The following is a 266,900-nucleotide window of genomic DNA, read 5'->3' as shown; positions in this document are numbered from 1 at the left end:
TAATAAGTATTTATTATATAGTTAAAACCATTCTATTGAAGGGCAGATATTAAATAACACTAAATATATTAATGTTCAAAACAATATTAAAAATTTGAAAATTTAGAGCATGGAAACCAAAATAGCTAAAATTTAGTTTTGGCAAGATACACGGAATGGAAACTCCGGGATCTTTACCTGTCACTGAATATAGCCATCATACCAATAGTGGAATATAAAACAAGTCTACATATACTCTCCTTAAAATTTTTACTTCTGTCCATTCCCAATAATTGTAACAAATCATTATTACCTTCACTCCACTTGCCACGTGCCCCAAGCACAAAACCAAAGAAGTGGATATTTTTACCTCCCGTTAAGTTTTTAATTTCTTCCTCTAACTCAAAATAATAAGCCACCTTCTCACTGTGGGCTTGTTCCAAACTTCCGGCATTATCCTCCCATCGCACTGTAACATCAACCACCACTGCTGTATCTCCTTTTATAAATATAATATCCGGCTTTCTTAACTCACCCTTACTATTTCTCAAATGGGGCTCTATCATTGCCTTCCACCCTAATTTACCAACCTTATCCACAACTGCAGACACTACTCTATTATGCCTTTTTATCCTAGCATTCTTAGTCTTATAACATTGTCCTGAGATATGGGGAACAGTCTCCCGCACTTTACCGCACCATCTACAAAGAGCATTCACACCTCCTCTTCCTCTTGCTAATGTCTCCCTAGTAGGATAAATATTTGCCCTAAGCTGCAATGCTGCGATATACGCTGACGATTTAACTTTACTAGAGTTTCTAAAAATCGAATTACTAATTAAATCATTTTTAAAATATTTTATCCCTATTCCCTGACATCTCAGTTCCGACCATCTTAAAAATTCCTCTTCCCTCCATTTCTTGGGATGAGATGTTACTGCACTAAATGACAATATTTTATCCACAAGATTTTCTCCTGCATATAGATAAGATAGGTCCATCCAATCATCTCTCGAGACAATATGTCTCCTCCATTTACGAATTAACATATTTGGGATTTGCACACTAAACTTAGTGAGAGCTAAACCACCATCCCTACCTCTAGAATAAAATATCCCATCTGTGGTACACTGAGGTAAATGTAAAATCTCTTTAACTATTTTTCTAACTAACACATCAAGATCGTCTAAAAGATTAAAAGGGGGTTCTATTAAAAGAAGATTATAAAATAGCTTCGGTAAGATGTATGTCTGTAAAATTAATATTTTTTGGGCCGGTTTTAATGGGGCCTTAATTAAATTCTCACTCCAATCTTTCAATTTTTCTTTAAGTACCGGTCCCCCTACACCTATCCAGGGATCTATTCTAGCCCCTAAATATTTTTCAAAATCCCCTGGTTGAACATATTCAATCTTCTCTGACCCTATCTGCCAATTATCCTTAGGATTAACTACATAGGTTTTATGTTTAGTTAAAATATGAAAGCCTTTCATTTTCTTCACATTAACAGAGAGATTAGTATTTTTACAAAACTCCTCTAAGATACCTAAATTTTTGATCATTCCTTTATATGAGCTACTTAAAATTGCCACATCATCGGCAAAAGCCAATGACGTGACACTATTACCCTTAACATAAAAACCACTTCCTTCTACTTCTAATCTAGTTAAAAGGGGATCCATAGCAATATTAAACAAAATTGGGGACAACGGGTCACCCTGCTTGACCCCCCTCCTAATTAAAATAGACTCAGTAGCTTCATCACCCACCCATACCCTAGTTGAGCAATTATCATAAAGGTCCCTAATAATATCTATAAAATGTTCATCTATACCAAATCTTCTCAACCCGGCTATTATATGTCCGTGTCCCACAGAATCAAATGCTTTAGCCAAATCTACGAACACTATTGCAATTTCATTCCCATTTCGTTTAGCCCCTTTAATCAAATTATCTAATATAGCAATATTTTCCTCACACCCAGGGGCGGATATAAACCCTTTTTGTCTACTACATATCTTAACTGTTTCCACCAGTCTTTTTGCTAATATTTTGGTATAGATTCTAATCCAAACTGACCCAATTGTCAATGGTCTCCAAGATGTTAACTTCTTCATTTCCTCCTCATCTTGTGTCTTTGGTATTAAAATCGTTCTATTTTTCTTAAATTCATCTGGTACCTGTCTATTTAGAAACCATATATTAAAATTTTTTGTAAGTATTAAGGAGTCTAAATTAAAAATATCCCACAAATTGCTCACTTTTACTTTATCTGGGCCAGGAGCACTATCTTTTCTTATTTCTGTTAAAGCTATTCTAATCTCATCCACAGAGATCGGACTCATTAATATATCATTATCCGCATTCTCTGTGGATGATGGCCACCCTATCATATTACCATGTCCAATTGTTCCCAAAATATTTACATAGTATTCCTCAATTTCTTTCATAGGGATAGCACACTTAGCCTTATCTGGCTCTCCCATTATAATGCGAGTCAATCTTCTTCTATCCTTATCAAATAATTGTTGATAGAATTTATACTTAGCTTTCTTTGTAGCATATCTCCTAATTGCATTAAATTGCTTCCTTCTCCCCTCCTTTCTAATCTTCCCTTTTCCTTTATTCCTCAACTCTATTTGACTTTCATTTCTAGGGTCCTGTCCCTCTACTAATGAATAACATAATTTTTCCAACATTGCCCATCCGAGAGCTTTTGTTAAATCCTCCTTTAATAATCCTTCAATTTCCCCTAAACTATTTATTATTTCTCTTCCCTCCCTACTTTGTTTTCCCCGTTTACATATTTTCTCCACTAAATCCACTTCTGGATGTCCTTTTAGTGGGAAAATCCTCTCTCTTGGGGGCGGAATTTCTAATATATTTACTCTAATGTCCTCTACCTCAGTCACTTCCTCCCTATCTCCTGTTACCACTAACTTCTTCTTTGCTAATTCTCGTCTTTTATCTGATATTTGTTTATTCGTTTTGGTCCTCATCTCGCTCTCAATACATTTATTTATATTCCTTTTCCCAATATATTTCCTTTCCAACTGTATAAGCTGCGCAACCTCATCTTTAGTCCATATACGAGATCTAGTCGATCCCTCTTTGATCTTACTTTTAGCAGCCATATCTTCTTTTCTTTGCTCATTCCTCACAGCAGGGTGTCTATGTCTACAGTGTTGGCTCAATCCAGATCTAGTATGAAAACCAAGCCCACAGACCGAGCACGTATGGCTCTTCATTGGGGTATCCGCCTTCTTGGGTATGCACTTGGGGTAGTGGCAAGCTATATTATGATATTGAGAAGATTTTCCACACTTACTACATACAACTCGTATGGCTTTACTTTTATGAACCACATTAATGTGTTTGGCCCATTTACCAAATGTTGGTAATATCTGGGGACATATTGGACAATTAAAACTATCAACGGGATACTCTAAATAAAAAACCCCATCCTTCCACGAACTACTTTCTAATATATTTATATTACTACCAATACTGTTAAGATCCTTATTACGATCCCTATTAAAATCAGTACTTGATTCCCTAACATATGGATCATCAAATGTACTTAAATACTTAAAATCTGGATTAAAACTGTCCATAGTTAAATCATTAAAAGTGTCCCTTGTAAAAACCATCGGTAAGATAGATAAAATCTCCTCACCATGATCATCACAAACATTCTCCTCTACCTCCTCTCCATGCTCCACTGGGAGGACTTGATTCTCACTCTCATTCTCATGAGACTTCATTATAGTCCACACCATTTTATCCATTGGTCCAGCGACCCTGATCACACCCCTAATATATTTAACACTGTCAGCCGGGGCATCAAAGCCAACAGCGGGGGCGTTATTAACCCAGTCCAGCGCCAATCCGGTATAAAAATATAAATTACTTTTTTCCATAGCTAAAAGATTTACCCTTCTCAGGGGGAAACTAACCCTTTCCAGGGGGAAACTAACCCGTACCTGGGGGAAACTAACCCGTGCCTGGGGGAAACTAACCCTTACCAGGGGGAGTCAACCCGTACCTGGGGGAGGCTACCCTTACCAGGGGGGCATCCATGTGGCACCATATGGGGCTGCCCAACCCCATCCCACACCCCACTAAATGTGGGATGTGGGTTCGTCCTCCGCAATCCGCCTGGCTATCCAAGCCAGTTACCGACTCTCACCACGAGGAGGTAGCGGTTGGACTTGCAATCCAGAGGCTTTCCTCAAAGAGGGGTCCCAAACAGCATAATGTCGAGCTCTAACGGGCGTGTGAGAAAAGGCTCAGATCTTGGTAGGGGTTGCCCCTATTGACCGGGCTCATGCCCACCCCCACCTCACCGATAACCCATTCTCTCACTACCCTCAGGCAATGTTTCCGTCCAAGCCCGACAGCTGAGAGGGTCCAGAGACGCATGGAGAGCCATTAAGAGAGCCATTAAGACTCCCTGTTCCTTGTCCCCTAACTGCCCCCTCCTAAGACACCCCCCCCAACTGCCCCCCAGGACCCTACCCCCAACCTGTACCCTGACTGCCCAAAACTTTCTCCACTCCCCTCCAAAAGCTCCCCCCCCCCGTTTCTTGACTGCCCCCTCCAGAACCTCCCTGCCCCTTCTCCTGCCCCCCCTTACCCTGCTGCTCAGAACAGGGTGTTGGGCTCTGTGCCAGCCGGACACATGGCTGAGCTCCCCTGCACAACACAAAACCCGGTCCCTGGCCCTGCACAGGGCTGCCGGAGCGGGCTGCAGGAGGAGGAGCTGCCGGCCGGCTCAGAATGCAGGGAGGGGGGGGTGGGAGGAGGAAGCTGCTCCGGAGTCCAGCCCGGGACTTTCCTGCAGCCCTCCCAGCCGCTCGCTCTGCCGGGGGAGGGGGAAATCCCGGACATTGTGAGTGCTTTACAAATTCCCCCCGGACGCTATTTTTAGCACACAAAAGGAGGACATGTCCGGGTAAATCCGGACGAATGGTAACCCTAGCTTTACCGCGTTATATCCGAATTCGTGTTATATTGGGGTAGAGGTGTAATTCACTGCAGAATGCTGAGTCGCCATTACACACTGACATATAAAGAGTAGTCTTGCATATCCCTAATTAGGATCAGGTCCCTTAATGAAGAGCAGTGGATGAGTACAATATGTTTGCAAAGGTCTACCTTTTTCTTGTTCTTTTGCTTCTCTTCTTTTCCTTCTTGTTTCTTTCCTTCACACACACACCCCTTTTTTTTTTACTTTTACAATTCAAAATTGCATATTCTTTATTTTCTGTCTCTTGTTGGATCAGACATTTTTCTTATGCAAAAAGTTTCTTTGGTGTCTTGAAATGCACAGTGCAGAGCTGTCTGTTTCTGCAATAACATGCCAAACCATAGTTGCTAACTTTGCTTTGTCGTCATTACATAGGAGTGGGCAAAAGAAAGCAAGAATCAAAGAAATTCAAACAGGCAGAGCATAAGGACCCAACTGGGGATGAATAGTTAACTTAGATTTAGACACTACTAATTGAAATCCTCTGAATGACCTCCACCCAGCCCTACTGCTGAGACATTCAATTTTACTCTTATGTAAGATTAAAGTTAACGTCCATTGCTTTAAATCTCCTCTCTCTTAGATGCCATATGCATTGTCGTTCTTGATACCTGTAAAAGGGAACTGAGCAGAGAGGCAACTTGAAGACATGACACTTTCTGAGTCAGCCAATTTCTGGGATACATAATCTTGTTCCTGGTTTGTGGGCCTCTCATCTGAAGGGGCATGTGAAAAGATTAAGAGGAAACTGGCACTGGCTCTTTATTTCCCACAAAACCAACTATTCCCTGTAGCAAGAAGACAAAAGAAAACCAGCTGGAGGCTGCTGTTTAGTGTACTTTTCCAAAGATATTTCGCAAGAAGCATCTAAAGCGCTGAATCACTGGCTTGTGTAAACACTAGATTGAAAGGGAAGTGAAGCACGGCCTCTTCCTAAAGTGCTGTATTTTTGCCAGTGCAAGTTGTGCAAGATGTCAAGAAAATATTATTACCTATAGTCTGCATTATGGAGAGCAGGGCCCTATTGTGCAAGGCACTGTATAAATATATAGTGAGCGTAATCCTGCAAGGTGCTGAGCACTCTGGTCTTAATCCACGATGCCCATGGTGTTTAGCTGGTCTAATGACAGGTTTCAGAGTAGCAGCCGTGTTAGTCTGTATCCGCAAAAAGAACAGGAGTACTTGTGGCACCTTAGAGACTAACAAATTTATTAGAGCATAAGCTTTCGTGGACTACAGCCCACTGCATCCGAAGAAGTGGGCTGTAGTCCACGAAAGCTTATGCTCTAATAAATTTGTTAGTCTCTAAGGTGCCACAAGTACTCCTGTTCTTTTTTAGGTAGTCTACGAATGCTTTAATACGGGATGATCTGACATATAATGGACTACCTTCTACCCTTGGTGTTACACCCATGCAGTCATTAATTTCACTGAAGTTATGCAGTATAACTGATGCCAGAATTTCCCTCCATGTGTGATGCAAATACCTACGTGCAGAGTGATTTAGGGAGAGCTCCTTACAGCTAATTTTTCTGATGATGGTGGAGAGGAGGCGAACGGAAGCCTTCATGCCACTGTAGGTTTTTGTGTTTAACACACTCATTTTTTGCAATGAGTATATAGAAAGGATAACAACAGTCATCAATATCCTCTCAGATATACGGATTTTTGGACACCAGACAATGCAAAGCAAGCTAGTCGTTATGGGTTTTGATAAGACGTACATTTTGTATTTGGGCAGAGCATTTTTGGTCTGTGTTGAACAAATTCCCTTGGTGCACATTGCAAAATCACTGCACTATTTGCAGCCTTTGCTCAAGAGAGGCCCTGGTGAGATATAAGCGAGAGATGTGGTGCAAAGCAGTGTAAGAAGGCTGCATGCCACGTGTGCCTCTTTGGTCCCTGGCTTTCATAAGCATTAATTCACTCACAAGTGTTTTTTGAAGGGGACTTAACTTTTAATCTTTGCTTCTGTCAGCTTGTTTCAACATTACTAACATTTTAACCCATTTGTAATGGCTTGTGCTTTATGGTTGATTGTCTCTATTTTATTTGTAAAGTACTGCAAGATGTCTGCATAAGTACAAAAAACCCTCCAACCCTAAGTTGTACTTGAGACAAGGTGATTGACTGAACTGCAGTCATTAGAGAAAGTAAACAGTGTTAAGCATGATATATTATGTACAAAATCAACTACAGTTGTTTGTCCATTTAAAGTTCACAATGTACAATAGCTAAGTGGACTCTAATTTAATTTTGACTGAAATCGGTAGCCAATTGTGTCAAGTATTTTATTCTATAAAAAAATTATATACTACGTTAAGGCAATTTTGAAACCCAGCTTCTCTGTCTACCCAGTCCTAAAGATTCATACATGCAGTCAGCTGAGATGTGTTTTCTTGTTTATATAACATCAGCACAGTAATAGAATAACCCAGTGTTTTATGCCCCCCAGCCTACTCCATCTAAGGGCAAAATTATCTGTGTGCCTGGTACCTTTTTTTAATACATTATAAAATAACAGTGAAAGCCTGTTTAGATAATGAGCATAATGAAAAGATTACTGTTCAAAGTGCTGTATTAATTTAGGTCCATGTTATTAATATTCTCAAATGTCATTAGTCAAATCAAAATGGAAAACTTTCACGTGGAGTTCTCAATGCACATTGGAAAGGTGAGTATGTGTTTTTGTCGACATTTTACAGATGGAGAAACTGAGGAAGAGACGTGGCCAAGGTCAGACAGCAAGTCAATTGACAGGGTCAGGAATAGACCCCAGGTCTCCTAAATGCCAGTTTTGTGCTCAGTCATTAGACCACAGCTGCCCTTTAGCCTTGGCCCATATATCCTACAACAGTAAGTAAATTAGCCACTGCAACAATACCTTTCAGGCTCTGACATACAACATTTTGGGTTTCTTCAAAGGAAAGTAATGTAGAGTAGTTTGGTCTAAAAGCCCAACAGGAAAAATTCTATCTCCTTACCAACACACAAAAGCAGCCCTACAGACTGGCACATTTCTTAACCCCATAGACTTCAGACTGGGGACTAATTCTTCTGATTTATAGTATCAAGCCAGCTAAATGCAGGGTCTATTACTTTCTGATCACTTCTAAGCCCTCTCCGCAGATTCTGTGCTTCTAGAACTGCATCATGCATACATTAATAGAAAAATACTTTCTTTTCTGATCTAGTCTGAGCAGGTCTCATTTTACATACACATAAAAAACCCCTCTTGGTTTTGGCCATGGCATAGAAATATGCTGCCTTTTGTGGCATAATCAGATTTACTGTGGCATACCGTGCCCTGCTGCCTGCATCTCTACAGTAAGAACTTTGCCTGAGTACTCCGTGGATGATGAAAGTAAAGACTTGAGGAAAACCACTCAAAAATCCAGACGCTGGTTTTCAACATTAAGAAAATATGCAACCCTCTTCCTGCATCACATACCGTAAACTAAGCTCAAAGAGCCAGTGGAAAGTAATTCAACAAAGACAAATCTCTTGTGACTGTGCAATAGCATGAGTGTGAATGTAGAAAGCCTTCGTGTTGTTAATAAATTCCCATTTGAGAAAGGAACAATATCTTTTTTCTTGCTTTCTTAATCTATCTGTCAGCAGCTAGTGTAATGGACCAGGACTGGAGGCCTCAAATGCATAATCTCTGCTGCTTCTTGAGCTATGTGTTTCTGTATTATTTTTCCAAGTATTTCTTCTCTCCGGGGCCAGCAGGTTTTTTAGCCATCTGTTCAAGGATTAGGTTGGCTGCTGCCCTCCACCCCAAAGGTAGCAGCCTGGCGGTAGTGCTGGCTCTATGTAACCGTTGAACAGGGCCGGCTCTAGGATTTTTGCCGCCCAAAGCAAAAACAATTTTGGCCGCCCCACCCCCCGCTTATTTAATTACCCCGGCCCCGCCTCAACTCCGCCCCTTCCCCAAATCCCCAGCCCTGCCTCCTCCCCCCAGGCTCTAAAGCCTAGGAGGGAGGGAAGGAGGGAGGGAGGGGGAGAAGCGGCGCCGCGCCGTGGCCACTCGGAGTCTCCCCCTCCCTCCCAGGTTTGAGAGCCTGGGAGGGAGGGCGAGTAGCGGCGCGCGAATCAACTGTTTCGCGCACCGTGGCAGCAGCAGCGGAGGTGAGCTAGGGCGGCCGGGGCACATTTTTAGGGGCGGCATTCTGGCGCCGGCCATGCCGCCCCTAAAAATGTGCCGCCCCAAGCACCAGCTTGTTTTGCTGGTGCCTAGAGCCGGCCCTGCTGTTGAAGCAGTTTGCGATCCTTTGCGATGAAAGGCACTATATTTTACATTGTTGTTTTTAATGAACAATGCTAATTAGAGATGGACAAACTACTTCAGATAAATTAAGAAGCATCCCTACCTTTGTGTGAAAATTTGCACGGTACTCAAATGGAACATTCTCTGAATTCCCTTTGTCAATCCTGCTTGGCATTCCAGGTTCTGGACCGGAAGCAGGAACGATACAACAATGACAAAGAACATACCCCGGGTATTTCTGGCCCAAGGAGAAGCAGGAATCTGCAAGAGCCTGGCCTCATGAGCTGCAAAAGATTCTGACGGACTTGCACAAGAAACTATATTTTGGATGATTTTTTTCAATTCAAACTTCCACAGATTTTGAGGTTTGCCCTTCGCTACTGTTATGTCTCTTTAGCCAGCAAGTAGAAGATGCTCCCACATACACGCTTTGGTTTCCATCCTCTGTCCCAAAGACTGACTGACCCACTTTATAAGGAAGTCAGCAATTCTGCGTTAAAACTGTTTTTTTTTCCCCATTTGATAGTTACATTTTCTTTTTCTGGCTGCAGGGTGAGATTTGAACTGGTGCTTTGAGCCCACAAGTCACATACAGTGCAAGGGCCTGCTTGTGACTGAAATTTCGCCGTTCCATTAAGAAGCCAAAGGAATAGAGCAACGCTAAGGACTAGAGAGGAGACCTTCAAAGCCTTAAAAGACAGCTAGGCACTCAGCTCCCCCTGAAAGCAAATGGTAGGTTAACTCCCAATTGTGCCTGTGAAAATCCCACCCCCAACTGCTGCAGCAACCTGCACTAGGGGCCTGTTCACAGCCCAGAGAAGTCACCAGAAAGACTCTCCTGGCCTTCAGTGGGCTTAGGACTAGCCCCTAGGTGCTTATACACCTGCAAGAAAAACAAAGATTTTTAATGGCCATTGTTAATAACAAAAATAACACACACACCCCAGCGCTAAGGCTTTGCTATTTAGGACATGTCTACTCCTAAGCCTTTCAATGGCAGGCTTTCACAGCCTCTCCCTAACTTACATTTATCGCCCTATTGTCAGCCCTCCAGTGTCCTGAGCCTAAAAATGTTTGTAGCAGCATTTTTTTAAAAATAAACCTCCCCGACCTCCCCAGGAGCTACTCCAAGTACTTGTTGACCTGTCATTTGTCTGATCCAAGTGCTGTTATTGTAATAATGGCTCAGGGGACCTCACTTGATGTCTTCCGAAAGCCACCTCCCAAACTTTAGTGTATCCAGCTAAGAATACCAATCACTGGCGAAATTCCAGCTTATCAAAGCTAGGCACAGTGGGCATTAATAACCAGTCACTGCTTTTTTCCTTCCCAGCAAAGCAATGAGACGCAGGCAGGCTGGAAACCCTCCACAAAGCTGCTGAAGATGTGTTTACGTGATTTTTAAAAAGCAAATTTCTTCGTTCACCCTAGAAGCATTATTGATTTAATTGGAGAGCTCCCCTGGGGGTTGCACTGGGAAAGGTTACAGCCTGTTAAGACAAAATTATCTCCATCAATTGTCAGCTCTTTAATCTAATGATGACAATCATGAGTAGCTCACTCTACTCTGCAGAATTACATAAAGCACCTAATTAGATTAATTGGCAAAATAATAATATTACGAAGAACTTGGCTCAATATACCACTGTCGGAAAGAAGAGGTGCAAAAAAAAGCAACTCCGTCTGAATGAGACCTTGCTAAATGGTCAGTAATAGTTATTTTATGTGGGGGCTGCGAGGGGAGACTTAGTTTTTTGGTTTGTTTTTTATTATTAAAAGAATGCTTTTATTCCGGTTCAAAAGTGGAAAAGCACCAACCCATTAGAACTTTTCAGCAGTGGCTGCCGTAGTTTCAGGGCCAGTGCAAGGAAGTTTCGCACCCTAGGCGAAACTTCCACCTTGTGCCCTCCCCCCAGCCCTGCGGCAGCTTCCCGCCCCCCCTCGTCCTGAGGCGCCCCCCCCCCCGCCCGCGGCAGCTCCTATCCCCGGGGAGCCGTGCGGCAGCTCCCCACCCCAACTCACCTCTGCTCTGCCTCCTCCCCGAGCACACTGCCCCCGCTGTAATTTTCCTTCCCTCCCAGGCTTGTGGCGCCAAACAGCTGATTGGCGCCGTAAGCCTGGGAGGCGGGAGAAGTGGAACGGCCGCTGCGCTGGGAGAGGGAGCCTGAGCACGCTGCCAGCAGCCCAGCCCAGGAACGCTGTAAAAAAAAATTGGGGGCACCGCTTTTTGGCGCCCCCAAATCTTGGCACCCTAGGCAACCACCTAGTTTGCCTTAATGGTAGCACTGGCCCTGCGTAGTTTTTATTTGACTGGTACTTGCAATGGGCACTATTTAGGACTGCCAGCAATTGATCCTGTGACTGGGAGTGAATCAGTAAATAGGTCTCTTTGCTAGTACCCAGTAGAAAGATAGTATAAAGGTAGATAGGTGAGGAAACATTGCAATGGCTTTTCATCAGTGTGGTTCTGGCTCAGGCTGATGTAATGCTTTCTCAGTCCTCCCGTAGAAGAACAGATAAAAACAATGTAAATAAACATAATATTGATCAAAGCTGACTAAAGCTCTGGAGAATGGGGCGGACAGAGGGAACCGTTTGATGAAGACATTAGCTTTAGTTCACTTCTAAACTTCACATTTTCTGGCAATAAGTACCATCCTGCATGGGATCTGTTCATTAACAAAAGGCGAGGCTTAATCGGTATTTGGTCTTCTTCAGATGATAAACCTGAGATACAGACTGAAAACAATGGAATGTCAGTTGTTTTAGCTTCTGTTTAATGTGGTGGTCTTGTTTCAGGCTATATCTATGTTACAGTTTTGTCGACAAAATTTATGTCGGCAACCAAAAAGCGCTATAATTACATCGCTATTGCATGTTCACACTGCGCTTCCTCTGTCAGCAGAGTGCATCCACACTTGGTGCTCAAGCAGTGACAGTGAGAGCAATGCACTGTGGGTACCTATCCCACAGTGCTACAGCCACCTTATGCCGCTATGAATTCTCGGTTGGCGGAATAGATCACAGCGCATCATGGGTGCAGGCTCAACGTCCCATGATGCATTGGTTTTTGTCCCAGCATTCCATGGTCTTCTGGCTTCGGTTTGTGGCATTTTTCAATGGCCCTTGTTCGTCCACCCACCATCTGTATGTGAAAGAATAGATCCCACACTGCTCTCCAATGCTCTTCTGTCATTAACATATCACAGATGGCAGTGCAGTTAATCATAAAGTTCCTAACAACAGGATTCAGACTTGCCTGACCTGCTGAGTGACATTGGAGTAACATACGATTACTTTTGGCATTCACGGGTCAGCTGCACACAGTGGACTGTTGCTTTTGGGCTCAGAAAACAAGCAGTGAGTGGTGGGATCACATCGTTATGGAGGTCTGGGCTGACAAGCAGTGGCTGTAGAATTTTCAGATGAGGAAAGCCACCTTATTGGAATTGTGTGTGGCGCTCGCCCCAGCACTGCCATGCAAGTACATCAAAACAAGAGCTGCCCTCTTGGTGGAGAAGTGCCTGGCGATTGCAGTGTGGAAGCCAGCGACTCGCTACTGGTCAGTCACTAATCACTTTGGAGTGGGGAAGTCGACTGTTGGGGCCGCGTTAATGCAAGTGTACAGGGTCACTAATCGCATCCTGCTGCGAAGGACTATGACTCTTGGCAACATGTGGGAAATAGTGTATGGCTTTGTGCAAATGGGTTTCCCTAACTGCGGAGGGGCGATAGAGGGCACATGTATCCCGATTTTGGCACCAGACCACCTAGCGATGGAATACATCAATAGAAAGGGGTACTTCTCCATGGTGTTGCGCTGACATAAACGCTGGTTGGTCCAGGAAGATGCATGATGCATGTATTTTCAGGAACACTGGCCTGTCCAGAAAGCTGAAGACGGGGACTTTCTTTCCAGATCAGAAGATTCTGATGTAGGATGTTGATCCCATATGATCCTGGGAGACCCAGCGTTACTCCCATGGCTTATGAAGCCATACACAGGAAACCTGGATAGCAGTAAGAAGCGCTTCAGCAATAGACTCAGTAGATGCAGGATGACCGTGGAATGTGCGTTTGGCAGATTAAAGGCACAATGGCAATGCCTTTATGGCAGGCTAGACCTCAATGAGGAAAATATTCCCATGGTCACAGCTGCCTGTTGTATGTTGCATAGTATTTGTGAAGGTAATGGGGAGAGGTTTGTTGAGGGGTGGACTGCTGAGGCACAGTGCCTGGCAGCTGATTTTGAGCAGCCTGATACCAGGGCTATTAGAGGGGCACAATGGGGGACCATTCAAATCAGGGAAGCCTTGAGGCAACACTTTGAGAATGAGAACCAGAAATGTATATTTCTATGCTGCAAACTGCAATGCTTCATTAAATCGAACTTTCCTAGGAAGCACTTGTGATGATTCATGGTCTAGGATTTCAGTAAGCAAAAGATTAAACTGCCTGTGTATGTCTTGCTGCTGCCTGCTATCTCAATTTGTAGGGCATAAATAAAGATCAATTATCTTTCAGATTCTTTTTTTTTTTTTTTTTTTTGATTAAACAAGCAATCAGCACACATACAAACGCCTGGTGGGACAAGAAGGGAGCAGGGAGGGGCAGACCGTCAGAGCTGGGCAGAGGTCCAGCTATCATTCTGAAAGCTGTCCGAGGGGGTGGAGTGAATGGGAAACTGAGAATTTCTGGAAAGCATCAGGGAATGCATGGATGGAGGGGGTCAGGGCTTGAAAACAGTTCTGAATTTGCTGCAGGGGAGGGCAGGCACACATATGTTCTGACTGCAGCGTTATGAGGGGCTTGAGCATCTCTGCTGCTCCATTACTTTTATCATTTGCTTGGTGGCATCCTTAACAAAGTCCTGATTTTCTTTTCTGTCCCACCTTTCAATTTCTCTCCACTCCCTGCATTCCCTTTTTTCTGCATCAAAGTATTATAGGACCTCCCGGAACATGTCCTCCTTGCTCTGTCTTGGCCACTTTCTTATGGCAGGGGTGTGTGTGTAGCGGTTCCCCTTGTGACGTTATGAGTGTAATATAATATTTAATTAGAAGGTGACAGGGCCAGAAAGAGTAATTAACTCAGACTGACCTGACCCATGGGTGAACCTTAAGGACTGGTTAGGAAGATATGTAAGGAATAGAGCTTTGAAATGTAGGTCTGCATTGTTAGAGATCTCAAGGGTAGATGTTTGCTCAGGGCTTGTGATGTAAGCAAACAAGTCTTGTCTATTGCGATGGTTTTAATTCAAAGATCAAAAAAGGAATATTAACATTTATGATGATACCTGAGTGAAATAGTATTATTGTCTATATGTCTCTTTGAAAGTTGTGATAACCTGTATCTGTACTGTTTAATGGATAAATTACCCTGTGCTAATTGCCAGGATGTTTGGAAGGAGAATTAAGCTTATTGTTTTCTCAGGCTGAAAGGCTGCTGGAAATGTATAAGAACCCTGGGACATGATCCTACTTCATCTCAGATCTGCTTTGGGTTTCAAGAGGGGGAAACCTTAAGCCACAAGGATTGAAATCCCCAGTCACTGACTGGAGCCACCCTGAATATGGACATTGGACTATAACCTATGGACTATATCTAAAAGGACTTTTGGCAACTACAAGCTCACCTCTGCTATGCATCTGAACCTCAAGAATTGAATTCAAGTCTGTATGTATATTGATCTTTTAACCAAACACACTCTTTTCTTTTTTTAATAAATTTTAGTTTAGTTAATAAGAATTGGCTATAGTGTGTATTTTGGGTAAAATCTAAGTTATAATTAAACTTGGGTATGTGGCTGATCCTTTGGGATTGGAAGAACCTTTTCTTTTATATGATGAGATAAGATTCTCAGTAATCATCATCATATCTGATGTGTGTGTCTAAACGGAGGCCTGAGGCTGGGAACTTTAAGAGAACTGCGTTGTTTGGACTTCTGAGTAACCAGTGAGGTACTACAGAAGCTGTCTTGTGCTGGCTTGGTAAATCTAAATATTGGAATATCCACCAGCTTTTGGGGTTTGTCTGCCCCGTTCTGTTTGCAGTTTACCCTGAAGTGTCCACAGGGCTCTTGCTGGTGGAGGAGGGGTTGCCGCCAAGGATAGCGACCAACTCCTTATAGAACCAGCAGGCTTTCGGTGCAGCACCGGAGCGACAGTTTGCCTCCCTGGCCTTCTGGTACGCCTGCCTCAGCTCCTTTATCTTCACTTTGCACTGCACTGTGTCCCGATTGGAACCCTTTTCACACAGGCTGCGAGAAATCTGCCCATATATATCAAAATTCCTATGGCTGGAGTGCCCCTGGGACTGTACAGCCTCCACTCCCCATAGATTCAGCAGATCCAACTATCACACAGTGGTCTAAGCGGGAGAGCATTTGCTGCGTGGAGCCACCACGGTCAGCTGGAAAGATGTGATGTGAGCTCTCCATGCTGAGCAACCAGGAAGTGGAATTTAAAAAAATTGTGGGGCTCTAAAGGGGGAGGGATGGAAAGTTGTTTATCTGGCTATAGGGCAGTGGAGTTCACTGCTGATCAGAGCCATAAGGATGGGTATTGTGAGACCTCCTGGAGGCCATTTACAGCAGCAAAACCAAGCACGGTGTCTGCACTGGCACTTTTCCGCTAAAACTTTGGCACAAAAAAACCCTATGTCTCTCATCGAGGAGGTTTTATTTTGTCGCCAAAACAGGGCAGTTTTGTGATGAAAAGTGGCATTGCAGTGTGTAGATCTCCACTGTTTTGCTGCCCAAAGCTGCCTTTTGCTGACAAAACTCTGTAGTGTAGACAAGGCCTTAGTGTTACTTCAGCTCAACACTTTCAGGTAAGATACTGGTGCCCCAAGATCATGGATAGTTGGATGCATCTTTCCAGGGAAGCATATTAAGAGAGCTGTCCAAGAAGCTCTCTGAACCATTATTGTTGATTTTTACCGTGATCTTGGGACACTGGCGAAGTTCTATAAGACTGAAAAAAAAGTAATCTGCAAATATTTAAAAGGATCATTGGGATGACCTACAGAATTACAGACCAATTAGCCTGAAATTGATCCTAGGCAAAAGCATGGTAAATTCATATGGGATGCAATCAGCCACATGGCCCTGCTCCAGCTGGGTAGCAAGGTTGGGGGCTCTCAGAAGCAGTGGCATGGCCCCCCTTTGGCTCCTATGCGCTCCAATGGGAGCTGCAGGGGCAGTGCCTGCAGATGGGGCAGCGCGCAGAGCCACCTGGCTGCGCCTCTGCACAGGAGCCAGAGAGGGATATGCCGCTGCTTCCAGGAGCTGCTTGAGATAAGCGCTACTCGGAGCCTGCACCCCTGAGCCTCTTCCCATGCCCCAACCCCTGCCCCAGCCTTGATCCCTCTCCTGCCCGCCGAACCCCTTGATCCCAGCCCGGAGCACCTCCTGCACCCCAAACTCCTCATTCGCAGCCACACCCCAGAGCCCGCACCCCCAACCAGAGCCTGCACCTCTTCCCGCATCCTCTGCCCCAGCCCAGAGCCCCCTCCCGCACCCTGAACTTCTCATTTCTGGCCCCACCCCGGAGCCCACACACCCAACCAGAGCCCTCACCCCCTCCCACACCCCAACCCCAATTTTGTGAGCATTCATGCCTGGCCATACAATTTCCATTCCCAGATGTGGCCCTCGAGCCAAAAAGTTTGTCCACCACTGGTCTATGACCTGTGTCATGCAGGCAGCCAGATTAGATTATCATAACTGGTCCCTTCTGGCCTTAAAAACTATAAATGCTTCTCAGGTGTCCAGGGGAAGCAGAAGAGGTGCAAGTTGCTAGTAACTTTCAGTAGACTGGATAAAACTTAAATGTTATCCCTGCACAGTGACAATTCTCATGCCAAAGAAAAGGTGCCTCTGGCTGGAGTTTCCTTTGTTTTTTACTTAAGCTTCAGAATAAACAGGAGTTACAGGAATTGAAAATTAGGCTGCATGCCCCAATTTTCACACTTGAAAAGGTAGGAGCAGCTACAACATAACACCCAGCCTCCACCATGATGGTGGTGATCGGTTCAGAGCCAGGCCTGTTGTGTGTCCCCAAGACAGCTCTCTGGGACTAGTGGTGAAGTGTTCTTAGTAATAGTAGAATCATAGAATGTCAGGGTTGTAAGGGACCTCAGGAGGTCATCTAATTCAACCCCCGGCTCAAAGCAGGACCAATCCCCAGACAGATTTTTGACACAGGTCCCTAAAGGGTCCTCTCAAGGATTGAACTCACAACCCTGGGTTTAGCAGGCCAATGGTCAAACCACTGAGCTATCCCTCCCCACAGTAATTGATGCAATGTTTCAGAATGAAAAATCAAACATTCAGAAATGAGGCAACTTCGAGTTAACGTTTCTGCCACAATTAACCCATTGTAGCCTAGTATTGTGTATTTTATGGTGCAGATTAAATACTTAAGAAGGAAATGAGTATAGAAAACACTGCGAGCCAGATTGACCCTGGTACTGGCCCAAGGGGAATGGGCCTATGGTACCTTCCTCCCAACTCCAGCACACCATCACTACACACTCAGACCAGCACATCACACCTTCTCTTAGCCCAGGCTGAATGTCATGCAGTCAACTGGGTAGTAGCCATAGTTAATCCTCTTGGTGGCCAGGGGTTGCTGAGATACCTGCTGAACAAGTAGCCAGTTCCAGCTTTTTTTGGAGTAGCGCAAAGGGAAGAAGGCGGTGGCTGGCGAGTGTGACAGGCAGGGGATGTGGTGGGCTAAGATGGGGATGGGTGGAAGAAATAGGGAGGGAACAGATGCTTTTGAGAGGACATGAACTGTTGGGGAATCAGGATCTGTTGTGGGGGTCAGGAGCTAATGGGGAGGACAGTTTCTGATGTTAAGCAGATAGGCAGTGAGCAGGGGTTGGACAGCATGGAACTGACTCCAAACTCTCCCTCCCCTTCAACCCCCACCCAAGCTAGCTCATGGGAGGAGAATATAACTTACCCTAATGGCAAAGTCCCATCCCGGCTGCTGGGACACTGCCTGACTGCATCCCATTGCTCTTTGTAGGAGTCCTCCTTGTGATATTTTCCAACCAGGGAGTCAAAGTCGATTGTAGGAATTGGGAAATACAATGTCCAGATTAAAAGTGAGCTGCAGAAAATAAAGTATGGGCCCTTTAATCACAGACTGAAAGTTAGGTTTAAAAAAAAATATTTATTTTCATGGTTTTTTTTGAACGATCAGGCCCTGAGTTCCTGCTTTTTAACGGAGTACTTTAGGAAGAACTTTGGAGCATCTGGAGGGAGATTGATTGAGGTTGATTGAAACCTGTCCTGTTCTGCCAGCCTTTTAACTGAGGAGGAGGGGAGCGAGTGGTCTGTTACCACAGCCCATAAAGGAGGAAGTAAGAATCTGATGTTGCAAATATAAACTACAAAGCAGAAAAACTTTAAAGAAAAAACACCCCTTTGTCAGCAAGGGGAACAAACACAACTTTTTGTTTTGCAATATGTCTTTTAGAACTTAGACACAAGTAAACAAAAGAATGATGTTTTACAATAGAAACCCCCTTCAAATGTTAAATGTCTTGGATAGCTGACCTTTAAAGTTCACTTTTTTGTCGCTTGAAGCTGATTCCCTGCCTACAGTAGGCTGGATATGGAATGAGCACGTGCTGCTAAATAGGTTCTAGAAACTATTGTAAGTGCTAAATAGGAAGTATCGAGACAAGATATATTATTACACACACCAAAATAGTTTCCTTATCTGTGTTACTAAAAATGCTCTAGATTATCAAAATGGAAAGAGTTTGAAGCATCAAACATTTTTTCCAGCATTTCTGCTGTTTACTCAATGTTTCACCTTGAGTGGGCAGTGAAACTAAACTGTTCAATTTATGGCATTTTCACTTGCTATTTGTTGTCACTACCGCTTTCTCATGCTCACCCTCAAGCCCAGTGCTGTTATCTTTGGACTTTCAGCATTGCAGGGAACTAGCTAATGAAAGAAATGAGGTTTTGCTCATGGCGGTGTTTGTTACAATTTCTTGAAACCACGCCTGTTTGTCCCAGGTTTCAATTTACACAACCTAAATGTTGTGCCTAAAACCAGTTGACTGTTAAGCTTTTGAGAACTGTATCAAAACAGATTGTACAGTATGTGGTAATATCTCTTGTTGTGGGACACTAGTCTAGTGTTATATTTCCTCTCTTGAAATTTCCAGTTGAGGTTGAATTAAATCTAGTTTACCACAGCCTTCCCACCTCTTAGTTCCTGATAGATTGATATCAGTAGAAACCATTGGAAATGTCTCAGCTTTCAGCTGGTTTTTACGGCCTCGCTGTGCAACATCATTTACATCAGAAATAACTGGCAATGCAACCAATGTCCTCTAATCATTCTGCCACTTCTCTCTTTCTTCTGCCATGCTAGATCTGCCTCAGTGTTCAAGGGACAGTGCACACTGTGCACATGCAGGAGGGAACAAAGTCCCGCAGCAAGACATTTAAATGCCATAAAATGTCACAACACCAGGTAAAATGAGGATTAAAGAGGGAGACAGAGATAGAGTTTACTGGCAAATGATATGCAGTTAATAGCCCTCTGCACGCGTTGTCTTCACACAATGTTTCTATGCAGTTTTAAATGTCTTCTAAGACATTTCTTCTGTATAAATTCCATGCAAACGTAACCTTTATTATGAGAGCATCAATAATAGGAAAATCTAATTAAAGGCTAAAAGGCTTGCTAGAAATGGAACCTTTTTTTCATATGGAATCAGTAATGAATGAAATGACTTCTGTGAAGTATATTATTTCAGATGACTACTGACAAGTACAAAGGAAAGCCTGCCTATCACAACATGATTTAATTAATGTCTTTCCCCCTTGCACGCACGCACACACACACATCCCCTCCAGTCCCCATGTGGTCCTGGGTGAATTATTATTCCATGTGCCTGCATCAGAATATATGAAAAGAGCAGCTGGACCGTCGAAAGCCTCTCCATTTTGCTTAACCCAAATCATTAACATTCGGACACTTGCCACATTACCACCGTCTATTACACCCAAGACCACGGCTGATGAATTATATCTCTGTCAGTTGTCCTGTCTAGCAAATTACCAGTATGTGAAGAGGAACCCAATATCATTATCAGCATTACTGAACACGATGGACAAAGTAATGGCAGGCTATGTTTCACTTGTTCGGTGCTTCCCCAGTGAAACCAGACCATGGTGTCCTTCAGGCCATAATGAGAAACACTATTGAGAATATTGTCTATCCAAATAACAGAAGAAATGAGGCGTGACAGTTCAGAAAAGTGGGGATAAGTTCAGTAACAGAGCCAATTACTGGCAAAGGGCTTCTTTTTCTCCATGTTCAGTCTAAAATGACTAGAATGACCCAGTCAGGGCTGTTACCTAATTTTGACTTTTATCATGATTTTTCCTTTGCCTCTATAAGCCTGGTGAGGCTGGGAGTACTTTGAACACTGTACAGTTTCATTTAGAGCCTCTTTCTTTCCTTAAATATATATCTGAGTCCAAGCCGTAAAAAGGAATGTGTGGACATGACATATTGCACTATAAATGGATAGTAAGCATAGCCCTAATCCCTGTCCCTCTTCTGTATTCTATACATATAGAGGGGTTGTGAGCATTCTTTAGGCTTTTCCACTTACTTGCTAACTTCATCTTTCTTCCATAACAACAGTTGAAAGTGTGTGCTGCCAAATCGCCTGCCAAACTATTTAAGGCTATGATCCATTACATGCCATTTGACTTACACTGCACTCTACTATGAAAGCACCAGGTAGAATTCATTCTCTAGAAAACAATGTACAAAATAAATGCATATGAACATTAAATAAGAGAGCAAGGATTTCAGGGATATAAGAATTTGTAAGTGGGAAAAGTCCTTCAGAATTTACCTGCCCTGTAGAGCTGGGGAAATAATGGGATTTTCAGTTCTCTGGCAATTTTGAAAAGTTGAAAAACGTGTTTTGGATTGGACTGAAAATGACCATTTTTTTGAAATTGTTGGTGAATCAAAAACTAAAAAGGAAAACATTTGTTTCAAGTGAACAGAAAGTTTTGATTTCAAGCATTTTTAAACATTTTGAAATGTTTAAAAATAAAATTAAAAGAAATGTCAAAATGAAACATTTCTGATTTAAAAAAAACAATGTAGGATTTATTTTTAAACAAACAGTTTAGTGAAACGAACATGAAGTTGTGAAACAGTCTGGTGTCATTAAATCTGCATTTTTTGACTGAAAAAATAGTTTCTGTTGAAAATTTTGAAAAATTTCACCAAGCTCAACTATCTAGTGCTTCCATCAAATACTGGATGCAAAAGGCCTCAATCCCCCGCCCCGCTTAAAAGTGTTTCAAATGGCCCAGAGCACAGGGGCAAGTCCATTGGGAGCTCTCTTCAGAGGCTAAAATAATTCCATACTTTTTAATGTCTCCTTCCGTATTGGAGGCAAGGACTTCCCTACTCTAAAAGTGTGTCCGACCACATTAGCACTTTGCTAATTGGAGTAAACTTTTTTATAGATGTGTTGAGAGCATTCTACACGGGACATAACTGATGGGTGATCCTTGGAGTTTGCTTCAGTCTGTGTTCACAACCAGTTTCTCCCACTGCTTGCCCGCTCTCAGGAAAGGGAAAGGAGTAGCCACAACCTTAATTGTCTACAAATTCAGCACACTGTCAGTTCCTGCTGGTCTGGAGAGGATTTGAAAGAAACCTCTCCAGTGGGTTCCATCTCATCCTGGATTTGAAGCATTTAAACAAGTATCTGAGGAAGGCCTTGTTCTCATTCAAGACCTTGAGGCCTACCATTAAGATGTAGTGAACTCAGAACAGTTTCTAGAGAGCAGAGCCCTTCAGGTTGCTTCTCTTCATGGTTCTATTCTTCTGATTCATAAACAGTTCCTGAAGGTGTGTGTGTTTCAAAAGCACTTCTGGGAACCTCTACTTCCTCCCACCCTAAGCTTTCACAAAGGTAGTCCTAAATTACATGATGGGTTGCTACAGGCCCCTTCAGAACTGGAGGATTCAGCAGCAGTACAAGTAAAATCTAGGCATTCATCAAGGATGCCTGTGTCATCAGTCTCAAGAAGCGATTTCCTCCCTTCTCCCCCTGAAATTGGTTTACCTGTAGGCTCTATTCAGCACTTGGATAGTCATTTCCTCAGAGGACAGGATCTCTAAGGTAAGGGAGGACGTTTCGGGCCTGTTGGGAATTGGGAAAATTAGTGCGACCATGTCAAGTTTCCAGGCTCTGTCGCAGCTTGCATGAACCTTGTCCAGTGGGCAAAGTTCAAGATATATCCATCATAGGCTTCCGGTACTTTTTGGTAGGAAAGTGATTCTCTCATTCCCTTTTGCAAAAAAGGAGCTGAAGTGGTAACTGAGTGTCTCTTATTCCACTTCTGTGCAGTGATCATGAAGGATGCCAGTCTGCAAGAGGCTGGAGCCAACTGGGAAAACAAGGCACTTTGGTACCTGAGAGAAGAGCCTCCATCTATCAGAAAGACTGTAAACAAAACTAGCCCTTCTATGCTGCAGGGGCACTACCAATGGAAGCACATTCACATCCAGAGAGGCAATGGCAAATAGTGCTGTCATGGCAAATCTGAGTGAGGAGGAGGGACTGGAAGTTCCAGGATGGTGCCAAAGCTCACAAGGTTTGCCTGTGGGCTGACACCCATCTCTTGATCATCTCAGTAGTCAGTATTACAAGAACGTTGAATGTGATGGTAGACTTGCTGAGTCTCTCCCTTTCTGCAGATCGAATGGGAGCTGTCAGCAGCTGCCTGTCAAATTGCCTCACAAACTTGACAATTCTCCAGATACACATAATGGCCATCAATAGCTTGGCAAAGATTAGGATTTATGCTCTGGGATCAGGTTCCCCAGGCTGCTGGGAGTGGCTCCTCAGTTGTACCCCTGAGAAGTCAGTCTTGATCTGCCTTTCTCTCCTTTCCAGCGTATAGGACAGTTGCTAGAGATTTTGGCACAGGAAAGAACTTCTTTAATTCTGATCACTCGGAATTGGCCTGAATCCCCAGAAGAAGGATTGAGTTACTGAAATCCTTCATGTTACCTGTGGCAACTGATTCTCTCACAAAGCTTCTGCAGGGTATAAGTATTCCTAGTAGTCATAGGTGGCATGTAACAGAAAAAAATCCTCTCTACAGTTTTGGCAGTGTGCTACAATGAATTGTAATTACTGTGCCCTACAGCATGTTAAAATTAATTTCAAAGTTACGTAGGCACACAGGAACAGGAATTGCCATGCAGGATTAAACTCATGGTCCATCTAGTCCAATATCCTGTCTCTGATAGTGGCCCACACGAGATGCTTCAGAGTTAGGTGCAAGAAACTTCCTAATAGATGTTGGCTTAAACCCTGAAGCATGAAATTGAATATCTCCTAATTTTTTTGTTAGCATTAACTGTTGTAACTCTGGATAATATTATTATCTGCATTTTTCTGAAGAGGCTTGCAAAAATTTTTTGGCCTCAATGGCATCCTACAGCCATGTAGGTTTAATAAAGTTGTGTGACAAAGCATTTCCCTTGGTCGGTTTCAGATTTGCCATCTTTTAATTTAATATAAGGAATTTACCATTTACCTACATCCTGTAAATGTTAAGCATAGGTTTAGTAGACTCTAAGGCCTGGTCTACACTCACCTCCCAATTTGAACTAAGGTACGCAACTTCAGCTACGTGAATAAGGTAGCTGAAGTCGACATACCTTAGTTCAAACTTACCGCGGTCCAGACGCAGCAGGCAGGCTCCCCCGTCGACTCCGCGTACTCCTCGCGCCGAGCAGGATTACCGGAGTCGACGGGGAGCACTTCTGGGTTCAATTTATCGCGTCCAGACAAGACGCGATAAATCGAACCCAGAAGTTCGATTGCTTGCCGCCGAACCAGCGCGTAAGTATAGACAAGCCACTAGTGATAAACATCATGATGCTCCCCAATCAGAGGAAGGATGGTCAATCTCCCATGGATGTGTATCTAAGTGGTCTACATGGACTATTCAAAACAGTGAGAACTGCCCAGTGGGCTGCCTGTTCTCCTCCCTACTCTGTGTAATCTTCGTCACTAAACAGAGCAGGATATTTGTTTTAGATCCTGCTCTAGGTTGAATCTTGGGTTATTCCTTTGGAGCGTGATGTGATTTTCTTCAGGCCTGGTTCTCTGGGGAATGCTATGGGGTATTACAATAGCACCTGAGATGGAAAAGGAAGAGTTGAGTAGGATTTACACAGGTGTAACAGAGGCTAGAGACATTACAAACGCTCAAGAAGTTAGAGAAAATTTACAGCTATAGTAAAGACAAACTGTATGTGATTTTATTGTGTTGAAAGGGATCATTCATTATAACAGAGACATCTCTATAGCTGCTGTGTTGTTTTTTTCCCCTTGATTTAGGGTCTCACATCTCAGTGTTACATTTTGTTGATAACGTAATGAACATTAAAAATGGCACATACTATTTCTTTCTTATAGTCAGCGGTAAATCATAACTCTTCTCAGCACTTGCTTCTAGTATTCCAAAACATATAATTTATGCTTCTAATTGTTTTGAGACAGTGTTTATACTTGATCATTGTTTTTGCAGGCATTAATATTGTTTTTGTGTGTATTTCCCCCCAGATGTTATAGATGCAGCAGAGAACAAATGTAAGAAGAGCTCAAATCACATAAAAAAAATACATTTCCTTTTGCTAGTCTGTTCAGCAGTGCAGTGCAAATGGTGAGTTATCGGTTAATGGTGGGACATCTAATACAGAATTTACATCTAATTTTGAGCTGTCACAATTCAGAAGTCAGTCCTATGAAATTGGACAATTTATCCCTGAAAAAACAATCTATAATACCAAAGATACCTGCCATTAAAACCAATGTAGTACAACTTCTCTGCAGAGCCCTGAAAAAGGAGGGCTCAGTTAGTGATTCCTCTCCAAGGACTGAATATTTCCCTAATCCAAGGTTCCCAGCTCCTATATTCAGTCCAGTCCCAGTTTCATAAAAGCTCTGCAGGCTCTTTCCTGTGAGGTGTGGAGTGCCCTCCACACATACTGACTTAAGAGGGGGTAGAGGAGGGTCAGCTAGTGTCAGGGTTGGGCAAGGGGTCATAGTAAACCCAACATAGTTTTAAATTCTGAGAGCTTGGGAACCACCAGAGCTGCAAATAAATAAATGCAGTCACAAAACTAGAAATCACAGTATTCTGCCAATTCCATTAGGTTTGTGAGCTACTGGTTGCTAAAATCACGTGGGAAAGACAGATGCAAAGTTGACAAGCCAGTACCAATGTTTCCAAGCCAGCAAAAGCAATGGCAGAATTGAATTTTTTTAAAAACATAGTGTCTACAGAAAATGTAAAAACAAAATACACCGCATAAGGGCCTCTGCTACACTAGGGTCTTTATGGAATGTTACGGGCAGCGCATCCTTACTATCTCCCTCCAGTAGCAGAAGGATCTTCGGAAGGAAAGGGTTGTCCTTGGCAAAGTATTCACTCTAAAGCAGAGATCCTTGGAAGGAGACCTCTGGAAGCTAGTTTCCTGTGTGGTATAGCTATGCTATAAGAGATGGTCCTTACTTCTCCATCCAGGGAAATCTCAACTTCATTTTCAGTGTACCTGACAGAAATGTAAATATGTATTGGCACTTGATATGCTTCAAGAGAAGATGTTTCTGGTAATATGTTTTTCTTAATTCTTTGTGTTTGAGAATGTAATTACTACTAGAAATGGGTCCAAACCAGAGCCACAGATCTCAACAACTCTGAAATGGATGAGGATTTGAAATCTGGATCTGAAGCCTGAACTATCTTTAAGACTTTTTTGATCCAATGGGAGAAACTCCAAAGAGAAAGGTGTGCTAAGCTTGCAAGCCAAAGTAAATAACAAGCATGCTGAAAGTGTAACAGAGGTTCTTTTGTGTTATTGCACTGCACAATGGATTAACAATATTGACATTGCCAGTTCTCGGGAACCCAGAACCTATTTGCTCAGTTCATATCCACGTTCACGGTGTGGCTTACATTTTAAAACCTACTATACAAATGAACTAAGATCAGAAGTCTGAGCAGTGTACGCCACTGGAAAATCTTTGCAAAACAACATCCAGTGAAACCTATTCAAGTGAACAAAGGATCATCAAAAATTGGCTGCCTCCATCAATATGTGAGGGTGGATTGGTGTGGGTTGTGCATACACATCATTGCCCCAACAGTAATATACAACCCATTTCAAAGTGGTTTACAAAGGATGTTAAATATAATTATCCCCATTAAAGAGGTGGAGTAAAGTGAGGCACAGAGAGGTTAGGTAACTTGCCCAAGATCAGGAAGCAGAGTCCTGAACAGCATCTTGTGCTCTCAACTCAGTGCCCTAGCCACTGGCCAATGCTGTCACTTCCGCTAGAAACAGCGAAGGACGCTCCAAACAATGGAAAAGAAAGAAGTTGTTACTTAAGAACATAACATGCCCCTGCAAGACAGAGCTCTGCTCTCTGCTGAGGCACCTAAGTTTCCTCAGAGAGGAGCTCTTCTTTTATGAACCATAGGAGGCTCATTGGAGCAGAGGTCCTCCATAGCTGGCTTGTGAGCACCAAGTTCCTCTGCTGTGCTTCTCCTACCCCAGCTCGAGCCCATCTCTCCTCATTGCAACCCCTACAAAACACTTTCCTGTTCACCCTGTTTCATCATTTCTCATGACTCACCCACCTCAGCTTTGCATGGTGCTATTGCCCGGTGTGTCAGGGAGCTGAAGAGACATGTGAGGGGTGGGTGGGTAGGACTATACAGGCCAGAATGGGACTGTGCAGGGCAGTCTGTGGGGAGAAGAGCCCAGTGCCAAGGCACTGGTATTTGAAGAGGTCTCCCAGGACAGCTTCCTTGGCTCTTTGACACACCAGGCAGCATTGCTAGGAGAAGAAAGTGTCTCTACACCAACACGACACCAAAAACTCCCTGTGACACTACTGCCTTAGCACACCAGGGAGCCCAGGCAGCAACACGGAGGGAACCCTGCAAGCTCCAGTGTTGCAGAGGCAATAGTCTGCCCTCAGACCCTCTGCAAGGCCCCTCCTGGATATAGCTCCTGTACCGCCCCCCCTCCTTTTTGTACAAAACCCTCTTCTGCCCAGTCACCAGCCCCTCCAAACATCCATGTTTAACTCCTCACTGATGCCTAAAAGCCGGACTGACTCTCCCCATGTACCACTCCAACCCAGCATGTTATGGTGCTGCTCCCCAGTGCATCGCGAGCTGAAGCCTCCTCTTGCCCGCCACCCAAGCCCCTTTCCATGCCCAGTCTTTGTGCTCTCAGAACACCTGGCTGCTGCCCAGTCTGGCTCCTTAGCCCCCTAGGGGCTCTGTACCGAGCAGAGCTGGGGCATCAGAGTGGGAGGTGTAACAGCATCTGAAAACAGCAGGAGCTGACAGTTGTTAGCGTTTCCTTATGAGAACAGACAACTTGTAATGACTAATGGGACCCACCCACCCCCATAATCCCGCTAGCACTGATCAAGCTAGTGTGCTAAAAATAGTAGCGTGGCCATCATAGCACAGGCACTGGCAAGTGGCAGCACAGGGTAACCACCCTAAGAACAAACCAATGGGGTCTTGGGCAGGAATGTAGTTGGGGGGGGGGCATGCTGTTGCTGCTGCCTGTGCTACACTACTGTTTTTGGCAACTAGCTTGATAAGAGCTAGCATGAGTATGTTTGCTCGGGTTGGGAATCACCCCCGCCCCTCCAGCTCCAAGTGTAGCTGTAGTGTTGGTGCACACTAAAGTGTGTCCACATGGGGAGCTGGTGTGGAGTAGCCAGTACATGTTAGCCACTGCAGCCTTATTCCCAATGTCAATAAGCCCTTAGTCCTGCTTTAATAGCAAATCCCAAGGCACCCTTAGCTGTGGAACATAGTACTATGACTGGCTAGCTCGTTGTATGTATACTGTGTAATCATAAGGCTAGTTGCACTTTAGCCCAGTTTAGAATCTAGGTGAACTAAACTCCAGCATAAAATGCTCTTCACAACATTTTGAGACACGTTTTCATAGGGGTAAGGTTTGGCTGACAGCTTGCCTTTAAAACGTGCAGGTCACGTAGGAGTTGCTGGGAGCTACATCACAATCACTGCAGGCGGCAAGGAGAAAGCAGTATTGTTAATAAAATAACATTCACACCGTGGAAACAGGAGAGTTGTACAAATGGAAGTTTCTTAACTGCGAGAGCATTGGGCTGGCTCTTTACAGATTGTTTCATTTGATTAGTAGATTGTAGATGCCATTTTTAGTCATCTCGAAAGCACTGACATCTTTCTTCTGCTTCGGCATCAAAACAGGAAAAAATGAATATGGGTAACCAGCCATGGAGTTTTATAAAAAAATATTTATATACAGCATGTAACTATTGCTGAAAGGCCTGATTCATACACTATTATGCATACTACCTTGGATGGCAGGATTGGTGAGATTCTATGGGGCAAAACATGGCATTGAGAGTAGGAGGATAAATAAGAGAGAAATGGGGGAACTTGTATTCTTGGCATGAAATCCTGGCCCTCTTACAGTCTTTGGGGCCAGGATTTCATCTGTAGAACTCAATCCTGAACTCCATTTTGGACCCTTTGTGAAACGGGGGGTGGCAAGAAAGAACTTAAAATTGACAGTTTTCCCCCAGGTAAGGCTTCCATTTGTTAGGGAATTTCTAGGATGGTGTAAAGTTGAACTAGTTTGCTCCTATACCAGCCCACTTGAGGCTGCTCTAAACTATGCTGGAATAACTGAAATGGTCCATGAAAGGCTCCAGGATCAGGTGGTCACAAGGGGCTCTTTACAGCCTGTCCTCCTCACCTGCACTCAGTGCTTTCTGAGTGCAACTGAAGATGGAGGTTCCAGTTTAGATTGGTACCTTTCCTGGGCAGGGACTGTTCCATCCTTTGTCTTGTGTACAGAGCAGAGCACAGGGTCAATATTTAAATGACAAATAATTCATATGTGCATTTTCTTTCAAATGGCACTCTTTGCTCTATCTTAACATTGACTATTTCTTACCACGGCTGAGAAAAGGCAAAAAAGGGCAATTTGATGAAAACCCATATTCATTTTTTGGAAACATGTACAGTGAAAACAAAGGATATAAAATTAAAACCAACTGTGGTTGGTTTTGTTTTGTATTGAATACCTAGAAAACAACCAGCAAACAATGTCTTCATTTATAACCTGAAAATAAACAGTGTTAAAAATGGAGTAGCAAATAAAATAACTTGCATTATGGATACAAGGACGCCTTGTTAAGGAAACATAATTGAAGGAACCTCATTGACAACTTTGGTCTTGAATTTACAATGCTTGGATTACCACTAGCATCATTTCAAGTGTAAACACTTTGTGCTTCTAAAATGCAAGATGCACACCTTCTGGATGTCCAAGTCCCTCTCATTGTTCGATGTGTTTTATAAGCTCATTTTAAGACATATTAGATACAACTCTGGGCCGTGTATGAATAATGTATGAATGGTTTCCATTCAAAGCAACAGAAAGCAATACTAGACTGTAAAATGTTGACGTTTTGGGGTGGTGGGTTTTTTTAGGTTGAATGAATCCATTTTATGTTTAATTGTGCTTTACCTAAGCACATGATTTAAGCATGCATGAGATAAAGGCATCACAATAGAGTCATTTTTGGAAATACTAGTTTTGTTTGTGTTGGGTAACTGTACATCTAGTGAGCATGGAGTCATGATTAGTTGCAGTCCCATGTACTTTTGGTTTCAAAATTTAATCCCTAATTTAAAATTACTCATAGGTCAGATTTTACTCATGCAGTATACTGCCTTTTTCTCCTTTCTTTTTAGTTTGCTTGCCTTTTGAACAAAGAAACAAACAAATAATATCTTAGGCAAATCTTAATCCCTGATCTCCTTCAAGGATGTAACATGCCTTAGAGAAACGTGTAAATGGAATGAGTACTTGAGATGGCAGAATTATGTGTAGTTTAAGAAACAGTCTCACTTATGGTGTATTATAATCTGCCATACTGTAGGCGGTGCAAAGTGATGCTGGCCAGGATTCCTATTGGAGTTTTGTTGACTTGTGGTCATATGTAAGGACAATACACATTATAGTCATGTTTTCCAGATTGTTTTATAAAGTTATTGGCTTTCTGCTTAAATCAAAAGTTGTCAGTAAACACTCACTGCAAGTAGGTTATTGAAGTTTCTGATAAATATTTGTTTACAGTGAAATTGTCCTTGTACATTTGTAGCCCAGTTCATTCCTCATTCCCATTTAGTTTGTGAAAAATACACCAGGGATGCATTTGGCCCATGCAGACTAATTCTGTATTAACTACTACTAAGGATGCTGCTTGCTTCCTATCAATTTCACATGGAATCAGGGATCTCACAGCTGACAGCCTTGGGAAAGATCACTTAAAGAGCAATGGTGACTATGGGCCATATTTTACATCTTTATATGGCAGTCAATGGAAGTTTTGCCTAAGTAGGAGCATAATATTTTGGGCTTGCAGTATATGATCTGTTCACTGGGAGTTGAGTGAGCAGCACGTGCTACAATCAGCTCCTAATCTGTACAGAATGTCATTTAGAAAAGCAGCTTCAAAGGGTACTGCATAGAGTGCGTTCAACTTCTTCAATGACTAAAGGTTATTGTGTAATCTGATCCATGTAGGTGGATTGCTGCCTCTAGGGAGAGTTCCATTAAAGTCGGCAAGATTCTGTGTAGATGCAGAGGTCCACTCATACAGCTTTCATTGCAGAATCAGGGCCTTGGTTTGGTATAAGAGAAACCTCCGTATGGTGTAAAGTGCCATTCAATAAAATTCCCCCTGCTGAATAGAAGCTGCATTTTAATCTTATTTTTCTTTGAATATAGTGAACTGTGGGATGATACACTGTACTTAAATCAGAAGCCCTAATAGATGGCTCTAAGTTTGTATAATAACTTTGAGTACATTAGTTACTGTACCTTTATCTAAAATAAATAACAGAAACAGGTTTTTGACAAACCTCGTAACTGAGATATCACCTATTGTGTATGGAAGAAAATATTTTTAAACTGAAAAATAAAGTTAAAGTTTAGTTAAAAGATTTACTTGCATGGGAGTGATATCACAAAACTTGCTTTTAATGTGAACACTTCACTTCACAGAATGAAAAATTATTTATAACACTTTACTCGCAGTTTGGTCACTTTTACATTAGCTGTACACATTTGCTGAAGTTCATAGGTATGTATCGTCTTCAGGCCTAGGCTATATCAGACTGATTGCACATTTTCCTTTCACACAATGGCTCTCCTATAGTGCACTGAAGTGTCAGTGAGCACTGTCTAGTTACATTCTCCTTTTTATTTATGGCTCAACAAGAAAAAAAAATTCCCCTTCAAATCCAAATACCCTCAAGTGTCTAAAATAAAATCCACATTTTTTAGAGAATGTGTAATTCATTTTATTGACCTGATTTTCATAAGTTAGGTGCACAATTGCATACCTATGTATTACAAACAATTACTGAATTTTGCACAAAAATCAAGGAATTGCACACCTAATTATTTTGAAAATCAAGCACAGTCACCGTCTAACCTATGAATCCACCTTCCCTTTTCAGCACACTTTACTGAATTATGATATATTTTACACATATACATTTTGGCCAGCAAGATAATTTCCATGTTAAACAATTTCATTGCCGTCACACGCAGAATTGCAAAGTACGTTCACAGTTTTAATAGATTGTAATTAGCTTTTCCAGTTGTGCTTTAAAAACTCCAAATATAGTTTTCAATATTAAGTGCAAAGCAAATGTCCTGTGCAGCTACAGTTGGTTGCAGAGTTATAAACTCCAGAATTATGAGCAGAAAGTTCCATCATTCTCCAATTTCATCACTTGACTTTTCAGGTATGGCCTCCAGGCTTCGACGGGGCTTTGAGACTTCTGCATTTTCAGTGCCTGGTTTATTGAGTCCACATGAAAGAGCGGCATAATGGATTTGTTTCAGATTCTCAAATGTCTCATTTTTAGCATATTTTAGAAGATCAGCTTGTCCCTGTAAGAACAAGTACAGTTAGAACATACAATCAATAATAGGATTCTTTTCAGATTTATTGTACAGTTGCCCTGCTCATGAAGATCAAAACCAGATTACTATGCGTTAGTAAGAAGCCATGCTGCTTGCTTTCTCTGGAGCCAACTGGATGTATAAACAAAAGAACAGAAACCCTCGCTACCCAACAGCTTTCAGTAACAGAATCTGCTACAGTTTTAACACATGCTGTTTATTAATGCAGACAGATGTGGGGATTCATTTGTACACCTCACAGAGCAGTTACATGCTTTTCTTTTTTGTTTACCAGGAAGTCTCTTCACTCAACAGTAGCCTGGTGATAAACCTAAATAAGGGCTGGCGTCAGAGAAAGCCCTTGTGAGAGGGGCAGAGAGGACTGAAAACTCAGCTGGGTTACATTGATGATGCTTCCAAGGAATTGTATTTGTCCTGCTGCACTAGGCAGAGTTTAAGGAGAAGCTCAGAGAAAGGGCAGGCCTAGAACAGAAATTGCTATCACTCCCTCCCTTCCCTTGGTGGAGTCATGCTATCATTAGCTAGGTTCTCCCTACTTGCAGCTGTGCTCAGGTGAACCACCACGAGGCAATGCTGCTACAGACAGCAACTCCTCCATATGCTATTTACATGCAGGAATCCATGGGCTGAACATGCTACAGAGAACAGCCTCTTCCCTGAGTCACTGCACATAGAAGACTTCACAGAACCTGTGTAGAGAGGCTCTTGGGGTAAAGGAGACTACATTTGCACTCTCTGGAGGACCGCCTTTTGGCTTATCCTGTTTTACTTCTGCGAGCAGCTCTGAATAAGCATACCAGATCAGTATAGAACTTGCTAAAGAATGTTACGGTACTGACACTTACAACTGATGGAAAATATTTTCATATGGAATTAGAATGTACCAAATTATTTCTGTTTGAGCCACACAAATGGAAAACATTGCTGTATACAAAAAAAATTCCTCCTTGAAATTGCAATTGGCAATGCATGTTCCACCTATGGGGAGACAAGTAACAGAAAGTTCAGCCACTGTCTTCAATAACATTCTGATTCTTTCATCTGTTAAAGGAAACCAGGACTTTTTTTTTTTTCTTCAAACATGACAACCAAGAAAGTTAATTTAAAACATTCCGGTAGAATAAGTGAGTCATAGCGAGAGTGCATCTGTTTCTAGCACAAGTTGTGATGTGGATTAGTTAGAATGCAGTTTTAGAACTTTAACTAGGCTGTTTATTATAGGTTGTACTGGTGGCTCGGCCTACAATTAAGCTTGCCTGACACTCCCCATTATGAGACTCTGTTGCTTACAACTACGTGAATCTTTAACTGTTTGGGCTGAAATTTTCCATACTGCCTCAGCCTCAAGCTGATTTTTTTTTCTGAAAAATTTCAGCATAAAATATTCAGCCATTTCCAAGAACAAGATTACAGAAAAAAGGGTTTTTTTGTCGTCCATTAAAAAATTCTTGAGACCTTTTCTTTGAATGGCTCTAGTGTTCGATATTTTAAAATAAGGACTTGTAATTCGGCCGGGGGGGGTGGCCTTTATATCAGGGATGTGCCTTTTGCGATCAAAACATGCTCGTTTGGCCAAGTGATAAACCTTTGACAAATTGTAGTTTGCACATGCTCAGTAGAGATTTCATCAATTTCAGCAGCTAAATTTCCAGAGTCTGGCCTCAGGGAGCATGCACCTGCATATGGTTTTGCATGTTCTATCCAGCCTAGGGCTACACGTGTGAAGCCTGACTTTCTCTGTAATGGTTGCTCCCTGTTACTTTGGGGTGGGCCCTAGAACTATGAGTAGGGAGATGATCTCTCCTGTGCTATTAATGACCATGCTTCTGCCCAGGCCACGTGGGGGAGGAAGCTGTCTGATTCAAATGTAGAGGGAACAAGAGCTGGACCAGGGGGAGAAAAAGGCTGGGGGGAGGGGAGAATCTGGAACTGGGTGTGATTGGACAAGGAGACTGGCTGGGACTGTTTGGGAGAGAACACTGGGAGATGGTGAGAGAAATTCAGGGGGGCTGGGAGATAGTTGGCTTAGGGGGAGAACATTGAAATCAGACAAGGAGCTGGGGAGCGGAGGGACAACTGGGACTGACTGGACAAGAAGACCAGGACTAAAACTTACTGGGGAGAGCTGAGAAAGAGCTGGGGTGCTGGGCGAGAACAGGGACTGACTGGGAGCTGGAGTGGACAGGGTGACTGACATTGGATGACAAGCCTGCAGAAGACGAGTGGGATAGGTGGGATGAGGACCCAAGAGAAGAGAACTGAGAGTGGCTAGGCAAGAAGCCTGGGACTGGGAATGGTGGGGGAGAGGGGAGAAAAGGAGAGACTGGGTCTAGGACTGTGAGCCTGGCTAGAGAGACTAGCAGTGGTTAGGCAAGAAGACTGGGTCTGGGTAAGCGAAGAAGAACAGTACTGGGGCAAGGAACCAGGGATGGAGAAGAGACAGGACTGGGACAAGTTGAAGGGAATGGTGCAGAATGGGTCAAGTCAGGGGAGAGGAAGGGGGAGGAATAGGCAGAAGAATCTGTGCCCACTATAGCACATTCCCATCCAGAGCCTGAAATGGAATTCAAGATTGACAGATAGCAATAGCAGGTTGTCATTCTCTGTATAGATTAGGTGTGGGGTGAATGGCACTCTTTCCCCATTGGGTTTCATACATAGTTGCTGACAGCAAAGGAATAGTGAGACTCAGTACTCCATTAACTCAAGTGGCAGAGGTCAATGCAGTGGCTCTAAAGATTCCAACCCTGCTGATGAACCATGGGGTTGTCAATATGATGCCACAGGATGGAATTTCCCCCCCACCCCAGTTTGCTTGTTTAAAAACCTAGGAAATTACACACAAACTCTGTTAAAAGTCCACTACTGAGGTTGCAAAGTAAAGCACTTAAATGTTAGGAAATGCCAGAATTAATTTCCCCCCGGAGCACTCTTAATTTCCCCCCGTGCATAGGCAGTGTGACACAGTCTTTAATTACATGATCACATACTGTTTTTCCACAGGACCAATTTTCAAAGGTTCATCATTCTTTCAAACTAATTCACCTCAGAACAATATAAGGCACTGTTCCTTGGTAAGGGCTATTACAAAGCCACATTTATTTTCTTTGAGCCCTGCCATTTTGGCTTTGGGGATATTCAAAAAAAGGAAGCAAGACTTTTAAAAAAAATTCATAAATTAATCTATTCCAAGGCCAGAGAAGACCATTGTAACCATTTAATCTGACTTCTTGTATAACACAGGACTCCATCAAAACGCCTCCTGTCCCCCCAAAAATGCTTTGATGGTTGGCAAGTCAAAATAAGTCAAATAATAGCCTTTCCTGACAAATAAATCTAGCTTCTTTTGGCTTCTTTTCCTTTAGCAGTGCTCTGTTCTGTCTTGCCTTCTTGTTGGCCACCATGATAACCAGGGTGGCTGTAAAATATTCCACATCTCCAGGTGGAAATTGATATTTTCTGTCCACCTTCCTGGATGTGACGGCAATTGTAGCTGGGGTCTGTTATAGTGATTGGGCTGAATTCATTATTGCCTCATTTATAGGCCAGGCTACCATTCCAGAGCAGTAGATTGCAAAATATTCACTAGCTTGTGGGTGGGCTCCTGCACCTCCTCCAATGGTAGCTGGAGTGCCATTGTCTTTTTCCAGAGCTCTTGGAACTCCTTAAAGCAGCGGTTCTCAAATTGGAGGTTGGGACCCCTTAGGGGGTTATTACATGGGGGGTTGCGAGCTGTCACCCTCCACCCCAAACCCCACTTCACCCCCAGCATTTATAATAGTGTTAAAACATAAAAAAGTGTTTTTAATGTATAAGGGGGGGGTCGTACTCAGAGGCTTGCTGTGTGAAAGGGGTCACCAGTACAAAAGTTTGAGAGCCTGCCTTAAAGTCATCTAATTGTGGGGCCCTGAGGAGCAACACTGCTTCACCCAGAGATGATGACAAAGCAACTGGTTTTGAGGAATCTAATGGAGGAAGGGCTTGTTTCCTCTTGCTCCTCCTCATGACTACGAGAGACCTGAGTTGGTGGGAGTTCGGGCGCTGCTTGAGTTGCTGAAAAAATGAATGAAGGCCCTTAGGCATGTATGGTCAGTCTGAGTAGTCTTGCTTCCCATGAGATGACCAAGGTGCCCAACAGGGCCACAGGGGCACAGAAGTATGGGCCATGAGGTCCTGGTATGAGGAACCAGGTTCCTGGGAGTGATGAGGGCCCCTGGAACTCCTAAGGAGGTAAAGGATGGTGGTAATGCTCTCAGTGAGTACACATGATCATACTTGTGATCATCACCCAAGGTAACTGAGGATGCTGAGGAGAATGAATACTCTAGATCAGGGGTGGCCAACCTGAGCCGGAGGAGGAGCCAGAATTTACCATTGTACATTGCCAAAGAGCCACGGTAATACGTCAGCAGCCCCCCATCAGCTTCCCCCCCCCCACCCGCTCCCAGTGCCTCCCGCCCACCAGCAGCCCCGCCGATCAGCAACTCCCCCTCCCTCCCCGCACCTCCCAATCAGCTGTTTTGTGGCGTACGGGAAGCTCTGGAGGGAGAAGCGAGGGCACGGCTGGCTGAGGGGAGGGGGTGGGAAGGGGTGGAGTGGGGGCAGGGCCTGTGGCAGAGCAGTGAGCACCCCCCCGCACATTGGAAAGTTGGCGCCTGTAGCTCCAGCCCCGGAGTCATGCAGCTCTTTGTATAGGCACTATTAACTTCCGAAGAGCCGCATGTGGCTCTGGAGCCACAGATTGGCCGCCCCTGCTCTAGATCCATCACAGATGCTGTGGATCTGGGTGTTGCTGGCAACTGCGCTGAGGTTCTTGATGCCACATTCAAGAGTCTCAGCACAGTCAGGGTGAGTTAGGTTGAAAGGAGTGAATACTCCAGTTCTTGCGGGATTGGAAGGTCTCAATAAATCTGGCTGGTGCTGGTACATGTAGTCCGGGGTAGCTGATCCAATCAGTGCTGGAGTTCAACCCTTGACCATGCCTAGCCTCATGACAGTGCTGACTTTGCTACCAGTGCTTGGGTAAAGTGTATTTTCCCCCATTGATATTTCATTCATATAGGCCAGGGGCTCTCTGATTTATTTTGCTAGGCCCACCTTCTGAAAATATTTCAGGCTGTGACAACCCACCCCCCACAAAAAAAGTGACAGCAAATTACTGAACATACGCATAGGAGCATACTTGTGGTATTGCCACCCTTACTTCTGAGCTACTGCTGGCATTTTCACTGCCTTCAGACTTGGAGTGGCCAGAAAGCGGCGACTGCTGTACCCACCCCTACCCTTCCAGCTACCCCCCTCCTCCCAGCAATATTTTTTGTGATCTCGCAACCCCCTTATGAGTCTTGCAATCTCTTTTTGGGTTGGGACCCCCAGTTTGAGAAACACTGATATAGGAAGAACGATTCCTAAAACTTTCCAAACAAACTGTAATCAGGAAGTGGCAAAGCTTCAAAGAAAAGTCTCCCAAAAGGTAAGAGTTTCAAAAAATTCTTAATGACTGAAGATGGGGGGAGTGGTGTGACAGAATGGAAAGAGTCATGCAATCTCAGCTACAGCACTTACTGAAGTAGCAGCAAAACACAGTAACACGGACCTTAATAAAATTAAACTAAAAAGCTCCTTTGTACGGATTCAAAGATTTGTCTTCTCAATTTAGAACTCAACAGTTGGCCTAATACAGTAATTCATTTGTTACAGGTTAAATGTCTCAATAACTAGACAAAAGCCCAATCCTATAAGCCCTCTAAGTGAGGAACTACTAGGACATGCAAAACCAATGCTAAACTCCTTACATGTTGTTACAGACGACCCCAATTTCTTAACACACTATTTGATCCTGATTCACAAAACAAAGTACTATTATATACAATTGATTGCCAACTGGAATATATGTATGCATTGAAATTGTGGGCCATTCATCCTTCGTCATGGACAGTCACACCCCATGCTCTGCAGATCTATGCTGCAAAACCAAGATGTATGCAATGCCCATGCATTCCAAAATGAATGCAAACCTAACCGATGGCTCAAACAAGAGTGATATGCAGATACCATAATCCCGAATGAGTTAAAGGAAAACAACATTCAAGGAAACAATGCGATCAGCTACCCCAACAGTAACCTGATCTTTAAAGGCAACTCAATCCTGGAGCCTGAACCAATTCCACAACTAAACCCAGATGCTGTTTGTTGGCTCTACGGCGATGTCAGTTCTACCAGCCTTTTACCTCTGAAGAGTTGCCTTCAAATCTGGGTTAGGTCAAACGTGAAATGAACTTAATTCTCTGAATCTAGTCTCCATTGGAAAACTGTCCACATAACCAAGATATAAATTTTATTAGTGAATATTTGAAAAATAAACAATACAGAAAATTTGAGGCGTCGGTTATTGGTCATTGGGGGTAACATACAGAGTATAGGGGGGATGTTAGTGTTTTGGGGTTGGGCAGCACACATAATATATACAGACTGCAATGTCCCCAATGCGGGGGGGGGAGGTAACCGGTGGGCGGGATCAGGATACAGCTGACAAGCGGTGAGGGTCTATCACCCATACAGAAAATAGAGACAGTCATGGGTATAAGTAAGTGGGCTGGGTAATGGGGATGGGGTGACCCTCACGTGGTGGGATTCAGTTAGGTTCGGTGGGTTCAGGGCTCAGGGGATAAAGTCCAGCAGGGGGGGTTTATAGGTCTCTTCCCCCTTGTGGGTGCATGAGGTCTCCCCGGCTCACTCTTGGTATTGGCGGTGGCCGGTGATGTGCTCTGTGTAGATGTCCCGGGACCAAATCTGACATGGTTGAGAACCAGTCTGGGGATGGGAACAGTAAGGGGTTTGCATGTCACAAGGCAAATTGCAAGGAAGCTGCCATTCTGGATTGTAACCACTGCTGTCCACTAAAGAAAGGAATAACAGAATAAAGCACAATAGTCTATTTCATGTACAGAATACTTCTGCTAATCCAAAACCCTGTTATCTGCACCTCCATACTATCAGAATTCCTCATCATGAGATAGATGAGATATCTGCCTCTACAGCATGTATCTCATGCTGGGGAACAAGGAAGGGATTTGGATAATGCGGAGGTTCAGTTAAAAGAGCAACCTCCTGACCCCAGCCAGGACAACGAGGAGGAGGAGGAGCACCTGGCAGTGGGGAGGCCACCCTGATGCTGAATGGCTCCTGTGACAGTGCACGGAGCCTTCTTCAGTCCCCACTGTCACAGGGAGTAAGTGTGTGGGGCTGTGACAGAAGAGCTGCAGAGGGCTCCCTGCACTTCTGTAGGGCTGTGGACACTCAATCGCTGTAGACACTGGTCGGGGGGTCCCTTCTTTGCATTGTCAGGACTGCAGCCTCACCCTCACACCTTGTGTCTGCAGGCATTGGCTGTCACCAGCTCGGCAGCAGCACATGGAACCCTCTGCAGCTCTGTTGTGACAGGAGTGAGTGAGAAGGGACAGCAGAGATCTCCAAGCAGGACTGTGAGGAGGACAATGACGACCCCCCCGGCTGTTGGTGAAGCCACCCCCTGCTGAAGGCCTCCTGCTCTCTTCATCATCAGAACTCCCAATTATCCAAATAAAATGCATGTTACTGGCATAACTGGGAGTATATTGTACAGTAGATATTCATGTTGCTCATAAGTGGTGGTTGCTCTTACAAGGTGTTGCTGCAAATGAGCATCTACTGTATTAACATTTGTTCATAATTCACAAAATGAATTCAGTAGCGTATTGCTTTGTGGCCCATCATGTAGTAATTGCTTTAAAGGACATCAAACTTCAACACTGATATTCATTTATAAACTGTTAAAAAAAAGAGGACATGAGTTAATATGCAGTGTCAATTAAATTTCCTTAATGAATGTAAAAGTTCTCATTTGCCTGAATTCTACCCTAGAAGAGCAACTTCATCAGCATAGAAAAGCTCATGCTTCGCTTTGATATTTTCAGGTATGAGCTGTAATGTCAGATCTGAATAGAAACTGAAAGGTAATTAAAAAAGGAAAGGGTTTTGGGTTTATCATCTCCTCTACATCTGTGAAATGAGATGTTGGCTTTGATCCAATGTGACACAATAACAAGTAGAATGTCTCAACAGTTTTACATTTTCTTTACTCTGTATCTTGTACTGAAGCTTGATTTTTTTGTCACAGATTCTACTGTATTGTGTAACTGTCACTATTATTACTGTATATTTTGCTTTTAAAATGATTTGTTGGCCAGAAATTAAAAAGGAAATAAGAATGTAAAGAAATGGGAGGGCAGACACCACAATGTGGTGGTCACAGAACAGCACTGAGCCACCAGATTGGCTGGCTCAACGGGGTGCTCCAATGTAGTCAGTCTAAAGGGCAGCAGTATTTGAATAAGAAAAGGATTGGCACTGGCATCTTGATAAAATGCAGTTCATCTTGACTTGTGTGTGTATATATATATTGGTTACACTGTGCATCTTTTCTCTAGTGCAGGTATTTCTGATGATTCTTGTACATGTCTGTGCAGGTTCTTACACGTCCTCCTTTCCAACAGGACGGTAAATTTTAGGCCACTTAGGGGCCATCTCCAAATAATCACCATTGTCAATTTTAGTTTGGGATGATTATGAGGTGGAGGGCATGGAATTGATGAGAAAAAGCATCAAACCATCAGTCACCTGTGCAAATGTGACTTCGTATGAGGACACCCCCTTGCTCTGAATCAGAAATGCTTCGTGTAGGTGCCACAAGGTAGGCCTTGGAGCTGGTGCCACTACATATTCTGTCTTTGACGTGGCAAAGACACATACCTGGTCTTCCCCAAAGAGTTCAGAAGGAGTGGCCATCATGAACAATTCTTGTGTTTAGGTAAGTTTTGTTTAAAACGTGCAGTCTTGTAGCCATTTTGAATAAACAAGGAGTTCATGCTGGCATTTGGGTGGGCTCTCAACAATTGACAAAGGGTAATTTTGTAAGTATATTTATAAATAGTATTTAGGTACAGTATCTGCCTTATTATTTCATTGATAACAACCGCTTTGCACTGTATGGTCTCACATTTATTAAGTGAAATTTGTACCCATTTTGCTCAAATTGGCAATACTGAAGAGAAGCACTCTTCACCACACACACATATTGTGGGATTCTCTGCCCCACAAAAAACCTGCAAGTTTGAACACAGTATGTCAATACTTGGGAGCTAACCCACATTCAGTACCAGTTAAGCTACTCCTAGTGCTGCTGCTCATTGTCAAGAATTATTTTTTGTAGTGTAGACAAGCTGCATGTGAAGAACCTCTGAGATATATTTGACAAACGGAATTTCTAAGTCTATGGGTGAAATCATTCTATGGTTTAGAAAACTGTTGACATTCTGTGACAATAATGGGTTGTGAACCCAAGTGCTGGTGACTGAAACCAGTTTCCATCCTACTTGTACTTTAACAGTAGCTTAACATCAGAAGAACTTTTGTGTTTAATATTAAAAAGGATATTTAATATTTACATAGCAAAGTTCTTCTTGTCATTAAATTTTCATGTTTAATCCCTTTAAGGCTTTCCTGAACTTTGGCTGGGGACTATTTATGAAGCCAGCTGGGACAACCTTTAAATACATCCAGCCTTTCCATTTTGTGCCTCAGTAAAGCCAAAGAACAGTAGCCCAGGCCATGCAAGCAGTCTGCAGGAGGTGAGGGCTGTGGAAGCAAGGTTCTGAGCTTGTAGCTGGAGGCATGTAGGTAACTTTGTACACGCCTCCAACTTCCATCCAGGACACACCACATGATCCATTGTCTATAGCCAAGCTCTAAGATACAACCGCGTATGCTCCAATCCCTCAGACAGAGACAAGCACCTACAAAATCTCTATCAAGCATTCTTAAAACTACAGTACCCACCTGCTAAAGTGAAAAAACAGATTGACAGAGCCAGACGAGTACCCAGAAGTCACCTGCTACAAGACAGGCCCAACAAAGAAAATAACAGAACACAACTAGCTGTCACCTTCAGCTCCCAACTAAAACCTCTTCAGCGCATCATCAAAGATCTACAACCTATCCTGAAACATGATCCTTCACTCTCACTGATCTTGGAGACAGACCTGTCCTCGCTTACAGACAGCCCCCCAACCTGAAGCAAATACTCACCAGCAACCACACACCACTGAACAAAAACACTGACCCAGGAACCTATCCTTGCAACAAAGCCCGATGCCAACTTTGTCCACATATCTATTCAAGGGACATCATCCTAGGACCTAATCACATCAGCCATGCCATCAGGGGCTCATTCACCTGCACATCTACCAATATGATATATGCCATCATGTGCCAGCAATGCCCCTCTGCCATGTACATTGGCCAAACCGGACAGTCTCTACGCAAAAGAATTAATGGACACAAATCTGACATCAGAAATCATAACATTCAAAAACCAGTAGGAGAACACTTTAACCTGTCTGGTCACTCAATGACAGACCTGTGGGTGGCAATTTTGCAACAGAAAAGCTTCAAAAACAGACTCCAACGAGAAATTGCTGAGCTTGAATTGATATGCAAACTAGATACAATCAACTTAGGCTTGAATAGAGACTGGGAATGGCTGAGCCATTACAAACATTGAATCTATCTCCCCATGTAAGTATTCACACACTTCTTATCAAACTGTCTGTACTGGGCTATCTTGATTATCACTTCAAAAGTTTTTTTCTCTTACTTAATTGGCCTTTCAGAGTTGGTAAGACGACTCCCACCTTTTCATGCTCTCTCTATGTGTATATATATCTCCTCAATATATGTTCCATTCTATGCATCTGATGAAGTGGGCTGTAGCCCACGAAAGCTTATGCTCAAATAAATTTGTTAGTCTCTAATGTGCCACAAGTACTCCTGTTCTTTTTGCGGATACAGACTAACATGGCTGCTACTCTGAAACCAGCAAGGTCAGAGACATCCTCTCCTGACCCTCCCCAGATAAGGTGGGAAGGGATGGGATGGGGAGAGTGTGGGGTCCTGGGCTAGGCGTGGGGTCATGTGGGGGATGGTCACAAGGGTTACTCCCCTGACTCCCAGCTTCTCCCCCTGAAAAAATTTCCCCACCAGTTGCTGTCCCGGCCCGTTAGGGTAAGCAGCTGGCACGCCGGGACACTTTGTTTACTAAGGTTTACCTCCGTGCCTGCGGACGTGCGAGGTAAACAAACCATCTTGGACCACCGGCGGCTTATCCTGATGGCCCGGGAGCCAAAGTTTGCTGACCTCTGAATTATAGGGTCGGTTTATGAACGGGTTATAACATTTTTTCCATTTTTACTTATCCATCTTGGGGCGGGGGGTCGGTTTATAAATGAACCAGCTTATGATTGAGTATATACGGTAATTTGTTTAGAAATTACATCAGCTGCGTCTTACATTCCTGACCTTTCCCTATGAAGGAGCTGAGATTGACTCTTGGTTTTCAGCATGAGGATATTTTTGTAGTGTTGTTCAGATTAACATGACCTTTCTTTATTATAAGAGATTATGCTTTTTTCTTAAAAGAAGTAGGCTGATTTCTAATAGCCATGGGGAAATATAGAGCAAATAAAATGAATCTGTATTGTTTATTTTTCCTTCCTGATGCATAAAGATAGCCTCAAAAGGTATGTCTATACTGCAACAGCTGGAGGGACAGTCCACAGCAATGGTTCTTAATATTTAAGATGTGCTTTCCCCAGAGGAGTGGATAGAGTACTGATCATACCCACACACACATTATGGGGCATGGACACTGCAATTAGTGGGTGTGCTGAAAGGAACTCCCTGCACCCTCTCTAGTCTCAACTGTTCCTATCGGACCCTAAATTTCTGATTTAGTACTTTGACCATTTTTCAGAGTAGCAGCCGTGTTAGTCTGTATCCGCAAAAAGAACAGGAGTACTTGTGGCACCTTAGAGACTAACAAATTTATTAGAGCATAAGCTTTTGTGGGCTACAGCCCACTTCTTCGGATGCATATAGAGTGGAACCATGCTCTAATGCTCTAATAAATTTGTTAGTCTCTAAGGTGCCACAAGTACTCCTGTTCTTTTTACTTTGACCATTACACTCAACATCTTGAACTACATGTAGTTCCTTCCTAATATAAAGTCACAATATACACCTTCATAACCACAGCTCACACTTTTTCTTTAGCTCACAATACATGCACTTCAGTCACTATTAAACTCCATTTAGTCTGAAATCAGAGTACTTCCAAGAGTGAATTAAAATCTTATTACCTAATGACCCTGCCCATAGAGGTGAAGAAAACAATGTCAAACTTCAGTGGCATTAAACCAGTTAAAATATCTACATTATAAATATAATATACCAATAGAAAGGTCAATCTTTTTTTTAAAAAAGTGACACCTCACAGAAAGACTGTAAGTGTAAAGTAATGGCAAAAAACTTTAATATCCTCTGATAAAAGGTGATTTATACACATGATTATTATTATTATATATAAAGTTTCTGCAGTTGGTAGGAATATCTATTGGTTTTAAAGTATCAGAGGGGTAGCCGTGTTAGTCTGAATCTGTAAAAAGCAACAGAGGGTCCTGTGGCACCTTTGAGACTAACAGAAGTACTGGGAGCATAAGCTTTCGTGGGTAAGAACCTCACTTGCATCTGAAGAAGTGAGGTTCTTACCCACGAAAGCTTATGCTCCCAGTACTTCTGTTAGTCTCAAAGGTGCCACAGGACCCTCTGTTGCTTTTTATTGGTTTTAAAGTTCATAAGAATGTCAATTGTTTTTCAAACTTCTCATTAGAATGAATAATTAGAAAATGCTTTTTTAATATATGGTAGTGGTGGAAGGGGCAGATTTTGCAATGTTCCTGTGGAGTACACAATAAATATAAATGAAACTAGAAACCCACCCAGCACTGATGGAGAAAGAAACCCACACAAACAAGAAGTTTGTATGTCAGTGATATGCAAAACAAGAATAGTAGATTTAAAATTAATTATGCGGTCAGTGCCTATCTTAGAGTATATTTAGAATTAATTGCTAGTGTCCCAAACAAAGTAGCTGGACTTTTAAAAATTATTTGCAGGTCACTTTTAAGAAAGTGGATTTGCCTTTTCATTTACCACCATATGAAAACCAAGGACATACATACAGTGTCTTGTTGCACCTCCACAGTCAGTGAGCACCCGGGTCTCTTCACCTTTAATGATGTTCAGTGATTTTTCACAAAGATACCCACATGCATTATTTCTTAAATTATTTTGAGGGGCTCCACAATATTGTACCCTTCACAACATAAGCTCATTATGCTCGTATAACATAACAATATATTTAGAGGAAGAAATAATTATCCACATTCTATCCAGTTTTCCAGTTTTGGCAAAAGAATTGACATTTGTACCTGACATGTCTAGAGATTTAAAGAAAATGCTAATATTTGAACTGTGATGGTTCTTAAAAGTTTTTCTTTGGAGAGGGATGGGAGCAGGTTGAAGCTAGTAGACAGTGAATGCACTCAGAAGTTTAAAATCTCTAACTTCCTTTTTTTTTTTTTTTTTTACTTTTTAATTTAAACACCAAAACTTTTCAAATAATAAAAATATATAACTACATTTCACAAGACTACCTAGAGATTTAGAATACTAATTATTTCACTGTTCTTCAGTTAAGTATTATAGAGTGGATATATATCAAATTCCAAGCAGCTCTGCTCTCACCACAAAACTGTAATTCATGGATCAATGGGAAAAGGAGCTGAATGAATATGTACATGCTGGAGGCCTGAGAATAGTTGTGCTAGAAGCCAAAAATGCTTCCCTGTGTCATTAATAGAAACTATCTATCAGCATATATTTTACACCAGCATGAATAATCCCTATATATCCCAGTACACCAGATTTATACTGGATAAACTGTGTACAAAACGGGCTAGTGTTCTAAAAGAGTGAGTTTTTCAAGGAAATGCATGCATATAAATCCAAATCCTCCATCCGACGTGACACCCAAGTGGTTAAATGTTGTGCCCAGTAACTCAATGGAAACTTTGCCATTGACTTTAATTGGGTCAGGATTACACCCAGCACACTTAATGCAAAGGAAACTGGCTGGGCTGAATCCCTGTGTGAGGTTGAATCAACAGATCATGATTGCTGGAACCTTGGGAAAATGACCCTGGTGTCTGGTTGTGCCTGAAAGTTGTGTGTCTCAGCCCCACAACTTTTTCAGGCAGAACAAACACACTTTATATGGACTTTGTTCAGCTATTCAAAATTTGGCATGTGCTGACCAAATTCTAGCTGTAAATGTGCCTAACAATATAGGTCTAATTTTTCAGAAGTGTCTAGAGATTCTGGGTGCTCATTTTGAAACAATTTAAATTTAACTATGTTCTGAGCACCTCTTCTCTGAAAATTAAACCCCTACCTCTAAAGCGTTTCCACCTGGGCACCCAAAAATGGAATCACTAGTCACTTTTGACAGTCTTGGCCCTGGTTCACACTGTTGTGAGGTGTACAACTTGCAACTAAAATAACCAAGACCTAGAATAACTGTTGTCTATAGTGCTATTAGCTTAGCGATCCCTCACCCTTTTGATGGAGACAGGTGAAAAGGACTAATCTATGTATGGAAAACACTGAGGTCACTAAATGAGTCTGTTCCTAAACAGATGAAGTATTTAAATTTGAAAAATCCTAGAACCTTCTTTAATATCAAGAAAACACTATAAACAGTTGTAGTCGGCCACATGTTAGCCATATCTGGGTCCGCAGCATATTGAGCCCTACTTAGCTGTACCTTTTTACTCTATATTTTTCTATTTTGATATTTCTCTTCTGATCACACTGTGATATTTAATGATGTGCTCGACTCCTCTGCTATAAGGTAAAGTATTTTCATGTATTTCTGTAACTAACTGATATTTTTCTGTGATTTGAGAGCTATTTTTCCTCTTTTATTTTTTGTTCTCTTCTCTGTAGAGGCCTCCTATTTATGTGTAGAGACACCAAGGGGTTTTTTGGGGTAAGAGAAGTCTGGAATGAGGGGCAATACCTTGGCTTTACAGGAGAATTAACTTAATGGCATATTAATATATTTTCTCTCTCTAACTACTAGGAAATGATAGTACTTTGCTATTGTTTGAAAAGGTGTACTCACTAAAAATGAGGAGTAAATCAGAGCTCCCCTATACATATAGACTTTCGCTTTCTTATGTTATGGCCTATTATTGGATTGGATTTAACATATACTTTTATTTATTTTTTTCTGAATAAAAATCTGCTGCTGAATAAAAGAAAATGCTGCGTAATCTGTTCTGAATATATTTAATTTTACTTTGCATGTGTGCTCTCATCTAATCCTCTTTGTTCAGAGAACAAACACCTGGGTTGAAACGGTCTGTATTTAAGATGTTATGTACTTCAGTCAATTGCCCTATTGATCATAGTTTTTCCAAGCCATATAAAGTTGGCTTTAATTTTTAAGCCACTCTGATAGAGCACCTTCTCAAATGGCATGGTACTGTATCAGTGACAGTACCACATTAAGGGGCATCAGATATTTTTTATGCCTTACTCTGAAGTATCTGAGACTGGTTCACCTGGATTACCAGAGTTCAAGATGAGAGAGACCTATCTGTCTCATCTTCCCCATCTGCAAAATGGAGAGGATAATAGTAACTAAAGGGCTGCTGTGGTTGTCTAATATTTGTAAAGCTCTTTTCAATAATGTTTTACATCTTCAGTGTGGCATATCTCCATCATCATTTGCCACACATGGAGACAAGATATTGACTGGATGGCTCATTGGTCTGTTCTGCTATAGCATTTTCTATGGCACAAGTGGCACCCTTCTGCAGACGGGGGTTTAGTGTGGGAGGAAACAAAGCAAGGTGAACATTAAAGAGCTTTGTCCCATCAGAAGGAAGAGCCTGCCACCTCCCAACCTTGTTGGTCCCAAGGGCCTGGCATGTGAGGGTGACAGGCCTTCAGTACTGTGAGTGGTCAGGTCCACCATACTGCTATTCTGCCCCCCCCCCACCCTAGCATCATGGCTCCTGCAGACATTGGGATACCACTGACCACTCACTGCAATTACAGAAAACTCCCTACACTCTGAATAGGATGCAGACATGAGGTCTAAGTTATTGTTGCTTCAGGCAGTATTAAATTAGGTAGGAATAGCCAAGCTGATCTCTGATGCTCAGGACAGAAAAGTGCAGCAAATAATAACTTCTTCCCCTCATGCCCCCCAGAATATTGGACCATGATCCCCCGATGCATCCACAGAGTCCCAAGACACAGGGGAATGATGCCACGATCCACCAGATCTAGCAGAAGCTGAGGGACAATCTGGCCCCTTTAACTTTAAACAGAACTTGGAACCTTACCGACATAATTTGTTACCTGTGAATGCTCTAATGAATCTAACCTATTTTTGTTTCTCCCTAGAGTTGGGCTCAAAGAGGACTTTTGCCATCTTAAATACTCTGAAAAGCACAGCTCAGCATCTGTCAGCTGAAATGAATAGCAAGTGTGGGAGAACAACATGGGGGTGATGGTTTTGTATGTAATGTTCTTCTATAACGGGCATAACAACACGAGTGTGGGGAGAAGAATTAAGCTGAGAAGGGGGTAGAAGGAAAATTTATTTTCAATAATTAAAACAGAGAGTTTAAAAAGCATGCATTAGAGGGAGAAAGATGAAAATTTTTGTAATTAAAATAGATTTTACAGTTTATTGTAGGGATGAGGTACTTGGCTGGACAGGGGACAGGAAATCTTTATTAAATTTAAATAGAAAACTGTTTAAAACGAGGCTGGAAGGACTAAATTGGAGAAGTTAAGGGAGGCAGCTGTGATAACTATCAAACTATTTTACTCTACTGTGCAGAAAGACTGTAGATGACAAATATGAAAACCATTCTGCATTTTAACTGTCCAAGGGTGTCCATTTGAAAACTGTTTATACTACATCACTTCGTGTTCAGTCAAAATGTAAGCATAATGTGCTTAAGAAAACGCAGAGGGAATTTCTAAGTCAAACATACTCAGTTACTCAAATCAGAAGTAGTAATACATTTATGTATACATCATTAAACACTATTCATCATAGATTACAATAAATCAACACTTGTATTTATTTCCTATCTCGATCTGCATTTATCTCAATACTGCTTCTCCTTTTCAAATCACTGAATAGATATTGAATAGATTTTGAACAGCTGCATAGCCTCTTCAGAGCCCTATTTATTCCAGAAATCAATAATCATTATTCTATATGGATATTCAGGACCACAGGGGACCCTGTTAACATTAAAAGGTTTTACAAAGAAAATATCAAAAACTAAACCAAACAAAAAAACCCCAAAGAAATTACAATGGTAAAATTCAGTGTACTTGTCTAAATTCATGTTGACAGCCTGTTACTCTTTCAGGATACATGAGATAATTTATAAAGATAGTAAAAGAAATGAAATCAGGTCACATAGTGACCACTAATTAGCTACACAAGACAATATAATTATAAGACCAAGTGTGAATGGAATAAATAACATAATTGCCAGCACCAGTGAAGAGACATTACCTTTAAAATTGTAATATTCCAGGTAAAACTCTCTACTGCTTTTTGTAGTTTCCTTTCTTTTAAACCTTCTTTTGCTCCTATATTGTGCAGGTTTTCATGGAACTCCATTGCTGTGGATGGTGAAAAAGATGAATTTAGTATCTTGATATTTACTTTGAATTTTCATGATAGTAGAGTTAGATTTTCTAGAAACATTTAATATAAATAGCTTCCTGGAACTGCTGTCAGAAGCTTTGATAAATCTGAACTGGAATAAGGCAAAGATGAGAGACTGAAAATAAAGTCATAATGAAAAAACAAATTGAAGGACGGGTGAAAAATCTGCACATTTTTATTCTATACTGGCAAATGTTCATGTTTTCAGTCATACAAACTTAACCAACATGTCAATGTACATTTATTCTCTAAGAAAAAGGTAGCATGTTGTAAGTTATTATTGGGTTATATAAAAGCATTACGATCTTTACTGTACAAAAAGCCACAGTACTTGCAATCAAATTCATTGTACTATATATAAAGGTCTTTTTGTCAGTTGCTGTAATATGGAAACAGTTAACTTCATGAAATGTTATCCTCTGACAAATGTATTTTGCATCTTGGTCTTTCATGCATTAAATCTAGATAATGGATAATTTGACAGAACCATAGCATTGTTTATACCAATGGACGCAAGTTTACTCTTTACGAAATGTAACTTACGTCCCACATTGCTGTTGTTTCATGTCATATATGGTAAATTTAGAATAAAAACACTGATATCTTCTTCATACAAGGCTAGAATTGGCTCCCTCATGTGCCCAGGCAGTGCAGCTAGTATGGTACTGCTGCACAAAGAGAAGGGCAGGATACAGAGAACTATGTTCTGTGGCACTCCATCTATGGCTAGGTCTACACTATGAGCTAGTGGTTTGATTCCTCTGCTTGTGTACACATACTTGCACTGGACAGATGTCAAGTAATTGTCTCATTGCCACTCTGTAGTCTCAGGTTGGGGATTCTGTTCCACACCCCTAAATTCCCTGACTCAGAAGATGTGGTCCGTAATGTACAATACTGTAGTAATGTCATGCAATAACATACAGATACGAACAAGACACACACATTTTTCCTTAATCCCCCACCTCTTGTGTGTCTACAGGTCAGATTTACGTTTTTTGTGTTTAGATTTCTTTTTCTGTTCTGGACAAACTAAGCGTTCTACCTGTTCATAACAGTCACATACAGTCATATCTCAAACCCAGGTACATTAGAAAGGTTGAATCCCAAAGCCATCGTTTTTTAAAAGCTTCATAAATTGATTTGAATGACAAAGTGGTTGTTTTTGCATTTATTACATTTTTAAACTGACTGCAAGGAAAACTAAAATAGTGAATTCCTTATCTGAATTAAACTAATGTATCATTTTTATTTAAAAACATTAACTTCCTCATAACTCTGACTCGGTCTCTGGAGTGCAGCCTCAATTAAACCATTCATTACGTATTTGCCCAGCACAGATTATCAACCAGGTGAAAAATTAAAATTCATTCATCCATAGTATTTATTTCCTGTCCAAATAATCTACAATCAGTTTAACAATATGCCTATGGATAGACTTGTAGACCCACAGCTACAATGTCCAACTCCTACTACAGCCATGAAAATACAACTTTTCTTATGTGTAGTTGGAGTCCTCTAAATACATTGTTTCCCCAGATCCACAGATTTGGATACACAGTGCTGCATTCAGCATCTTAGAAGGAACACAGACCAATTCTACAGGAGATAGGTACACAGGCCCTGCCTCTTTGTTTCATAACCATCTTCCCACCAGTAATAAAGTCAAAGAGAAGCAGGGAGGAAGGAATGCAAGTGCGGATGCAATACATTCAGGATGAGGGGGTTCAGAGCATACACAAGTTTACTCAAGATTGGATTGATGTTTGGGGGTCGGGAATGTAGCTTTAGGGCTGCTTCTGCACTATGACTGAGCTGCGGTTGGATGTTTTGACCAGTGGCTGCTGCAAGGAACTGGTTGCAGGTCTCTAATCCTCAATTTCCCATCCCCACAATGGATTCTATGCCAGTGGAGAGTCAGGCATAGTGAGGCTCTGATTCATCCCTCTCTCCCTATCATGCATGCATGCTCACACCCAGAAAACCTTTGACAAGTACCTTCATTTCCCTACTTTTGGGATGGGAGTGGGGCAGCTGACATAGGAGATGGCAGAGCTGGTGGAAAATTCCCCAAGGGGAATTCTCCGCTATTTGCAGCTATCTTAATTGCCATTTTGTGCCATGTACGCTCTGCAGAGTGGCTTCAGCAGAACAGAGACTAGTTGACTATGAACAAAGTTTGCTTTCTACCAGCTCAGGAAAAGCCATGCTAGCTGCCAAGTAAACCTGGATTAAGACCATGTGATGTGTCTCACCTTAATGAGCACCAGCCTACATACACCCCAAAATATTTTTAAAGAGGCAAAACAAAAACATCCTATCGTAAACCACCAATCTTAATTAAAATAGGATAACAAGTTTTTAAATAATCTAGTAAAATTAAATAATTTAATTTTCTATCAATTACCGTCAACTCCGTCTTTTAACATATATAGTCTTTGACAAGTGCTAACACACTAGGAAAGGAATATGGTGTAACTAATCTCACACTTTGTGACGATCAGTTCTCTGTATTGCTTTCATCCTATTATAGAATCAACAAGCACTAACATTAACGTTATTTTTATATCTTCAAACCATGGTTCTATCTTTTACAGCTTCATTTTGATTCAGGTCTGAATCAGTCCTCGAAGCTTTTGCAAAAATGTTTTGCTCTTGGGAAAAATGTATATTTCAAAATGTTAGGAACTTTGCAACAAACAGATATTTCTGACTGAATGTACTTAACGGATGCTAGTTTTTCCACAGGATTAACTTGTGGCAAAATATTTTAAGGTCATTTATATAAAATCTACTGTAACTCACACTGGATTATCAGCAGTACTAATATGTTAGTATTGAAAGTTCTGTGCATTGACATTGCTATTGACTGGAACACACTTTACAATTTGTAGGGCTCAAGCTGTTTGAAGGGAGAAAGATGAGTCCATGAATTGCCCTCTATTTCCAGTTCTGTTGCTGTATAGTGAGGGGTGTGAAAGATGCTGTGGTGTTGCCTCTCTCTCCAGTCCCACAGCTGGAGAGAGATCTAAACTCAGTAGAGGCATGATTTTGTAAGGTACTAAGCATTATGACCCAGATTCAGCAACGCATTTAAGCCATAGTCCCGTTGAGGTCAGTGTGCCTATTCACATGTTTAAAGTTGAGTTGCTGGATCAAGACCAGAGTGTTCAGCACTTGGCAGGATTGAGCTCTATGTGAGTTGCAGAAGCCCCAAGTAAACAGGGCACCAAATGGCTGCTTGTTTTGCTTGTGATTCTTTCTGGCCATTTCTTGCATTACTACTAGCTAACAACTGATACAACAACAACAACAGTAACAGACAAATGACTATAAATTGATGTGGGGAAGACAGAAAGGGAACTAAGGAGGAAAGACATAGTTTCTCATTCAAAAATAAATGAAATGGGAAACACATTTGCACAAAATCATGTAAAAACCCCTTAAGTTTTCACTACAAGTATATATTAGTTTATCTATAAAATTAAATACAGAATATATTAACTGGAGACATAGAAAACATTGTTTTTGCAGGATATACTTTCTTTTTTTTTTTTACAAGTGCAAGTTCAAATTTAGCTCATTAAGATATATTAAATTAATTTAGTAGTCAAGCAGGTTTAATTACTTTTATTATTATTCTTAGCTCATTAATATGTTGGACTGTCTGATTGATAACAGACACTAGACTACACTAAACCTGAATTATTAGATTATTCAGAGCTGTATTCCTGTATATACCATCTGTCTAATCCACAAAGCACTAGTTACCCATCTTTTCTAGCTTTGCTGACAGCTGTCAAAAATGGACAACAAGCTAAAGTTTCTGAGAGATTATGAGGATTACATATGATACCTAAGAATGCTAAAGCAACTTTCAGCTGTTAATGATTCACTGTGTTCATGCAAGGAAAACCCCCAGCAAAATATATAAACACACTGTTACTCTCAGTGAGTAAGAATATCTGGTTTTCTTTGCTAGGACCAAACTTTTAGATTTGAGAAAATGCCACACTTAATTCAAGCTATACTATGTCTAAGAAGAAGATTTTTTTTCTTGATTTAGGCTATAGCTCATTCCACGCTACAACTCTAATTCAGCATGATCAATGTAATTAGGGTCAAACTGAAACATTTAGACACCGGCCTGAACAGGAATAGGGGATAATGTGGAGCAAAACTGTCACATGTGGAGAGACGATGTTTCAGTGTAGTACAATCTCTCCCTGAGCAGCCAAGTGCATTTGGAATGATGCAATCTGCTTTGTTCAGTGCAGCTGGCTCCCTGTGCATGCTGGTAGGCCACTGCATCACTGCCTCCCTTGAGTCAACGGGCACCTCTGGAGGCACACATAAATAAGCAGTAAAACCATGACAGGCCTTTGGGTGGGTCATTCAAGGTTGGGTGAGAGGCTCCTTGCATTCCCCCCAATATCTGCAGATGGGTTTGGCACAATTTATCTCTGAATGACTTTTTATAAACCTCTTGTCATAGTATCTTGGCTTAACTGGTAAATTAAACACCACAATCCATTAATTAAAATGGCTCACAATATAGTATAACACTTCCCAGAATGAAAGATTGATGTTTTTAATTATTAATAATAATAGCTATCTAGCACCAATCAGATGCTGGACTGAGTGATGTGCCAATCAAATACTTGACTGAAACGATGCGTCTGAAGGTGCAAACTCTGGCTCCAGCAGATCACCAGAGGGAACTAGTACTCCAGTGATCCCAATCATTATGATAGCACATAAAACGACATACAGACCATAAAATAGCTAGATTCCAAACCATAGCAAACCTCATAGATTAAAACAAACACCTTGAATTATTTCAGAAGGAGGTGAAAAGCCAGTGCAGTTCGTGGAGCAGAGATGTAATATGCTCACATGAACCCACCACATTATTAGGGAACTAATCGCGTTCTGTGCTAACTGAAAGCTCTTTAGTGGTTCCTTATTATATTAACCATTGTAACTGCACCAAGAATAGACAGACTAATTTGTGCATGTTCAAACTTCTCTCAGTTAACTTTATCAAAAGCAATTATTACGAAGATGAGATCCTGCTAAACAGAATAGGTAGGGCCCTACCTACCAAATTCACGGTCCATTTTGGTCAATTTCCACAGTCGTAGGATTTTAAAAAATGTAAATTTCATTATTTCAACTATTTAAATCTGAAATGTCATGGTGTTGTAATTGTAGGGGTCCTGACCCAAAGAGGAGTTGTAGGGGGGTTGCAAGGTTATTGTAGGGAGGGTTGCAGTACTGCTACCCTTACTTCTGTGCAGCTGCAGGCGGTGGAGCTGCCTGCAGAGCTGGGCAGCTGGAGAGTGGCGGTTGCTGGCCGGGAGCCCAGCTCTGCAAGCAGAGCTGCCGCCAGCAGCTGCGCAGAAGAAAGAATGGCATGGTATAGAATTGCCACCCTTACTTGTCTGCAGAGCCGGGCCCTCAGTCAGCAGCTGCCTCTCTCCAGCTGCCCAGCTCTGAAGGCAGCAGCGCAGAAGCAAGGGTGGCATGGTATGGTATTGCCGCTCTTACTTCTGCGTTGCTGCTGGCGGGGTGTTGCCTTCAAAGCTGGGTGTTGTCTTCAAAGCTGGGCGCCCCGCCACCAGCTGCTGCTCTCCAGCCACTCAGACCTGAAGGCAGTACAGAAGTAAGGGTGGCAATACTGTGGTCCCCCTAAAATAAGCTTGTGACCCCCCCCTGCAACTCTCTTTTGGGTCAGGACCCCCAATTTGAGAAGGCTGGTGTCCCCTGTGAAATCTGCATAGTATAGGGTAAAAGCACACAAAAGACCAGATTTCATAGTGAGAGACCAGGTTTCACGGTCCGTGACACATTTTTCATGGCCGTGAATTTGGTAGGGCCCTAAGAATAGGTAATCTGAGGGTTTAAAAATATGACTTCTGATTTTCTTCTGGATTTTTTCCTGAAGAACCATGGCTATGGGTCTTCAGTAGCAGAAAGTCAGGCTGTGGGAGTTGCAGTAGTTTAAGTATCTGATAACCAACCCCCTACTCAACCATTAAGGGATTAAGGGCTGGCCAACACAGCCCAAAAAGTGATTCAGCCTCGCAGGCGGCCTCTGCCCCATCACAGAATACATCAAATCTGCCTTCCCCTGGAAGGTCCTTTCAGGGAAGACAGCAGTGAATACAACTGTCTTCCTCCAGGATTAACTCACTTTTGTGAACAATCGTCCCCAGGGACACAAGGGTTTGTCACCAGCATGGTGAATCAAGCCCTAGGAGCTCACTCCCTATTATAAATACCATCCTTTAACTTCCAACCAGACTTGGTTCCCTTTTACAGTAGCGCCTCAATGTACATCCCAATATCACCTGCACATAGTCATCCACTCCTCCTGACTCACATTATGACCTTTTGGGGACTCTGAGAGACTAATTAAAAAAATACACACGTGTCCTCTCAACTTTTGAAGCAGATAGGGTTACTTTAGATACTGCCCTTCAGCTGATGGATAGAGATTCTGCCTTAAGACTGCATCAATCACTTATATTTGAATAAATATAGCATTTACTTACAAGATATAACACACAAATAAGGCAATTCATGCACCAGATAAACAAATTAAAAACAAAGGACTTTAAGCAAACTCACATGCACTGTTCACTCACATGCACGAGGCTTAAACCTTCCTAAATATTTTGTTATGAGATAGTGAACAAAAAATACTTCTGAGTGGGAAATGTGGAGGGGAGACCATATTTTAGTGGGTGCAAAAATGGAAGTCAGTGTTTGAAAATCTGGCCCTTAACATGAAGGACTTGGTTAGGAAGAGAAACAGTGTCATTTTACAAGTTACCCTACCTTCACAACACAGGTCATGTTAATACTCTATAGTTGTTAAAAGAAAAGATAACAGAGTAGCATGGATCAACATCAGAGCTGAAAGTTAGAACAAAACACTGCCAGTTCTTACTCAGTGATTCTCACAGCATACATGTCTGCTCTAAATTGCAACAAATTTTCACCTTACATCTAAAGCTCTCTAATAATCAACACTTAATTATTTCTAGATTATCAAGTTCTTTCCTTTCACGGCAAATCACTCTGTGCTTTCCCCATGCACATTGGATACTCTGCATTTTCAAGTCCCCCCACTACCCACCATCTCTCTCTCTCTCTCTCGCATGCAAACACACACGAAAAAATGATTGCCATTTAATTCCTCCACCCATCTGTTATAGCAGCTGTATCTGTTGTAAGCTATACAACATGACAGGGCATGAATTGTTTTACATTAATTCACACCTAGTGTATTGTGATGGACGAGACAGAAAGCTGATGCTGTCAACTAAACTAAGCATGAACTGATATGACGATTCACATACTGGAATGTCTTATTGCTATGACATACTCAAACAAAAATTGTATTTTTAAATGATAAAACATACAAGGCAAATTGAATGATATAACTGGCTAATAGGAATTTTGAGCCATCAGTTGTCAGAATAATTCATCGCTTAGAATTTAGGTTCACTTTCTGAAGCCTAAACTGTAATAATTATAGTAACAGCTAACAATTCTTATCAGACAGAAACAACTTATCAGGCAGATGTAGAAGCCTGTATCGTTATTAATTTGCAAATGAGACACCACACATTATTTATCATTTTGCTGTTGCTTAACGTACCTAGAGCAGCAGACAAAATACATTTCTAGTACTGTCCAGTGTATTAGGAATGTCAGCTGTGAAGTGCCAATGTTCTATCCTCAAAATAACCAGTTCCATTTTTGGATATTTGTACCAGGTATAATCAGGGCTGGCTCTAACTATTTTGCCGCCCCAGGCAAAAAAGAAGAGCGCCGCCCTGCCGTAACACCCCGCGCCCCCCACGAGCACCACGCCGCTGAAACCCTTCCCCCTGAGTGCCGCGCCGGTCCGGCCAAATCCCCGCCCCGGAGCGCCGGGCTGGGCCGCCCAAACCCCTGGAGCGCCGGGCTGGGCCGGCCAAACCCCGCTCCCCCTCACTCCCCGAGCGCCGGGCCGCCCAAACCCCCGGTGCGCCATGCCGGGCCGCCCAACCCTCCCAGCGCACGCTGAGCTGCCCAAACCCCCGCCTCCCCAGGGCCATGCTGGGCCGGGCTGGGCCCCGAAGCCCCTGTTTCCCCTCCCCCTCCCGCTGCCCAAAACATCCCCCGTGCTGCCCGGCTGAAACAAACAAACAAAAAAAACCTTGAGCGCCGCCCCACCGAACAAAAAACCAAAAATATCACGAGCGTCCCCCCGCCACCCCAACATTGGCCGCCCCTTCTTAGGTGCCGCCCCAAGGACATGCTTGGTCAGCTGGTGCCTGGAGCCAGCCCTGGATACAATAATTTACACCAGTGATGAGCATCAACCGAGGGTGCTTGTGCTGCCCCGATGGGGATCTCTTAGGGAAAAATTTCCAGTGAATATGTGCAGGACACGCACACACAAAGAGTGGGCTTCACATGTGCAATCACTCATAGAAGAAGTTGGCTAGTATTTGATTTTAGACATGACAAATTTTGCAAAACATTTAGACAGATTTTTCAAAGCTGCCTAAGGGATCTGGATGCCCCATTTCCACTAAAAATAATGGGAACTGAGCATCAAAATCCTTTCAGTGGCTTTGAAAGTTTCAGCTTTAATGCTTAATGCAGCAGTATAGCATTGTTTGCAGTGAATTAAAATAATAATAATTGCATGAAATAAAACTTACAGTTCTCAACCTTATTTCCAGGGAAAGCAAAACTCAAAGTTGCCAGTGAATAAAATAAATAAACAAATTATGTTTGGAATGATGGCTTTCTTTTCCACTTCAGAATCAAAAGTATTGATTAATATAGTGATAGCGTTTCTGCTCCAGTGGGTGATTCATGATCTTTTCTCTCTTCATATCTCTAGAATGAACACAGCAAACTCTTCCTCAAAACAGATTTTGTATGGTCACAAAATAACTTGAAACTGGATTTTCTTTAAGTGACCATGTCCAGCAAAATGCCTAGCACCAGTGATAGAGAAGGCTAAGTGAAATGTTTATTCATGTGGCAAATAACTTGGGAGGGATTCTACTGGAAAAATCACCACTTATTTATAGGAGTTGATAGAGGCTTTTCAGATTACATCATTCCCAGCACGGTAAACTCACTTGTCATAGTTTAAAAGCTTTTTCCACAGGTATGTGAATTAAATAGGAAGCTATCAAATCACCTATAGTTTTATAAATTAAAAAATTAGTTTGATTATCATTAATTTTAAAAATTGTCCAAAACACATAATTAATAGGATGAAATTTTAGAAGCAAATGAATGTTAACTGGCCCACAAACTGTTTCAGATAAAACTGCACTCTAATGAAATGTACAATATAAAGATTAAAGTCATAAAGATGGAAAAAATGCATTGCCTCAGGGCTTCCTGTTTCTCACAACAGACAGATGGATGCCTACAGATCAAACACCACAAGACTTTATTACGTCACACTTTATTAATAACAAATATTATTCACTAATGATACAGAGAAGGCAGAAGTGCTCAATAAATCTCTCTTCTTTGCATTTGGAAAGAGGTTGGATGATGTAGTCACATCTTACAGTGGCAATGAAATATTCCTATTCCAACAGTAGCTAAGAAGGATGTTAAACAGTAACTAAACATTAAACAGCAACAGAGGGTCCTGTGGCACCTTTGAGACTAACAGAAGTACTGGGAGCATAAGCTTTCGTGGGTAAGAACCTCACTTCTTGCATCTGAAGAAGTGAGGTTCTTGCATCTGAAGACGTGAGGTTCTTACCCACGAAAGCTTATGCTCCCAGTACTTCTGTTAGTCTCAAAGGTGCTACAGGACCCTCTGTTGCTTTTTACAGATTCAGACTAACACGGCTACCCCTCTGATACTAAACATTAAACAGGAACTAAAATTACATATTTTTAATCTGCAGAATCAGATAACTTGCACCCAAGAATTTTTTTAAGAATTGCAAAGGAGCTCTCTAAACCAGTGGTTCCCAAACTTGTTCCGCCGCTTGTGCAGGGAAAGCCCCTGGCGGGCCAGGGCGGTTTGTTTACCTGCCGCGTCCGCAGGTTCGGCCGATCGCGGCTCCCAGTGGCCGCGGTTCGCTGCTCCAGACCAATGGGAGCTGCTGGAAGCGGAGGCCAGTACGTTCCCATTGGCCTGGAGCAGCAAACCACGGCCACTGGGAGCCGCGATCGGCCGAACCTGCGGACGCGGCAGGTAAACAAACCGGCCCGGCCCGCCAGGGGCTTTCCCTGCACAAGCGGCGGAACAAGTTTGGGAACCACTGCTCTAAACCATTGATGTTGCTATTTAACAAATCTTCAGACTCTAAAGAGGTTCCAGAGGACTGGAAGAAAGATAATGGTGTGCCAATATATTTAAAAGTTAAATGGGACACCCTGGCTAACTGCAGACTGGGTAGGTGACATTGATCCAGGGCAAAATAATGGAAATGCTGATACAGAGAGAAATCAATAATGAAGTAACAGACAGTAGCATAATTAATGCCATTCAATATAGTTTTATGGAAAATAGGTCCTGTCAAACAAACTTGATATAATTTTTTATGAGAGCACCAGTTTGCTTGATAAAGGTAACTGTGTTGCCATAACATCCTTAGATTTCTGTAAAGCACTGGATTTAGCACCACAAAACATTTGCATTAAAAAATAAGCACTCTATATAAAATCAATGTAGCACAAATTAAATAGACTAACACTGATAGATCTCAAAAAGTAATATTAAATGGGGAATCATCATTCATTAGGGGTTTCTCTAATGTGGTACCATAGGTATTTGTTTTTGGCCCAGTGCTATTCAATATCTTTATCAATCATCCAGAAGAAAATATAAAATCATTGTTGGTAAAGTATGCAGGTGACACAAAAATTGGTGAAGTGGTAAATAATGATATGGACACATCTGTTATACAGAGTGATCTAAGATGGGATCATTTGAACAACATGTATTTTAATACAGACAAATATATGATCATACATCTAGAAACTAAGAACACAAGTCATACACAATTGGGGGCTGCGTCCTGGAAAACTGACTCTATAAAGGACTTAGAGGTCAGGCAAATAACGATTTGAACATGAGCTTCCAGTGTGATGTTAAGGCTAATCAATGCTTGGATGTATAAGCAAAGGAATATTGAGTAGGTGCAAGGAAGTGGAATTAATCTGACATACAGCATTAATGACACCATCATCAGAATACTATGCCCAGCTCTGATGTCCATACTTCAAAAAGGGTTTTGAGAAATTGGCAAGGGTTCAGAAAAGAGCTACAAGAATGATCCAAGCTCAGGAAAACCTCCCTTATGGTGAGAAACTTATGAAGCTCAAACTGTTACATTTATCCAAGAGCAGGTTAGGTGGTGATGTGATCACCGTCTGGAAGTACCTACAAGGAAGGAAGATTTCTGATAACAGAGGGTTCTTTAATCTAGCAGACAAGGCCATAACAAGTTCCAACAGTTGGAAGTTGAGCTAGACAAATTACCACTAGAAATAAGCAACAGGTTTTCAAAATGAGGGTAATTAACCATTGGAACAATTTACCTAGAAAACATGGGGATTCTGCATCACTTTAAGTCTTTAAATCAAGATTAAATATCTTTCTAAAATATTTGCTATAGCTCAAACTGAAGTTATGGGCTTGACGCGGGAATTACTGGAGAGGTTCTATGGACTATATTAAACTAAATAATCATAATGGGTCCATTTTGGTATTAAAATCTAAGGGTGAGCTCCAGCGTCTGTATGCCAGATGAACAGGCCGGAGCCCTGTAAATAATCTCTAAAAGCCTGAGTTCTGGCTGGCAGAAAATTCTGCTGTTTCAGCCTGTCTTTGGAAGACCCCTTTCCTAGCCCTGAAATAGGGATATCGGAAGTTGGGAGAAGCACGTTGGGGCAGCGCCACAGCACATGGTACTGTGGAAACTGAGGGTACAGGAGGCTGCTATAATTTGGACAAACCTCGGGTGGCCTGTCTAAATCACACTTGGTCCCTATCCAGCCACAACATGGATTGGGAGGGTGCAAACGTGACTTAAAGTCACCTTAGCCCATCTTACCTCTGTGCTACAACTCTTACAGGTGCAGCATAGAATCTCACCCTATGAAACTACAAACTGTAAGGATCAACCCTGCACTAGCAGGGAGATGAATTAACTAATTTTTAAAGCTTTTCTCACCTCTGCAAGTTGAAACTTAACATCCAAATAACAGAAAATAAATGTAAACCCTTTTGTGGTTGGGTATAAGACTATCCATGATTCACATTACTTCATACTCCACCTTAAAGGTAGTGTGTGGTATATAAAAATCTTGTTTACCCTATCTCACTGTGAGCAATCCCCCAGTAAATCTGGTGTTGGCACCCACCACCAATCTATGCTAAAATAAGCAAGGAGACACATTTTGATATTAGTGTACCTGGGAAGATCTATGGACTGGCAAGAGGGTAGCAGAAAACTGAAGCAGCTACGTGGCCCTTTTCTGGCTTTGATAACTGGACCTACTTTTTAAATTACAGCTTTGAGAGCTATGCCTGGTGGGACTGCTGTAGAAACTAGATTTACACTATTCCTCTGTAACAAGCCTGATGGACAATAATCAATTTCACCTTTGAGCATTAGGTGTTTTCTCATTCTGTCTTCGCTATAGATATGCACACACACACAAATCCACAAATCAATTTGAATCTTCTAAACTTGGGAAGCTGGAATAAACAAACACCTCAAAATCAAAAGTATTCTCTCAATTAGTCAAAAGCTGTATCATTTAATTTAATTCTAAAATCTCAATAAAAAGAGTTTTCTAGTTACCCTTTCTCTTCCACAAAGATTATCTCAAAGTTTTTATGTATAAGAGATCTACATAAATGCAGCATTGTCACGGAGTCCCTGGGCGATGCTCTGGAACTGCTCCCCACAGTCTGTCAGGACTTTGGGGAGCCTCCTCTCCCTTGGAGCAGACTGTCTTCAGGCTTCACCTCCTGGGTCTCTCCTGGGAGCATTCAGCATATGCCCCTCCGTGCGCTTCCCACAGTGAGTCCGCCCAGGCGGGGTCCTGGGGAAGCCAAAGGGTTCTGCACCCCCCACTTCGCAGTCAGACGTGACTCTCGGGCAGCCAGTAAAACAGAGGTTTATTAGACGACAGGAACACGGTCTAAAACAGAGCTTGTCGGTCCAGCGAACGGGACCCCTTCGCCGGGTCCATTCTGGGGCTCAGCGAGCCAGACACCCCCGTCTGCCCTTCCTTCCTGTCCCCAGTTAGCTCCAAACTCCAACCCCTGTCCAGCCCCTCCTTCTCTGGGCTTTGTCTCTTTCCCAGGCCAGGAGGTCACCTGACCCCTTTGTCTCCAACACCTTCAGTTGGCACCTTTGCAGAGGAGGGGCCCAGGCCATCAGTTGCTAGGAAACCGAGTGTCGGGCATTTATGTACACTGGCCCTTTGCTCTGCAGCAACCATACACCCTTATCCCACCCCCTAGATACTTAAGAACTGCATAGGGGAAAATGAGGAAAACATTAAGAACAGTCCCACTTCGTCACAAGCATATTATTATATTGTTGAAAATGAATATACAAAAACTGATTAGGGGTGAAATCCTCAGTGGCAGTATAGTCCCACCAAAGTCAATGGACCTGTGCTGATTTAAAGTAGCTGAAGATCTGTGTCAAAATTTTTAAACTTTCAAAGAATGATAAAAGATAATGGATATAGAATGGGAACCAAAGCAATATTGCCTTACATTATAAACTCAGGGTTACGAACACCTCAGGGATGGAGGTTGTTTGAAACTCTGAGATGTTCGTAACACTGAACCAAAACATTATGGTGGTTCTTTCAAAAGTTTACAACTGAACATTGACTTAATACAGTTTTGAAACTTTACTATGCAGAAGAAAAATGCTGCTTCCCCCCCCCTTTTTTTTAGTAGTTTACATTTAACACAGTGCTGTACTATATTTGCCTTTTCTTTTTTTGATGTCTCTGCCGCTGCCTGATTGTGTACTTCCGATTCCAAAGGAGATGTGTGGTTGACCGATTAGTTCGTAACTCTGGTGTTTGTAACTCTGAGGTGCTACTGTACTATACATCTTCGATATTTAGCACATATAAAATTCCTGTAAGGATGCAGATATTTTATTCAGAGAAACACAACTGTGTTCAGCTGAAAGCAATATGTTGACTTTTAGAAAACCAACAGAGCAATCTGGATTTTGTTGAAACTTAAAAATAATAAGGAAAACATCTAGCTTATCAAAAAGTTTATACCTTTCAATTTTTGCTTTCATAAAGTATAAGACAGGTGCAAAAGCACCACTATGGGATAAATCAGAACAAGAGCAAAACTTTAGCTTATTCAATGCATTGTTAACCAAAATGAGCAAAATTATTGACTTACTTCAGAATTAGTTTTGAATTTTAACAGATACACAATAATCTTATTATTCACTTAAACCAGGAATTGGTTTAATTAAGAGAGCAAGTCCAGTTAAAAGATTTTCCTACTGAGCTTGTTAATGACAATATAAATTTACTGTATGTTCACAGCTTGTAAGGATGAGGATTTATTCTTATTTTAGTAACTCTCTCCTTGTTCTTCAAGCCATAGAACAAAAGAGCATAGCACGATAATAGTGCAATTTCCTTTTACTTACAAAGACACTAATTATAAAAGCGTATAAGCTTTTACTCAGAGTTAATATGCTATCCCATGAAGCAATTCATTCTCAACTAAAATCCAAAAAGCTGACAGTTCCAGAATCCAGAAAACTGACAAAAACCTAATGCAAAAAGCATCTGCTGAAACCAGGAAATTAATAGAGTTGTAGACAAAGTCTTTGGACATCTCCACTATGTAAAGGTTTGGATCAGCTCATCTGTCTTAAGATGTACGTCAGTGGGACTCTGCAGGGGTAAAGCTGTCCAAGATAGCAGATCCTATTTCCTAATCAGGAATTAAGCCTATTGTGTTGTACTGTAGGATACTTTTGGTGAGGCCCCATCTGGAGTACTGTGTCCAGTGGAGGGCAACAAAAATGATTAGGGGGCTGGAGCACATGACTTATGAGGAGAAGCTGAGGGAACTGGGATTATTTAGTCTGCAGAAGAGAAGAATGAGGTGGGATTTGATAGCTGCTTTCAACTACCCGAAAGGGGGTTCAAAGAGGATGGTGCTAGACTGTTCTCAGTGGTAGCAGATGACAGAACAAGGAGTAATGGTCTCAAGTTGCAGTGGGGGAGGTTTAGGTTGGATATTAGGAAAAACGTTTTCACTAGGAGGGTGGTGAAGCACTGGAATGGGTTACCTAGGGAGGTGGTGGAATCTCCTTCCTTAGAGGTTTTTAAGGTCAGGCTTGACAAAGCCCTGGCTGGGATGATTTAGTTGGGGATTGGTCCTGCTTTGAGCAGGGGGTTGGACTAGATGACCTCCTGAGGTCCCTTCCAACCCTGATATTCTATGATATACTTACTTAAATAACACCAAAGTCTCACTTCAATATTTATAGAATCATAGAAATGTAGGGCTGGAAGAGACTTTGGGAGGACAACAAGTCCAGCCCCTTGCGCGGTAAACCAAGACCATCCTTGTCAGATATTTGTCCAACTTGTTCTTAAAAACTCCAAAGATGGGGATTCCACAGTTTCCCTTGGATGCCTATTCCAGACCTTCACTAGCCGTATAGTTAGAAAGTTTTTTTTTAAATAACTAATCTAAATCTCCCTTGCTTCAGATTAAGCCCATTACTTCTTGTCCTACCATCAGTGGGCACTGAGAACAACCAATCATCATCCTCTTTATAACAGCCTTTAACATATTGCAATTGTTATCAGGTCCCTCCTCAGACTTCTTTTCTCAAGACTAAATGTGCAGGTTTTTTAAATCTTTCCTCATAGGTCTGGTTTTCTAAATATTTTATCATTTTTGTTTCTCTTTGGACTCTCTCCAATTTGTCCACATCTTTCTGACTACGTCTATGCTGCACACCACTGGCGGCAGTGTATGTGGGTATGTGTGGCTCAGGGGTAGGCAACCTGCGGCACACGGGCGGATTTTCAGTGGCATTCATACTGTCCGGGTCCTGGCCACAGGTCCGGGGGCTCTGCATTAAATAACAATATTTAGATTATTTTGTCAGTTCGGTGGCAGAATTTAGTGTATTTACTACCAGCTCATCTTTAATAAAGAGTTATTTCACCTTTTTCCATTTAAAGAAAAAGTTTCCCACATAGGCATGTGATAATTATTGCTTGTAATAAAATATTGCTGCATTTTGGATTTCCAGTTTGCCCCATCCAGATGAGAAATGAATTGGAGAGGTGCAAGGTTCCCCTCAAAGTTTCCAGTGCTTGTTCAAAACATCTTGCCCCACATAGAACCAGCAGGAGGTTCAGTTCCTGCAGCCTAATACCCATGGAAACTGAGGGATCCACTGGAGGCCAGATCCCATGTAGAGACTCTAAATGGGGGTTCATGGCACAAGTAGGCTCTGCTGCAAAATTAGTGCTTTAAATCATGTACTTAAAAGTACATATTTGTGCCCAGGAACACTACAAACATATACACCGTATGTGAAATCATCAGTCTACTGCTCTTAATTCTGTTCCCCTGACTTTGATATTTTATGGTAAATAGTGCACATTAATTTTACCAAAAAGTGTTTTTTAAAAATAGTAATTAAAAGTGACAGGACAAACAGCATATTATCTAATGGGGTCATAGGACTACTCCTTCAGAGAACATACACAATGTGTTCCAATGTGATAAAGCAGAAAATATTTCTTCTGTACAAGGCATACAAGATCAACCACCCCCATTTTTTGAATATTGGGACCCTTGTCGAGTCAAAGATCCTTGTAGTACATTTTGTATTTTTACATCACATAAGTAGTTTAAGTCCTGATGACTGGTATTGCAGGACTTTATTCCCAACAGTTTACTTTCAGTATCGCTGGCTTCTTCAGAGGATGGAGAGAAATAACCACTCCTTTTCAGAACAAAGTGTGGAAACAGAAAAACTGCAGTAAGCCAGTCATCTGCAGAAAAGTTAATACATTACTGAATACATGTGTATATTGATTGTTTATATAGCAATAGGACAGATTATAGTAAATCTACAGTCAGGGGGAGTAGTAAAGGGAGCCAGCATAGGGAATTCTCCCCCACCTAGTTGCAGCACCTTCATGGACCCTATATGGTGCCAGAGTAGCATAGGAGGGCAGGGGCCAGGATTAATTTCAGTAAGATTAATTAAGCATAAAATGCATAGTAACAGTATCAAAGGAAAATAACATTTTTGAAAGTAGGTCTCCTGCTTGTACATAACGCCAAGGTGAAGTTAAGATATGTGCAAAGCAGGAGACATTCAATTTTTTTTTGTTAATACAGACTGGAGTGAAATATTCCTTCTACTGATGAATTCTGGGGTTGATTGATCATTCTTGAAATAAAGACCATACGGCTTGTGTTCTACAGCCAGAGATCTGCTTATCCACTGAGCTTTGGCACCAGCTGATCCAGGAAGGCCTGAACAATTCTCATTTTCTTTACTTTTATGTTTAGTAAGCAATCCACCAAATCGCAGGTGACTGGTAACCGCTGATAGAAGGGGGGAACAATGACAGCCCCCAACCCCGCCACCACAACAACAATCAACTTCCTGGTGACTGCCAAGGCACCCTGCAGCAACATCCTCTTTGCCATGGTGCCCTCCACCCACAGCGCCCTGGCTGGCCTTAGAAAAAATGGGGCCATAGGCAAACTTGTATTTGGGTACCCTGTCCTCCCCAGCTGCCCTGGCCCCCCACCCCTCCCCATTGTCCCTGGGCCCCACTGCCTTCCAAGGCCCTCCACTTATCCCCTCTGGCCCCTGCTGCCTCTCCCAGTCCACCAAAGATCCGCCCATTACCCGCTGCCTCTCTGCTCCCCCCCCCCCCCAGGACCCTGCTGCCTCCCTTGGCTCCCACATCCCCTGCTGCCTCCCCCACCCATCCCCCGCATCAATTTCCCCTGGCCCACACTGCCTCCTTGGGTTCCCCACCCCACCTGTAGACCCCCAGTCCACACTGCCTCCCCTCCCCCATTACCCCAACTCCCCAAGCTCCTTTCTGCACACCCCAGCCAGGCTAGTCCAGACCTATACTCGAGCAGGTAACTGCGGCGGCTGGCAAGGAAGGGATGGGACTCAACAGGCTTGCCTGCACCCCCTCTGGCAGACAGCTGTGCTGACAGCCTGGTCTCGCTTCCCTGCTCTGAGTGCCTTTCCCAGGCATGTCCCTTCAGCTGTGCTCAACCCAACTCCCACCCTGGCAGAAATCTGGGAAGGCATGTAACCCTGAGTCACCTACGCATCAACCTTCTCAACAGAGCTTATTTTCAAGGCATCATCACCATTGGCAAAGCTGCCTACATCCTAACCTTCTTTTCCTTCTTCCCAATTTCCCAGCTATTTACTTTGGAACAAATTGTGGTTGATCCTGTAAACACATGGAAAATGGTGGGGGGAGAATACGAAACAAGGAGCCTTCCCCAGGCCTGTGCTTTTGCACAGTGGCCAACTATGCTGTGTCTCAGAGTAAAGCCACTAATCCATGTTAGTCCTGTCAGCGGCCATAGCTTCCTCAGAAGGTGTGAGGTGAAGGTGGGACAATGGTCCGGACCTTGCCCTGTCTCCTGGACTCATCAGCAGAGGTAGTTAGCGCAGAAAAGATTGCATGCCGTACCTCTCCAAAGGGTAGTGCTGATGCAGGGCATTATTCTTCTTAATGTTCACCTTTCCCATTAATGTGTCTGTTTTCCTCCCTTTTTAATTAAGCTTTAAGGTACTGACTTTGAAAAGATTTCCTTCAGGATCTCCCACTTTTTATTTTCTCTGGTTACATCAACACTCCACTCCACTGGCAGTGCCGCAGAGTGTATGTGTAGCTACAACCCGCAGCGAAAAGCAGGCTATGTCCACACTGCGGTATGTAGTTACACGTGAAATGCTCCGGCAGAAGGGAGGCAGTGGGGAAAGGCATCAGCAGCTTCCCACTCTAGCTTGCCACACTTTAACTCACCACATACACCAGACCTAAGTTCTCTCCAGCAGTTCTTCATATCAATCTCAGGGCTTATTTACACTGGACACGATCATATCAACTTTTCAGACCAGCCATTTGCTATATTTACATGAATTGTCACACTAATACAGTACAGTACATGATTCAAACATCAAAGGTGTTTTTCTTTATTCAGTACTTCTAACTCTTCTGTCAATGCAGATTCATCGCATTAGTGCAACAGCACAACATAATTTCCATAGATATGCCCTGCACATGTATACCTATGTGTATTAACCCCAGACTTCCAAGATGGCATGACTGTTAAAAACATTAGCATTTCTGTAAGGTAAGTATTATTATTCTCAGTTTGCAGATGGGAAAGCTGTCCAAGATCACTGAGGAAATAATTGTCAGATCTGGGATTGGAATTTAAGGCTTCCTATCATGCGGTCCTATGTAGAACATAGAACCTCCTCCTATTACCAATATGAATGTAATACTTTCAAACTGTCAAGGACCAGCCATGGCATAATTCCAACAACCACAAAATACAGAGCACATTGGAACAATTTGTCTACTTGGAAGTCAAATAAAAGATAGAAATAATGCAGTGAGAATATATAACCTGCAGTTTATGTGATTATATCTATATAATTTAAAACTCCATTAAACTTTCATTTTCTAGTGGAATCTATTCACTTAAATTCTCTACTCAGTCAACATATTCTAGGTATTTCTTTTCAGAAGGATGCATTTTGAAGGAATCCATTTTGAAGCACTTGGAGGTGAGGAAGGTGATCAGGAACAGTCAACATGGATTCACCAAGGGCAAGTCATGCCTGACAAACCTGATTGCCTTCTATGATGAGATAACTGGCTCTGTGGAAATGGGGAAAGCGGTGGATGTGATATATCTTGACTTTAGGAAAGCTTTTGATACAGTCTCCCACAGTATTGCCGGCAAGTTAAAAAAGTATGGATTGAATGAATGGACTATAAGGTGGGAAAAAAGCTGGCTAGATTGTCGGGCTCAATGGGTAGTGATCAATGCCTCAATGTCTAGTTGGCAGCCGGTATCAAGTGGAGTGCCCCAGTAGTCAGTTTTGTTCAACTTCTTCATTAATGATCTGGATGATGGGATGAATTGTACCTTCAGCAAGTTCGCAGATGACACTTAGCTGGGGGGAGAGGTAGATACACTAGAGGGTAGGGATAGGGTCCAGTGACCTAGACAAATTGGGGGATTGGGCCAAAAGAAATCTGATGAGGTTCAACAAGGACAAGTGCAGAGTCCTGCAATTAGGAAGGAAGAATCCCATGCACCGCTACAGGCTGGGGACTGACTGACTAAGCAGCAGTTCTGCAGAACAGGACCTGGGGATTACGGTGGACAAGAAGCTGGATATGAGTCAGCAGTGGGCCCTTGTTGCCAAGACCATCAACTGCATACTGGGCTGTATTAGTAGGAGCATTGCCAGCAGATCGACGGAAGTGATTATTCCCCTCTATTCAGCACTGGTGTGGCCACACCTAGAGTATTGCATCCAGTTCTCATCCCCCCACTACAGAAGGGATATGGACAAATTGGAGAGAGTCCAGTGGAGGGAACAAAAATTATTAGGGGGCTGGGGTACATGACTTATGAGGAGAGGCTGAGGGAACTGGGGTTATTTAGTCTGCAGAAGAGAAGAGTGAGGGGGGTTTTGATAGAAGCCTTCAACTACTTGAAGGGGGGTTCCAAAGAGGAGGAGCCAGACTGTTCTAAGTGGTGGCAGATGACAGAGCAAGAAGCAATGGTCTCAAGTCGGAGTGGGGGAGGTCTAGGTTGGATATTAGGAAACACTATTTCACTAGGAGCGTGGTGAAGCACTGGAATGGGTTACCTAGGAAGGTGGTGGAATCTCCATCCTTAGGGGTTTTTAAGGCCCAGCTGACAAAGCCCTGGCTGGCATGATTTAGTTGGTGTTGGTCCTGCTTTGAGCAGGGGATTGGACTAGATGACCTCCTGAGGTCTCTTCCAACCCTAATATTCTATGATTCTATGATGCAGGATGCTAACTGATCAAATGACCAGGAGCCAAGAAAACCTGGGTTCTTATCCCAGCTAAACTAATTTATGGCATTTTGCAGCAATTCACTTGATGTTCCTGGGCTTCATCTAACCCAAATGAACCATATGATATTTAAGTAAAACTGCAAATTTAAAATGATGAGAAATGAATCACTGATACAGGTGTTATTGTAAAAAATATACCTCCCTAATCTTTCATATATCCTCAACATACAAAAGTCTAAAGATGTGTATTTTATATTTTCCACAGTCTAATGAACAATTAAGAAAAAGGACAGTTACCTGTTCCGTAACTGGTGTTCTTCTAGATGTGTTGCTCAGGTGTATTCCACAGTAGGTGTGTGTGCTTGCCACGTGCACCGGTGTTGGAAGTTTTTCCCTTAGCAGTACCCATACGGGGAAGCGCCACTGCGACCCCTAGAGTGGTGCCTCTATACCGCGCTATAAGGGGAGCTGCGCACTCCCCCCCACCCTTGGTTCCTTCTTGCCGGACAACTCCGACAGAGGGGAAGGAGGATGGGATATGGAATACACCTGAGCAACACATATCGAAGAATGCCAGTTACGGAACAGGTAACTGTCCTTTCTTCTTCGAGTGATTGCTCATGTGTATTCCACAGTAGGTGACTCCAAGCTATGTCTGATGGAGGCGGGTAGGAGTTTAAGGGTTTCCGGGCCACAGTACCGCCCTACCAAATCCGTTGTCATCCCTCGCTTGGGAGACGATCGCATAATGCGAAGAAAATGTGTGGACAGAGGACCATGTGGCAGCCCTACAGATGTCCTGGATTGGGACGTGGGCTACATAGGCAGCTGATGAGGCCTGAGCTCTCATTGAGAGCGCCCTGACGATCGGTGGTGGGGGAGCCCTTGCCAGGTCATAGCACGTGAGTATGCATGAGGTGATCCAGCGGGACAGGCGCTGGGTGGAAATTGGTTGCCCCCTCATACGCTCGGCTGATGCAACAAACAACTGCGAGGATTTCCGGAACAGCTTGGTCCGGTCCAGGTAGAAGGCCAGTGCCCTACACACATCGAGTGTGTGAAGGCAACGTTCCTCGTTGGAGGAATGGGGCTTAGGACAGAGCACCTGGAGGAAAATGTCCTGTTCCATATGGAAGGCGGAGACCACCTTCGGGAGGAATGTGGGGTGTGGGCGAAGCTGGACCTTATCCTTGTCGAAGACTGTATATGGGGGTTCCGAGGTCAAGGCCCTGAGCTCCAAGACATGTCGGGCTGACATGATAGCTACAAGGAATGCTACCTTCCATGACAGGTGAGACCAGGAACAAAGGTCCCGGGTTCAAAGGGAGGTCCCATGAGACGGGATAACACTAGGTTTAGGTCCCATTGCAGAACGGGGGACCTAGCATATGGGAATGAACAGTCCAGGCCTCTTAGAAAGTGGGAGGTCATAGTGTGAGAAAAGACTGATTGGCCCTGCACCGGCGGGTGGAAGGCTGATATGGCTGCCAAATGTACCCTGACAGAGGCGGGAGCTAGTCCTTGGGTCCTAAAGGACAGGAGGTAATCAAGGATAATCTGGAGCGGTGCGGATGATGGAGAGGTTCCCCGCTCCGCCGCCCACCTAGAGAATCTGGACCACTTTGCCAGGTACGTCCGTCATGTGGACGGCTTTCTACTTTCCAGCAGGACTCGTTTGACGTCCTCTGAACACCTCCCCTCCTCCTCATCTAACCACTGAGCAACCACGCTGTCAGGTGGAGCACAGCCAGTGGTGAGCTGGAGGCAGTTCGCACCAGTTTGCGGGAACTGGTTGTTAAATTTAGAAGCCCTTTTAGAACCGGTTGTCCATGTGGGACAACTGGTTCTAAAAGGGCTTCTAAATTTAAAAACCGGTAAGTTGAAGTGACAGGAGCGTAGCTAGGAGGAGAGCAGGGGGAGCGGCTGGACCCCCCCTTAGCTACGCTACCTCGCCCCTAGGAGCCAGAGGGACCTGCCGGATGCTTCCTGGGAGCCTCCCCAGGTAAGCACCACCGGGACTCCCCATCTCACCCCCCAGCAGGTCCCTCTGGCTCTTAGGGGTGGGGAGGGGTGGACACCCACTATGGTGGCCCACGAGACCCTCCTGCCTGGCTTTTGAGCTCCCGGCTGGGAAGGCTAGTCCCCGGCTGTTCCCCCTCCCCTGCAGTTTCAGCTCGACCCGCCGCTGGTGCATGCTCTGGGAGGTGAGCTGCGAACTCAGCCTGACCCAGTGCTCCAGGTGCTGCGCAGCGGCAGCGTGGCCTGGCTCTAGCCAAGCGGCGCGGCTGTAGTGCCGCCAGCCACCAGTGCTCCATGTGGTGCACGGTGGTGGAGGCCTGCCCGGCTCCAGCTGAGCGGCGCGGCTGTAGCGTCACCAGCCATCTCCAGGCAGCGCGGTAAGGGGGTAGGGGGCAGGGAGGGGGTGTTGGATAGAAGGCAGGGGTGTTCGGGGGGAGTTCGGGGAGGTGGATAGTGGTCGGGGCAGTCAGAGGGCGGGGAACAGGGGGATTGAATGGGGGCAAGGGTCTCGGGGGGCCAGTCAGGAAGGAGCAGGGGTTGGATGGGGCGATGGGAGGCAGTCAGGGGCAGGGGTTCCAGGGGCAGTCAGAGGACAGAGAGAAGGGGTGGGTGGATGGGGCAGGAGTCCCAGGGGGCCCATCAGGAATGAGAGGAGGGGTTGGATGGGGCGGCAGGGGCAGTCAGAGGACAGGGAAGGGGGGTGGATGGGGCAGGGGTCCCAGGGTGTGTGTGTCAAGGAACGCAGGGGGTTGGATGGGGCAGGAGTCCTGGGGGGCGGGGGCAGGCCACGACCCCCTCTTGGGGTGAGGAGGAAACCGGTTAAGATTTTGGCAGCTCATCACTGAGCGTGGCTATGTTGGGATGGAGGAGGAGGCCCCCTTCCTGGGAGAAGAGGTCTGGGCGAAGCGGTAGCCTCCGTGGGGTGGAGGGGGGGCGCTGGCGCTAAGAGGTGCAGGAGGGTCCTGTACCAGTGTTGTCGGGCCCAGTCCGGGGCTATGAGGATAACTGCGTCCTGTCTGTTTTTACTTTTTGCAGGACCTTGTCGATCAGGGGGAAGAGGAGGAAGGCATTGAAAAGCTGGCCTGACCACTGCAGGAGGAAGGCGTCGGAGATCGCCCCCTTCCCCACTCCTCCCCTGGAGCAGAACTGGAGACAGCACCAGTTCTGGTCAGTTGCAAAGAGGTCGACCCGGGGAACTCCCCACTCTCGGAAGAGCTGATGGGTGACCTCCGAGTGGAGCAACCACTTGTTCCGGCTGGAAGAAAACCCTGCTCAGCTGATCGGCTCACAAATTGCGGATGCCGGGTAGGGGGAAGGTTCGCAGGGAGATATCGTGGGCTATACAGAATTCCCATAGGCTCAGGGCTTCCAGGCATAGGGCCGAGGAATGAGTCCCGCCTTGCCTGTTGATGTAGTACATCGCAGCGGTGTTGTCCGTAAGGACTCTGACCACCGTCCCGGGAAGGTGTATGCTGAAAGCTACGCACGCCAGCTATATCGCCCTGAGCTCTCTGACATTTATGTGGAGGGACAAGTCCGAGGCCGACCATCTCCCTTGGGTTTGAATGTTCCCTATATAAGCTCCCCGTCCCAGATCCGAGGCATCTGACACCAGGTCTAATGACGGGGAGGGTTCCTGGAAAGGGACTCCTTGCAACATGTTGCTCGGGAGGGACCACCATTGTAGGGAGGCAACTATCTGGGGAGGTACCGTGATGACCTTGTCCAGCCCGTCCCAGGCCTGGGAGTACTGAGAGGCTAGCCAGAGCTGGAGGGGCCTCATTCTGAGCCTCGCATGGTGGACCAAGTACGTGCATGCCACCATGTGCCTGAGGATCTGAAGGCACGCTCTTGCCGTTGTCACAGGGAAGGCTGTGACCGAGGCGATGAGGCCTTTGAGGGTCTTGAACCTGCTTGGAGGGAGAGAGGCTGTGGCCCTTAAGGAGTCCAGCATCACCCCTATGAATTCTATGCGCTGAACTGGGACTAATGTAGATTTGTTCTCGTTCACTACTAGGTTGAGATCTGCGCATGTGGACAAGAGCAGTTCCACATGGGCCTGCATCTGGGACCAAGAGCTGCCCTTGAGAAGCCAATCGTCCAGGTATGGAAAAATCTGCACCCCTTTCCGCCGGAGGTAGGCCGCTACCACCAACATGCACTTGGTGAAAACCCTGGGTGCCATGGATAGACCAAAAGGGAGGACTGTGAACCGTGATCCCGCCCCACCAGGAACCGGAGGAAGCCTTTCGAATATATGGATATGAAAATACGCATCCTGAAGGTACAGGGCAGCGTACCAGTACCCCAGGTCCAGGGAGGGAATGATAGGGGCCAGGGACACCATGCGGAACTTGGAGCGGACCATAAACCGGTTGAGATCCCATATGTCCAGGATGGGCCTGAGCCCCCCTTTTGCCTTTGGGATCAGGAAGTACCGGGAGTAGAAGCCTCTGCCCTGGAAGTTTACTGGTACTCTTTCCACCGCCCCCAGGTGGAGCAGACATGCCACCTCCTGCCCTAGGAGGCGAGCATGCTCCGGGTCCCCGGGGCTCACCAGGGACGGAGGGTGGTGAGGTGGGGGCGAGGTGAACTGCAACATGTAGCCCTTGGAAATGGTGTTGAGGACCCATTGGTCCGACGTCATATGGGACCACTCCACTCGGAAGGCAGACAATCGGTTGCAGAACACAAACTTTATTAATAGGGGGGTTTCCCTGGCAACAGGCCTGGTGCCCCCCTGCAAATAGTCAAAACCGCCTCTTTCCCTGCCTCTTGCCCTTAGTGGGTCCGGGCTGTGGGGCAGAGCGGGACTGACGTTGAGACCGATGCCTCTGGTCTCTCGGCCTCTTGGACGGGGGCTCGTATCTACTCCGTGCAGGTGGAGCTGAAGTTTGCGGCCTGGGCTTATCCTTAGCCAGCGGGACGTAGAGGATCAAGGTTTGCAGGGTGGTACGGGAATCTTTCATCCCGTGCAGACGGACATCCGTTTGCTGGTCTGCAAACAGCGCTTTCCCGTCAAAGGGCAGATCCTGCATGAGGGACTGGGCCTCCGCCGACAGCCCGGATAGTAGGAGCCACAACGCCCTGCACATCGAAATGGCAGAAGCCATCGAGTGGGCTGCCGTATCAGCCACGTCCGACGCCGCCTGGAGGGTTGCTTTTGCCGCTGCCGCCCCTTCCTCTACCAGAGCCTTGAAGTCCTTTTTGTCCCGCTCCAGGAGGAGAGATTCAAACTTTGGTAGGGACCCCCATAAGTTAAAGTCATACCAGCTCAGTAGGGCCTGATGATTGGCCACCCTGAGCTGGAAGCTTGCCGAAGAATAAACTTTCCTGCCAAAAGTATCCAGTCTCCTGGCGTCTTTATCCTTGGGGGTAGGCACAGGCTGGCCATGTCGTTCTTGGTGGTTTATCGATTCCACCACCAGAAAGTTAGGTGCCGGATGGGAATAAAGGTACTCATGGTCCTTAGCTGGCACGAAGTACTTCCTCTCCGCCTTTTTGGAAATGGGGGCCAAGGAAGCAGGAGTTTGCCACAAGGTAGTGGAAATGTTGACTACTCCCTGGTGGAGGAGCAGAGCCACACAGCCCAGTGTCGTGGACGACAGCACATTGAAAAGGGAGTCAGACGGGCCCTCCATCTTCTCAGCCTGGAGCTGGAGGTTGGACGCCACCCTCTTAAGGAGGTCTTGATGTTCCCTGAAGTCCTCCTGTGGAATGGGCAGCAGTGCTGTAATGGCATCATCCGGTGCTGGAGAGGGGGCTGGCACGGAGCCGAGAGTCTTGGGTGGTACCGGGGGGTCAGTCCCCAAGTCGGAGTCCGGGCGCAGGGCCACCGACTCGGGACCTGTTGACTTGTCCCTCTGCCGAGAAGGGGAGGCCGAAGGAGCCTGGGACGCTCCGGCCACCGAGCGGGTTCCCGTCTGAGCAGGCATCTGCGACCACAGTGCCCATTGACACCACTGTCCTTGCCACGGTGCTCCTTGCCACTGATGATTTGGGGGCCAGGTGGCGTCATCTGTCCTGGCTAGGGCGGCTGGGTGTCGATGCTGAGGTCACCGTCGACTGCGCAGTCTCATAGGAGCGGCGAGAGCGACAGTGCCTACGACGGTGCCTTCTGCAGGACCGGGACCTCGACACCGAGGACCAGTACCCATGGGAAGTGCTGCTCCTGTACTCGTCTCAGCGCCAGGAGCTACGATGTTCCGGTGCATTGCAGGAGGAGTCCCGAGTGCGATGCCTGGCGGAGCTCAAGTGGGAGCGTCGACGTCAATGGCATCGGGACTGGCTGCAGTAGCTGCGACGTGAGGAAGAGCATCGGCGCGGCGTGGCATGGAGGAGCCTCGAGACTCCCGTTCGAGCGGCGAGCCGGTCAACCTGACTTGTGTAGAGGGCTGGCGTGAGCCGCGAGAAGACCGCATCCAACACGGTAAGGAGCGGTTCTCAGCGCGGGAGCTGTGCCGTGCCGGGGAGGTCTGATGAGTGCTCAGGAGCGGCTTGCCTCAGGACCAAGGGCCCGACACTGGTGGTGCCCCTGGTATCGGTAAGCTCAAGATGTCTTGCGCAGCCTGTGCAGCCTCCAGTGTCGACAGCATCCTCACGGCAGGGGAGGCACGCGCGGACGGAACTGGACTACTCCGCTCAACATGAGACGGAGGCCTAGGGCCCGGGGGAGATCGAGGGCTGCCCGGCTTGGGACCAGCCTCACCCCTCTCCTTTTCTCGGTGCCGCTGTGAGACGGAAGTCTTCCCTTGCTTCTTGGAAGAGGAGCGGTGCCGGCTAGTGGAGGGGACTTCGCTACACACCGAAGACGTGGTGCCGGGCACCAAGTCCGCTCGGCGTGCCGGGATAGGGGTCAGCGCTGATTCCATCAGGAAAGCGTGAAGCCTGATGTCCCTCTCCTTCTTAGTCCGCGGCTTGAATGACCTGCAGATCTTGCAGCGCTCACTCACATGAGTTTTGCCCAAGCAGCGGAGACACTCAGCGTGTGGATCACTTCTGGGCATAGAACAGCGACAGGAGTCGCACGACTTGAAGTCTGGGACATGGGGCATGCCCTGAGCCCACTTTAACTACTTGAAAAACTACTAAAAGTAACTGTACCACTAAGGTCAACTAGAGAAGCTGCAGCAAGGCTGGAGCAAGACGTTCCGACTACCTTCACCAGCAGCAAGAAGGAATTGAGGGTGGGGGGAGTGCGCAGCTCCCCTTATAGCGCGGTATAGAGGCGCCACTCTAGGGGTCACAGCGGCACTCCACAATATGAATACTGCTAAGGGAAAAACTTCCGACACCGGTGCATGTGGTGAGCATGCACACCTACTGTAGAATACACCTGAGCAATCACTCGAAGAAGAACACAATGTTTTAACCACTCTGGCATTAAAATACATAAAGTACATTATAGAAAGTAGCATCTGTTTAGACCCAGAGTGTGCACATTATACTCTTCCTCTACATCAGCATGTTGAGCAACACCTCGGGCATACACTTAAAAAGCATGGCCTTGAATGTGTGTAGGAATAGCGCTGTATCTCTCATTCATAAATATATCAATGTGTATTTTCTACACTTTATCTTTGCTTTATTAAAATAGAATATGTCAGCAGGCTACTGTCCAATTATAAAAGTTAAAAGGATTAAAAAGAATGAGTTCCAAAATTCAACTGAAATGCCATAGACCCCACTGTCCATGATTAAATCAGTATTAAGAAGGTCCATTTTTGCTGCTTTTGTGCCTGCATAAATTTGAATAATTTTGTTTTGTGCATTAGTGGAATAAATGAACCCAATCTAAGGTTTTGTAAAAAATGAAAATATAGGAAAAATGCCTTACTGTATTTTAATTTTTCAAAAAGAGAGCCTGCACTTACCTGCCTTCTGACACTGTACTATCTTCTCATATACACTATTTGCGTTTTCAATCAGAGTCTTGATGGTCTGAATCATCTGCAGAGAAAATATCAGATTAAACTGTTCAAACATATATTTATAAAATTGTCTTAAAATATTAATCATGATTGGTACAGTTGTATCTTTGAAAGATATGTGCTTAAACTCTGGACTATTTAGTTCTGAAGCCACAAACATTTAAACATCTATTATTAGTTTTTGCATAACTTTGTTTTTCTTGTTGGTACCAGGCAGAGGGATGCTCCAAACTTAGCATGAAGGAAGGAGGAATGTGGTGCTGGTGGTTTGGGATTTGTGAAGAGGTTTACAAAACACACCGCGGTTTACCATTAGCCCACTGTTTGTCAAAGGAAAGGGAAAAAAAGGGAAAATTCCTATTTACCAGCTAATTCACATTCTATGATTTGGTCAAGACAACCTGGATGCTGTTTCCTCCTCCTCACCCTGACATTCAGGATGACAACCAATCACCATCCAATATTTTCTGTTCTCTTGTGTACTCTCCCTCTACTTTTCCAGATTGGTTCCTTATAATTGCGTTTTTGTGGCTTGATCTGTAGAGAGAAAACATCCTACAGAGGAAGAACAAGAGACTCAAGGCCAAACTAGAAGAGCCTTGAGTTGGAAGGTGAAGGAGTAGAAAGAAAGGGAATCACTGATTTCTTCACCAGCTCTTTCTAGACATAGTTTCTTATGGAAGCCCTGCTCTAAGCAGTCAGGGCCAGATTTGTAAAGATTTGTAAGCACCTAACTCCCACAGAAATCAGTGGGAGTTAGGCACTTCAACAAATTTGGCACTCTGTAATCAGGGATGCATCCGTAGATACCTGCACTTCCAGTCAATAGTGCCTGGTGAAGTGTATAAGGAATGCTAGGCAGCAGGTTTGCTGCAAAGTTTGTTCACTGCTGACTCTGCTCTCTGATCCAGCAGATAGCAATTGTTTTAGTGGATTAAATTATACATTTTACCTGCTGCTAATGCATATTTACGTGGGATTTTCTTTTCCCCGAGAGACCATGTTCCCTGTGCTGAACAGGCATCTGCATAAGCTCTACAGCAAAAATCCCCCTTAAGATAACCTACCCGGGAAAGAGTTACTTCAACAGGCACAGTTCCCTTACCCACTTTTTTTTTTTTTTTAAGTGTTTTCAGTTTGAGAGAAGCTGAGAACTGCTTTTGCATGTTGCAGGGGATGAACCAAACTGGAGAGAAAGAGGAGAAAGCCTTAGATTCTGGGTCACAACAGGTGATCTTCTTGCCTTTCACAGAGAGTGAGGAGGAAGAACCCGATGTCTGCATTAACATAGACCATACCACAGAAATTTAACTGTAACTTTTACTTCCAGTTAACAGAAAGCTGGGCTAGACCAACTAAAGTTTATTATTTGAAAGTAATCCTGGCCCTTCTTCTAGGACTACAAGGTTATAAGATACATATGTTAAAATACAAAGAAATATGCAGCAGCTCAGATCTCATGTTTAAGGTAGAAATAAACAGAACATGAACCACAACTGTAGAGTTCTGTTCTAGAGTCTGGAGCCCATTATTTCGCATTGGGTTATTCATTTTATACAACTAATTCTCCCATTCCTAGTTATCTCTACTTAACTTTGAAAAATCTAATTGTCTTGATTTCTGATTAGATTCCAGAAATCCTTTAAAAAGAAGAAAATAAAATGCATATCACAACACTAAATAACGAGAAAAAAATTCACAACTACCTTAACTAAGCTGCATTTGAAATATTAGTGCTGATCTATTCCCCTGTTGGACTATTTATTGTACATAAACACCTTATATTTGGCACCCATGAGGCAAAAGTTGCTGGATAAATAAAATTAAACTGATTACTAGATAATGAAGTACTGTATACTGAGCATGCTAACGTTTTAAAGAGTCATACTTTAACTAAGAGAAAGCTGTAACACCCAAAATATTGTGCCATCCCAAACAGCCTTTTCTGAGAATCACTGCAAGCTGTTTATTCCCAATTTGTCCTGAGAAAGCTGTAAGAGTATTTTGTTTCATGGTGTTCATCACTAATGATATGTTTTCAACAACAGTTAGAAATTACAATTAATCTGCTCTATAGACGTCCTTGAAAGATGAGGAATTTGCCAGTTGTTTCAACATGCATGGCATGAAGTGTGTGTTTGTTTGCTTCCGTAATGGGCTTGAATACTAGGAACCAAGATACAGTTGATTTAAATCACAAATAGCCTTGCAATACCAGAACATGTTATTTTACTAACTAGCTGTAACAAGACTGCACAGCTCCCTGTGAGGAGAGTCCTGTTGATTTGAAAAATGAAAATCACCTTGGAAATGATTCCCTGAGAATGTGTGGACACTGTTTTAATCAGAATGCCAATATACAACAATTGGCAATCCAATTTACAGCTATACAGTCCAATTAAAAGCACATATGGGGTTTTTCCTAAAGAGCATTTTAATGTGAACAGAATAGGGCAAATATTCAGATAGGAGCAGTCTGAGTTAACAACATGATCACTCATAAAAACCTGCCACTTGCTTTAGATAATGGTTTAAATAACTTTACATCAATATTTCTTGAATTCCAGATATTCTGCGTAGTATATAAGAGGAAGTAAAAGGGAATATTGCAGATACAAAAGTAACCATATATACTTATGTAAGGCAAAATTGATAAGTTTTTAAGTTTAAGTTTTTAAGACAAGAGACGTCATGTAAACTAAAAATCCATTCATCTCTTTGAAAATCTACCTCAATGTAAGACAAACAACATCTTAGTTTTGTACTGGCAACAAATCCTACATTCTAAACTTCTCAGCCATCAGTGTTTAGTATCAAATGGTTTTTTAACTCCTCACTATGGTCATGAGTTCAGGTCCTCATCATTTCCCATCTTTATCAATGTACGCCACCCCAATGCCCACTTCACTCCCACTCCAGACATTACAAAACTCACTCACTAATGGCTACCTTCCTTGCCTAATTTTTTATCCATGTCACCCTGTCTTTGAATTCCTACAGTAGCTCCCACTGCATCAAAGTCAAGTTTCTTGTCACTGTCTTCTATATAACTCCATAGCACTACCCTTATTTTGTTCCAAGTTGTTCCCTTCCCTTTTCCTCCCTCTATACAACGTTTGTCTACTTCTCCCACAACTGTCTCTATACTGTCTTCATACCAGATCCAATGCAGAGAACCCCTTCCTTAGCTCATCAGCACTTTGCAGTGTTCAACTCCCTCTGAAGAGACATGTCTACCCTGATGCTTATAGGAAACTTGCTGACTGGCAACAGCAAGCTAAAGGAGAAAAACAGAATCATTTTAATATAGCATTGTATTACCAAGACATGGCCAATCACTATCTCATCACTCTACTTTGATATGGCACCTTTTGTCTATCTTTAGACTGAGTCTCTTTGGAACAAGGATTGAGCCCAATTATGCTCCCATTTATTTCAATAGGAGTTATGGCCCCCAATACTGTTCTCACTGATAACAGAAAATGCTGAAGCTCACTATGTGCAATAACTAGTAAAAAGATTCTCTCTTGACAAATTAAAAAAAAATCAACCTACAATTGTATGTGTTGCTGCCTATAATACTGGTACAGCAAAGATAGCTAAAATGTGGACTTGTCTTGCATGGATGGTTTTCAAACTTTTAAGCTCTATCTCCTGTTATCAACAGTTCAATCCCTTCTGTGACGGAGCTCAAACATGCAACAGGCTGTAACTATGTTACAGCAGAGAGAAATTGTGTTGCCCATTCCAAACGTTTTATTCTGGAACAGCTTTGAGAAATATTGGTGTTGTAATATATTAGCTTACTGCCATATGTTTACATTTAAGCAACATTACTATCATAATACCTACATCATTTTAATTCTGGCCCAAACTCAGTTATGTCTTACACTCAGAAAATCTGTCTGTATTCTGCTTCCCTTCAAGAATAAATTTTATATGCAGATCAGACAAACGCACTAATATTTAGAAACAGCGTAATAATCTCTTTCAAGAAAAGTGGGGAACAAGTCTGAGAAGCATAATAAAACTGCTCCTTAGACTTTGAGGCAATGCAATGATGTCACAGAGTAAGAGAAGGGAGGCAAGTCAAGGATAAACAGAAATTCTTAAATCAATATGCCTTTTTTACTTATATACTGTATCAGCAAAGTATGTGAGGTAAATTAGTTTAATTTCACAGGAGGAAGGGAATTTAACAAAATAGTTGCATTAATACTCATGTGTCATGGGGAGGTAAAAGTTACAATCAGCTTCTACTACAAAGCCTTATTTAAATACTTGTAACTTTGACTTGAAAAATTAGATTGGCCTGAAAACTGCCAGATCTTTCAGTAAGTGTTTTCACAAAGTGTGAAGAAAACTTGTGAAATTGCTTTTGTAGGTCATTACAAATTATTCTGATACGAAACTGAATTTAGTCTAAAATATCTCCTTCTAGGGCAATAATGGCTTGTTTCTAGTCTTCAGCCTTCTTTGAAAACACATGCATGGCTATATTTAAAGAAAACTTAATGTAATTAAGCAAAGTTGTTAATCTTTGCTATGGATAGGTTAAGGGCCAATTCCGCTCCATTTATTTCAGTGGCAGTTATGGGATCAATCCTGTTCTCACTGACATCAACAGAAGTTTTTAACTGAGCTCAGTAGGTGCAGGATCAAGAACAAAATTGCGTGTAAATATGTTGCTCCCTTTTATTTGCCTACATTTTAGAAAGAACATAGGGTCAGTTCATTAGGTTAGTTCAGACAACAGCTAATTTAATGAGCTGAGGACCAACAGTACTGTCCCTTGCTTGAGCAGACAGAAGTGGAAAAAGTGGGTAGATGTAGAAATGACATATGAGCTCCAGTCTGGCCAACCTTTTCATATTGGAAGGTTGAGTCTGGTACGTTCCAAAACAACAATTTGTTTGTAGCTTCTGTTCTGAGTCAAACCTTGGTCATAACATTCTCTAACAATTGTCTGACTGACAGGTTCTGGTTAACATGCTACAGAAGTAACTAAGGTAAAACATGACTAGGAGAAAACCTGGACATACCAAAACTAACAATATTTCCAAATGTTGCTAGGGTACAAGATGGGAAGCAAGCACTGAACTCAGAGGCAGTCTTCCTCCCCACCCCAAACAGAGAGCTGAACATTCCAATAATTTTCCTCTCCTGCCATCTTCTTCCATAAGAGTACATTGCAACAAAAACCTCACATAGGCAAGAATTAGATAGATCATTTTTCAGAATGAATAAGCACTGCACCACAGGATCATTATGAAAGGGATGTTACTGCAAAGTTCTCGCACACAGCAAGCTTCACTCAGTATTCCCAGAAGATGCTGGATCTGAATGTGATAGGTCCGGTCTGAGAAGCAATCATGGGGTGGTTGTGTGGCAGTATTGACATTCTCAACATGAATTTCAGCTTCTATGAAACAATGGCCACATAGATATGGCTAGCAGGATGTTAACAGAATAAAAATATAGGGGCCGGTCCTTCACCCTTCAATAGGAGTAGGATCGAGCCCATAACTATGATTTTGGGAATATCTTACAGTAAAATTGTACATAACACTTCCAGAATAAGATATCTTAAGAAAGGCTCATGTCATTTTTTTTTAAACTACTACTCCCCTGCGCTCCTCAGAGCATACACACTCATCCCTTCAATAAGTGTAGTACATGTATATGGTTGCTGAACTGTTCATCTTCCAGACTGATCTGATGTACCAAATTCTTTTGTATCCGAGCCAAAATGACGACTTCATGAAAATATAAGTTGGGAGACCTGTGACATTCTTCATTAAAACTTACTTGAGATAAATCATATTGTGCAATATGATTTATCTCAAGTAAGTTTTAATGAAGAATGTCACAGGCCTCCCTATGCAAGGGGGATAAAAATCAATGATTTTATGGGAGGGGGAAACTGATTTGATTTAAATGGATTGTTTTATTTTGTTCTTTAAATTACAAGATGTTTTTCTTTTTAAAAATAGACCACTTTAAAATGAAATCCAAATTTAATACAAAATATGTTAAGGGATGGCCCTAAACTTATTATAATCTTTTAAGCAGTTAAATAAAACCAATATATTGAAGACTGCTTCTCTATATAAAGAAAGTTAAAGGCTGCTTTTTTATAGGAAGAAAGAATGAGGAGAAAAACATCTAACTTCTGAGATCAAGCACAATAGGTCATGTATTGTATTAAGGGCTTGTCCTGTGGGGGAATGAGGGGCTGTGCTACTGGGTGCAAAAGTCATCACAGGCGTTGAGACTTAGCCTCTGACTCCAGGAGACATCATCTTGTATCATTAGGATCATCCACTGAGCCCACCTGGGCTCATACTCCTATTTTATAGGGTCTCCCTACCTGAGCTCTGATGGGTTCAGTTCTCAAATTATGAATATTTAGGACTCCATCCACAAGGAAAAACTCTCTACCTCTTAGAAAAACACTGATAGGCCCAGTAACTATCAGCCCTTGCTTCTGGATGGTTCTGGGCACTTTGTGAATGGCCTTGCTCAGTCTCCTTACATGTTTACACAGACTGATACACAAACAAACAGAAATCCATTAACTTCTCCAATAACTCCCTCTCTCTCTCTCTAAACAAATAAAAGACCGCAGTGCAAAGGCACATGAGTTACAAAAGCGAAAGTCTTGGATTGTTGTTCGTTCTTTTGTTTTTCTGGGGGTAGGGTGGGGATGTGGCAGAGGAGTTATGTAACAAGGGAGAAGGAGCTGTGTGTGAAACCAGCAAGGAGCAACACTGATGTCCAAGCAGCACAATCTGGGAAGAAGGGGCAATATTCTTCAGAGTGCAGCCTCTAGTATTGTCAACGACTGGGAACTGGAGGAAAAAACTGCCTTAGGTTCAGGTCACAAATACCACCCTATCTGGGAATATTTTCAAGAAAGTCCTGTACTTCTAGGTAAAAAAGAAATGTGCACCAAATGTGAACAATGGAACAAATGTGAATAATAAAGAGATACAAGGCCTGGCTATCAGAATGAAAGAACATTATGAAAAATGCTCCTCGAAAGCAATGACTTTGAAGATGATGACATGGACATGTCTGAATTATCTGGGTCAACTGGTTAGTAAATTTATTATGAACCAATCTTAAGGACTGCCTACCATGTATTGCTATGCTAGTAAATGATGACTTAGATTATTGTCATACATTGGGGTTGGTGTGGATTACTCTTACTTATTAATTTAAAAATGTTTCTGTTCAAAATATAATTGGTATGTTAGTTTGTTGTGGGAGGATTTATGAATTAAATTTTCACTGTTACTACTGGACTTCTGAAATGATTTTTTAATTGCTCAATATAATCAGGTTTCAGAGTGGTAGCTATGTTAGTCTGTATCAGCAAAAAGAATGAGGTGTACTTGTGGCACCTTACAGACTAAACAAATTTATTTGGGCATAAGCTTTCATGGGCTAAAACCCACTTCATCAGATGCATGGAGTGGAAAATACAGTAGGAAGATATATAGATATACACACACAGAGAGAACATGAAAAGATGGGGGTTGCCATACCAACTCTAACGAGACAAATCAATTAAAGTGGGCTATTATCAGAAGGAGGGGGAAAAAACTTTTGTAGTGAAAATCAAGATGGCCCATTTCAAACAGTTGACAAGAAGATGTGAGTAACAGTAGGGGGGAAAATTAGCATGGGGAAATAGTTTTTAGTTTGTGTAATGACCCATCCACCCACAGTCTTTATTTAGGCCTAATTTGATGGTGTCCAGTTTGCAAATTAATTCCAGTTCTTCAGTTTCTTGTTGGAGTCTGTTTTTGAAGTTTTTTTGTTGAAGAATTGCCACTTTTAGGTCTGTAATTGAGTGTCCAGGGAGGTTGAAGTGTTCTCTGACTGGTTTTTGAATGTTATAATTCTTTACATCTGATTTGAGTCTATTTATTCTTTTGTGTAGAGCAGGCCTGCACAACATGCAGTCCGCGGGGGCTCACTAGGAGTGATGGTGGCATAGGGTCTGAGCAGAGAGTCTACATATCCGGATAGTCCTTCAGTGAGAGTGCCAATTCCAGAGGTAATGAGGCGTCCAGGATTTCCAGGTTATGCCACCAGCACTCCCAGCTATCTCCGTGACACCACTGATTTCCTGAGAAAACTACAATGCATTGGTGATCTCCCAGAAAACACCATCCTAGGACTTTTCAGCTTGGAAAAGGGGAGACTAAGGGGGGATATGATAGCGGTATATAAAATCATGAGTGATGTGGAGAAAGTGGATAAGGAAAGGTTATTTACTTATTCCCATAATACAAGAATTAGGGGCCACCAAATGAAATTAATGGGCAGCAGGTTTAAAACAAATAAAAGGAAGTTCTTCTTCACACAGTGCACAGTCAACTTGTGGAACTCCTTGCCTGAGGAGGTTGTGAAGGCTAAGACTAAACAGCGTTTAAAAGAGAACTGGATAAATTCATGGAGGTTAAGTCCATTAATGGCTATTAGCCAGGATGGGTAAGGAATGGTGTCCCCAGCCTCTGTTTATCAGAGGGCGGAAATGGATGGCAGGAGAGAGATCACTTGATCTTTACCTGCCTCTGGGGCACCTGGCATTGGCCACTGTTGGTAGACAGGATACTGGGCTAGATGGACCTTTGGTCTGACCCAGTATGGCCGTTCTTATGTTCTTAACAACCAGGAGAGAGACAAGGGAGGCTTTCATCCCCTTTTGGCTCAACTAGTTGGCATTCAGGGCAAAATTTGCAGAAGTTTTTAACTTCTTCATGTAAGCCAAGACAAAAGAAGTGATCTAAGATCCGGGCCAAAGTCTTCTCCTGTCCAGGTGTCTCGTGGAGGGGATGGCATGGGCCAGTCGCAAAACATCTCATTGATGCAGCTGAGGGATGAGGAGTTGTTACTGAATCTCCCTGTCAGATGGTCTTTTTCCAGCCTACAGTCATTCCCCTTGGAGCTCAAAGTGGGGATCTACTTCTTCGCCATTAACTACTGGGAGTTGTTCATATGCACGACTCAAGGTCTCATCCTCCCTCTGTCTTTCAAAAAGTCTGCCTCTCTGGTCAGTAAATCTCCCTCCTGGAGTGGGGTACATATTGCTTCCTTGTTGGGAGGATCTTCTGGTGGCACTGCCTCTTGGCTGGAACCCCCTTGCCCAGGGTCCAGTTCTTCACCCACTCCAGGCATCGTTGCAGGCCGGGAGTCCGCATCTTCCCTGGCTTCCTCGAGGGTCTCAGGGGCTAGTTTACATTCCCTTAATACATTGGAGAATTGCTCTCAATCCTGACCCAAGATCACTGATAGGCTATGGTTGGGGCTAGTCCCACTGCAAGGGGCTTCGTGCTCTCCCCAATGAGAGAGACCTGTACCTGGGCACTGGGATAGGGTTTAATTTCCCGATGAGTGCATTGCAGGAAGATGGTCTCCCTGGGGGCTTCAAGGCTGGGGACCAAGTTCTCCCACTTGGTCTGCCCACGCCCAGGGTCTACTAGGCCTATTATCTAGGTCCAATTTATTCGTACAGGAACCATTACCTTTGCTGGGGTATGCTCTCAGGCACGGCTCTCTGCTGTCTACACTTGCCCATAGCTGCACTCCATATAGGGGTATTCTTGATAATGGCGACCCTGATGCCCACATGATAAATGGTTATTCACAGGACTGCCGGACAGGAGCTGGGCATCTGGCTCACATTAGGGGCTTGGCCCCCTCGCCCTTCCTAGCATTCAGGCAGGGGAGTCCATTGAGGTCCCCAGGCTTTTTGTTTGGGCTGAGGTTGGAAGGTTGGGGGGTTCCCCCAGGCTCCCAGCCCCAGGCTTGAACGATGGCTGGTGCCCTGATAGGCTCGGGCCTCGGATAGCACCCTGTCTATTTTCAGGCTTGCAGGGCTGGGTTCTCTCTTCTGTCTGTCCCTTGGTGGGAGGCGATGGCTCAGGTATGAGAGTTAGAGCTGTCTCAGCTGCCAAATAGTTCTCCATCAATTGCACGGTATCTGTAAGCAAAGCAGGTCAATGTCTAAGCACCCAGCCCCTATCACTTCTTGGGAGGATTTGAGCAAACTGCTGCACCAGAATGAGTCACCTCTACCTCTGGTCCGAGTTTCTGGCTTTGGCCACCTCCAATACAGGTCTCAGTTTCTGGGTGATGATACAGAGTCGGGCTCCCAGAGGGTACCTCTCCCCCTGGAACCTCTGGCAGAAGGTCTCCTCCATGATATCAAAGTAGTCCAAGATGGCTCACCTGGGTGTAGTCCTGAGCAGACTCAGCATCCAACCCCTGATATGTGGCCTGCACTGGCCCCATCAGCTATGGTGCCAGTAGGTATGGCTTATTGCTGCCGTTCCTGTTGTTGGACGCCTAAATCTTGAACCAGCTGCTGCTGCTGGGTAGCCATTTGCTGCAGGAACTGTTGCTGCTGCTGGTTGTCCATCACCCATTTCAGCAAACATTCTAAATCCATCATGACCGACCTACCAGACCACGTTGTTTTAAATAGGGCTGGTAGTCAGTCCTCCCTTCTCTTGGGGTAGAAAGGTGCCTGTGTTCTCCACCAATTTCTAACCATCCTCAGTTTGGGGTTTGTCAGGAAGCATGGCCTACTCGTCAGGGTTATAACCCATGAACAGCAGAGGGGTGTTGGTATGGAAGCCCGGGCCGTCCCACTCCACAAGGCTCCAACCCAGGGCCCTTCGGGACTGACAGTGATCTGGAAACCAAGGCTGCTTAAGGCTGCCCTCCCTGTGTCACTTCCTATCTTCCTCCCGGCCCTGGGCCAGGTCAATCCAAGGCTTTCCCCTGCTGGGGTACTCCACACCAAGAAAGTAAAAACAGATTACCAATGTCCAGGGTTCATACGTGGGGAAAAGGGGAATGCTTCTCTCTCTGTTTCTGGGGTGGGTCCTCCTTTCCTCCAGGGAGGGCCCTTTGTTGCAGTTCTAGAGATTTGGCCTTCCTTCTGCTCTGTGCTGTTTTTGAGCTGCAGGTTGCAGGTCTGCTCTTTTCCAGGTCTGCCACCAAATGAGCTGTTTCCCTGTGTTTTAATTCCTCTACCAGATGGAGCATTTGCTACAGGTGTGGTGTGGTGGGGAAGAATGGACTCAATGTAATTCCTTAAGCCCTTCTTGCCCAGCGTGGGGTTTGTACACCCCATCACCCATTTAACAGTGGTACAAACAGCTGCAGCAGAAGAAATCTCATTTACAAGCTCATTTTTTTTAAAGCAGTGCACTGAATAATATCTAGTGAGTGAGTATAACTTTTTTACCATTTTGTTTCAGGGTCCAGCTAAGATATAAGAGGTCCATCATGTGCAATGTCTACAACTTCCGAGTCATCTGCTGGTACTGTCAGCAGTGCTGGAACTAAACGTATGTCAGACAGTAAATTACCTGTATCAAAAAAACAAAAAATACAACCTCCCCCCCCCCAAAAAAACCCACGACTTTCTTCATCATCCAGTAAAACCATGGATGAGTTCAAAATCAGAACCAGCAAATTCCAGCAAGACTCCAGAGATTAAAAGATTCCTCAGTTCATTTATGCAACAAATTCTCCCTTTCGTCTTGTTCAGAACAAACATCACATTGACATGGTTCAATTGTTATGACCAGGCTACATTGCACCTGGCAGAGCAGACTTTGCTGGAAGTTTGCTGAATGAGAAGGAAGTCGAACAGTATACAAAAAACATTGACAGGAAATTTATTAATCTGATAGATGGAATGATGTGCACAATGATCCAGTAACACGTGCTGATGTGACAACAGAAGCTGAGCTTGTCTATTTTACAGAAACAATTAACACATCAGGAAGTGCCCAAACAGCAGCATACTTGTAGCAGCAGTAAAAACTCTAACAAACTGAACAAAAATTGAAGTGTCAAGTGCACAGCTCTGTCACAGAAATGTTGCAAATGTAGTAAAGATGAGAAGAAATCTAGAAGAAGTTAATGAAAGGAACCTGAAACTTATAACATGTAGGTGCAGTTCTCATTTCATGCATCTTTTAGCCAAAGACTTAAGTACAACTCAGGAATAAAGGAAAAATATTGTTGAAATTGCCAAATACTTCAGCTTCACTGAATCACGCAAGAGGATCCAAACCAATTCTCCAAGATGTATGATAGAATTCCTTGGCTGACTGGTTTGAGCTATTTATTAACAACTAGCCTATTCTGAGGCTAATTTATGAAGAAAATTGTGACTGTGACAGAATGCTGGGAATCAAGAGCGGAGTCAGCACTCTGATCACTTAAACACCAATTAACTCCCCCAATGTGGCCCTGACTGTGCCTATTTAGTGGATTAGAATGGACTGAGGAGGATTAACAGCTTAGTCCATTAATGCAGAAGGTGGAAGGCAGCACAGGAAGAAGTTCTGGGGGAGAAAGGCAGGTTAGCAGAGCCAGAACCAAGAAGAATCTCTGGATGGAGAGATCTCATCCCTTTCCTCTCGACTCCTTTTGTCAGAGGAACTGACGTTGTAAGCGGTGTGATGTATGGATCAAAGATTGCTGGAAAGACCAATGCAAATAAACTACATGTTGGTGATTAACAACTGAAGATCTGCTAATAGGCGGTGTAGACTGAGAAGACAGGAGTGGGACCCCACCCTGCACAGTGATAAAAATTGATGGAACTATCACAGCCAAAGTAGTCAACATCAGACTAAAGAGAAATGTAGAAGATAAGCTGAATATACAGAAATTATTTCCATAGCCCTGGACAAATTGCAGAAAGATTGCTGATGCTGTTGATATTTGGAAAGAACTTCAAGAGACACTACTGGCACTGATAGAGTGCACAATGCAAGAGCAACAGTGGGAGAATTTCAGAAAATCCTTAATCTAATAAGGCAATGGAGGTGAGCAGCCAAGAACCATAGGTCTGCAACCAGTGGTATAAGGGCTTCCAGCTCCCCATCACACAGCTAGGAGATGGAACACCCACCTCTGCCAAGTTCAAGTATTGTGCTCTTCTGCCATTTTCCTTAAATAGCAAGGCTTTATGACATCTGCAAGTTAGACACTCCAGTTTTCAGCTGACAAATATATCGGAAATACAACTGCAAAAGAGACTTAGCTAGTGAACCAGTAAACAGCTTTCACCAGGAGTAAAGTTTTCCAATGACTACTCCTAGATTAGCTATCAGAGAGGAAAAATATCAGTCCAGAGCAAGTCCCCAGTAAAGCATAATTACAGTAGCTTTCTCCCCACTCCCCCCACTTTTTACTTTTCTTCTTCTATCCCTTTTATTTCATATGAAATTTTTCAATATTCTTTGGCACTGGTCATGCTGACAAAACAATATTTGTCCTAATTCTAGACAGATATTTCAGATAAGTAGCTGAGAGACTGCACACCTAACCGAATTGTCTTTGGGTCATTCTTTTGGCATTAATGGGTAATATATATCAATAATTTTATCAAACTCAGCTGCATGCATGTAAATAAAAATGTATTTTACTATGGCTACCGTGGTTGGTGCAACAGACACCTCCAATTAAAAGAAGCTTTTAATGTCAAGTTTTGTGGCAGCACATTGACAAAAGAAACTACAAACAAGACAGCAATCAATAATAACCTCATAATAGATCAGCCGGGATTTGGCCCAGACAGTCAAAGTCGATTTATAATGAAGTGTAATTGATCTTTCTACTGCTGCAAGTGCTGTCCCAAACTGCCAGTGTAAGAAAACAAAGCTTCTGCATGTTACTTATGTATACAACAAGTACTTGTCACCAATACTTCTCCTTCTTAGAAAAGACAAAGTTCAGACTAAATCTGTCTGATGCCAGTGATTCATTCGGAAAGCTTGTTTTCAGTATCTCACTAAAAGAGTAAAAAGTAGAAATCATACTTACAAGCCAGGCAAAATTCCAATTCTCCCAGAAAACAAGTTTACATTAAACATTCTGTGCCCCATAGTGCCTCTGAGATACCACCCTGCAGTGGGAGTGGTGCAGAGGGTATCTTCAGAGGAGAATTCCTTACTGTGCTCAATACTATGGAGCACATCTGCTGCTACACCACACTGGTGTTTGCAGCATACTCCTTCTGTGTGAGGGGAAACAAGGCCATGACCCCTCCTTCTCGATGTCTCTTCTGACCCCCGTTGGGGGGGATGTCTTATTCCAAAGGAGAGGTATGAAAGGAGCATCCCTTCTCTCTGAGGAGTAGGGGGGACTGCAGTTGTGTCCCCCTGATGTGAAGGAGCAAGATGGAAGCGGCCTCTTTGCACTGATTCACCCTTGATCCTGATGGAGAAATAGCACATGAACTGGTCTTACATGTGCAGTGTCCCAAAAATGAAGAGGAAAAAAGTAAAAACAATCAGTAGTACCAAGGTAATATAAAATTTATCAAAACAACAAATAATCCTCAAATTCTCCACTAACAAGTTTGCACGTCTCTCAGTTCACTATGAACAGAACATTTAGGAAAGACTAAGGATGGAAAACAGAGCCAAGCAGATGCTGCTTCCACATCTCAAACCTGACATCCTCTACATACAAAGACACTAAACTCCTTTTAAAACTCAAGAGCCATTTCTCCCTACTTCACAAATTCTTTCACTGACACCAAATACTTGGCTTCTCAGGGAAAGAATGATAAATGAACACCAACCTATTCTGTGATATCAGATTGTGAGTTGAAGTTGATGGAAGGAAACTGCTGAGTAAAAGGTAGCGATTAAAGAAGCGGGACGTAAACTTGGGGATGGGAAGGAAAATATCCCAGGTCTTCATACAGAAGCAGAGAGAATGGCCTTTTTTAGAAAAAATTAATAGGCCCAACACGGTGTCACCTTTCAGGCTGATGATGACAGACAGCAGTGCAAGTAGGCCGGTATGGCGTACCAGCAAGCTATTTATAGCCGGTACGGCGTACCGGAGGAGAGGGCTGGGGGGCAGGGCTGGGAGTTCTGCTCCTTTCCCTGCTGGGAGGGCAGCAAGGAAAGGAACAGAACACCGGCAGCTCCTCCAGTGGCTGTATTGCCTGCCCCCAGCCTCTCCCCTAGCCGTGTCCCAGCAGCAGGACGTGGACAGAGCCCTCCCCCCAACCCCTGGTAACATGAGAGGGGACAGGGAGAGCGAGGGGGCCCTGGGCTGGGGGTGGTGGTGAGGAGTCACATGGAGCGTCACGTGGGGAGGTCACATGCTCTCCTTAGCTGGTGCCCTCTCCCCCCACGTACCGGTAAGATATGGATTTTACTTGCACCACTGATGACAGAGCAGGTTCAAGTTAACCATTTGATTCAACCATCAGCTGTAAATGGAACTAATGGAAGGAAGAGAGGAGAACCCTATGATGTACATTCAAGGGTATATAAAAAAGAGGAGAAACTCTGATTTCACAGAAGTCACCACAGAGTTCCCATTCAGGACAGAGCAACTTGCACTCTGCATCATTACACGTACCGGTAAGATATGGATTTTACTTGCACCACTGATGACAGAGCAGGTTCAAGTTAACCATTTGATTCAACCATCAGCTGTAAATGGAACTAATGGAAGGAAGAGAGGAGAACCCTATGATGTACATTCAAGGGTATATAAAAAAGAGGAGAAACTCTGATTTCACAGAAGTCACCACAGAGTTCCCATTCAGGACAGAGCAACTTGCACTCTGCATCATTTGACACTGGAGCCTGAACATTAAACAACATGCAAGCCTTTGAACCTGCCCCTGGTAGACTGAAAGTCCTCCCATGAGCCAGGTGCCCCTTGTGACTGCAGGTTTGGCAGCATAACCTGAACCTGCCTTGGATAACAATTTGACTGAAATGCTACAAATCTAGTGGGGAGTGACACCTGATGAAAATTTAAATCTTCCTCAAGGAGTTGTCTAAGCTGTTCACTGTAGTTTCCATAAATATTTCAATCTTATTTCTCTTGCTATAACAGATTAATGACCATATTATCAGTAACTATTTAACTACTTTTTAAAACCAGAATGTGTAGATATTAAATAAAAATGGTATAAATCGATGCCAGGGCTATTTAGAATACTAAGTTACAGTCAGTGATCTGAGTTTTCCCTTAAATCTTCACCACTGAAGTGTATCCAGTTATTATCTGAGTAAAGATGGCTCTATATGGAATTGATAGTGAAAAGGAACATACTGTACACAAAGCCAGAGGGGGGGGGGGATGACCCTACAATTCCTCTTTTTAATTTAAATACTGCAGTATATATGGACAATTCTGTACCTTAAAACATGTTATTTTACCTGATCAGCTTGATATTGTAAATGAAATCTAAAGGAAAAATGGAAGATATAAAATGGCAAAACCCTTGAATTTTCATACCATTGCATAAAATTTAGTCAAACAAGTCCTACTAAAATCAGTGAGAACTGTGTGGCAAAAAACAGTGTGCAATGCTGTTAAACTTTAAGGAAATGTGTGATTTCTATCAAAGTTTCAGATTTAGATTTTTTATTTTTGCATATTATCTACCTCTCAAATATGACTCATTGAAAAATATATTGCACCTGTATCAAAACTTTTAAAGGAGAAACATTGTTCATATAATATTTTCCAACAGAAGGAAAAATTATCCTTAAAGCTAAAAGGCAAAAATGCCTGTCTATAATTCTTCTTTCTAGCATAGGTGTGGTGCAATTGATACTATCAAAGTCAGCTGACAGCTAAAAATAGTAGCATGGACACCTGATCCGCATCCACTGCTACCAAAGCCAGTCACAGGCACTGGCTTCCTCCAGGCCCCAGGGGTGCTCAACCACCCCTCTGCTCCAGGCCCCACCCATACCTGACCTCTTCCCCCAAACCTCTACCCCCGCCTCTTTCCGCCCTTGCTCTGCCCCGGGCCCTGTCCCCACCTCATCCCTTCACCCAAGCAGCCACCCATGCTCCACTCCTGCCCCGTCTCTTCGCAGCCAGTTCCACACCCTCCCCCGAGTGCACCCCTTCCCTGCTCCTCCCCCTTGCCCCCCCAGCAGCACATGCCGCAGAACAGCTGTTCGTGGCTGGTGGGAGTCATATGATTGTCTTAACAATGGTGTTGCCAGAGAGTTGCCAGGGTAAAGTAAACTGGTTTTCTCAGTAGAACTCTAGAGGATCTGGGACTTTTAACCATCTGGCTGAAGTTGTTTAATTGGTCACATAACAGAGGGGACACAAAACAGTTTTAAGATCAGGATCTGTCCAGGCTCTTCTCTTTCTCACTGACCAAACACTGACCGACAACAGAAGGACCACAGTAGGGGCTCTAGCTGCCTGACACACAGACGGAACCTAAAGACTCACAAGAAAAGGTGAGCACAGACTTTGGAGAGAGCATGTAGATTTTTGGTGTTTTACCTAAAGAGCTGGAACTCTCCTATGCTTTGAGAGTAAAAGTTACTGTGGTTTTGAAAACTCCTGTGCAAAGCTCATGCGCTTTACATTACCTGTCCTGTGGCTCCTTATAGTTAAACTATAAACCAGAGCACCCATAACAAAGTAGGACTCTGAAGGAGAGCATGCATAAGCAAAAAACAGTTACCTACCTTTCATAACAGTTGTTCTTTGAGATGTGTTGCTCATGTCCATTCCATTCTAGGTGTGTGTGTGCCCACGTGTGCGGCCGTTGGAGACTTTTGCCTTCGCGGTATCTGTAGGGCCAGCTGTGGCGCCCTCCAGAGTGCCGCGTTCATGTTGTCGTATATCAAGCGCTGCCAGCCCTAAGCCCCTCTCTGTTCCTTTTCGCCGACAACTCCGACACAGGGACAGGAGGGCGGGTAATGGAATGGACATAAGGAACACATCTCAAAGAACAACAGTTACGAAAGGTAGGTAACCGTTTTTCCTTCTTTAAGTGCTTGCTCATGTCGATACTATTCTAGGTGACTCACAAGCAGAATCAACAAAGGTGGGCTCAGAGTTCACAGTCTTGCAGCTTGCAGCACTGGTATGCCACAGTCAGCATCGTCTCGAGCCTATTGGGTCAGCGCGTAGTGTGACGCAAACGAGTGGACGGACAACCAGGTTGCAACCTGACAGATCTCTTGAAACAACTCCTCCAACAGGAAGTATGCTGATGACGCCTGTGCCCTAGTCAAATGAGCTGTCACGATCGCCAGTGGGGGCATCTTTGCCAGCTCATAGCAAAAGCGGATGCAGACCGTGATCCAAGACAAGATTCTCTGGGCTGACACTGGGCAACCTCTCATCCTGTCAGCGACAGTGATGTACAATTGCATTGACTTACGGAACGGCTTTGTTCCACCAATGTAGAAGAACAGCGCCCGTCTGGCGTCCAGGGTATGCAGCCTGCACTCCTCATCCGTCACATGAAGCTTTGGACAAAGGACTGGTAAGTAAATGTCTTGGCCAGTTTGGAACTTGGAGATGACCTCGGGCAGAAAGGCCGGGTGCGGACATAGCTGGACCGTGTCTTTATAGAAGACCGTATAAGGCAGCTCCGTGGGGGTCACTCACAGGCATAGGCCTGCTGCAGTCTGAGCAGGGCTTAAACCCGGGAGACCGGGGCATGCCCCACCTGGGGCAAAGTCCTAATGGGACCCAACTACTAACTAACTAATACTTAATAATTACTTAACTACTTAACACTATCAAATGCAAACTATGTACAACGGTCCTAAGAGGCAAAGTTCAGAATGTTAGAAACTGCTAGCTCTTGCTAAGTAAGAAAGGCACTCCGACTGACCACCATGGGTGGTAAGAAGGAACTGTGAGGGCGTAGGGTTGGCGGCACCTGATATACAGCAGCATGAGCGCGGCACTCCAGAGAGCGCCACAGCCAGCCCTACGGGTACTGCTAAAACTCTCCAACAGCTGCGCACGTGGGCGCACGCACACACCTAGAATGGAATCGACATGAGCAAGCACTCGAAGAACTGGGGAGATCAGGGCACTCCTTTCCGGACCCAGGGCAGTTGGACTGCAAAGTCCACATCTACAGGAAGGTGCCAGACAGGGAACATCTATACTGCACACTAACTCTGGGCTCTGACTAAGCTCCCATGCACAAATAAGTCAGCAAGCACTGAGGTGCCAGGTTCTAGGACCCTGCTAGGGGGATGGGTCAAAGACCAAGTCCTGCTGTGACTCGGGTCCAAGCCTCACCATTTTGTAGTGTGGACGCAGCTCAAGCTGCAGATCCAAGTCAGAAGGTCTGCATAGTTCAGTGTGGATGGTAAGTGTGACTATAAGACCCAGGGTCCAGCAATTGTAAACCCAGCTTTACAATGCAGTGTGGACACTCAAGTGTGGGCTTGGAAACACTGAATCCACAGACACAGGTTTACAATGCAACGTACACATACTCACTGAGGCCCAGAATTAGAAAACAGTGACAGGACACTGCCCTGCCCCAGCAGGCTCTGAAGCACATAGAATCTAAAACTGGGTCCTTATGATCACCCCTAAGAGGGACCTAGACTTGTCATTAACAATTTTAATCAGAAACTGAAGATTCGATACTAGATGTTAACCTGATTTTCAGTGTCATGGGTTGCTCTCTAGAATGGAAGTTGCACAAAAGTTTCCTTATGGAACACCTGCAGTATGCCCTTTGTAAGGGAGACATTAATAATCACCAACAATGGACCCAGTTCTTTCCCTCCCCCAGCTTTCATCAGCCAGGAAAGGCATGGGCCCAAAGAATAATTTGTGGAACAATGAGTTCTCAATAGCTCTAGTAACTCTGATGAACCTTCCTGACCTAAACTCAAGCAGAGAAGTCTTAACCTTTGTACCCTCAAGATGCCACTCTGTACAGAAGCAGACAGCTCAGTTTGAATCTGCTCTATTTTAACCAAAATGTAATCAGAATCAAAAACTCAAATCAGCCAGCAAGAAATCAACTCAGTGTATGTCTATACTTCAAGACAGAGGTGTAAATTCCAACTTGAGGAGACATAGCAATGCTAGCCCTGACTGAGCTAGAGTGCTGTGGCCCTGCAAGCACCAGAAGAGGCTAGCTGCCATTACTCATTAGGGTGGATAGTCATAACAACATAAGAATGGCCATACTAGGTCAAATGAATGGTCCATCTAGTCCAGTATCTTCTGACAGTGGCCAATGCCAGAGGGAATGAACAGAACATGGCAACTGAGTAATTCTCTGTCCAACACAGTGTGACACAGGGCCAGAAAGGGTTAGGCAACTTGCAGGCTAATTGACCTAAATTCAACCTTTAAAGACATATTAGAGAAGTATATAAATGGTAATTAGGGCTATTCCTTATAAATAGCTAACATAGCCATGTTAGATAGACTAGAACTTTGAAATGCAAACTTGTATTGTTAAAGAATTACAGGTAATGTTAATTGTATGCGTTTATTTATATCTTGGTAGATGTTAACCATGTAAACAGATAGTTCCTGTCTGTTACTATATCTGTTAATTCAAAGATCAAACAGGAATGTTAACATTTAGATGAAACTTGGGTGTGAACTCATTGTCTATATTTCACTTTGAAGTTCGTAGTAAACTGTCTATGGACTGCTTAATGAATAAGGCTGTGTATCTGTCACAAGGTCACAGATTCAGTGACTTTCCTTGACCTCCATGACTTCTGCAGCGGCCTGTGCAGCTGGGTCCAGGGCTGCCCAAGCAGATCAGGCAGCCCCTGGGCCAGCAGTAACAGACGGTGCTGGGGCAGTTTGGGTGATTATGTCACATGATGAAATCTCCAGGAATTCGTCCAACCGAAGTTAGCAATCCTATCTTTCACTTGGCTGCTGGGAGGAAGCCCATAGGCTGGGTTGCTTTAAGGGAATTGTGTTTTGGCTTCTGTGTAACCAGTAAGGTATTGTAGAAGCTATTTTGTTGCTGGCTTGGTGAATGTAAGTATTTAGAATACCCACCAGTTTTGAGGATCATCTATCCCATTCTTTGCAGATTGCCCTAACTGAGCAATCTCAGTGTGCCCCCTTGGAGCCCTGGTCACAACCAGTTTCTGGCAGTCAGAGGTTTAGGGACACCCAAGCATGGGGGTTGGATCTCTGATCATCTTGGCTAATAGTCACTGATGGACCTATCCTCCATGAATGTATCTAATTCTTTTTTTGAACCCACTTCTACTTTTCATCTTCGCAACATCCCGTTAACAGGTTGAATGTGCATTGTGTGAAGAAATACTTCCTTATGATCATTTTAAACCTGCTGCCTATTAATTTCTGGTTCTTGTGTTATGTGAAGGGGTAAATAACACTTCCTTATTCACTTTTTCCACACCATTCATGATTTTATAGACCTCTAAATCATATTCTCCCTTAATTGTCTCTTCTCTAAGCTGAACAGTCCCAGTCTTTTGAATCTCTCCTCATGTGGAAGCTATTCCATACTCCTAATAATTTTTGTTGCCCTTCTTTGTACTTTTTCCATTTCTAATATAGCTTTTTTGAGATGAGGCGACCAGAACTGCATGCAGTATTCAAGGTGTGGGGGTACTATGGATTTATATAGTGGCATTATTATATTTACTGTCTTATTATCTTGTCTGTTTCCTAATGGTTCCTTACATTCTGTTAGCTTTTTTGACTGCCATTGAACATTGAGTGGATGTTTTCAGAGAAGTATCTATGATGACTCCAAGATCTCTTTCTTGAGTAACAGCTAATTTAGATCCCATCATTTTGTAGGTATCACTGGGATTATGTTTTCCAATGTGCATTACTTTGCATTTATCCACACTGAATTTCATCTGCCATTTTGTTGCCCAGTCAGCCAGTTTTGTGAGATCTGTTTGTAACTCTTCACAATTAACTTTGTACTTAAGTACCTTGAGTAATTTTGTATCGTCTGCAAACTTTGCCATCTCACTCTTTACCTCTTTCTCAAGATCATTTGTGAATATGTTTAACAGCACTGCTCCCAGTACAGATCGCTATGGGACACCGCTATTTACCATTCTCTACATTCTGAAAACTGACCATTCAGTCCTACCCTTTGTTTCCTGTCTTTCAACCAGTTACTGATCCATGAGAGCACCTTCCCTCTTATCCCATGACATGTCAAAAACTTTTTGAAATTCCAAGTACACTATATCCACTGGATCAATCTTGTCCACACTTATTGACCCCATCAAAGAATTCTAATAGATTGGTGAAGCATAATTTCCCTTTAGAAAAGCCATGTTGCCTCTTCACCAACAATCGTGTTCATCTATGTGTCTGATAATTCTGTTCTTTACTATAGTTTCAACCAATTTGCCAGGTACTGAAGTTAGGCTTACTGACTTGTAATTTCCAGGATCGCCTCTGGAGCGTTTTTTAAAAATTGGCATCATGTTATCCCCCAGTCATCTAGTAGAAAAGCCGATTTAAGTGACAGGTTACATACCACAGCTTGTAGTTCTGAAATTTCATATTTTATATCCTTCAGAACTCTGGGGTGAATGCCATCTGGTCTTGCTGACTTATTATTAATTTATCAAAACCTCCTCTATTGTTACCTCAGTCTGAGGCTGTTCCTCAGATTTGTCACCTAAAAAGAATGGCTCAGGTGTGTGAATCTCCCTCACATCCTCTGTAGTGAAGACCAATGCAAGAATTAATTTAGCTTCTCTGCAATGATCTTGTTTTCCTTGAATTTAACTAGCTCCCTCATTTCTGCCTACCTCCCCTTTTTGAAGTTAAATGCTACTGTGGTGGGCTTCTTTGGTGTTCTCCCCGAAAAGGTTACTAAATGTAATTATATTATAGTCACTACTACTGACTCAAGCTCAAACACTTGATCAAGTGTGCGACCAGCTACATGAATTGAGCTTTGATAACCCAATAGTTACCATGGTAGCCATAAAGCCCTGAACTGATGCTAAGGATTCATCATCCACATGGATGCTGAAGTCACTGAGCACCATCAGTTATGCTGTCTTCAACACCTTTTGTCTAATGTCAACTGACAAAGATTTGGGTTTGGAGAAAGATAATTAATAAACCAAGACTAGCCCAGCTTGACCCTATCCTAGGACTCTCATACAAAATGAATAAACTATGGTTACATCTATACATGAAGCTGGGTGTGTGATTCCCAGCTCGAGTAGACATACTTATGTGAGGTCTCATTAAGGTCACATCCTAAAAATAATAGTGTAGCTGCAGTAGCACAGGCAGTGGCAAGCAGCAGCATGGGATAGCTATCCCACCTACAAAGTTGCCCAGATTCTCTGGATACATATCCAGGGCAGCTAGCCTATATTGCCACTTGCAGCAGCATGTGGGCATCAGCCCATGCTACTATGGATATATTTCTATTTTCTGTGAGCTATCTGGACGACAGCTAGCATGCGTATGTCTACTTGATCTGGAACTCACACCCCAACTGTAGACATAGCCCATATATGATACAGTTTTAGGCTAGGAGACCACCTACATGGTACAGACACACCACCCCATCTCCAATCCCCCTTAGGCTCATACTGTACCAAAAACTTGACTGATACCAACTGTGTCAAGACAGGTTAAGCATATTATCCAACCAGGTTTCAGTAATATTTGTTAGATTCAGCCAGACAGACAGGTTCTCTGTAATAGCTGACTTCCTTTGTATGATACCCAGCATGCACTTTGCTGGCATCATCGCTCTCATCACACTGTTGCAGACTGGGGACAAAATAAGTATTCTTTTCCTTGCCATTGCACAGTTTAAAATTTTTTTCACTATTCCTAATGTTTATCCTGTAGGGTATATGACATTAAGAAAAAAATGCAATGGTGTGGAAGAACCAGTTGCCTTATCTCCAGGATTCAGTCTGCAACACTGTTCAGTGACAGGTGTGATGACACCAGCAGAGTGCATGCTGAAGTATCACACAGAGGAAGCTGCGTTCATGAACTTGAGGGGAAAAAAATAAAAATTGTTAAATGGTGAAAAAATGCTATGAAATGTCCCCTTTACTAGTCCCTAACCAAAATATCTTGATGCTTTTATAAAGTGTACAGATTACATTCAGGAGTCTTTCGCAGCTTCATCAACCTAGGAAAATAAGCATCTCGGTATTCTGGGAAACAGACTTAGGTGATTCTCATTACTTTTTTTTAATTAATATTCTGAAAACATGCCCTGACTCACTATAGTGTAGACAAATATGAAAGATCCTCCTTTTTAAAATTCCTGGGTAAAATTCTGGTCCCAATGAAGTCAATGGCAAAATCCCCATTGTCTTCTATGGAACCAGCACTTTAGCTCCTGTGGGTATCATTTCTATCTTCCTTACTAAATGTCCACTTTACCCACAATACACATTAAGCATCCAATTCAACTACCACTAAAGACAACAGATGTCTTTCTATCCACTGACTTCAAATGCCTTGTAAAACATACCCAAAATCCCAGAATTTCAATGACACTGTAGTGAATGCTGACTGACTAGAATAACATTGTATCTTTTTGTCAAGAATATGTAAAATAACAAGTATCCTGGGATGTTCTAATTAAGTCATGCTTACTTGACTCAGTGTTTCTTTAATAACTATACTATTCCTGTATTGTACTAAAGACGTTTTCACCAGTTTTATCCCTGAATTGTACTCTTTAGTAATTACTTTATTGCAGACTAACTCTTTCATTGAAGAGGACTTGCATCCTATCATAGTTTATTGAGCAAATATATAGAGCCCTCTAGTCACTCACTGTGCAAACAAATTCTACTGCATAACTATTGACCACTTTGCTAGGGTAAATGTTTACTGTAGTTTTTACAGCCGGGAAAGTATTTCAAAGAACTGTTAAATATTAAATTACTGTATCTGTCTGAGATAGATTGACCCTGAAACAGTGGGTGCTTTGAAAATATCCATATTAACCACATGCCACATCCAGAATGAAACAACAATGTAAACCAAAGATAGCCTATGCACTTACCATGGTAACCAAGGTTTGTTTGAAAAACATTCCACAAGGTAATGTTTGCTGTCACCCTGATTTCACATTGATAGTAAATGATAAATTGGAGCAACTCTGTTAAAACATAATTCTGAACAGACTGTGAGGCACATGCTAGCACAAAGTAAAAAAAGGAAGAAATTATTATTATGGAGAGGTGATAGTCTCTCTCTAAATTAAGACTGAATTTGTCTTCCCATTATATACCTAATTTTCACAATTACCTCCTAACTTAACAGTAGCAGGCCAAAAAACAAAAAAAGAACATCCTTGGAATTTGTGAACAGAAAGTTTCCTTGCCTGGGGATCTTAATTTCAATTTGTCCCCAAATTTTATAACTATTGTTCTTCAAGATGGGTTGTTCATGTCGATTCTATTCTAGGTGTGCACGCGCCCACGTGCACAGTCATCGGAGATGTTTGACTTAGTGGTATCCCTAGGGCCAGCTGTGTCATCCCCTTGAGTGCCGCGCTCATGTCCTGGTATATCAGGCACTGCCGCCCTAGGCCCTCTCAGTTCCCTCTTGCTGACAACTCTGACAGACGGGTAGGAGGACAAGTAATGGAATGGGCCTGAGCAACACATCTTGAAGAACAACAGTTATGAAAAAGTGGGTAATCGTTTTTTCTTCTTCAAGTGCTTGTTCATGTCAATACCATTGTAGGTGACTCCCAAGCAGAATCCTCAGAGGTGGGCTCAGAGTTCAAGGCATTGCAGATTGTAGCACTGTTCTGCTGAAGCCAGCGTCTTCTCGAACTTGCTGGGACATGACCTTGATCAGAAACGCCAGGTGCAGGCGTGGCTGACCTTTGTCCTTGAAGACCGTATAGGGCAGTTCCAAAGAGAGCCCTGATCTCTGACTCTCTATGGGCCAACGTTATAGCGACCAAGAAAGAAGACTTCCAGGAGAGAAGCAGGAGGGACCAGAAAGCCAAGGGTTCGAAGTGATGACCCCTGAGCCTGGACAGCACAAGATTCAGGTCCCAAGGAGGGCCCGGTTCCTGGAAGTGTGGGTAGAAGCGCTCCAGCCTTTTCAAGAATTGCGTTGTCATGGGATGGGCAAAGAGAAACCTGCCCTGGACTGGAGGATGTAGCAACAAGATGGCCACCAGGTGGACTTTCATGGAAGAGAGGGACAACCCTTGAAGCTTAGGATGCAGCATTTAATCCAGAATGTCCTGAAGTGAGGCTTGCAAGGCCCGAAGGTGCTGCGCTGAGGCCCAATACTGGAATCTTTTCCATTTTGCTAGGTAAGTTGCTCTGGTTGAGGGTTTCCTACTGCCGAGCAAAACTTGCTGAACACGGGCCAAACATGCCCTTTTTTCCACACTCAGCCATGCAACAGCCAAGCTGTCAGGTGCAGCGCCGCCAGGTTCAGATGCAGCTGGTTGTCGTGGCTCTGCGACAGCAGATCCGATTGAAGAGGCAGCTGAAGAGGGGCGGCTGTCGACAGGTCCAACAGCATGCTGAAGTAGGGCTGATGGGGCCACGAGGATGGCTCTTGCTCTGTCCTGCTTGACTTTCACCAGGATCTTGTGGATCAATGGCACCGGTGGAAAGGCATACATGAGCACCCCGATGAAGGGATGAGGAAGGCATCCGAAAAGGAACCTTTCTCCAGATCCTGGATGAGGCAAAACTGGTGGCACTTCCTGTTCTGCCTGGACATGAACAGGTCCACCTGGGGACTTCCCCACTTTTGGAAGATTACGTTGACCACCTCCAGATGGAGGGACCACTCCTGGCGAGACGAGAAGGTCCTGTTGAGGCGATCTGCTAGGACATTCTTGGAGCCGGGTAGATGGGCGGCGATTAGATGAATGGCATGCTGCGCACAGAAGTCCCAAAGGCTGAGCACCTCCTGACAAAGGGCTGAGGATCTGGCCCCTTCCTGCCTGTTGATGTAATACATCGTGGTAGTATTGTCCGTCAGGACCTGCACCACCTTGCCTTTCAGGTGGGGCAAGAACACCTGGCAGGCCAGGCGTTGATAAGGAGGGCTAGATTGTCCTGTAGCCAACGGCCCTGGGTGCTGAGCTTGCCCAGGTGGGCTCCCCAGCCCAGATCCAAGGCGTTGGAGACCAGGGTCAGCAATGGGGATGGGGGGCAGCACCCACTTGGGATACAGCCACCAATTCAGGGACAAAATGACGTGGCTCAGCACCGTAACCACTTGGTCCAGGGAGTGCCTATTGGGGATATAGACAGAGTCCAGGTGCACCTGCAGAGGCCGCAGATGGAGTTGAGCATGGCTGACACGTACGTGCATGTGGCCATATACCCCACCAGATGTAGGCAGGTGTGGGCTGTAGTGAGTGGGTGGTTCCTTAAATGGCAGATTAGATCCACCATGGCCTGAAAACATGCTTCTGGAAGGAAGGCCCTGGCCCATGGGAAGTCAAGAATGTCCCAGATGAACTCTATGCATTGGACTGGCATTAATGTGGACTTTTCTGTGTTTATCAACAGGCCCAGGTCATAGCAAGTGGAGTGCACCAGGTCGAGGCTCCTCTGCACCTGATCCAGAGACCTGCCCTTGATGAGGTACGGAAACAGGTGGACCCCCCAACGTCTGAGGTAAGCAGCCAACGGCACCATGCACTTTGTGAACACCCTCAGAGCCAAAGAGAGTGCCGTGAACTGGAAATGGCTCCCTCCCACCACAAAATGGAGGAAGCACCTGTGGCCTGGGAATATAGAAATGTGGAAGTAAGCGTCTTTCAAGTCAAGAGTGATGTACCAGTCTCCCAGATCCAGGGAGGGGATGATGGCGGCCAGGGAGACCAAGCAAAACTTCAACTTCTTGAGAGACTTGTTGAGGTGACGCAGGTCCAGGATGGGTCTGAGGCCCCCTTTTGCTTTCAGGATTAGGAAGTACCAGGAGTAGAACCCCTTTCCTTTCATGCCCCTCCATGGCCCTCAGACGCAGCAGGTTCTTGACCTCCGAAATGAGGAGTTGCTTCTGAGAAGGGTCCCTAAAGAGGAACAAGGGGAGAAGGAAGGGGTGGCCAAAAATTGCAGGGTATAGCCCCGAGCTATTATGACCAGGACCCAATGGCCTGAGGCAACCTGCAACCGGGCTGAGCGGTAGGGGAAAAGGTGGTTGAGGAAATGTAGCAGTGGATCCAGGGAATTAGCTGGGGCGTCACTCTCAAACGTGCCATCAAAACAAATGCTTCTGCCCTGCAGAATGGTTGGCCTGGCCAGGCTGCACAGCGGGAGACAGAAATACAGTGACAACTAAACGCAGTGTCCCAGTCCCTTCTTCTAGCAGGCCCGGAACGAGGCTGCCATGACCTTGGTGTTGGGGGCGGCCAGAAATGCTTATGCGCCAACTGTGGTGTGAATGCCCAGCAAACTGAGGTTGGCTTTGGTGTCCTTCATTCCAAGCAGCCTTGCATCCGTCTGATCGGAGAACAGACCGTTCCAATCGAAAGGAAGGTCTTGAATGGAGTTCTGCATCTCCTGGGAGAGTCCAGCAGTTTGAAGCCAGGAGCTCATCACCAATGTGGATGCCACCATCCTCGCTGCCAAGTCTGCCATATCCACACCATCTGAAGGGTCGCGATGGTGTCCTCCTGCACCAGAGTGACAAATTCTTGGACCCAGTCTTGTGGGAGGGACTCCTCAAACTTATGGAGAGTGTCCCATAAATTGAAGTTATAACAGCCCAAGAGGTTCGCCACCCGAAACTGTAGACTTACAGTGGAATAAACTTTTCTTCCAAACAAGTCCAGTCACCTGGCCTCCTTATTTCTTGAGGTGGAATTAGAGTGCCTCTGTTTCTCCTTTTCATTGGCCGTGGAGACCACCAGCAAGCTGGGGGGGGAAGGTGGGTATAATGATACTCAAAACTTTTGGCCGGGACAAAGTACTTTTTCTCAGCATGGTTTGCGGTGGGAGGGATGGAGGAGGGCATCTGCCAATTTGCCTTGGCAATTTTGAGGACCCCTTCATGCACCGGTAGTGCAACATGGGTAGGGGTCGAGGCTGACAAGACGTTGAACAGGATGTCCTCCTGTTCAGCCATCGACTCCACTTCCAGGCCCAAGTTTTCGGCCACTTGCTGAAATAAGGCCTGGTGGTCTTTAACATCATCAGGCAGGCTGGCTCTGAAGGGTCCCGCAACCACTTTGTTGGGGGATGAAGAGGAGGACTGCAATGGTGAAGGGGGAGCCTGGTCCTCCTCCTCTACTGGGGAGGATGGCTTGGGGGTAGGCACAGGCTTCTGAGACTTGGCCACCAGGTGTGCTTCTGTTACTGGGCCTGGTTCCGTGGCGGCGGCTGATGAATAGACCGAAGGGGGCTACACCATGACCGGAACCCCCCAGGCATTCCAACATGGCCACTGTGCTGGCCACTGGCCTGGCTGCCATTGCCCCGGCTGCCATTGCTCCAGTACCGCCAATGTTGGCTTGGACACCCAATCTTGTCACTGGGGACGAGGCGATGGGCTGAAGCGGCCCTGCAATCCAGACGAGTCCCTGTCTGGAGACCACGGAGGGGCTGTAGAGGCCATTGATATTGGGAACGGGTGCCCCACCTGAAGGGACTGGCACCGACGGTGCGGCGACCAGGGACGGTGCCAAGGAGATCAGAGGTGGGAAGGAGATGGGATTGGTGATGGGACAACTTCCAGGATGGCGACCGGCACCGGTAATAGGGGATTGACGCCTCTCTCTCAGCAAGCCGCATCGAGATGACGGCGACCATGACCAGGGGCCGGTGACCAATGGTAAGTCTGCGCCAATCTCAACAATGGCACTGGCATCAGGCGGTGCAGAGGTGGAGAGCACACCATCATCTCAAGGGATCGGCAATGCTCCACCACTCCCTGGGGAGCCGTATCGGCTGGCTTGCCCTCTTGGGGAGCCTTAGCCAAAGCTTGCGGCACTAGATGCACTGGTGGCATGGACGGCTTGTGCTCCTTCAACGCCTGAGCTCTCGAAGGCATCGGTGCCAGCAGGGAAGTTGGTCCAGTCCCAGCTCACAGGAATCAGAGGAGGACCGTTAACGGCCCCAACTAGAGAGGGCCGACTGCGGGGCTCAGGGGTAGGCGGGTGATCCGGGGCAGGTTCTTTTTCTTACTGTCAACTGGCCCTTCTTTGACGGTGCTGGGGAGCTGTGCTTCTTTGCCCTCTTCTTTGGTACTGGCGACATAAAATGGTACCAGGAGGGCCCCAGTGGTGTACTTCGCACCGATACCGAGCGGACTCCATAAGGAAAGCTCTGAGCCTGATGTCCCTCTTCTTCGGCGTGCGAGGCTGAAAGTTTTTACAAATCCAGCATCTCTCTTTAATGTGCACTTCTCTCAAACACTTGAGACAGCTGCCATGGGGGTCGCTAACAGGCATAGGCCTGTTACAGGATTCGCAGGGCTTAAAACCCAGAGACTGGGGCATGCCCTGCTGGGGTCAGAGTCCCCACTGGGACCTAGCTACTAATAAACTACTACAATAAACAGGTACTTAACACAAAGAATAACTATATACAAAGCCTTAGGGCACAAAGTTTGAGATAAGAAAAACTGCTAGCCCTTGATGAGCAAGGAAAGGAGCTCCGACTGACCACCACGGGAGGTAAAAAGGAACTGAGAGGGTGTAGGGCCGGCAGCACCTGTGCATGAGCACAGCACAGCACTCAAGGGGGTGACACAGCTGGCCCTACGGAAACTGCTAAGGCAAAAATCTCTGATGACTGCGCACGTGGGCATGCGCACACCTATGATAGAATCAACATGAGCAAGCACTCGAAGAAAAAGGATTCTGCTTATGAACCTTAAAAGAGCCCGTGCATCCCATGACATCCATTAGAATCAAATGTTACCATGTGAAATTTTACAATTAGTTCTCAGCCCACAATAAAAAGTTTTCTGGGATGTTTCTGTCAAATTAGACAAGGCATTTCTGAGATAAAGAGGTTCCAAAAAATGAAGTGTGTCTCATTTTTCATCATATCTTCAAAATGGCTTCACTCTAGAAATTCCATTTTTTTCCCTGCTGATCCTGGCATGTGTTGTTGCCTTCATCTTGGAATATAAAGCGTGCTTTGACTTGATGCATGCTTTACAGAAAACCCGTCAGAAATAAAGAATTAATTATGTACATATAAAAGGAGATGATTTGTGTGTACAACTTTGCAGATATGATCTCCTTTTATAGACATAACAATGACCCTCGCTCGAAAATTCTTTAAGAGAATTATCATTTTAAAAAATATCCTAATTCTAAAAATCCAGATATTCCAAATTTATGGATAGTATAGAAATGCCCAGAAAGGAGCAACTCTGCTGCCAGTGTCACCAACCTCAGAACAACCAGACATTTAGGCCTGGTCTACACTAGGAGGTTATGTCGAATTTAGCAGCATTAACTCGAATTAACCCTGCACCCGTCCACACAACGAAGCTATTTATTTCAACATAGAGGTCTCTTTAAATCGATTTCTGTACTCCTCCCCAACGAGGGGAGTAGCGCTAAATTCGACACGGCCATGTCGAATTAGGGTAGGTGTGGATGGAATTTGACGCTAATAGCTCCGGGAGCTATCCCACAGTGCATCACTCTGTTGCCGCTCTGGACAGCAGTCCGAGCTTGGATGCTCTGACCAGCCACACAGGAAAAGCCCCGAGAAAATTTTAATTCCTTTTCCTGTCTGGCCAGTTTGAATCTCATTTCCTGTTTGGACATCGTGATGAACTCAGCAGCACTGGCAACGATGCAGAGTTCTCCAGTAGAGGTGACCATGCAATCGCAGAATAGAAAGAGGGCCCCAGCATGGACTGATCGGGAAGTCTTGGATCTGATCATTGTGTGGGGCAATGAGTCCATGCTTTCGGAGCTGCGATCGAAAAAACGGAATGCAAAGATCTACGAGAAGATCTCCAAAGCCATGACGGAGAGAGGATAGAGCCGGGATGCAACGCAGTGCCGCGTGAAAATCAAGGATCTGAGACAAGGGTACCGGAAGACCAAAGAGTCAAACGGAGGCTCCGGATCCCAGCCCCAGACATGCCATTTCTACGAGGCACTGCATTCCATTCTAGGTGCGGCCGCCACCACTACCCCACCACTGTCCATGGACTCTGACGATGGGGTATTGTCGACGGCCGCTTCTTCAGAGATGTTCGCGGACGGGGAAGATGAGGAAGGAGATGAAGAGGATGAGGCAGTCGACAGCGCTTTCAACGCTGATTTCCCCGACAACCAGGATCTCTTCATCACCCTCACGGAGATCCCCTACCAACCCTCCCAAGGCGGTAACCCGGACCGTGAATCAGGGGAAGGATCAGTAGGTAAGTGTTTTAAACATTTATTTTGAACAGAATAGGAATGGTATCTTAACAATGGGTTTTTCATGATTAGTTTGCCCTAGGCGCTTTAGTTTTTAGTCCTTGCCAGTGCAGCTACTGGAAAATTCTGTCAATATGTCCAGGGATAGAGCAGAAATACTCCTGGGACATCTCCACGAAGCTCTCCTGAAGGTATTGTGAAAGCCTTTGCATCAGGTTCCTGGGGAGAGTGGCCTTATTGCGTCCTACCTGGTAGGAAACTTTTCCGCGCCAAGCTAGCAGCAAGTACTCCAGGATCATTGCCTCGCAAAGCATGGCGGCATACGGCCCTGGTGTTTGCTGGCATTCACGCAGCATGCGGTCTTTCTCTGTCTCCGAAATCCTCATCAGAGTAATATCACTCATGGTGACCTGCTTTGAATTAGGGGAATGTTAGTATTGGGACTGATTGCCTGTTCCTTTACATAACTGTAACCGGCGGTTTACAGCCACGCGGTGGAGGTGGGACAGGGGCAGCATGCAGGGATCTTTCCCGGGGACAGCCGCGAGGGGGATGGGACAGGGGCAGAGTTCATGCTGGCCGGATTGCCGGCAGCAGGAACTGGCCAACGCTAGGAGCATTGCTTGGAACGTGAAAGGAGGGCACTGCTATAAATTAAGCTTTAAGCAGCCAAAAGTCTATGGTTTACCATGTCCGCCTGCTACCCGAATTCCGTTGTTCGGCCCCGCTTGTGTGATCTGTACTGCAAGACCCCAGGCACTCAATGGGAAAGCCGAAAACTCGACCTTGTACTGAGAGTGCATGTGATAGGTACTGTGCATGGTCTTGTTCACAGAGAAAGAATATATTCATTGTTCACAAAACTGTATCTTTGTGAGGAATCCACTCCCTTTTTCCCATCCCACAGCTGCGAGTGTCTCTCGAGCTACCCTGCCATCCCCCTCCCAGAGGCTGGCGCAGATCAGGCGACGAAAGAAAAGGACATGGGACGAGATGTTCTCAGAACTTATGGGCTGCTCCCGAGCCGAGGCGGCACAGCAGACCCAGTGGAGGGAGAACACGTCGCAATACCAGCAATCACACAGCGAACGGGAGGACAGGTGGCAGCAGGAAGACCAGCAGGCGACTCAAACGCTGCTTGGACTAATGAGGGAGCAAACGGACATGCTCCGGCGCCTTGTAGATGTTCTGCAGGACTGGAGGCAGGAGGACAGAGCCCCGCTGCATTCTATCTCTAACCGCCCTCCCCCGCCACAAAGTCCCATCCCCGCCTCACCCAAAGTCCCAAGAAGGAGGGGCGGCAGGGGCCGTGAAAACAGTCACTCCACCCCTGCAGACTGCTCAAGTAGCAGAAGGCTCTCATTCCCAAAGATTTGATAAGTCCTTTCCTTCACTCCAAAAGCACCTCACCCAAGCCCCCGTCCCAGTTTCATCCCCTAACTGTGTAGTTGTTAATAAAAAATACATTTCTGTTAATTACTGTTTCCGTCATGTTCTTTTAGAGGAGAGTGTGTTTGAAGGGGGGGAAGGGGGTTGGTAATTGGAGAGGACAGTCACCTTTACCAGGGTACAGACACGGGGGCAGGTTCAGCAGAAGGTCACACACACATTGCAGTCACTAGGCACCCTGGTCAGTCTGGGAGGTGGTTTTCATGTTCGGGGGGGCGGGGGGGGCTATGTGAGTTTGTGGCGGAGGAGGGCGGTTACAGATCTTATGCAGCGGTCCTTAGCCTGGATGACAGAGCCATGCAGCTGGGGATCTGTAACTGCCCTCCCCCGCCACAAAGTCACATAGCCCCCACACACAGAGTCCCAAAAAGGAGGGGTGGCAGGCTCCGTTGAAACAACCAGTCCACCACTGCCGACCGCTCTAGGAGCAGGAGCCTGTCATTCCTCGAGTTTAGAAGCATCCTTTCCATCACTACACTCGCTCCCCACCACAGTCTGCGTCCCAGTTTCAACCCTTTACCACGAAATCCTTAATAAAGAAAACGGTGTTAATGAACAAAGTTTCATTTATTTTCTTTTTAAAAGGTGTGTTGGAAGGGGGAAAGGGGGTTGGTAACTGGAAAGGATAGTCAACATTAACTGGGTAAAGAAACAGGGGCAGGTTCAGCTTCTGTTTAAACAAACTTAATAGTCACAGGTTACCCTGCTCACTCTGGAACCTAGCTTTCAAAGCTTCCTGGATGCACAGCGCGTCCCGCTGGGCTCTTCTAATCGCCCGGCTGTCTGGCTGGGCGTAATCAGCAGCCAGGCGATTTGCCTCAACCTCCCACCCCGCCATAAACGTCTCACCCTTGCTCTCACAGAGATTGTGGAGCACACAGCAAGCTGCAATAACAATGGGGATATTGGTTTTGCTGAGATCAGAGCGAGTCAGTAAGCTTCTCCATCTCCCCTTCAGATGTCCAAAAGCACACTCCACCACTATTCTGCACTTGCTCAGCCGGTAGTTGAAGAGTTCTTTTTCACTGTCCAGGGCGCCTGTATAGGGCTTCATGAGCCAGGGCATTAGCAGGTAGGCTGGGTCCCCGCGGATCACATCCCCAACAGTTATTTTGTGGTCCGGGAAGTAAATACCTCCTGCAGCCATCTAAACAGACCAGAGTTCCTGAAAACGTGAGTGTCATGAACCTTGCCCTGCCATCCGACGTTGATGTTGGTAAAAAGTCCCCTATGGTCCACCAGTGCTTGCAGCACCATTGAAAAGTAGCCCTTTCGGTTAATGTACTGGTGGCCTGGTGGTCCGGTCCCAGGATAGGGATGTGAGTTCCATCTATAGTCCCACCGCAGTTTGGGAATCCCATCACAGGGAAGCCATCTATGATCACCTGCACGTTTCCCAGGGTCACTACCTTTGAGAGCAGTAGCTCAACGATTGCATTGGCTACTTCCATCACAGCAACCCCCACAGTAGATTTGCCCACTCCAAATTGGTTTGCGACTGACCGGTAGCTGTCTGGTGTTGCAAGCTTCCAGAGGGCTATGGCCACTCGCTTCTTGACAGTCAGGGCTGCTCGCATCCGGGTGTCCTTGCGCTTCAGGGCAGGGGACAGCAACTCACAAAGTTCCAGGAAAGTTCCCTTACGCATCCTAAAGTTTCGCAGCCACTGTGATTCATCCCAGACCTGCAGCACTATGCGGTCCCACCAGTCCGTGCTTGTTTCCCGGGCCCAGAATCGCTGTTCCACAGCATCAACATGACCCATTGCCACCATGATGTTCATGGCGTGGGGTCCCGTGCTTTGTGAGAGGTCTGTGCCCCTCTCAGACTTAATGTCCTCACCCCACTGCCGTAGCCTCCTCACCCGACTTCTCAGCATCTGCCTCTGAAAAAGGTGGATGATAAGGTGCGAGGTGTTGCCAACGGCCATAACTGCAGTGATGATCGCAGCGGGCTCCATGCTCGCAGTGCTGTGGCGCCCGTGCTGTCAATCACCAGAAAAGTGCGCGAACTGATTGCCCACCGGCGCTTTCACGGAGGGAGGGCGGGAGTGAGAGTTGAATGACGACAGTTACCCAAAACCACCCTCGACACATTTTTTGCCCCAGCAGGCATTGGGGGCTCGACCCAAAATTCCAATAGGCAGCGGGGACTGCGGGAACTGTGAGATAGCTGCCCACAGTGCACCGCTTCCAATGTCGACGCTTGCCCCGTTAGTGTGGACTCTCAAAGTCGAATTACTGTCCTTAGTGTGGATACACACGTTCGACTTTGTAATATTGGTTCCACAAATTCGCTTTAAGTAAAATCGAACTACTCTCGTAGTGTAGACATACCCTTAGACACATTTTCCATCGACAACAACAGAGGTTCATTTTATCTGTGATTTATCTGTAATCCCAACAATTAAGAACACCTTGTACTATAATATCCTAATCTTACAGTAATTACACAGTACAGTATCATTTAAACCAAACTGCACCTGTGTTTTCATCACTGAGCCATGTACGGATCCCATAGTCCTACTTGAACTCCTAGTTAACTAATTTTTCTTTCTACAAACAGTGCTACTGTATGAGCTCCTCTAAGTATGAAGGGTCTGGTATGGTTACTATTCCAAAGCTATTTGTGCCAGGAAATTAGCTCTAAAATGTAACTCCATGTACATATTTTCAGATCCTAGGTTAATGGTCTGATTTTCTAATTTTTTTAAAAAGGGAAACAGTTGAGCTGTTTTGTTTGAAAACACAAAACTAATAGAAAAATCCTGGAAGAGAATATCTACATATCATCATATTCCAATTTTAGAGGAGTTCATTTTAAAAAATCAAAAGCTCTAACCCTATGTGACAGGTTGTCTCTTCCCCATGCCATATTTCTGCAACTGAAATCAGGTGGAGGTTTTAAACTGTTGGTCGGTTGATTTTCCTCCTTACATATACATAATGTAAACTTCATAATTCATCACTCTGCTACAGAATTAATATCCTTTAGTCTTTTTTTACACAGTTCTTTCTTTCCCCATGCAGTATACTTTTGAATTTTTTATGTATTTCTGAATATTTCTAGTTTCTAAAGACACCATTTACAGATTTGCTGAAGCTTATAACAACTAAAGTGAAAATTAGAGTTGATTATAGAATGCACAACTGCCAAAATAAATAAAACATACAGGAGAGATGCAGCATATATATATTATATATATGAAAAAAAATGTGCGGATTTCAACAGTATCATGCTGCTCATAAGATTACAGTTCCTAAAAACATTAACATTTTCTACTCTTTGAATCAATGATGAAAAGAACTACAGCTCTATAAATTCAAAAATGTAATGTAACAAATCACTGTGCACATGTGAAAAAGAGATCAATATGCAAAAAGTTACAAGTTAATGCATAAACAGGTACATTTCTAACATATTTATATACACTAATACAAAGTCTTGTGAATTTGCATGAGGTAAGAGGTATTAATTTTTACATTCACCGCACATTAAAAACAGTGTCAGATGCTGAATGTTCATGGGAATAAATTTTCAAGCACAAGTAATGAAATAGGAAGTCACAGATTAGAATGACCTTTGAAAACAGACATGGTACAGTATATTATAAAAAGAAAGTCTTTCAAGCAGCATACATAAACCACAAAGGACTACTCACCATGTCATATGCAGTTACAATCTTTCTCAAGACCTCTGGAACAGTCCCTTGGATCTCCATAGTGGGATACTGATCATTGAGATTCAGTAGTACCAAGGGTGTACTATCAGGTCCGACCAAGCGGGTAGACACTGCCAGAATACACTGCATAAGATTTGCTACAGGAGAAAGGCCACATAATTCTTTGAATGAAACTACTGCATTCTGTTAAAAAGAAAATAAAAAAGTTACTTTACAGTTAACCATGATTTTTAATCTCTCATTCATTCAGTTTAATAGACTTATATTTCATTGTATAATAGTTAAACCAAGCGACAGTGTAGAACTATCAGTGGTTTTGTCCTGGAAAAATGGCAGTTTTCCAGAGCAAAGTATCGTAGATATTTGCAATATTTTATTTATCAGAGATATTAAAAATTCAAATAGACTTAAAATCCTGCTACAGAAAATAAATATTACTTAGAATAAAGAGGTTGTAATATGCTGCTATTAACTTCAAATTTTCAATAAATATAAAAACAATGAACTACTAATCCATGTTGATTGAACAAGCTTTTGAAAACTTCAAAAAGTATTTAAAATGTTTTTTAAATCCAGCTGCTTAAAAGTTATGTGCTGAATGTCTCAAATAAACGTAGGAAGGTGGAGGGGGCAAGTCAGTCCATTTGTAACTTTAAACATACCTATTGTATGTCAGCATTCTCCAGACATGCTGAGGATCTGCTGGCTCCCACTTGGTGTGATGCTGGAATGCTGCACACCACTAGTGATGTCACACTATCACTCAGATGACCTTCTAAGAGTATTTGTTAAACCCAATATTGTACATTTTCCAAGAGTTTATAGTATTTTTATTTTGTAGGCTAGAATATAAAATATATATGTTTAAACTTAAGAAACATTGAAATATTGTAAACGTCAGCCATTTATCTTAATCCTATAAAATGATTCCAGCCTCCAGTCAATTCCCATGATGGGAGTGCTCTCCATCATAGTGAATTTGGGGTTGTTGCACCAAGTGGGAGGTGGCGATCTGTGGCAAGTCTGGAGTTTGTGGACCTGTAAGAGAAAATCAGTAAGTTTAAGTAACAAATGTTCCAAGTGCTCCTCTTATCTTGGTCATTTGGGATATTCTGCACATATTTTAAAGTATGTGACAAGTTTATAGGTCTTGAGTCACATTTTTACTTTCTGAAAGACCCTTTATACTGCCAGAGGGGTGTAAAGTGGTTTTAGTGTAAATTGGAATCAGGGCTTAAATGCGTACACCACTTTTAACAGGCAATCCACATCAAGTTGACCTCAACCTATTTTTAAATGAACATATTATGTATACATTTGTATACATAAATTATTTCCAGTACAGTGACTGGTACATCACTCAATTATTAACATAAATGTTTAACTGTGAGAGTAATTAGCCATTGGAACAATTTACCTAGGGTCGTGATCGATTATCCAATACTGACAATTTTTAACTCAAGATTGGATGTTTTTCTAAAAAAATATGTTCTAGGAATTATTTTGGGGAAGTTCTATGGCCTATGTTACACAGGACGTCAAACTAGATGATCACAATGGTTCCTTCTGGCCTTGGAATCTATTAATTTTGCCTTTCAAATAATTCGTTTTCAATGTTTAGTAAACCAAGGCTATTTGTAATAATTAGATTGGAATTTAATAAAAGAATAGGACATCTGAAAAGACAGACCTTATACTGCTTTTCATTCATAGATCTCAAACTTTACAAGTGTGGATAAGCATTACAAACAGCAATTTTACAGAAAAGAAAACTAAGACCCAGGGAAGTTAAGTGGCTTGTCTAAGGGCACATAGTGAGTCAGTGGCAGGACAGTGAATAGAATTCAGGTCTTCTGACTCCCAGTTTGATATCTTACTCACTAGCCCATGCTGACTTTCATGATTCTCTGCACTGCACTGCCAAGCAACGTGAATGTTCTATACCGTATCCAATATAATCACGGACATCATACACTCAGCTGTGGAAGTGATACCAGCTTTTGTATTACTAACACAATGCACATTGCTGACTACAGAAAAAAGGCCTAGATATGGATAAAGGGATTCTAATGACTACTCAAACAAGATCTTGGTGTAGTTCATTATACTTCTACGTGTACTTTATTCCATGAAATACTTTTCTATTTCATATTTAAAATACCTAGATACCTGAAGTTGTCTGTCTTTCTAGCTGCTATATCATGGTGATTATAGTAGTAAATGGCTATGTAATTAAGAAATGAAACCATTTCAAATTCCCTGACTTATACATTTTGCAATTGTCTTTATTTTAATGGATTTTTTCATTTTTTTAGGCCTGTTTATACAGGGTGTAGCACAAATTATATTACAATTTAAATCTTATAGACATATTATTCAAATCTGTCAGTTAAAATAATCAAAATTAGCATTCTATCATTCACCTCAACTATACCCCTCTTGGGAACATTTCCAGGTATGCTACTGATAAGTTGGAAAGATGTAAATACATCTTTCAAAGTAACAAAATGAAATGCATACAAGGAAATTCCTTCCCATGGACTGACCCTAAAAAACCCTGCTAAATTACGTTTTTCAAAAACACACCAATCTGAAAAATAAAATAGCATACTAGTTACGAGCATACTTTCTTATTGTATATTCAAGTCTTAGGATCCAGGTTTCTCCTTAAGGCACTCTAATTCCATTGTGTATAGGCTAGGAGATATTTTTTTTTTTAAGAGTCTTTCGTTAATTACAGATTACATTCCTATCATTTACCAGTCATAATCATGCCTCCACATTTTGCTAGTGATCTTTGCTTATGGAATAGAATGGGGAAGTTGCAGGAGACTGGATACAATTCATAAGAACAAATGTGCAACACATCATGCAAATCTGTCAAGTTAAAATAATCAAAATTATTCTATCATCCGCCTAAACTATATCTGTCTTGGGGACATTTCCAGGTATACTAATGATAAGTTGGGAAGATGTAAGTGCATCTTTCAAAGTAACAGAATGAAATGCATAAAAGAAAACTCCTTCCCCAAGCACTGCTCCTAAAAACCCTAATAAAATTACATTTTTCAAAAACACACCAATTCTGAAAAATAAAATAGCATGCTAGTTACGAGCACACCTTCTTATTGTATATTCAGATCTTAGATCCAGGCTATCCTTGATTAAGACACCTTAAAAAAAAAAATCTCCTAGCCAGTACACAATGGAATAACAGACCTTCCTTAATTACAGATTAGATTCACATCTAGTCTGCAATCTGAATCTCATTTACCAGTCATAATCATGCCTCCACATTTTGTTTGTGATCTTTGCCTATAATGATGTCCTTGGCATAAATCATACTGAATGGAATGGGGAAGCTGCTGGATACAATTCGGAAAAACAAGTGTAATCTTTAAAGTTTGCAATACTGTTAAAATCTTTCATTATTACAACTTTCAACATAACTTTATTCATAAACAAAAGTTATCTGCACTGATATACAGTAAAACAAATACCCTTTTAAAATCTGGAATTGAGCCTCAAGCATGTTTCTTTGAACCAGTTTTTCCTTAAAGTCACATAAAATAAGATTTAATGGGTAACTTTTTTGATATGGTTATGCTTACTTTTATTTTTTAGTGCTAGGACTTTTACTGTAGCTTTTATATAGTTAAAAGATTCATCAAACAGAATTTCTGTTTTTCTCTACTCTGTCCTAGATCAGCAGTTCTTGTAGCAGGAATGTTTATCGATACACAAAAGACGCAATCTAACAGTGGGATCCATAACCCAGCATTTTAGCCTACACTACTTCCTATCATTCTGCGATACTGTATTTGTTTGATATTGCAGTCTTTAAAACACCCCTTTTGGGGGAGAAGGAGTAACTCCATCCCCATTTAACTAGTTTGTAAAATACTAATGCTCTTTTGGATCCTGGGAAGGGAAGGATCTCTTTGAAAGGTCTGCTAGTGATGTGAGGAAATTTTTCACCTCATAAAGACATGGGGAAGCCATCACACTGTTTCATTTACAGCATCCTTGAGAATTCTTTCAGATATGAGGGGGTCTTTGAATATACAGTAAACTGTTCACAAGTTTTATTATTGTTAGTAATGTTTTCTCCCTGCACTTCTATTTTACTTAATTTCTTAAAGCTGAAAAGTAGCCTCTACCTTTTTCTCCAGTATATCTAGTGTACTCCTTCTCAAGAAATAGGGCCAGTTAATAGGCTTGAATTATAGCACAAACCATGTGTTTCTACTAGGAGTTATCTTAATAGACAATATCATCCAGCTGCTGTTCAAATACAGTCTGTCCGTTTTTAAATTCGTACAGTATAAAAACATGATAAATTAATAATATTATAAAATGCAGTTAACATTTACATATCTATGTAACACACACTGCAGACACACCATAATGCAAAAGTGGCACAAACATTGATAATTTCATCGTAAAAACTGTACCTGCATATTTTCTCTCAGATCCGTGGCATCCCGTATAGGCTGGAGAGCATTCTTGAATACTTCATCTATGGGTTTAATCCATAATGTTCTCATAGAAGCATATTCCCTGGATTTCTTTCCTTTCCTCACTGAAAGGCCCCGTTTATGAGGTTTCCCACCACCCCTTCGATTAGTAATGGCAACATGTACAAACAAGAAAGCATGTGCTAAAATTTCTCCAGTTAAAGATTGCAGTGGAACATGCCGATAGCCTGTCTGTAAACACTCAAAGGGAATAGTGTACTGCCCAATAAATTCATCCCCAATGTAATCATCATCTAGTACTACAAAACGCATGACAGCTAGTTCAGGAAGATTAATTTGAAATTCAAAACTTTCATCAAAAATTGGATTGTCTCCATTTTGATGCACAGTTTTTGTCCTTTTTTCTGCACAGTCTGCTGGGATTCCATGAATTTCTACATATACATAAGGATCTACAACATCACCTTTGGCACCTGACCCTTTGGGTTTAGGAAAGTTTTGCCCACTAATAATTTTAACGTGAAGAAGCTGAGGTGAAACTCCAGGCACTGTATCTTTTGTATTTGCACTGAAGAAGGATACTTCCTCTCGCATGATGGCAGGACGAAGGACATAGCCACAATTTCCATTTTGTCGAAACCAACCAATGTTAAGGTCCATCATTAAGCCAGGTGTCTGAAAGTTCATGGCTACTATCTGACAGCCACACTTCCAAAAATCCTGGGGATTCATATTACTAGAGTCAATCCTCATAGGGCTAGGAAAAACCCTGGCAAGAAAACGTTTGTTGTAATTTACAAAATCTCCTGGATTTTCATTGGCATATTTGCTAGCAAGCACTTCATTAAATGAACAAACTTCCCAGTATTTCTGGAGCTGAAATGAGACTTGAAACTCTTTGAACTGAACTGATTTACATATGCTTACCAATTCGGAAAGCTCTTTGCAAAGCTGAAATCGTTTCACTATCACAGTGTTTTGTTGTTCTGCACCCTCTTTCCCTACTCTTTGTGACATTTCTGCTCCTTCATCTTCATCTGTAACATCTCCCTCTAGCCCAGAGCAATTAGAGGAAAGCTTCTTTGCTTTAATTAGTATTTTCCCTTTAAGTGAGTCAGGTGAGGGAAGATAAGACTCTTCTATGTTTGGAGACTGTGTGTGTAGCTTGTCGCCCAAAATTTTCTTCATGTGTTGAACCATAACTTTCTGCTGCTTAATAGAACAATGATTTTCTAAACACAGAATAAGAGGGTATTCTGAAGCAAAAAATGCGTACTTGTTAATAATGTCAATTACACTGCGGAAGACTATCTGTGATGTCATTGTATGTCCTGTATAAATTAGAGGCTCATTATCTGGACCATCCCATACATCCAATTCAACACTTCGGCAACCCATTTTAAGAGCACGAATATATCCTGTGATATCAGATGGACCTCGGAACTGGTCCTCTATCAAGTATGTATTGTGAGATGAGTTTATGAAATAATGGGATAAAGGTTGTTTCATATCCTGACAAACCTTTTTATGCTCTGGATCAAATATATGACAGTCAGGTGAAGTAAGATAATTAGTAAAACCATCTATTGAGAGCCAGCCCTTTTCCTGGCCTTCTTTTGATGGTTCATATTTGTGAATAATTTCAAGGCTTATTTCTTCTGTGACATGTGCCATTCCCTGTTCTGCTTCTAAAAACATCATAAGGTCCTTGGTATCTAGGAATTCTTTATTGCTGGAAAACTGAACCAATAAGAAGTAGATCTCAGGTCGGGTACAAAGCTCATGGAAAACTTCAATAAATTCTTCCTTTGTGACTTCAGTACCAGTTTTGTCCTTGGATCTATGTAACTCTTTGAACTTCAGCTCAATTTTACTTGTTTTTAAACCCGGATTTAATTTTTTTATAAACTGAACAGCTTTATAAAGGGCTATATGTCCAAAATTATCTACATCAGTTTCACTAAACATTTGTGAAACCCATGAAGTCCGCATATTATCTTGGCTACTTTCTATCATATCTAGTGTATGTTTTCCATAAGAAATTAGGTATCTTAGCCCAGTTACCCAAATGTTTGCAATATCTGCTGAGTTAGCAACGAGATCTAGAGACTCATAGTTATCTCCATAAATAATAGAAAATGCACAGTCTTCTGATATCTGGTCATAAATTCCATTGCTGCGGAATATATCTGTATTTTTTCCTGTTCTCACTTCTTTGACTGATTTAATATCAATCTTTGCTTTTTCCGAATCCTTCTTTGAAGGTTCCCAACGCAGGGACTGCATATCTGCATCTAAAAGAAAGTACCGGTGATAAACTCTAGAGTTGGACCGAAACTTTCTGAGCTCAGAGCCTTCAACCATTGCATTAATACAGTCACTTGCACTACTGATCTTCTTCTCAGTTGGCATGCTGCTAAATGACACAGTCTTCTTCCGTTCTCTCTTTTGTTTTGTACCATCCTGTGGATTAAAAAAAAAAAAAAGTCAATATGAGCTTGTTTATAGGACATGCAAAATCTTTATGTTCAAAGTTCAAAAATTAATTGAGGAAAATCTAAAGAAGGTATGTTGGACAACAAATCTTTTGTTCTGACACCACAAATGCAAAATCTGACACACTAACAACTGCTTAATGATTGTGTTTGCATAACTATGTATGTGGCATTTTTGAAAACATGGGTTTTTTTGCATCACAAAGCTTAGGTTTTGTATGCCCACAAAATTTAACAAAACAGGTTTTAAAAGTAAAAAAATTCATAGTATTTTGTTAATAGCAGCATGGTGAAATAGGTATCTCACATTTTACTAACAAGATGGTGGGAAGTAATCTGTTCCCCTAAGCCCTCATGCAGTCCTTGTAATTATTTGTAGATCCCTGACACCGTATTAAATACAGTGCTTAGATATCATGGCAATAGGATCCTTAGAAATACCAGAGACAGACTGATACACAAATAAAGAGACGGGTCATGTCCTCACAGAACTTACAATCTAAGTACTGACAGGCAAAACAACATGCACATAGCTCTTCCTCCCTCCCTATCCTGCCCACTGAACATCCCCGATACACACTCTTCCCAACCTGAACTGGGGAAATTCTCCACTAGTCATATCTAGCTGCTTTATGACAGCTTAATGATTTTAGCAGACAGGAGAGTCTGATGGAGAATATTGGGATGTATAGTAGTGATTTGGGGGTATAGTCTTTGCTAAGATTATTGGGGTTTAGAAGGTGTCACATAAGAGGAGTATCTTAAGGAAGAATTTGAAGGGGGGCAGGTGAAGGCATGCAGGACCAGTTTGGCAACAGTGGTTCAGCCTCATCTTTAGAAAAATGATTCACCCACCATTTCTGTTTTGTGTTGACCCTAAATTTTCCTTATACATTAACTACTGCAGAAAATGACTTTTTAAAGAAAAACAATACCACTTAGCCAGCTCCACTCGAACTTTGTATCCAGTTTAAGTTCACCTGAATGACAATAGCCTAGTGCAATATGTAATGAGTTTCAAAAGAGAAATAATTACATATGTTCATTATCTTGTACCATTCAGACAGAAATCAGCCTGAGAAAATTTCTAGGAGTGTTTGAAAAATGGACATGTCTTGCAAAAGGACTCAACTTCTTGTCTGTAAGTTCTAACACAATCCTTCCCACGGAAGAACCTCTTGATATCAGATCTCAAGAACAGCAATTTTTCTATTTGCATAATCCTGCAAGGTTCAAATAATTACTTTTCCAGATTTGTATAGAAAAGTTTTGGTGGGGTGTTTTGTTTTGTTTTGTTTGTGAGGGAGGATTTTCTCCCTAGTACTTTTCCTCTAGAAATCTGTTTAATTTTCATTCCAGTGCGAGCAAAGATTGCTAATACGGGCGGCAGCAGGGGTACTTTTACTAGATTGTTGTCTCTCTGTTCAAATAGAATATTTGAAATACAGATACATTTCCACAGAACAAATTTCTTGAAACATTTCCATATGTAATCAAAGGACACAAATAAAAATATGCATCTCACAACAGTCCACTTACGTGGTACCCTATATATAGCACCTAATCTAACAGATAAAAGGCAAAATGCTTCTCCCATCAGTACATTTGGAAAATATTCATTTAGATGTGAAAATGGAGAATTCTGTTTTTCTGATTTAACATGTAAAACCACCTTGCCAAGTGTTTAATAGATTTAGTACTTGTAGTTCCACATAAAAATATAAAGTTATCAGACATGAATATTGCATCTTTAACGACAGCAAAATCTGTTTTAAGAAACCACCCATGAGACCATCAAAAATTAGTTGCCCTGTACACATGTTTTTTTAACTACAGATCAAACTAAACTGCATTGAAAAACTCATGGGATTGCTTCTTGGAGTTGGTCCTTAATTATAAATTGTTCTTTAAGTATTTTAGATTTTCAGCAACAATTTGATTAGAGTTATTTTCTGAGTTTCAATAAAATTCAGTGATAAATATGATTATTATTTACATGGAGCAGCCTTTTGTTTTTATATTCTTGTAGTACTAGGATACTAATTTTTATTCTCCAACGGACAAGCTCAACAGAATACTTGCATTGTCTGTCTCAAAACAAACATGTCTAATAAGTGGATGGCATGGGAAGTCTGAATTGTTTTGTGCATTTTTGAAATTTTTTTTTAAGACAGAACAAATAAAATACTACTTCAGATTAATACCAGGGTGGATAAAAATCAATGATTAAAAAAAATCGGATTGTTTTTCTTTAAATCTTTTCTTTTATACATTGTGTTTTGAGGGAAAAAAACCTAGCTAATTAAGATACATTATAGCTCAAAGATATCTCATCACAGAATAGGGATTATAAATTCTAATTCTATAGTATGAGACAAATATATTCATGTAATGTTTAAGAAAAGTTTTGTAAATGAGTTCCAATAGTTCATGGATTAGGGACCCAATCTTATAGGATTTCAGGGGCTTCTGTATAGATTATTTAGGTTAATCTTTCTATCTATCCAATGGGACTTGATGCTCAGTCTTCTAGATGGTACCATCAGAGATGCTTAGTTTTGCAGTTCTCAAACTGTGGATTTGTGTCTCCGAGATAACATGCTTGTTAACAGCAAAAATGTTTTTAAATAAATAAATAATATATCGAGGTGAGAAATAACAGACCTCAACCCTATTGTCCCTCTGCAAATTTGTGTACACAGAGTCAATCCCTTACCTCTCTCTGAAAGTGCAAAGTTTCAAAAAGTTCAATGAATAGAAGATTGTTGGGGGCGGAACAGATCTGGACAAGGAGAAGTCTGGAGATAAATGTGAGAAGGGAGGGACAGGCAGTAGAAACAAAAGTGAAACTGTTTGAGCAGCATATTCCAGAAGTCTTGAGGTCTTTCTGAGTGTAGCCTTCATTGATTTGAGATCTACCATACCAGTCTCTCACTTGAAGGGAAAACCTGTAATGGCAGCAGGCCGTAAAAGAAGTTTGGGAATATTTTAATGAAGTTCCCCTACCTGTTGATAAGACAGGCATGCATGCAAAATGCAAACAGTGCAACAAAGAAATGCAAGGCCTGGTTGCCAGAATGAAACAACATCATGAGAAGTGTTCCTTCTCAGGAGGAAGCTGCATTGAAGATAATGAAAGGAACATGTCTGAACATGCAGGATCTTCAGGTTGCTAAACTTTTTTATTTCATACTTCTTTCTTAAGGACTGCTTGTCTTCCTTCTGGACTATTCTTGAATTCTCATGTTTGAGCAAAAATATATAGTAGTTACTCTATGGTACTATCATTTTAGATGCAGTTGTGATCAAAATAGGAGGATGAGATATAAACTTGTATTACTGATGTAAACATGTTAAGTGGAAGCCATTAAGTGTGCTTCAGAATCAGTCACCTGTAAATGGCTCTGTTTACTTGCAAACCTTCTGATGTATGTGCTGGCCAGACTTGGAAGAATGGAGACTAGGGGGTCTCACAGGACATGTGACCATGTCACATGATACTGGAATCCATCTTAAACCTGGTGCTTTTCCATTTAGAAGGAGGGGTGGAAACCCAGAGAGAGACAAAGGATTCCCGCCTTGTGCCAAAGTTATAAAAGGGGGTAGAACAGAACAAAGGGCGGCCAGTCATGAGAAATCCCCAAGTTACCACCTGAGCTGGAACTAACAAGGTCTATACCAGGGAAAGGATTGGGCCCAGACTAGGAAGGAGTCTAGTCTGTGAAAGAAGCTTATTGGAACATCTCTGAGGGTGAGATTTACCTGTATTCAGTTTCTTAACATATTAGGCTTAGAATTACATGTTTTGTTTTATTTTGCTTGATAACTTACTTTGTTCTGTCTGTTATTACTTGAAACCACTTAAATTCTACTTTTTATACTTAATAAAATCACTTTTGTTTATTAATCAAGCCAGAGTAAGTGACTAATACTTGGGGGAGCAAACAGCTGTGCATCTCTCTCTATCAGTGTTATAGAGGGCGGACAGTTTATGAGTTTACCCTGTACAAGCTTTATACAGAGTAAAACAGATTTATTTGGGGTTTGGATCCCATTTGGAATTGGGTGTCTTGGTGCTGGAGACAGGAGTACTTGCTGAGCCGTTTTCAGTTAAGTCTGCAGTTTTGGGGGCGTGGTTCAGACCCTGGGTCTGTGTTGCAGCAGGCTAGCGTGTCTGGCTCAACAAGACAGGGTTCTGAAGTCCCAAGCTGGCAAAGGAAATGGGCTCAGAGGTAGTTTTAGCACATCAGGTGACAGTCCCAAGGGGGTCTATATGACCGAACCCTTCACAATGTATTAAGGTTATAACAACCAACAAGAATGCACTTTTATGTAGAAATCCATGATTAAATTGAGTCTTCCTGACTAGTGATTTAAATCATGATTTAAATCAATTTGATTTAAATCAAATCCACCCTGCTGCCCTACATCCTCCTGGTCCACTTTGGGATAGTTAATGCTCCTAGCAGCGCTAGCTCTATGCAGTCCTCCATACTTACACTCATCTGAACATAAGGATAGTGATTGTGATGGAAAGGTGCACAAAGAGGTTAGGCTTTTTGCATCCTCAATCCATTCCTAGTGTCCTTAATGTGCTCTTTTTAGTGCACTACTTAGCAATTTTATCAGTTTCTCAAAAATATACAGGTTCCTTCTCTTCTTTACATGTAACCAGATGTCCTGATTTTTGGGTCTTTTTCTTATATAGGCTCCTATTATCCCTCACCCTCTGTCCCAATTTTTCACATTTGCTGTCTGGTCAACCTACATGTAATGGTTTGTGTCATCAACAAGTGACATGCTATAAAAGTAAATATGTAAATAGTTGAGATATAAACTCTAAAATACCTTTCAAAACTCTTTGTAAAAATAACTTACCATTGAAGGTTCTCTCATACAAATATAGAGCTACCATCCTGGGTCATTAACTCTTAGTAGCACCTACTACAACAACAACAACAAAAAAGGACTGATTTTTGGAGGTTTTGAGCTTCCCCAGCTTCAACTAAAATAAATGGGAACTATGGGTGCTTGGCACCTTTGAATATCAGCCTGCTTATATAGGTGTCTAGTGTTAGCACCCATGTTTGAAAATGTTGGCTTAAGAGACTTACTCAAGTCAGTAGCAGAGCCAGAAATAGAACCTAAGTCTACTAGTCCTGTGCCCTATGGACTGGCTTTATGCTGACTTCCTAGGAAAACTAAAAGTCCTTTTAATGTTAATTAAAGATGTCCAATATCCAGGTTTCCCAGAAACCATTGTAGCTGCAAAATCAAATATGTTCTGAGTTGAAGGACACAAAACAAATATTGGTAAGACAATATTCGTCCTTCAGAAAATATAATAGACTTACTTTGAACCGGCTATAAACCTTATGATGGTTGACGTTTACAGTGAAAAAGCAATCTACAGGATAACACTGAAGCATAACTGTTCATCAGCCATTAGTTCATTATTAGGGGAATCAAAAGAGACAAAAACATCTTGCCCAAATATTAAAGCAGCCTGAGAGAATAATTGCATACATCATTAACTTTGAAATGAAATGAAATGGAAGACTATTAGCTACTAAGTTAACTGGCATGCTTGCTCCCCTCACACAAGAGGAATAACATATCCCGCAGAGCCTGAGAACAGTGTTTTCACATTCTTCTAAAAGTTACAGATGGAACCAACACTGAACTCCAGTACAAACCTCCGTCTAGACTGCATACCCTGCAATACCAACTTCCACTTAAGGGTCTAGCTCTGAAAAATCTTGCAGCAACAGAGTTTCTAAGAGCAATGACCCAAATGGTCTTTTTTACTTTCACTGATGTTATTCATTTAAAAGAGCAGTCTCAAGTTGGCAGTGACGTAGGAAGGGGAAAGCCAAACATGAGTTAATAATAAGCAGCAACATTGGATCTTATTTCTTCCCATACTTTTCCTACCCAGAAGACATTATTCAGAGCTTGGCACTATGTCCGTCTGCCATTAGAGCATCGAGTGAGTACTTAATAGTCTGACAACTTTCTCCTGCTGATAGATCCATTCTGACTAGCTCCTGATCTGTAACAAACATAATTGTTCACTCTCTGGATGATGCTCTCATTTCAGAAGTTAAGCTAATAAGGCTGAATATAAAGGAGCAGATTGTCAGCTAGTATGTTATGACAATTAACACCAGCTGAGGATCTGACCCAAATAATTTTAGACATCAGGACCACCTGGAATCCTGGGAATATCTCAAGTCAGAATGGTCTAAACAGTAGGTCTAAAAATGAAGGCTCTTCCATCTCCCCATGGGTAAACTTTTAAATCTTACCGGTCACGGACAAAAAGGTGTGATTTTGCAGGTTTTTGCTTCTTTGTGATGTATAATATTTGAGGGATTTTTTTTATCTTTTTGAGGATTTTTTCCAACTTATTTTTACTTTATGACTATCAGGTTTTGTCCACTTTGTTTGCTGGAGGACTCCTTGGACTATTTGAGAAGTCATGGGATTAGGATACCTTAAGAGACTGAAAGATGACCACTGGGAATCAGGGTCAAGGATTTTTAATCAGACTATTCAAAATTCTTGGTTTTGTTTGTTTTTGTGCAAGAAAAGTTCTCTGTTAATGATTCCAACACCCTTGTCCCTCCCTTTGCTGATCTGTAGCCTTCCTTCGAGCCATTCAACCAAAACATAGTAGTTAAAATCTGATATTCCTAATGTAAAAGGAAGCAAAGAAATAAAACTTCAAAAACAAATACAATTCAGTTAAGGCTATGAAAGAATAACATATTGAATACAAAATAAATTTGGTACATCTGACGACCTATACAAACGTTATACTAATTACTAAGGCAATGAGGAGTTCTTTCATAATTTTGGTATACTTCTGGGTGCCCAAATTGAGACACCCTAAAAGGGCCTCATTTTCAGAGGTTGAGGGCTCAGTATTAGTTCAATTCAATATATCGGCCATGTTCTAGATGGTTAGCAGTATTGCCCACCCTAAACAATTAAAAACCATGAGTCAGGTTGCAAAAATCATGCTATTGTCTTAAAAATCAAGATTTTTTTAAATAATAAATGTTGCATATTTTTTATTTGCCTTCTGATTTTTGAGTGTTTAGGGCAGTGGTTTTCAACTTTTTTTTTTTCTTTGAGGATCCTAAAACGTTTCAAATGAAGTTGTGGACCCCTTTGAAATCTTAGACATTGTCTGCGGACCCCAAGGGGTCCACAGACCACAGGTTCAAAACCACTGTTCTATGGTAATGACAACATTTCATGGACCCATTAGACATAGTCTGCAACCAAAGGTTGAAAACACTGCTAGAAAAAGTGTATAAACATTAAAAAATATATATATTTAAAAAACAAATTAACAAAGCCCCCAAAGACCACATTCTACATGTATCTTTGTGAGGAAGGACTATAATTTTCAATATGCATTGAAATAAACAGTATACTTCTCATTTAGGGGCAAAAATATATTCCTTTCTCCCTAATAAATACTGAACAGCACACTTCACATGTGCAACTCCTCACAAATTACTGGCATGATTTTATAGCACCTAAGCATGAGCTGTTGCCATAAATCAATACTGACCAAAAAAAAAAGTCTAGTAAACAGCAAAAATAGAGTTTTTCATATTAAGAGCAATATAAAGATTGGCAGGTTGAGATATAACAGACATATATATAGTCAATGATCTGAACAATTATAATGCTTTGACAAGCAGCTGGGAGTTGCAGCCCAAAGCCTCAATTTACAGCCACTTTCTGGCCCACATGTTTAAAATTCTGGAGACTTCTGCCACGGGACCTCGTAGCTGCCCTTCTTGAGACATGCATCATATGTCCTTGTAGACTGAAGTATTGTGGGAAAAATCAAGCACTGAGCTTTAACCTTTCAGAAAAAATATGCAACATCTGTATTTTGAGTTAATATTGCTTTGTGTATTATCACCAGCTCAGCACATAAACGTATAATTCTTTCCCAAGAAAGAAAGCAATAAAACCACTTAATGCTAGTCTGAAGCCAGATTGCAGTCCATCAGAAAAGCTTTGACAAACTTAAAATCTATTTGATTGCAATCTTTTAAAACATAACTGTGAAACGTTACGATTTGAGTAACCAATGCATGCAGTTGGCTTAAAATACTGATAATGCTGATCTACTTTTAAAGCCTGAAAACTAGTCCTAAAGGTAAAGTTCTCAACTAAGCAAGCTGACAAAACTCAGCAAAATAAATAGTGGTGTTCATATTCAAACTGCAAAGCTAGCAATGTTAATGTGGACATTTGCATGTCTCAAAAATGTATGTGATATACTTGTAACTGGTTACTGTAAATGTTCTCAAACACATACATTGATAAGATACAGACATGTAAAGCTTAAAGGAGATTTACATGGGTTACTTTTTAAATACCTGAACTGGAAAGTGTTGAAATTAAACACTAAAATTTCAATTTCTTTGCTGTTGCAAGGGACATTAAAATAATTAATTTTTAGGTCTCTTGCTGTTCTCATATTTTTAAAACCAATTTAGAACCGGGGACATAGAAGTGCAACCTGGACCCTGTATGCAGCTCTCCTCAGTATGTAAGTCTGCAACTGACGCTTATACATGTGACCCTTCTCCCAGCAGCTAAACCACAGCATAACAGAAAAAGCATGCAATCAGCTACTTCCGTTTGCTCTTATTGTTATCATGAATTAACAAATATAAAGGTAGGAGATATTCCTTTATTTCCTGTTCTGGTAGGCATATGGAAAATGGCAGAGGAGCAACACTGGCTAGGCAAGTGGATTCATCAGCAACTGGCTTCAGGGAGCATGATGTGTTGACAAGTGAGAGGAGCTGATTTGGAATAGTTGCAGGCCAGAGCCTCCATCTGTAATCATGATGCAACCCACATGTCAAAACAGTTTAGTAAGCTGTTTTTAAGGGCATATATTCTATGATAAAAGGTGCAATTGATCATTTACCCTTCTAAAAAAGGGTACATATTTCACTACACATTTGTAACAACCAAGACTAAACTAGTCCACTAAATGTGTTTTTTCTAAAAAGAAAATTAACAAGTAGTTTGAAATACATTATATACTGCTTGCACTACTGATACAAAAGCTGTTGCACCCACTTCCACCATGTCTGAATTCGACCCCCGATGTTTCTAAAATTTGAAAACTAACTACAGTAACCAGGCTCTCTCTATTCTGTGGTCTGATACAGAAATCTGAAGTAACGCTAAGAGTCAGTTCTGGCAAGTTATTGTTATTGTTATTGATAGAAATTTGGCTATGTTTATTTAGCAATAATGCAGGAGTAGCGAACTTGATAATAGTATCAGATGATAAAAGGATGGTGGCAATAATTATATAGTCAAGCACACTTAAAAACAATCTTAAAAAAACCCAAGGAGTTAACAGTGGTCAGCACCTCATGGGATGGGGCTTTTTGTGTCTTAACTGAAAAAATTAAGTAAGTAGTATCTCAGGCAACTGCTTATACTGCTGTAGATTATGGCAAATGCAATGAGTGAGTGAAGTACAGACTGGTAGTCTAAACTCTGAATTTTCTTTAGTTGATTACAGTTCATCCTTCAGGGAAGAACTTCCAAAAGATCCTAAGCAAATTAGGTGCCCGGACCCCATCAAAATTCAATAGGAGTTGGGGGCCTAACTCTAGGGTTACCATACGTCCTCTTTTTACCGGACATGTCCAGCTTTTCGGCAGTCAAACCCCCGTCCGGGGGGAATTGCCAAAAAGCCGAACATGTCCGAGAAAATGGCGGCTCTGCTCCTCCCCGACTCTTCGGCTCTGTTTAAGAGCCGGGCTGCCCGAGCGCTACCGGCTTCGGGCAGCCCCGTGCCTCCGGACCCTGCGCCGCCGGAGCCCGGGAGGGGAAGTGCCCGGCTGGGGGCGCAGGGTCTGGAGGCACGGGGGCTACCCAAAGCCGGTAGCGCTCGGGCAGCCCGGCTCTTAAACAGAGCCGAAGAGTCGGGGAGGAGCAGAGTCGCCGCGGCTGGAGGCTCTGCTCCTCTTCGGCTCTGTTTAAGAGCCGGGCTGCCCGAGCGCTACCGGCTTCGGGCAGCCCCCGTGCCTCCGGACCCTGCGCCGCCGGAGCCCGGGAGGGGAAGTGCCCGGCTGGGGGTGCAGGGTCCGGAGGCACAGGGGCTGCCCAAAGCCCGAGCGCTACCGGATTCACGGTTTGCCGGGCAGCCTCCAGACCCTGCACCCCCGGCTGGGCGCTTCCCCTCCTGGGCTCCAGCTGCCCTGGGGAAGCGCCGGCTGGGGGCGCAGGGTCTGGGGGCTGCCCGGCAAACCCTGAAGCCGGTAGCACTGGGGCAGCCCTTTCCCCCTGGCTGGGAGTGGAAGGGAGGAGGGGGCGGAGTTAGGGTGGGGAAGGGGCGGAGTTGGGGCGGGGCTAGGGGTGGGGAAATGGGCGGGGCCAGGGCCCGTGGAGGGTCCTCTTTTTTTATTTATGAGATATGGTAACCCTACCTAACTCACTTGGGCCCTTTTGAAAATCCCAGATCCAGTAATTAACCTTTTAAAAAAATAATATAGTTATATTGCAATGATGATTTGTGTAAAGCTAGTAAACAGGAAATAGCACAAAACTTTCCATACTAAATTGTGATATTCAGAAAACACAGTGATTAAAAGTAGTCAAAATAAAAACTGCCTGGAGCTGAAAGGTTATCAACCCAAATGGATGCTTGAAGGATATTTCAGTCTCCCTAAATTCTTATCTACTGTGAAATGAAAAGATTTATGGCCAGAGAAGTGGCAGAGATTACCCCTAAAACATCCAAGAATCTGACTTTATAGCTTCTTTCTAACATATATTGATTTTTACTATTTGGCTCAAAACTTAGCTAAAAAAGGGTCCTTGTCATTTCCATCGGCATTATACTGTGACAGGAGTACAATATGCATATTGAAGTTCTAATATTAGTTAATATTATTAACACTAATAATATAGTGCTCACTATATATTCATTACATTTTTGCACAATGCATTACACGCCAAAAAATTAAAATAGACACACAAAAAAGATTCTCTTTGATTGTGCTGATGTAAGTGAAGTCAACAATAGTTATACAAATCAGAACAGAGATGAATTGCAATGAGTTGGAATCACTTTCTTCATATAAAATAAAATCTTGGATCACAGAACAAAAATCTAAATTGATTTATTAAGTAATCATTTCAGAAAATTACATTTTATTTATTTGTTTGAACATTATAAAAATTCTTGCACTCGTGCTCGTAGAAATTATATGTGCAAGTAAAATTTGGCTTTGGTCAAGTAGTACATAAATTAACTTGTTCAATCAAGCAAATCACTTCAGTATAATCTATAATAGCCTGAAATATGCAGAATTACCACTTTTCCAAATCTATGACATTAACAGATCATTACATAGTAGGTCCAAAAGGGGTAAATACAAAATTAAGCATATTAGTTATTCAGTTAACTGAATGCCATTAAAAATCAAATAACTAAACTAGGATTAAACCTTGTTGAGTTGCCTGTTTTTTTCCCCCAAAATAACTTCATCACTAGGGCCCTACTTGAATTGTGGGATGATTGTGAAAAAAATGTGGCAGAGTTACAGACAAGGGATGAAAAATTGCAGAAAAGTAATAATGGACTTTATTATTTGCAATAAATTATTGTAAATAATAAAGTCCATTATTACTTTTCCACAAGTTTCTGCTGTTGGCAACCTGGGATTGAGAGTGGGGGCCCGGGGCAGAGAGTGGGGGCTCCAGTTGTTGGCTGCCTGGCGCTGAGAGCAGGGGCCCAGGGCTGACAGGAGAGAGCTCTTCCTGTCAGCTCCACGCATGGCGGGGCTCCCGTTGTCAATACTGTGGTGGAAGCCTAATATTGGGAGAATCCACAATATCGCAAGGTAAGTAGGGCCTTATTCACAGAATCATAGAATATCAGGGTTGGAAGGGACCTCAGGAGGTCATCTAGTCCAACCCCCTGCTCAAAGCAGGACCAATCCCTAGACAGATTTTTGCCCCAGATCCCTAAATGGCCCCCTCAAGGATTAAACACAAAACCCTGGGTTTAGCAGGCCAATGCTCAAAACACTGAGATATCCCTCCCCCCTTCACCTAAATGAAGTAGCATTCCGAGAGACAGAGAGAGAATTAACTAAGATCAGCCTGAGATCTGTTACCTTAACTAATTAAGAGATAAAGAAAATGCCAGGTTCTGATTCAGGGGACAAAATAGTAAAATCTGGCAACAAGACGAAACAGGGGTAAGGGACACATGGACAGGTCTATTGAGGGAAAGAGAAGACATTTATCTTCAAAACTCATAATTCAAAGAATAGTCCAAGTAAAATGCATATGTGTATGTATCAGCATAAAAAAAAAAATCATACATAGCATATCATGCAACATACAGAATATGCAAAAAGATGAGCCAGCGTTTCTTATGGAATGGTAATTTTTGCATTTGCTGGCCTTTTAGTTGTACAACTTTATTATTGTCTTAACACATTTTTTCTTTTTGCATTTCAAATATATAATTAATGAATATTGAATTTTTGTAATATTACTAAGATGTAGAATTGAGATTTATTACCAATATTATTTTTCAGCAATAATTAAAAATAGGAATAAAAGTTATGCCAGCTTTTAACTTCAATTAAAGTCAGTAAATAAAACTGATACTATGGAACATGTGTCATTCCGCGGCTAACTGGGTGTGTATTTTTATCTTCTCTGGTTAGGTATCAGTTTTAGAAACAAAGTACTGAGACAGCATAATTTTCTGTTTTCTCATCTGTTGACCTTCATAGCATATAGTTACAGTACAAGTGCAATACATGCAAATAGATCTGCTTTTTGAGTAGAATTCAAATGTATAGGACCAATAAAGAAATTTAAAAAAAAAATCTCAAAAGAAAATTTTCCATGCAGGCAAGTGATCCCCAACCCAACCCCAAAGGGTTGCAGTTTAGGAAAATGTTTTTTAAGGTGAAATGTCCTAAGGCAACGTGGACCTCAAACACGTATGGTAAGAAAATACAAATTGTCTCAATTTTCTGAGTGCCAATATTGTGGGAATTTTTAAAATTAGCAATTGTTGTATATACACATTATATTTATGAGTATATCGCATGCAGCATTTGCATATATTTTTATTGCTGAGTTCAAGTAAGTCAAGTTATCGTCTTGTCCCTTATTCCATCTCACTTTCCATGACATAATTAACCTTGTATACTCTTCCTGAGGCACAAATGCATTGGCACAGACTCTGTGGGTGCTCCGGGGCTCAAGCACCCACAGAAAAAAAAATAGGAGGTGCTCAGCATTCAGGAAATGTGGCCTCGCCTGCACTCCGCCTCACTCAGCCTCTTTCCCCTGTGGCCCCGCCCATGCGGCGCCACTTCCAGCCTCCGCTCTGCCGCGTCCCCTGAGGCCTCTGCCACTCAGTCCTCTCCACCCCCTCCCTGTCACTCGCCCTTAAGGCATGAGAAAGGAGTGAGCATCAGGCAGGAGGCACTTGGGGAAGGGGGCAAAGAGGAGTGAGCAGTGGGCAGGGGGAGTCTCAGGGGAAGGGGTAGAGAGAAGCAGACAGCAGGTGCTTGGGGGAGGGTGTGGAGACAAGTAGGTGGGAGGTGCTCATGGGAGGGGGTAGAGAGGAGAAAGGGCAGAGAGGAGTGAGCGGTGGAAGCCTCAGGGAAGGGGGCAGAGAGGAGCAGACAGGAGATGCTTGGGGGAGAGGGTGGAGAGGTGCGAACGGCAGTTGGGCAGGGAGGTCTTGGGGCAGGGGATGCAGAGGCGCCAGCAGGGGGTGGGCAGGAGAGCCTCAGGGGAGAGGAGCGAGCAGAGGGTGGGGGGGCCTTGGAAAGGTGCAAGCGGTGTGCAGGGGAAGGAGTGGAGAGGAATAAGTGATGGGACCTCAGGGGAAGAGGCAGAGCAGGGGCAGGAAGAGGCAGAGTGGGGGGGGGCTCAGGGGAAGAGGCCGAGTGGGAGTGGGGCCTTGGAGTGGAGCAGTGGTGGAGCACCCACCAGCAAAAACAAAAAAGTCAGCACCTGTGCACAAATGAATGAGTGGAACCAAATGAGGAATTTAGCAAACCAGTGGGCTGAACATTTATTCTGTTATTAAGTGTTGATTATAAGGAAACCAAGGTAAAAGCATAGGCGTGGAAGTAGGGATGCGGGGTGCTGCAGTACCCCCAGGTTTTATGCGGGGTGCCGGCTGCGCACGTGGGGTCCCAGCTGCCAGCCCCACTCTGGGCTGCGGGTGAAGTCCTGGCTGCCGGCCCCAGGCCCCACCTCAGCTTGGGAGTTTGGGGGAAGCACGAGGTAAAAAGTTTGGGGATAGTTTTTGCTGGCTATCAGCACCCTCACTATAAAAAGTGTTCCAGCTCCACTAGGTAAAAGTAAGTGTTCATTTTCAGCCTCAAGTGGAAAATGCTGGTCAATCAATATACCCAGGATTTTTAAATGCAAGCTAGCAGCTTCTACAGCTGGCTGCAAGTAATTAAATTTCACTTACTGTGCTGGCCAGCCGGACATCAGGATTTTTCTTAGCTTAGAGGGATGGCAAAACTATGTAAGATATATTTTATTCCTTATGGTCAAGTCATTGAGGATTTGGAGATACTTTAAAGGCTTCAAATGAAAAATCCTATTTGGCCCAAGAAGACGTAGAAAACTCTGTGGCTGAAGAAAACTCGGAGTCTTTGCTTTCATCCTTCAAAATAGAACAAAAGCCTCACTTTTGCACACACAAAACCAAAATTCAAGCATCTCAGTATCCATCCCCATCTTCCCCTCAGAATAGTGCAATTACTTCATCATCATCACAGATTATTTAATTTAACCCTCTTAACCAGTCCCTGTGTCTTTAACATTATTCCAATCCAGAGCAATAATTACAGAACAGATCTACAATGGTCTCCAGGTCTTAGTCTGGATAAGAGAAGACTGAGAGGGGACATGATAATAGTTGTCAAGTACATAAAAGGCTGTTACAAGGAGGAGGGAGAAAAATGGTTCTTCTTAACCTCTGAGGCTAGGACAAGAAGCAATGGGCTTAAATTGCAGCAACTTCCTAACTGTCAGAGTGTTAAGCACTGGAATAAACTGCCTAGCGACATGGTAGAATCTAAATCATTGGGGATTTTTAAGAGCAGGTTGGACAAACACCAGTCAGGGATGGTCGAGATAATACTTAGTCCTACCTTGAGTGCAGGGGAATGGACTAGATGACCTCTTGAGGTCCCTTCCAGTTCTATAATTCTACAATTCTATGAATGAGCAAATAGAGAGGAAATGTGCTCCTTGGGAGCCTGCAGATCATGCTGGAACAGTGCTTGTGACATATTTCCATTCACAGTAATCAGCATTTTAATTTCCATTTCAATAGCATCAAAATGATTTTTAAAACTGAATTAGTATTGCAGTTAAACAAGACACCTTTTCTTCTGAAAATTGTAATCAACACATATCAATGAGACTTATTATTCAGAATGTTGAAATACATAAGTAGAAGTTCTGAAGAGAAAATTTTTAAAATACTTTTTCAAGTATTCATAGACGTAACTTGGATTTCACTGAGAGAGCACAGAATTATCTCATTTCTTGTTTCTTGTGTAAATAACAATTTGTCTAAATTGGTGAGATATCTTCCATAATACAGCTGTGTGCCTTCACAGTTTAAAACAAAAATGTGTACAGATGACCTACAAAGATAAGTAGATAATTATGGTTGAAAGTTGCAAAATATAAAGTGTTTTGTGAAGCTTAGAAGAGACTCTGCATTATTTTCTAATCCATTTTAGATCTTTAACAACTAACTGTTCTTAATGTTTCTTCTGAATACTGTGTGTGTGCCTCAGTTTCCCCTATGCATTTCTTAAGTCTCTAGGGGGTGAGATTGTTACAGAGCAAAGGGTCAGTGCACTTAAATGGCTGACACTCTATCTCCTGGCAACTAATGGCCGGGGTCCTTCCCTCCTGCAAGGAGATAACTAAAGGTGTTGGAGAACAAAGAGATCAGGTGACCTCCTGGCCCAGGAAAGGAACAAAGCCCAGAGGAGGAGGGGCTGGAGGGGGAGTTAGTTTTGGAGCTAGCTGGGGACGAGGCATGAGTGCAGACGTGGGTGTCTAGCTCGCTGCCCCCCAGGATGGACCCGGCTGTACCTACAAGCTCTGTTTTACACTGTGTTCCTGTCATCTAATAAACCTCTGTTTTACTGGCTGGCTAAGAGTCACGTCTGACTCTGAAGTTGGGGTGCAGGACCCTCTGGCTTCCCCAGGATCCCGCCTGGGCGGACTTGCTGTGGGAAGCGCATGGAGGGGCAGAGGATGCTGAATGCGCCAAGGTCAGACCCAGGAAGGTGGAAGCCGTGGGAGCTTCTTGCCCTGGAGACAGTCTGCTGCTCACAGAGAGGAGACTTCACCAGAATCCTGACTGGCTTCGTAGGGAGCAGTTCCAGAGCATTGCCCGAGGATTCCATGACACAAATGTACATGCATATTATTATTTACAAATGGAAAATGCTTTCTGTTGAACAAGGACAAATGTTAATATATCAAGACAAATAGGCAAGATACTATAGCACTATTGATACTATAACTGCTAGTGCACACAGCCAGAAGTTAGATAACCTGGGTTCTATTCTTGGCTCTAACATTGGCTCACAGTGAAGCCAATGGCAAGACCCTAAACCTCTGTGTGTCTTAGGCCCAGATCCTGCAAGAAGATATGAATGTGCTTAACTTTACTACTGTGAATAGTCACATTGAACTCAATAAAGTTAAGTACTTGCATACGTGTTTGAAGGTTTGGAGCCTTTGGGCTGGTCTACCTGGGGTGTGTGTGCAGGGGATCGATCTAAGATACACAACTTCAGCTACGTGAATAGCGTAGCTGAAGTCGAAGTATCTTAGATCGATTTACCTCGGGTCCTCATGGCACGGGATCGACGGCCGCGGCTCCCCCGTCAACTCCGCTACCGCCTCTCGCTCTGGTGGAGTTCTGGAGTTGACGGGGAGCGCGTTCGGGGATCTATTACTACCCGCCGATCCGGCGGGTACTGAAGACGTACGTACCCTTAGTGTAGAGGACTGGAGCTTTAATTTCCTCATCTGTAAAATGAGACAATATTTTTTTATCTTTGTAAAGCATTTTGAAGTCTTCAAGCAAAATGATATTTTTCTTAAAACAAAACAAATTAAGTCTCCTTAATTGTTTGCAGATATATTGTATGCCAGTAAACAAAAACAAAACCTTTAAAAATGTTTTGGGAGAACAGGACTGCCAAGTGTCATGCATTGCACCCGACACTCACACATTTGGCAGCCCTGATTGCATCCTGCAGCCCAGCTGTGATATCAGCTGTGGCATAGGCTCTGTGGGCAGCCACTTTGCCTCCTCTCTCACTGCTCCCCTGGCTAGATCTGAGAGGGGAAGGAGCAACCAGCAACAGTGACAACAGCAACTGCAGAGACAGAGGATTAGAAAGTGTCAGTGCCAGCCCGGTCCCCAACCTCCCCGCCAAACTTCTTCTCAAGCTTCCTCTTCAACCATCCCCAACAGCTCCATGCTCTCCTCAGATGTCCTCTATCCCAGCACCCACAGACACCTTGACTTTGGGGAATCATCTCAAGAAAGTAGTTCAGTCTTCACACTCATTCTGTCTTTCCTCTTACTGCAGAGAAAAATAATACCACAATGCACAGGTGCCTTTAAATCAAAGATAAAAGCACTGATTACTAATATATAGTCTTGCAAAATTTTACCCAACCAAAGGGAGTAGTAACTTTTCCAGGACAAGTATAACCAACATCAACAATTTCTGCAGAATCTAAGCTTTTCCTGTTTAAAAAACATAAGTGTGTGTGTGTGTGTGTGTAAAATAATATATATATATAATTGTAACTTAGTAAGTTGAAATACCAGAAATCTTGAGAAACATAAAAAGTTAATCACTTCAGGTGAGATTTCAGAGGCACAAAGTGGAGTTATTTTTCATTGAGAGTGGCTACCTAACTCCCAGTTACAAATTTAAAAATCTTCCCTTTTACTTCTAGAGATGTAGTCAACATTATTCAGTTTCCACCATAGACTAAATGATAGTGAAAACAATCAAGGGGGGAAAAATAGCTGCACAGAATAAATTACTTTATATGATTTCTTTAATACGTTCCATTTTCTGGATAGGAAACAGTAAGAATGGTTTATTTGTTTACTTTAAAGGCAGAGGAAAAATCATAGAATCATCTGAGCGATTGGCTGGACAAGAAGTACGACTGAGTGAACTTGTAGGATCTAAAGTTTTACATTGTTTTATTTTTGAGTGCAGTTATTTTTTGTACATAATTCCACATTTATTTGTAAGTTCAACTTTCATGATAAAGAGATTGCACTACATTTCTTATATTAGGTGAACCGAAAAATACTATTTCTTTAGTTTTTTAGTGCAAATAATTGCAATACAAAATAAATATAAAGTGAGCACTGTACACTTTGCATTCTGGGTTGTAATTGAAATCAATATATTTGAAAATGTAGAAAATATCAAAAACTATTTAAATAAATGGTATTCTATTGTTGTTTAACAGTGTGATTAAACCCACGATTAATCGCAATTAATTTTTTTAATCGCTTGACAGCCCTACAAAAAACTTACATAGCCACAAAGCAGGAAAGGAGCCTTTTCACTTGCATGGCCTGCATAAACAGAATGGAAATGCCTTCACTCAGGTGAATTGCAGGGCCTTCTACAAAGGAATGAGCAGCAGTACAGTAGAGCTGACCCACCAACACACTAGTCAGTGGAGCTGACCATCCATGAAAAGAAGGAATTCAGTATTGCGTTTTCCTTTTGATCCAAGTGGCTAGTCAAATTTTGGGGCCCTGGAGATGTTCTAGTTCAGGGATCGGCAATCTTTGGCACGTGGCTCGCCATGGTAAGCACCCTGGCGGGCCAGGCCAGTTTGTTTACCTGCCACGTCCAGAGGTCAGCCAATCACAGCTCCCACTGGCTGCGGTTCGCCACTCCAGGCCAATGGGGGCTGCACGAAGCAGCGCGGGCCGAGGGATGTGCTTGCTGCTGCTTCCCGCAGCCCCCATTGGCCTGGAGCGATGAACCGTGGCCAGTGGGAGCCGCAATCGGCCAAACCCGCGGACACGGCAGGTAAACAAACCATCCCGGCCTGCCCGGGTGCTTACCCTGGTGAGCCGCGTGCCAAAGGTTGCCGATCCCTGCAGGGCTTTGGAGCTGTGCTCTGGCTTCACTCCAGGCAAAAACCTGCAGCTCCACTGCTCCGGAGCTGCTCACGCTCCATCTACAGGCTCCAGGCTCCAGGCTCCGCTTCAAAGCCCTGGATCCCTGTTCTAGTTGGAGGCAGAAACTGATCAAGTCTGGCATTTTCTTTGATGCAATTTCGTTTATTGACAAAGACTGTACAATTTCCTGTGTCTGTGAATGCAGAAGGAACCAAGAACAAAAAAGGAGCCATTTCTTACCTTACAGCTCCAAGATTTTTTAGCCAACAGACCCAAAAGCTCTCTGATTTTGTTTGCAGGACCACACTGTCTTCACAGGCTACTACCCCTAGGCTTTCTTGTATTATTCACTCTTTGTTTCTCTCTCTCTGTTCTTGACTGTGTCCGTTTCTGTGTGTTCTCTCATACACCTACCAAAACAATACTCATCTCAAGAGCTCCTGGGTAGATTCACGCACACCTTTTGTCTTAAGTGATATTTATCTTTACAGTTATGTTAACTGCAAGATGAGTTCACACCTACCAACCTCAATGGGTTTTTAACCCAACTCATAACAAGCTTTCTCCTTTAAAGGGCTGTAACATTTTGCCTGTCCCCCTGCAGGAGCCCTCAGCACAGGGCTATTGCTAAATGCCACAATCTAGCCCTTCTAGTATGTCCACATTGAGATAAAAAAGCCACGGAATTTCAGAGTCCAGGTCAGCAGACTTGGGCTTGAGGGACTAAAAATAGCAGCATAGACATTCAGGCTCAGGCTGCCGCCTGGGCTCCGAGCTCCTTCTCCCTCGTGGCGTCTCAAAGCATGGGCTCCAGCCTGAGACCAAAGTCTATTCTGCAATTTTATAGCCCCACAGACTGCGCCCTGCAAGCCCCAGTCAGCTGACCCTGGTTAGTTGTGGCCATGGTGAAGGTCTTTGATGGCAGTGGTTTGGCAAAACTTTCAACTGTGGCTTCACTGCCAAGAGTACTTCATCTGTGACACTAATACATACATGGTAACTTTCCAGAAAGGGCTCAATTATTCATACCGCTACTACTATACTGATTGTGTTGAATTAACACAACATATGCTGGCAGGCACACCCTCCAACTTTTCCATACAGAATAAACAGATTTGTAAGAAGATTGTTACACAGTTACATTAGGAATAACAACTATAAAATTAAGGCTGCAAATATTGTACCATCCTTAAGTTTTTATGTTATATTATGGGAGTGCCAATCATGGTTCCATAGTTAAGAATGAGCTGAGTTTTGCCATTAAAAGCAGGAATTAAATCACATTGTTATATTATATATATATTTTGAGGAGGATATGCTGTATTTTGATATATATATGTATCAAAATACAGCATATCCTCCTCAAAATATATATATAATATAACAATGTGATTTAATTATATATATATATATCAAAATACAGCATATCCTCCTCAAAATGATAGTATGTACTCTTTAGGCAAATAATTAATTTTATGAGCCCTCACTAGTAAATCTGGTAGTTTATGACATAAAATAATTTAAAAAGGGTCCGTTAATAAATTTAGCACCCTGTGTCAGGCCATTTTTAGGTTAAAGTAAATAAACACACACACACACACACACACACACACACTAAATAGGCTGAAATTAATAGCACCTCCTATTATGGTTACCTAACACTTCCCTTTATAAGATTCTGTTTTGATTTGCTTATAACTTTGCAAGATTTCAACCATTTGGGCTGAACTTTTCTATGTTGGGTATCTGACTCAGGCTGAATTCTCTTTGGAAAATTTCAACCAAAACCGTTCAACTGTTTCTGACAACAAGACTGGGGGGGAAATATGTTTTGCACTACTTAAAAAAATTCTTGAGACCTTTTCTTTGAATAGTACTACAATCCCTAGGCTTTTGAACAGGGATTTGTAATTCGGAAGTGGTGTGGCCTTTGTTTCAGGGCAGTTCCTTTTGCTGTCCCTGTGAAAATGTGCCCAAATTTGTCCAGGTTATAAACCTTTGAAAAATCATAGCTCACACATGCTTAGTAGAGAATTCTTAGAATTTAGCAGCTAAAATTTCCAAATTGTCCTCACTGAACATGCTCAAATCTCTCACAGTTCCTAGTATTGACCAGACTCTGCATACACCATCCTCTCACAGAGCAACAGAGCATGGTCCATCCCTTTGCAGCTCCTAGGTATGACTGATTGTATATGTGCCAGTCCCAGAGAGCAACTAGGGAAGTATTAATGCAATTTTACAAGCACCTGTAAGACCTTATCTGGAATACTGTGTACAATTCTGGCCACCCATGTTCAAGAAAGATTCATTCAAATTGGAACAGATATAGAGAAGAGCTACTAGGATGATTATCAGAATGACATTAAAAGAGCTTGGCTATTCTTGCCACCAAGTTAAAGAAGTATGGGCTGGATGAATGGACTGTAAGGTGGATAGAAAGCTGGCTAGATCGTCGGGCTCAACGGGTAGTGATCAATGGCTCCAGGTCTAGTTGGCAACCAGTTTCAAGAGGAGTGCCCCAAGGGTCGGTCCTGGGGCCGGTTTTGTTTAATATCTTTATTAATGATCTGGAGGATGGTATGGACTGCACTCTCAGCAAGTTTGCAGATGACACTAAACTGGGAGGCGTGGTAGATACACTGGAGGGTAGGGATCGGATACAGAGGGACCTAAACAAATTAGAGGATTGGGCCAAAAAAAACCTGATGAGGTTCAACAAGGACAAGTGCAGAGTCCTGCACTAAGAACAGAAGAATCCTATGCACTGCTACAGACTAGGGTCCGAATGGCTAGGTAGCAGTTCTGCAGAAAAGGACCTAGGGGTCACAGTGGACGAGAAGCTGGATATGAGTCAACAGTGTGCTCTTGTTGCCAAGAAGGCTAATGGCATTTTGGGCTGTATAAGTAAGGGCATTGCCAGCAGATTGAGGAATGTGATAGTTCCCCTTTATTCGACATTGGTGAGGCCTCATCTGGAGTACTGTGTCCAGTTTTGGGCCCCACACTACAAGAAGGATGTGGACAAATTGGGAAGAGTCCAGCGGAGGACAACAAAAATGATTAGGGGGCTGGAGCACATGACTTATGAGGAGAGGCTGAGGCAACTGGGATTCAAGAGAAGAATGAGGGGCGATTTGATAGCTGCTTTCAACTACCTGAAGGGGGGTTCCAAAGAGGATGGAGCTCGGCTGTTCTCAGTGGTGGCAGATGACAGAACAAAGAGCAATGGTCTCAAGTTGTAGTGGGGGAGGTCTAGGTTGGATATTAGGAAACACTATTTCACTAGGAGGGTGGTGAAGCACTGGAATGCGTTACCTAGGGAGGTGGTGGAATCTCCTTCCTTGGAGGTTTTTAAGGCCCGGCTTGACAAAGCCCTGGCTGGGATGATTTAGTTGGGAATTGGTCCTGCTTTGAGCAGGCGGCTGGACTAGATGACCTCCTAAGGTCCCTTCCAACCCTGATATTCTATGATTCTATGATTCTACTTTATGATTTTATGATTCTACAAAACGAAGGCTGAAAGGGGATATGATTATTCTCTGTAAATACATCAGAGGGATAAACACCAGCGAGTGAGAAGAGCTATTTAAGCTAAAGGACAATGCTAGCACAAGAACAAATGGGTACAAACTGACCTTGAATAAAGTTAGATTGGAAGTAAAAAGAAGGTTTCTCACCATCAGAGGAGTAAGATTCTGGAAGAGCCTTCCACTAGCAGTATTGGGCACAGGCGCCGACTTTTGTTTTTGCCAGTGGGTGCTTTTGAAGAGGCACGTGTGTTTGGGGGAAAGAGGTCTGCCAGTTTTGGGGGGAAAGAGACCAAGCAGAGGCAGGGCCTCAGGGGGAAGAGGCCAAGTGGGAGCAGGGTGCTTTTTTAAAATAAACCTAGGAAACTACACACACAATAATGTTAAAAGAACATTATTAAGATTGAAAAGTCTAGCACTCAAAGTTAGGAAATTCCAGAATTAAGGTTGCCTGTGCAACTTCAATTTGGCCCTTCTTGTGCATATGTATATGTAATAATTAGGATATTGTCTTTAATTACATCATCTTGAACTATTCATTTTCCTTTTCTATATTCTGAAGGGAATTTTCTTTTACATAAAAAAGAGGTTGAAGGTAAGTTTGTCAGCTGTTCAGCTTTTGACCAAATAGCTTATGTTTGGATACTGTCCCATTCTTGATAGCACATAATGCCACCTATACAACACTATTTAAAACATTGCTTAAATATATCACTAAACCATCCATACCTCTGGACTTCCCAATGCATCCTGCCTTCTATTATTATTTATATTACTAGATACCCACAGAGACAGCCTTGTGGTAGGCACTGTACAGACCAATTATTAGAGACAATCCATGCCTCAAAGTGTTTAACACCAGATGCAACAATTGGATAAAGCAAACAAGTAGGAGAGTGAAGGAGAGGATGGACAGGGAAACAGTAATATCAATGTGGTTAGCAAAGAGGCTTAAAGAAATTTTCTCTGACACACTATACAAAACTTAAAACTTTGAATCACATACAACGTCAGTTATACAGAGATGAAAAAACTTGTCTCATAACTCCTTGTATAAGAAGTAACTCTAGCCTAAAGCCAGGTGTACACTAAAAAGTTAGGTCAAACCCAGCTATGTCGCTCAGGGATGTGAAAAATCCACACTCCTGAGAGATGTAGTTAAGCCAACCTAACCCACAGTGTAGATAGCACTCTGCTACCTCTTGGGGAGGTGGATTAACTACAGCATCAGGAAAAACCCTCCCATTACTGTAGAGAGTGTCTATACTGAAGCGCTACATCTGTGCAGCCACAGCTTTTCTAGTGAAGACATAGCCTCACACTACCTAGATCTCTTGGTAGTCGAGGAGACCTGTAAAATCAGAGGAAAGAGACATGAAAGAGGCTAGAAAATCAGATACCATAAAGGACTTGTTCACCTTCTGTGAGCCCACAAATACTAAGTACTGTATATCCTACTGGAAAACATATTTTAAAAGTAAATCACAATCTAAACAAGTGTTCAAAATATTTTTATCAAGCACAGACCCACTAGATAATGCATGTTTTACCAGCCAATTACAAATCAACAGACAAAACAATTAATATATTTCCAAACAATATTTTCTCCAAGTTCCTTTTACTACTTTTATAAGCTTTCTTTTGCATGCCTTGCCACAGCAAGTTGAATGAGCTTTGATGCTTGTCCTGAAAAGATCACTGGCAAACCATCACCTAATACAATCCGAATCCAAGCAGTTAATGAGTATCAGAGCTAAAGTGATTAGCACTACATTTGGAGGAAAAGCTCATGTGAAAATACACAACATCAAAGCCAATGATTCTTGATATCGTACTTTTGCAGTTTTATCTCAAACATCAAGATAACTGGCATTTTTCTTAAATCCATTTTTTTCAGCCACTGCAGTCAGGTGAACATGTGAGTATCTCAATCTTTATTTAAAAATTGTTGCTAGCCCTCATGGTTCTATAAAAAAGTACGAAGATGTGAACTCTGTAAACCGAAAGCGTCAAAAACCAAAATACAAGTAAATAGAACCCAAAATGTAATTTTAACATTTCATGATTTTTTTAAGTGTTTGGGACTGACAATGATGGAATTATACTAATGTAATAGCTGAGTTTTGAAATAAAAGATAACTAGTGGAAAAATAAGTATTAGATATGATAACTGAATACCAATTTTTAATGGATAAGGAGTTTTAGGACTATGCCATCAGTCTTCCATAAAAATATCCACTGGTGTAAGAGCTGAAATACATTAAATGCATAAACTTGCTTCAGACAATCTGTACTGAAAATTCTGCACCTGTGTCACGAGCAGTAAAAAGTGTCAGATTATGGAGCACAAAATCATTCCACTGATATTTAAATATTGAAACAAACCATCCAAACAAAACAGTTTTTCCAGTGATGACTGAAACTTTGCTTTATTGTTTTTAGGTTGTTCCAAATTAAATTAAATTAATGTGTCTGCCCCAAAGACCCTCACTGACATGCCAACTACAGGCAGGGAGGTTCTTGACATGTGAAAACAGGTCAGCATGTCTCCTACACTACGTCTACACTACAGGGGGGAGGGGTCGACCCAAGATACACAACTTCAACTACGCGAATAGCATAGCTGAGGTTGCATATTTTAGGTCGACTTACCTGGCTGTGAGGACGGCGGCGAGTCGACTCCGCTTCCGCCTCTCGCTGCGGTGGAGTTCCGGAGTCGACGGCAGAGCGATCCGGGATCGATTTTATCGCGTCTACACTAGACGCGATAAATCGATCCCCGATAGATCGATCGCTATCCGCCGATCCGGCGGGTAATGAAGACGTGCCCCCAGTGATGAGACAGTGGCCGAAACCAGCAGAAGTAAGAGGTAAGCAGGTCCAGATGGGTAAAAACGTGGAGGACAGGGGAAAAAATATCACTATATAATAATATATGGAGATACACCTATCTCATAGAACTGGAAGGGACCATTGAGTCCAGCCCCTTCCCTTCCCTTCCCTTCCCTTCCCTTCCCTAGCAGGACCAAGTACTGATTTTTGCCCCAGATCCCTAAGGGACCCCCTCAAGGATTGAACTCACAACCCTGGGTTTAGCAGGCCAGTGCTCAAACCACTGAGCTATCCCTCCCTCCCCATGCAATAGTTACATTCATTTTCCTCACCCCAACCTGAAAAGCACAAGATGCCTTCCAAAATTGTCTGATTATTGAGTGAAGATGTCTAGCAGTTTGTTCTATCAAATGGGCCTAGCATACAGAATATAGGATTCTCTCCATTCCAATAATGACCCTTTTGCTATAAATTACTTGCTCCCTGTAAATTAATTGGCTATATTTCTACTCTGATGTAAGTACTGAAGGAACGCTGTCTTGTAATATTTGACAGGGACCTTCTCTAAGCATTAATCTTCACTACAGTCTGTTCACAACATATCACTACTTTCTTGATCCTTCTTCACTGCTGGGAGGTGAACCATGTTAATCCCAACTCAAAAGGGAGATTCAAATTTACTTGAGATTCAAAAGGGATATTCAGGCACCACTGTACATAAATCACTGTGCTGTGCAAGATATATTTAAGAGTACTCCTACTGACTTAATTCCCTCAAGTATTACCCTTAAAATGAAGCCAGCCTGGAAGCAAAAAGCAAACACTTGAGCATGATAATAAAAAGTCTCAAGAACTGTACGTGTACCCATCAACTCTCCAAATACTTTAATTAACATACAAACTAAAATTAAAAAATTAGAGCCTCCTCATTTCTCACAAAACTGAAGAGATTATTAGACAGTAATTCCAATATATGCATTCAAAGAGAACTTCTTTAAACCTCTTGCCTTCCAGTTTAAAAGTACAGGGGATGTTTAAGAAAATTCTCTTAGTACACATTAGATGTGGCCCCTGAGAAAGATATAACGAAAAATTGATCAATCCCTTAAACAATTTTATGAAGAGCTCTATGCATTTCTATATTTTTAGATCACAGTATGACTTGCCTTGGGCTAAAGAAAACTGGAAAAGTTCTCTTAATAGTTGAAGGACTAGAAAAAATTAAAAGGTGCTAGTAACTATGCCGGAGCTGGAGGAGGAACACTGACAAAAGAGGGAAGAGTGCTGAGATGCCACTGGTTTGGTGCTTTAGAAATACAAGATTTACATATTAGAAACAGTAAACCAGATCAGATTAAATAGATGATGCCTATGGGGAAATGGTATGCTGCATGAATTTGATCCAATATTTATTAATAACTTTTGTTAACTTTTCAATGAAGTGATCTTAAATAAATGTTTTCCCCAAGTCCTTTACGCTTTATTTTAATTATGGAAGAAAAAACAAGAACAGTCAAAAATTACCATTACCACCAGTTTGGTGTTTTACATATTTTATCACCCTGACATGGAAAATGTAATTCCAAATCCAAAACCTTATCCCACCTCCTCGAAGGTCTTGCCAGCATGGTTGTTCGATTCTTGCTACATAGGCTTTGTCAGTAACAGAAATTAAGTATCGATATTAGAAAAACATTCTAAATCAAAAAGATCTGGATGCTGAAGAAGTATTATATTATATCAAATAGGAATGTTTTTATGAAATGATTCAAATTTGATTCCATTTTTACAAAATGTATCAAATATACTTGGTTTCAATTAGGACCTCGGTGTCAACAAATGGTCTGCTTTCTCTCCTTTTCAGTATTAACATGGGAGAAGATGACTTATTCCTTTATTATTTGCATTAACTATAGAATGTACTGTAGCAAATATTCGACAACTGCTTGAAATTATATTTGACATCCATGACTCAATGAAAAAATCTCCCTTTACTCTGCTTATAGCCTACTTCGTCATGATACTAAAAAATCTCCAAGGATTTCAATTAAAAAATTTCATGGAATAAGTTAATGTACTACAAATCACCAATCCTTCGCGGTCTGAAATTTAAACACAATTTAGCAAATAATTCTATTAAACTAGCAGGTGCCTATTTTTGGTACCTATGGTATCCTGGTGCTTATTGACCTTTCAGTTTTATTTGATATCAACTGTTTTTGTAGTTTAATCAGAAGGAACAGAATTTTAGAGACTGAACTGATCTTCCTCTATTACTGGTAGAAACCCGTGACATTAGGATACATACTTTGTTTACACAGATATACTCTATTTCAATGGCTCTCAACCTTTCCAGACTACTGTACCCCTTTCAGGAGTCTGATTTGTCTTGCGTATCCCCAAGTTTCACCTCACTTAAAAACTGCTTGCTTACAAAAATCAGACATAATAATACAAAAGTGTCACAGCACACTATTACTGAATAATTGCTTACTTTCTCATTTATATTATATAATTATAAAATAAATCAATTGGAATATAAATATTGTACTAACATTTCAGTGCACAGCATACAGAGCAGTATAAGCAAGTCATTGTGTGAAATTTTAGTTTGTACTGACTTTGCTAGTGCTTTTTATGTAGCCTGTTGTAAAACTAGGCAAATATCCAGATGAGTTGATGAACCCCCTGGAAGACCTCTGCTTATCGCCAGGGTTAGACATACCCCTGGTTGAGAACCACTGCTCTATTTCATCTGTATATTGCAACTTCAGTTGCAACTCTATTTCAGTGTTTTGTTCTAAGTTGCAGCTCTATTTCTATTTTACTATTGGGTTGTCTGAAAACTTTTGCCTCACTGGATATATTAATCACCAGTTTCCTTGAAAAACAAGTATATGAATTAAACCTTAGTCTTCACTTTCAAATTCCCCAGTTAGTTAAGGCTTTGCCAAATATTTAATTCTTGACTTTTGGCTGCACAATGATGGTAAGATGGAATTTTCAAACTTGGTATAGATGGAGGAAAGTTGGATTCAAACATTGCAACAATTACATGGTCTGAAACAAAGTCTGTATACATTAGGGTTACCATATTTGAACATTGAAAAAAGAGGACACTCCACGGGGCCCCGGCCCCGCCCCAACTCCGCCCTTCCCCTCCCCCGCCCCACCCCTTTCCCCGCCCCCGGCCCCGCCCAACTCCGCCCCTTCCCTGCCCCCATTCCAACCCCTTCCCCAAAGTCTCCGCCCCTTCCCCTGAGCACCCCACATTCCCCCTCCTCCCTCCCAGCCACACGAAACAACTGCACCAATTCTAAAGTCAGGCACTCCACTAGTATAGACTCCCATGACTTTAATGAAGCTGCTCAGTGGAGGATCTGCCCCAGCGCTCAGTTTTTGGGAGCGGTCAGGACACGCAGCTCACACTGTTCTGTTTCCCAGCTCCCCAGATGCCTTGGAGCACCCAGTTCTCCTCCCTGCCGGGTAAAGTCCCGGACATTTTGAGCTATTTAATTCTTTAATTCTAAAACGTAATTCTTTATATGTAGTGAGTCCTTTCCTTTCACCAGTTCTTCAGTTTTCTTTCTCCTCATGTGCCCACGCATACTTCTCTGCAGATCGCATTTTTCTCAGCAGTGGTTGATTGCTCTTTAAGAAGGCATGAAAGTCTTTACAAGAAGTTTGTCTGAAGTTGTACTGTACAAGTAGAATTCCTTTCAACGACTCAACATTCAAGTTGGTCCTTTCCTTTGTCCACTGGCTTTGCATCAGTGAAAAAATTCGCTCTACATTTGCATTGTGAGAAGGAATAGCAAAGAAAAACTGTGCAATCTTTAACAGTTCTGAATGACACTCAATGTTTTTGGATTTCTCAAAATATTTGGTCCACTTCTGGTGTGCTAGCAAATTACTGAACTCTTCATCACTGTTGCAACTTTCTGTAAACTTCTTCAGGTTGCTGAACTGATCAAAACACTTCACGTCATCAATTTGCATCCCCTTATCGGTCAGGTACTTGATACAAGGTTCCACATCACTCCAATTCGGTGTCTCACTCAGGGTAATCCACCTGAAACAAGAGAAGTCTTCAAGGGGTCTAAGCCACATCTCCAAATATTCTAAGCATCTGCTGTACATATTATTCACTTCAGCACAGAATTTGTCACACTCTTCATCAATTCCTTCCATGCGCTTTTGTGCCAGTAGTCCCTTAACTTTCAGGGACATAAAGTTGTGAGTCTTGCGTTCAAGAAGGATAGTCTGAACCGAGTTCAAACTGTTCAGCACTTCCACAACAGAATTGCTTTCCCTTTCGATTTCTTGGATGTAAGTTTGGAATACACTCATGAGTGAATGCATGTGCCAGAGGTAAATCTCACTTAATTCATACTCAAAAAATGTCTTAAGCACTATGGGTGGTTTGTCCTGTGACAGAAAGAATGACTTCAAGGCTGGAAACATCTGTATCAGCCTTGTAATGCCCGGAAATAATGACAGCCATCGTGTCTTGCTATGAGAAAGCAGCTTTCTGTATTCAACATCAACAAACTCACAGTACTCCTTCAGTCGCTCAGTTCGGACAGTGTAGATATGAAAGTACTGGTAAATTTTAAAAATAATGTTCTCAATGTCAATGTTCATTCTTTCTGCTGCATGGTGAACACAGTTGTTCAAAATGTGTGCTGGGCAACCCACACCAATTAATGTTCTCTTCTGCAACAACTTCTTTAAGTTTGCAAACACGTTCTTTCCATCTTCATCACGCCGGAGTCCTCCAAACATTGTATTGCAGTTGTCACCTGTAAATGCAATACACTTCTCGAACAAACCATTTTTTTCAAGCGTTTCTTTTACGTAATGAGCAATTGTGTCGGCAGTCTCATTAGGTGTGTTCTGGACCTCAATCAAACTTGACTGCAAACTGCCATTCTTCCAGTTGAAATACTGAATAATTACTGGAAATATTTTCACTGAACCGTGATTGCTTCCATCTGTAGCAACTCCACAGTAAGCTATGTCATTTTCTTCAAATGTTTTCAGAACAACATCAACAGAATGTGGTGCAAGGACGGAGATAACAATTGCTTCTGTCTTGGTTCTAGCACTTGAAAATTTCCGTGCCACTTCAGAATCAGGGAATGTCTTCTTCAACAAGACAGATGTGCAATCCATTGACTTAAAGCTATTATGATGCTTAACAGTGTGAAATGCAAACGCACCCTCTGCTGCAGTAACAGCATCCTCTGATTCGCTGCCTGGTTTTACAAAATAATCTGTCAATTTTGTTGATGAGCTCTCTCCTTGAACTGCTTTTTTGTGCTTGTCTGAGTCCACATGAGTTTGAGTTTAAATCATTAGCACCTTTATTTTTCACAGAGATGTAAGTACCAGGTCTACATACCATGCACTCAGCTTCCCATTCATCTCTACCACTTCGAAAACATGGGAACTTTCTCTTTAGTTCTGCAGTGAATTTACACTTTCGTTTTGGCATTGTGTTTGCTCCTAGGACCAGGGGCATCCAGGGTCTCCACGTTCTGGGCCCGCCACAAGGCAAGCTCAGTGGCTCCCATTGGCTGGGAAAAGCTCCAATGGGAGCTGTCGGAGCCAGCCCCTGCAAGTCCTGCCCCCACAGCTCTGATTGGGCAGGTATTTCGCAGTGATCCACCACACTGCTGTGTCTCATCACAAATGGGGAGCTGAGTGCCATACAGCACACCCCAGCCCCAGGAGCTCTGATCCACTTGCAGGCAAGGCAGCCCGATGCCCATCGCAGCCAGAGCTCTGATCCCTCTGCACACTCCTGCCTTTTTCACACTGCCCTCCCCTCCTCCCCCACCAGTCAGTGCTTTTTGGCGACTCCCCGGAGCAGCTCCCCCAGCGCTGCCCCCCACCTGTGCAATCAGCGGCGCATGGTACTCCCAGCTTTGCTGGCATCCCTGGCTTACCTTAGAGCAGGCTCTGGCGACTGCTGCTGCTCCCTGACTCTTCGGCTCTGTTTAAGAGCCAAGCTGCCCTAGTGCTACCGGCTTCAGGCACTTCTCCTACCTGGGCTCCAGCTGAGCTGCTCCTGCCAGCTCAGACTGTAAGAGCCGAGCTGCTGGCTTCTGGCAGCCCTCCCCTACCTCAGGACCCAGAGCTGGCTGGACACGTCCCTTCCCCAGCTCCAGCCGAGCTGCTCGGCTCCGCCCCCTCAGACTTACAGAGCAGAGCTGCAGGAGCCAGCGTTACCGGCTTCAGGCAGCCCCCCCCTGCCTCCGGACCCTGCACCGTGGGAGCAGCTCAGCTGGAGCCGGGTAGGAGAAGTGCCTGGCTGGGGGCTCGGGGTCCGGAGGCGGGGGGGGTGCTGCCTGAAGCCAGTAGCGCTTGCTCGGGCAGCTTGGCTCTGTAAATCTGAGAGAGGAGGAGTGGAGCAGAGCCACAGGGGGAGAGGAAGTGCCGGCCATTTTCCCGGACATGTGTGGCTTTTCAGCAATTCCCCCCGGACGGGGGTTTGATTGCTGAAAAGCCGGACATGTCCGGGAAAAAGAGGACGTATGGTAACCCTAGTATACATGATACAACCAGAACTGTTAGAGTAACTACAGACAATATGGAAATATTCCCACACTTTTGCAAGTTTAAAACAAAATGAACCAATTCTGCACAACGATAAGCAAAGATTTTCTGTGTATTTTGATTAGACACAACACATTTTTCTTAACTGTCATAATGATCTAAGTTCTAATAATGGGTATGCAATAGCTCAAATCTACATCTCCCATTTATCCACTAATGGAATTGTTTTGGCTTTCTCAAACAAAATTTCAATAAATATTTACAAGTACACATCTTAATGACTAGATTATAAAATAGGTAACTAGATCTTTGCATTGCTCTCTGTACTAGACTACGTATTCGAGTTTCTCAAAAAGAAAATAAAAAATGTCAGATTTATTTTTTCTTTATTTAGAAAATTCCAGATCTACATGTGTGTTCAAACTTTAAAATGGCCCTATAATTAAAGGAAAACCAGAAACTCCCGCATTTCCAGCAGTTTTAAGCACTTCTGCATACAGCTTGTAATACACAACCTTCACTAAATGCTACCAAGTAGGATGCATGCAAGTTACTATATATGACTGATGAAAACAGTGCTGCAGATGTAAATTATCCCCAGGTAATTTACAGAATGATACTGGGATTGTCCTTTGCCAATCATTTGGTATCCTGTAAACTAGGCACATCACAAAGTCTCAGCTATTAAAAAGACACATTTTCTTCTGGATGCGATTTTTCTTGCCTTCAGACTGGAGATTTTCAATATTTTTACAGATATATATTGTAAGTCAATACTGAAATCAAGAATGTTTCTTTTTTCAAAAAGAAAATTTGTTGGTGCCCATCAAACCTGGAATATATAAAGCTAGTCTCTTAAGCTTCTCAAGAGCCAATATAATATTGTATGGTGCTTCAATATGAGGTGGTTTGGGAAATACGAAGCCTCTTAGTGATATTATATGAGGACACTGAATTATGCGGATTGTCTTACTAGCCAGACTGTTATTTATATATACACAAGAGTTGTCCAAGCAAAAGAACATGGAGGCCTGGGTCAAATCATTTTACTCTCCTCATTCACTCATTTGTATCGTACCACTATATTTGGCACTAATTCTTGAATTAATTTAAACTTTATATTTCCTGTACTAGTACAGAACAATTGGGTAAAATGAAGATAACATGAAAGCCTTAACTCTGAATGTCCTTGCTTTCTTACAGTTAATCAACATTTGCAAATCCTTTTGACAATTTTTATGAGAAAAATATATAGGGGAGAAGGAACAGATGGGGGCAATTTAAAAAGCACAATAAAGACAAACATGCAATTATAAAAACCGCAGATCTCCTGTCAGATCTCACACTATAATTGGTGTCAGTCCTGGCTGTATTAGGCCAGGAAACCTCACGTTACTTTTCATAAGAGCAGGGGTATCAGCCTTGTTGCACCAACAAATTAAAGTCAGGGTAAAGGTATTCAGCTTCCTTAAATATTCAGTGAATTTTCCATTGGTATTCTTCATTTGCTGTCTTGAACTATTTGTCTGTGTTCCTGTACACAGTTAAACTACTGCTACATTTCAATCAAGAGGTGGCATTTCTTCATATAGGTATATATTCTAATACAAGTACATTATGCTGCATTTACTTTAAAAATGTCTTGCCTTTCAAAAGTTACTCAAACCTTGTGAAACTGGAATTTCATTTTTATTATTCGTTACTAGTACTTAATGGAACCTGTGCATGGAAAGCAGTACTTAGAAGAGAAATTAATATACAGATTTCTTGTTTGAATCAGATTCAAAATATCCCTTGGGTAATTCTAACATATTCGTTGTTCTTTCCTCCCTTTTTGTTTCACAAAGCTTATGAAAAGTTCCTGACAGATCCAGACTAACACGGCTATCCCTTTGATACTTGAAAAGTTCCTGGTAAGTGTAATTTATTTTCTTACGTATGTGTTAAAAAGTTCTTTCCTTTTAAGCATAACCACCTTTGAGAAATTTAAATATAGAAATTATACACAAAACAGCTCTCATTTATGCTCCTTTTAGCACTACATTGTTACTAACTTTAGGAGTCACAATGCTTGAGGAAAACAACAAGGAGTCTGGTGGCACCTTAAAGACTAACAGATTTATTTGGGCATAAACTTTCGTGGGTAAAAACCTCACTTCTTCGGATGCTTGAGGGTAGTTTTAAGATTTTTTCTGAAAAAAGAATGGCAATTACTTTCATTTTCAATTCCTTTCTTATTGTTTTAATCTCAAAATGTGTTCCCTCTTTTTAGCTGTTACGTACAGTACTTAAAAGAAATGGAAATAAAGCTTTGAACTAATTCTAAAATGACAAAGCAAAGTGCGCAATTTTAAGAATGTGAAGATCAATAGCAAATATGTTACACCAACCTGAGCACATTATTTACTTGGACATTTGAAAAGTGATAGTTGCAGTTTACTTGTAAGTATAAAATGGCTAAAGATTAATTATTGAGGTGAATAACGTAAACAGAGTTTCAGTTCCTGTGGGACCCATCCAGCAAAATATTTCCAGAATTCCAAGTAACATAAGCTTCAGAAGTATCTATAGAAGGGAAAGGTTAGTCTGCCATGAAAGACAATACAAAAATGACTCCTCAGGAGCAAATTGAAGATTAATTGAGGAGATGGTGGAAGGGAATCATGGAGAGTAACTTTCATGAGAACCTGTGTGGGTGAGGAGGGAGAAAAATGCCTTCAGGATGACCAATAATCCATATATTCTGTTTTTGTAACTCACTCCAGAGAAGAGAGAGGTACCCTGCTATCTTCCTCCCGGGGATTAGTATTTTCCTCTTAAAAATCAGGGAAACTTTAACCAACACTTCCTCCTCACTTTTTCCACCTATCATGGCTAAAATAAATAGATTCATATCAGTCAGGGACAGCCCTATACATCTGGACAACTCCCTCCTTAAAATGTTTTCCAAGCTGATAAACACATCCTCTCACAGGCAGCAATTCTGAAGGACTACATGAGTATGCTCAAGGAGTTCCCCCAAACCATGATGACACTATACAACAATCCAGGTAAACCAAATACAAACTCTGTCCCAAATAGTACAGATACAGAATACCAACTTCACCTTTCAAAATAGGGAATCTTCTGCAGCTACAGAGCTTGAGAAGATTGTTTATCTCCCTTAGGCCAGCAGGAAGATAAGAGTTTATTTCAGCTAGATTGGGCCTTATGAGTTTGCACAGAAGATACTGTCAGGCTTCAGAGGGGCCAGGAAAGATTTGGGGACATATCCTGTCCCATGTCAAGATCCCTTTGTGCTCCTCCCAAAGCTGCTCAAAACAGGCAGTTAATGATTCCTTCATAGTGGGGAAAATCCATGAGTAGCATAAACGGGTGAAGCAAGCTCTATGCTGTTTACCTTCTCTTTTCACTGAGGATACTGTAGCTTATGCCTAGGGCCAAAAACTCCCCAGGATCCACCCCAGTAGGATCGGGGACAGAACAGTGTCATAAAACTGCTTCCTCTCTCCACCCCCAAAGTCAATTAGGGAAAGCACTGCTCTGGCTTGCCTGAGATTTGAGCCCTTGGATTTCAGGAGCAAGTTATTCTTTATTAGTATGTGAACACAACACAAGATAGTCCTTCCTAGTCTATATTTATTTTATTCAGAAATTCCCGAACTTTTTCTTAGTATGGACTGCATCTTGAGAGGGAGATTTGGACACTTCCCCTCCCATTAACAATCACACAAGCTGTCTGCCTTTTCATTCCCAAACAAATATCATGCCTATGCTTAGGAAAACATTGATTGTATTGTAGTGGTCTTGTAGTTTAACACATGAAAATTGGGAGGGGAGCCTGCAACATTTGCTAGATAAACTCTTTGTAACTTCTCCTGAAACATACTAAAAACACTTGTTAAGATCATGGTGGTTAATAAGTTAATAACAGGCCAACTTCAGCAACACCTAATTGCTTTCTGTATTTTTCAGATCCTATCCTATCCAGGTTTCAGCCCAGAAATGGCACTCACACTTCAGAACAATGGACAGAAATCAATTATCCACACTAAAACTGCTAGATTACGGATTGCCTTCAACACCCTTGACAATGAAGTATTGCCAACCTGCTATGTGGAATCACACTGAACTGGTTCCACTCATTCCTCCTGGATAGGTCCCCAAAGGGTGGCAATCAGCACCTGGTCTTCTTCTACCAGATCCTAACCTAAAGAGACCATTAGGCTCAGTGCTGTCCTCTCCATCCAATTCAACACTGAAATAGACTGAGATATGTACTGTGGACTCCAATACATTCAATATGCAGAAGATACTCAATCTTTACTTCTCCGTAAAAAAATGAAGACTCTTTCCTTAAGGACTCAAATGCCTGACAAGGAAACAGGATGAATAGCAAAAGGCTCAAGCTAAACCCGGATATAAAACAATCCAGATGCTGCTGATCTTTACCACTTTAAACTATACTACCGGTAATCTTCAGTCCTCAGCCTTTGATTCTTGTTTATATTATGCTTGTCTGCCTTTAAGAGGATTTGTTCCTAACTTGGTCTTCACTTTTTCCTGCTATAAATTGAATTTGCTCAGTGAAATGGAAAAAAATCTATGAAGGCAATTATTTCTAATAGACTAAATGAGGGTCCATAACCTGTAATGCTTCATGTTAGCTCTAATTTAATCTGTAATATATTCCCTTCATATTAGCCTTTGTGTGTGTATTCCTGTCAAATACTATTTAGACCAAAAATCTCTATTTCCAAATTCCTTAATTCTTGTCACTTTTTTTATGAAGTTGACTCAGTTTCTCCCCACAATGCACCAATACTTCATGGGTAATACAGTATCAATTTATAACACATACAACTCTCCACATAAAACACAACAAATCCAGTTGCATGGATGTGTATTTGAATCACAGAAATTAGAGGCATAAATATCCATTAGAGCATCAAGTCCATACACTTGCTAGTGGAAAAGGCAATGCTGATTAATAAAATTAGTATTTGAAAACTATCTACATGGTATTATTTATATTGTGGCATATTCATTAAGCTATATTATTGGTGATTCTTTAATTTTTGAAAATAGTGTAAGAAAAATCTTTTGTGACTATGTCTATACTATAAACATGAAGTTCAGAAGTCCATGGATATAGTAATCACATTGGCCCAAATTTTCTAACATGACTAATGATTTGGGGCCCCTCAAAATTTTAGGTGCCTAATTCAAGATAGTTGAAGTGACCTGATTTCTGGGAACTGCTGAGCACCCACACTCTGAAAATCAAATTCCTTTAAAAAGTGGAGCAAGATGGGCACTCAAAAACTGAGCCACCCAAAATCACTAGTCATTTTTCAATATGTTCGTGAATTATTGGCAGTCCTTCAGATAGTAAATACTTGTTTGGCTCGCAACTAAGTTTACAGCTGTTCCCTAATACCAAATACTGTACTTCAAGAAACTGTACAACATTGGTGTACCATGCCAGGTTTTTGTACCATATTTAGCAGTTTACTTACTTCAGCTGTGAATGTACTACCTATGCAAGCATTTCTACAACTATTTCACCAGAGCCTGTTGACTTGAAGACATCTAACTTGTCTAGGTAATTCTTAACTTGTTCATTCCCTATTTTAACCTCAGAACCCCATCCACCCTCCAGTGATTTTTACTATATTAGTTGTCCAATCATTGTTAATCTTTTTGGTGAAAACTGAAACTAAACATGTTCAAGAAAGATGAATTCAAACTCTAACAGGTATAGAGAAGGGCTACTAGGATGATCAGACAAATAGAGAGCCTATCTTATGAGAGCAGGCTAAAAGAGCTTGGCTTGTTTAGCCAAGGAAAACAAAGACTGAAAGGGGATATGGTTGCTCTCTGTAAATACACTGGGGTAAACACCAGGAAGGGAGAAGAGCTATTTAAGATAAAAGGACAATACTGAATCAAGAACAAATGTGTATAAACTGGCCATGAATAAAAAGAGGCTGGAAGTTAGAAGAAAGTTTCTAACCATCAGAAGAGTGAGGTTCTGGAACAGCATTCCACTAGCAGTAGTGGGGGCATACAACCTCACTAGTTTTAAGATAAATGTATCCAGCTCTATGAATGGGATTATATTAGAGGGCTGCCTGTGATAGCAGGGAACAGAACTCTATTAACCCAGCATCCAGCCCTATATTCCTCTTTCAAGGATGACCTCTTTCAAACAACATTTCCACAAATCCATGTTATATAAATGAATAATGGTACTCCGATTCTGCTTAACAGTAAAGGTGAAGTTCACTCAAGAAAGAGATTCTAGGTATGTACTGAGATATTATTCAGTAGTGGATACAATTCAAACCCATAACTGATTAACAAGAGACTTAAAAAAAACCTCCTAAAAACAAAAAAACAACCAACAACATTCGCTGTAGCAGTGCACCATGTGGAATACTATCTCATCACTGATGAAAAATGGAGGGCTGACACTTAAAATTAAAGGTTGACAGTCAACATTAAAAAAAAATCACATTATTTCTTATACCCACTATTGTTAAAAGGTGACACCTAAAATTATTGTGATGGAGAGCTTAGATAAGAATTTCCTCCATTATTTTCAATTTGTTTACTTTGTGTGTTTAACAAAATGTTGTGTACAGGCAGTTTCAGTGTACAGTCAATCAATAGTCATTTCTCCCTGTTTCTGTGAGTCTCACTTTTTTTTTTTAAATCAACATGGGAAAATGTGACTGTAAAACCATAAATTGGCTGGAGGTCAGGAGCAGTACCTTGAAACTACTTTTAAATTCATTTGATAAAAATTAAGTGTCAAATTGATGGTGTTTTTTAAGTATCACACCAACATTGGGTCTTTGGTTTTTTGTTTGTTTGTTTTTGAGTAAACAGCATCAATGTTAAACAAAACACTTATGTCTTTTACAGATCTGTGTTGGTGCAGCTTTTCTTTTTAATGTCCAGTGCCACTCCAACCTGTACATACCATAGTGTATAAAGGCCACAAAGGACCAGAACACCCTGTTGTAGAGAGCATGCACTGAATGTTATGGAGCATTCTGGGCTACAGAAAGTTAAGAGTAGCTCTAAGGACAGCTCTAACTTATGTGAGGGGCAGGGCCAACCCATGGCACAGGCAGAATCTAAACACAAAGCCCCCTCTTCTTTCCCTCTCTATGGCTGCTCGTTCTGTTCTGCATCTCTCCGTTATTAGCAGTATTGCTGTATATACACTGAGATGCAGACAATTATACTTTCTTTATTTCTGCTGTTTTACTTTTTCTTATTCTTTTTGATTTTTCAAACAAAAATAAAAACCTTGGGCTTCAATATGATAATGGTACTTATACAAATGAGTGGACCAGCTTTCTTTAGAACCTCTAAAAAGTACCATAGCAGTATTGCCAGCACCAACCATTCAAAAATAATGAGTAAGGTCCCCCCCAAAATCATGACATTTTTAAAAATAGCAAAGTTTGTATTTTTTAATTAGCCTTCTGGTTTTTGAGTCTTTGGGGCTCATATTTACAAGTTTTTCTACACAGCCATGAAAACTAGCAACCTAATTATTTTATAAATGAAAATTGAGTCTCACATAATCACATGACACTAGGGGGTGTAGGAAAAACACAATATCACAAAACTTGCTGAGTCTCAGGTTGGTTTTTTTGTGTGTGCAATACTGAATAGCAATAGGCCGTGGTTATTTTCCCTCAAAAATACATGTAATTTCCATTAACGTAAATAGAAATTAGACATATGCAATATAGTAGAACACATTCCCACATATTTTTGGATAAAATCTCTCCATTCATTTCATACCCACAAATTGCTGAGGAAATTAGGATAACAGCAAATGTTAATTCGAGAATGATCACCTTACTTCACAAGCAATGAGCCCTGTAAACATTCGCGCACATGCTTAACTTTATGCATTTCAGAAGTCCCATGTACTTCAGTGGGACTGCTGACATGCGTAAAGGATATGCATAAATGTTTGCAGGAATAGGGCCAAAGCACCTAGTTCTTAGCTGTAGCAATTATGCCTCTACTTTACGTAGAAGTGCAAGTCATAACATTTTACTGTTCTTTTCTGCAAACAAATTTATTTCTTTTATTGGCTAGCAGAAACCTAAGGAAACAATGGCAATAACTTGTAGCCTCCTGCAGATCTATAAACCACAATTAACTGCTTGTCCAATGTAATACTGTGCCTTTGGCAGGTGATTTAAAATTCACTTTGGCCAAGCAATTAGTAGGTGTGCATTAACAATAAATTTACAGTTGCATTATACAGACAGTGGGATTTCAAAACATTTACAAAATTGAGGTAAATCAAGTAAAATTTTGTTTGAACCTTTAAAGTATGACGTAAGCTTCACAATTTTTAACTAACCCTAACCCTTAGAACCATATATATTGCATTCTACAAAAACAAAACACATAAGCTTTTTAAATAAATTAATTTTGTTTGCTAGAAAGGAAGCACACAGGCTATATTGCAAAGAATCATGATGTTGACAGGTCTTCATTGTTTATTCAGAGCTGATTATGTATTTACTTTAAAAAGAAATCAGATTGCCTAAGAAAATGGAAAGATTCCTCACCGCTATGTGAACCCTGAAGGCTGTGGAGTAGTCATAAAAATAAATAATTGGGTGGCAAAAAGCTGTGTCTGACTTTAGAGATAAGTTTATCAGCAAGGAATGAGCAGTAAATAAACAGTGAATAATTAATATTCATAGCACAAACACTTATAGAACACTTTTCATCCATAGATCTGAGAGTGCTTTAGAAAGGTGGGTAAAGGGACGCCACACAACCTCTCTTCCAGAGCATATGAGGTTCATTTGTTTTTATTTACTGTAAATATTACATGTAGTCCAAAGCTAGATCATTGAATCTCTGTCCATTCTCCGTATCTGCAGTCACAAGAGAAATTACTCATCAGGTTTTTTTCACTATTACATAGCTACTTTGATACAAGTTTTGTGGTGGGGTGGGGGGGGTAAATTCACTAAATACTTGTATAGCTTTGCTATCTTAATACCTGGATTCCTGTACAGTCACTCATCTATAAATAATACAAAAGGAGAAAAAAATCACCTGAGAGATTGAATATCAATACTCTTTTTATGTTAATAATGTAGCTTTACAATACTTGTCCCACATAGCAACTACAGGTAAAGAAAGTGCAGGTTCCCAGAAAATTCATTCAGCTGCTGTTAATTAAAAAAAGCAGGATGACACTATCAACTAATCAGTCAGCTAATAAATAAAGGATCAGAATAGAATTAGAACAGTCGTATAAAGGGGGGAAACGACTAATTTAATGCTTTATTGATCTTCCCTATATCATTTTATATACCCTTTTGTCATTTCACATTGTATTCAGCTCCTCTATAAACTTCATAATCATAATATTTAGAGTCTCTCCTCATATGAAAGTCTTTCCATGTCTCTCATATTTGTTACCCTTCCAGACCTTTTTCATGTCTGTATTATCACTTTTAAGATGGGGGTAATCAGAACTGACTACAGTATTCAAGGTGAAGATATACCATCAATTTCTATAAAGTTTTTAGTATTGTTCTCAATCCTTTTCTAACACCCTAACATCATGACTCCTTTTACAATCACAGCTGCAGAGAAATTTTCACTGAACTGTGTGTGCACAGTGATGCCTAGGTCTTTTTCCTGAGTGATTACTATTAAATTGGAATCCATCATCATGTATGAGTAATTCAAATCAAGACTTCCAACATACATTACTTTGTTTACACTAAATTTCATCTGAACTATATTGCCAAAATAAAGGTCCTTCTTAAGTTTCTTGCTGCCTTTTCTAGCTTTGATGAACTTAAATAATTGTGTCATATGCTCTTCTTTTCACCTCACTGTTTAGTTCTAAAGACCAATCCCAGGACAAAAACTTGGGGAATCCACGATCAACAGCCTGCTGCAGGTGAAACACCTCAATATTGATGGAAAAATACTAATAAAATTAAGTTTAAAAATATTAGGTCACTAAGCTTGCCTATGCCTTACTGAAGCGTACAATATATTTATCATTACATTCACACTTATGGTGCTAAGAGAAAAGTACCTCACATATGCATTTATTTTTGTTTCATTAATTATATGAAATATTCAAGCTAACCAAACCAGTTTTAGGAGGCTTCTACCTTATCTCTCCAGGAAAGAGCAAATATCAGGGAAAACAAACATGGGTTTAATAGCCTTAAAATGTTTATTACCTCCAAGTGTGTTTACACCAACTCTGGAATGTAGCTTTATAACTTCTATTTTGCTTTAACAAAATACTATTTTCTTCTGTACTATGTTTTGACAGATGTATGTAAATGTTAGTTATTGTGATTCAAGTTTTGTATAGAATATTTGATAAAGTCTGTAATTCTAAATTGTAAATATTGCAACTTGTATGTCATAAATCTAGAAACCTTTTGGTCTGAAAGCAACCAAACCCATCCAGGGCTGCCCAGAGGGGGGGGGGGGCAAGTGGGGCAATTTGCCCCAGGCCCCGGGCCCCACAGGGGCCCCCACGAGAATATAGCATTCTATAATATTGCAACTTTTTTTTATGGAAGGAGCCCCCGAAATTCCTTTGCCCCGGGCCCCCGGAATCCTCTGGGCGGCCCTGAACCCATCAGTGCATCTTATCAAAGAACAGGGCACATACCTCTTGTATAAGATACAAGTTTGGTATAGATATTATATTTCAAGAAAACCGATTTTGTAAGATATTTATTTTTGAGAAAGAGTCCTAAAAAGAAAGTAAAGATATTTTATTCAGAAAATTCCAAACAAGAAGTAATGCTCTATCATAGCTATAAACCAAGTGAGTCTTTATCAGGATAGTGGAAGAAGGCAGGTGGCAGGAGTTTAGTAAGCAGGAACAACTGCTAGGGTTCAGAGTCACCATCAGGGTCAGCAGTTGGACCCAGGGTCAGACCGAAGGGCAAAGCTGGAAAGAGGTTGGGGATCAGGCCAAGTTTCAATACCATGTATCAGGGTGGTCTGAGTGGGTGTTCCAGGGTTCGAGCAAGAATTCAAGGTCCAAATCAGAGGGAAGGTCAATACCAGGAATTCAGGAACAGAGAAATCAGGGTGGTCATGGCAGTTAGCTAATATTCCACACTGTTGCCTAGGCACTTCCTGGAATACCCCTTGGGTTTATATAGGGCGGGAAGCCAATCAGGCTGCATGAGACTGCTGTCTGTTGAACCCCTTGAAGGGATCTGTGACCCCAGCAGATCGATGTAGGGGAGCGCAAGCTAGTTATAGCTGCCATGAAGTAGTAGTATGGAGGTGTGCACTACCTGGCAACTCTGCGTCCATCTCTACAAGCAAGCTACTGCAGACAGCTAAGAAAAACAGAGAAGAGTCAAGAATAAACAAACCCAAAATAAACAAACCCAAAACTTCAACGTGGATTGGTGAGAGGAAGAGATTACATTTAAACTCTCATAATGATTTTATTGGGATAAGGGAATGGTGTTGCAACTTAAAATATCAGTTTCTCCTATTAATCACTAAGTAGTTAAGACCATGTATTCCTAGAGAGGAGATGGGGGCGGGGAGTTAATTGCATTTAAGATTCTTAATATTGGTTAATTGGCCTGTCTCAAGACAGCTGCTTAAATGGCTTCTTCTAAGTAACTGATTTAAATATTTTCTTTAATTTCATAGGACGTAGTTTTAAGAGTGCTTACTTTGCCCAGTCATAAGATGGCTGGCTATTTACTAACACACAACAGATCCAGCTGTCCTGAAACAAAATTCTTTTGCACACCTATAAACATTCTTAGTTATTTAAGGATATACTAAAGAATAGATTTTAAATAATTTGAATAATTTTGGTCTGATGTAAAGTAGAGCTGCCATCAGACTCTTCTAATTTACATACCCACCATTGAGTTACAGTAAGCGTACCACAACCACAGCTCTGGTGGATCAACAGGAACCAAAACCCCTGTTTGCAAAACTGCCACTGACAAAACAGTAATAGCAATCTCAATTCAGAGCACTGTTGTACAATCAGAACAGGAGCTTCTTCATGGTATTTTAATCTGACTTTTATTAATCCTAAACTGGAATCTCTGGACTACATGCTGATCTCAAAGGGTATGTCTACACTGGGATAAAAGACCTGCGGCACAGCCTCCGCTGGCCCCGTGTCAGCTGATTCAGGCTCTCAGGGCTTGAGCTCCGGGCTAAACATTGCTTGGGGTCCCAGAAGTCAGGCTTCAGCACAAACCCACATGTCTACACAGCAATTTTACAGCCCTGCAGCCCCAGGCCAGTTGTGGGTATTTAATTGGTGTGTAGACATACCCAAATTAACCACTTGGTCATGTTCCTCATTTATTCCAGAATGATTCTTCTTTTCAGTATAAGTCTGAAGGTATGAGTTCCTACCCATTGTCCAGTATCAGAGGGGTAGCCGTGTTAGTCTGAATCTGTAAAAAGCAACAGAGGGTCCTGTGGCACCTTTAAGACTAACAGAAGTATTGGAGCATAAGCTTTCGTGGGTGAATGCCCACGTCATCAGACGCAAGTAATGGAAATTTCCAGAGGCAGGTATAAATCAGTATGGAGATAACGAGGTTAGTTCAATCAGGGAGGGTGAGGTGCTCTGCTAGCAGTTGAGGTGTGAACACCAAGGGAGGAGAAACTGCTTCTGTAGTTGGATAGCCATTCACAGTCTTTGTTTAATCCTGATCTGATGGTGTCAAATTTGCAAATGAACTGGAGCTCAACAGTTTCTTTTTGGAGTCTGGTCCTGACGTTTTTTTGCTGTAAGAATGCTACCTTTACATCTGCTATTGTGTGGCCAGGGAGGTTGAAGTGTTCTCCTACAGGTTTTTGTATATTGCCATTCCTGATATCTGACTTGTGTCCATTTATCCTCTTGCGTAGTGACTGTCCAGTTTGGCCAATGTACATAGCAGAGGGGCATTGCTGGCACATGATGGCATATATAACATTGGTGGACGTGCAGGTGAATGAGCCGGTGATGTTGTAGCTGATCTGGTTAGGTCCTGTGATGGTGTTGCTGGTGTAGATATGTGGGCAGAGTTGGCATCGAGGTTTGTTGCATGGGTTGGTTCCTGAGTTAGAGTTGTTTTGGTGTGGTGCGTGGTTGCTGGTGAGAATATGCTTAAGGTTGGTGGGTTGCCTGTGGGCGACCCATTGTCCAGATTCCCAAAACATTACAGAGAAAAATCTATCACCTTGATTACAAGAGGCCCCTAATACTTTACTTGAAACACATCCTAGAATCTTGGAAATGTAATGAATTAACTTATTCTGTTTGAGTTCCAGAGATATCCAAGAGGACAATTTCCCATTGACTCCATAAAAGCACATGACATGATAAAAGAATGCTACATAGGTGAGGAAAAGCCACCCAGGCTCTGAGTGAAAGGAGTAAGCAGAAGGATGATTTCTTACCTGTCAAGTACCTATCAAACAGAGTCCTTTAAATACGCCTATATTGCTGCACACTGTCCCACAGTTTGTTCATTCCTATATGTCACTACAGTTAATGACAGTCTTTTAAACTGGAGCATAGCAGCCAGCAGGTCACTAAGAATGTAAGTTCTGGATGTGGGCTGTCACTACCTGCTAGAACACAGGTAGAAAACCCATTATCTAAGCTGCCAAAATAATACATTAGGAAACCTAATTAATAAGGTTAATCATTTTTCTCAGTTTTTAAGAGATTAACTTGCACTATTTTCCTACTAGAGTCATACTTTTATTTCAATCAATTGTGTTTATTGGAATTAATGTTAAAATATGCAGAATTTTTTAAAAACAGTTTTTATTTCAGACTGACTGTTTTCTTGTTGATGCTTTCTAGCAGTTAAGATGCTACATTTTTATACTGCCTTCATTATTCCTGTATCTCTCCATTATTTGCCCATCTAATTGTCTATACAATTCAAGATGAAGTTTTAAAGTGTATTCTTCGTGTTGAAGGATCTTTGGATTATTAATTTTAGCTACAGGAAGTGATCCATGTTTATCTTCACCATGTCTTAAAGCTATATTCATTACTTGTTAATGATCTCTTCTTTTGCATTTTCTAGATATCAGACCTTCACCCACTTGACATCTTTATAGTAAAAGTCTTGACCACAGAGTACTTTAGAAGATTTTCATTGTTGTTTTAAAAATAAGCTGAAGACTTATTTAATCATGTATTAAATTCTCCTTAATTATTATTACTTTAATTATACATTAGGCTAATACTTACCTTTTGAAAAGCACAGTGATAAATTAATAAATAATGACACTATCTGCATTGCAATCAAAGAATTCAGAAAAAATCATTTAGTTTTAATACAAATGTTCATGTTTTGCCTCAGTATAGTTTCAAACATCTGCACTGCAGCCTCCAGTATATAACCCTTTTATTTGAGCCAATATAACCCAATTCATATAATTTTGTTCTATATTTTAACTCAAAGCTTGCTGGAATTGTTATAGATAACATACATACCAGTTGCATGCATAAATATATGTACAATTGAGGCCTTAAATGATATAAAGATTTTATTTAACAGAATTATGTTTTTTAAAAAATAAATATAAATAGGTAATGCCTCAAAAATATATATTGGAATTTGAAAAGGTTCAGAAAAGGGAAACAAAAATGATTAGGGGTATAAACTGGCTTCCATATGAGGAGAGATTAATAAGGCTGGGACTTTTCAGCTTGGAAAAGAGGCGACTAAGGGGGGATATGATAGAGGTCTATAAAATCATGAGTGGTATAGAGAAAGTAAATAAGGAAGTGTTATTTACTCCTTCTCATAATACAAGAACAAGGGGCCACCAAATGAAATTAATAGATAGCAGGTTTAAAACAAACACAAGGAAGTATTTTTTCACGCAACGCTCTGTCAACCTCTGGAACTCCTTGCCAGAGGGTGTTGTGAAGGCAATACTATAATGGGGTTCAAAAGGGAGCTAGATAGATTCATGGAAGATAGGTTCATCAATGGCTATTAGCCAGAATGGGCAGGAATGGTGTCCCTAGCCTCTGTTTGCCAGAAGCTGGGATTGGGTGACAGGGCATGGATCACTTGATGATAACCGATCTGTTCATTCCCTTTGGGGCACCTACCATTGGCCACTGTCAGAGGACAGGATACTGGGCTTGATGGACCTTTGGTCTGACCCAGTATGGCCGTTCTTATGCCTTCAATAATTTATGCACCAAATACTTGACTCATTGCCTATTGCCCTATGTTCGACAAATGCCTCTGACATTGGCAGAGCTGATCTTCCTTTTTGCCTCAAGAATCCAACATGACAAGGCTGAGGTCCAAGCCTTCCCAACTCAGAAATCCCATCTGTAGAACTCCCTCCCTAAGGATTCTGGTACAATCTAACTGGGTTGCTCTTAGAGACTCTGTGATAAATACTCAAGTCAGTACATTCTTGACCATTTTAGCCTCTCCTCTTCATGAGAGCTTCCTAGAGGTAACTTTTTCTTTTTACCCACTTATTGTTGATTGTAAAAATGTCAGGTATCTCTGGGGCCTTTGGACTGAAATTATTTTGTTTGCATGCTACAATCCAGATGTTTTGATAATGGGAATTAAAAAATTGAAATAAAAATAAACTGTGCTTAATGTCTGTTTACATGTATGTAATTAAACACCAGTGTTCAAGGGCAGTAGGGAGCTTTTTTGTGTGGAAAATTATTAGATTATATGACAGTTTTAGTATTCTTTTGCAGCTTTAGACCTTGCAGTTCTCAAATGTTCCATCTACCAAGACACAAGGTGAGTGAGGTAATATGTTTTATTGGATCAGCTTCTGTTGGTGGAAAGTACAAGCTTTCAAGCTACAGGAGATCTTCAGCTGTGGGGAAGATAACCAGAGTGTCTAAGCTAAATAAAAGCTAGGATAGATTGTTAAACATACGAGGTTCACACATGCTGAAGGAGACCATCTAAAATGAAGTGGGCAATTAAGGGTTAGCGGGCAATAGGGTGTGTTGCAAATTGTTGTCGTGAGCCATAAAACCAGTGTCTCTGAGTCCCTGTTTTTAATGTATAGCAGAGTTATGAATTTAAGTTTGCAGATTCACCTTTTAAAGGTTTTGGGCAGGTTTCCTTTGAGGACAAATATAGAATCATCACTTTGTGAAAAGTGTTTGCCCATTGGTGATGAGGTGTTTTTGTCTTTTATCATTTTTCTGTGAGAGTTCATTTGTGAGTAGTGACTGTCTGGCTTTCACGCACATAGTAGTAGTTGGGGCTTTTGATGCACTGGATGAGGTACACCACATTCGTGTAACAGGACCCATGAATTTTGAACGGTGCATTCTGGGGCATATTGATCATCATGACAGTGGGGATACGTCTGCGGATTTTGCATCTCTTGTTCTGGAAGGATCTAGTGCCATTTTGAATTGGTGTGTCCTGGTCTGTGGGGAGCTTGCTTCTGATGATGAGCTTGGAGAGGTTGGGGAGGGTTGTTTGAAGGCCAGAAGAGGAGATAAAAAAACAGTATATAACTCATGGGCAAACATTTTTCACAAAGCGATCACTCTGTATTTGACCTCTCAGTCCTCACCCTCAAAGGAAACTTCCACAGCACCTTCAAAGGGCAAGCTTGGGAACTTAAATTCAAAACTCTGCTAGACACTAAAAACCATGGACTCAATAGAGATACTGGTTTTATGACTACTTGCAACAATTTGCAATACACCCCACTGCCTGCTCACCCCACTTTAAGTGGTCTCATAGGAGCATATGTGAAGCTCTTATAACTAGGGTCCTCCAAATTCACAGTCCATTTTGGTAAATTTCACAGTTATAGGATTTTTTAAATAGTCAATTTCATTCTTTCAGATGTTTACATCTGAAATTTCACAGTGTTGTAACCATAGGGGGGTCCCAACCCAAAAGGGGGTCATGTGGGGTCGTGGGATTGCCACCCTTATTTCTGCACTGCTGCTGGCAGGGGCGCTGCCTTCAGAGCTGGGCAGCTGGAGAGCAGCAGCTACTGGCTGGGTGCCCAGCTCTAAAGCCAGCGCCGCCACCACCAGCAGCGCAGAAGTAAAGGTCGCAGGATATGGGGAGGAGCCAGGGCCAGCCTTACAAGTGGGCAACCACCCAGGGCCCCATGGTCAGTGGGCACTGTAACCCCCCGCCCTCCGCCACCCCAAAGCCTCTTTAACCCCTAAGCACTGGAACCGGAGCCGGGAAGGGGCAGGGCTGGGGGTGCCCCAGCTGGCGGCTCTTACCATGCACCAGGCTCCAGCTGCTACTGCCAGCAGGACTGTGGAGCGATGGAACTTCCTCTTCCCCTGCAAGGGCCACTCCCAGGGCCGGGTCAATCCCACCTCCAGGAACTTCCCCCAGCTGTAGAAAGTTCTGTGGCTGTGCTGCCTTCAGAGCCCAGTGTTCCACCCTGACTTCTGTGCTGCTTTTAACGGTGGGCTCTCAGCCAGCAGCTGCGGAGCTTCTTGCAGCTGGGGGAGTTTCCTGGAGGCGAATCTCACCCAGCCCTGCAAGCAGCCCCTGCCACGGAAAAGGAAGTCCTGTCCCTCACCAGCCCACGTCCTTCTCTTTAATCTCCTGGCTTCAGGGCCTACTGCCGTAGCCTATCTCCCAGATGCAGCTCCTTCTGAGCAGAGCCACTTGCTAGCTTTTATAAGCCCCTACAATAGCCGGATTTCACGATCCATGACACGTTTTTCATGGCCGTGAATTTGGTAGGGCCCTGCTTATAACTTACTATCCATCTCAACTTGTGTTTATCTTAGACACTCTGGTTATCTTTCCCAGGCCTGAAGAAAAACTGTGTGAAACTCGAAACTTGCACCTTCCACCAACAGAAGTTGGTCAAATAAAAGATATTACCTCGCCTCTTTATCTCTCATATATCTTGAGACCAACACAGCTACAACAATACTGCAACCATCTGCCAAGAAGGAAATCATAGCCTGTTGTGCGACCCTGAGAATCCAATATTTACTTCTGGCCCACTGTTATGAACATTCCCTGCCTTTGCTAGCAACAGAGCATGGTGGGAGGGGAGAAACAATCATTTGGAATTTAGCTTACATGCAGTGGTTCAACACCACCACTTTAATCAGGAAATGTTTGGAGAGGAGTAATGTTGTACAGGTATGGCATGAACTTCACTGCTGTTTTGGAATTATTGTTCAGTGGAGTATTCAAGACCCATGCCTTTAACTTCATTCTTATTTAAAAAGGTGAGGAAAGGAGTTTTTCCACCCCTTTTCTTGCCAAATAATTTGGTATACTGCTAAGCATTTGAAAGGGTGCAAGGGATAGGGTGGAGGGATAGTTCAGTGGTTTGAGCATTGGCCTGCTAAACCTGGGGTTTGTGAGTTCAATCCTTGAGGGGGCCACTTAGGGATCTGGAGCAAAACTGGTCCTGCTAGTGAAGGCAGGGGGCTAGACTCAATGACCTTTCAGGATCCCTTCCAGTTCTATGAGACAGGCATATCTCCATATATTTTTTTAAGTTGCTGGTCTGTTTTTCCAGCCCAGGAATAACACTCACTGCCATGCCCAAGTCTCTTTCAGGGCACAGTTTTATTCTTCAACATAAAACTTAAGCAAAACATCACCAAAACCAAAAACAAATCAACACTGTAATCTACAACTCCCAGAGGCTTTCCCCTCTTGTCGCTCACTGCTGAAAGGAGAGCATGTTCTTCTCTTTAATCTCCTGGCTTCAGGGCCTACTACAGTAGCCTATCTCCCAGATGGAGCTCCTTCTAAGCAGAGCCACTTGCTAGCTTTTATAATCTCTTTGTCCCTTCCCACCTGTGTCTGATAATCAGAGTTACCTGCCTCAAGCCTCTGGCCCTGTTACACATGTATACAAACACACACACAAGCCCAGTGCACAGTACACCTGACCCAGATCTTCAAAAGGTATTTAGCCACTTAACTCTCATTGAGCTCAATGGGAGGTAGGCACCTAAATACCTTTAAGAATCCAGATCCTACTGCATAGGCCAGAGAATATTCTGCAAGACATCTGACAACACAATTAAAACAGTGGTCTCTTAATACATATTGCGTGTTAGCCCTCCAGGGATTAATTTATTAAATGAGACAATATAGCAGTTAGAGACACCTGAAATTTTCTTAGGAAGGACTCAAGAGAGCACAAGAACAAAGTATCCCACTGCGTAGGAAAGATAGGAAGTATGGCAAGAGACAACCCAGCCTTAACCAGGAGATCTTTAATGATCTGAAACTCAAAAAAGAGTCCTACAAAAAGTGGAAACTAGGTCAAATTACAAGGATTAATATAAACAAATAACACAAGTATGTTGGGACAAAATTAGAAAGCTCAAGGCACAAAATTAGATTAAACTAACCAGGGCCGGCTTTAGCAGGTGCGGAGCCCCACGCCGGGACGCGAATTGTCTCACGCCCCCTCCCACTGAATCTCCCCCTCCCTGTCCCATTGAATCCCTCCCCAAATCCCCGCCCTGGCCCCACCCCCAGTGCCACCCCCTCACTGCCCCATTGGATCCCTCCCCAAATCTCCGCCCTGGCTCCAAGTCTTCCCCAAGCACGCCACATTCCTCCTCCTCCTCCCCCCTCCCTCCCAGGCTTGCACTGATCAGCTGTTTGGAGGGACGGGAAGAGAAGCAGTAGCGGCTTTTTTTTTCCCCTGCTCCGCCGGCAGCCCCGGATGTTGCGGGGCCTTCTTAGGCACGGGGCCCCATTCCGGGGAATCGGCTGACTCGACTTAAAGCCGGCCCTGAAACTAACTAGAGATGTAAAGGGTATCAAAAAAACATTCTACAAATACATTAGAAGCAAGAGGAAGACCAAGGACAGGATAGGCCTGTTACTCAATGATGGGGAAGGGAGGAGGACAATAACAGAAAACGTGGAAATGACAGAAGTGTTGAATGACTTTTTGTTTGAGTTTTCATTTAAAAGGTTAGTAGCGATCGGACATTTAACATAGTGAATGCTAATGAAAATGAGGTAGGATCAGCGGCTAAAATAGGGAAAGAACAAGTTAAAAATTACTTAAACAAGTTAGATGTCTTCAAGTCACTAGGGCCTGATGAAATAAATCCTAGAATACTCAAGGAGCTGACTGAGGAGGTATCTCACTATTAACAATTATCTTCAAAAAGTCACGGAAGACGGGAGAGATTCCAGAGTACTAGAAAAGGGTAAATATATGGGCAATCTATAAAAAGAAAAATAAGGATAACCCAGGGAATTACAGACCAGTCATTTTAATTTCACTACCCAGAAAGATAATGGAGCAAATAATTAAGCAATCAGTTTGCAAACACCTAGAAGATAACAAGGTGATAAGTTAACAGCATGCATTTGTCAAGAACAAATTGTGTCAAACCAACTTAATAACTTTCTTTGACAGGGTAACAAGCCTTGTGAATGGGGGGAAGCGGTAGATGTGATATAGCTTGATTTTAGTAAGGCTTTGATACTTTCTCACATGATCTTCTTGTAAACAAACTAGGGAAATATAACCTAGGTGGAATTACCATAAAGTGGGTGCATAACGCGTTGGAAAACTGTTCCCAGAGAGTAATTTATCAGTGGTTCACAGTCAAGCTGGAAGGGCATATCGAGTGGGGTCCTGTAGGGATCAGTTCTGGGTCTGGTTCTGTTCAATATCTTCATCAATGATTTAGATAAAAGGCATAGAGAGTACACTTATAGAGTTTGCAGACAATACGAAGCTGGGAGGGGTTACAAGTGCTTTGGAGGATAGGATTAAAATTCAAAATGATCTGGACAAACTGGAGAAATAATCTGAAGTGTAGGATAAAATTTAATAAGAACAAATACAAAGTACTCCACTTAGGAAGGAGCAATCAGTTGCATATGTACAAAATGGGAAATGACTTCCTAGGAAGGAGTACTGCAGAAATGGATCTGGAGGTCATAGGAGGTCACAAGCTAAATATAAGTCAACCATGTGACACTTGCCAAAAAAGCGAACAACATTCTGGAACGTATTAGCAGAAGTGTTGCAGGCAAGATGCGAGAAGTAATTTTTCCGCTCTACTCCGCACTGTTTAGGCCTCAACTGGAGTATTGTGTCCAGTTCTGGACGCCACATTTCAGAAAAGATGTGTACAAATTGGAGAAAGGCCAGAGAAGAGCAACAACAATGATTAAAGGTCTAGAAAACATGACCTATGAGGGAAGATTGAAAAAATTGGGTTTGTTTAGTCTGGAGAAGAGAAGACTAGAAGGGACATGATAACAGTTTTCAAGTACATAAAAGGTTGCTATAAGGAGGAGGGAAATAAATTATTCTCATTAACGTGTGAGGACAGGACCAGAAGCAATGGGCTTCCAATTTTATGTCATGAAACAATATATAGAGTCATTAAACTAACAGAACAATAACATGGTCATTTTAACATATTGGTTTAATTGTTTATCCACATTTCTATGGTAACAGCACCACTTGACTGGATCACATCACACTTCATCTTAAAGTAGACATACACCTCTACCCCGATTGAACGCGACCCGATATAACACGAATTCGGATATAATGCGGTAAAGCAGCGGGGAGCTCCGGGCCCTTTAAAGCGCCACCCGAGCCCCACTGCTTTACCATGTTATATCCGAATTCGTGTGGAACCCCGAGCCCTTTAAATCACTGCCCGAGCCAGGCTGGGGGAGCTCCAGGCCTTTTAAATCCTTGCCTGAGCCCCACTGCCAGAGCTCCACTGCCAGAACTCCGGCGGTGATTTAAAGGGTCCTGGGCTCCCCACAGCAGCTGGAGCACCGGGCCCTTTAAATCCCCGCCGGGGCTCCGGCAGCCAGGCTTGGGTGGTGATTTAAAGGGCCAGAGGCTCCGGCCACTGCGCAGAGCTCTGGGCCCTTTAAATCCCCGCCCGAACCTCGCTGCCGGAGATCCACAGGAGCTGGAGCACCAGGCCCTTTAAATCACCACTGGGGAAGCCGGTCCAGTCCGGCATGGTGAACTGGCCCGAACCCAATATAATGCGGTCTCACCTATAAGGCGGTGAGATTTTTTGGCCCCTGAGGACCGCGCTATATCGGGGTAGAGGTGTAATAAACTTTCAAATGATGTGAGATGGGCACATGTGTAAAGAGGATACATTTAGTCAACAAAATTTGTGGTGTCTTCTGCTCACCTACAAGGGTATGTAGCAAAACACTACATTACTTGTCTAAATTATATCAGAAATGAGAAGACAAGATTACCAGTCTCTTTTCTTGAAGAAATTTCCTATGGCATTTTATTAGTGGCTACAGTACATATTCAGTGGGCAGTTTCAAGCACTTCCCATAACATAGTATGGGCACAGAGTACTTGCAAAAAGCACTTTCCCCTTTTAAATTTATGCACAAATTATGTGCATTTGGTCCTATTTCAAATCCTTCTCTTCACCAAAAAGCTTTAATTTAAAATCTGACATACTAAATTACACTAATTCTAGATCGTGGCCACATGCAGCCACTAGGGGCTTTTCATGCAGCCACAGCCTCCTGGGCAGTGATAAGGGGGCAAAGCATAAACATAAACATACAAATACCACATTTCACAGAAACAGACTTACTAGTTAGCAAGTTACAAAAAAAAAAAAAAAAAAAAAAAAAAAAACAACCACCACCAACAAAAAAACAACATTTGTTTTATTAGGGCTGTCAAGAGATTAAAAAACATTAATCGCACTGTTAAACAATAATAGAATACCATTTATTTAAATATTTTTGGATGTTTTCTACATTTTCAAATACACTGATTTCAATTACAAAACAGAATACAAAGTGTACAGTGCTCCCTCTATATTTATTACAAGTATTTGTACTGTAAAAAAAATAGTATTTTTCAATTCACCTAATACAAGTACTGTAGTGCAATCTCTTTATCTTACAAATGTAGAATTATGTACAAAAAAACCTGCATTCATAAATAAAATATAAATCTTCAGAGCCTACACGTCCACTCAGTCCTACTTCTTGTTCGGCCAATTGCTCAGACAAACAATGTTTACATTTGCAGAAGATAATTTGAGTGAGTGGTGTTGCAATTTTGTGTGCCAAGTCACAATGCCACTCACTCAAATTTGGCCAAACCTGAGTGGCACTGGAACTCGACCCCATGATCCAGAGCCAGGTCACAATACCTGGAGAGGGAGCCAAGCCTAGCCAGCCCCACTGGACAGGAGCTGTAGGAGCACCCCGCTGCAGGGTGAGTGCAAAGCAGTCCCGCTCTGCAACTCCCCCACTGGGCCTCCCATCCCCTGGGGACAGCATCCAACCCAACCCCACCTGGTGGCAGGACCAGACCTGTTTTAGCCACTTAAAATGGTGGGAGATATGCAATCTGGCCTATTCGTTAGCACTTTGCTGCGAAGGCCACAGACCCTAATAAAATTAATAAATCAATATATTCAGCTTGTGCCTTGAATTTAGCCAGAATAGCCTAGGCCTGCAGAATATATGGAGTTGGTTTTGGTTATAGACTGTGGTGCTGGATTCAGTACTACAACACCTGAATGGAAAACACAAAATTGTTCCTCGGCTGATAGAGCATCTAAGTCAAAAATTTTCCTTGAAGACCTGATAGCTGCAAAAGAACACTATATTTAAGGATATGAGAATTTTACTTTAATGGCTCAAAAGGATCACTTTAAATTATTGTAGCCTAGTTCAAGTTTCACAGCAGAGTTTCTGCAGATCTCGTGGCTACAGTGAAGGACTGGGAGTTGAGATCTTGGCTGAATAACTGGTTCTGCCACAGACTTGCTGCGTGACCTTGGACAACATAATTTCTCTGAGTGAAATATTATCCTTGCAGAGAGGACATACACCCAAACCTATATCATATTCAGACATACATTGAAAGATTAGATGGAACGTACATGCTGCACATGTTTTGTGCATACCCTTTACGTAGGAATGAATTTCACCCTCTGTGCCTCAGTATCCCCATTTGGAAAATGAGAATAAATAGCTAAAGGGGTGTATTTTATTGCAGGTAGTCAAAAGTTATGTTCAGTAATATTTGTAATGCATTTTGAAATCTTGAGGTGGCAAATGTTATAAAATTGCAAAATACCATTTTTACACCAAGCATTTCTCACTTTCAAGAGTTTAGATAGCATATGTAAACGGTAAGGGTCCCGGTGTTTTAATAACCATATGTCATGTCTCCTGTTCAACATATTTATTGGTTATACTATTGCATGTATGACCTCTGAGGAAAGATTGCCAAAAATAGGTTTGTTTAATCTGGAGAAGTGAAGACTATGGGTGGGGGGGGACATGATAACAGTTTTCAAGTACATAAAAGGTGTTACAAGGAAGAGGGCGAAAAAGTGTTCTTGTCCTATCCTCAGAAGTTAATAAGAAGCAATGAGTTTAAATTACGGTTGTCGATTAATCGCAGTTAACTCACGCAATTACCTCAAAAAAATTAATTGTGATTAAAAAAATTTAATGGTGGTTGAAGCATGAAGGGACATATGAATCTTCAGTGCTTCTGGCACACAAATATATTGCAATGCTGGCTACAACAGTGCCATGTGAACACCTGTTCTCACTTTCAGGTGACATTGTAAACAAAAAGAAGGCAGCATTATCTCCTGCAAATATAAACAAACTTGTTTGTCTGAACGATTGGCTGAAAAAGAAGTAGGACTGAGTGGACCTGTAGACTGTAAAGTTTTACATTTTATTTTTGAATGCAGTTTTTTTGTATATAATTCTATATCTATAGTTCAACTTTCATTGTAAAGAGATTACACTACCGTACTTGTAATGGGGGGGGAATTGAAAAATACTATTTCTTTTGATTTTTACAATGCAAATATTTGTAATAAAAAAATCAATAAAAAGGGAGCACTGTATACTTTGTATTCTGTGTTGTAATTGAAATCAATATAATTGGAAATATAGAAAACATCCAAAAATATTTAAATAAATGGTATTCTATTATTTAATAGCACGATTATACACAATTACTTTTTTTAATCTTGTGATTAATCATGATTAATTTTTTTAATTGCTTGACAGCCCTAGTTTAAATTGCAACAAGGGAGGTTTAGGTTGGACGTTATGAAAAACTTACTGTCAGGATAGTTAAGCACTGGAACAAATTGCTTAGGAAGGTTGTAGAATCTTGTCACTGAAGGTTCTTAAGAACAGGACAGTGTCTAAAACTCAAACATGGCAGACTCTGCTAGAGAACCATATGAATGAACTGTCTGTATTCATTATCCAAACTGAGTGTAGTGCAAAGCATAAACAATATAAATGGTGAAAAATAGAATTGTAGAATTTTTAAGATGTTCCTTTTTTATTTTTTTTAATTGGTGTCTCAATAAGGGTATTAAAGTACTATAAACTCTTTGCATCTCACATGGTATCATGAAGACAAAGGATACCCTTATCATTCACACACAAGATTAGGAGTCAGGAGATCTATGTTCTCTCTCTGGCTCTAAATATGCAGTAAAGTAGTCCTATCTGGTGGCATCAATGTCCTCTAAAGGTCTATGCTGTTACTTACATGGACCTTCCCAACATTTCCTAAACTCTGAGTAGGTATACCACTAATGCAATCAATTTGCATTCTAGGGTAAACACTTTCAGACATTAGACTCACATGTCGGAAAAATGTGTTTCTTGCCTATAGAGCAACATGCACTTTTTGCACAAATATTGAGTAAAAAGGATATTACCTTATTAGTTAGAAAAAGATTGCTCTATTGGGAGTCATCTATTTCATTACCACATAGGCTCTCCCAAGCTTACCTGTCAACTTTGAAAAAATGATGGGATATAAGAAATCTGTACATTGACGGTGGCTGATTTGGAGCTTCTCTGTAATAATTTATGAATACTATATGTTGTCCTGGTTATGACTATAGTAGAAACTCATAGATACAAACATCAGAGTTCCAGACTTATCGATTAGCCAGATGCTCTCTAGAACTGGAAGTAATCAGACAGCAGTGGAGACACACCAAAAAAGCAAATACTTTACTGCCTCGAGGCTTTAGCCCAGGGCTCAGGGCTTCAGCTGGAGAGGGTGGGTGTTAGAGCTGCAGGGGGTCAGGGCTCCCAGTTGGGGGGACGGGGTTCAGGGCTTCTGACCCTTGGGAGCGCTGGGCTCTGGACTTTAGACCCGGTGGGAGCACTGGTGCTTGGGGCTTTAACCCTGCGGCTTTGTTCCCTGCTTCAGCACTGCGGGGGGTGCTCGGGCTTGAGGCTTCAGCTCCATGGCTCTATTCCCAGCTTCAGCCCCACAGGGGGCACTGGGGCTCAGTGATTTAGCTACGAGGGGCGCGCTGAAACCAGTGCTCTCCCACCCATAGCTTAGGGTTACCATATTTCCTCCTTAAAAAAAGAGGACACTCCACAGGGCCCTGGCCCTGCCCCTGGCCCCGCCCCAACTCCACCCCTTCCCCGCCCCAACTTCACCCCTTCCCCAAAGTCCCTGCCCCAACTCCGCCCCCTTCCCTGAGCGCCCCGCATTCCCCCGCCTCCCTCCCAGCTGCAAAACAGCTGCCTGAGCGCTACCGGCTTCACGACCCATCCAACCCCAGAACTCCCGACCCATCCAACCCTCCCCCTACTCCCTGTCTCTTGACTGCCCCCTCCAGATCCTCCCTGCCCCTTCTCCAACCCCCTGACCCCTTACCATGCTGCTCAGAACAGCGTGTTGGGCTCCACGCACAGCCCGACACGCTGCCGCACTCCCCCACGGAGCGCATAGCCCGGTTCCCGCCCTTGCAGAGTGCTGCAGAGCGGCACGCTGGGCAGGGGGAGGAGCTCCAGACTGCCGGAGACCCGTTGCGAACAGCCAGCCAACTGCGAATGCAGGGGGGGTGGGGGAGAAGGAAGGTAGAGAGAGGAGGGGAGGGATCTCAGCTGCAGGGGAGAGGAGGGGGAAGCGGAGGAGGGGCTCTCTCTGGCTGCCGGCGCCCAGTGCAAGTGGCATCATCCGGCCGGCTGCCCTGTCAGCCGCGCACTCTGCATGGGGGGGAAATCCGGACATTTACAAATTCTCCCCAGACGCTATTTTTAACTGAGAAAAGCCAGACATGTCCGGGGGAATCCAGACGAATGGAATCCTTGTATGGAATCCTACCATAGCTAAAGCCCTGAGCCCAGGTGCTCCCCCGCCCCCGCTGAAACCAGGAACAGAGCCATAGGTAGCCCCAAGCCTCCGTCATAAGCGCCGACTCCATGGGTGCTCTGGGACTGGAGCACCCATGGAAAAAAACAACAGCAGGTGTTCAGTACCCACCAGCAGGTGTTCAGTTGGCCCTGCTGATTAGCTCCTCCCCCTTTCTCCGCAGGGCTGAAACTGGGAGCGGAGCCGAAGGGCTGAAGCCCCGAGCACTACCCAAATATCTAAAGCCCTGATACTCAGGAGGTTAAGAAGCCCTGACCCCCCCCCCCCCCACACACACACACACACACACTGCCCGGAGCTCTGCTCCCCCCAACAGTGGCTGAAGTCCCTAATGTCTTGTTCAGAGTTACGGACATTTCAGAGTTACGGACAACCTCCATTCCAGAGGTGTCCGTAACTCTGAGGTTCTACTGTATATCAGATTAACTTAACAAAGAGTGTCTGGAAAAGAAGGTCAGAAGGAAATAAATGAACTCAAGATAAGCCACCTCTCAGCAAACACTTGAGAGTGTTTAAAGGGACAATTCCAGGCTTATTAGCTTTGATGATTTTTGCCTCCTGTCTAGCCAACATAAACACAGAAGAATAAAAGAACTACAGCAGTGTTTAAAAGAGTACCTCCCTCAGAAATGGTAATAGCTCCAGAAAACCAGACTCAGATACAAGCATCCTGCTGGGAGTGTATAAAGAAGTCAGGCCTGCCTCTGTTACCATTGGGGATGATAAACTGTAGATAAGATACCTGTATACTGTTTTAAAATAATTTTTCTCTAATGCTTTGTTCCTCTTGTTAAAATAAATGATACTTTGGATTTGCCGTACCCTGACAAGAACTATTATTGTTTTATCCATATTATATTACTGATGAAGGTAGACACACAGTAGAACCTCAGAGTTATGAACACCAGAGTTGTGAACTGACTGGTTGACCACACACCTCATTTGGAACCGGAAGTACGCAATCAGGCAGCAGCAGATACACACAAAAAAGCAAATGCTGTACAGTACTGTGTTAAACGTAAACTACTAACAAAAAATAAAAGGGAAGTTAAAAAAAGATTAGACAAAGTAAAGAAAATTGTTTCTGTGCTAGTTTCATTTAAATTGGGATGGTTAAAAGCAGCATTTTTCTTCTACATAGTAAAGTTTCAAAGTCAATGTTCAGTTGCAAACTTTTGAAAGAACCACCATAACATTTTGTTCAGAGTTATGAACAACCTCCATTCCCAAAGTGTTTGTAACTCTAAGGTTCTACTGTAGTATAAACTTTTGTGGACTTCTCTTATGTTGATGAAACTAAGTAACTTTATTCCAGAATACAAATGTCTGGCAGAACAGGAATATTGGTACTATTTTTGTTACTGATACTACATGCATAATTAGCTGTAGTTCTGAAAGAACTTCCCTTACTAAAGGGCCAAATTCTGCCACCATGCCAAATGCATCTCCACTGAATTCAAGAGTTGCATGGGTGCAAGCCAGGACAGAATTTGGCTCTCAAATATCAAAAACAATCTCAAACTGAAATCAAATTTCTTTTGATTCTATTTATCCCAGGTTGTGATGCTGAAGAAAAGACTACCCCATAGCTAAGTGTATCAACCCACTTGAAATCATTCTGAGATGTTCAAGGAAAGGGTATATGGGTACTCAAGTCTCAAAGCTAGTTACAGTAGTACAAGTATCTTTGTGAATCTCCTCAGTACTTTTGTTTGTCTAAAAGAAGTGTTTTACCCACCTCTCCCAGCACACCTCTGAGAAATCAGCCAATTAATGGTGGTTGAGGGGCCGATGGAATAGGTGATATTTATTATTTTATTATGCACATTTTTTTAATTGTTAATGCATATTAAAATGTGATCCTCTCTCCTCACCCTTTGTATGTTGTATTCTTAGACTAAGCTTTTCAGGACAAGAGCTGTGACTATGTATGTTTGTAAAGTGCCCAGCACAATGAGACTTGATAGCAGTCCTCTAGGAACTGCTGTAATACATAGTTTTATAAAAGATTTGGTGGAAAGTATGAAGGTTAGCTAATCCTAGTCTTTTTCTGCAGCAACTATTGAGACAGGTAGATACACTTCTGCTGGAATTTCTGTTGTTCTCCCAGAGAAATAAATGGTCAAACTGATTTCACTCTTTGTCTAGGGCAGCAGTTCTCAAACTGGGTCGGGACCCTGTTTTAACGGGATCGCCAGGGCTGGCTTAGATTTGCTGGGGCCTAGGGCTGAAACCTGAGCCCCACCTCCCAGGGCTGAAGTCCGACGGCTTCAGCCCTGGGTGACAGGGCTCAGGTTTGAGTCCCCCCTCCTGAAGTAATGTAGTAAGGTGGGGCTCAGGCTTTCGCCCCTCCACCAGGGTGGCGGGCTCAGGCTTCAGTCCCCCTTCTTGTGGTCATGTAGTAATTTTTGTTATCAGAAGGGGGTCGTGGTGCAAAGGAATTTGAAAACCCCTGGTCTAGGGGACATGTTTTGTATAACTATTCAAGATTCTTACAGATCCTCCCATCATTATAGCAGATATACCAGAAGCTCTGGCATGTATGTGTGTAAACACTACAAAAGACAGAATACAGGCCTGATTCTTCTTTGTTAATCTGGTATAAATCTAATGTAATTCCACTAAATTTGATAAAGTTACTTTGGATTGGCACTCCAGTATAACAAAGCCCTGTAGCCCTAAAAATTACTCTCTGCAATGGGTTCTGTTTCTGGGAAGTGTTTAGAAAGTGCTAAAGTGGTGCTGTCCTCTACAGTATTATGTTTTTCCTCAACTATGAAAACTGCTTTAGGGCAACAGTGCGAGCTTTATCAGATAACCCCGTCTTACAAATTCTACCACATCTTGATATGACTGATGAACACATACCCAGTAATAATGATCCTGAAGAAGGAATGTTAAATCATACAGTATTTCCAGAACATAATCCTGCTTGATTTCATAGAGTTTAAGGCCAGAAGGAACAATCAGATCATCTGGTCTGACCACCTCTACATCACAGGTCACTAACACCCACACATTAAACCCAGAAATTCTGTATTCAGTTTCCACCTAAAATTGTTCCTATTACACCTTCTACACTAGTTTGCTTTGAGTGTATCAAAAGGATTGAAAATGCTGGAAATCTCTTTTCATTGACATAGAAAGTGAGCACATTAGTGAATGTCAGAAAGTGTTTTGCTGCCTCTACTACTATTTAGCAGCTTGCCAAAAAGCTTACCACCCAAGTATTTTGTGCAAACTAGAGTGCTTTGCCTCAAACTACTTGCCAACGCCTCAACCACAAGTTGCTTCTAACTACCACATATAAGGCCACTGACCTAACCATAAACCTTAATTTATATACTGCTGCATTACAAAGAAAGGATACAAAAAATCGGTCTCAACATGAATATTAAATTCTTATTCTTTGGAGAAATTTGTTTGTCCACATAAAAATACCTCTGGAAAAACATCTGAGCTAAAATAGTTTTAGTGCAGCTGTTAATGTCTCATACTTTTGCCAGTTGCAGATTTAACACTGAACAGCATATGATGAGTTCTATCTGGATTTTCTTTGCACATTCCTCCACCTCCATCCCCTTCCATCAAGAGCCCACATACATAACTGGATATGGTTTAGGCTATAAAGCATCCATAAAATAAATACTCAATGTATAAGAGAGACAATGGAGGGCAATCAATTTCAATGCATCAAGGCTAAGGAAGTATGCTAGATAGTTTATGAATCTACAATGTCTTAGAAGAGAAACCTTAAAAAAAACCCAAACTAACCAAAAATTAACCTATGGGTTTAAAACAAGATTCTGTAACTTCACAGATACACAGAGCTGTAATTCTGCTGCATATAACCAGGAAAGTCACCAAGAGCTAAATTTACAAGTTCACAGAGAAACCTGGGTGGAGATGCTCAGTCACTCCATCAAATTTCTTGCCTGCAGCTCAGGGTAGCAGCCCAGGTTACCACAGATGGATGGCATTAGTTCTTGGATCTGATTGAAGAAAATGTGCTTCTGGTCTACTCAATGTCAGGATAAATTTTGCCTCTGGAAACAGAAAAGTGGATTTCTTCCTTCCCAGAAGGCTACAAAAGCCAAGAGATGGGAGGGTTGCCAAAGAACCTTATATCTTCTGCAGGGTATCATAGATCTTCTCACTAAATTGGGCTCTCAAACATAAAGGACTTTGACTATGGTCAGAACTTCTTTTGAAACACTGGAGCTCTTTAACCAGGAAGGTTGATGCACACTAACTGTGACCATTGCCTTGGCAATAGTACCAGAAGCATCATATGCTTCCTCCAAAGCATGTTTCGCCACCATCTGACCCTCAGACTCAATTGATTTAACTTCCTTTTTCACTGAAACTCAGACCTTATTTTAAAAAGACAGCAGCTTCTCCAATATGAGGAAGTCAGATTTAACAAGTATATTTTTGATAGCTGATGATTTTTACCCTGCAGTATGTCTGAGGAATTATTGCTTATCCACCATTACTACTAGAGACTCTAGAGTGAGGCAAGAGTCAAAAGTATTCAAAAATCTGTCTGAGGGACTTGATATAAAGGCTAATCCACCCTGAAATAGGTGGAATTAAAACAGGGATTAGCAGAAGTGTCTTACCAGCTCCAGAATACCTTCATTTATAGGAATAGCATATATTCTGTTTGCCTACGGTGAAGATAAGAATAAATCAACATCAGTGGGCTCTCTCTGGACTACAGTAAGCTAAATATCTAGAAAGCCCAACAAGGTACAGTGATTTAAATAATTTGGGTTGTTTTTCCAATAACTGATTTCAATCAGGTTTTATAAAACCACTGCATAATGTAAAAGTCTGTGCTATCACAATTTTAAATTAGAATTTATAATCAACTATATTATAAATATTTTTAATATTGACTTATTTCAGTGCCACTACTGATAGGGTCTCTCATCTGAATTTTGCAAAACTACTATAGGTAAAAAAAATATTGAAAACTAAAGCCCTGACTTGTCTTGCAGTTCAATTAATTCCAGCTTAAACTACTTCTACATATTCAATTGTCATAACCAAGGTAATAGGAAGTCTATGGCAGAGCCAGGTATTGCACCCATCACTCTTGAGTCATAACCACAAGATCATCTTTCCTCTTCTTGTAGACAGAGCACATTCAATTAATTTAGAATCATGGGGTTTGATGGGATCGCAAGGGTCATCTCGTCTACCCCCCCTCCCCCGCCAAGATGCAGAATTTAGAGGTGAACAAGAGAAGGAAGATGGCATAGTAGTTGGTCAGGTAGGTGGATTCAAGCTTTTTTAGTTGAGGATGTTTCTATTGTGAGGGGAAGGAACTAGAGAAAAATTATACATAAAAAGAAAGGTCAGGGTTAGACAGTGTCACAGGAGGAGATGGGGTTCATTGAGACAGGGGAGTGATTAGAGAATGAAAAACCACAGCACTGGCAACCTGGAAGGACGAGACAGAGTGTTGGGGGGTTGGGCAGAATAAGGAAGGTCATGTTGATCTTATTTTCTGTTTGAAAAAAGTCTGCAAGATTATGTGAAGGGAGGCAAAACAAAGCAGGTGTAGGGAAAGGGCGTTAGGAGAGAGTCAAAGGTGGCAAATAAGCAGCTGAGATGTAGATATTTGATTCAATGAGGATGGAGAAGTAGTGCTGTTTGATTAGGAAGATGACAGAATTGAAGGAGACGTGGACAAATTTATACGGGAGGAAGTCCTCCTCCAGATGCACTCAGCAACATGAGAGCATAAGCATAGGAAGTGGAAATTGTGGCAACCAAGGGCTTAGGGTTATTGGGGCATATTTAGTAGTAGGAGTGATGAAGTTGAGGTGGAAGAGAGCATGACTGAGTGGAAAGGGAGGGAGCCGGAGACAAATGATGGCCACTGATGTATGGGAGATAATAGGATCTCTGGAGGAAAGGGCCTGAGGAAGGAGACAGATGGATGAAGTTCAAGGCAAGGAGCTGGTGAATAGACAGAGTGAACTCTGATAGAAAGATCAGAGAGGAAACTGTAGTTAATGAAAACGAGGTTCAATTAGTGTCTGTTTTTCTGAGTGGAAAAGCTGATCCAGATTGAAGATCAAACAATGAGGCAAAGGAAAGAAGTACTAAGGGCAGTTTTGTACTTTGGTTTGAAAGAGTCCCTAACATTATAGTCTAGGAAGGAGAGTCCTCTGATTTAGCCATAGGACCAGGATTTAGGAGAGTTACATTCCATTCTCAATTCTACCAGACTTCGTATGCAACCCTAGACAAGTCATACTTGTGCCTTATCTTTGCCTGTGACATTCAGCACAGCTTGAAGGACGCAAAGGACATTTGTACATCCATAAGCATGAGACATGTAGTGCTGGTGCAATTTAAAGCACATATTCCAGCAGAGGATAGCCCCAAAGAACTAATAAACCATAAGAATGAACTCACTGCCAGGGACAGGGGTCCTGGAGTCTTCCAGTAGCTGGCTAAGCCAGCTTTAGAGACACTTTACACTGGTGAAGTCCTAATACAACCAAGGAATGAGAACTTTATTTCTGTGTATTATCTCACAGAATTGAGGTGAGACAAATTTATTAAAATTAGAGAGGTGCTCAGATGCTATGGTAATGGAGACTATGTAAGCACTTTTATCGTATCTCTCTCTCTAAAGTAAATACTCAATTATTGGTAGTCTGGAACATGTTGAACATTACTTTGAATGCCTGCCATCTTAGAAGAATGGTTTTGTAATTGGAGAATCTTTATTTTTTTTTAAACCTTTACAAGGTCCATTTATCTGATTACAAAGAACTGACAATAGCTGGGTACACACTGAACAGGAGTGGGTCAGCTGCATCCTGCTATGCTCTGCAACAGGATACAATCAGGAAAACCTTTAGGTCTTGTATTTAAAAAAAAGAGCCTACATAAATCTTAATATGTTCATTGTTCCTGTGTCACTCTGACCTCTTGCTCTTGTGAAGAACTTCAAAGGATTACTTACTTTTTCTACTCAAGCATACAAGTGTTTTTACTGTTAATCCAATTTTTTTTAATCATACTTAATTTGATGGGTAATGTTTATCTAAAATTTTAAGAGAATTTACAATAAAATAAAAAAGGAAGTTGCCCACTATTCTTTCTTGATATCAACTGACTTAAAATTATTCAGAGTGAATGGTTTCAAAAGATCATTTTTGTGTTTGCTCACTGACCTTGTAGTCCATAATGCAGCACGATTTTCTTTGAAAACAGAGGCCTGATACTTATGTTTACAAGCTTTTTACTTCTTCTACCTCAGTTTTAGACAAAAACTGGACCATAAGATTGTCCACAAAATATAAAAGCTTCTCTTGTATACAGACAAATAGAAGAAACAATTCAACAGGGATGTACCTACAGAGGTAGTGTGAACAAAGTAATGCTGTAGTGACACTAAAGAAATACTTTCATAAATAAAACCTTTGTAAACATTGATCCTACTATATTTATGTTACAGTCTTTGACAATTACACATGCAATTTCTCTCTCTCATATATATATAACACTAAGCTACAACAGTTGCTGATTTTTATTGTATTAGAAAGTGCTATATTGATACCATTTTACTGACAGCTTTTTTCTTTTAACTGTGAACAAAAAAAAAAAAAGAAAAAAGAAAAAAAAAACCAACAACAAAACTCTGCTTGTTCTGATGGCTCTTTACCATTTTACAAATCACTCCCTCACAATTAGTTTATAAAATACATTTCTATGCCACATATATTTTCTTATTTTTAATGTTAAAACATATTAATGTACTTTCTATTTTACATTTTGAAAGACCAGAACACACAGCAATAGGTACAGCCAAAAGATTAAGTCATGCAAAAAACTGGTAGAAATATTACTAAATTTCCTGAAAGTACTTTATTTCTACCTTTTAGAAAGATACATCGTTTGAGAACCACAGAAATGATCTTGACATATTCTCCTTAAAAGTTTGCTATAATTTCATACATAAAACTTGTTAGTGAAGGAATGGAAGAAGATAGCAAGAAAAATAAAGAGACAAGGGGAAAAAAACCCAGAAATTTTATAATTAAAAATACTCGTTCCTGCAGTAACATACATATCTCCGTGTTAAATCAGAGCAATAAAACTACACTGAAATGTTTAATATTTTTCACTGGTAGAAGCCCCACTATTCTGTAGTTCTATCCAGGACAATTTCATATTCAGCCCATTACTCCTGTTTGGAGAAGACAAATGTAGAAAGCCTTTTACAGCTGTAAATACAGAAAGACAACTATTTGGCTCTTTAGTGAGTGTCTACCAAAACCTTCTTTATTATCAATGTTTGCAATGTAATCCCTTCTCTCCAACTGGTGCCTGGTCTGATTGAAACCTAAAATGTGTTAGTTGCAGTTTTGTTTTCTACATGTAGTTAGAAAGAAAACTGGTATAAAAGACAGTACATAAATTCTATACAACCTTGCCTCTTCTTGCTTGTGGTATTAACTGCTTGTTCTAACCTCTTCTCCTTAAATGTGTGGGTGTCTTTGGCAGCTGCAAGCTCAGATGCCAAGCTCCGGGATGTATTTTTCCATCAGTAACCGTGTCCGTGGCTGCCTTCCCAGCTGGTCATTTCTCAAGCCTTCTGACCGGCTTGCTTGTTACCCTGTTCAAATATTGCATGCAAAGCCAGTACATTCCACCTTGCACATTGGTTTAATTTCTTTTGTGGTCAAAAGGCTTTCTTCCTAATGCCTGCATTTGTTTGCTGCAGAAAACCACAACACGGCCCTAGAGAAGCCAAATACACAATCTACTTGCATACTGACTTTTCTGGTCAATGAGAAATAAAATTGGGACTGCCTCTGCTTTGTCAAATAGAGAAATACTTTTCTTTCCCAATCCCTTAATCACTGGTGAAATGTCAGAGTGTACAGTCTATGTTCACAAAGTGCCTCAGCTGACATCATGAAGGTTACAATATCATGATGGTAGCATTAAATGTTTGCCAGTTTAGCTCTTGTATATCTTCAATTGAATTTAAAACTGTTCAACAATCAAATTGAACCTATTTGTGTCAACATAACTAGTCATAGGAAAACTGGTTCAAGGTGGCCTGAAATTTTCTACTAACCTACAGTATTTTAAATAAAAATACACTTAACACCCAGAGCAGTTGTCCTCAATTTCATAAATAAGATTTGTTTCTTCCCAGCTGATTAGCTCATAGGTGTAAAGCAGAAGTTTCATAAGTCAACCTCTCATACTAAAGGAATTTTAAAGAAAGAATTAAGACTTTTCAAGAGCACACAACTTTGGCTTAGCTCTGCTTCCGCTGAAAGAGTTTTATCATTGACTTCAATGGGAGGAAAATTAGGTCAGTACTGAGCACTTTCAAAAATTCCACCTCAAATGTTTATATGAAAGGGAGACAAAATGAAGTACAACTGTTAAAAAGCTAGGACCCAATCTTGAGGGGCAGAAAGGGAAGGAGGCATGGAATTTACGCATGTGCTTAAATGACATAAATGAGACTACTCACCAGCTACCTGGAGACCCTAGTCATGCCTCCATAGTTAATGTTACATTGACGTTTGCATTTCAAGTACTTTCTTATGTATGAAGAATTCAGTGTATCCTCTCCAAAATTAGAGAGCTTCTTCTTTAAAGTCAAAATGAATTTTCGGAGAGTTGACAAATAAATTTGTTAATTTGTTTATGAATAAAATACATTTTAAAAGTATCGGGGATAGCCAAGTCTTGCGTCTGATGAAGTGGGCATTCACCCACGAAAGCTTATGCTCCAATACTTCTGTTAATCTTAAAGGTGCCACAGGACTCTCTGTTGCTTTTTAAAATGAGTCCTCCAAAAAAAGCAGCACCTTGTAGCAGATTTTTTTGTCCTAAATGACAGGTAATATCTGTATAGACAGAAACTGGCAGAGAGATCGCCCAGACAGGTACCTTGCCAAGAGGTTCACTACATAGCTTATCCACTTTTCGTGTTGTTAGCCACAGATGTATTCTGGTTACAGTACTGGAAGCCATACACCATATGTAAAGTGGACAGTCTAGGGAAAATTTTCTGTGAGATGAACAAATGTCAGTGTTTTCTTTGGAAGAAAGGGAATTCAGTAAGGAGTCTGTTCTTGCCAGGACTGCTCTAAACATATTAATGATAATACAGAGGCTCCAAGCAATGCCAAGGATTATAATTCCTTCCAAGTGAGGATTCAATTCTTCTGTTTCTGGGTTCTCTGGGAAAGAGAATCTTTCCTTCTGAGCCATCAGGTTCAGGGGTTGAAAGGTTACCCCTTGTTATTGGCAATGAGCTGGCCCTAAATTAAGCTTTTTGTTTATCACTGCTTGTCTAACTTGGTCTTCCAAGCCAAAAAGGAGTGGGATGAATAGGAACAGTTTGCATCTTATTTTGTCTTCACCAGTACTAATGTTTCAGAATTGATGGAGCCTAAATCTTCTTCAGAAGAGGTGAGAAAAGTTTTTTTTCTGTGAGTTTAGCTTTTGGAAAAGTGGTGGTTGGAGAAAAGTGTCTTTAATTTGTCTTCTACTTAGGCTGAGGGTTTGCTAGTTATGAATCATTCAGGAAGGTCTCTACAATACTTTCAAATTCAGACTGATCTCTTTAGTCCCACATCGTTACCCTGTTGCGGAGAGTCACTGAGAACAATCTTTTAATTTAATTTTAAGATCACTTGTTTTTCTTTTTTTCCAATGGGCACAAAAGCATAGCTTGAGTGGTTTCCCACAGACAGCAAGTCCATGTACCCAAAATTCAATCTTAATGAGTCCCAATAACTGATTTAGTCCCGCAAGAAATTTCTCCCTGACGTAACAGAGGTCAGCTTGAACTCCTTGATGAAGGATATCAAGAAAGAGGAGAAGAGATGGGGGTCACAGCATACAGCCATTTTAAGAACTCAGGAGAAACCATCCCTTCTAGCTGTGGATGGAGACCCCTGAAAGTGAAGAAAGAGGTGAATGGTGGTGGGGGGAAAGAACAGCACTTACATTATTCTGAAGAGGCTCCTTTTGGGCAAAGGCAACAGCAAGGACCAGAATTTCTTGAATTGAGGAGACCCAAGGTGTTGCAGAAGCAGCAGAATGCTTACATGGCAGCAGAACACAGGAGAACAGCTGAAGAGAGAAGTGCTATTCTGACCAGAAATAGCTTTGATGTGTACTATTGCAGTTTCTCCACCATTCTAGCAAGAGCAGGGTTTTGAAGTTCTTACATCTGCTCTAGCTGCTTTTCACTGCTCTACTGGCATAAAGCAGCTCTTAAACTAGTTTAAGCAGCTCCCCAACAATTCATCTTGTACTGTTGCTCTATGCTACCCCTCTTCTGGTTCTCAGAATAGGGAACATGGCCAGAATAGTTATGAAAGGTAACTAACATTGTAAAGTTCCTTTCCGAGAAAGTATTGAGCATCATAAGTATATTGCATTTACAAGTCTATACCAGATATTTTAAATACAAAAAATAATTCTATATTCCGTTCCATGTTACGCCAAACACATGTAGTGATTGTGCCAAAGCTATCAATCAGCAGCAGGTGCTATGAAATCCACAGTTTTGGGTTAGAAATAGAGTTTTAAATAGGAGTTTTATTTTATCTGCAATTTGTCTTCTCATAGAATGTACTTCCACCAATTTAGAAAGTCTATTCAATTAGTCTTGCCCAATGTACTACTGGAAGAAGCATATGCTGCTATTTTCTTGTGCCAAACTTTCCTTCTATAAATAACCTGATGCCAGTAACGACCGGAGAAAGTTCCAAAGCTGGAATCATGCAGCAATCTACAGTAAGAATATATTGAGGGCAGAAAGGAGAAATACACACTCCAAAAATAAAAAAGGGGGGGGAGAATAAAACCCCATTAATATTTTGGATTTTTTTTTATCCGAATTTTTCAAAATTTCAATCAGAGTTTTTGATTGTTAAATTGATTTTCTTTTTTAAAAATAAACTTGTTTTAAATTCAGATTTCACTTTATACAAAATATATTAAAGTCTAAATTGATAATCATAGAATCATAGAATATCAGGGTTAGAAGGGACCTCAGGAGGTCATCTAGTCCAACCCCCTGCTCAAAACAGGACCAATCCCCAGACAGATTTTTGGCCTAGATCCCTAAATGGCCCCCTCAAGGATTGAACTCACAACCCTGGGTTTAGCAGGCCAATGCTCAAACCACTGAGCTATAAAAAATAAATATGCTGAATCCACTGAGCCTCAATCAAAAACTTTGAGTTAAAAGCTACTTTTCTATATAAAGAAAGAATCGGGGAAAAGCATCTAACTTTTGAGGTCAAGTTTTATAAATACGTCACAATACATCATATACTGTATTAAGAGCTTGATCCTGTGGGGAACCCACGGCTGTACTATAGGGTAAGTCATCGCAGGAGTTGGGACTCCGCCTCTGATTCCAGAAGACATCATCATATGTCTCATCATGATCATCCACTGCGCCCACCTGGATGATCTCATACTCCTGTTTTATAAGAACATAAGAATGGCCGTATTGGGTCAGACCAAAGGTCCATCCAGCCCAGTATCCTGTCTGCTGACAGTGGCCAATACCAGGTGCCCCAGAGGGAGTGAACCTAACAGGTAATAATCAAGTGATCTCTCTCCTGCCATCCATCACCACCCTCTGACAAACAGAGGGTAGGGACACCATTCCTTACCCATCCTGGCTAATAGCCATTAATAAACTTAACCTCCATGAATTTATCCAGTTCTCTTTTAAACCCTGTTATAGTCCTAGCCTTCGCAACCTCCTCAGGCAAGGAGTTTCACAAGTTGACTGTGCACTGTGTGAAGTACTACTTCCTTTTATTTGTTTTAAACCTGCTGCCCATTAATTTCATTTGGTGGCCCCTAGTTCTTATATTATGGGAACAAGTAAATAACTTTTCCTTATTCACTTTCTTCACATCATTCATGATTTTATATACCTTATCATATCCCCCCTTAGTCTCCTGTTTTCCAAGCTAAAAAGTCCTAGCCTCTTTAATCTCTCCTCATATGGGATCTGTTCCAAACCCCTAATCATTTTAGTTGCCCTTCTCTGAACCTTTTCTAATGCCAGTATATCTTTTTTGAGATGAGGAGACCACATCTGTACACAGTATTCAAGATGTGAGCATACCATGGATTTATATAAGGGCAGTAAGATATTCTCCGTCTTATTCTCTATCCCCGTTTTAATGATTCCTAACATCCTGTTTGCTTTTTTGACTGCCACTGCACACTGCATGGACGTCTTCAGAGAACTATCTATGATGACTCCAAGATCTTTTTCCTGATTAGTTGTAGCTAAATTAGCCCCCATCATATTGTATGTATAGTTGGGGTTATTTTTTCCAATGTGCATTACTTTACATTTATCCACATTAAATTTCATTTGCCATTTTGTTGCCCAATCACTTAGCTTTGTGAAATCTTTTTGAAGTTCTTCACAATCTGCTTTGGTCTTAACTATCTTGAGCAGTTTAGTATCATCTGCAAACTTTGCCACCTCACTTTTTACCCCTTTCTCCAGATCATTTATGAATAAATTGAATAGGATTGGTCCTAGGGCTGACCCTTGGGGAACACCACTAGTTACCCCTCTCCATTCTGAAAATTTACCATTTACTCCTACCCTTTTTTCCCTGTCTTTTAACCAGTTCTCAGTCCATGAAAGGATCTTCCCTCTTATCCCATGACAGCTTAATTTACGTAAGAGCCTTTGGTGAGGGACCTTGTCAAAGGCTTTCTGGAAATCTAAGTACACTATGTCCACTGGATCCCCCTTGTCCACATGTTTGTTGACCCCTTCAAAGAACTCTAATAGATTAGTAAGACATGATTTCCCTTTACAGAAACCATGTTGACTTTTGCCCAACAATGTATGTTCTTCTATATATCTGACAATTTTATTCTTTACGATTGTTTCAACTAATTTGCCCGGTACTGATGTTAGACTTACCAGTCTGTAATTGCCGGGATCACCTCTAAGCTCTTTTTAAATATTGGCGTTACATTAGCTATCTTCCAGTCATTGGGTACAGAAGCCAATTTAAAGGACAGGTTACAAACCATAGTTAGTAGTTCCGCAATTTCACATTTGAGTTCTTTCAGAACTCTTGGGTGAATGCCATCTGATCCCGGTGACTTGTTACTGTTAAGTTTATCAATTAATTCCAAAACCTCCTCTAGTGACACCTGAATCTGTGACAATTCCTCAGATTTGTCACTTACAAAAGGCGGCTCAGGTTTGGGAATCTCCCTAACATCCTCAGCCGTGAAGACTGAAGCAAAGAATTCATTTAGTTTCTCCTCAATGACTTTATCGTCTTTAAGTGCTCCTTTTGTATCTCTATCGTCCAGGGGGCCCATTGGTTGTTTAGCAGGCTTCCTGCTTCTGATGTACTTAAACATTTTGTTATTACCTTTTGAGTTTTTGGCTAGGTGTTCTTCAAACTCCTTTTTGGCTTTTCTTATTACATTTTTACACTTAATTTGGCAGTGTTTATGCTCCTTTCTATTTACCTCACTAGGATCTGACTTCCAATTTTTAAAAGATGCCTTTTTATCTCCCGCTGCTTCTTTTACATAGTTGTTAAGCCACGGTGGCTCTTTTTTAGTTCTTTTACTGTGTTTTTTAATTTGAGGTATACATTTAAGTTGGGCCTCTATTATGGTGTCTTTGAAAAGCGTCCATGCAGCTTGCAGGGATTTCACTCTAGTCACTGTATCTTTTAATGTCTGTTTAACTAACCCCCTCATTTTTGCATAGTTCCCCTTTCTGAAGTTAAGTGCCACAGTGTTGGGCTGCTGAAGCGTTCTTCCCACCACAGGAAGATTAAAAGTTATTATATTATGGTCACTATTTCCTAGTGGTCCTGTTATAGTTAACCCTTGGACCAGATCCTGCGCTCCACTCAGGACTAAATAGAGAATTGCCTCTCCCCTTGTGTGTTTCTGTACCAGCTGCTCCAAGAAGCAGTCATTTAAAGTATCAAGAAATTTTGTCTCTGCATTTCGTCCTGAGGTGACATGTTCCCAATCAATATGGGGATAATTGAAATCCCCCATTATTATTGAGTTCTTTGTATCTCTGATCTCCCTTAGCATTTCATCATCACTATCACTGTCTGGGTCAGGTAGTCGATAATAGATCCCTAATGTTATATTCTTATTAGAGTATGAAATTACTATCCATAGAGATTCTATGGAACATGTGGATTCACTTAAGATTTTTACTTCATTTGATTCTACGTTTTCTTTCACATATAGTGTCACTCCCCTCCTCCCCTTCCCCAAACGACCTGTTCTGTCCGTCCGATATATTTTGTACCCCGGAATGATTGTGTCCCATTGATTGTCCTCATTCCACCAGGTTTCTGTGATGCCTATTATATCAATATCCTCTAACACGAGGCACTCTAATTCACCCATCTTATTATTTAGACTTCTAGCATTTGTGTACAAGCACTTTAAAAACTTGTCATTGTTTATTTGTCTGCCCTTTTCTGATGTGTCAGATTCTTTTTTATGTGACTGTTTCTTGTCTGATCTGGCCCCTACTTTATCCTCTTCCATCATCTCCTCCTGACTAAAACCTAGAGAATCTCTATCAATAGACTCTCCTCTAAAAGAAGTCTTTGTCTGATCCACATGCTCTTCTACAGCAGTCGGCTTTCCCAACTCTTAGTTTAAAAACTGCTCTGCAACCTTTTTAATATTAAGTGCCAGCAGTCTGGTTCCACTTTGGTTTAGGTGCAGCCCATCCCTCGTGTATAGGCTCCCCCTATCCCAAAAGTTTCCCCTGGTCCTAATAAATCTAAACCCCTCCTCTCTACACCATCATCTCATCCACGCATTGAGACTCTGAAGCTCTGCCTGTCTACCTGACCCTGTGTGTGGAACTGGAAGCATTTCTGAGAATGCCACCATAGATGTCCTGGATTTCAGTCTCTTCCCTAACAGCCTTAATTTGGCCTCCAGGATGTCTCTCCTACCCTTCCCTATGTCGTTGGTACCTACATGTACCACGACCACCGGCTCCTCCCCAGCACTACACGCAAGTCTATCTAGATGCCTCGAGAGATCTGCAACCTTCGCACCAGGCAGGCAAGTCACCATACTGTTCTCCCGGTCATCACAAACCCAGCTATCTATGTTTCTAATGATCAAATCTCCCATTACGAACACCTGCCTTTTGCTAGTGACTGGAGTTCCCTCCCCCGGAGAGGTAACCTCAGTGCGACAGGATACCCCAACACCATCTGGAAGGAGGGTCCCAACTATGGGAAGGTTTCCCTCTGCTCCCGTTGACTGCTCTACTTTCCTGGGCCTTTCATCCTCCTCAACAGCGCAGGGGCTGTCTGACTGGAGGTGGAACAAATCTACAGTGTCCCAGAAAGCCTCATCAACATACCTCTCTGCCTTCCTTAGCTCCTCCAGTTCCACCATCCTGGCCTCCAAAGCCTGAACGCGGTCTCTGAGGGCCAGGAGCTCCTTGCACCGAATGCACACATATGCCACCCGCCCACAGGGCAGGTAATCATACATGCTGCATTCAGCGCAATAAACTGGATAGCCCCCACTCTGCTGCTGGGCTTCTGCCTGCATTCTCTCATACAGCTACCTAGGTTAATGAAAGGGTTTTGTTTAAATCAAAAAAATTGAATATAGTTTCGTTTACAGGTTTAAAAGCACGGCAAGTGAACCTTGCCCCCTTCCCACTCCCCTTCCAAATTCCCCTGCAAAACTCCCTGTTAGCAGCCCTGTTCACAAAGCTCCCTGGTCACTTGCTCACTGCTTTATAAAGCTCTAGCCTTCTTGATAGCCCTGCCCACTAAGGCTCAGCCAATTAACAGAGGCTTCTAGCTTTCAAACCTTACTTTGAAGCTCACAGCTTCCAACTGCCAGCCACAGCACATGGTCCTACAAACAAACAAACACACACACACAGACAAACACAAGCTCAGCACACAGCAAGTAACCCCCAAACACAAACACACACTACAGACAGACACACACTCCAAGGGCCCCGTATTTGCTCCTCCTTCACCTGGAGAACTCCCTTGCAAAACTCCCTATTGGTAGCCCTGTAGCTTCTCTCTACCCAAGATCTGACTGGCTCAGTTCTCCAGGTATGATTTTTTTTTGACTCCACCCACCATGGAAACTTTGTGCATGTCTAGACTGCAAAAATTCCCATGGGTGTTTGTAGACCTGGGCTCAGACTCAGACTCCAGCTTGTAGGGCTCGCACTATGGTACTAAATATAGCTGCGTAGACATATCCACTCAAACTGTAACTCAAGTTCTGAAACCAGGCGAGGGGGTGCGTCTCAGATCCCAAGATCCAGCCTGAGGGGTAATGTCTACACCAATGGTTCTCAACCAGGGGTCCGCGGCCCCCTGGAGGTCTGCGAGCCCTTTCAAGGGGGTCACGGACCCCACAGCTGAAACCCAGTGCCCAAGTGCTGAAGCCGGCAGAGGCTTGGCGCTGAAGGCAGCACCCCCCTCCCCATCCCACACCAGCCAGGAGCAGCACAGGGCTGAAGCCGGCGGCCTCCCTGCCCCAGCCGGCAGTGGCATGGAGCTGAAGCTGGGAGCCGCAGCACCCCCGCTCCAGAAGCTGGGAGCCTCCCCTGCCCATACACAGCCCCTAGCTACCTCTCCCTGCATCCTGAGCTACCCCCCTGTGCGCACACAGCCCCTATTTACCTCCTCCCTGCACCCTGAGTAGTTTTCAAACTTTTTGAACTGAGTTCCCCCTTTGAGTTATATTTTTAGTTGCATCCCCCCCACAGCCCATACAGGCTGGGTGGCCTCCTGAGTGAGTCAGGGGGTGGAGGTGCTGCTCCCTTCCTGGAACCCGTTGTGTGGAGCTGGCTTGAGCCCTGCCAGCTCTTGCCCCCCCCCCAATAGAAGTAAAATTATGCCTATGCCCAAGGGTCCCCACCCCCGGCCTGGAGCCTCAAGTTTCCCCGACCCCACCCACACCAGGCCCTGGAGTTTTTATAGCATGTTGAGGGGGGCCTCAGCAAGAAAAAGTTTGAGAACCCCTGGTCTACACAGCTATTTTTAGTGCCATAGCACATGCCTGAGTCTGTAGATCCAGGCTCTGAGACTCACTGCCACAGAGCTTGTTTTGCAGTATAGATGTAGTCACACTCTCCTGCGCATGAAAAGACAATGATCTTCCCAGTAACTATCAGCCCTTACTTCTGGATGGCTCTGGGCACTTCAAGTAAATGGTTCTGCTCTGTCTCCTTGCATGTGTACACAGACATACAAACAGAAATCCATTAATTTCTCAACTGCGCTCCCTTCTCTAAACAAATAAAATACCGCAATGAAAAGGTATGCGGATTACATGAGCAAAAGTCTTGGACTGTTAATTCTTTTGGTTTTTGGGGGTTATGGTAGGGGGCTGGGCAGGGGAGTTAAGTAACAACGGAGAAGGAGCAGAGCGTGCAACTAGAAAAGAGAAACACTGATATCAAAGCAGCACACTCTGGAAAGAAGGGACAAACATTCTTCAGAATGCAGCCTCTAGTGTTGATTTCAATCCCTGGGAACTGGGGGGGACGACTACCATGTTTTAGTACACTAGTAAATGATGACAGATTATTGTCATAAATTTGTGTTTGGGGTAGATTACTTTTATTTATGAATTTGAAAATGTTTGTGTTCAAAATATAAATTGGTATTTTAGTTTTTTGAGAGAGTATTTGTCAATCATGTTTTTTACTGTTACTGCTGGGATATCTGAAATTATTTTTTCAAGCTGACTGGTATGTTGCTAGAGATAAGGGTTTAAATAGATTTACATAATCCTTATAATTTATCAATTCTTTTCCCTATAAACTGGGTTTAGAATAAGATATATAAATTTAAACAGTGGTACAAACAGCTGCAGTTGGAGGAATCTTTCATTTACAATCTCTTTAAAAAAAAACCACAACAACAAAACACCAGTGCACTGAGAGTGACCTCTTTACTATTTTGTTTCAGCGTCCATCTTAGACATAAGGAGTTATGAGCATCCATCGTCTGCAGTGTCTACAACTTCAAAGTTATCTATTGATACCACCTGCAATGCTGCAACTAAACATACATCAGACAGTAAATTACCTGTATCAAAAAAAAATAAAGATTGTATTCATCACCAGTAAAACCACAGATGACTTCATAATCAGGACCATCAAATTCCAGAAAGACTCTATAGATTAAAAGATTGCTCAATTCATTTATGCAACAAATTCTCCCCTTTATTTTGTTCGGAAGAAACATTTCATTGACATAGTTAAATCATTACAACTTGGCTACCCTCCGCCCAGCAAACCAACCCTTGCTGGAAAATTGCAGGATACAGTGTATTAGAAGGAAATTGAACATGTGCTAAAAATACTGTCAGAAATTTTTTTACTCAGTCTTGGTGGAGCAATGTACGCAATGATTCAATAATATGTGATACTGTGTCTATTTTACAGAAACAACTGATACATCAAGAAATGCTCATATGGCAAAATACTTAAAAAGAGGTTGCAGTAAAAGCTATTAAAAAACTGAACAAATATTCAAGTATCAAGCACAGTGATGCTCAAACTTTTGTATTGGTGACCCCTTTCACACAGCAAGCCTCTGAGTGTGACCCCGCCCCCTTATAATTAAAAACACTTTTTTACATTTAACACTATTATAAATGCTGGAAGTGAAGCAAGGTCTGGGGGTAGAGGCTGACAGCTTGCGACTCCCCCATATAATAATCTTGCAACCCCCTGAGGGGTCATGACCCTCAGTTTGAGAACCCCGGGTCAAGCACATTGCTTTGTCACAGACAATGGTGCAAATGTAGAAAAGATGAAAATAAATCTAGAAGTTAATGAAGGGAACCTGAAATTTATAACATATGATATATCTTTTACCCAAAAAGATTTAAGGACAACTCCAGGAATAAAGAAAAAAGTTGTTGAAATTGCAAACTACTTCAAGAACGACCACTTCGCTTCAGTTTCACTGAAAAGAGCAGGAGGATCCAAACTAATTCTCCCCTAACGTTGTAGTTATGTTCCTGAAAAATGCGACTTTAAGCGAAACCATGTTAAACGAATCCAATTTCCCCATAAGAATTAATGTAAATGAGGGGGGTTAGGTTCCAGGGAAATTTTTGTCACCAGACAAAAGATATATATATCTATATATAGATATATATATAGATACACACAGAGTACAAGTTTTAAACAAACAATTTAATACTGGTACACAGTGATGATGATTGTGAAGCTTGGTTGAGGTGGAGGAGTCAGAGGATGGGATATTTCCCTTACTGCTAAATGATGAACTAGCAATTGGCTGAGTCCTCAAGGGTTAACTCTCTCATTCTACAAGGCAGCAGGAATGAGGGAGATATGTGCATTTACCCTTTAAGAACACTGCCTTGTTAATTAGAACAGCTTGCTGAGACTGCAGCTGCTGCAAGCTCCCTCCGTCCGGAGCCCTAGTGTCCCCCCCCAATCTATGGAAGATAGGATAAGCGGGGTGCAGGAGCAGGGGTGTGGGGGACACCCTGACATTAGGCCCCCTCTTCCTTCCCCTCCCATGCCCCCGCACAGCAAGCAGGAGTCTCAGGGAGCAGCTCCAAGGCAAAGGGCAGCACATGGCAGTGGAGGGAGGGACAGCTGCAGTTGATAGCCTGCTGGGCAGCTGAACTTAGGGGAGCGTGGAGCTGATGGGGGGGCTGCCAGTCCACCCTGGTTCCAAGCCCCCACCAGCTAGCTGCAATGGGCTGGTCTTCCTGCAAGCTTTAGACCAGGGGTAGGCAACCTATGGCACTCATGCCAAAGGTGGCACACGAGCTGATTTTCAGTGGCACTCACACTGCCTGGGTCCTGGCCACAGGTCCGGGGGCTCTGCATTTTAATTTAATTTTAAATGAAGCTTCCTAAACATTTTAAAAAACATATTTAGTTTACATACAACAATAGTTTAGTTATATATTATAGACTTATAGAAAGAGACCTTGTAAAAATGTTAAAATGTATTACTGGCACGCGAAACCTTAAATCAGAGTGAATAAATGAAGACTCGGCACACCACTTCTGAAAGATTGCCGACCCCTGCAACAGACAAAGCAGGCGGCTGCTAAACGACATTAGAAGGGAGCATTACACAACTTTAAACGAGTATGTTCCCTAATTGATCAGCAACATAACAACGAAACAACGTTAACCGGGATGACTTTATGTGAGGAGTTACTGTATATTGGCTATTTTGAGCTATTTAGCAAGAATTGGCCTATTCTGATAATTTGCGGAGAAAATCCATGACAAAATAGATGAACCTATCACAGCCAAAGTAATCTACATTGGGCTACAGAGAAATATAGACAATATGCTGAATATACTAAAACCTATTTCCATAGCCTTGGACAAACTGCAGAAAGATTGCTGCTGTATTGCTGGTGCTGCTGAAATTTGGAAAGAACTTAAAGAGGATATTGAAGAAAGAAATACCCAACAACAAAGTTAAAATTATCTTCTTATGTTCAGTGTAGAAGCATATGGATCAAGTATTTACTCCATCTCATTTTCTTGTCAACATTCTCAACTCAAAGTAGCATGATAGATGCCTAACTGCTGAAGAAAATGATGCTATTATGACATGGGCATCTAATAATCACTCATCAATCATGCCAACCAGAATACATTTCAAGACTGGAGGTGAAACATTCAAGCAATATGTTTGCTGATGATGTTTTAAAGAAAGTCACACCGTTGAACGGGGGCAAGTCACTCACTAAGCATCCAGAACCAGAGTTTCTTGAAGTGCTAAATCAGCTTTTGACAGCAGTAGCCTTGCTTGCAAGCAAAGACTGAATATTTTCTTCAGTTGGACTAATTCATGCAAAATTGATACATCGATGGGAGTTGAAAAAGCAGGAACATTTTTCTCTCTCTTCCAGTATATGAATAAAAACAAGGTGGAAGGTGATGAGATCTACTAGTTTTCGAAGTCTGAAGGACAGACAAGTAACTTAGGAGAATATTATCTCATTTTCAAGAGACTTAAACAAGTAAGAACTTAAGCACCAGTCACTTTCACTTAGGCATATTTGAACATTTTCCCAGACTGACCTGAAAAAAATCAGTTTAATTCTGTGACGGAGTGGACTAGGTACAGGGGGCCCCTGTTAGAGGCCTCACAGCCCTGCCTCAGTATGCCCCAGAAAGAGCAGAGGAGAAGTCCTCTAGGCAGCATAGAGTGGCTGCAGGGGAGCAGCATAGAGTGGCTGCAGGGGAGCAGCCAATCAGAGTGGCTGCTGGTGCAACCAATTGGGGCCAGAAGGGTCATATAAAAGGGAGCACCAGAGGCAGAGCAGTTAGCTGCTGCCTGGAGATTGAAGAGGGAGCACTGGGTGCCTTGCTGGCTGAAAGAGCAGCAGGACCATGGACAGGTCAGTGGGGGCAGGTTGAGCCCAGGAGACTGAGCCCAGAACCTAGCCAGACCAGAAAATGATACTATGATGGGCCCTGCTGGTCAGGCTGAAGACTGAGCCCAGGGAGGGCTGCCCAAAGGACACAAACTGAGGGTACCGAGATGGGCTCCTGTTGGGTTGTTAAAGAAGGCAGTGTTTCTGGGGAGTAACCCTTGGTACTATGACCCCATACCAGGGCAGTGAGAAAGAACTAGAGACTGTATACCCCAGAAGCAGTGGGGAGGGGGCAGTGTGTGAGACGGTTCTTTCAGCAGGTCTTCAGTAACTCAGCCCTCCGGCTGAGTTACTGAAGACCTGCTGAAAGAACCATTAGCCAGGGGTTGGGGGCACTCGCAAGAGCTGGGTGCCATCCCCTTGTAAGAACTCAAAGAAAAGCAGGGTCCTACCCGACCAGAAAGGGGGCACTCACAAGAGGCGAGTGCTGACCCCTTTACAAATTTACTGACTACTTAATCCCTCCATTACTTTAATAAATCATTTAGTTATAAATGTGAAACATGTTTTGAGACATTTATGTATCCACAACATTTAAAGGTTGTTTTGTTTCATGAAAATAAATTTTACATGCTGTTCTGTGTGTTTAATTACATTCCTGTTACCATCCTAATGCAGCTTGACACAAGTCATGAGCAACAAGTTAATCTAGTAAATAAGCAACATATCATTCACCATTTTAACATATTAAAAATGTACAATTAATAAACATTTGAAAATATTAAGATACGTAATTGCTTATATATATTAGTTATAGTGTACCCTCTGAGGTAGCAAAAAGATATACCAAATCTAGTGTAAAAGCTGCATTTGGTTATAAATCAACATTCTAATGGTTTTATCAACCAATGAGAAAGCACCTTTCTTTAGAAAAATAACTGAAGTACAAAGGGACAAGTTGATTAAAAAATCGATTATTTAAATTGTGGCTTTCCACTTGGTGATTTCAGTTGCCTTGATTTAAATCAATCCACCCTGTTAGTGTGCATAGCCACAAATCTAGATCAATAATTGGGACTTAACAAGCAGCAAAAATAAGAAGAAAACTAGTAAAAACACTAAAAAAGTTAAAACTGCCTATAGGATCCAACACTAAAATGTGGGAGAAGACAAAAATTTGCATCTAATTTAGCGTGGAGTTATAAGATGCTTGCTTATAGCCTACATATTTCATGAAATGTCCTATTTTTCTAAACTCAACAAACTGCCATGGATTCCTGCTGGAGAAATATACCTCCTTAATTGCTCAACTAAGTAAAATGGAAACTGTCACTTTTGACACTTTGCTTCCTCCTTTATGCAATAAGATGTGCATTTGATTTCGTAAGGCTTACTTGACATTAGGAAGTGCAAAAAGATTTATCTTCACTGAAAAGGTTTGGAACCAGATTTATAAGAAAACAGAGTGAACATAGAGGTGATTTCTGAAGAAAATCTCAAAACAACTATGTCAACAAAGAACTACAGAAAGGGTTCCTTGTGGATAGAGCTCTAAGTTCATCAACTTCATGGTTAGGTGATAGCTACACTAAAAAGGCTAATTTAAAGGTTCAGAAATAAGAAACTTTAGCGGTGGTCTCTACAGAAGTTTTACAATAGGATTTGTCACTAAACGGAGGTTCCAGTTGGGATCCTGTTGTCTCAATTGGTTTCTGTCAGTGTTAAAAGGAAATGTGTGATGTTGGATAAGATGACCAGTTCTCCAGTCAGCAGTTTTGTTTTCAAAATCCCCTACAGCACTGGTAGATTAGCATTTTTCTTAGAATTAGCATTTCACAGTGTTAACCTGGGTAGTTCAACAGCACCTTGAAGAACAAGACTAGCAGTGTAGACTATCATAGCCACAATGACCAGTTTTGTGGAGATTTCCAAAGGTCTGAAAAGTCTTCCAATAAGACTGAATAGGCCACATTCTTTTTTTCCCTTACAGGAATTCTATTGACATCATCCTCCCATGTCAGATGATCACACCGACCAAGCGGCACAAAACGGAAAATTTAGGCAGGACCTAGTAATTGAAAAGTCAGAGACACAAGTCTCAATAGTAGATAAAACAGAGGTCAAGGACAGAGTTAGCATGATCAGCACTCCAGCTATCAGAGTACACTTATTTATAGAAAGGCATCTTGGCATCAAGAAAACAAAATTATATGCTGCTTGTCAGAGGGGAGCTGGACCTTTGAAGGGGTCAGGGACTCAGCCTACCTCCGACAGGCTTCACAAGGGGAGAATGAGGCAACTCAGATTCACCTGGGACTAATTAAGTCACTAAGTAACTAGGAAGCAGTTAATCAGGCAGGGAAGTACCCAGGCATGATAAAAGGAAACTACTCTCAGTGAGAGGGCTTCTCAGGAGTAACCTGGTGAGGGGGCTCCCCAAGAAAGGAAGCTAAGGGAGAATGTTCCTAGGTGACGGAGGCTCTAAAATGGAGAAGCTATTAATGCCACATCTCAGCAGAAACTGGCCCCATGGAAGGACTTTACCAGGTAGCAACAGAAGCCCCAAATCAAAGAAATTATATATTGTTCCAAGGAAGGGTCATCATAGTTTGACCACTGTGGAGACCTTGAGCCAAAAGGTGAGACCTTTCCCCAGCTGAAGACAAGAGGGTTCTGGATCAAGAGATCCTCACTGGTAAGGGACCGGAACATAAGGGAAGGTTGATGGACTTCATTAAGGTTAATTCAGCCCCTCCCCTTCAGCTAGAGGCTCTTCAGTGGAGGCCTATTTATATAATGCTCCACCTTGAGTTAAACAAACTATCCTCCTGAAGGGGCACTGTTCAATATACATAAGCCTCACTGGACTTGTTGAAGCCCACAAGGGGAAATTGAAGCGGAGACATAATGGTGATGCTGCACCAGGCCACCAGGGGGCACTCCAAAGGCATAGTGGGTATGACTAACCGCAAATGCTCCAGATTGGTGAATGTACATTTGCATGAGAAACCTTTTAATAGTAATTTATTTCTGTTTTATCTCAATTTATATAGTTTTTAATGAAAAAATTTCACACTATAACAAGCTAAATTGTGTTACAACAAATATTTTGTTAAGGAAGAAAAGTCCTTGCTTTTCATAGATTAATTTAAAAATTAATTTGCCCAGATACACAATTAACCAGATAGATATGGGACTGTTCTATGCTGCAGAATTTCTGCCTCAGGTTATGGCAAATGCTTTGAGAGTTTAATGTGGTGGGTGACCATCAACAGTATCTAAACAACAGAACTTTAGTGCACAAGGAATTACCAACCCACATGAAAGTAAAATATTTTTAAGTAAACGTATAAAAATGTTGCATTAGTCCTAAACCCAAACACAAATTTAAAATACAGAAAACAAAAGATGCTCCAATCTATAAAGTGCCTCTTCCCTTCAGACTGCAGCAGGTGCAGAACAGCAGTTCCTTCTGTTCTTCCGCTGGGAGTTTGGAGAGTACATGTGGTCTTCTCTCTGGGATGTCATCTCTAGCAAACATTGCTGTTCTCAAAAGCAGGATGGAGACAAAGAGAGTGAAAACAAAATTTTGATCCAAGTATGTAAGACACATTTATTGTAAAATGTTGGATATAAGCAACAGACTTTTGCTAGTCTAGGAACTACCATAAAAGGATCTGTATTTCAGGAGAAAAAAGTGAAAAATGATGCATTAGTATCATTCAAATTATGAACACTTTTTAAAAAAAGGTTCCAATTCAACTACTCTAACATTCCAACACTTTAATTAATTGCTCCGAGATATAGGTAAGTGTCTATATTTTACAGCAATTAAAGAGAATCAAGCACCACACTGAACTTCTAGACACATCGGAGAACATAACTGGAAATTGAAGAGAGGGAGAAGAGAGACTGTCTGGCAGAATCACTAATCAAAATGCAATTGTACTTCACAAAATTCTATGCAGTGTCAAATACTGTATTTCCTTGTGATATCCACAGTACTTAGAGTAAAATAATCCTGTGCTTCTTTATCATCAGTTTCAAAGATTGTCAGTTTTGCTTAAGTAGTTATATAGTAATAGTATCTATGTGTAGGAGAGATGGATAGCACCACATCACAATAATTCAAAGTTTTATCATTATGCGAACAGTTAAAACATGAGAACCAGAAACCTAACTATAGTAACTGGCATATCATAACTGCTGCAGTAAAAGCTGTGACCTTTTCTAAATGACACATTAGTTAGGTACTCAATTACACATTCTGATGTCTTTCAATGATAGTTGCCTCTTCATTCCTTGTAGGAAGGGGGCTATAAAGTCCGCAAAACACACCACCTGAACATGCCAACATACCAAAGATACTAAATATGAAGAAAAGATAACTGGGTATTTTCCTGGGTAACACCAATGGACCGCTGTCATAGGAGGGCGGGCTTGAACCTGGGACCTCTGGAGCTTAGTGCATGAGCCTCTCCCCATGAGCTAAAAGCCAACTGGCTATTAGCTAAGGCTGTACAGCAGACTCATTAATATATAGATATAGCTATCTCCCTCTTCCTCTGCCCTGCAGCTGCTAAGTAATCTCCGCTCAGAACAAGGACTCAAGTAGATTTCCAGTAAGAAACACTGGGTTCCCGTTACCTATCAGCTTTGTGTTCTTGGGGAACCAGGACGTAGTACTCAGCCTGTCTGACTCACAAAAGACCGTCCCCACCCGCCCTCTGCTTGAGCCAAAACCGATCAGAAGAAAGACTTACAAAAAGCAATGAAGAGGCCGTGGGAGACACACCTAAACCCCTGGGATAAGGGTGACAGGATTAAGGAAACTCTCCTAGCCTCATTTGCATCGAAGATGGGACAAGGAAGCATCTCCATTAGCATACAGAATGGAGAACAGAGATTCCAAGGCAAGAACCTTATGGGATTCTAGAACCAGAAAAGTTGGGAAGCACTGCATGATGGGGGATCTCTGCTCCAGATGTTAATGAACCCATGCCTGCAGACACCGAGCTCAGTAGTTATCAGACGAATTCTAGTAATAAATCCTTTATTGGTAACCAAAATAGTGAAGCTCCCTAATTGCACTGTGAGCTCCCTCCAAGGAACACTGCCCATAGCCAGGTATGACCAGTTCCTATTGTCTAGCCTGAACAAAACAACTTTGGTATACTCCCTTGAGCCATCAGTTTACACATAAACAAATCTAGAGTTCTCCCTTGAACCATTGGTCTTTCCCTACAAAAACTCCTACCCATGCTCAAGTAAGTGTTCTGATGCCTGGATCCAAAATCTGCATCAGTTCCATTGGGACTTCATCTTCCCCTGACTGATCATGCTGAGGGCTCTGCCTTTCTCCAGCACTCTGGACCCTTAATTACCACCACCACCTTGGACCCCTGATCGATTCAAACTTCACGGAGTGGTGAGAAACCAGGGCTCTTGTTCTTTTTTTCTTTGTTTTACTTTGGTCACTAAAATTGCCTTATTAATTGTTGTACATTACAAACTAAGATCAGAAATTCTACTAAAATTCTCCAAATTATTTTCGTCAAAGTATCTGAATGAAAACTGCCATATAAATATCAGTTAGTGCACTTCTGATTCCTGTGTCTGGACAGGTCCTGCAAGGCCTCTGGTTCTTTGTCTATTCTGATGCAATTCAGAACAGTATAGTAATTTTGGGGATTTGTAAATTATCACAGTCCTAATATACACTTAAGAGTCAAATCTAAAAGATCTTTTCACAACAAAATAATTTTACAACATAAAAGAAGAAGAAAATAAGTCACAAAAATACAAATGTTGACAAAAAATTAAAATCTACTAGGTATAACTTCTGTCTACAGTTATCTCACTGTGAAAAGCCAAACATAAAAATAGTTCTGTGTCCGCCCCACATAATGGTTGTCTGAATGCAAGATAAAATCAAATCATACAGAGCCAACATCTCACGATATTATTGCAAGTTTTTGATAGTTGGTGTTTTCCTTAAAGTTCCAGCTCCAGAGACATGACTACATGAGCATCAGCTTTCATTTTTAAAAAACTGTTTACATAGGTGCTGGAACTGGAGGTGCTACCGCACCCTGACTTGAAGTGCTTTCCATCATATACATCGTTTACAGTTTGGTTCAATGGCTGTCAGCATCCCCACTATACAAATTGTTCCAGCACCCCAATAACAATTGTGAAGGCTAGAAACAACGACTTTTAAACATGAAGTGAGTGCATTCCAAAGCCACAGAAACCAGAAGACAAGTGAAAAGAACCCAAAATATATTATTTTTTAAAATCTCATCTTTAAGCCGCTCTCATGATTTTGGGGGCATGATTCATGCTTTCTGAACATTCAGGTTGGCAATACTGCACAAGCACATATACTGTATCTTAAAAATTATATATATATATATTAATGTGTAAAAATCTGAAGACGGGTGGATTAAGAGGACAGGAAAGCAACATATGTAAACTACATGATTTACATTGGAGAATTTTATTATTTTAATACAAAGAAAGGGAGAGAAGCAGTGGGCGGGAAACAGTTTTCTTTCAGCCATCTGTGTCTGCACAGCAGGGCAATTCAACTAGGAGGTCTCAGAAACACCCAGAAGAAGGGTGAGGACAGGGTAGTTACTGGTCATGCTTATTAGCTTGCTTTTCTTGAAGTTTTATAGAAAGCCATCATTATGGGCAAGCAGTCTTACACCTCTTATGTATTCATAATCTGTGAGCTGGGTCAATCAGAGCTCAAAGGTGGGGGAGATTATAAATACAGAATTCAGCTCCTTAGTGTAAGATCAGGAGAAGTGTTGGCTGTTGGGCTGGGTCTCAACACCTGTAACATTTTAGATACAGGCTACAGATTTCCTATCTGACCACATACTGAGAAGAGTGAGTCACCTATTAACCAAAGGCCTAAATGCTGCTAGCTAGAAGGAACCATCAGATTGTTTATTGACAAAACAAAAGCATTTGGATTTTGTGCTGAGGCCTGCAGTTTCCTTTTTCAAGATCTGAAGAAATCCAGGTGATACACACACTACACCTTAGGTCACACTAGACTAAGAAATCACTTTTCAAAGGAAATCAGAGGGCCAAGAATTTGTTTGTGTGTGCTCAAGTGTAAAATTTTATGCGGAAAGCTTTATATTGTAATACAGATGATAAAACCAAACTTTAATTCCATGCGCATTTGTAACAATAGCAACAGTTTGTGAAAGATGGAATAGCAAGAAACACTAGTTTTACTACCTTACAATTTGTTTTCGAAATTAAGAAATATTTCAAATACTCTTTACAAACTGTGTATTAAATATAAATGTTTGTTTACTAAGCAACTGTGTGGTACTCACTCTTTGAAACTTACTGGAAGTTATTATTAACACCTATATTCAGGATTTTGAATACAATGGTCCTGGGAGTTGACTCTATATATTCTCTTTCTTCTTCAATTCCCATCCACCAGCTCAGCAGCAACAAGGAACCCAAATGAAGACTTTCTACCATATTCTGTCTTGTATCAAATTCATGGCTTTGTTCAGAACTAAACCTTTTTGCTCTATGTCATTCTTCACCAAGTCTAACCAATGCATCTTTGGTCTTCTCTATTTCTAGTTCCCTTGCACTGTGGTACATATCACCAGGTATGTCATCCTTTCTGGGCCATTCTTGACACACATCTAAACCACAGTGATCTTTCTTGAATCTTCTGTAACAGTGTTATTTCCTGCCCTAGCCGTTTTCTTATCACTTCATTTTCTGCAGTCTCAACTCACTCAGTATTCCCCTCAGCCCGTTCATTTGCAGATGATTTCCTTAATTACTTGCTCCATTATCTTCCCTGGCACAGAAGTTAAACTAACTGGATAAAAAGAAGACTTTTTATCAATACATTAGAAGCAAGAGGAAGACCAAAGACAGGGTAGGCCCTCTGCTTAGTGAAGAGGGAGAAACAGTAACAGGAAACTTGGAAATGGCGGAGATGCTTAATGACTTCTTTGTTTCGGTCTTCACCAAGAAGTCTGAAGGAATGCCTAACATAGTGAATGCTAATGGGAAAGGGGTAGGTTTAGCAGATAAAATAAAAAAAGAACAAGTTAAAAATCACTTAGAAAAGTTAAATGCCTGCAAGTCACCAGGGCCTGATGAAATGCATCCTAGAATACTCAAGGAGCTAATAGAGGAGGTATCTGAGCCTCTAGCTATTATCTTTGGAAAATCATGGGAGACGGGAGAGATTCCAGAAGACTGGAAAAGGGCAAATATAGTGGCCATCTATAAAAAGGGAAATAAAAACAACCCAGGAAACTACAGACCAGTTAGTTTAACTTCTGTGCCAGGGAAGATAATGGAGCAAGTAATTAAGGAAATCATCTGCAAACACTTGGAAGGTGGTAAGGTGATAGGGAACAGCCAGCATGGATTTGTGAAGAACAAATCATGTCAAACCAATCTGATAGCTTTCTTTGATAGGATAACGAGCCTTGTGGATAAGGGTGAAGCTGTGGATGTGGTATACCTAGACTTTAGTAAGGCATTTGATACGGTCTCGCATGATATTCTTATCTATAAACTAGGCAAATACAAATTTAGATGGGGCTACTATAAGGTGGGTGCATAACTGGCTGGATAACCGTACTCAGAGAGTTGTTATTAATGGTTCCCAATCCTGCTGGAAAGGCATAACGAGTGGGGTACCGCAGGGGTCTGTTTTTGGGACCGGCGCTGTTCAATATCTTCATCAACGACTTAGATATTGGCATAGAACGTACGCTTATTAAGTTTGTGGATGATACCAAACTGGGAGGGATTGCAACTGCTTTGGAGGACAGGGTCATAATTCAAAATGATCTGGACAAATTGGAGAAATGGGCTGAGGTAAACAGGATGAAGTTTAACAAAGACAAATGCAAAGTGCTCCACTTAGGAAGGAAAAATCAGTTTCACACATACAGAATGGGAAGAGACTGTCTAGGAAGGAGTACAGCAGAAAGGGATCTAGGGGTTATAGTGGACCACAAGCTAAATATGAGTCAACAGTGTGATGCTGTTGCAAAAAAAGCAAACAAGATTCTGGGATGTATTAACAGGTGTGTTGTGAGTAAGACACGAGAAGTCATTCTTCCGTTCTACTCTGCTCTGGTTAGGCCTCAGCTGGAGTATTGTGTCCAGTTCTGGGCACCGCATTTTAAAAAAGATGTGGAGAAATTGGAAAGGGTCCAGAGAAGAGCAACAAGAATGATTAAAGGTCTTGAGAACATGACCTATGAAGGAAGGCTGAAAGAATTGGGTTTGTTTAGTTTGGAAAAGAGAAGACTGAGAGGGGACATGATAGCAGTTTTCAGGTATTTAAAAGCGTGTCATAAGGAGGAGGGAGAAAACTTGTTCACCTTAGCCTCTAAGGATAGAACCAGAAGCAATGGGTTTAAATTGCAGCAAGGGAGGTTTAGGTTGGACATTAGGAAAAAGTTCCTAACTGTCAGGGTGGTTAAACACTGGAATAAATTGCCTAGGGAGGTTGTGGAATCTCCATCTCTGGAGATATTTAAGAGTAGGTTAGATAAATGTCTATCAGGGATGGTCTAGACGGTATTTGGTCCTGCCATGCGGGCAGGGGACTGGACTCGATGACCTCTCGAGGTCCCTTCCAGTCCTAGAATCTATGAATCTATGAATCTATGAATTTTAATAATCAGTATCTCAAGTTTATTGACTTTCTTCATACTCCAACATTCTGAGATGTATCAGTATAACGATTGTCTCATATATGCTTATTTTCATTTTTATCAGAATATCTTTAGCCTTCTATATCATTCAGAGTTTTCCAAATGTAGTAGCGGCTAGTCCATACTTGAGTGTCATATTCACAATTTTCATTCTTCAATACTAGTTCTCCAAGATACACTTTTTCCACTTTTTCTGGTTGTCTCCAACTTTGACCTTTACTTCTTTCTCTTCTGATTGTCATAGTTTTCGTCTTCTCTGTGCTGATCTTCACTCAGAATTTTCTGCTTTCCCAGTCTATCTTGTCCGTTATTCTCATAAATCCTCATTGGTCAATGCTATTAGGTCAATATAATCTGTGAATTTAAGCTTATTCACTGTCCTCCCACATAACGTAACTCCTTTTTTCATCTCCCAGTGCTGTACCCATTACTGCTTCCAGTACCAAACTGAACAAATCCTTCTTTCACTCCTACGGTCATCCTGAACCATTCCATCAACTTCTAGTCTACTCTCACCACACTCAGTGACTTGCTATAGTTTTTAGGGTTGTTTGTTTGTTTGTTTAAAATCAGCTTCATAATTTTTTTCTGCATGCCACACAGTCTCAAGACTTGCCATAACCCTTCCTGACAAATGTTATCAAAAGCCTGTTGAAGTCTATAAAGTTCTTGTAACAGGGTTAAGAGTTATGTTCTATGTATTTCTCCAATAATCAGTCTTATCACAAATAGCTGATCTATTGTATTTCATCCTGATCTAAATCCGGCCTGTTCTTCTGCAAGCACCACTTCCATATACCGCTTCATTCCCCTCTGCAATTGTAGTGAATATTTTCCCCAGAACAAGCAATAAGATGATTCCTGTGTAGTTCTTGCACTCATTATTATCACCCTTTTTATAGATTGGTACTATTATCACTTTCTCCCACTTGCTCAGCACTTGTTCTTGCTTGTAAATCTTGTTGAATAGATTGTGCACTGTCTTTACCATGGGTTTCTTGCCTGCTTGCAACAGCTCTGTGGTTATGTTGTCACTTCCTGGCACCTTTTCCTTTTTCAAAACTTTCTATTGAGATCTTTACTTCCTCTAAGCTTTCCAGCATCTACTGTGTCTGTATATTTTACAAATATTCTTCAAATATTCCATCACTTATTCTTTATTTGTTCATCCTCAATTATTTGCCCATACTTGTCTTTCACCACCATCATCTTCAAATCATATCTCCCAGTTCTTATATTACAAAACAACCCCATGCTGCATTTACTTTTGCATATTCTTCTACTTCTTTACATTGTTTACTTATCCAGTTGTTTGTCTCTCTTCACTTTGTTTTATCTCTTTAGTCAACGCATTGTACTCAGCCTCTTACATTTGCATCTTCCTTTTTATTCTCTAGCTACTTACACTTGTCACTCAACTGTAGCACTTCATCAGTTATCCACACTGGTTTCTTTGTTTTCACCTTGTAGCCCAATGCTTGTTCGACAACTCTTGTGATCCCATTTTTATACTATTGCATCTCTCTTCAACATTCCTTACTTCTTTCACCATGCTCTCAATCTGATTAATGCCTACACTAACTTATTATCTGAGCAAGCATTGTCCATATATGATCTGCATAACAACACACTTGACTTCCATCTGCAATTCACAAGTACAAAGTCTATCATGTTCTTTGTTTGCCCATGGGGGATAGCCAATGGTTCCTCTGAAGCATTCCTTGTTGAACCAGTATCAGAGGGGTAGCCGTGTTAGTCTGAATCTGTAAAAAGCAACAGAGGGTCCTGTGGCACCTTTGAGACTAACAGAAGTACTGGGAGCATAAGCTTTCGTGGGTAAGAACCTCACTTCTTCAGATGCATCTGAAGAAGTGAGGTTCTTACCCACGAAAGCTTATGCTCCCAGTACTTCTGTTAGTCTCAAAGGTGCCACAGGACCCTCTGTTGCTTGTTGAACCAGTGTGTTTGTTAACACCAAGTTATTACTTAGGGTACTGAATTTCTGCCTCTCTGTTCTTTCATTTTCTTCAACAAGTCCAAATCTGCCTATTGCTCCAGTCCAGGAATTCCAGTCCAATCCTACTTTTGCATTACAATTGCCCATAATTAATACATACATATATTTTTGGAAAAGTCCTGAATAGACATAACTCACTCTTTGCTGACATGCAGGTCAAACTGAGATTCAAGGAAATGGGAGCAATATTTGTCCCCATCCCCTTCTAAACACATTCCAGGGCACTGAACTGGGAGTCAAGGGACTGAGGTTCTGTTCCATGGTCTGCTAGTGATGTGTTGTGTGATCTTGGCCAAATTATTTCACCTTCTTGTATCTATCTCCCCTTCTACAAAGTCTTACCTATTTCCATATGTGTTTTTACATGTATTTTGCATTCCCCCTACCCGTTTTTTTAAGTAGCCTTATTTAAATTAGTTATTTGGTTTTTTTCCCCTGCACTTGTAAAGCTGGGTCTTTTTTTGAAATATTAATCTTATTTAAATATTTGAGACTGGGCTCATAAAACAGAATTTCACTAATAACAGAGACCCATTGCATATGACTGAATTTGGTACATTTGAAGTAACTGGGGTAATCAATAAAAAAGGAGAATATATCACAAAATATACTTATCTGGAGACTTGACAGTTTGTTTTCGTTTTTAATTATTTGATAGTATTTCAAAATATATGTACTGCAGTATACTTTGTAAAAGTAATACATTATTAGTACACTACAATGTGCCTGAAATCAAATATTTCTTGAGAGGTGTGGATACTCTGTTTTTTGGGTTGTTTTTGCCTTTAAAAAAAAAAAAAAGATTATAAATTGTGCCGATTAGCAAGATTCTAGTTTATGGAAGGATGTGTTATCTGTTGTATGTTTCTCAGACTACAAGACTGTATTCTTATAAACTTTATGCGCTATTACCAGCTAAAAAAACACTTGAGTCATGAGCACTTTCGTGGGGGGATAGGAAGTTTTGATTTGTTGTAGGGAAACTTAAGGAGGGGGTCCCCTAGGTTAGATTGTATGAGGCCCCGTTTAGTCTTAATTCACCGTTGTGCAGACATTAAAGATTTTAATCGCATCCAATGTATATATTAAGCAATTGTTCTGACAGGCAAGAAATGTATTGCCTTCCATCTCAGCATTATTCACTTCATCTTTAAGAGGCAAAAAGTGTATATGCTGTGGCCTAAAACTTCCTCACTCCACCTTTAAAATGTAAATGATATCCTTTGACTGAGACTAATTATGACCATAAGCATTAGAGAAATTAGTGATACTAGGTAAAAAGTTTGAACCACTCTGGGCCAGGCAGAAAGCAATAACTAAATTTTGTAACTCTAGATTTCTAGTCTGCATATACAAGCACAGATTTTCATTTCGCAGTGTTTTTACATACAAGCTCTTTTAAGATATTAGTGACCTACATTGAATTATAATTGAATACACCATAAACTTTGTATTTCCAAATCATATTAAATCATAAGTACTAAAGCATATAGTAACTACTTTAACAGCTTCTGAAATATTATACATATTCTAAATTGATCCTATTCCAATGCATATTAGTGAAAAACAGATGTTATAAAAATCACAAGTTTATATTATTTCCATGCAAAAGAAAATATGCATTTAGTCATGGTCAGATCAGGCTGTGGAGTACTGTAAAATGTCATTATTTAAGTTGATATCTAATTTCTTACGCACACAAGGGGCAATGAAACTGGAAAGGCTGAAAATAAATTCAGCAACTAATTATTCATTTTACAATATTTCCAACAAATATGGATAGTTTGCAAATTATACAGTAAAAACTGAATGTAAGGATATAATTTTAACCAGAGTTTATATCAACTCAAGACCCTTAGATTTGAGACAACTTGTAAACTCTCAGAAAACAAATTTTAAAGGCTTGGGTCCATCAGGAGTATTCAGATTCACTTTTTTTGTATCTCTTTGCAGTTTGCAGCTATCTAGGCAGGTAGTGAGAATATATATGCTAAAATCTCACTCTCCAGAGTTTCCAAAAGCAGGATTGTAGTAAATTTCACATGCCTACCCATGCAAAGAAAAGAACGGCAGGGAAACTGAAAGGACAGATAACTCGGGACACTGGGTTAGATGTGGAGAGTATGGCACACACGTGATGCAGTTGAAGTCACTAAACTTGTACGTTATATTAATCACAAGTCACTAGTAGTGATAAACAGCAAAAAACATGAACAACCACCACCATCACTCACCATATGTGGGAAGTTTTCCCTACAAGTGTGGGGGCCTAAGCTAACATTTTCTGCAGTTAAAGTTCAAGCTTAAAGCTTTGGAGGGGGGAGGAAAAAGTCTCTAGTCCTTATGAGCGATCAGATAATCTTCCAAATGTGAATTCAGTGCAAATCCATGTGGTGTTATCTTCTTAAGTCTGCAGATAAACAGTTTCAGTGCCTCTGCTTGAGCTCATAAATGTTACTGCTACTGCTTGGAAAAGCAACAAGTCCCTGGTCAATTTCACAGCTACTCTTCTGTGAATAGCCTGTGGGGAAGCTGTAAAACTATCAAAAATCACGTCATGTTGACAATGCTTGGCAAAGCTATTATGACTATGTCTACACTACCACTGGGAACACATCTCCCAGCCTAGATAGACAGACAGACACTAGCTCAGCTCCAGCTAGCATGCTAAAAACAACAGTGTGGACATCGTGGCATGGACAGTGGCTACCCGAACTCTGACCAAGGGTGTCAGGCAAGCTTGTACTTTGGTAGGTAGCCCATGTCACCCACCTATTTTTAGCACACTTGCAGGCACTTAATCACTAGGGTGAACACCACAAACTATGGAGACTGGGGAGGGACAGAATAGCAGTTTTCTTTGGTTACTTCCATATAGCAGGAGAGGACTATGAGGCCGAGCAGTAGAGACTGGTCCCTTTCATGGCAGCAAAGAGGCTGGGGAGAATGTTTCTTATTTTGAAGCTAAAGGTTAGAGGCAGATACAACAGGAGAAGCCCCCAAATAATACAGGGACTGCGCCCTGGTAGACATCCCATACCTTCCCTTTTTCCAATTAAGATGCAGGATTGGGCTTCTCTCCAAGACATCAACCTTGAACCTTTTGTGAGCTACTTCTCATTTGTATATTTTAGTCTATCTTACAGAAACTATTTGGTAAATTTTTCAGGCCCCAATTGGGTTCTTCTCGCAGGTGAAACATTTTGATGCTTTCTCTTTGTTGATACAGGCTACTATATCAGGGAGTTGTCTGACCTCGAGATCACTTTCTCTAGTATGATTTTTCCAGCAGACTAAAAATGTCCTCCTTTCTTCCCTGGACTAGGGGACTAGTAGCCCAGAAAAGCCTCAAAAATTGTAAAGCAACACTTGTGGTTAAGATGACCCAGACTGAAATCCTGGCCCCACTACAATACATCACAAAACTTCTATTCGATCTAATGAAGCCAGGATTTCACCCACAGTATAGTACAAGTACATACAAAGCTGACCCTATTTTGATTTTCAGATAGAGAAATATGAAAAACTGGAATAATTAGTAGGGAAATATATTTAATACCAAAGGCAGCAGAAGGTACACCCAGAACATCTAGCCAATTACCTTATATTCATTCCCTCCCCCCATCTTTCTTTTTAAAATTAATTTTAAAAGAGAGATGAGAGCTAGTGATACTGATAAGAATCAGCTAAAAAAGCTTGAGGGAAACCAAGAACAAGCAAGAAACAGCCAAAAGACTGAGTAACTGCAGCTTTTCATAGAAGCAACCAAAAGGAATTCCTCAACAGGCAGAGGCAAAAGGAACTCACAGATGAGTGCCCCAGTAGGCTGTGCCACTCATTATTTCAAGGTCAGAATGCTCCAACCTGCAGCCTTCTAGATATTTTTTGCTTTGGGAGTTCCAGCCATTCTTGCACAGGAGGATTGAGGACCAGGAATTGGGATCTGAAGATGGTGGAGATATCTTTAAAGAAAGGAAATTCTCCTGGCATTGAGGCTTGCCATTTTTCAACTACCAAGACAACATCTGGTGTCACAATGTGTATATTTTGAGGTCATATCAGAAAGAAGCCAACTCTATGGAGCACCTTGGACTTCCCATTCATAGAGGAAGCCAGCTAACTTTTCCACTTGCCATTCAGTAAATGTTCCAGCTTTGTATAGGGAGCCCACTTCAATGCCAAGATGTTCAGTGGAGAGCCCAGCTTGCCATTAATAACAAAACGACCTTTCATGAACTCTATTCATCTTTTTTTTTTTAATCAAAAAGATCCCAGGGAGTGACATTTTCCTGTAGTGTAATGCTGGGCAACTGCTGAATCAATCTCAAGGGCATTATCAGAATTTCTCTTTTTCAGCTGACATTTTATATAGTTAAGGAATGGAAGAAAATAATGCAAACCATATCAGGAGAGTAGCAAATATTACTGAATGTATTCATAGTTCGTACACTTTTTCTTCCTCTATTATCAAAAAGACTCTTTAGGGCCTTGTCTAGACCAAGTAGAAAGTGTTTAGTAGTTGTTGGTTTTTTTGTTCTGTTTTTTAATAACTAGGTAGATAACAAGTTTTAGCTAAGTGCACTAACACATTTATTTAGTTTTCCAAATCTAGATAAAGCTTAGCAGTAATTCTGGGACCAAAAAAAAAAAAAAAGACCCAAATATTTATATACGGAAGAGAGGTTCCCCAAGACAAAATGGCAGAAGAGAACAAACCAGTCTTTCCCTCTGTTTCTGTGGACTCAATTTCTTCTTTGTCAACCTCTGGAGAGTTTTAACTATGCTTAAGTTGGGTCTTGCTAGATCAGTTTCTCCCATTAAACTCCTAGAGGAGTCATTTTTATCTTCAGTTTCTACCCCACATGATCCTGGGAGTTCAGGTGCCCCTAATTTTGAATTTATTTGCTGTGGTAGCTGAGGGAAGACTACGTGCACTTACACAAGCCAGAGTAATTAAAGAAAAAGATTAAAGTCAGAAAGGAAAGAATAGGGTGACTTTCTCTCCCCCCCCCCCCCCCCCACACTAGTAACTGGAGAAGGTCACTTCCTTCAGATCCATAGAAAAAAAAACCAGAGAGGTTCCTTCCACAGACATTTGAGGAGTTTCTGGCTTGCTCCTTCTGTAGAAAGAGAATCGCCTTGGACATCAGTGCTCCTAGGCCAAATCTCCAGTTTGCTACTACTGTAAACAAGGCAAGCTGTAGTTTAAGCTGGTCGACCAGCTTAAAACACACGTTAAAACTACAACTTGCTTTGTCTACTCTAGTAACAGCTAACAAGTAAATTAACTTTTTTTTTAGTGGCGACAAAGCCCAATACAACAGCCCCAACACTACATGATTTACACAGGCCAGCCCTTTGTGGTTCTGAGTTTAAGCGATAAAGTTAGGGCACTTATATTAGTTTTCTTTGTTTAAGCAGTGCTCAAAAAATAAGTTTTTCCCAGACATCAGACACTGACCTCTAGCTAGTTAAGATAGCAATTCTCTAGTGAGAGCTAAGCAGGCAGTACCTTGTGGAAGACCTAGGATGGCTCTCTCATCATCTGCTAGAAGACTGGTACTCTAAGCTTCCCTCTAGGACACAGCTCCTAGACATTGCTACCTTCCCCATGTTTCAGATCAGCTTTGGCGAATAAGAAGCTCAAAGTCTGATAAGCATGAAGCCCTTTTCCCAAGTGCTGGGACCCGAAGGAAGCTTCACTGCACTCTCCTCCTCCATAAGGAGTGAAAGGGGGAAAAGGGGCAAGGCAATGACAGGGACAATAGCATCACTGATGGTTCAAAATACCCCCTCTCTCCAAAGAGAGTTTTAGTGGTCCTTTCCCCTATGAGAGGTGGGGTTGTGAGAGTCAGCTGATCTTATCAGATCCTTCACATTGAGCACTCTACTGATGGATCTGCCTGAAGCACATTAGCATTTCGCTCTTCCATTCTGACTGTGTGCATCAGGAGAGAGCAGCCAGTGTGGAACTAGACAGCCAAGGCTGTATTCATTATTTTCAAGCACTATGTTTAGAATATATGTAAAATCTTCAAGAAGATTTCAGGTGGCAGGCAGCAACATGAAACTGCCTCTCTAAGAGAAAGCAAACGCAGGGGGTTTCCAAAAGAGTAGGGAGAGAGGGACAAAGAACATTCACATAGCAGACTTCTGATGGAGTGTCCTAGATCCTCTCTGGTGGCCACTTATGAATAAACTTTAACTGAAAATTATTTTGGAGCCCTTAGGGGTGCAAATAATCTTCCAAAGGTGAATCAGTGTCTTAAGTCAGGAGACAGTCTGAAGTAACAGGTGTTTACAGTAACTCCTCACTTATCATCATCCTGGTTAACAGTGTTTCCTTGTTATGTCACTGATCTATTAGAGAACATGCTAGTTTAAAGTTGCGCAATGCTCCCTTATAATGTTATTTGGCAGCTCCCTGCTTTGCCCAATGCTTGCAGGAAGAGCAGCCCATTGGAGCTAGCTGGTGGGGGCTTAGAACCAGGGTGGGCCAGCAGGCACCCTATCAGCTCCCCTAAGTTCCCTGTGCGGCAGCTGCCCAGCAGGCTATCAATTGCCGGGCAGTTCAGGTGTCCCTCCCCTACACTGCCCTGTGCTGCTCCTGCCCTCTGCCTTGGAGCTGCTCCTGGGAGCCTCCTGCTTGCTGTGCGGTGGGCGTGGGGGGAAAAGAGGGGTGCCAATGTCAGAGTGCCCCCTCCCCCCGCTCCTGTACCCCATCTCCACAGAGCGGGGCGAGGGGGGCGACACAACAGGGCTCAGGATGGAGGGAGCTTGCTGGCAGCAGCTGCTGTCTCAACTTGATGATCTACTTAAAAAGGCAGTGTACTTAGAGTGGGGCCAGTGTACTTAAAGGGGCAATGCACATCTCTCTCTCTCGCTCTCTCTCACACACACACACACACACACACACACACACACACACACACACACAGAGTCTCTCTCTCACACTTTAGAAAGTTCAGGGAGTGGTGCACTCCAGTGGGATAGCATAGGTTCATCATCATGTTCAGTTTCGCGGGGAACGTTTGCAGCCACTGCTATGTGTCTGTTGCATCTCCTTCCTCCATTTGTGCTGCCTAGTAAAGCATGAGTCTATACTAACAACGTGTTAACTCTTGAGGGCTCAGCCGAGTGCTAGTTCATCATTTAGCAGCAAGGCATTCCCTGGGAAATATCCCACCCTCTGACTTCACCACCTCAACCAAGCTTCACAATCATCATTGCTGTGTACAATATTATTATATATTATATTTTTCCCCTGTCACCTAACCCCCCATTTACATTAATTCTTATGGGGAAATTGGATTCACTTAACATAGTTTCGCTTAAAGTAGCATTTTTCAGGAACATAACTATAACGTTATGCGAGGCGTTACTGTATTTCAATGGCGCCTAAGGATGACAGTGTAAATACTTAGTATTTATACACATATCTATACAGCTTTTCATATCCAAAGAACTTTGCAAACAAATTAATCCTCACATCAACCCTATGAGATAGGCCAGTACTTTTAATCATTATTTTATAGATGGGAAAACAGAGGCAGGAGTTCAGAAGACTTGCCGAAAACTGGAATTTGAACTCAAGACATCCTAATTCCCTGTCAAAAAAAACTGACACAGCACACCTCTCAATACTGTTAACTATTTCACTGCTATTATTACAGAGAACAGTAATAATTTTTTTTTAAATTTTAGATCCATGTGCATGTAGTCTCCAGCCTCCGTTTTTTAGTTCATTCTACTGAAGCTGCTGTCTGCTACTTTCATGATATAAACTATCAGTCTGAGATGGGAGACCCGAAAATGTAGACCAAAGCACAGAATTTCATTTCTCACACATAGACAATAACTGGCTAGCAAGAGGCACTGTATAAAAAAGTGAGCTCCCATCACCTACAGAGGAGCATGTCCATTCATGAACATGTAGAGCATCCCAGAATTTCCTCCAAAGGACTCATCCCCTGTACAGTGGCTATGATAAATCACACCACTAGCAAGTCCAAAATCCTCTCAAAATGAAGGATATTTTATTTACATACACATTCTATCTCCCATTTAGAAGCCTATTTTGAAATGCTACCCTTTTTTTAACCTTACTCTGCAGCCTTACATAATGTAATTTTTTTCTACTCTATTCTGCTGATATGCAAATAAATGTATTCACCCATAGCTAGAAGCTAAATGCATTAATCAGCACGGTTTCATATCACTAGCACTATAAACATGTTCCTTTTACAGCATGTTACTAAACCATTTCAAACTAAGCTTCCAGATTCGAGCAAAGACATTAATGGCAAACAAAAAACCCATCAGAGCTCACGTTTCTTCAAGGAGAAGAGTTTAAATGTATTATTTGAAAGGCATTCACAGCACTCTCTCATAGCCAATATCTTAAATAGCACCTTTGATGGTGTCCCTAGCCTCTGTTTGTCAGAAGCTGGGAATGAGCAACGGTGAATGGATCATTTGATGATTACCTGTTCTGTTCATACCCTTTGGGGCACCTGGCATTGGCCACTGTCGGAAGACAGGATACTGGGCTAGATGGACCTTTGATCTGACCCAGTATGGCCGTTCTTATGATCAGCCCAGTGACTTACCAGTGGTATAATGCAATCTACCACCGTAAATTCTAAAGCAAACTCTTGCCTTTTGCTGCTGAAGCAACAAGCATGCAACACACATCATTTTAGATTAAGTAAACTCAAAAAGGCGCAAGCAGATTTAGAAACTACCTACCCTCCCCAAGCAATAGCTGTGGAGTGCAATGATGTATCTACTACAATAGGAGAAGGGAAAGGAGAGGGGGGAAAACCACGAGGGAAAAAGTAACAAGATACAATTATAAGAGAATCTCAGAAAGACAAGAGACTAGAAATTAATTAATCTAGCAGTCATCTGAGAAAAACTCTCAGCTCAGTACTCAATGTCTGCAGTCTACTAGGCCACATAAAGCCTTAGAAAGCCACAGATACTGGCTACACAGCAATCCAAGGATATGTTTGATGAGATCTTATAGAAAAAAGGACATTCAAGCTCTCATGGTATTTTTGTAGGTATTTAGGGCCTATATATATATATATATTTTGTGACAGACCCAGACGAGTGGGGTACAGGAGTCTGGTAGAGGACAAATATACTGGTCATTGGATGAGTAGTTTTCTGTTCCCTGAGTGACAAGAGCAGGGGCTGCACTAGAGTAATCAGGAACCTGCTAGAACCAGTTAAGGCAGGCAGGCTAATTAGGACATCTGGAGCCAATTAAGACGAAGCTGCTAGAATCAATTAAGGCAAGCTAATCAGGGCACCTGGGTTTTAAAAGGAGCTCACTTCAGTTTGTGGTGTGAGTATGAGGAGCTGGGAGCAAGAGGCGCAAGGAGTGGAGAGTGAGAGGGTGTGCTGCTGGAGAACTGAGGAGCACAAGTGTTATCAGACACTAGGAGGAAGTTACTGTGGTGAGAATAAGGAAGGTGTTTGGAGGAGGCCATGGGGAAGTAGCCCAGGGAGTTGTAGCTGTCATGCAGCAGTTACAGGAGGCACTATAGACAGCTGCAGTCCACAGGGCCCTGGGCTGGAACCTGGAGTAGAGGGCGGGCCCGGGTTCCCCCCAAACCTCCCAATTGACCTGGACTGTGGGTTCTTCCAGAGGGGAAGGTCTCTGGGCTGTTCCCCAACCCACATGGTGAAACTCTGAGGCAAGAAAATCCACCAATAAGTGCAGGACCCACCAAGATAGAGGAGGAACTTTGTCACAATATATATATCTTTGGCCAAATACTACCCACTGACCATTGTTGTATAGTTTACTGCGTACTGGTTGTCTGCATTCTCCCTCCACCCCTGAAAAAAGATTGCTTTTCAATTGTGTTGCACATACTGTAAAACGTTTTGGGGATTCTTTGGGAAGTGGCAATATGAGAACTCAAGTTATTTAAGGTAATGGTCTGTCTCTTTCCACTACATGGTAGTAATGTTCTATGAATAACCACCCTTCTCATCTCCTGCATTGCATGAGTTCATACTTAAAATCCTAGGTTTCCACTGGATACATCTCTTAACCCACTCCAGCGTGGGTGCATAACAAAAATGATTTTAGAAGTTGTTCCTTATGAATGATAAAATAATTTCTGTTGATCCAAGGTATTTTCTGAAGTGAATATTATACAGCATTCTTACTGCCTTATGTTACATAAAATGCATTGTATTTAGCATGTATAGATACAGAACTAGTTTCAGTGGCTTTAAATGTTATTTCAGCAACACAGAAGTTGAACTCCTGAAACCAACATGGCTAAAACACACACAAAAATGTCAAATACACATTTAGGATGCTTTTTTTACAATAACTGGCAAGGCACAATATGTTGGATCCCACCTCCAACTTTATTTACCTCCAATGGATTTTTTAAGCTTCCATAATTTTGGAAACAATCTTATTTTTTTCTGTTTACTGAGTATCAGTTAACTCCTATAAACAAGTGCCTTTACTGAAAATAACAAAAGCAACTAGTAAGCGGAGACCCATTCAAACAAAGATTCTGGTAGTCAACTGAAAGAATTCCCGTCATTTGTTATAACAATATACTTTTATACAGACTAAACAATGAATGTTAAAACAATGTTTAATTTTAAAAAGTTCTCTTCCCATAATTTTGGGAAAGTACTGTTAAAACATTGCTACTTTGAAGACTGGGAAACAAAGCATGCTGGCTACACAGTGGGCCTGCACTTTCTTTATTATGATGCTGTCAAGCACTAGGTAAAGGAATTTTACAAAGCATCCAGGAACATTCCATCACTTTTTGGAAAAGATGTCTCCTCTGTTTTTGAACCAGAGGACTTCCTACTCCTTGCTGCCTGGGCACCAGCGGGAGGGTCATTGAGAGCAGAGGAGAGACTAGCTCCCTGCTCTAAATTCCAGTTCCCAGCTGGGTGCAGCTAGTATAGGTAAAGTCCTGTAACTCTGGGTTGGCTGGAGCTTGCTCAGGTGCTCTTGCAGGGATGCCACATTCCAGGCATACGTAGAAGCTGTGGAGAGACTGGGGCATGCTCAGTGAGGACAGGAGATTTTAGCTGCTATAATTGAAGATGTTTCTACTGAGCATGTGTGAACTTCACTTTTTTAGAGATTTATAGCCTGACCAAATTTGGACAGATTTTCATGGACAGCAAAAGACACCCCCTTTGCCAAATTACAAGGTCCTTCTCCAAAGCATGGGGGTGTAAGAGCTGTTTAAAAAAAATGGTCACCACATTTTTTTTAAACTTGGGCAAAACAACATATTTTCTCCTAGTCTTGTTCTCAGAAATGGCTGAACCAGTTTGGCTAAAATTTTTGAAAATTAATTCTGCCTGAGGCAGACACCTGGCATGGAAAATTTCAGCCCAAAGTGTTAAAGCTTGGTAAATTACAAGCAACGGGGTCTTATGATAGGAAGTGTTACCTAATCTTAAAAATAGGTGGCACTACAAGCCCTGCCTATAATTACATGCACTTTCACACCTATTGCTAGACTAAACTCCAATGCAATGCATTAATTTTCAAAAGTTTACAGATCAGCTCTTGAGACTAACTTCCAAATTTCAGAAGTTAAACTTTTGGCATGAATAGATCAAGATGTGTCTGAAGATTCCTTTGATGTCTTGTTTTGAAATTTCAGTTGTCTGGGGAAGCACAACAGGTTGAATTTTCTTTTCATTGTTTCAGGAACAGTATGTGTCAGACAACATCGTAATCTATTGTCCTCTATTATAGAAAGGATAGCTCCTAAATGTCCCCTCCTGCTGGTCTCTTGTGTCACACTGATATACTGATTCTGTGTATCAAATGAAACTATTAGAGAGGAGGTCAGAGTACAGGTGGCAGAAATCATATTCCAAACTAGATCAATCATAGCATTAATATTAAAGTCCTATACTGAAGATGTGATTGAAACAAAGAAGGTTCTCTTTTTCTCCACCATAGCATCTGCAACATCATAGTAAAGGAAATTGCTCCAGGTAGCAGACAGTCTAACAAATTTGGCTGCTTCTGTTCAGATACTGTCCTGTGTCTATTGCTTGAGGAATTTTCAATTTACTTCACAGAAAATGATTTAATCTGGATTGGAGTGGCTGTGTCCATGGGCTAAATTCTATGTCAGGAAAGAGAAGAAGTGGCCAGTTTCTTTCCCTGAGTTTCAGCCAATTATGCTCATTGAGGTTCCAGAACTACTTGAAGAACTGTGGGCTATCACTTACATTAGTTGTAAAATCTAACAGAGAGAGAGAGTCCGTTATTGGGTGGAGGAGTGGGGGAGAAGAGAGTCAACACCTATTACAGGCTGCCAACAATAGCTCATTAAAAAGATGCTAGGCCCTTACAATCTTGCCTTATCTCAAGCCTTCATTTGTGGAAAAGGTTATTGTGAAGTATCAGGGGCTCATTCACCTGCACATCTACTAATGTGATATATGCCATCATGTGCCAGCAATGCCCCTCTGCCATGTACACTGGCCAAACCAGTCTCTAAGTAAAAGAATAAATGGACACAAATCAGACATCAGGAATGGTAACATACAAAAGCCAGTAAGAGAACACTTCAATCTCCCTAGACATTCTATAACAGATTTAAAAGTAGCCATACTTCAACAAAAAACTTCAAAAACAGACTTCAAAGAGAAACTGCAGAGCTACAATTCATTTGCAAATTTAACACCATTAATTTGGGCTTGAATACGGACTGGGAGTGGCTGGCTCACTACAAAAGCAATTTCCCATCTCTTGGTATTGACACCTCCTCATCAAATATTGAGAGTGGGAGTGGACCACATCCAGCCTGATTGAATTGGCCCTGTCAAGACTGGTTCTCCACTTGTAAGGTAATGCCCTTCTCTTCATGTGTCAGTATATTTATGCCTGCATCTGTAATTTTCACTCCATGCATCTGAAGAAGTGGGTTTTTTACCCACGAAAGCTTATGCCCAAATAAATCTGTTAGTCTTTAAGGTGCCACCGGACTCCTCGTTGTTATTGTGAAGCAATGTATACAATACTTTAAGTCCTTAAAGTTCCTGGAGGGAATTCTAGTCTCATTTTAGACCTAGTTATGGTACAGAAATAACTGTGTACTTGCTGGACCTTCTCCTCATCATGGCAGTTGACAAAGTATCCAGGCTGGTTCTTTTAAATCCATCAGCAGACTGATACCACTAAACATAATATTTTGTTAATATGTTTATAGACTCTGGCAGAGATACAGAGCTTCTCTTTAACTGCTGTCTTACTAGCATTGTGCCAATTAGTAAAGCTGTTTGTATTTTAAAATATTGCACGTCTCAATAATGTTTTGATTAGTACTTCTTATAGACTGAAACAAGTTAAAAAATAAATAACAAATTATGAAAGGAAGTTGCATCATTTTGTAGCACGTTGCATGTATCTCAGTGAAGAAGCAAGGCATGTCTTGTCAGCTTAGAGGCACCCTGCAAATTAACAATGATGTTGAGGTGTCCTGGTCACTTCGTTGCTAGCAAGTGCCTTTCACATCACAATATGCAACATGTTGAAACCCCTGAGGGCTATAAATATGACTTCATGAAGAGCCTAACAAAAGTTATATGATCGTTGCCACTCTTATAACTTAGTGACAGGAATTATGCCCTATCATTGAACTGAGGAGGAAGAGAATACACATGAACAGAAATAATACTGCTGCTGTTCATCCTTTCCCATAGCTTACTGGGTTTACCGGAAATAAGAGTATAGACAGATATACCTGTATAGGGAAGCTCAGAAAGTTATGAAGCAGCTTCTGGGTCTTCAGGGAGGAGATTTACTTGTATTATCTGACAATCCTGATAGATGAGCCACCATATACTAGCTAGGGGAAAGGCAGAAACCTGAAAAAGGCTGGCCCAGGAGCAACTTGATTGAGGGAGCTACATTCTGACTGCCCAGTTGCAAGCCTATTGATCTATAAAAATCAGCCAGCTGCAGATTAAAGTAATGAAAGGAAAAATCGTAGAGCGAGGGCAACTCCACCTGCGATAGGAATAGGGATTTTATACTGTACAAAGGAATTCCTACATTAAAGGCAATTGTATAGAAAACCTTAGCTAGTAGTAACTCCAAGTTAAGTATTCTGGAATATTGCTAATATCTTTCATTCTCCCATCATGCACTAGTAAACCATTTAAGTTCATGAGCTGGATATCTAAACTGAAAGACAGATCCCTGCACCATCCTTTAATACACTTGGCCATGGGTATAGCTCCCATGCTCAGGGCTGAAAGCTCAAGCAACAGCCCTCACCTCAAGGTCATCTGGTTTTTCTGTAATACTTCGCTCAGCCCCTTGAGCACATCAAGCCTCTATGAATACTTCAGACCCAAGTAGCAAACAACCATCCCATGAGGGAGAAAGAAGAAGGTACGAAAAAGAAAAACCAAGAGCAAAAAATAAATATAGAAAGGTGAAAAAACACAGAACAAACAAAAAGAGGAAAGGAAAGAAGGATAAGAAAACGCAGCAACTATTCAGAGATACAAGACTAATGGAAGTGGGGTGCACTTGCGTGCTTACCTATTACCAATGAAGGTTCAAAGAAAGGATTGGGAATCACTACCATGCAGTCTTCTGGAGTAAATTTTTTTTGATATGCTGATTTTCCTATACACGTGCACTTCCAAAGAATATAATAGTAGTCTCAGTTAATATTTTAATTTAAATTTGCTGTTGTCTCTCATTCTGGGACCATCACAGCTACAACAACACTGCAAACAATTTGCTGTTTATAACTCAGGAGCCCAGACAATATTTAGCATGCAAAATAAGGTTTCTTGAAACACTGACCAGGAATTACATCAGTTTATATCTAATTACTACTACCGTTCTTACAGTCAGATCCATTAACAGTTCCGTGATTCAAATGGATTGTAAGGGTAAGAAAGCTGCACTTCTTGTAGCACACAGGAGTTTTGCTGAGATTTCACATTAATACCCATTTTCATTGGAAAGGGCAGAGTTTAGCCCAGCATATAAAAATAAGCCACTTAGATTCCAAAAAAAGTTTTATAAACTGGACTACGACAGTGAAAAGATATGTATCTTGATTTATGCTATGTAGTACTAGGTGCACAAGTGTCAAATATTGAATGTTAAGATAATACTAAATATTGCTGCTAAAATTGTCAGACTGGCTCCTAATGGTAAGCATCTACAGGATTTTCAAAGCACCTTGAATCCTATAGGAGTCAATGGGAGGAAGGGCACTCAGCAACTCTGGAAGTCAAGCCATTTTCAGTTAGGCACCTAATTTAAAGGTACCTAATTTAAAGGTACCCAAGTCTAAAAGAAATATGGCCAGAATAATCTCAAATTATTGGTGTTCACTGGAATTTTTCATCTTACTTATCTAAACTACAAAGTAAAAGATATTATCAGTACTAAGATAAAATACATTAGTGTTCAAATTTATAAAATTAGAATTATCAATTAGCAACTTTCAGATATCATTGCTTAAGAAATTTCTATAGAAATAGAAGAACTTTAGAGTTAAACATGACGTGTGTTTGAGACAATACTATATGTAAAAAGATCACTTTAATATTTCCCCATTTGTACTCTTTAGTTTTATTATATTGTACCTTGAAACTTTGTACACTTGTTTGGAACTTACAAACATAAGCTTGCTATATAAACAGAAATCAGTATCACAACCACGTGTTACATACAGCACACAACGCAATATCTTTTTTTGTACTACCAGAGAGGATGACAACAAGGGTAGAAATTAACACTGATCTTGTATCAAAAGATTTTTGGCAGGTCCAATGAATATTAAATTATGCAAACACAATGTTCAACTGCCTCTTGATGCTGGGTGTGGTGGAACAATAAACATCACTCTGACAGGAAGGGTGGGTGCTCTGCTGTCAACCGTGTTCCACCACTGGTTGTCCTTGTCCTCTCCTTGGCTCTCAAACCAAGGTCCTGCAGTCTCATAGAGCACAACCTGAGACACACCACTGGGCTAGCTTTTCCTGATATACTTCACTATTATCCACCTAGCAAAAATACATATTCTCATTTCAGCATACATTACTACATGTGTCCAAAAATGTGTAACAGGAAGACAAAAACCAGTTATTTATATCAGTCACCTCAAATGTACTTTTAATTAAAAAAACTTGCTTTCTTTTTGTGAGGTTTTTTTAAAGCTCTTTAGGCCTATCTGCTGGAGCTATAAAAGATAATTAACCCAAGACAAATTGTCACCTCTTAAAGGCCTGGGGTTTAAGGAAAGGGAATATCTGTACTTACATAAATAGTTATTGTCAGAAATCTTGCATCCCTTCCTCCAATGATTTACATAACATAAAGCCTGCCGTTGTCTGTTCATGTTTAAACATTAGCAGCTGAAATCTACATACAGGTACCAGTAGACAAAGGTTGCTGCTAAGTAAAGTATAACAATCTATTACTATATGCACTGACCCCTTTAAGGAGGAAGCCTTCATATTTTGTCTTCTCCCACCCCCAGTCCAATGAGCACCTGGTTTTCCCATCACCTGTGTGTGTGTCTCCCTCTCACCTCCCCAACGGAGCCACAAAATTGCTCTGCACCGGTGCATCCACCATCAGAGATAATAAGCAGGGATCCTGTCATCCACGGCTTTCCGTGATGCTCATGTTTGTTGCCTTGCTAGTAGCCAACCAGGCTATGCCTTTCCTTCCACCTGCTCTGGGCTAGGAGCCCTCCAAGATCAATAATACCCTGTGCATAAGTCCCCCCTCCCCAAATTGTCCACTATGTACAACGGCAGATCAAGTCACCCCCGCCAAATCCAACAAATCCTTTCAGCCTGAGATAGACTACGTGAGCCAGACCCCCCCTTCCTGCATCTCTTCCCGCCCAGGCAAGAAGAAATCCCGGCGGTGGGGCGGGGCAAGCCCTCTTACCTTGATGATACTGCTCCTCCGGGGGATGCCGGATTTGCTTTCCCTCTGTTGCACGGTGGAACATCCTCTCGCTTTGCTGCCGGGGCTGCCGAGCTGGGCTGATCCTGTCTCGTCTCCCACCAGAGCGCAGTCCCCATTGGAGACCCCGTCGCCTGCACTGTCAACACAGGATCTGCCGCCGCCGCCTCCTCCTTCCCCGTCTCCTGCCTTGAAAGCCACCTTCCCCTGGACAGGACCCGGGGACGAGGGAAGGCCCCCGCCCCTGGTGCTACCAGTGGCAGCACCCCGACTGCCAAACTCCGCCATCAGCCTCTGCCACTATAGCTGCAACAATATTGCCGTTCCCCTCCACCCCCTTCCCCTGCTGCTGGCTCTTCTTCCGCTTTTTGTATATTTAAGATTGGGAAGGGGGGGTTGTGCGAAAGTCTCTCTCCTCCACAGATCTGGCAGCTGAAATTGTAAAGCTCCTGTAGGGGTGAGGGGGAAATGTCCTCGAGCCTGCTTCTGGGAGCTGCAGCAGCCCTCCTTTTCAGCACCTGGGAAAGGAAAAAAATGAAACGTGACAGTCTCTCGCTTCACAGGAGACTAAAGGGGCGGGGAGCAGAGAGATACAACACACCACACGCACTACAGGGAGAGGAAGGCTGAATGAGATCTGCCCGAAAGACAACACACCACAAAACACACACAGCAATGGAGGGTGGAAAGGTGCCACACCACAGGAGGTGCATGTTAACAAACATCGATGCGGAGTACAGCATAAAGGGGAGGGGGAATAAACCCTGCCTCTGTCATTACTCACTACTTAATATTTCTGGAGGCACTACACCATTCAGGCTGCTAAATTATGGGGGGGGGGGGAGTCTGTTGCTGGTCATACTCCCCCAAGGGGGATACACAAACTTACAGGGGAAAACGAAAAGCCCAAATAATATAGACCGGGCTGTGGTGCGGGCGTAGGAGAAAAGTGTGTCCCTCACACTTCCAAGAAGACCCGACACAAAGACAGAGTCCAGATCAAATCAGGAGCCCGAGGAATCAGACGCTATTAAATAATAACAGACCCGCCTCCTCTGCCCCCCGCCTAGCCCTGCCGCCCCCCGGCCCCGTGAACGTTAACACGCTCCAGCGCAGCCAGCCTGGGACCGTTACCCAGCCCACCTCCCGGGGGAGGGCACCAGAGGCGGGGCCGCCAACTTTCTCCCCTCTTCGCTCCCTGCTGATCCCAGCCACTGAGCACAACACACACCCGCCGTGTGCCCGGCCCTGCAGCCGCTCCCCTCACACCCCGGCCGGCCGGCCCCACGCAGCCCCCCACCAGCCCTTCTCACGCTTCCCACCTCTGCCCCCAGCAGACACACACCTCCACAGCCCGGGCGCAGGCGGCACCTCCCGCCGCCGCTTCCCCTCCCTTCCCGCTCCCTCCGCGCTATGGTCGCCGCCTCAGCCGGATACAGAGATTCGCGTGGCTGCTTCCCTCGCTCGCTGCATCGCCGCCTCCCCAGCTCAGCTCAGCTCAGCGTGCCGCGCCGCGCCGGCCCCGAGCGCCCTCACCCGGGGAAAAGCTCCGGGGCCGGGAGAGCGCGACCGCTCGCACGGCCAAGCAACCCTCGGCTCGGGAACCCCGCCGCCAGCACCCCCATCCGGCGGATCAAAAGCACTCCGCTGCGGGGGAGGATTACGTCCGTCAGTCAAATGTTACCCTCCCTGCTTGGGGCTGGCGCCCTCGCTCTGCTGCTCCGCGGGACCCTCCCGAGCTGTAGCAATATGATATTGGGAGGGAGAAGATGTTTGAGATCAAGAAAGCTCCCCCCCCCACACACACACACACACACATCCTCCTCGCCACCCACACTCTTCAAAATCAAAATGTTCAGTCTCCCAGCTCCAACCCTCCAGCAGTTCCCCAGGCCCAAGGCGTATGGCTGTCCCCATCTGCTCTTATTTTTTCCTGCGGTTTCCATTATCACTTGCTAAGTACATTACAATGCAGCACTGTTCACCTTGAACCGCAGCTTTGACACAATGTATGTCCCCTCCCACCCTAGTCCCTCAGGACTCTCCCTAATTAATCTATAATGATGTCTAGATTAGATTAGAGACAGGAAACCAGTTCATTCATGGACAATCGATCCTGCCCATTAACTGTATCCAAAGTGTAAATCAAATTGATTGAACTGGATAATACTAGTACATGCTGTACATGTATGATTAAGGGCGATTTCCAAAAAGAAAGGGAGGGTAGCAAGGGAAAGGAATGGTACACTATGGTACAGGTAGCAATTTGACCCTGTCTGATGAAGTGACTCACCTAGAAATCTCCCCTTCTACAATATTTCCATCGTCCCCCAAGGAAAGCAGGCCATTAAACACACACTATGATCATCACTAACCCAGGAGTCTGAATAGCACCTTACATCACATGTAGCCCCATCTGTTTCTATAGGGCTACTTGCAGAGCAAGGTCTTACTCAACATGAGTGACTGTTTCAGACTCTGGCCAGTACAGTTAGAAAGGTGTACTAATAAACGAAGAGTAGATAGAGTGATCAAGTAGTGGGTTAATCATAGTTTAATGAACAACATAATTTGCCAGTCACCCTGAGAAATAGTGTCAACACAAAATTATACCGTGTTGTACACCATGACATATGTAGCATATATTTGTCTATATCCAAAATGTGTATACAACACAAACAAAAGCACGCAAATGCATGAAGGCAATTATTGTAATACATTATTCATTTCTCCCATCTTCTGACCACAATGTATTTTTGCAACAGGTTATTTAGTCTTTTAAGCCCTGATCCTGCAAACACTCATGCACTTGCTTCCTAACTTTAAACTAGTGAGTAGTCCAGGCTAGAGTTAGAAAGATTACTTGCTTGCTTAAAGTTAAAAAAAGGCGTAAGTGTTTTCAGGACTTGGACCTTAGAATTGTGAGGGCTAACACTATTAAACCTAAATTCTGGACTTGAAACAACCAAATTGAGTTTTGATGATATAGGCATGCAGTCATCTTTAATATTCTTCCTCAGCTTGGCATTTGGCACTGCCTGACCAATTACGTATAAAAACCACAATCATTAAAAATTCAAAATGAACTTTGAGTAATGTATCTTCAGGTATGCAAACCACTCCTACCTGAGTTTCCTTTCCCACATTAGCATCGCAACCATTTCTTCCAGAAGATAGGATTTACAAGCTACAGGTACAAAATGTTATTAGAATCATTTGTTACACAGCCTTGCCAGTAACGCAGTGAAAAGGAAGATTAATGTTTTCAGCCATTTTGCTACTTAGGATGCATATTAGAGAATCAGTCATCCAACCAATGATTTTCAGGCTTGTAACAAGTGTTGCATGGTCCATCCGCAGAAAAAAATAAAGTCTCCCCTTCCCACCTCACCCTATTTGTCCACTCTATATGGAGAGAGGAGAAAAAGATTTGGCCTTTAAGTAAAACCTTGGCAGACCTGTAACTAATGATGCCAGGAGCAGCAAGCAGCCCCTGCCAGACTTTTTCATGTGAGCACTACAGATACATATCTCCAGAAGCCCTCTGGCCATAGAGCTGATGATTTTAGAAGTGCAGGTTTTTGATACAAAGTGACCATTAAAATATCTCTGAATCTTAGTTTAAGAAGCCTATATGTACCAGCAGGTGCTATACTACATGTGTAGGTATTTTTATAATAGTGTAGTGCAGTTTAGGCACCTAATAACTGCTGAAGATATAGGTATCAAATATTGAACTTGAACTTTTGTGCCAACAGATTAATGTAATAAAGAAAAACAAATTGTTATATTTTTGAGATTTCTTCTGCGACTCCTTATTCCCTGGTGTTCATTATTTCCTTGTTCTGCCTATTTTAGTAAAGGTTTTGTTACAAACCTAATTTTTTAGAGGATTATAGCTCAATCATTTTATTCAGATATATAGTTTAGTACATTAACCTTAAACTCTATTTCCCCATACAAAATGAAAAATTGCTGATACTTACAAGCCAAAATGTTCAGAAGTACTCAATAAAATTGGAACAAGTGGGGAGTCCTTACTCACCCTAGTGAGCACATATTTACTCAGGTAGTCCTCTTGAAGTCAATGAGACTAGTGGTTTAAGTGCTCAGAAGCATAAGCTCTGTAACTGGAGACATCTTGGCCTTGATTTACAGAGCTGAGTTCCTGCACTCCCAAAAATCTCACGCTCCTGAAAATCAAGCCCAATGTGTCCAAAGCGCAACACTCAAAGTCAGTGGTCACTTTTGGAAATGGTGACCTTGGGGTTCAATCTTGTGAAATATCAAGTGCCACAGAAGTCAACAGAGCTTGCGGGCACTCAGCACTTTGTACATATAGAACCTCAGAGCCTCATTTGCTCCTACTGAAGTCAATTAGAGTTTTGCCTTTGACTTCAAGAGACTAGGATGAGAACCTTAGGACTGGTTTTCAAAGGTATTTAGTGCTTGAAAAAGTGCTAAAAGTGCCTACATGCCAAACTCTCTGTGGGAGTTAGGTACATAGGCACTTTTAAAACTCCTACTAGGTGACTAACTACATCTTCAGGCATCTAAATACCTTTGAAAAGGTCTGGCATTAGTCCTTAGTGCGGGTAGATAATGGACACGGCATGAAAAACTGCTAAATTACATTGATTTCTCTCTATTTTGGGAGAAAGTGTGGTCCAGTGGATAGGGCACTGCCCTGTGACTCAAGAGACCTGAGTACTGTTCCTAGCTGTGTCACTGGCCTGTCATTTCACTTCTCTGTACCCCAGTTTTCCCACTGGTAAAATGAGGACCATATTTATGTTCTTTGTAAAGTGCTTTGACATCTATGGCTGAAAAGACTTTTGCATTATTATTATTTTTATAAGATGTTCTTAGCAGCCAACTGCTTTAATTGTTATAATGAAATGAGGATTATTATAACGGGAGCCAGAGAACTTTCTATGAGGATATTTAACTGAAAAACAGATGTTATGCATGCACAGCAGCCAATTTTCATAAAATCCTACTAAATATCAAAGTTCCATAGCTAAGCAAAAAGCACCTGTTGGTCTATTCCAAGTCAAGTATTAACTTGCAAGCATTAAGGGCCTACAAAAATGGGGCAATTAACCCCCTGACCCATAATTAAATGACCTGTGAAATGAAAGGCCAGATTATTAATATCCTAAGCACTTTTACTCATTAACATTAAAAATATTATTAGCAATTATTTTGAACAGATGAGGCTTTACTGTAATCTCTGCTTAAAATTTGTTTTTTCTCCACTATAAGATTCTTTACAACTCCAGTAATTATCTTGTATCTGATTTGATTCAATAACTAAGGTCCTGATCTTATAAATGTTTATGCACGTGAGTAAAGCTATACATATGAGCAGTCAGTAATTGATCTAAAGGAGAGGTTAGTTATCAATAATGTAGTATTACACATTTGTAGATTGTGAGTGTCTATGTGTGTGTGAAAGAGAGCATATGTTTTTGAGTGTGAGAATGTGACTGTCTATGAGAGAGAGAGAGCATGTTGGTGGATGAACACAGCCAAATTAACAGATTTGTTTCTTGGAAAATATTTGTTATTTTTTTTGCACTTGCAATTCATTATGTTTATATTTTTGGAAAGTTCATTGGACCAGCCGTTGCAAGATAATTGCTTCTTTTCTATATTAATTCATCCGTACTAAACATTCTTAGCCCACTGACTGCAGGACTCTTTAGCATCTCTCCCACCCATCATGCCAAACTGTTTGGCTAGAAATCCACTGAGCTTTGCAAATGAAGATTAACAAGAACTTGACATGTCTCCCACCAACCTCAGTATTTGAATCTGCGAGGGGTTATTGTCCAATCCAGCATCACTCAGAGGTTCTTCATTAGACTGGCTGTTACTCACCTACCAGACTTTTTTGTCAGTTGGTTGCAACTGATGCAGCATCTTCATATTCTACGTCACATTATTTCTCAGCATTTCTGAAAAAGAGGCCATTCCTTTAGGTTTCTAACAAAAGATCTAGGGCCAAGATTTTCAAAAGTGACTAGTGATTTTGGATGCTTCACTTTTTGGGGTGCCCAACTTGACATATCATAAAGGGATTTTCAGAGGGTGCATGTGCATCACTTTCTGATAATCAGGCCCCCCCCTTAAAATCTCAAATTGGGCATGTAAAAATGGCACCCAAATCGCTAGTCGCTTTTGAACATCTTGGCCTTGGCACCAGTTTTAGGCAGCCATGTTCTGAAATCTTGGGTTATCTGAAATAGAAATGGGATTATATAATATCTTAGCCAGTTGTTATTTATTTGCATTCCTAAAAATGGTTAAGATCTGAACTTTTCTTGATTTACTTTAATGTCATTAATTTCAGAAAAACTTTAAAATCTCAGGCTACTACTATTTGAGATTATTCTGGGTAAAAATTCCAGAAATCTTAAATGCTCTCAGATATCTCAATCATTTATAGGGCAAAATGTCTATTTCCAACCCACATGAATGACAGATACAGCTGATAAGATTTGAGTCATGAGCATTTAAATTGTAGCACATATGTTTTACCAGAGCGACTGGAATAACAAATCTGTTCTTGAAGTATTTCTGATACATTTTTAAAGGAGCACACAAATATTGTTTGCAGACTCTTTGTTAACATACTAAACTCTGACCTCTAAGGAAAGCAGAGAAATGGCAGAGTTATATAAAAGGGCTGAGAGCCAGAATTCTGCAGAAGAATGGATTTCATTTTGTTCTTGTTATATTTGTTAGTAACTATTGGAGATGTTTAGTAGTACTTAACTCATTGAACATGAATGCATTTCAAGGGTCATGTACTCTGTAAGTACAGGAATCCGACTTTGCTACTACAAGAGCCTGCAAATCAAATAACTAAATACCTGCAATAATATTTTATGACTTCATACAACCTAGACTTTGTTCCTGCAAACTGAGTGAAATGTTAAACCCTTATCTACATCCTTCATTAGATTCTTATGTTGAAATGAAAATGTGTAGGCTTTAGTTGGCAACTTCAAGATGATATTACCTTGCCAATTCTCTTAATAGTATTATACATTTCACTAGTTCAAGAAAGGGCCCCAGTCTCTCACATTATGGGAGATTAGATTAAATTAAAGTGTCTCATTTCTGTCATCTGAATCTCATCTAATATGTTCTTCATTTTATCATCTCTGTGGTGGCAACCAATGGGTTTGGAGATGCTTAACAAGCATAGCGGTGGTTTTGTGCCTGGTTTTTGAAAGTTACAATACATAACTTTCTGCAGGTCAAAAGCTAGACTTATTTCTTCCAATTTACTCTGCTAGCCAGAAAGCTGATGATACTACAAAGGAAGTTAGTGGTATGAATAAAAGGGGAATTAGACTCCCAAAGCGAATGGCAGACAAAATTCAACATTTTCCACTTTGGCCTAATAACCTCTCAGTAATGCTATGAGTATCTCAGGACTCTAGTAAAAGTCTGCAGCCAAAGGTGGAAGCCAACCATGAATTGATTAAGTCATGACTAACAAAGGTTTTTGAAAAGAGTCCATGAAAACTCAGTCTCATCTTTACCCAGTTATTACAAACCATAACAAATACGATCTGTTGTAATAAGAGCTACTGCAATGAAGTGCTGCTGTTGCAGCATGATCACTGTTCTGTTACAAATTAAGGTCAAGTACAGTCTCTTTCTATGGACCAAGCTAACATCTCAGGGAAAAATGACTGAGTTCTTTCCCTACCAGAATGCATTTTAAAAGCATTCCATTTTATACTAATGTAACCAACTACTTTATTTGATGTTCCAAAAACCAAATGAGTAAACAGCTATCTGCTTACTACTTTGTTGAGGTAAAAGTGATTTTATTTTACAAACAGTCAATGCAGCTCCTTACTGAGTACACAGATGGAAGGAGTCTGTACGCCACAATATTCCTTGCAACAGAAAGTTGTAACTTGTGTTGCCAAAATCTGGTACAGATATTCATTTTCAGGGTACAATATTTGATGGAGTTATGCACTGACTTAAAATGCCCCATTCTCCTCTAAGCTATGTCCCTTTGAGGCAATCACACAGTACAAATTATTTGAAAAGGAAAACAGCACTGAAACATGGTAGAATACAGCCCACTTGGCATGGAGACGGATGTCAGCTCAGCAAGCACTGGATATTGTGCCTTTTACTGAAATATACACTGCTGTTCTTCAAGCATGTGAGTAGTCACACTAATTTCAGTGGGATGGCTCACAATCTTAAAGTGAGCATTAGCTCTTCCCTATGAGGGCAGGCAGGATTGTGCATGTTACAGTGTTCTGCAGTCTCAAGTGAAGTCAACCTTACTTTTTAGTCTGTTAGTATTTTATCTTTCGCCGCTTTGAAAACAAAATGATAGTTTAAATGATCGTTTCTTTTAAATAAGGAGCTTTTCAGCAATAAAATGTGATAAAATGTTACAGTATTTATAGCTTAGGATAGATATTCAAAACTTCTTGACTACAACACACGTGCAGGCTTTATGGTTGAAACATCAAGAAAGAAGAATAGGATTATTTTGAACACCTATGGTGCTGTTACAACAAACTAATAGCACAGCACCAGAAAAATCTCTTTGTACATTCACTGCAAACATTTGTATTGTAGATGAACAAAGTTAGAGTAAGAGTCCTGACTGTGCTTAGGTAGTATATCTTTTTATTGTATTTGTCTTTCTTTTCCTATCATAAAGACATTCATTACAAAATCTTAGTGCATCAGACAGGTGCCAGTACTAAAAGGAATATTATTTTACAACAAAGTAGACCAAAGTCAATATACTGTGACCTTGTTTTCTATCTGAATAAGCAGGAGATAAAGTAGGGGGAGCTCAGCTTCCCTTCGTCTACCAAAAAGCAGAGAGAGAGTTCTCTAGCTCCATCTTTCTAGCATGAGGGAGTTTGCTCCTCCAGATCACTCCCTCTGCTCTGGCTTGTGTGGGGAAGATTCACCAAGAAGCAGGAGCAGCAACAGGAGCTGGTGCCTTCTTGAGGAGCTTCTGCGACTCCTAGCCTCTGTCAGTAGGTAGACCAAGTCTTCATCTTGGAGAAGTCTAAATGATGGCTTTTATAGGAAAACAGCAGGGGGACTACAGATGTTTCCTGGTACAGTTTCATACGCTGCACCATTGCACATATACACACTATTTTGCCTTGCTGATCACTGGCCTGAATTCCTTTCAGATATATTTCTTCTCTGGTACCCCTTTTCTTCCTCTTTCTGTGTCTCATCATCACAAGGTGATGCAACACTATATCTCCAATTAACATCAAGACCTGTGAGAACACCCACTAAACTTGGCAAGCTCCCTCTTCTATTTTCATCTACTTTAACCACTGTAAATCAGGTGAGCTAATATACTCTGAACTGATTCAAAGCTTCTGCATGTAGTAGGAGTAGCAATAGCACCAATAATTGTACAGATGTGATCCTGTATATGTGCAATGGGTTGTAATGTGTATGAAAATGGAATTACCAGTAATTTGATTTTAACTTCACTAGGTACCACTGCTTAATGTGATGCAGTGTAGGCAATGAAGGACAGGGACTAATCTATGCAGGCTTTAACCATCAAAGTCTCAAGGAGGCTCACTAATGATCTAGAAATATTGGTGTTTATGCCTGTCTGTTTGGAAAACTTGTGCTCCTTTTTGCACAGACCATCTCAGAGGTTTAAGCATTGGTAACATTGCCATTGCTTGCTAGTTCTGACTCCAGTACTAAAAAAAAAAAGGTTGCTTCAACTGAGAAAACAGCTTTCGTTGGCTGGTTCCTTTAGTGTCTTGTATGCTGAGTTAAGAATAATACTTTGTTTCACATTTTAGACCTCTTTGGTTTCTGGATGGTGATTATGCACACACATACATATACACACACACACTTGTGATAGCACTACCCTGATTGCTTCCTTTGTTTACAAACTCCTTGTTGAGTTTCATACTATATTTTAAAATTTTTCAATAAAATACACATCACTTCTCTCAAGAAAATAAATAAAGCTACAGAAAGATGTAAAAGATGATTCTAGCTAAGATAGAGAAATGAGAGAAGTAGAAGAACTCCACATAGAGTGGTGTCCTGGTAGCAATTATGGGGAATGCCTTGCAAAATATATATTACACTATTTGCAAATGGAAACAAGAATCCCCTCCCCCCCCGAAAAGAGAGATTTTATTGCCCAGGAGCCTGAAAAGCAGTAAGTTGCAGAGCTATCTACTTTAGTTCCTTTTATGGTTTGGAATATATTTAAGAATTTGAAAAATAAAAGCTTTGTTAATCCACTGGGAGCTCAAAATGAATTGCTTATGAAAGCACAGATTCCTTAAGCAGTTCTAAGGAATTGGGGTTGTTTTGTCTCACAGCTCTCTTTCTGAAATATGTCTTCAATTTCCTAGTATGTTTTCCAACTCTAATAGGATCAACATATGACACACATACAATGCACAGTAGTTCTCTCTTCTTCTTGTATGTGAAGGGTTGACCTTCTAGCTCACTGACGACAGAGTCTCTTAAATATAGCATCTATCAGGGAAGCAAGGCTTCCTGCTTGGATTTACCCTTTAATCTAATGCTTTGAATATTTTTAGAACATGCTAATATTGTTAAAAATACCATTCTGCATATATAAAATTTTTTTTTTACTGGCAACTCATATTCAGATGTGCCCTTCCTTATGCTTTATCTTACTCAAGAAGCAGTGCTGCATTTCAAGGTGATGTGTGTGCTCCTTAGTCATCAGGCTGGCAGAAACGCCATATAATACAAGAAGGAGGACAGCTATTCCCTTTGGGAGCAAAAAGGGCTGGGGAATAGCTAGACATTAAATATTGTACACCCTGCAAGCTATGGCTGTAGTTAAAAAAGTTGCTTTACTACACAGGATTTGTACTCTCCATATGCTGTGTGGTCATCTTTGGTATATTTTGTCACCAACCCCATAAAAAAGTAGCAATTTAGCACCTCAGAAGAAAAGGGATAGATCCTCAGCTGGAAGCTATGCTGATTTTCTCCAGCTTTGGATCTGAACCATAGTACATACAATACACCTCTACCTCGATATAATGCTGTCCTCAGGAGCCAAAAAATCTTACCGCGTTATAGGTGAAACCGCTGTGACAAAGTTCCTCCTCTATCTTGGTGGGTCCTGTGCTTATTGGTGGATTTTCTTGCCTCAGAGATTCACCATGTGGGTTATGGAACAGCCCAGAGACCTTCCCCTCTGGAAGAACCCACAGTCCAGGTCAATTGGGAGGTTTGGGGGAACCCGGGCCCACCCTCTACTCCGGGTTCCAGCCCAGGGCCCTGTGGACTGCAGCTGTCTATAGTGTCTCCTGTAACAGCTGCATGACAGCTACAACTCCCTGGGCTACTTCCCCATGGCCTCCTCCAAACACCTTCCTTATTCTCACCATAGGACCTTCCTCCTGGAGTCTGATAACACTTGTGCTCCTCAGTTCTCCAGCAGCACACCCTTACCCTCACCCTCTCACTCTCAGCTCCTTGCACCTCTTGCTCCCAGCTCCTCACACTCACACCACAAACTGAAGTGAGCTTCTTTTAAAACCCAGATGTCCTAATTAGCCTGCCTGCCTTAACTGGTTCTAGCAGGTTCCTGATTACTCTAGTGCAGCCCCTGCTCTGGTCACTCAGGGAACAGAAAACTACTCATCCAGTGACCAGTATATTTGCCCTCAACAAGACTCCTGTACCCCACTGGTCTGGGTCTGTCACACCGCGTTATATTGAACTTGCTTTGATCCACCGGAGAGCGCAGCCCCGCCCCGCCGGAGCACTGCTTTACCACGTTATATCTGAATTCGTGTTATATCGGGTCGCATTATATCGAGGTAGTGGTGTTTATTGAGACTACTCTGGTCCACTTAGTTGTTAGTACTACACTTGGGCCCACAACATCACATTCACTTCAGCCTGTGTATAGGAGGGATCAAACACATCCAAATCTTCTCTTTTCTATGCAGTAATGAGAAGTTGGATAGTTCCACTGCACAGCACATCTCTCCTATTGAACTTTGCAGAAGATAGCCTCTATGGGGAGAGGAGAGGGCAGAGTTAGGAGGGAAGAAATGTCCTCCATCCAACGGCCAAACTCTTACTGAAGCTGCATTAGCTTTTGCATGATCCCACTCCCTCATACTTTGAAAGCGGTGCCTGGAGCAGCAGAAGGCAGAATTTTCATAAAACCATAAGAATGGCCATATTAGGTGTCAAGGCTGTATCCCCACTTTGAACTTAGGGTACAAATGTAGGGGCCTGCATGAAAACTTCTAAGCTTAACTACCAGCTTAGCCCTGGTCCGCTGCCACCATTTCCAATGGATTCCCCCCCGGGAAGCCTTGAAAAACCTTCACCAATTCCCTGGTGAATACAGATCCAACCCCCTTGGATCTAAAACAAGGAGAAATTAACCATTCCCCTCCTTCCTCCCACTAACTCCTGGTGAATCAAGATCCAAACCCCTTGGATCTTAAAACAAGGAAAAATCAATCAGGTTCTTAAAAAGAAGGCTTTTAATTAAAGAAAAAGGTAAAAATCATCTCTGTAAAATCAGTATGGAAATTAACCTTACAGGGTAATCAAACTTAAAGAGCTCAGAGGACTCCCCTCTAGTCTTAGGTTCAAAGTACAGCAAACAAAGATAAACACTCTAGTAAAAGGTACATTTACAAGTTGAGAAAACAAAGGAAAACTAACACGCCTTGCCTGGCTATTTACTTACAAGTTTGAAATAGGAGAGACTTGTTTAGAAAGATGTGGAGAACCTGGATTGATGTCTGGTCCCTCTCAGTCCCGAGAGCGAACACACTCCCCAACAAAGAACACAAACAAAAGCCTTCCCCCCCCCAAGATTTGAAAGTATCTTGTCCCCTTATTGGTCCTTTGCCAGGTCAGATGCCAGCCAGGTTACCTGAGCTTCTTAACCCTTTACAGGGAAAAGGATTTTGGAGTCTCTGGCCAGGAGGGATTTTATAGTACTGTACACAGGACACCTGTTACCCTTCCCTTTATAGTTATGACACTAGGTCAGACCAATGGTCCATCTAGCCCACTACCCTGTCTTCAAACAGTGGCCAGAGCCAGATACTTCAAAGGGAATAAACAGAACAGGGCAATTTATTCCCCCATGAACTTATCTAATTCTTTTTTGAACCCACATATACTTTGGCCTTCACAACATCCCCTGGCAATGAGTTCTACAGGTTGACTGTGCATTGTGTGAAGAAGTACTTCCTTTTGTTTGTTTTAAACCTGCTGCTACCTATTAATTTCATGACCCCTGGTTCATCTGTTATGTGAAGGGGTAAATAACACTTCCTATTCACTTTCTCCACCCCATTCATAATTTTATAGACCTCACTCATAGCTCCCCTTAGTCATCTCTTTTCTAAACTGAAAAGTCAGTCTCTTCTCATATGGAAGCTGTTCCATACTTCTAAGCATTTTTTGTTGCCCTTCTCTGTACTTCTTCCAATTCTAATATATCTTTTTCGAGATGGGGCAACTAGAATTGCATGCAGTCTTTAAGGTGTGGGTGACCCATGGATTTATAGTGGCATTATGATGTTTTATGTCTTATTATCTATCCCTTTCCTAATGGTTCCTAACATTGGGTTAGCTTTTTTGACTGCCACTGCACATTGAGCAGATGTTTTCAGAGAACTATCCACGATGACTCCAAGATCTCTTCCTTGAGTGGTAACAGCTAATTTAGACTCCATCATTTTGTATGTATAATTGGGATTATATTTTCCAGTGTGCATTACTTTGCACCTATCAACATTGAATTTCATCTGCCATTTTGTTGCCCAATCATCCAGTTTTGTGAGATCCCTGTATAACTCTTCACAGTCAGCTTTGTACTTAACTATCTTGAGAATTTTGTATTGTCTGCAAACTTTGCCACTTCACTGTTTACCCCTTTTTCCAGCTCATTTATGAATATGTTGAACAGCACTGGTCCCAGTATAGATCCTTGGAGCACTCTGCTAGTTACCTCTCTCTACTGTGAAAACGGACCATTTATTCCTACACTTTGTTTCATATCTTTTACTGCTCCATGAGAGGACCATCTCTCTTATTCCTGACTGCCACTTTGAACCTTGTCAACCGCTTTCTGAAAGTCCAAGTACACTGTATTGACTGGCTCATCCTTGTCCACTTGTTTGTTGACACCCTCTCTGAAAGAATTCTAACAGATTGGTGAAACATAATTTTCCTTTACAAAAGCTGTGTTGACTTTTCCCCTACATATCACATTCATCTATGTGTCTGATAATTCTGTTCTTTACTACACTTTCAACCAATTTTCCTGGTACTGAAGTTATGTGTACTGGCCTGTAATTTCCAGGATTGCCTCTAGAACCTTTTTTTAAAAATCGGCATTACATTAATGATTTCCCAGTCATCTGGTACAGAGGCTGATTTAAACAATAGGTTACATATCACAGTTAGTAGTTCTTCAATTTTATATTTGAGTTCCTTCAGAATTCTTGGGTGAATACCATGTTGTCCTGGTTTCTTATTACTGTTTAATTTACCAATTTGTTCCAAAACCTCCTCTCTTGACATCTAAATCTGGGACAGTTCTTCAGATTTGTCACCCAAAACAAATGGCTCAGATGTGGGAATCTCTTTCAAATCCTCTGCAGTGAAAGCCAAAGCAAGAATTGATTTACCTTCTCTGCGATGGTCTCGTCTTCCCTGAGAGCTCCTTTAGCACCTTGATTGTCCAGTGCCCCACTGATTGTTTGGCAGGCTTTCTGCTTCTGGTGTACTTTTAAAAAAATGCTGTCCGTTTTTGTGTCTTTTGCTTGTTGCTCTTCAAATTCATTTTTGGCCTGCTTAATTTTATTTTTACACTTCATTTGCCAGAATTTATGCTCCTTTCTATTTTCCTCAGTAGGATTTTACTTCCAGTTTTTAAAAGATGTCTTTTTGTCTCTAACTGCCTCTTTTACTCTATTGTTTAACCATGGTGGCAGTTTTTTGGTCCTCTTGCTGGGTTTCCCCCCCCCCTCCAATTTGGGGTATATCTATAGTTTGAGCCTCTATTATTGTGTTTTTTAAAAGTTTCCATGCAGCTTGCAGGCATTTCAGTCTTGTTCCTTTTAATTTCTGTGTAACTAACTTCCTCATTTTTGTGTAGTTCCTCTTTTTCAAGTTAAATACAACTGTGATGGACTTCTTTGACACCTCCCTCCCCCCCCCCCCGAAAGATGTTAAATTTAATTACATTATTGTTGCTATTATCAAGCAGTTCAGCTATAATCACCTCTTACAGCAGATTCTGTGCTCCACTTTGAACTCAATTCCAAATTGTCTTTCCCCTTGTAGGTTCCAGGACTAGCTGCTCCAAGAAGCAGACATTGATGGTGTCTAGAAATTTTATCTTTGCATCCCATACTAAGGTGAATTGTACAAAGTCTATAAGGGATAGCTGAAATCCTCCATTATTGTTGGGTTTTCTGTTTTTGTAGCCTCTCTCTCCCTGGGAATTTCACAGTCACCATCACCATCCTGGTCAGGTAGTATATTACTACTGCTATACTCTTCTGTGCCACAGAATTTCTAGAGATAGAAATTTCATGGTACAGTTTGAGTCACTTAAGATTTTTACTATATTTGACTCTAAACTTTCTTTCACATATAGTGCCACCCCCCACAAATGCAACCTACTCTGTCATTCCTATATATTTTGTACCCTGGTATCACCATGTCCAATTAATTATCATCGTTCCACCAAGTTTCTGTGATGCCTATTATATCAATATTCTCATTTGATACCAGGTACTCAAGTTCACCCATCTTAGTATTTAGACTTCTTGCATTTGTATACAAGTACTTATAACATTTGTCAATATTTAGTTGTCTGCCTACGTGATGTAACTGAATAGCACTCTTGTTTGACTGTTTCTCTACAGCCGGGGTTCTCAACCTTTTTCTTTCTGAGCCCCCCCCCCTCCCCCCCCCCCCCGCAACATGCTATAAAAACTCCACAGCCCACCTGTATCACAACTGGTTTTCTGCATAAAAAAGCCAGGGCCAGCATTAGAGGGGAGCAAGCAGGGCAATTGCCTGGGGCCCCATGCCATAGGGGCCCCTGCGAAGCTACATTGTTCAGGCTTCGGTTGCTGCCCCAAGTGGTGGGGGTCAGAGCCCCAGGCTTCAGCCCCATGAAGTGGGGCTTTGGCTTTCTGCACTGGGCCCCAGAGAATCTAATGCTGGCCATGCTTGGAGGACCCCCTGAAACTTGGTCATGGCCCCCTGGGGGCCCCAGACCCTGGTTGAGAACCACTGTTCTACAGTTCCTACCTGTACTTTATCAACTTTTATTCTCTCCTTGTTAAGAGGCGACAGAGTATCCCCTTTAATAAATCCTCCCCTAAGAGACATTGCTGTTTGAACTGTGTGCTCCTCTACACCTGTTGGGTTTTCCCCAGCTCTTAGCTTAAAAACTTCTCTACAACCTTTTTAATTTTAAATGCCATCAGTCTTGTTCTGTTTTGGTTTAGATTGGGCCCCATCCATCCTTCCTGTAACGGCTCCTCTTTTGCCAGAAGGTCCCCCAGTTTCTAATAAATCTAAATTCGTCCTCCAAAAACAATCTCATCCAAGCACTGAGAAACTGCAATTCTGTCTGTCTAACTGGACCTTTGCATGGAATTGGAAATATTTCAGAGAATACTATCATTGAGGTCCTGGACTTAATCTCTTACCTAGCAGTCTAAATTTGGCCTCCAGAATCTCTCTCCATGTCACTTGTACCTACAAATACCATGACCACCAGCTCCTCCCCAACATTGCACATAAGCCTGTCTAGATGTCTTGAAAGGCACTATGGGATTGTTTCCCTCCACTGAAGCTTGATGTTCTGCTTCCCTGAGACTTTCAGCCTCCTCAATAACATGGGGGTGGGACTGCTCTACTGTACCTCTCTGTCCTGCATCACTGCTAGAGAGGAACCGGGGGACTCTAGAGCTGGTGCAGGAGTACAGGGCCTCCAATTGTATGGTTCTGGCCTCAGATGAATCCTCTCAGCCCTGTAGCTTGTGTGTGCTGAATCTCCTTGGGAGAACTCCAGTTTTCCCTCACACCCAATCCAAGGAGGAATTTGTATAAAACTCTGCAAATGGAATATTGTGAAATCTCCAGTCACATGTATTTAGTCCCAGATAAAACTAAGTAAGTACTGTAATTACAAAAAAACATGTTAACATGGAGTTAAGACTGAGAGTACATGTCAGCAGGGCCGCCAAGAGCGGGTTCGGGCCCCGGTGAAAAAAAAATTTCCGGCCCCCCAGCAAGGGCGGACCGGCTAAAAATCTTTACACAGGATTTGTATTGATGTGCAAAAAAAAAAACAAAGAAAAAAAAACACAAATATGCCCTGCCTGGTATACAAATGAAACATGGAATAGGAAAATAAAACATTTATTCTTAAAGAACATATAAAAAAATTTAAACAACATTTAAAAAAAACAAATTAAAATCACATATGCAACATACAGAGCTGGCTCCAGGCACCAGCCCAGCAAGCAAGCGCTTGGGGCGGCCAAGGGGAAGGGGCGGCACGTCGGGCTCTTCGGCGGCAATTCGGTGGCAGGTCCTTCCCTCGGAGAGGGACCGAGAGACCTGCCGCCGAATTGCTGCCGAAGAAGAAAGCGGCTCGGTGGAGCTGCCACCGATCGCGATTGCGGCTTTTTTTTTTTTTCCCCCCGCTGCTTGGGGGCGGCAGAAACCCTGGAGCCGGCCCTGGCAACATAGTCGGGCCTTGGGCCCCCTTCCAGACCACCGGGCCCCGGTAATTTGCATAGGCTTCCCCCCCCTTTCATCGGCCCTGCATGTCAGTATTTAAGGGTAAGAATCTGGCTAAGACTTTTGTAAATACCTTTACATTTTGCTAACCTACATAGTTCATAATTCAAACAGAGAGACAGGGTCTTCTTCCCATTCCTTAGCAAAGAGATTTAAGAATAGGGTGCTATCGTGAGATCTTATATCACTCAGACTTCATTATTTTCCCTGTATATTGCACAACATATAATAGTATGCGATGCAGTATTATAAATCGTTATTACTATACTGGCAACTTAATAAGCTACAAAGAGTCCTGTGGCACCTTACAGACTTCTGTTAGTCGATAAGGTGCCATAGGACTCTTTGTTGCTTTTTACAGATCCAGACTAACACGGCTACCCCTCTGATACTTGTCACATTAATGTACACTTTATGCATGTTCACTTCCTTGGCCCTTCACAAAATATAGTAATTTGTAATTGGTCTTCCCTGTAAATTAAGGCTCAGTTTTGAGCATTCTGGCCCCAATCCAGAAAAGCACTTAGGCATGTGCTAAACTTTAAGCAGGTGAGTGCTCCCACAAAAGTCAAAAGGATGACTTTTCTGTTGAAAATTAAGCCCATGCTTAAGTGTTTTGCTATATTGGGCCCAGAGTGCTCAGCTGTTTGAAGAACAAGCCCTTTGTGAGGTCATACTCAGGGCCGGCTCCAGGCACCAGCGTAGCAAGCAGCAGAGCCGTAACTAGGTATTTTTGCACCCGAGGCAAGAATATATAATTGCGCCCTCCCCCAGGGCCGGCTCTGCGGTGGCAATTCGGCTGCAGGTCCCTCAGTCCCTCTTGGAGGGAAGGGCCTGCCACCAAATTGCTGCCAAAGAATGAATGAAGTGGCGGCAGTAGAGCCTGTGATTTTGGGGGGGTCTAACTCATGATTTTTGACTGCTTGGGCTAGTAATGTTGCTTCCAAGATGGTCTTTGGTTCCAGTCCAGTTCCAATCCAGAGAAGGACTCACGTTAAGAGAGGAGGGAGGTGCTGGATATCAGCAGTGGCCCTCCCCCCCCGCGCCCCGATTTTGTGTGCCCGAGGCAAGTGCCTCACTCGCCTCACCCTTGTTACGGCACTGGCAAGCAGGTGCCTGGGGTGGCTAATGAAGAGGGGGGCAGCACGTCCGGCCGTTTAGCGGCAATTCGGCAGCGGGGCTGTCACTCCCTCTCACAGTGAAGGGATCAGCATGTGTCCTGAGAATCCTGGGAGTTCCGGTTTGCAGGGCAGGATCAGGGGTGACAGGTTTGTAGAAATTTTGGTGGTGCCCAGAACCCGCCCCCACCCAAACTCTGCCCCTCCACCCGCCCAAGGCTCTGGGAGGGAGTTTGGGTGAGGGAGGAGGTCTGGGGTGCAGGCCCTAGGCTGGGGCAGGAGATTGGGGTGCAGGCTCTGGGAGGGAGTTTGGGGATGGGAGGGGTGCAGAGGGATGAGGTGCAGGGGTGAGGGCAGTGGATTGTGGCTGCAGATGAGGGGTTTGGAGTGTGGGAGGGGCTCAGGGCGAGAGTAGGAGTGTGGGGGGTGAGGGCTGGGAATGGGAGGTTCGGGGTGTGGGAGAGGCTCAGGGCTGGGGCAGAGGGTTGGGGTGTTGGAGGGGCTCAGGGCTTGGGCAGAGGGTTGAGGGTGTGGTGGGGGGGTGAAAGATCTGACTGGGGGTGTGGGCTCTGGGGTGGGGCAGGGCTGGGGATGAGTTTGGGGTGCAGGCAGGCTGCTCCGGGACAGGGGCCAGAGAGGAAGACTCCCCCCAGCCCTTTCCCTGCCAGCAGCAGCAAGCTCTGGGGGAGAAGTCCCCCTTTCCTGCCCCCCCAGCAGCACACTGTCACTACATGTTTTCCTAGGGCCCCTCTCAGGTCCAGGGATCTCCCTCGCCTCCGCCAGGGTGGGTGCCGGGGGGCGCTGTGTGCGCCTCCTCCCCTGCTGCTGCCCCTGACTGTAGCCTCACTGGGGGTGAGGGATGGGGCTGCCCCTTGCCCAGCATGGGGCAGGAGTGGTGACTGCGGGCGAGGGGGGGTGCCTGTGCTGCTGGAGGGTCCTGCCGGAAAAGGGAAGGGTCTGAGAGGGAAGGGCAGGCTCAGAGTCAGTCTGCCCTGGCAGTCGAGATGGGGGGCACTAGGACCCTGCGGCAGCAGTTGTTGCAGGGAGGCAGCATGGAGCTGCTCTGCTCCGGGGGCCAGGAAGAGGGGGGGGAGCAAGTCGGGGTCGGGGGACACTTGGCGGAGGCACGGGGGGGCGCAGGTGGGGCCGGGGGGGGGGGAGGGGGAGATCACCTGGGTTATAAATATCCCCATGCCAGCAGCTTTTTTTTCTCTCCATCACTTTCTGCGCCCTCCCCCCCGCCCCCCGATTTTGTGTGCCCGAGGCAAGTGCCTCACTCACCTCACCCTTGTTACGGCACTGGCAAGCAGGTGCCTGGGGCGGCTAATGAAGAGGGGGGCAGCATGTCCGGCCGTTTAGCGGCAATTCGGTAGCGGGGCTGTCACTCCCTCTCACAGTGAAGGACCTGCCGTCGAATTGCCGCTGCAGAATGAAGCGGCGGTAGAGCTGCCGCCGATTGCAACTTTTTATTTATTTATTTATTTATTTGGTGCTTGGGGCGGCAAAAACTCTAGAGCCGGCCCTGGTTATACTATAAATGTAGGTGCTGAAACAAAATCATACAGTACACATGCTAGTCTAGACTTGATAACTAATGATTGTATCAAATAATAGTCCATCTGTATGAATGGAGGCCTTTAGGGTTACCATACGTCCTCTTTTTCCCGGACATGTCCGGCTTTTCGGCACTCAAACCCCCGTCCGGGGGGAATTGCCAAAAAGCCAAACATGTCCGGGAAAATGGCGGCTCTGCTCCTCCCCTGACTCTTCGGCTCTGTTTAAGAGCCGGGCTGCCCGAGCGCTACCGGCTTCGGGGGCAGCCCCCATGCCTCCGGACCCTGCGCCGCCGGAGCCCGGGAGGAGAAGTGCCCGGCTGGGGGTGCAGGGTCCGGAGGCAAGGGGGCTGCCCGAAGCCCAAGCGCTACCGGCTTCACGGTTTGCCGGGCAGCCTCCAGACCCTGCGCCCCCGGCTGGGCGCTTCCCCCCCCAGGCTCCAGCTGCGCTGGGCAAGTGCCGGCCGGGGGCGCAGGGTCTGGGGGCTGCCCAGCAAACCGTGAAGCCGGTAGCGCTCAGGCAGCCCTTTCCCCGTGGCTGGGAGTGGGAGGGAGGAGGGGGAGGAGTTAGGGCGGGAAGGGGCGGAGTTGGGGCGGGACTGGGGTGAGTGGGAAAATGGGTGGGGCAAGAGCCCGTGGAGGGTCCTCTTTTTTTATTTAATAGATATGGTAACCCTAGGGGCCTTCCAATTAACATCAGATATTTTTAATTCTTTGTTCTATATCACTAAAGTGCCCTGGGTTGTTCAAAACCTACAAAGTTCTGAAGGGCTCTTTCTTGTGTCTCAAAGCCTGCTCTATGGTACATGTGTGATAACTTGAGAAGAGAACATAGGGTGCCTTTGTCACCCCCATCCCACACAAAAGGGTTAAATCTGTGCCTCCGGAGCAAGGTGGTTTCTATGCTGCCCAGCACACCACAGCCTCAGGGAAGCATATTCTGACCCTATGGCATGTGGCCAGACTCTAACAAACTAGAATACATGGGTTAGTAAGGGAGCATCAAGGTACACCCAGCAACACATTACAGCTAGCCTGCCATGAGTCATCTTACACTATGATGGCAGGATGCTTCTAGTGCTGGATGCATGGCTGACACAGGCCTACTCTCTCCCCTTCATGACCACATGTGAAGTATAGGACTTAGCTCTTATGTTTTGCAGTTACTTTTTAAGAGAAAATCCTACCTTACTCCACACAGATGCATGGGATGGCTATCTGCCAGCATTACTGGTACATTTCTGTTGTGTAAGGATCATATGCAGAGGCCCATAACTCTGCACACCATAGAATGCTTTGCATCCCAGCATAGAGAAAGTTTTTTTGGGTCCCTCCCTCCCACATGTAGCACAGAAGGTACTTAGGGTTATAGATTCATAGATCCCGAGGCCAGAAGGGACCATTGTGGTCATCTAGTCAGATCTCCTGTATAACACAGGCCACAGAACTTCCCCTGTGTTTTCTGGCTGCATCTGGGTCCAGGAATTGTCTCTAAGAGCTCAATAGAGGCCTTCAAGAGACTTCAACAAGTAACATGATTTTGAAGTCATATCAATGACTCCAGAGGTAATATAACACCCATTCCACTATGAACACGAGTTTTGACCCTTCAAATTTTCTCCAAATAATTTCTCATGCTGTGAAAATTCCCATGCTTAATGTCAGACTAGAGTTTTCATTTTGAAGATTTAGTTTATAAAAGTTATCCTGTATAACTATCTACAGAGGGACATGAAAAATATTATTCATTGAGATTCTTAACAGGGAATTTTTCATATGTTTGTGTGTTTACATTTTTAAGTGTAATGCCATTTCAAAATAGTTTTTGGAAGTGGGAATAACTTAGCAATCATAATGAAAGGTGAAGTTTCTCTGGGACTATTACATTAGCTTGACTGAATGATCATCTGCATGCATAGCTTCACATTGTATATTAACTCTTTGCCATCACTTGAATTCCAGGTAGCACTGTTACAAAGCAATGATTTTTCCAATACTTAATAATCACTGAAATGATCAACATCTAAATCTGTGCATTACCCCCCATATGCCTTATGTCCAGTTTTGGGCCCCACACTACAAGAAGGATGTGGAAAAATTGGAACGAGTCCAGCGGAGGGCAACAAAAATGATTAGGGGTCTGGAGCATATGACTTATGAGGAGAGGCTGAGAGAACTGGGATTGTTTAGTCTCCAGAAGAGAAGAATGAGGGGGGATTTGATAGCAGCCTTCAACTACCTGAAGGGGGGTTCCAAAGAGGATGGAGCTCGGCTGTTCTCAGTGGTGGCAGATGACAGAACAAGGAGCAATGGTCTCAAGTTGCGGTGGGGGAAGTCCAGGTTGGATATCAGGAAAAACTATTTCACTAGGAGGGTGGTGAAACACTGGAATGGGTTACCTAGGGAGGTGGTGGAGTCTCCTTCCTTGGAGGTTTTTAAGGCCCGGCTTGACAAAGCCCTGGCTGGGATGATTTAGCTGGGAATTGGTCCTGCTTTGAGCAGGGGGTTGGACTAGATGACCTCTTGAGGTCCCTTCCAACTCTGATATTCTATGATTCTATGATTCTATGATTAGCCTCAATTAAAACAGTTAATTGCTTAAACTGACTGTTTATATAGCATCAGTATCATTTTAATTAGTTGATGGGGGGAAATCTAAATTTAATTCAGTTCAAGTCAGATAAGCCATAAAAGTTTGGAGGCTGATTCAAATTGCATCTGAATTATATGAACCTTACAACACAGTTTTGAGGAATGGTAAGTCTTGCAATAACAGACTCTTTAGCAAGAGTATGAGGCTTCCTGCTTCTGGCTGAGTCAGAAAGACCACGCGAAAAGACTTTCTGTTTCTGATCTCGGCCAGAATCAGGAAGTGCAAAGCTGCAAAAGAATAAAAGTTCACCAAACCTTTTCAAACCTCAACAGCAATACATTTGAGTTTGATCAAAGGTCACATTGGTTCATCATTTATATAAATCAATTCACCTCTCCACTTAATTTTAATTTGATTTTTCTGTTGCACATAAAATGGGAAGTTATGCACAGACTGCAATCCTAGTACTATATGTTTCTATATTGCTGAGAATATCATTGTTTCCTTTTGTAAGAGTGTTTGGCTTTCTTGACTCAGCAAATCTCTTGTTCCTTAATTTCCTTATCACGATGCAAAGTAGTCCTGCAACTCACCAGCTAACAGTTTGTCTAAGAAAACACGAGCTTTGCTGATCTTGAAGAGCTGTTATGTTTCAAGAGTACCAATCCTAAAGTTTACTTTTCCTGGGAGATCTGCCTGTAGATTATCACTATACTTCTACTTCGTTGTTACTTTAAGATGAACTCAGTCCCTTGTCACATTTAAGAAAATGTATACTAAAAAAATATTAACTTTCCTACTTCTGAAAAAGGCAAGTTTTCAAACATGATTTGATGGAGTAAGCTCGATTATAGAATGTAAGCACTTCTCTAAATCAGTCTGGTTTTCTGTCCACAAAAAAAATTAACAACTTGGCCCAAACACTTCTGTACTTAGGGAGCTCAAACCCACCTGAAACATATGCCAAATTGCCAATATTTCCACATAAGTAGTGTATGCTGCCCAGCTTTCTCTTTCTTTCTTCCTCTGTATCTACAAGGTTCCTCCCTCCCACTTGTTGCCAGGCAACAGAATGATACTCTGTGCATACACGTCCAGCAATCACTGACATTGAATTTTAATGTTGCACAATTTCTTAAAGAAGGAAAATAAAAATATCCCAGAATACATAGTCTGATGAACATCTAACATTCCAAGAAGTTTTCTAGGCTTTAAAATGTTGTTCTCTCTCTCTCATGCACTCACAAACACACACATTGTGAAACCTCTCAGAGGAACGCTCATAAGTGTGAACCCTATAACACGAACATATACTACAATATTACTCAATACAGAAAAACCTCTACTGATACTCACAACTTCTTATCAACTGTTGGAAATGGGCGACGTCCACCTTGATTGCATTGGCCTCGTTAGCACTACAAAAGTAATTTTCCCTCTGTTGATATTCACCCCTTCTTGTTAACTGTTGAGAATAGGCCACTTCCCCCTTAACTGAATTTGCCTCGTTAGCACTGACCCCCCATCCACTTGGTAAGGCAACTCCCATCTTTTCATGTGCTGTAATATATATACTGCTTACTGTATTTTTCACTCCATGCATCTGATGAAGTGGGTTTAGCCCACAAAAGCTTATGCCCAAAGAAATTTGTTAGTGTCTAAGGGCTTGTCTTCACTACCTGCCTGGATTGGCAGGTAGAAATCGATCTCTCAGGGATTGATTTATCGCATCTCGTTGGGACGCGATAATCGATCCCCGAATCGACGCGCGTACTCCACCAGCCCAGGTAGGAGTAAGCGCCGTCGATGGGGGAGCCGCGGTGGTTGATTTGCCGCCGTCCTCACAGCGGGGTAAGTCGGATCAGATACATCGAATTCAGCTACGCTATTCCCGTAGCTGAATTTGCGTATCTGAAATCGATCCCCCCCCCCCGTAGTGTAGACGTAGCCTAAGGTGCCACAAGGACTCCTTGTTGTTTTTGCTGATACAGACTAACACGGCTACCACTCTGAAACCTGTCTACATTAGTTTTGTTACTCCACATCGTTAATAATTACAAATACAAACATGCAACAGCTACATACACTTACATAAATCTATGTCATAATAAATGCAGGATTATGGCAGTGAGAAATGTTCATAACTCTGAACAAAAGGTTACGGTTGTTCTTTCAAAAGTTTACAATTGAACAGAGACTTAATACAGCTTTGAAACTTTACTATGCAGAAGAAAAATGCTGCTTTAAACCATCTTAATATAAATTAAACAAGCACTGAAACACTTTTCTTACCTTGTCAAATCTTTTTTTTAAACTTTCTCTTTATTTTTTTAGTAGTTTAAGTTCAACACAGTACTGTACTGTATTTGCTTATTTCCCCCTCCCGCCTCCCCCCCCCCCTTTTTTTTTTTTTTTGGTCTCCGTTGTTGCCTGACTGCATACTTCTGGTTCCAAATGAGGTGTGTGGTTGACCAGTCAGTTTGTAACTCTGGTGTTCATAACTCTGAGGTTCTACTGTATATGATAAAACTGGGATTTTTCTGTTTTGTTTTTCAGTTTGGTGCAAATTATTTAAGAACATTTAGTATTTTGCTTTTACTTCTGATGCTAGCTATTAGAGATGGATCCAAATCCAAATTAACAAAATTCCTTGTCTTATCCCAAAATGGCATTTTTGTCTGAGAGGGTGGCTTGTGGCTCTAGGCCTGGGTTTGGATCTGGATTCAAATTTCATCTTAGAAAGATATGAGTCCACCTCCTAATAACTCTCTGACCTTTCAGATAGTTTGGATTCAGACCCAAATTTCACACTTCAGGTCCAACTAATTTTTATGTAGCTTCAAAGGAACTCAAAGTTGAAGGCTTTAGTACAGTCTATTTCATGTCTCCAAAATCAGAGAAATTTTCAACTGTAAACCAGTGTTCTAGAATCTAGATAATCCCACTGGGCTGTAGAAGGCCAGTGAAGTGAATGATTAATGATTGTGAAAGTCTGTGTCCCCAGCTCCAAAGACATATTGCATGAATCTAAACTAGTAGCCTCACAAGTATATATTAAACCAGTTTATTTTAAACAGTTCCAAAAGAGGAGTTGAATCTATATCAGAATAATAGAGGGTGTGATTTTTCATTATGCAGTGGTTGAATTGCTTTTTCAACAGTTTTATAAGTAGTTCATTTAATAATTAAGAAAGGCAGAGTCATTCATCTATGTCAGGGGTTCTCAAACTGGGGGTCGGGACCCCTTGGGGGGTCATGAGGTTATTACATGGGGGGTCGCAAGCTGTCAACCTCCACCCAAACCCCACTTTGCCTCCAACATTTATAATGGTGTTAAATATATTTAAAAAATGGTTTTAATTTATTTGGGGGGGGGGTCGCACTCAGAGTCTTGCTATGTGAAAGGAGTCACCAGTAAAAAAGTTTTAGAACAACTGATCTATGTTGAATTTTATGTGCCTAAATTTTTCTAGATATAAAACTGTGTTTAAAGTTTTCAATGTGGATAAAACCCTCCTATTAGCAGGGTTTGATCCCTGGACCTTCAGATTGCTAGAAAATACATCTACCAATTACAGTAGGTAACCTCCTCACCCTGAAAGGGGATATGACACACACTTTGCCAGTAGATTACACAGCTATTTGCTAGACAGCAGTAGAAAGTTGGGAACCAAGATTTCTAGGTTTTATTTCTGGCTTTCGGAGGAAAGTATGGGGTCGAATGGTTACAGTAGTAGTTAGAAACATCATAGCCAAGTACATAGAGTTGACATCTTATTAATTCCAAAAGGCAATGTGGATGAGCAGGGCCGGCTCCAGCATTTCTGCCGCCCCAAGCAATCGCGACCGGCGGCGGCAATTGGGGGGAGGGGGGGAAGCCGCGATCGGCGGCGGCAGTTCGGTGGCAGGTCCTTCGCTCCTAGAGGGAGTGAGGGACCTGCCGCCCCCGAATTGCCGCACATGCCACCCCTCTCCCTTGGCCGCCCCAAGCACCTGCTTGTTAAGCTGGTGCCTGGAGCCGGCCCTGTGGATGAGATGTGAGTCAACTATATTAGATACCTGGGTTCTATTCCCAGCTCTGACAAGAATGACCTTGTGTACCCTCTCAGTTAATCTATTTGTAAAATGGGAAGGATGATATGTGATTGCTTTCTAGGTTAGGGATATGAGGCCTTGGTCAATAATAAAGGCTGTAAAGTGCACAAAAATATAAACAGCTGTCATTAGAACACATGTTGGTGAGATATTTTCTTTTCTCATCTTATAGTCTGCATCTACCTGTGAGACTGCAACACAGGGGCTCATGGCTCTGAGCCTAGGGCCCTTTCTCCCATGCTAAATAGCATTTTAGAAGGGAGCCTTTCCCCACCTCCTCTCCAAACATAGCCTGACCTACAGGAAGCATAATTCAGCTGAAATATGGTATGTCCTGTAAAGTCCAGTACACCTGCGAGCTCAGGGCAGCTGAAGCTGCTCCTTACTGAACAATATATAAACTAGCTAGATCTCTTAACTGTTCATTTACAGATCTTTTAACATTTGGATTTTTTCCCCCAGAGGTACAGAATTTTTGTGAAGACCACGTAATTTATTTATTTTGGGGGGAGGAGGGGGAAGGAGAGTGTTAGCTGGACTCCACTGAAACACTTTCAGCCTCAACAAAGCTTTTTGTCTGCAAATTGACCCGTGTGAAGTGTACAGGGTAGAAGGGCGGGTTTGGTTAAAAATTCTAAATAGGGGCCAACAAACCAAGCAAAACAAATATTAACCTTTCTTATGTACCATATTGAGTCTTCATTTTAAACATGCACACTTGAAATTCAGTTGTTTTAAGCGGGGCCACATGACAAAGTAGATTGTGCAATAGAGTGACTATTGACTGGTTTTTAGGCTAACAGTCAATAGTCTCAAAACTATTGACTGCTCATGTAACAACCCATATTTTCCATTCCGTGTTAAACAGCTGTAGGAAAACATTTGCCAGATGTCCACTCTGCAACAAAACATTCCAACTTCTATGGTTTCCTCCTATAATCTGCATGATCTGATTCTTCCTCTACACAGCATTTTCTATTTCCTTCAATGTGCCAGTGTTGCAGTATTCTACTAAAATGTACTTGCCAATGATCTGAATGTTGTGGGTGAAAGTAATGAGATGAGATATTCATTTTCATCCCTTATTGGTCGGCACCCAACTATAAGAATCAGACCCAAATGATTTTATCAAATAAAGGTATGCTCACTGGGGTTGGGGAAAGGGCAGCTGATCTCTCCATACAGACAGTTCACTTCCCATTCCATGTGTCCTGTAACAGGGTTATTTGTCAATATGCAACACAGATACAGCATGCTTCTCTTGTTTACAATATATTTAGTTATCCGTGTTGAGACTCTGATTCTGGAGGTACAGTATACTGATAAAACAGCTCTAAATTGCACCCACTAATATCCTTTTTAATGCCTTAAAGTAGATCAGTGGTTTTCAACCTGTGCTCTGCAGACCCCTTGGGGTCCACAGACTATGTCTAAGAGGTCTGCAAACAGTGACTCTGAAAATAAAGTTTCAGATCCCAGAGAAGGCATTCCATTTTTCTGATCAATCAAAAGTATGTGAATACCCCCATCTACAGATCAAAACCCAGAAGTGTTGTTGTTACCATAGAAGCCCACAGTTTAGCACCAAATGAGTCACGCTGTGTCAAATGCTGTGCCGAGCACGTTCATCATTTATAGTTGAATGCTGTTCAGTTAATTTTCAGTCTAAGACTTCTATGGTAGGGGTCCGCAGACCACAAGTTGAATTTCCAGAGGAGTCCGCACCTCTATTTGAAATTTTTTAGACGTCCACAAATGAAAAAAGGTTGAAAACCACTGAAACTAGAAGGATAAGTGACAGATTCAAAATATCACTTTTCCTAGAAATCACACTTTTAAAAAAAATGTACAACATTTTCCTAGTAGTGGGGGCAGAGGGAAGAGAACAAAAGAAAACTAACGAGCCCCTTCCAAAGAAAGCTACTGTGACATTAAAACTGCAGTTCCTGTGCAGTGTTACCACCAAAAACAGAGTTTGCATGCTCAGTTCGTTCAGCCTATAGGTGTTTATATGACGCAATTGTATGTGGCAGATGTTCTCATGATGTGAGCTCCTGAACTTTGTGCTTTCCCTCTACTCTCCCTGTGGGAGCACATTAGGTTCCATTTGTCTGACCTAGCAACGGAATGAGATTGACAACAGTTCTCCTCTCTTCAGAGCCTGGGTGATAAAAATCTGGGATTTTAATACTGTCGCAGTTGTCAGTTTGGAGGCGTGAATAGATTTGGTGTTGTCAGTGCTTTTTAAAAAATATGTAATTTTTAGAAAGGGTCAAAACTGAGGGGTGTCAGCACTGACAAAGATTCTTTAAAATCCCTGCAGTAAGCGAGGAAGGATTGGAGTGGTGTCATCCTTCAGTTGCCAAATCCTTTACACACCATATGCTGCCCCAGAAGATAGATCCTAGAAGTGTCACTGACAAAACTTGTGACAGAGACAGTAGTGGGACCTAGACTTGCTGCTACCATTTCCCTGTCCGCTACTGAATGTGCTCTTTCTTGCAGTGAAGTGTGATATAGATGCTGCACAAGACAGTGGAGCCAGTTTTGACATGAGGAAAATAGGGACATTTTTCTTCCCATTTTTATATGGTTTATCTTTACATTTTAATTTATCTTTTAAGCATTACATTCTTTTCTTAATCGTGCCTGGCAGATTTCCAAACTGAATCAAAAAGGCTCTTACTACATTTGCAGAATTCTTTGATGCTAACATGATTCTGCACAGAACAGCTTTGAAGAGGTATGACACTCAGTTCAGATTTAGCTGTGAACGTGTCGTTTCTTCAGCCATTCTAAAAGAGTTCAATGGAAGCAATATGGGCTAAGGCCCAGGTCTACAAAGGTACTTAGGCATCTAACTCTCAAGTTTAGATGCTTAAGTCCCAGTTGTGGCTCCACTGTGATCCACACAACTTTTGCCTAGTAGGTGCCTAAATTCACTCGGTGCCTAAGTTTTCAGGGTAAACGTTCTCTACACATCTATGTTTCTGCCTCTGGGCATGCACACTGCTGTCTTTATCTAGGTATTTGGATGCCTAAGTCCCAGAGCAATTAATGATTGGGGGAAGATAGGCATTCATCTGCCTAAATTGTGAGCGGGGCCAGATCTGGTAGGCATGCTCAGAGGTCACCTGCCAGATCAAGTCCCATTCAAGTCTCCACCTTATAACTTTTCAGCCAGTGGTTAGAGCACTTGCTGGGATGTGAGAGACCCAGGTTCTTGCCCCAACTCTGTCAAAGGGGGAGAAAGGCTTTGAACAGGGGTGGTTCTTCCATCTATCAGAAGAGTGCTGTAACCACTGATTTATGGATATTCTGATGTGGGGCTCCCTCACTGTCTTTTGTTGAAGCTGATGCACTGTGGCTAAATAATGAAAGTGACTGGAGCAGGGGGACTGGACCCACGGTCTCCCACCTTGGTGCCCTAACCCCTGGAATAGAGTTCTACTCTTACCTCTCTCTGGTCCAATGACTGTTTATGTATTATCTACAGTGGAACAGTCACTGGGAAAACACACACACACACACACAAGTCCAGTGGTTAGGGTACCCACCTGGGAGGTGCAAGAACCTGGGTCCATTCCTTCTGCCTCTCCCCCCACCATGGCATTGTTGGGAGAATTGAACCTGTGTCTCCCCCAGCCCTGGGCTAAAAATAGTAAGGTGAGTTGCACCTCCTCCTCCTCCACTGTTTTGTGTGGAGTGAGGGAGACACCAACTCATTCCCACAAGAAATACCTAAGATGCCTGATTCTAGGAGTCAGGTTCCCATTTGTGGGTCGCTAAGCACAGATAGGAACCTCCCTGCAGCCCAGACTTAGGCCTTTATCTCTGAGAGGGGTGGGCCAGACCCATGATAAGCATCTCTCATTGGCTAGCTCAGGCAGCTCCCCGCCTACTCCACTTGCTTTTGTGGATCCCATTCTAAAGAGCCTATTTCTCCCCAAGCATTGTGTAAGAAGTCCCGGTGCCTAACTCGGCTTTGTGGATCACACTGTTGTTCTTGTTGTTTTCTAGACTCCTAGAAGTTAGGCACTGTGATGCTCAGTGTTGCAACACATAAGCCCCTTCATAGATCCCACCCTAAGTTCTGATTGTGCTTGAAACTGGTATTTCCATTGAACAAGACTGCCCCAGCCTCCTGTGTTGGAAATTAGTGACCTTATGCTCCCCTTAATATATATTTTGTATAACTTATACCAGAGTAAGTCATACAAAATATATATTATTTTACTTTTACTGAAGTCAGTGAAATTATGCTGGAGTAAATGAGAGAATGATAAGGCCCTATGATTTTTCACAGGGTTTCTGTAGTTTATAAAAAGCATTGGATTAATACAACCAAAGTATATTTTTAAAGTATTGTCAATGACTTGTTCAACATAACTGCAAAGATTAAAATTAATGGGCTAAATTCTATCCTCTTTTACAATTTCAATTAAGTGATCTGGGTTACAAATAAATAACCGAGGATAGAAGTGGGCCCAGTGATTGCAAGGTCACATTTCTGTTCAATATCTGCCAATGTCATGTGACAAAAAAGATTTTTAGTTTGCATAAACTTACACAAATTGGCATATAAAGTCCTGCTCGGTGGTACGAAGGAATCCAGTTTCTCCTAAACAATTAATTAATTCCGTGCCCTACAAGTTTCACATCAAATCATTATGCATGCTTAACACCCTAACTTCAACTAGTTATGCTGCTCTCAGCCACATATCAACTAATTCTGGTCCTATCAGCTTTACAACAGTTATTTTTGTGTGCCTAGCCCACACTAACACTGTGCACACCCAGCCCCAAACCAATTAATTTTGTGCTCCATCCACATTTGCCGCAGCCCCACATCTTGCCCCACAGGACACCTCTGCTCCTCCTGCAGCTGTGGAAGTTTTTCACTCATCTCTCAGGCCTGGGGAGGCAGATTCCGAGGGTTATTCATCCCACCTCCCACCCATGAAGGGGGACAGTTCTTTAGTCCTCCACCAAACCAGGAGCTGCAGGGAGGAGCCATCTTATGGCTTACAGGAGGGATTGGAGTTTCCCTAAGATGCTGTTGTGCTCTTTAGCTCCCTCTTTCCCCCTCCCTTCTTATAAATATGGTATCAGCTGTCCCTTTCCCCACCCATGATCAGTGGAACTGGAGTCCGAAGGCCCACATTCCCTGGGGGACTGCTATTGACAGGACATCAGTGGAGCAGGGAATGGATGGAGTTAAGTCTGGAAGCAACTCAGCCACATGGACAGAGTAGTCCACAGGGTTTAATAAAGCTCCATTTGCTCAACCTGACTGCTCAATCTGCATTCAGCTTCACTCTTCGCGAATGAAACATGGTGGCACATTGGAGCAATGAGTTATATGCAGTGCAGCTGGCAGCATGAGCCCTGGAATTTGGTCTGAATTCTCCCGGAGGCCTGAATCTTGCAGACACAAACCTAGGGTAGAGATGGATGTGATGGAAGGAGGAGTTAGTGCTATATAGACCTGGCCATGCAACAGCAAGAAAGAAAATTGGGAAACAAGGCAGAGAGAGCTGTACCATTCTGAAGCTCACCACTGCCTCAAACCTCACAGCAGTCCGAGGAGCCCTGGGAACTATTGCTCCCAAACCAGAATGAAACAGTGGAGTGATATAGGTTTTTCATTAGAGACCAGTCTGAAGAGGAGGGGATAGATCCCAATGTTACAGGCAGCCATA

At 42.3% G+C, this 266,900-nt stretch overlaps 1 protein-coding gene across 11 annotated transcripts; it reads right to left on the bottom strand.

Moving 5' to 3' along the window:
- Positions 1-31,417: 31,417 nt before the first annotated feature.
- Positions 31,418-235,727, bottom strand: PLCL2 (phospholipase C like 2). Of its 11 annotated transcripts, none has more exons than XM_042862024.2 (7): positions 235,526-235,727; positions 233,972-234,507; positions 120,917-123,403; positions 116,442-116,645; positions 79,125-79,200; positions 49,938-50,047; positions 31,418-32,359 (listed from the first exon to the last, which is right to left on the bottom strand). In XM_042862024.2, exons 2-7 carry the CDS (start codon positions 234,275-234,277, stop codon positions 32,180-32,182), a joined length of 3,363 nt encoding a protein of 1,120 aa, XP_042717958.1. In that variant the 5' UTR covers positions 234,278-234,507; positions 235,526-235,727; the 3' UTR covers positions 31,418-32,179. The 11 variants fall into 11 exon arrangements, 10 of the variants coding, with proteins under 10 accessions (XP_042717958.1, XP_065439496.1, XP_005297094.1 ...); XM_065583424.1 differs by having other exon boundaries at positions 235,312-235,719; XM_005297037.5 differs by having other exon boundaries at positions 235,335-235,719.
- Between the last annotated feature and the right edge of the window lie 31,173 nt (positions 235,728-266,900).

Source organism: Chrysemys picta, chromosome 2 (genome assembly GCF_011386835.1).
Source record: "Chrysemys picta bellii isolate R12L10 chromosome 2, ASM1138683v2, whole genome shotgun sequence".
Taxonomy (NCBI): Eukaryota; Metazoa; Chordata; order Testudines; family Emydidae; genus Chrysemys; species Chrysemys picta.
The sequence above is the reverse complement of the archived record's forward strand: the minus strand, read 5'-3'. Positions and strand labels throughout refer to the sequence as shown.

What these genes read in the sequence shown, in the direction of transcription:
- PLCL2 (XM_042862024.2), bottom strand. Translation starts at nt 234,277, where the DNA reads ATGGCGGAGTTTGGCAGTCGGGGTGCTGCCACTGGTAGCACCAGGGGC. An exon ending in ATCTGAGAGAAAATATGCAG is followed by an intron (nt 116,646 to 120,916) that starts GTACAGTTTTTA and finishes TCTTTTTAACAG; the next exon opens with AATGCAGTAGTTTCATTCAA. An exon ending in TTGTAACTGCATATGACATG is followed by an intron (nt 79,201 to 116,441) that starts GTGAGTAGTCCT and finishes TTTTCTCTGCAG; the next exon opens with ATGATTCAGACCATCAAGAC.